This window comes from Coenobita brevimanus, chromosome 97 (assembly GCF_032717465.1).
Source record: "Coenobita brevimanus isolate Jiangsu-jjx chromosome 97, ASM3271746v2, whole genome shotgun sequence".
Taxonomy (NCBI): Eukaryota; Metazoa; Arthropoda; class Malacostraca; order Decapoda; family Coenobitidae; genus Coenobita; species Coenobita brevimanus.
This window is the reverse complement of record NC_137050.1, coordinates 31538692-31827049: the sequence shown is the minus strand read 5'-3', so window position 1 is coordinate 31827049 and position 288358 is coordinate 31538692. Positions and strand designations below refer to the sequence as shown.

The 288358-nt window shown below is 46.1% G+C and overlaps 1 protein-coding gene and 2 non-coding genes across 3 annotated transcripts; all 3 read left to right on the top strand.

Moving 5' to 3' along the window:
- Positions 1-53732: 53732 nt before the first annotated feature.
- Gclm (Glutamate-cysteine ligase modifier subunit) lies at positions 53733-178132 on the top strand. Its single transcript, XM_080283254.1, has 5 exons — positions 53733-53988; positions 58574-58772; positions 116368-116564; positions 136789-136903; positions 177127-178132. The coding sequence occupies exons 1-5, from the start codon at positions 53887-53889 to the stop codon at positions 177279-177281; spliced, it is 768 nt and encodes a 255-aa protein (XP_080139380.1). The 5' UTR covers positions 53733-53886; the 3' UTR covers positions 177282-178132.
- On the top strand, positions 57683-57801 carry LOC145413862 (5S ribosomal RNA). Its single transcript, XR_013899770.1, has one exon. It is a non-coding gene; the product is annotated as a 5S ribosomal RNA (ribosomal RNA).
- A 5476-nt stretch (positions 178133-183608) lies between the features above and the next one.
- LOC145413908 (5S ribosomal RNA) lies at positions 183609-183727 on the top strand. Its single transcript, XR_013899786.1, has one exon. It is a non-coding gene; the product is annotated as a 5S ribosomal RNA (ribosomal RNA).
- The last annotated feature ends 104631 nt before the right edge of the window (positions 183728-288358 follow it).

Here is a 288358-nt window from a genome sequence, read left to right as displayed (position 1 = left end):
CTGGCTGAAGGAGCGCCTGCTGGATCTCCCTCTCGTGCCCCGGTCTGGAGTTCCAGCAGGGACTGTCAGGCCCGTCAAATAGGGGAGCAGGCAGCCGGTCGCTCCCCCTCCGTGACCCTCAAGGTTCCTGCAGAGGGTGACGCCCCTAACTCAGTCCGCCCCTCCTGTGGCGGAGCAAGATGCCCCTCTCCCCCAGAGAGTGGGAACTGCTCCCCTGCAGGTACCTCACCTGAGACCAGCCAAGGCAAGACAACCCCAAGGCAAGGCGTCCTGTCGCTGTGACTCCACCACCGTCCCCGGCAGGTACTGACGGACTTCTCCAGAGTGAGAGGCCGCAGACCATCACTGATGGCCTCTTCTCCCAGGCAAGACCACAGCCCCCAGAGGAGGTGGACAACCCCTACTGCCCACCGCAGCTGCCGGACCCCTCCTGACGAAGGCGGCCGCAGTCCACCCCTGATGGCCACCCCATCCAGATGGGACCACGGCCCCAGAAGGGTGCCACCCCACCCACAGCCGACCCTTGGCCCAGGCCTACCCAGGTCCGCCCCCAGGACCCCTACTACAATGAAGGGCCGGCGCCACGCCATGTGCCTCATGGCCCTATTTGGCCCTAATCCAGAGGGCCCCTACGAAGAGAAGGCCGCACATCACTCTGCCCACCAGCTCCTGTAGGGCCCATGGCGATCCAGACAGTGACTGACCCCAGGAGCACACCCCTGATGGCCCACCCCCTATGCCTGGCCACCACCTGCAGCATTCCATCTATTGGGCCTTGCACCATGCCCTGGTGCCCCTACCAGCCTGTGTCTGTAAGTAAGACTATAGGACTACATAATAAATAGATAGATAAATAGATAGATAGAGAGACAGATAGAAGCAGGAAGTCAAACGATGAGAAGGGGTTGTGTTTGCGAGAAGCGAGCAGCGCTAAACGCTTACACGGGGGAAAGCTGACGACAGCGGCCAGTAAGATGATTCAGTTAGCTGTCAGCAGTCCTCTCGTGAGAAAGTTCTGTTGCCACGAGGAAGATACGTGACACACACACCCTACTACACGAGATGTGAGGAAAGAGAGTTTAGAAGGAGACAAGCGACCCAATAGAGAGGTCGAGACGGAGATTAGCTTGAGAACAGAGAGAGAGAGAGAGATAGCGAGACAGGGAGGTAGCTACCCAGGACTTATACTATTATACCTGTTTAATATTTCCAAGACAAATAAAGATAGTCCCATACTATTCTTTACCTCTCCCGTCACTACATGACATCTGGTGGGGAAACTACTACAAGATATAAAAGCCGCTCGACCACAAGTCTAACATATACTTCTCTACAATTAACTACAAAGTCTTTACGACATTTGGTGGCAGCGAACGTATACGAACCTCGTCTACGAATCAACATTAAATTCCTACAAAATATCAAGATTGACAACAACCAACAATATCAGCTCCTGCCCCCTCCGTCTCCCAGATCATTACGCTGATGCAGAGGTCAAGAGATCACTCGACGCCTTGCAAGTAGCTTAACGACAAACCAGCAAATCTGCGGACATCGTCTCCGAATTAAAAGCAAATTTCTACAAAAGCAACCGAGACTACAAGGTTAGCTTCAGTTCTACAAAGTCTACAGCCATCTACAATCAACTACAGCCATCTACAATCAACTACAATTAACAACTCTACGAATAAATCACTAGAGAAAAGGACAGAGAAAACTTCCACATAGAATAAAGGGAACAAACAAACGAAGAGTGAGACACGATTTACAACTCATCTACTCACTCGTCTTCACTCAAGTTACTCATCGCTACTCATTCACTCACCACAGCTACCAGTGTGGGAAGCCGACGTCACCATGTGCTGAGATGACATCACAACGCGAGTCTGCCATGCCAAGCAACGTGTGACGGACACCAGGCACTTCTCACCCACTACTCATTACTCATTATTCACATAGCTCCTACTCATATTCACTTATTTTCACAGTTAAGTTGGAAATTCGACGTTCTATGTTGAGGTTTGCCTGGGACAGCCGTTAACCACTACAAATACCAGGCCATGGAGTTTCCTGAGTAATATCGTCCATCAACACACCACTAGAATTATCAAGAGATCTTCAATCAAACCTGTATTTTCTTCCGAGATCGACTTTTGTATCGACACACCTCTACGATCTGTATCAAGTGGGTAAAATTATACTTGCTCATTTCTTCTCAGTGCTAAAATTAGCTATATTCAACTTATTTAATCATCTAGTTTGCTAGGACATAAATAAACAAGAGGCGTATTTCATAACATCATATCTTAATGACAGGAATATTTTCGCAACCACCCACGTTAATACCAGATGACACACAAATTGCCACAACATCAGACTCACAATTAAGAGACAGCCCACCCATTGTACAACCCACACCACACGTTATAGATAAGGAAACAAATACGGGAGTTTCGGATGATGAGTGGGAAACCCCTTTCAGATGTTGAGAGTATCGACTTCGCAGCTGCCTTAAATACGTATGCCAATATACTTAACAGGGTTCACCGGTCCGGTCATACATATTCTACCATTCCCTCACATAACGATAAACTCGTACAAGTTGAATTAACAGGGCAATCATTAAAGATGAATCAAGAAACAAATACTGCTGATCTAAAAACCACACCTCACGTTTTGTGTATCACGAGGATAAGACTGCCCCAAAATTCTCTGGCACAGACAAGGATCGCATTGATGTCATTTCATTAATCAGTCAGTGCGAACAAATGTTCATCAAGCGCCATATACTAGATGAACAAGAGAAAATTGCTATTTTTTCATCTTGCATAAGCCAGGAAAGATGTCCAAGCAAGCAATTTATTGCGCTCCGATAAACTACATCGTGCTAGGACATATGATGAATTTAAAACTGAATTTCTGAAGAAATTTTCTGGAGGTATGAACTTCTTGCCAGGTATAATTCCAGAATTACATAAAATTGTAGATCTTGTAAGGGAGCACACTACAAACCATGTGCTCAGTGAAATAACTGCTGATGTCTCCACAATCAAGAGAACCCTATTAGCTACTCTGGAGAATTCTAAGTGGATAACAGATGATGGAAAGATGTCCCCAGACCTCGTCGTGGACATCATTGGTTATGTAGCTGCCTTGTGTAAATTACCTGATAGAACCCTTAAGATCGCCAAAACAATCGCGTACATCCCTGGAATGTGCTTACTAGACTTAATGAACGAGGTAGAGATGCAGTGCAGTAAAGCAGGTGTGGTCGACACACATGCACATTCTGGTAGAATCAGGGTACCTGAGACAGTATCAGCTGTGAAAACATCAACACCGACCCCAAACAGAGAACAAAATCGATCGCGACCTGAAATGAGGCAGCCCAAACAAGCAAAGACGCCTAGACCTCGTTCCCACACGCCTTCCTACAGGCAGTTTCATAAGTTTTCGCGCAGCCCGAGTAGGTCTCGCGCTATAAACAACACTTTTTATGGGAAATCACCTCGTAGGTCACAGTCAAGGGATAGGTCCATTCTGTGTCATTACTGTGCAAAACCAGGACACACAAGGTATGAATGCTTTATCAAGGCAAAAGAGGATAATCAAAAGACACAAGGGTTTGGTCCTTACTGTAGGCATCATAGATACCAAGGGCACTGGACTAGTGATTGCAAAACAGTAGAAAAAATTGTGTCTATGTTCAAATCGGGGGAAGACCAAGTCATGACAAAAAACGAACAAACATAAAAAAGAACAAGGTTAAACTTCACATAGGAGGCATGTTGGGAAATGAGTGTATCTTGATACCAGCTGTATGTGAGGATCAAAACGTTTCCTTATTTTTAGATACAGGCTCTCCAGTGAACTTAATAACACATGAAGAACTCAATAGAATTCTTAAAAATAAAAAGAAAGTAACTTTTCTGGATGAAGCTGATTTAGAATTAAACACAGTAGATGGTCAAGAGATTACAGTAAAAGGTATGATAAGATTAAATCTCAGTTTCACAGAAACTACAAGACCATTCTCTGCATTGTTCTATATCGTTGAAAACTTAGCAATTAAAGCTCATATGTTACTGGGCTTAAGATCCATGAGAACTGAGAACATAACTATACTCCCACAAATGAATGGAATAGACTTTGATAATGAATTTATAGAGGAAATAACTTCAGAACCCTCACCGATTAGTAGAAGAGAGCCAAAAAGAATTGGTAATATTAAAGGCTTAAACAAACATACACAAACAGATGAGTGTATAGATCCACTTACACCAGCAACCCCATCCTCCAGAATTAGTGACTCAGCTAACAGTACTGATTTATCAATTTTTCCAGCCCATCTCACTAATGATTTGGTTATACCACCTAATTCATACATGAAGGTTACCATAAAGAGCAAATTACGGAATAGTACTGTTCTTGTCTTAGAAGAATTATGTAAAGTAAAAGGATTGTCAGTAGAAAACGCATTATGTCATACGAACGACGAAGGGCTAACTCAGATATTCATTATTAATCACATGAATGGGGAAGTTCAGTTGAAGAAGGGAACTTGCATAGTTAATATTGAAAAATGTTTAGCCCTGTGAAGGAAATAAATATTGGTGGAGTAACAAGTGAGATAAAATCTACGGATAGAGAAAGAATAAAAGAGAATTTAATTCACTCAGGTGAATTTGACGAAGAAAATGATTTGTTAACCCTGCTGGAAACACACAGGGACACCGTAGCCTTGCCCGGAGAACGATTAGGTGTACTAACTTGATTAATCACATGATTAATGTGCACCCAGAAACACCACCAATTTTCGTACCAGCTTATCGCATACCACACTCCCAACGTACACTTGCAAATCAGTATGTCGATGAAATGTTAAAGCTTGGAATTATTGAGCCTTCAGTTTCTCCGTGGAACGCTCCCCTTTTCTTTGTGCCCAAGAGAAATGGAGAAATGCGTGCGGTAGTAGATTACCGTAAACTAAATAATCACACCATCCCAGACAGATTTCCCATGCCATTGCTAAGGATGTTCTACAGAATATTGGTCCTGAGAATAATATATTCTCGACCATCGATCTCCTAAACGGATACTATCAGATTCCGGTATCTCAGGAGTCACGTAAATACACTGCCTTTTCAACAAACAGAGGCCATTATCAATATACAAGAATGCCAATGGGACTGAGGACAGCCCCGGTACGTTCCAGCGTCTTATGAATTACGTATTGTCCGGAATTTTAGGACAAGGAATATTTGTTTATCTTGACGATATTATTATCGCAACGAAGAATATTAAGGATCATCTCAGGAAATTAGACTTACTCTTACAAAAGCTTAGTGATGCTGGATTAAAAATTAAACTTTCTAAATGCAAATTTTGCTTTAAGGAAATAAATTTCTTAGGCCACAAATTAAGCTCTGATGGTATTCACACCACTGATGACAAAATACAGGCAGTGAGAGATTTTCCTGAACCCACTACGACTGACGAAGTTAGACAATTTTTAGGTCTGGCTGGGTACTATAGGTCATTCGTACCACAGTTCTCTCATATAGCCTTCCCTCTATTCCAACTACTCAAAAAAGATGCTGTATTCCAATGGGAAGAAGAACAAAAAGGGCATTTAACAATCTAAAAATTAAACTAACGAATGCACCTTGTTTAGCATATCCAGATTACACGAAATCATTTCTTATTTGTACAGACGCATCAGTTAAAGGATTAGGGGCTGTACTGATGCAGGAAGATAAAAGAGGAAAGAATCAACCAATTGCATTTGCCAGCAGACAAACAAGAGGTGCGGAGAAAAATTATAGCACTACAGACTTAGAGGCACTTGCAGTGATTTTTGCATTACAAAAAGTTTCGAGATTTGGTATATGGTTACGAAATCCACTTATTCACCGACCATAAACCACTGGTGGGTATGTTTAAAGAAAACTCCTTTCTGGGAGGAGAGCAAGATGGAAATGTACAGTTGAAAACTACAATGTACAAATACATTATATACAAGGTAAAATGAATATAGTAGCTGACGCATTATCTAGGAACCCGAACACAATTCAAGTCGCGGCGTTAGATCTCAAAGGAAATATCCCAAACCACGAGGATATCGCAAAGGCACAAAAGACTTGACCCAGTATGGTCAAAAGTAATATACAAGTTAGAAAGTGGAGATGACATACAATTACCCAAACTGCATGTCCCACTTGAACAATTCACAATGGTCAATAATACATTATACAAAATTAACTCTAAACAACCAAAACGCCAAAGAAATACTAACCAGTTGGTAGTACCTAATGACATGATACCCCAAGTATTACGAATGATACACGACAGCCCACATGCAGGACACCCTGGAAAGGATAAGACATTCAACCAAGCCCAGCTATTATATTACTGGCCTTCATTACGAAGAGATATACACAATCATATAGACAGATGCGAATCATGTGCGAAACACAAAGGATACCCAATCACACCTGCACCGATGGGTAATTACCCAGTACCACATCAGCCATGGGACGTTGTCGCTGTTGATTTACTCAAGATGCCATTATCATACAATAATAACCTATACTTATTCGTAGCAACGGATCATTTTTCCCGTTATGTCATTTTAGCTCCAATTAAAGATAAGACAGCAGAGACAGTAGCAAAGGCAATAACAGATAATGTAATATGTCGCTTTACTACCCCTAAGGTACTAATAAGTGATAATGGAGGAGAATTTAATTCTGAGATCTTACAAGAAATATGTAAACAATACAACATTAAAAAGGTTAACGTTTTGGCCTATCACCCAGCATCGAATGGGTTGGTAGAGAGACAAAATAAAAAGGTATTAGATGTGCTACGACACATTCTCAGTGAAAATTATGCAAGCTGGGATGATTGGATTCCCAGAGTAGAGGCCTCCATTAATGGGTCTATAAATAAATCCATTGGTGACACACCACATTTCATTATATATGGCACGGATAAAAAATTACCATATGAGCTCCTAGAAGGTGACAGCATGCCTATATACAATTACGATGATTACTCTAAACTCCGTTTACGTGAATTCCAGGACATACACAAAAGAGTGCAAAAACAATTAACGATGTCCAAGGAAGAAATGACGGAGGCATTTAACAAAAAGGCAAAAGATTCACCTATCAGCTTAGGAGACATTGTTTACGGAGTCATTCATACGAGAGACAATAAATTATCCCCTAAATTTGAGGGCCCATACAGAGTAATTAACATAAAGGCAAACAAAGTTTTAATTAAGTCACTTTCAAGTGGCGAGGAAAAACAAGTTCATATTGACCATTTAAAACGAGTTTCAAGGGAATTATCACATAATTATTCAGCCTCGGATACAACCGAACAGGTGAACGTACCTCAAGAAACCAAGCAAGAACACAACAATGATTACAAAAAGAAATTAAGGTCATATACCAAACAATCGAACATAGGTGCAACTATTCCAATGAAATCTACAGTACATCATTTACGAGAATTAAATATCGATTTAAACTCCTTCTATAAATGAAATAACAGCCAACCGTAACGCACATCATCACTATCATCAACCACAGCTTTATAGGAAATTAATAGATTTTTTTTTTCGGTAGGTTACGATGAAGGGACTTATGCTATGGATTCTCCTATACATAGTAAGAGTATATGCGCACCTAGACCCCAAGCATATAGTACGACAAGGATGCCTCATAGCTCCAACGGCCACGACTACAATCGTCAAGGATGTCATGAGTACTGAAATAAGTCTAGATTACTTGTATGACTTACCTACTTATATAGAAAGACTTGCGACGCCGATGCGAACTCTGGACTTCAAGATAGGGAATTATGTTTCACAATCACATATCACCAAGGAAGTGGATGAAATGGTGAAGTTAGCGAAATGGAAACTAGAACAGGCGAAGTCAACTATGCTCGTCATGATCCAAGATCTCCCATCTTCTGGAACAGAGGTGCTGAGCGACAGGAACAACATCACACGTACTCGCCAAAAGCGCGGTTTGTTCGATCTGGGCGGCGCAATTCTTGGGAACATCTTTGGATTGGCTACAGAGGATGACCTTAAAGAAATAAACAAAAAATTTAATAAGATAGCTCAGGTACTAACATACCAAGATAAATTCATCACAGGACAGAACTTGGCAATGAAAACAATTGTGAAAAATCTGAAACAAGCAGAAAACGTAGCTCTCGAGAGTATAGATAAAATAAATAACTTGGAGGGTAACGTTACCCTTTTCCAGCACTTCTCCATCATCACAGAACATATTGACACGATTCTACTACAATTAGAGAACACTAGAGATCATTTCAGGGCACTTATGCAAGGAATTTCGAATGCTGGTGATGGCAAGATTACAAATGACTTACTCCCAGTTCATGAGCTACGTCAGATAGTTAGTCAAGGCATACATAAACATAAATTGAAGCCATTGTTCCGCAGTAGGGAATTTATGCAATATTACCCGTACTTGGAAGCAACACTAACACCAACATCAGTGATAGTTCATGTACCATTCATCACGGAAGACCTGTTCACAGTATACCAAATACACCCCTTCCCCTATAGAAACAACAACACTTTAGTCATCATCAACATCAACACAGACACCGAACTCATCATGGTCTCCAAGAGACGAGACACTGTCACTTTCGCAAGTGAGTCAACGATTGAGCGAAAGTGCCGCACATCCTTACATGCTGTTCATCTTTGTCCTGCGTACATTTTCACGTTTCAGCCTACTGATACGGTCCCTTGTGAAATGGCTATCATCAGCAATAACAATATTCATCATCATTGCAACTTCACTTTTGCTCCAGATAAACTTGTACACCATCAACGCATTGGACACTCGCAGTTTTTTTATTTCCCTCATAACACATCAGTTTACATAGTCTGTCCAGATATACCACCATCTCATACATCAGCCTCAGGATTATACATAGCACCAGACTACTGTGCGGTATTTACACCATCCATGTCTACTTTTTCCACCATCAATCACTACGCCATCCTCAATCATACACACAAACATTTCCACCCACTGCCTGATATGGACTTAAACATGAGCACAAGTATTAAGCTGACTTCACCTAAGTTTGAAACTATGCAGCTGATCAATGAAACAATGAAGCCCTGGGAAGATTTGAGTTTGAGTATGTTCAACCCATATTATGTGTATAGCCAAGCACCTTCTGTCTTCATAATTATCTGCATTGTGGTTGCAGTATTGCTGTTGGCCATGCACAGAATGCATGCAAGAATTGCTAATTTGGAGTCATTGTTTAGTGGGGGAGAGTTAACATCACAGTTAACCACCCTGAATGAAGTGTATATATTTTGTATATAGTATTAATTATATATATAAAAAAAAAATAATAATAATAATAATAATAATAACACAAAGAAGAATGACCCATATATGGCAGACCAGTACCATTATCTTTAAATGAAATATTAGTAACTCTTACAATATTCTTAATTTTAAACTATTTTTATTCTTGCATGTATGCAATTCACTATAATAACCTGGTACATACTGTATTACAGTTAAATAATTTACTTTAATGCATTTATTCCAATATGTATTCAACTTATTTAAAATGTAATATTACTGAATAATCACTATTTACTATGCATAATATATGTATACAATATTCATACAATTATGTTACTTTACAATATTATGTATTTCACTTAATTAGCTTATAAGTTCATTATAATGTGTATGTAGTATGTATTAATATATTATAACTATTAAATGTCGATGGTACGTCATTTTCGCGCGGCCGAGCAAATATAGGACTACATAATAAATAGATAGATAAATAGATAGATAGAGAGACAGATAGAAGCAGGAAGTCAAACGATGAGAAGGGGTTGTGTTTGCGAGAAGCGAGCAGCGCTAAACGCTTACACGGGGGAAAGCTGACGACAGCGGCCAGTAAGATGATTCAGTTAGCTGTCAGCAGTCCTCTCGTGAGAAAGTTCTGTTGCCACGAGGAAGATACGTGACACACACACCCTACTACACGAGATGTGAGGAAAGAGAGTTTAGAAGGAGACAAGCGACCCTATAGAGAGGTCGAGACGGAGATTAGCTTGAGAACAGAGAGAGAGAGAGAGATAGCGAGACAGGGAGGTAGCTACCCAGGACTTATACTATTATACCTGTTTAATATTTCCAAGACAAATAAAGATAGTCCCATACTATTCTTTACCTCTCCCGTCACTACATGACATCTGGTGGGGAAACTACTACAAGATATAAAAGCCGCTCGACCACAAGTCTAACATATACTTCTCTACAATTAACTACAAAGTCTTTACGACAAGACTTTCAGGTCACAGTTCCGTCCCCTGGTGGTATTAGTGTTTAAAAGCAGATCCCCCCACCAGCCCCAGTGTTGCCCCCCCCTTCCCCCTTGTTTGGATCACTGGATTTGCAACCCCAGGAGGAAAGTCACGTTGACATCCCAGGCAGGACGAGACCGGAGGCCTTGGTCGTTTCCCCCTAGTGTGATTCTCTCCCTTTTTGCAATACATGACGAACTACCCTTAATGATTCTCCCCCTTTTTGCAATACATGACGAACTACCCTTAAGTACCAGTGCTGTGCCCCTGTCCCTGTGTCGTCATACCCCCCCCGTTGGACTTCTCTATATACCGAGTGTCTGTAACATGGGTTTACTCTCTGTGATTGACCTATATGAGAATTCTATGTAATCATAGTGTCCTCCGTCCCTGTCATATGAGTAGAATATAAATGGCATATTCCCTCATCCTATGTCACGCGTATGGAACATAAGTTAGCCCAGACTCCGTCTACGTCACGCGGATGTGTCGTAGGTAGTGTAAGGTTCCCTCTATGTCATGCGAATGGTTGTGGAATGGGAATGTGATTCCCTCTCGTTTACGCGCTGTGTATATTGAGGTAAACTGTATTGGGAGTTGAAATGATGACAATGGAAGGTGTCACGACACCCCCAAGAGGCGACAACTGAGGGGTAAGTAAGGCACGTGTGCCATCCGTGCGATATGGACGTAAGTCCCATGTCGGTGTGTGCCCTTATTCCCCGAAATGCACCCGGCGCGAACACCTCAATCTGTATGCATTACCCTTTCTCTGACTCAACCTGCATCAGGATTGGGGTGGAGGTAGAAACATAGCTCCAGGCAGCACCACAGTGATGGGCAGTAGCAGCACACCTAAAGCAATGGCCTGTAGCTGTGCCCCTGCAACAGCCAGTATCCATGCACTAGTGATGGCTGGTAGCTGCATCTTAAAAGCAATGGCCTGCAGCCGTGCAACAGTGATGGCCAGTAGCTGCACAATTAAGAGACGGCCAGCAGCCGCTCTCAGTGCTGCCCACCCGCTCTGCAGAACCCGTGACGACTGGTTGCCGCATACAGGGAGAGAATGGTATGCCCTCTTTCCTTCTGCAGTTGCCTCGAGGGGCACAACGCTGGTGATGGCCGGCAGCTGCACCAGTAGACAAGGGACACCCTGTAGCCACCCTTCTCCTACAGGTCGCCCCTCATACAGGATTTCGGCGACAGCTGGTAGTCGCGCCCACAGGCAGGTGATGGCCGGCAGCCACACTTTGTCTGTGGTCCCATCAGGGAGTTGGGCCCAGGTGATGGCCAGTTGCCGCACCGATGAGAAAGGGATGGCCTGTAGCCACCCTCCTCCCATTGCCCAAGGGACCTTGGCAACAGCTGGTAGCCGTGCCACGGAGGGGCGCCTTAAAAGCCCCTTGCCCCATGTGACTCCACAACCTCAGGGAGACCCTGGAAGTTGGGTCCCGGTGACAGCCAGTTGCTGAACCAACAGGACAGGGACAGCCTGTAGCCACCCTCCTCCCATCGCCCAAGGGACCTCAGTGACGGCCAGTAGCTGTGCCAGGGAGGGGCGCCTCAAAAGCCCCTCACTCCGTTCAACTTCACTACCTGAAGGAAAACCCTGTTCGAGCCACCTCTCTGGTGGCAGAGCAAGTCCCACCCTTGGCTTCCTCGACAAAGGCAGCCTCCAAGAGGAGTATCTTTCCATCCAGGACTGGTGGATAGGACCCATCTTGACTCCAGGGTTACACTTCATCCAGCCAGCGCCAAAGGGAAACCAATGCCTGTCGAACTCCTGCCGCCCGCAGCGCCATAGCCCCACCCTGATGGTGAAGCAGCGGGGTTGAGACCGCAGCCGACAGGCCCTCCACATCACTCCTAGCACCCTGGGGCGTGACCTCTCCAGTCTGGAGGAGGAAAGATGCCCTTCCCATACCGGGGACCTGCAAGAGCGCCTTCAGAGAATCTTTGGCCCCAGTCTTGAGGGCCAGACCCTCATACCAAGCCCCTCCAGTGCGGGGCCCCTCACCACGCCTGACCAAAGCCCATCCCGGAGGATGACGCCCCCACAGATAGTCCCATGGCCCCTCGACGAGAAGACATCTGAGGGGACGCTGGGCCACCACCTGTGAGATGCCGGCCCCCCCCCCCACCTCCTTAGTCAGCCCGCTCCCCTGCCCTACATCCCAATAGTGACTGTGACTTCTCTGCCCGCGAGTGAAAGTGACTGCATGGATGTAAAGTACAGTGACAGTGTCTGAGCAGCCGAACTCTAGTGAAAGTAATGAGACACAATCAGTGTATAACACAGGACAGATATAGAAATACTATAAAGAACAAGCAGCCCTAAGAACAAAGTGTAGTCACATCTTCCCTTAAGTACAGTGTCTCTCCGTCGGTATCCTGCGAGATACCTATAACTTATATACACCTGTCAATTCCAGTTTCTTGCCTTTGGAGAGAGTCTCGTGAAGTGTCTAGCTTCCTGTATCCACAATTTAACAATATACGTGTAAGGTTGTTGCCCTGTGTTTTTATGCCCTGTTCCTCTCACACTGTGTCTAAGCTCCGGTCTAGGAAGTGAACCCAGCTATACCTTAGGTGTTATTAGGACGAGAATCAGACCTAAAAAAGCCTAGCAAAACAGGAGTTGTATACGTATACAAGAACAGGAGATACCTGAACTACTGTATGAATTATGCGTGTATTGTAAAGTGAGACTACTCTTTGTAAGTGGATATATACGTCTCGTGTTGGTCAATATTCTGTATGAACTAGTTGGAGACATTTAGTGTAAGGCATATTGTTACGTCTTAGCTGATATTCTGTACAGATTAGGTTTGGTCACGAACTGTATTATGTAACAGATTGTAACCCAGTTTCTTGTTAATATACGTATGCCTCTTCAGTCAGTGTTTGGACTTCCCCCTCCTTGTCTGTGTATGCTGACCCGGTCGTGAACAAAGAACCCAAGGCCCGCATCGTAACTGGTCCCGAGAGGTCGGAGCCTAGACTACGCTGCAGAACACTGGTGGCCAGCGGTGGTTCTCGGTCCTGCAGTAGAACAACAAGGAAGGAGGAAAAATCGCAAACATGGCTGCCAGACCACACGTACAACTCCCAAAGTTCGACCCTGAACTTTTTGATATACTGTACACACCTACATGTCCATGATCAAAGCTATACTGAACATAAGCTTTGAAAACGAACGAGAAAAAAAATAGCCGTCACACTTCCCCACTTTGGAAAAATCGTGTCAAGTATTGCCACGAAAATAGTCCCGGAGCTGAAATGGGACTAGTTTCACCAAATTGTGATGCAGGCCGTCACACCCTTGCTCGGGAAAGTAGTCACCTTTTCCCAGTTAGATGCCCTGACAGACCATGGGAACCTAGACGACACCCTTATCCAAACGTGTCAACTCGCTGCCACCGCCTACCCAGAGACGGACATAAATACCCGGGACCAGCACGTGTTCAACACCCTTCTAAGGATTCTCCCTAGTGTCGTGAGAGAGCGCTGTACCATCTACGACCCAACTGGGGACATCGACAAAAATATCCAGCTGGTGAGGTGCCTACTCGCTGCCCGCACCGCCCCTCAACAAATCGGAGAAGTAAGCTAAGTCCCTAACCATAAGCCTCTCCACACCAAACCATGCACGCCCCCCAGAAGCACGCCGCCCCCTGGAACCTCCCACCCTCGCAAGGGCCGTCCCCACCGAGAAACACCCCGGCTCCAGAGATACCACCAACCTCATCTCCATTAACCCTTGGGAGTTTTCTGCATGCAGCCACTGCTGCCCCATTCATGACATCTGGGAGCAGCTGAAAACCACTAGACGTAAAGCAACCAACCAGGGGCGCTGCAAAGTATTGGCCATCAACAATGACCGAACCAATGACACAACACCCCCCACTAATGACCCAGACACCAAAGAGACAGAATTAGGCAACAAGGGGGAGGACGCCTCACTCCAGCTGGATTTTTAGGACCGCCCCCGCACCTCCCCATGGTGGCGGGGGCCACCTCGCACGAATATCACCCCCCAGTCGACGATAAGGTAAGGCTGAATGGGGTGAAAGCTCGACTGCTGCTTGACACGGGAGAAGCCAGATCATGTCTACCACCACTTTTACTCCCGCCACTCCACAGCTTTGGCCCTCTACTCCCCACCTTGGCCCACCTCGTAGATGCGGAGGATGGCCCCTGCCTATCCATGGGGAGACACGGGCCCTTTGTGTCGAGACGCACCGAGAAGCAACCTCACAACACCAATTCATCATATTCAACTCTATCTGCCATGCCTACGATGGCTACCTTGGCCTGAATCTACTACAGAAGCTTCTTGCTAACATCGATTGCCACCGGCAACAGCTGCAGGTCAACAAGCCACCAGATCCGTCCCCCTAGCCACTTTGCACATGCAGCACCGCGACACCACCAACCCCACTGGATGTCACCAAGCCCTCCCCAACCCCCAGTGAAATCCCGCCCCCCCTCCCTCTTGCCTTGGCTCCCACCTTCCTTGCTACCATTGCCTCCACCATCACTATCCCCCCCCCACCACGAGGCTTGGCTCAACCTGCCGGGAACTACAGTATGTAATGTTTTCCCCGACCCCTCCGATAGGCGCCTCCACCTCGTGCTTCCTATCCCCCACTTTCCTCCCCCCTAAGCCACATCAGTCCACGTGGCCAGCCTCTCCACCTCTCCCCTCACCCTCCGTAAGGGACTGGTGGTAGGAGAAATGGAGGAGGCTGAGCCCTGCACCTCCCCCCTGAGCCACCCATCCTTACCCCCCCTTCCTGATCACCTCTCACCCCAACAATCAGACGACTTCAAACACCTCCTCCTGGACTTTCAGGACATCTTCTCGTCAGGATCCATGGACATAGGTCACACCACCTTCCTGTCCCACGAGATCCACATGACAAGGCCACCCATCCGCCAACCTTCGCAGAGAAATAATCCAACCCAATAGGCTGAAGAAGACCGGCAGGTCCAGGACATGTTAGATGCCGGCATAATATCACCCTCCACCAGTCCATGGTCCTCCCCTGTCATCCTAGTAAAGAAAACACATGGGATGCTCCACTTTTGCGTAAATTACCATCGCCTCAATGATGTGACAATCAAGACACCATCCCCCTGCCCAGGATCGACGACTCCCTTGAATCCCTCTACGGGACATCTTGGTTCTCCACCCTCGATCTCCAATCAGGATACTGGCAAGTTCCCGTCCACTCCGAGGACCGAGGAAAAACGGCATTCTTCACCAGCAACAGGAAGCACTACGAGTTCAGTGTGCTCCCTTTCAGCCTTTGCAACGCCCCTGCCACGTTCTCCTGATTAATGGAGTCCATGCTGAGCGGCCTCACCTGGGAGATATGCCTCGCCTACCTAGATGACGTCATTTTTTTAGCAAGACCTGGGCTGACCATCTCCATCGCCTATGACAAGTTTTCTCCAGGATAAAACAAGCTGGACTTAAACTCCACCCCTCCAAATGTGTCCTGGCACAACACATAGTCTCTTTTCTGGGCCACGTCATGTCTAGGGAAGGCATACCCCCAGCCCAGAGAAACTAAGGGCCATAGCTGAACTCCTCCTGCCCCAGAACGTGCACAAGGTCCGTTCCTTCATAGGCCTCGCCTCGTACTACCGGCTCTTTGTGAAAGGGTTCGCGACCATCACCAAACCACTACATGACCTTACAAAAAAGGGTGAACCCTTCACATGGACCAAAGACCGCCTCCAGGCGTTCTGCATCCTCAAAGACAAGTTGATCACGGCCCCTATAGTTGCACTGCCCGATTATACCCTCTCCTTCTGCTTACACACGGACGTGTCGCTAGTGGCAATCGCTGCCATCCCGGCCCTAGTACAAGACATCTGGGAACATATCATCGCCTGCGCCAGTCGTACCCTGAATCAGGCAGAGCGAAACTATGCTGCTACCAAGCAGGAGTGCTTGGGCATCATATGGGCACTTGAATATTTCCGAGTCTACCTACCAGGGACCCACGTCACCATCATTACCAATCATCAATTCCTGTAATGGCTGTGCCAGTCAGACACCAAAAATGCACAAATGATCCGCTGGAGAGAGACTCTCAAAGAGTTCAATATCGACATAACCTACTGGCCTGGCAAACTCCACACTAATGCCAACGTTCTCTCCCACCTCCCCATCGATGCTGTCCAGACCGTGCCCACCCTCGTGCAACGCTGGCAAGCCCAAGACCGTCCCGATTGGATGCCCACCCAACTTTTCTTAAAGTTACAGCACCACGATGACCACCTATACACCCACTCCGGCCATGTCGCCCTAGACCCCGACACCGCCCTTGACATACACACACACCTCCGTAACAATAACGGGATACATCTCGGTGCCAAAAGTTCCTCCAGATTTTTAATGACATCTTTTGGACCCCAAACCCCTCCAAACTCACACAGCAAGTCGTGCAATCCTGTTGAGCGTGTGCCCTTGGAAAAGACACCACTAGGACTCCAGGCCCATTCGGACACATCCTAGCCAGCAAACCCTGGCAACTACTATCCGTGGATGTCGTCGGCCCTCTCCCACCTAAATCGGGCTACAAATATGTAATCACATTCGTGGAAGCATATTCCAAGTTCTTGATCGCATGCCCGACGAAGGAACATCACGCCCTAGCCATTGCAGATGCCCTGACTCACCATGTGTTCCTGTATTTCGGCATCCCCCAGCCCCTCCACTCCAACAATGCCCCGGAATTCACAGGAAAAATCTGGGCCGAACTATTCACCCTCTTCGAGTACAATATTTCACACTCCTCACCATACTGGCCCCAAGGAAATGGCATATGTGAACGAAGCCACTGCACCCTACTCAGCCAAGCGCGGATCATGATCCAAGACACACAGAGTGACGACTGGCCTGCCCACGTCAAAATAGTGCAGTGGGGTATGAATACCTGTCCCCACGAGGACTGAATCACGCCCCATGAACGGGTATTTGGCGAAGCCCCTCTGCTCTTACCCCTCCGACACCACTTGCAAGCACCCGCCCACCCCACCTCCTCCAATTCCCTTCACTACCTCAAGCACAAACTTCACCACTACAATCTACCCAGGACCTGACCCCAGACACCACAACTACCAACCCCTACAAGCCGGGCGAACTCGTCATGGTCGCCACCCTTCCAACACCACATAAACTAGCCCTTGCTACACAGGTCCCTACGAGATCGTGACCATCCCCAACCCACATCAGGTCACGATTCAATACCACAACACCACCTGCACCTACAGGAATCACCATATACACCGTTTCCAGGCCCCTCCTGCACCACCACGCCACCTACATCCCCCACAGACGTCTCCCCCCACCTCCCTGCCAGATTCCTACGACTCCTACTCCTGCTACCTCTCCCCGTCCCTATCCTCACCCAGCCCCCCTACCACCTCCACCACCCCTACCCCAGACACCTCTCCCTCCTCTCTCACACCTCGCTCACCTGCATCCTTGTCATCACGCTCCACTTCCACCCCACCACGCCCTTGAGCCCTACACTGTGCAGTGACCCAACTTCCCCGCCCCAAGCCCAGCTCCCCCCCACCCACGCCCATGAACAGCCACCTGCAAACTGCACCTACCCCAAGAACAACCACCCCCGCAGCCAAAGCCGTCACCAGACCCCCCGGCACCCCGCCACCACACCAGCCCACTCCTCCGCCTCCATGCACCACCACACCGCCCACCCGTCTACCCATGTCCCCCCCATCACTGCCTACACTGGTACTCACCACCACCAGCACCAGATCAGGCCACTTATCACGCCCCCCAGCTAGATACACCCTCACCCCCTCCCCACCATTAACCCCTTCCCCTATCACCGCTCCCATCACCCTCAAACTCCACCATGCCCCATGGGACATCCCAATTGCCCGCCCCACTAAGCTGCTTAACCAGGGGCGACCTCTTAAAAGTAAGTCAGCCTCGCCTGTCTCCTGTCTACAACCAGACACTGTCCATTGATCACACCCTTCTGCCTCCAGCACCGAAGATGAAGATAAAACACGTTTTTTTGGGCCCCAACCTTCGGCCACAAGCACCGCATAAACAGCACCGAACAGTTTCTCCATCTGTGGCGCACACCTCTACCATCCACCCTCTCCGTGGTCTACTCCCCGCATCAGCAGCCCAACCAACCAACGCTCCACTGGACTACCCTCCTACGCCACTTAATACCCTCGCACCGCATCCCCACTGTCGAACTTTACCAACTCCTCTCATGGGGACGTAACTTCCACCCCCGTGACTGGTGAAATACCTGCTTGGCGGAACAAGCCCAACACCACCACCCAAGGAAGAGGGTACAGGGAGGTGACCCCCACCCCACAAGGAGATGACAGGGAGGCTATCTCATCTGCCGAGCCTTCCCAGCAAGTGCGACATATCTCCCCCATGACCCGACACCCCTCTTCCCCGCAGCCAGACCACCAGGCAGTACGCAGGTTGGGTGCACTACACTCTGGCGGAGGAAGCACTCGCCAGAATCGGGATGGGACTTACAACCCTCAAGTCCCAAGCAAGCCCTCAGATGCCATATCCACCAGATCGGCCTTCACTAGAGGAGAGGATTCCACTGGAACCTCTAGCCTTGCTATACCCCAGGGGAGCAGCAGCACAGTAGAGTCCACTGGATGTACTGTGGGTGGAGTGACCGCCAGTTCTCCACCCTCTGCCACCAACCTTTGGGAGCCAGCACATTGGCACATCCTACAGATGACCTTTGTTGGTTCTCCCCAGGAGGGAGGCGGGCCTGGAGGTAGACTCCTCCGGAGCTACCTAAGTGGGACAGACCGCCAGTCATCTCCTGAGCTGCCCCAGCCCCAACGACAGGAGGCCAGAGTCCGCCAGAACTGTGGCATTGGCCACGAATGCCCGCTGGGCTTCCCATCCCCATCGTCCCTGGAACAGATGCCCCTGCGTGGCAGCAGAGGTACAGAGTCTGCCGGACCTGTGGCAAACACCAGGAGTGCCCGCTGGGCCTCTCCCTTTCGCCTTCCTTTGGCTCAGCTCCCAAGGGGGTGTCCTCCGGACCTCCTCTCACCTCCATCCCTAACAGGAACCTAGGCAGTGGCTGCTGGGTCTGCCTGGCTGAAGGAGCACCCACTGAGTCTCCCTCTTGTGGCCTGGTCCAGAGTTCCAGCAGGGACCGTCTGGCCCGCCAAGTACGGGAGCAGGCCACTGGTCTCTCCCCCTCTGCGACCCTCAAGGTTCCTACAGAAGGTGATGCCTCTTGCTCAGTCTGCCCCTCCTGTGGTGGAGCAAGATGCCCCTCTCCCCCGGAAAGTGGGAACTGTTCCCCCACAGGTACCCCACCTGAGACCAGCCAGGGTGAGACTACGCCAAGGCCACGTGTCCTGTCGCTGCAACTCCACCACTGCCTCCCAGCAGGTGCTGACGGACTCCTCCAGAATGAGAGGCCACAGACCGCCCCTGACGGCCTCTTCCCCCCGGCAAGACCGCAGCCCCCAAAGGAGGCAAACAACCCCTACCACCTGCCACAGTTCACCACTGATGACCACTCCTCCTGGACCGGACCATGACCCCGGAAAGGTGCCGCCCCACCCTCAGCCGACCCTTGGCCCGGACCTACCCAGGTCCACTCCCAGGACCCCTACCACGATGAAGGGCCGGTGCCGTGCTGTGCGCCCCTCTCCTTCTGCAACTGCCTCCTGGAATTAGACACCGGTGACGGCCTCCAGCCACGCCAGCAGGCAGGTGACGGCCTTCGCCAACACCTCGACTACACGTCACTCCCCTTGCAGGACACTGGTGATAGCCTCTAGCTGCACCTGTGGTCAGGCGACGGCCTCCAGCCGCACCTCGTCCATGGTCCTGTCAAGAAGTCAGGCCCCAATGACAGCCTCCAACCGCACTGACAGGGAAGGGACGGCCTCTAGTCGCCCTCCCCTTGCCTATGGGACCTCGGCGACAACCTCTAGCTGCACCAGGGAGAGACACCACCACCAAAGTCTCTCACCCCCTGGGACTTCCCCTGCGGAAGATGACCCTTGCTTAGTTCACACCTCCTGGAGTTGAGTGGGATGTTCCTCCACTTCTCTCCACAGAGGCAGACTCCAGGAGGAGCCTTGTGGCCTGGAAGAAGAGTGGAAAGGTCCTAGCTGTGCTGTCCCCGGGAGTGTGTGTAGTCCAGCCGGATCCTGGGGGAGATGACCAGCTGATGGACTCCTGCCGGAGGCGATGCCACAGCCTGACCCTGATGGCTGCCTGACGGGAGGGAGACTGCAGACGCCGAACTCCCCGCGGCGCCCCTGTAACCCCAGGGTATGACTTGCCCAGCCCTAGACAATGGCGACCTCCTCCCCAGGGTGGGTGAAGACAAGCGTGCCTACTTGCATTCGCCCAAATCCCGAGGACCAGACTACCCAGCCAGGCCCCACACGTAGAGGGCCTCTCACCAAGCCCAGCCACACTCTGCAGAAGACGACATCACCTTTGAAGGTTGTCCCATGGCCCTTAAGACAATGGACACTAGACGGGACCCCTCCAACACCTGGCCGACACCTGGGGGCCACCTGGCTCCTGCAGCCTAGTTGGAGGAGCCCTCCGGCATGCCCAGTGTAACAGTGACTGCCCAGTGTATGTTGTGACATCAATGCTCGTGTTGTATACAGTGCCGAACTAGTGCTCTGGTGACTACATAGTGTACTGTGTCTCTCTATTCATACTGCGTACTGTGTCTTACTAGTGCCCCTACCACTGCATAGTGTACGGCAAGACACTTATGTTCAGATTGTGTACTCGAGCCCAAGTAATAGAGTGTGTGAAACCTACCTTCACCTTGTGTACAGTGTCCGTTCAGTGCCCTTACGACTGGATAGTATCCTGCGTGATACAAACACCACACAAACCAGTCGGAGCCCTCTAGTCTGTTTAGTATATTTATTATTGAATAGTGTATTGTGTATAACTCACATTCAACTTGTATATTGGGAGTTGTAATTTAGATAATACACGTGTAAAGTTGTTGTCCATAGTTTTTGTCCTGCTCTTCTCGTTGTGTGTTCTAGCTCCCGTCTCTAAAGAGGACCCCGGGTCTAAAGCTGATGTTTCTAGGACGAGGAGTCGGCCTAAAAACTCCTAGCATAACAATATATATATATATATATATATATATATATATATATATATATATATATATATATATATATTTATATATATATATATATATATATATATATATATATATATATGTGTGTGTGTGTGTGTGTATATACAGGGTGACCCAGGAAAATATCCCACATTTCAATGGTAAATGAAAAAAAAAAAAATGGTTAAAGATAATCAAAATATTATTTGCACACATGAAGCTTCATTCAATACAGTTTTTATTCATCATGTTTTAAAGATGACATCCTGGAAATGGTTCGGTCATTGTCTATACTCGCTTGGAGGCAATTTCTGAAGGCTGCCATGGCTCGATGGGTCATGTAGGGTGGAACAGCGGCTATCTCCTGCTGAATAGCAACCTTAAGGGCTTCAAGAGATTGGGGTCGATGAGTATACACTCGTGATTTAAGGTAGCCCCACAGAAAAATCTCACAAGGGGCGAGGTCAGGGGAACGGGCCGGCCACCCAACATCGCCACGCAACAAGATTACGCGATCTGGAAACATTTCCCTCAGCACTTGCAATGATCTTCAAGCTGTGTGTGCTGTAGCTCCATCTTGCTGAAACCACACATTGAGTTCTTCAAGCTCAAGGTGTTCGAGTTGTGGTCTTAGAAAGTTTTTGAGCATATCAATGTAACGGTCAGAAGTTGCGGTAACAGTTACACCACCCTTTTCAAAGAAATAAGGAACCACGATGCCAGCAAAGGCAACAGCACCCCACACAGTCACTCGATCGGAGTGCAACGGTCTTTCGTGTAGCATGCGATGGTTGTCTACAGACCAATAGCGAAAATTTTGTTTGTTTACAGAGCCACTCAAATGAAAATGAGCTTCTTCAATGCACAAGAAAACAGCATCTTCCGGAACACGTTGCCGAATGTTCTTGCATAACTCCCTGCGGCTTATCCAGTCTCTCGCATTGAGTTCTTGCACAACCATCATTTTGTATGGATGGAAGTGAAGGTCTTTGTGTAAGATTCTCCTTGCAGTTTCCCTGGATATCCCTACAGCTAAAGCATGCTTCTACGCAGAACATCTCGGAGACTGCACAACGGATCGCCTCAATGCTTCAATATTCTCAGGTGTACGAGCTCTCCTAGGTCGACCAGGTGATTTTCTTTTTAAAGCTGAGCCCGTTGCCTTGAAATTCTCAACCCACCGCAAGATGGTTTTCCGATCTGAAATGTTTTGGTTCTGTGGAATACTGAAACGTCTTTGAAAGGCCCTCTGCACGGTGATCACGGAACGGTTGTTTGTGAAGAACGCTTTGACAGCAAATGCACGGTGTGCTCCCAACCGCGCCATGTTGGCAGCTGAGGACGGTTGGGGTTGGGCTACCAGCAGACCCTAGCCCCCCCCCCCTCCTGCCTCACTACTGCCTTTCGAAATGTGGGAGTTTTTTGGGGTCACCCTATATATATATATATATATATATATATATATATATATATATGCTTTGAGTGTGTGTGTGTGTGTGTGTGTGTGTGTGTAATTCACCGGGTCGGTCAGGATCACTAGAGGGTCGTGATCGTCAGCTTTTACCCTCCCGGAAGGGAGCTGAGAGCTCATATAGTCCGATCTAAGGGCAAGGCTGTGACCTTCACACACGCACACACCCGTCCCCTTGTTCAAGGGGGACAGTAACCACCCACTTCGTCAGTGAAACTTTTCGCAACCTGAGCGAGGCGCGAACTTCCGTCCACCAGTTGGCAAGCGAGAACGTTACCACTGCACCAGCGAGCAGTGTATGTGTGTGTGTGTGTGTGTGTGTGTGTTCTTACTTAATTGTATCTTTACAGGAATGAGTCAAGCTCATTCTGTCCCATGCATTAAACAATTTTGATCATACATATCCGTAAATTTGTGAATAGTTCTGGCACACACTGCTACATTCGGTAGTGCATTCCACTGTGAAATACCCTCCCGATGGAGCGATCCCGGCACACCCACCCCAAGAGGAGAACACGGGGAGGCGACACCCATCCCGAGAGGAGGCCAAGGGGAGGCTCACAGGGGGCCCGAGCCACACCAGTCCATGTCCCCAGCTACCTTATGCCTCTCTTGTACCCAACCAGATCCACGGGAAGTGCATCATCCAGGTGCATTACCCTCCAACGAGGACATCACTCGCCAGACTCGGGGTGAGACTTGTTTGAACACAGTTCTAAGTAGGCCCTCGGTAGCAGAGTCCACCGGACCTACCATCACAAGAGGAGAGACCACTGGTAATCTTAGACCTACACACCCCCGGGGGAGCAGCGGCACAGTAAATTCCACTGGACCTACTGTAGAAGGAGAGTCCACCGGACTCTTCTGACACCTATCTTTGGGAGCAGGGGTCTCGGACCGACCACTGGACGACCCTCACCTGCAGTCCCAGGGAAGGGAGCAGAGCTGTGGTTAGAGTCCACCAGACCAGCCACAGAGGGAAAGACCACCAGTCATCCTTCAGGTGCAACTTTCCCCCAGCAGCAGAAGAACAGTAGAATCCATCGGACCTGCTGCGGGAGCCAGAAAGTCCGCTAGACTTCCTCCTTCTGTTGTCCCCAGGACAGGTGCATGGTGCCCCAACAGAGTCCACTGGACCTCCTTCATCCATTACCCTGGAAGGGAGCCCGGGTAGAGTCCACCGGACCTACCAAGTGGAAGGAGAGTCCACCAGACCTCCTTTCTCTGCCCGGGAGTGGAGTTCCGGCAGAGTCCACTGGACCTACCAAGCTGAGGGAGAGACCATCGGTCATTCCTCCTCCACTACCCCGGAGGCTCCCTGTGAAGGCGAGATTCCTGGCTCAGCCTCCCCTTCCAGAGGCCGAGTAAGACGACCTCACGCTCCCTTTCCACTATAAAGAGCGGAGATTGCTCCCTACAGGACTCCTGTTGGAGAGTGTCTGGAGTGGTCCTGTTGTGAGCCTGGGTGTCCTGTCCCTGCAACCAAGCCCCTGATGCCCCTAGCAGCTGACGGGCTCCCTAAGGGTAAGTGGCTGCAGATGACCCCGATGGCCTCCCCCTCCTGGCGAGACCGCAGCCCCCGGACCTGAAGGGGCATCCTGCTGCCAACCCCGGGCCAGGACCCTCTGCCAGGACTCCCACCACAGCCAAGGGCAGGCGCCAGGCAGCGCACCTACTAGCCCTGTTTGGCCCTGTTCCGAGGGCCACCACACTCCTAAGGTCCCCACCAAGAAGGGGCCACCCACCACACCACCGTCCAGCCTACACCAGACCCCAGAGTGCGCAGCCTGAGACCGGCGCCTCTATTGAGAGCACACCCCTGACGGCCCTCCTCCCACACTTGGCTGTCACCTGCACCTACCTGTAATCTAGACTTTGTGTGCCCCCCTATAGTGTTATAGACTCTGTGCAATACTTGTGCCCCGTCCATAGGGTTATACACTCTGTGTAATATTTGTGCCCCTCCATCGTGTTATAAACTCTGTGTAATACCTGTGCCCCACCTACAGTGTTATAAACTCTGTGGAATACTTGTGCCCCATATATATTGTTGTGATATAAACCATACTTGTGCCCCATATATAGTGTTGTCTCATGTACTATATTGTGTAGGTCCACTGAATATATTTATAAGGTAGTATACATGTAAGACTGGTTAGCCTGTGTTTGAGCCCTATCCCTTGTTTGCATGCTCTAGCCTGGTCCTGAACAAAACCACCCAAGTCCATGCCCGTATATGAGTTCAAGAAGCTGAACCCAGAATACGCTGCATAACAAAAACATCAACTCAGCTGTAATTCCCTCTGTTGCTACTGTAATGCCTCTTGAAGCTGTTCATATTGTTCTATTTGTTCTTCACTTTGTGCTTCTAGTTGTTCACTCTGTGCTTGCAACTGTTCTTTGATTTCTTCATTTTGTGTCTGTACTTTTACACTTTGTGCTTGTAACTGTTCTTTGAGTTCTTTCTGTCCTTCGTTCTGTGCCTGCAGTTGTACACTTTGGGCCTGTAATAGCTTCACGATCGTCGCCAGGGAATCTCATCTTCCTGCCCAGGTCGGGATATTGTCTGCACACCTCCTTGCTCCATGTCGAAGATAAGACTCACTACGGCACTTTCAAAAAATCCACACTCATGACACCATTGTTATATCCCCACCCACTCTGCCACAGGCTCCAACTGTAATGAAAATTTTTTGCCACCACTAATTCCACTAATAATGACGCCAGTGTAATGACGAGACTTTTGGGGTTGCATGATCTTCTTTGAGAGTTTAAGGGATTATGGGAAATAAGGTAGTGTGATTTTATCTGAGAGTGCGTGAGCAGTTTAGATATTAGTACCCCTTGCGGGCCACTCAATCTCGTCTGTATCACTCCTTAGGGGATAGCAAAATTGAAACTCTAAATGACAACCTGAGATTTACTAAGCATTAAGAACTGAAAGACAGATAACTCCTCAAACTGTGAGTGAAACAAAGCTGACATAATATAATCAGGGTCTGTAACTCCAGAATTATGAATCTTTACAACTGAATTACCAGCGTGGCGGGATGAGTCCGACACCACCACCCCAGGAGGAGAGAGTGAGGGGATGACACCCACCCCACAAGGAGACAATGGAGGGACTGAATTACCTGGGCAACAACGGCGCATCTCCCTCACGACCCGGTGCCCCTCTTCCGCACAGCCAGACCACCCAGCAGTGTACGGAAAAAGTACACTGCTCTCCAGTAGAGGGAATGCTCGCAAGAATAGGGGTGGGACTTGCAGTAGCAAGTTCCCAGGCACACCCTTGTACGCCATGTCTTCTGGATCGGCTCCACACCTAACTGAGGACTCAGGGGGAGCCTCTAGGGTTGCTGTTCTGCCTAGACTGAAGGAGGGCACGCTATGTCGGAGCTGTGGTGAAAGCCGAGAGAGTACGTCCAACCTCTTCCTCCTGACGTTACAGGCACAATACCTTCCCACACGGAAGGAAGGCACGCTTCGTCGGAGCTGTGGCAAAAGCTGAGAGAGTACATCTGACCTCTTCCTCCTGACGTCCCTGGGACAGGTAACCCCAACCCGACGAAGGAAGGGCACACTCCGTCGGAGCTGTGGCGAAAAGCCAAGAGTGTACGTCTGACCTCTTCCTCCCGATGTCCCCAGGGCAGGAGGCCCTAGCCCTACGACAGGAGTGCCCCCGCACCTTTGATCCACGTAGGAGCATAGGCAGTGCCCGACGAGGCTGCCTGACGAAAGGAGTCACCTCTGGCTCACCCCACCGCCCTGGTGTTAGAGCAAGGTGCTACTCTTTCCAGCTCTCCCCTTGAAAGGCTGGAGTCTCTCCCCCTACAGGCTCTCCACCTCAGTCTGGACCAGATGAGGCGCCCCCGAGGCCCAGAATCCAGTCCCTGCAGCCAGGATCACCCCAGACACTGATGGGCTCCGCCAGGACCAATGGCTGCAGCCCTACCCTGTTGGCCTCTCCCTGCAGCCGAGGCCGCAGTCCCCAGAGCCAGCGGGCCTCCTCAGGTGCTCGCCGAGGCTGAAGGGCCTCCCCCAATGCAAGCGGCCGCAGTTCTCCCCTGACTGCCGCTCCAGACCACGGTACAGGCCGCCCTACCTCGGCAGCACCCTCCTCCTGGCTGACCCTCGGGCCAGGCCTTCACCAGGCCCTCCCCCAGACCCCAAAGACGACCAAGGGCCAACGGCATGCAGCCCGACTTCTGGCCCTCTTCAGGCCCAGTCCCGAGAGCCATGCCTCCTGCAGGGCCGATGCAGCGAGAAAGCTGCCCTGGATGCTGCCCCATCACTCCCGGACTAGTGGCAACTCCATGGGCCCCACTGTTCTGCACAGCTCCCCGGACGGCTCGTCTCCCATGCCCGGCAGCCACCTGGAGCTCCCTGCATAGGCCCTCTCCCCCATGGGCCGTGGTCTCCCCTCTGTCAGAACTGTGAGTGACAGGTCTCAGATTATATACCGCCCCAGTGTTGTGAACCTCCCCCCCTTTTTCAGTGAACTACCAGTGAACCATTCTCCTGTGTTCCTTTCCCCTATCCCCATATGCATGCAGCACACCCCCCTTTCAGTGTTCCCCTCCCTTGCTGACGAGTCGAGCCCCTGTGAATCACGGGCGCAGTGTATAACCCCAGCCCTGGGTTGAAACCTCCCCCCCCTTTGGACAGGACAGATGAGCCTGCATCACTCACGTAACACAGCAATATCCCAGTACTGGACCCTTCCCATTTTCTCCTCCCTGCCTCCGGCCTGGCTCCACAGAAACCCTCCCTATCCTCAGTAAGCCCCTCACCCCCCTCCACTTTCCTCCAGTGTGACCTACGGTATATTCTCGGCCTGTGTGACGCATATATAGAGGCTAAGTTAGCTAGGGACTGCTGTACATGTCACGCGGAGATGATGTATTAACTAGGACCCGTCTATGTCACGCGAGCACCTAGGCTTAAGAGCTGTCCCTGTGGGTATACTGGACTGTGTTATATGTAAACCTCTCTTTGTTGATGTATTATCTATATTGGCGTTTTTTTTTTTAATGCAAGGAAGAAGGAACCAAAGGCCATGAGCCTGCAATAACAGTTCCCTCCAAGAGAAAAACAAAATACCTGTACAAGAGAGAGCCAAATTCAAGATCCATTCATTTCGAGATGCCTGGACACGCTGCGTTTGAAAGACTGGAGATCATAGGCAGCAGAAAATATAGACAGAGGGAGAAAGTTCCAGAGTTGACCTGTTGCATAAATGAAGGACTGGGAGTAACGGTTAACTCTTGCATTAGAGAGTTGGACAGAAAAGGGATGAGAGTTTGCTGCCAGACGGGTGCTATGCGCCCGTCGTAGAGGTGGAGCAATGCATGCAGACAGTTCAGAGGAGCAGTGACCATTAAAGTAGCGATAGAAAAGAGATAAAGATGCAACAGTGCGGCGAAGAGACAGAGGTTGAAGGGATTCAGTAAGAGGAGGAGTGTTAATGAGACGAAAAGCCTTTGACTCCACCCTATTGAGAAGAGCTGTATGTGGGGAGCCTCCCCACACATGAGAGTTGTACTCCACACAGGGGCGGATAAAACCCCTGCATAGAATCAACAATTGTGCAGGGGTAAAGAAAGAATGGAGTTGGCTTAGCACACCCAATCTCTTGGAAGTAGATTTTACAAGAGATGTAATATGATCTTTCCAAGATAAGCCTGAGATACAGGGAGGAAATAACCCAGATGTGAGACAAAGAAGCTGAACTAGATGGACAGTGATTCAGACCAATATCAGTGCAAGGCATTGTGTTATTTCGACTCTGGTCATAGAATATTGTGAGTGTAATTGTTTCTCTAGTAATATATTGGTGTATTTGTTCACTCGTGGTGTTTGTGTTTCCCTTCCTTGCTAGTGCTGACCTGGTCAGGAATCAAGGGCTCAGAGTTGCACCGTGACAGGACCCGAGAAGTCGGGATACAGAACACGCTGAATGGGGACAGGGAGAAGGAGCCCGATGGATATGCCCGGCTATTGCAACAACTCTGATGGAGGCTGCATTCCAGCCATAGGGTCTGGGACTCCTGTTGCAGAGACAGCACTGGGGGACGGCGATGCTTCGTCCTGCGTAGTACCTCTGACAGAACGTATCCCAGGGCCCGCCTTCCTCCTTGGGAGCACCGGCGAAGGTTGTCTGGTGGATGTGCTGACATGCCGGCTCCTGAAGGTGGTTGGCAGAGGGTGGCTGACCGACAGTCCTACCATCCACAGTATACTCGACGGGTGATACTGTGCCACTGCTCCTTTGGGGGAATAGCAACCCTTGAGGCTCCTCCTGAGTCCTCTGTTAAACAGAAGGCTGATCCAGGGGACTCGGTGTCCGAGGGTTTGTTTGGGATCTTGCCACTGCAAGTCCCACCCCGATTCTGGCGAGTGTTCCCTCCACTGAAGTGTAGTGTACTTTTACTCTACACTGCCCGGTGATCTGGCTGCGGGGAAGAGGGGCGTTGGGTCACGGGGGAGACACGTTGTTTATGCCCGGAAGGCTCGGCAGGCTAAAAAGAGCCTCCCCGTCATCTCCTTGTGAGGTGGGGGTCACCTCTCTGTACCCTCCTCCTAGGGTGGTGGTGTCTGGCTCGCACCGCCGAGTCGGTGTTTCAAAATTAATGTACAACTTACAAAATAAGTACGCTCACAAACAGCAGGCTAACTGGCAACTCTAACTCATACCGGAACTATGTCAAACATCAGGAATCAGTGAGATTTAACTTCCAGACTACCTAACTACAAAATCCCGCTTTTTAATAGTACATTTGTTAAAATATAAAATGCGTTGCTTGAAGAACAGTGCCCCCAAAGAATACCATAGTATCCCCGACGACAGGGCAAGCCAAACACAGCTTAGTATGCCCGAAGATGCGCCGACACCCCCACACGGACCCCACGGGGTAGCCACCACCAGTCACCACCACTCCCGGCAACAGCGACATATGTCAGCCCGGGCCGTGCGCCCCTGTGTCATGCAGCCACCACGCAGCCGCCACCGTAGGAGGACACTACCTTCGCGGAGTGGAATTGTTGAGCCAGCTAGGGGTGGAGTTAGAAAAAACACTCCAGACGGCGCCCCTTTGGTAGAGACGATCTATGGTCGCTCCCAAAGTGTTCCGGTAGAGACGATCTATGGTCGCTCCCAAAGTGTTCTGGTAGAGACGATCTACGATCGCTCCCATCTTCGTGAGATGATCTATGGTCGCTCTGAATGTGCTCTGGTAGAGACGATCTATGGTCGCTCCCATCCTCGTGAGATGATCTATGGTCGCTCCGAAAGTGCTCCGGTAGAGACGATCTATGGTCGCTCCGAAAGTGCTCCGGTAGAGACGATCTATGGTCGCTCCGAAAGTGCTCCGGTAGAGACGATCTATGGTCGCTCCCATCCTCGTGAGACGATCTATGGTCGCTCCAAAAGTGCTCCGGTAGAGACGATCTATGGTCGCTCCCATCCTCATGAGACGATCCATGGTCGCTCCGAAAGTGCTCCGGTAGAGACGATCCATGGTCGCTCCCATCCTCGTGAGACGATCTATGGTCGCTCCGAGAGTGTCTTGGTAGAGACGACCTATTGTCGCTCCCTTCCTCGTGAGACGATCTACTGTCGCTCCGAGGGTGTGCAGAGAGAGGTGAGTGGAGAGATGTCCCCACGGCAGGAGACTAGAGCCCAGGCTTCCTGTCCCAGAGTGACCCAGACAGGCCTCACAGCCTCCCCTGGCCTCTGTTCCCTACGCCTGGCTCTAGAGCAGACGCACCTGACGGACCCCAGTGGAAGTCTCTGCCGCAGCCCTCCCCTGTCGGCGCCCCTAGACGCTGGAGACCGCAGCCCACAGTCTCTCTCGGTTCTCCCCAGGACACCTGGGCGTGATCTCTCTATGCCCCCACGATGCCGGGACTTATCACAGAGGTTCCTGGAGCTATTCGGCCCCAGTCCCGAGGGCCACACGCCTGAGCCAAGCCCAGAAGCCACGGGAAGCCCAGGACGCGAGAGGACGCCCTTACGAGTTATCCCGTGCCCTCTCGGCATGCCTCTCATTGGCGGTGCCCCTAGCCCGGCAGGATCGCCGACGACATGCTCCTGCCTATCCCCCTGATGAATACGTGTGATATTGAAGCACGAGTGATTTAGGTTAAGTGTGATTTCCCCTAATGTAAGTATTGTGCGGTGATTTCATATAGTGAATATCGGGGTGAATAAGATCACAGTGAGAAGTTAAAGGACGAGAGTGTGGAACAAGATCTGATTGACTATACGTGTGAGTGACATCCCTGTTATACAATTAATAAGCCTGTGCCGCCGGGAGATTCCCCTTTAAAGACATACCCCCATTGTGAAGGAATACTGTATTGTGAAAGGAAGTATTAATGGTATTCTCTCCCTCCCCCACGCTACCCATAAATCTTGTTTACCACCCTCTCTCACTCCCATATCTCAAGTAAGTGTAAATCAAGAATAAAATCAATTACCAAAGTCTTTTGGCTAGTGGAAACCATATAAACTTCAAGGCTAATATCTGCCGCCCTCCAGTATTACCATAACTTTCCCCTAGCCGTCACAAGTCACTCCCCGCACCTCTCCTATCTCCTCCTAGTGAGACTCAACCCCTCTCCTGCGCCCCCGCGGGCGCATATATTTACTGCACTCCTGATACACTAGGATTGTTTGTGTTGTCATTACTATCAGAGAAGCAAGTATCCTGCGAGATACACATATCCTAGATAAGGTTTTATATTGCTATATATTGTGCTGTAATATCTGCTGATTTGTCCTGTGTCTGACTGTGGTAATATACGTGTAAAGGTTGTTGCCTAGAGTTTTTGTGTCCTGCCTCTCTTTATTGCACTAAGCTCCGGTCTCGAAAGAGGACCCCGCTCCACGTTAGGTGAAATAGGAACGAGAAGTCGAGCCTAATTTCACCTAGCATTACACTGGTGGCCAGTGGTGGTTCTAGACCCGGGCGTAAAAGAGAGGTAATCAGGAAATATTTGGCAAAATGGCAACTAAACCGCACGTTCAGTTACCCAAGTTTGACCCCGACCAGTATGATATACACACATATCTGGCAATAATTAGACCCTTACTGGATATTGGCTTTGAAAATGACCAACAAAAAATTACAGTCACACTACCACTATTGGGTAAAGCGGCGGCGAACATAGCGCCAAAAATCGTCCCAGAACTCACCTGGCAGAACTTTACAAAGTTCACTGTACAAGCCATCATCCCATCATGAGGGAAAGTAGTGGCTCTATCCAAACTGGATAGTTTTTCATTCGACGGGGATTTAGATAATACCCTGATACAGGCAAGACGCCCGGTTACTGCTGCCTACCCGGAGGCAGATGAGGAAACCCGGGATCAGCATACATTTAATACTCTGCTCAGAGTACTCCCAAGTGTTGTGAAACAACACTTCACTATCCATGACCCAACAGGAGACATGGATAGAGATATACAGCTGATGCGGCGCCTCCTGACCGCCTGCCCTTCTCCAGAACAAATTAATGTTGTTAAGAAATTCTCCACCCGACCCCCGGCTCCCCTAGCCACACCGCGTCCACCTCTGGCTCACACCAGCCCGACCCCGACGCCTAGCCCGCCCAGGGCACACCCCTCCCGTCGGCGCCCCGCCCCACGAGAAAACCCGAACCAAATTCTTATCAACCCGTGGGAATTCACAGCCTGCAACTCCCGCTGCCCCCTTCATGAGAGACGGGACCAGCTTAAAGCTGCTCGCCGCAGAATCACAGCCCCAGGTTCGCGTAAAGTGTCCGCCTTAAAAGTCGAGGCCCCAGGGGACGAGCTGACGCCCGTGGACGAGCCCCATCCAGGAGAGCTAGAGCAGGAACAGGAGAACGAGAGCCCTAGCCAGCTGGATTTTTGGGCCCGCCCCCGCACCAACCCATGGTGGCGGGGGCCATCACCCCTAAGTATCGCCCCCCAGTATACCACAAGATGAAAATAAACGGCGTGAAGGCCAGACTACTAGTCGATACGGGAGCGCCCAGGTCCTGCCTTTGCAGCCACTATTTCTCCCGCTACAAATTGCGGTTTGGCCGACTCTGCCCTACTACCACTCACCTTGTGGACGCGGGGGATGGCCCCCTGCCCATCCGTGGGGAAACTCGGGCCCTACGGGTCGATACCCACCAGCCAGTGTCCACCCAACATCCATTCATCATTTTTTATTCCTCCTGCCGGAGTTATGACGGGTATTTAGGGCTAGAGTTGCTCCAAAAACTCGGAGCCACGATCGACTGTCGCCACCGACAACTCCAGTTCCGCCCCCCACCCCGTTCCACCCCAGCCGTTCGCACATGCACGTCGCGGCCCCTGCCGGAGGATTCGCCCTCTTCCTCCCCCCAGTGCCCCCCTTCTTCCCCCCTTTTTCTACCTCCCTCTCCTCCCCCTCCCGTGCCTTTCCACCCCACTCCTGCCCCCTCTTTCCCTGCCACCATCTCCGCCGCCGTTACCATCCCCTCCCACCATGAGGCATGGGTGCCCCTTAACAGGCCCTTGGGTCCATCCGTTTTGTTCTCCCCCCTCCTCCCCTCTGGACCCCTTTCTGCCTGCCTTGTGTCCCCCACCTTCCTCCCTCCCCACCGCGCCGCCATCTGCATCGCCAATCTCGCCCCGTCCCCTCTCACCCTCCCCAAAGGGTTTATCATCGGAGAGATGGAGGAAGCCGAGCCCTGTGCCCCATCCTCCTCCCACCTCCCCACCCCTCTACCCCCCATCCCTGACCATCTCTCCAACCAGCAGTCAGACACCTTACGCCGCCTCCTCCTGGATTTCCAGGATTTGTTTGCGACAGGACCAGCAGATACAGGGCATACTACGTACCTGTTGCACGAAATCCATACAACAGGCCCACCTATACGACAACCTTTCCGACGCAAGAACCCCCGACAGAGAGAAGATGAGGACCGCCAGGTGCGCGAAATGGAAGAGGCAGGTGTTATCTCCCCCTCTACCAGCCCGTGGTTCTTCCCCATTGTTCTAGTAAAAAAGAAAGGCAGCACGATGGGGTTTTGCATCAACTACCGCCGTGTGAATGATGTCACCATTAATGATGCCACCCCCCTCCCCCGCATTGACGATTCCATAGACTCCCTCTACAGGGCGTCTTGGTTTTCTACCCTCAACCTCCAGTCTGGATACTGGCAGGTCCCAGTCCACCCGGACCATCGAGGCAAGACGGCCTTTTCCACCAGTAATGGCAAACATTACGAATTCAATGTTCTGCCATTCGGCCTCTGCAATGCCCCTTCCACTTTCTCCAGACTAATGGAATCTGTCTTCAGCGGCCTCACTTGGGAAATATGTTTAGCTTATCTTGACGACGTCATTGTCTTTAGCCAGACCTGGGCCGACCACTTGCAGCGCCTCCGTCGAGTTTTCACCAGAATTCGCCAGGCAGGCCTCAAGCTACATCCTTCTAAATGTGTCCTGGCCGCTAAGACTGTCTTGTTCCTAGGACATACTATTTCCCAAGCAGGAATTTCCCCAGATCCCGACAAGCTCCGTGCCATAGCGGACATACCACCTCTGCAGGATGTCCACAGTGTCCGCGCCTTCCTGGGACTCACATCCTATTACCGTCGCTTCATGAAGGGATTCGCGCAGATCGCTAAGCCTCTTCACGACTTGACACGAAAAGGGGAACCTTTCCTCTGGACCAAGGATCGGCGAGCTGCTTTTCAACAGCTAAAAGACAAGCTTGACTCGGCCCCCATCATGGCCTTCCCCGACTATGCCCTCCCTTTCTGCCTCTACACGGATGTATCCCTTACCGAGATAGGCGCCGTCCTAGCCCAGGTACAGGCCGGCCGGGAACACATCATCGTCTGCGCCAGCCGCACTCTGAACCCAGCCGAAAAAAATTATGCCGCCGCCAAGCGAGAATGCCTCGGCATAATCTGGGCCCTCCAATATTTTAGGGCTTATCTTTCCGGGACCCAAGTCACGATAATCACCGACCACCAATCACTCCAGTGGTTGCGCCAATCAGACTCCCATAACGCCCAACTCGTCCGGTGGCGTGACACCCTGGAGGAGTTTCAGTACGAGATTTCATACAGACCTGGAAAGCTCCACACCAATGCAGATGCCCTCTCCCACCTCCCCATCCACGTGGTACAACCGGACCCCGACCTACTACAACTCTGGCACCACAAGGAACGGCCCCCCTGGATCCCTGCTACCTATTCCCCAAGCTGTGCCGACAGGGCGACCACCTTCTAACCCCGTCCGGACACATCCTCTTGACCCCCGATGCGGCATGTGACACCCTGCACCACCTACATGCTCGCAACGGCATCCACTTGGGCACCAAAAAATTACTACAGGTGTTCAATGATATTTACTGGGCCCTAAATCCCTCCACCCTCGCCAAGGATATTATCCAGACTTGCCGTGCCTGCGCGCTTGGGAAAGATATCACCCGGACCGCCGGGCCATCTGGCCATATCACCGCCCACAAGCCCTGGCAACTCCTGGCGATCGACGTAGTAGGCCCTCTTCCCCCTAAATCTGGATATAAATACGTGATCTCTTTTGTAGACACGTACCTCAAATTCGTAGTAGCCTGCCCAGCTAAGGAACATCATGCCGTCACTGTTGCCACTGCCCTGCTCCGACAAGTGTTCCCTTACTTTGGCATTCCCCAAGCCATCCATTCTGATAATGCCCCCGAGTTCTCCGGAAAAGTCTGGGAAGAACTAGCCAGGATTTTCGGGTACAAGATCTCCCACTCCTCACCATACTGGCCACAAGGGAACGCGGTATGTGAACGTAGCCATCGTACCCTTATCAATCAGCTACACACCAGAATCGAGGCTACAAAAGACGACGATTGGCCAGCACGTCTAAAAATTGTCCAATGGGGCATGAATTCGTGCCCCCGAGAAGACAGGGTTTCCCCCCACGAAAGAATCTTTGGCGAAATCCCCCTCCTACTACCCCTACACCATCACCTGCAACCGCCCGCTTCCGCTCCCACTACAGACCCGCTACACCTGCTAAAAGGGCGGATATACCACCTACAAAAGAACCTAGACCTTGGACCCGACACAGCCTCCAACCCTTTCAACCCGGGTGACACAGTCATCGTCGCCCAACTTCCCACTCCCCACAAGCTCGACCCCCGTTTCACGGGGCCCCACACAATCACCAAAGTCCCCAACCCATACCAAGTAGCCGTAGACTATCATGGCAATCCCCGTACCCTCCACAACCGTCACGTGCGGCCTTTCCGCATGCCCACCTCCCCCGCTCCGGCCCCACACCCCCAGCCCCCTCCGGCTCCCGCACCACCCTCTACAGTCACATATGAGTGCTATGTTTCCTCCTCACCCTCCCACTCCACCATCTCCACCTCCTCGGCCACCACCACCCCCAGCACCTCACCTGACGCCTCCCCTCCCTCACCCCTTCCTTCCATGGCCTCCCCCTCAACGCCCACTCCCACATCTTCCGCCCATGCCACCACACCCTCACCACAACCCACTACCACCCCCCCTCCCCCACCCACCATCCGTGCACCCACTCCTCCAACACCGCTCCCCACTGCACCCACAACACGCAAAACAACCCGCCCATCCCAGACGCCCACTTCTCCCCCCACCCCGACCCTCAAGACCACCACCACCCGCTTGGGCCACCTCTCACGCCCGCCTGCCCGATACTCACACACCGCTACACCACCCACCTCTCCATGACTTCACACCGTCAAGCTACATCAGGCCCAAATCCCCTCTACCTGTACTCCCGAGAGACTCAACGCCACATTACCACGGCACAAAACCTGGCCCTTACCCGCAGTATCCAGCATTCAGCCCCCAACCACACCGACAGCCACACCAAGCAAGATGAGAGTGAAGCGGGCCGTATGGGCACCTACCCTTGGCAGGAACCACAGACTCTGCGGGCCACACCACCTGCTAAACCTCCTCCAGTCTACCACCGCCACCTCCACACTCTTCCTCACCTGCGACCCAGCACAATAAGAGAACCTCTACACTGTCGCCTGGCAAACTACGCTGCAACACCTCCAGCCCGTCTACACCACCTCCAACACACAAGCATTCCACCTCCAGCCACGAGGACGTGACTTTTTACAGGGGGAGAGTGGTAAAATGCGTGGCTTGAAGAACAGTGCCCCCAAAGAATACCATAGTATCCCCGATGACAGGGCAAGCCAAACACAGCTTAGTATGCCCGAAGATGCGCCGACACCCCCACACGGACCCCATGGGGTAGCCGCCACCAGTCACCACCACTCCCGGCAACAGTGACATATGTCAGCCCGGGCTGTGCGCCCCTGTGTCATGCAGCCACCACGCAGCCGCCACCGTAGGAGGACACTACCTTCGCGGAGTGGAATTGTTGAGCCAGCTAGGGGTGGAGTTAGAAAAACCACTCCAGACGGCGCCCCTCTGGTAGAGACGATCTATGGTCACTCCCAAAGTGTTCCGGTAGAGACGATCTATGGTCGCTCCCAAAGTGTTCCGGTAGAGACGATCTATGGTCGCTCCCAAAGTGTTCTGGTAGAGACGATCTGTGGTCGCTCCCAAAGTGTTCCGGTAGAGACGATCTATGGTCGCTCCCAAAGTGTTCCGGTAGAGACGATCTATGGTCACTCCCATCCTCATGAGACGATCTATGGTCGCTCCGAAAGTGCTCTGGTAGAGACAATCTATGGTCGCTCCCATCCTCATGAGACGATCTATGGTCGCTCTGAAAGTGCTCCGGTAGAGACGATCTATGGTCGCTCCCATCCTCGTGAGACGATCTATGGTCGCTCCGAAAGTGCTCTGGTAGAGACGATCTATGTTCGCTCCGAAAGTGTTCCACTTGAGATGATCTATGGTCACTCCCATCCTCGTGAGACGATCCATGGTCGCTCCAAAAGTGCTCTGATAGAGACGATCTATGGTCGCTCCCATCCTCGTGAGACGATCCATGGTCGCTCCCATCCTCGTGAGACGATCTATGGTCGCTCCGAGAGTATCTTGGTAGAGACGACCTATTGTCGCTCCCTTCCTCGTGAGACGATCTACTGTCGCTCCGAGGGTGTGCAGAGAGAGGTGAGTGGAGAGACGTCCCCACGGCAGGAGACTAGAGCCCAGGCTTCTTGTCCCAGAGTGACTCAGACAGGCCTCACAGCCTCCCCTGGTCTCTGTTCCCTACGCCTGGCTCTAGAGCAGATGCACCTGACGGACCCCAGTGGAAGTCGCTGCTGCAGCCCTCCCCTGTCGGCGCCCCTAGACGCTGGAGACTGCAGCCTACAGTCTCTCTCGGTTCTCCTCAAGACACCTGGGCGTGATCTCTCTATGCCCCCACGACGCCGGGACTTATCACAGAGGTTCCTGGAGCTATTTGGCCCCAGTCCCCAGGGCCACACGCCTGAGCCAAGCCCGGAAGCCACGGGAAGCCCAGGACGCGAGAGGATGCCCTTACGAGTTATCCCGTGCCCTCTCGGCACGCCTCGCATTGGCGGTGCCCCTAGCCCGGCAGGATCGCCGACGACATGTTCCTGCCTATCCCCCTGATGAATACGTGTGATATTGAAGCACGAGTGATTTAGGTTAAGTGTGATTTCCCCTAATGTAAGTATTGTGCAGTGATTTCATATAGTGAATATCGGGGTGAATAAGATCACAGTGAGAAGTTAAAGGACGAGAGTGTGGAACAAGATCTGATTGACTATACGTGTGAGTGACATCCCTGTTATACAATTAACCTTGTATAATCATTTCTTAAAGCTTGTAGTTGTTATATGCGCTCTCACTTTTATGTCGTCAGTATCTGATCCACAGCAAATCTCTTTTCTCTTTTTCATTTTTACAGTCAGTATTAAACCAGTACTTTATCCTTATTTCCGTGTCTTTGTGCAGTGGGACATAATTATGGACTCCTGTTTCATGAAGTTCACAGAATTTTTTGTGTATAACTTTTATATCTTGTCCTCTTAGCCGCTTTTCCCAATCTCTATCGTTGACGTACTTCTTTAGGTCATGATAATCGGCCTTTTTGTAGTTTACCCCTTTTTGTAATTTCCATTACCTTTAACTAGATCATAGGCTCTCCTGAAATTATAATCTAGTGCTGCATGGTCGCTTTTGTCGAATGGGTGGTGACAGATTATACTGTCATTTTCATTTGCTTGCCTAGTATATATGAGATTTAATAATGAGGGGTCTTATGGTCCTCTTTTCTGGTGTTCTCTTTTACATGCTATGTAGAAAAAAACCCTGTATAAGATCCAAAAGCTTCTGATCCCAACAACTTTAATGGCCTTTTACATCTAAAGTAATGGAGTTTATGTTATGCTGCGTATTCAGGGTCCAACTCCTTGGACTCAGATGCGGGCACGGACTTGGGTTCTTTTGTTCTGGACCGGGCTAGAGCATGCAAACAAGGGATAGGGCTCAAACACGGGCTAACCAGTTTTACACGCATATTACCTTTTAAACAAATACAGTGGACTTTACACAATTAGTATATGGCAAAACACTATATATGACACAAGTATGGTCTATTGCACAACGCTACATCAAAAGGAGACAGGTATCCTATAGAACTATGACGCTGTAGGTTATCACAAATATAACACAAGGGTTGTGATATTACAACTGGGGAACAAGGGTGTGGGTGCAATATTACACACAGTATCACACAGGGACAATGATATACAGGGATCACAAATATTACACAGGGGTGTTGATATTGCACATAGGGTACGATATTACACAGGGGTGTAGGGCACAACATAATAGATCACAAACAGGGGCGATGCTAGGGGTTGCAAGCATTACACAGAGACAGAGTACAAATATGACACGGGATGCGTGCACCCGGGGTTTGTGACACGTTACCGGGAGGGGTTACAGTATCACACAGGGGCACGACACTCTGGGGAGGGGGTTTCCACAGGGGTTATGGTGTTAGGGATTGGCCACGAGTGTTGCACAGTGATGGTGGCTCCACTGGTGGGTGCCGGGGCACACAGAGGGCTACGTCGCAGGCAGACACAGCTGGCGGCCCGATGTGGGAGGGGGGCCGTCAGGGATGCGTTCCCAATAGCGGCACAGGTCTCGGGCGGCATGCTCAGGAGTCCAGGGTAAGCTGGAGGGCAGTGGGGTGGGCGGCCCTTTCCTGTGGGGCCCTGGGAGTGTGGTGGCCCTCTGGACTGGGGCCGAACAGGGCTAAGAGGCACTCAGCACGGCGCCTGCCCTTGGCTGTGGTGGGAGTCCTGGAGGAGAGTCCTGGGTGGTCCGGACCTGGGGTCGGCTGCAGGGCGCCCCTCGAGGTCTGAGGGCTGCGGTCTCACTGAGAGGGGAAGGACATTGGAGGTTGGCAGCAGCCGCTTCCCCTAGGGGAGTCCGTCAGCTACTGGGGGCGTCGGGGGCTGGGCTGCAGGGACAGGACACCCAGGCTCACAATGGGTCTGCTCCAGGTACTCTCTGACTGGGGCCCTGTTGGGGAGCAGCCTTCATCCTTTGTGGAGGAGAGGGAGCAGGAGGGATGTCTCACTCGGCCTCTGGAGGGGCGGGCTGAGCCAGAGACTGCATCCTCGTAGGAAGCCTCCAGGGTAATGGAGGAGGGACAACCATTTGTCTGCCCCTCAGCCTGGCGGGTCAGGCGGACCCTGCCGGAACTGCACCGGGGCAGAGGAAGGAGGTCTGGGGGAAACTCCTTCCGCCTGGTAGGTCTGGGGGATGCTACCCAGGCTCCCTCCCGAGGTAGTGGATGAAGGAGATCCGGGGGACACTCCTTCTGGCCGACAGGTCAGGGCGACACTGTCGAGGGATCACATGTCCTGGGACAGTAGGAGGAGAAAGTCCGGCGGACCTTCTGGTTTCTGCAGCAGGTCCGATGGACTCTACCACCCTCCTGCTGTCAGGGGAAAAGTGCAGCTGGGGGAGGACTGGTGGACTTTCCCCCAGTGACAGGTCCGGTAGACTCTCCCATGGGCCTGTTGCCCTCCTGGGGACTGCAGGCGAAGGTCATCTGGCTGACAGTCTGAGACACCTGCTCCCGAAGGTGTGTGGCAGAAGGAGATCCGGTGGATGCTCCTCCTGCAGTAGATCCGGTGGATGCTACTGTGCCACTGATCCCCTGGGGTAAAGTAGGTCTGTGAGCACCAGAGCTCGCTCCTCCTCTTTCAGAGGCAGGTCCGGTGGACTCTGCTACCGAGGGCCTACTAGGGACTGTTTTAGGGCAAGTTCCACCCTGATTCTGGCGAGTGCTATCCCCTTCAGAGGGTAATGCACCTGGAGAGTGCACTTCCTGTGGGTCTGGCTGCGTAGAAGAGGGGCATAAGGTCACGGGGGATATGAGTTGGTGTAGTGCAGGACACCAATAAGCAGTGCTGGGCAGGTGCGCAAACACTTGCGCAAAGCACAATTGCGCACCGTTGAGCTCCGGTGAATATCATTTGCGCATTGCGCACTGCATGAGACCATGCACAATATTGAGCTTTTGCACATGAAAAGGCAGGTGTGCAAGTGCAAATTCTGTTGTGCTTGCACAACTAAATTTGCACTTGTGCACCTGCCTTGCACACCTGTCCTGTGGATTGTGACTGTGCAATCCAAGAGAAATCCAAGGGACACGTGGTCTTGGGAGCTTCCCGTATGTCTGGACAAGGGATGGGGGAGGCTCAGGCGGGTCGCGAGGGTTCTGCTGGGGGAAGGTGGGAGGGACGGAGGGTAATAGCATTTCTTAAAATGCTTAAACAGAGATAATGGGTTTTAATATTTTTAAAAATTATTATTAGTAAATAATAATAAATTGAAAATACATTATTTATTAAGAGTAGCATATGCAGTTCCTTACAAAAATCATTAAAACATATTATTTAAATCAAATATCCACAGCCTAATAATTTATTAGGCTGTGGATATTTGATTTAAATAATATGTTTTAATGACCTTTGTAAGGAATTACTGAAATGCTTGACTTACAACGTAGTGTCCCCAAAAGGAAACAAGTGAGGAATACCATAGTGCCCCCGAAAATGAGATGAGTTGTGTAATGCACAGTGCCCCCGGGAACTTACCGACACACCCACCTGGACCCCGCGGAGTAGCTGCCACCAGACGACGGGATACAGCGCGCAACAACGACATACGTCAGCCCGGGCCGTGCGCCCCTATGTCACTCAGCCGTCGCGCCGTCACCATAGCAGGAGAAGGACACTACCTTCAGGGAGTGGGATTGCTGAATCAGCTAGGGGTGGAGTTGCTCTCACAACTCCAGACAGTGCCCCTCAGGAGACGGTCTACTGCCACTTCCTCCCTCGCCAGATGGCCAATTGCCGCTCCGAAGGTGCCCTTACAGAGACGGCCTATTGCCGCTCCTCCCTCCTGCAGAAGGAGACGGCCTACTGCCGCTCCCTTCTTCGCCAGACGGCCTACTGCCACTCCGAAGGTGCTGCCCCGGAAACGGCCTACTGCCGCTCCCCTCTCCGGCCGAAGGAGACGGCCTACTGCCGCCCCCACCTTCGTCAGACGGCCAATTGCTGCTCTGAAGGTGGTGCCATTGAGACGGCCTACTGCCGCTCCTCCCTCTGGCAGAAGGAGACAGCCTACTGCCGCTCCCGCCTTCGTCAGACGGCCAATTGTCGCTCCGAAGGTGCTGCCCCTGAGACGGCCTACTGCCGCTCCTCCCTCCTGCAGAAGGAGACGGCCTACTGCCGCTCCCGCCTTCGCCAGACGGCCCATTGCCACTCCGAAGGTGCTGCCCCTGAGACGGCCTACTGCCGCTCCTGCCTTCGTCAGACGGCCTACTGCCGCTCCCGCCTTCGTCAGACGGCCTACTGCCGCTCCAAAGGTGTACAGAGGTGCGCTGACTCCCTCACTCAGGCCACGGCCGATTGCCGGGCCCTGGCACCAGATAGTTGTGCCCCTGGGCAGCCACGGCCAATTGCCGGGCCCCACAGACCAAAGGAGACATTGAGTGAGTCATCGCCCCGGCAGGAGACAAGAGCCCGGACCTCCCGTACCAGAGCATCCCAGCCAGACCTCACAGCCTCCTCTGGCCTCCGCTCCCTACGCCTGGCTCTGGAGAAGACTCACCTGACGGACCCCGGTGTGGGCCAGTGCTGCAGTCCCTCCCTGTCGGCGCCCCTAGACCCTGGGGACCGCAGTCCTCAGCCCCTCCAGACCCTCCCCAGGACGCCTGGGCGTGATCTCCCTACACCCCCAAGACGGCGTAAGACTCTCACCTCCGGCCGAGACCTAAACCAGAGGTTTCTGGAGCTGTTCGGCCCCAGTCCTGAGGGCCACACCCCTGAGCCCAGCCCGGAGACTGCGGGCCCCTTCCCCACCTGTAGCCCTGGACGCGAGAGGACGCCCCTGTGAGTTGTTCTGTGCCCTCTCGGCACGCCTCCCCTTGGCGGTGCCCCTACCCCGGCGTGTTTCTCCCCCGCCCCCCACGATGAGTGACTCATGGTAAGTGTGGTGATGCCCCAGAAATAATGAAAGTGATTTCGGTTAAGTGTGACGTTGCCCTAGAAAACAGGTTACAGTGATATAGTGACTAAATGCATGTCCAGTAGCAGGGCGAGTGAAATCACGGGCGAGTGAGTAAGGATGAGAACAGTGAGTGAATAACGAGAACTCTGACTCATAAGTGACGCTCTCATAAGAAACCTGTAAGAACTCTTCCCCTGAGGAAGTCTCTATAGTGAAAGTATACAGTACATATGTCCCTTGCTGTCAGAAAACCATAGAAAGTGAGAATAATATCCGTCCCCTTTGTATTACCGTAAATACAGTGAACATCCAGTGCCCCGCTATTCCCTCTCTCCCTTCAACATCTCCTCTCCATAACTAACGTAATATAAACGAGTGATAGATCGAATGTCAAAGCCCTTTTTCTATCAAGTGATACTAAGAGTAAATTAGAAAGACGTACCCTTTCTCAATATTACTATAACTCTGTTCCGGCTCGTCACGAGTCCGTCCACTCCCCCCCCCCCTGTGTGACCTCCCCCTCCCGCGCTCTAACGCGCGTCCGTGTTCCCTGTTCACTAGACTTTCTGTACTGGCAACCGTAGTGGTTAAGTCAGTATCCTGCGAGATACTAATATCCTAAGTAAGGTTTTATTTCTGTGTCACTGTTCGTGTTGTAATATCTGTATTTTGTCTTGTGTCTGACTGTGGTAATATACGTGTAAAGGTTATTGCATGAAGTTTTTGTGTCCTGTCTCTCTTTATTGCACTGAGCCCCGGTCTAGAAAGAGGACCCCGCTACACGTTAGGTGTTCTAGGACCGAGAAGTCGAGCCCATTTCACCTAGCATTACAATTACATATGCTATTGTATATCTGTACTGAATTATTAAATAAAACGTCTTGCGAAAATGCAGATAAAAGTAAAACTGGATAAATGCCGGGTTTGGGCTCTGGAAACAACACAACACCCCCAGAAAGAGCCCATGGAGAGGTAGACAGCACGCGGTCCAGCTCCATGCGAAAGGGACGTAAGTCCACCCGGGCCACGCGCCCCTAAGACCCGCAACTCGCCCGCCGCTACCATAGCAGGAAACCACAACTACCTTGCAGGCGACCTAACCCTTGACAAGACCGAGGTGGAACTGTTTCTCCAGTTCCTAACAGCACCCCTGAGATGGCCAATAGCCAATAACCTTCCTACAGGAGACTGCCTGGAACCGCTTCCGCCTTTGTCAGTAGATGGCCTGAAGCTGTTCGGAAGGTACCCCTCGGAGAAACGGCCTGCAGCCGCTAGCCCTCCTACAGGAGATGGCCTGAAGCCGCTCTGGAGGAAAAGAGGAGACTGCCTGAAGCCGCTCCCGCCTTCGTCAGGAGACGGCCTGAAGCCACTCAGAAGGTGCCCCTTGGAGAGACGGCCCGCAGTTGCTCACCCTCCTACAGGAGATGGCCTGAAGCCGCTCCAGAGGCCAATCAGGAGACGGCCGGTCGCCGCTCCTGCCTTCGTCAGGAGACGGCCAGAAGCTGCTCTGAAGATGCCCCTGGAGAGATGGCCGGTAGCCGCTCACCCTCCTACGGGAGACAGCCTGAAGCTGCTCTGGAGGTCAATCAGGAGACGACTGGAAAGGTGCCCCCGGAAAGTCTGCCTGTAGCCACTCCACCCTACTGTAGGAGGTGGCCGGTAGCCGCTCTGAATGGGGGACCTACCATTCAAAATTGCATCCTATTTCATATTAAACACGAATCATATTCTGCACGAATATATTATACACGAATATTATTATACACGAACATATAATACACAAATCATATGCGTCTAATATTGTACACTGAAATGCTCACCACAACGAGACACCACAGGGACATCTCTACACAAACCCCAGGGGAAGACCACAGTGAGGCTCTGAGGGCACGTGCAATACCCAGGCAGTATGGGCCTATGTCTCCTACTACCTTGCGCCTCTTTTCCCCTCAATGGACTCAACGAGAACTACACAGTACTGGTGCACTATTCTCCAGCTGGACCAGCCCTCGCCAGGTTCGGGGTGGGGCTGATATCTCAGTCCCAGACAGCACCCGAGTGACGGCCACTAGCTGCACTAGGCAAGAGATGGCCACTAGCCACTCAATAGCTGCATCCCCCCCCCTGCAGAACCCAGTGATGGCCATTAGCCACACTATGGGAGAGACGGCCACTGCCCGCTCTCCTTCTGCAGCTGCCTCTGGGAGTTGGACCTCGGTGACAGCCACAAAGGGCACCAGCAGACAGGTGACGGCCACTAGCCGCACTTCTTCTGCCGTCCCCTCCCCACACAGGACAATGGTGACGGCCACTAGCTGCACCTGTGAGCAAGCGATGGACACTAGCCACACCCAGTCGACAGTCCACTCAGGGAACGAGGCCCTGGTGACAGCCACAAACTGCACCAGCAGGCAGGTGATGGCCACTAGCCACACCTCGTCCAATAGGACCCTGGTGACGGCCACTAGATGCACCAGTGAACAGGTGACGACCACTAGCCACATCTCGCCCTCAGTCTTACCAGGACGTTGTGACCTGGTGACAGCCACTAGCCGCACCAACAGAAGAGAGAGAGACGGCCACTAGCCGCTCTACCCTTGTTGCCCTCGGGACCTCGGCGACGGCCACTAACCGTGTCAGGAAGAGAGCAAACACCACTTGTCCCCCCCCTGTGACTTCCCCTGCGAAGGACATCCCTTGCTTGGCCCACCCCACCTGTGGCAGAGTGGGACACCCCTCCTGTTCTCCCCACAGAGGCAGCCCCCAGGAGGAGCCACGCCTGGAGGAGGTCTAGCAAGGCCACGTCGTGACCCTGAGGATACGAGCAGTGCAGCCAGCGCCCAGGTGAGACCACCCACTGCTGGACCTCTGAAGGACATCATCAGGGGTGATCCCATTCCCAACAGCAGCCTGACCCGAGGGAGACCGCAGTCCCCGGACTCCCCGAGGTGGCCCCAGGACCTTGGGGCATGATCTCCCCAGCCCCATTGGAGGACGACCTCCTCCCCAAAGTGGGCACAGGCAAGTGCACCTACTGTCACTATTCAGTCCCAGCCCCGAGGACCGAACTCCCCACTGAGGCCCCGCTAGGGAAGGGCCTCTCTCCATGCCGCCCAGTAGCCCACTCCAGACGACGTGGCCCCCGGGAGTGGTCCCGTGCCCCCTAGGAGAAGGCACACGTGAAGGGACCACTCCTACATCTGGCCGACACCTACAGGCAGCCCAAGAGTTCTGCAGCCCTGTTGGAGCCCTCCTGCCCAGATAGTGACTTTGAACCTATGAAGTGTATTGTGCCCAGATTGTATTCACATTGTATCTACTGGTGTACGAATATAAGATAATACATGTGTAAGGTTGGTTGACCAGAGTTTTTGTTATGCGGCGTAGTCTGGGCTCCGACTTCTCGGGACCAGCTACGGTGTGGGCCTTGGGTTCTTTGTTCACGACCAGGTCAGCGTACATAGACAAGGAGGGGGAAGTCCAAACACTGGCTGAACAAGGGCACACGTATATTAACAATAAGTGGGAATACAATCTATTACACACTACAGTCCGTGACCAAACCTAATAAATGAACAATATCAGCTAATACGTAACAATATGCCCTACACTAAATATCTCCACCTAGTTCATACAGAATATTGACCAACACGAGAAGTATATATCCACTTACAAATAGTAGTCTCACTTTACATTGCATGTATAATTCATACAATAGTTCAGGTATCTCCTGCTCCTGTATACGTATAACACTCCTAATACAATTTACCTTAATATACGCAGCGCGTAACAGCGACAGAAGCACATTCCCTTTCCACAACCATTCGTGTGACATAGACGGAACCTTACGCTACCTATGACTCATCCACGTGACATAGACAGAGTCTGGGCTAACTTATGTTACACATGCGTGACATAGGACGAGGGAATATACCAGTTATAATCTACTCGCATGACAGGGACGGAAGATGCTATGATTACATAGAATTCTCATATAGGGCAGTCACAGAGTAAACCCATGTTACATACACTCGGTATATAGAGAATAAGTCCAACAGGGGGGGAGTATGACGACACTGGGGCAGGGACACAATACTTATACGTAAAGGTAGTTCGTCGTGTATTGCAAAGAGGTGGGGGGGGGGTGGAGTCACACTAAGTGGAAACGACAAGGGCCTCCTGTCTCGTTCCTGCACTGGTTGTCAATGTGAGTTTCCACCTGGGGTTGCAAATCCACTGATCCAAGTAACGGGGGAAAGGGGGACAACACTGGGGGCAGTGGGGAGGGTCTGCTTTTAAATAGTAACACCACCAGGGGTGGTCGACTGTAGGACGTGCCGACGTGCTGGCTCCCAAAGGTTGGTGGCAGAGGGTGAAGAACCGGCGGTCACTCCACCCACAGTACGTCCGGCGGACTCTACTGTGCCGCTGTTCCCCTGGGGTATAGCAAGGCTAGAGGCTCCAGTGGAATCCTCCCCTATTGTGAAGGCCGATCAGATGGATACGGCATCTAAGGGCTTGCTTGGGATTTGGGGGTTGTAAGTCCCATCTCGATTCTGGCGAGTGCTTCCTACGCCAGAGTGTAGTGCACTCAACCTGCGTACTGCCCGGTGGTCTGGCTGCGTGGAAAATGGGCGTCGGATCACAGGGGAGATATGTCGCTCTTGCTGGGAAGGCTCGGCAGGTGAGATGGCCTCCTTGTCATCTCCTTGTGGGGTGGAGGTCACCTCCCTGTACCCTCCTCCTGGGGTGGTGGTGTCCGGCTCGCTCCGCCGAACAGGTATTTCCGGTAGGTTGCCATGGCATGATAATAACAACCTCAGAGTCGTGCTCCGCAACTACTAATTTGTGCAGTGTACAACGAAGAGGTAGTGGTCTTGCCATACCCATTCAGCAAAGAGATGTAATATTATAAACAAGACTACCCGTCATCTGTCAGCCAGATAGAGTGTAATAATACCGTTAGATGAAATCCTGGATGACTCCCAATGCTGGTTGAGTGACATGTGAACTCACATTGTGACTCTAAACAACGTTTATTAATAACTGTTATGCAGCGTGTTCTGCGTCCCGACTTCTCGGATACAGACACGGTGCAGCCTTCAGTTCTTTGTTCCTGAGCCGGTCAGTACTAGCAAGGAAGGAAAACACAAACACTACTGGTCATGAGGCACACTTATATGTTAGCAAAAGACAAACACACACACCTTTCTATGAGCAAAACTGAGAAACTTACAGTGACTTAGAATAATGCTTACAACAATCACTTTCCACCTAGTTCAGCAAGTTCCTGAAGTAGGGTTATGGCCACACAGTGTCAGGGACAATATTTCACAAAGTTGTGAGGTACATCATATTCACACATACGGACAGCATAATACAGTATACCCAATCCGACAGGCGCGGCTTAGACGACAACACATATTCATTTCCTTAAGCCTAGGTATTTGCGTGACATAGAAAAGGTCCTAGTTAGTACAATATACACGCGTGACATGGACAATGTCCTAGCTAACCTTAGGCTATGTGCACGTCACATAGGACGAGAGTATATGATGTCTCACACTTGATTGGGGGGGAGAGGGGGGAGGGGTATTAGTGAGTCTAGGGTGGGTTTATTCACGTGGGGGACGGGGACTGGGGGGTCTGGGGAAGAGAGGGAGAACACACTGGGGGAGGGTCACACTGATGTTTGTTGTCCTGTGGGGGCGACACTGGGGAAATGGTTGTCTCTGTTGGGGAACCGACCCGTGGGTGGGTGTTAAACACTCCGCGCACAAGATCACCGGTAGTAGAGTTCACTATGGCACTCTGGGGGGGGGGGTAACACCGCAGCTGCCAGGACGGGGAAGAGGAGAGAGGGGGGGTAGAGCACTGGGGAGGGTTGGGCAACACTGGGGAGAGGCACTGCAGGTACGAGGAGGAGTCACAGGGGTTGGTTCACTGAGAGAGGGGTCCAACAGCACTGGGGAAGTGTACAATCATTGTGTCTGGTACTCACGATGCTTGTGGAGGGGAGGACACGGCCCACGAGGCGGGAGGGCATATGCCGGGAGCTCCAGATGGCAGCCAGGTGTGTGAGGTAGGCCGTCCGGCGAGTAGTATAGAGAAGGGTGGTTCATGGGGTCGCCACTAGTCCTGGAGGAGTGAGCAGGTGGTGTGTTGGGCGGCTCCCTAGCCACGACGGCCCAGCAGGAGACAGGGCTCTCTGGGCCGGGGCCGAAGAGGGCCAGGAGATGCGCTGCTCGGCGCTGGCCCTTAGTTGTCATCGGGGTCCTGGGGGAGGACCTGGGGAGACCCGGGCCTAGGGTCGGCTGGGAGGAGGGTGGTGCCCTAGCTGGGCTGCCGTCACTTCCAGCAGGGGCGGCTGTCAGGGAGGAACTGCGGCCACCTGCACTGGGGGAAGTCTGGCCGCTGCAGTGAGCATCTGGGGAGGCCTGCTGACTCCGGGAACTGCAGTCTCGGCTGTGGGAGAAGGCCGTCAGGGCTGGACTGTGGCCTCTCGTCCTGGTGGAGCCCGGCAGCACCTGGGGAAGCCGGGACTGCAAGGACCAGACACCTGGCCTCGGGGATGTCTCGCCCAGTCTGGTCTCAAGTGAGGTGCCTGTAGGGGAGCAAATCCCACCCTATCGGAGAGGGAGACAGGAGGAGGGGCTCCTTGCTCCACTGCAGGAGTGGTGGGCAGAACTAGAGGTGTTTCCCTCTGTAGGAGCTTGGGGACTAGTGGAGGGAGGGCGGCTGAGGGCTGGGCCTCCTACTTGGCAGGCCTGTGAGGCCCCGCCAAAACTCCAGTCCGGGGTGTGCGGGGGAGGTCCGGAGGACATTCCTTCCGTCAGGCAGCAACATTGGGCACTGCCTGTGATCCTAGGGAAGGCAAGAATGCGGGAGGAGGTGGGGGAGACTCCCAGATACCGCCAACCCGGGTGGCTGAGAGATAATGCACGTCAGGCTCTCCCGGCCACAGACACGAATCCAGCAGAACCTGCACTCCGGTCATAGGGCCTGGGACTTCTACCTCTGCTACATCGGGAGGAAGAGGTTGGATGTACTCTCTTGACTTGCGCCACAGCTCTGACAGAGCATGCCCTCCATCTGCTGGAGTTGGGATGCCTGTCCCAGCGACAATGGGAGGAAGAAGTCGGACAAACTCTCTCGGCTTATGCCGCAGCTCCAACGGAGCGTGCCCTCCTTCTGTCAAGGTAGGGGGATAGCAACCTTTGAGGCTCCTCCTGAGTCCTCTGTTCAATAGGAAGCTGATCCAGGGGACATGGCATCCGAGGGTTTGCTTGGGACTTTGCCACTGCAAGTCCCACCCTGATTCTGGCGGGCGTTCCCTGTGCTGAAGAATAGTGTACTTTTCCTGTACACTGCCGGTTGGTTTGGCTGCAGGGAAGAGGGGTGCTGGGTCACGGGAGAGACATGTCGCATTTGCCTGGACGGTGAACCAGGTAAGCCAGCCTCTCTGTCATCCCCTTGTGGGGTGGGTATCAAACCCTCATACTCTCCTCCTGGGGTAGTGGTGCTGGATTCACCCCGCCGAGCGGGTATTTCAATAACTTTTCCTTCTATAATCATTACTTTCTGATATTTGAGTTTTTGACACAGTCAGACACACACAGATACATTTTGTATGAAAATAATGACCATCGACATAAATTAGCCTCAGCAGGTATGGTACGATCCTGAAATCGCAAGGCTTCTGTTTTGCTATAGGTGTTTAAGGGTCAGCTTCCTGTCCCTTGAACGCCTAGTTTGCAGCTGGGTTCTCTTTCTAGACCGGAGCTTAGACAAATAAGAGAAAGGCAGGACACAAGAACTCAAGGCAACAACCTTACACGTGTATTGACAAATTCTATATGTGGAACAGGTAGATGTCACAACAACAGGAATCTGGGCAATTATAAGACATATGCAAGGATCATGGGCAGTAGTATCACGCAGGATACTGTTTGGACAATAGTTCAGGGCAATAGGTGAATAGCACAATGAACAATATTTTAGGTCTTTTGAACAGGGGAATAGGTCACTGTCACTTTGAGGGAAATATACGCTGTGCTTGGGATGGGTAACTTATTCACAGGTTGTGTAGTACAGAGGAATCACATTATGAGAGCCGAGTCTAATGTTCGCTGAAATCACTGCACTCTTGTTGGGTCTTCCTTATTTCCCTCACTATTCCACTATCTGCCCAAACCGTAACTATCACACATTAATATATGTTGGACTTAGATTCCCTTGGATAATATAGCACACTGCCCGATATTCAGGTCACTATTACACTGTCACTGCACTTTCACTGTCACTCACTGTCGGTGGGGTGGCGGTGTGGTTAGGGGGTGGCGGGAGATCTCACAGCCTGATTCCTAATGGGGGCTGGTTCCCGCCTATAGCCTCTGTATCCAGCGGCCACGGGATCCCTCGTAGGGGCTTCCTCTCTCATCCGGGGCTGTGGGCAACGAAGGGCCCTGCACTGTTGGGGCTGGGAACTGGAGTGCGGCCCTCAGGACTAGGGCCAAAGAGCCTCCTGAAGCACTCACTTAGGTGCCTGATGGAGGACGAGGGTCGTCTATGTCAGGGTAGGGAGAGGCCTCGCCCGGGGGTCCTGGGGGCAGCCTCGGAGGCCCAGCAGCTGAGGTCTCCTGCCATCACGGATGCCGTCAGGGGTGAGCTGCGGCGTCGGCCTTCGTCAGAGTCTGTCAGGTAAGGTACCTCTCGAGCCTGCTGGGCAAGAACAACCCTGGAGATAGCACAGGGCCTCTCCACAGGTCCTTGGGGCTGAGGCGATACTCCTGCGGGGTTGCCTCTCTGGTGGTGGACAATAGGGTCATCCAAGCCCCTGCCTGTTGGCAGGTCTGATGGCAGAGGACCTCCTCGTAGTGGAGTCACAGGGGGCGAGGGGTTTTGGTGCACCTCCCCGGCATGGCTACTGGCCATTGCTGGGTTCCCGTGGGCAACGAAACGAGGGCGGCTACCTGCCGTTGCTGGGTTCCCGTGGGCAACGAAACGAGGGCGGCTACCAGCCGTTCCTTCTTTCTTAGGTGCGGTTACTGGCCGTCGCCTGGGCCTGACTCCCTAACGGGGAAGTAGGCAAAGTGCAGCTACCGGCCGTTACTTGCCTCTTGGCGTGGCTACTGGCCGTCGCCTTGTTCCCATATCGAGAACAACGTGCCAACGAGGAGCGGCTGCAGGCCATCTCCTGCCGACGGGCACGGCTACCAGCCATCGCCTGTGTCCTGTTCTCGGAGGCAACTACAGGAGGAGAGGTGACGTATCCTTCTCTCCCCAGCGTGGCTACTGGCCGTCGCTGGTTCCTGTAGGGGGGTATAGCAGCACCTGACGGGGAAGCAGCTACCGGCCGTCTCCTGCTGTGTGGCCCGGCTACAGGCCGTGGCCTTTTAAGAGTGAGGCTACCGGCCGTCACCTGAGCCCAGCTACAGGCCATGGCTCTTAGGGAAAAGAGGCTACAGGCCATCCCCTGAACTTAAGAGTGGTTACAGGCTGTCTCTTGTTGGGCTTCAGAGCAGCTACAGGCCGTCTCTAAATATGCGCGGCTGCCGGCCATCGCTGGGGTGCTGCTAGGAGCTATAGAGTCAGCTCCACCCCGATCCTGTCAAGGGTCAGCTCGCCCGCAAGGTAGTCTCCTTTTCCCGCTCTGGTGGCGGCGGGCGAGTTCCGGGTCATAGGGGCGCGCAGCCCGGGCAGACTTAAGTCCCTGTCGCCCGGGGTCGGGTCGCGCTGTTCTACTCCTGCGTAGGCTCCTCCCGGGGATGTCGTGCTGCCCTTAGTCACTATTCCCGGCATTTTAGCTTCCGACTCGGTTGTAGTTCTGTCGAGCGTCTTGGTCGCTAAAAGTTAAAAATCTATTTTGATTGACCAAAATCTATACTGTCTCACACTGCAAGGAACCGTTCGCACAGAAAATCACCCGAAAATTAAATTTTTCATTAATCATGTGTTTCTGTGGATGAACATCTCTGTCTCCACTTTAACCAGAACCACTAACTGAGACTGAGCTGATATTAGGTAGTTATGAAAGCTGATGGTGACTAGGGACCTGTCCCTGATAAGTGGCGTAAGTCTGTGGTGCTGAGTCACCCTGAGTGGAACATGTGCAGGTGTGGAATGTACTGACGGAGAGTTGTCGCGCAACGGTAGTGTCTTGAACAAGGATAGTAACGTCGAAAGACTGGTACTAATTTCAGAGTATATACACTAGCCCATTGCGCCTGTGCTTAGACAGGAGGGGGAAAAAAAAAATGACAGACGATAGCATGCAGCCTGAGTCCGACTGACGAGTGACTACGTCGAACGACTCGGCAAGGACAGTCGTGTACGCGAGCGAAGGGTGTGAGGGTGTTGGTGCCATGTCCTCCCGGCAGCAGGTCCGCAGGGTGGTCCTTAGCACTGGCAACATTCTGGAGATGGAGGACCTCATTAGAAAAGCAGGACAGACCACCACGGAGGAGGTATTGCTCAGTAGATCAATACATTCAGATATTAACCTTGAAATTTCATGTGTTCATTCAGTTAAGATCATCAGTGTTGGAGAGGAAAGCAGTTTGTAATTTGTAAATGATATTTTTTTGCTGATATGTTTGAAGAACAGTTTTAACCAATGGTGTGAGGCTTCCTTGAAACGATCTCATGTCTAACAGGAACACTGTTTATTGACATATGATCCCCATTTCATTGTTTAACATGGTTGTGAATTCAAGGAGATGAGTAGTTGGTTAGGGAGATGGTTATATATAATTACCTGTATGTCATGTAATTCTCAACACTCTTAGCTAATGCTCTGAGTTAGCAATCACAAAGGGACATGATAGCAAAAAAATTTATGGTACTTTGTTTTTAGCAGTAGGGTGCTAATGAATGCACTAACTTAATGATCTTTGTTTTGGGGAGAAATTATCACACAAGCCTGCCCTAATGGAACCTGGCCACATATACTGTTGAAGTCAAAGAAAGTGCTGCATAATATTACTGATTATTTTCAACATTCCAACACCCTGTTCTCATTAGTATTATGTATCTTGTATTTGGCACTTTGAGGCAAAATCTAAGAGAGCTCTTGGTAGATGTATAACACCCAAACTCTTCAGAAACAGCTCTTTGGTGTTATATTACAGAAGAGTGGAATAAAATGGGTATGGTTGTGTCTACTGACAACTATAGTCAGTCCAGATAATTTTGGAGTGTTCTGTATAGTTTTACGGTACATGTCATCTAGACATATACCATTTCTTCTGTGATATTTTGCTGCAAATTAATAATGATGGAGATAGGTTTCTTTGATTTGGTTTGGTTAGGTTAGGTGGCATCATGCTTCCCATGGAACCTTGGGTTTTCCTTTGGTGTTGTGTGGTTCATGGGATTTGTAGTTTATATCTTGTTGCAGGATGACCAGTTTTTTGTCTTTCTCCTTACCCTTAATCCCCAGTTTTCCACAGACCCCTCAACATCAGGTGGTGTTGGAGGACAAATCAGATATATATATATATATATATATATATATATATATATAATAGACAGTTATTCTGGAAAGAGGTGCGGAAATGTAGAAGTGAAAGCGGTAAGAAATGGGATGGTGTGAAGGATGCTGGTGGTAGATTATTAACCCATGGAGATGAAGTAAGGACCAGATGGAAAGAATATTTTGAAAGCCTGATGAATGGGGATAGAGAGAGCAGAGCAGCTGTAAACATGATTGGTTTTGGGGGTGTGCAGAGAAGGTATGCAGTGCCAGGAGACGTGACACTTGCACAGGTGGAGAGTGCTGTGAAGCGGCTGAAAAATGGGAAAGCAGCTGGAGTTAATGAGGTGTATGCAGAGATGCTTAAATGTAGTGCAGAGAATGGAATGAAGTGCTTGTTGGAGATATGTAAGAAGGCATGGATGAGTGAAACTGTGCCTGCAGAGTGGAAAAAGGCTGTGATTGTACCCCTGTACAAAAATAAAGGTGAATGAAGTGAGTGTAAGAATTACCGTGGCATAAGCTTACTGAGTGTGGTAGGGAAGGTATATGTATTATAGAAAAAGTAAGAGAGATATCAGAAGTCTTAGTGAGTGATGAACAGGGTTCCTTTAGGAGTGGCAGAGGATGTGTGAACCAAATTTTTGCAGTGAGACAGATAGTAGAGAAAGCTTGTGAGAAGGACCATAAGGTGTTTATGGCATTCATGGATCTGGAAAAGGCATATGACAAAGTGGACAGAGAAGGATTGTGGAAAGTTTTGCTCATGTACGGTGTAGAGGGTAAGCTGTTAGGTGCTGTCAAGAGTTTTCATGATGTTAGTGAAGCATGTGTCAGGGTTAATGGGCATCTAAGTGAATGGTTCACAATCAATGTGGGCGTGCAACAAGGTTGTGTGATGTCGCCATGGTTGTTCAATGTATATTTGGATGGGGTGATGAGAGAAGTGAAAACACAAGTAATGGAGAGAGGGATGGCATTGGTAATGAATGGTGATGGATGGAATATCTCAAATTTGTTGTATGTTGATGATGCAGTACTGCTTGCAAGTACCGGACAAGAACTTGGTAGGCTAGTGCAGAGTTTTGCGGATGTCTGTAAGTGTCGTTCCTTGAGAGAAAATGTAGAAAAGAGTAAAGTGATGGTTATTGAGAGAGAAGGTGACTCCCAGTGCAATGTAACAATGGGAGAGACTGGAATTGGTGAGAGAGTTCAAATACTTGTGTACAGTGATAGAAAAGAAAGGAAAATGTGCAAAAGAAGTTGAAAGTAGAGTGACACAAGGAAGAAAAATAGCTGGTGCAATGAAGGCCTTGATAAGAAACAGAGGCTTGAGTGTTGCAGCTGCACGAGGCTAACATGAAGGAGTGTTAGTGCCAACTTTAACATATGGATGTGAGACTATGATGTGGCATGAAAATGAAAAGTCAGGAGTAAGAGCAGTGGAGATGGGACTGCTGAGCAATGTATGTGGAGTACAGAGGGTGGATAGGATACGAAATAATGTGATTCGTGAAAGATGCGGAGTGAGGAAGTCGGTGGACACCAGAATTGAAGAGAGTGTACTGAGATGGTATGGTCTTGTGGAGAGAGTGGATAACAATAGAGTGGTGAAGAAGGTATATCTGAGCGAATTCGAAGGAGGGAGGAGGCTAGGTAGGCCAAGGAGAAGGTGGAGAGAGATGGTGGATGACTGTTTGAGGAAGAGAGGTTTGGAAGTCGGTGAGGCTAGGGAACTGACAGGAGATCGAGCTGGCTGGATGAATTTTGTGAGGAGAGATGCATGATCAGGGATTTTTGGCACCCCTTTTTAACGTGGCAGCATCTGGTTTGACTCTGTTGGATACGATATGTGAAGCTTCAGAACGTGGTGGATGTTTTTGGCGTATCCGATAGAGCCAGGATTCCGGGGGCTTGAATGATGAGTGAATGGAAGTGTGGCCCATTGGATTGGGCAATTTTGGGCTGTCTGGACATTGCTACTCCTCACCTTGCCCTTGGGTGGGAAATGAGGTCCGGATGATGATGATATATATTTGACAAGTGAATATCAGAATTCCATGAATCACATCTAAAAAACCATGGGAAAACCTACGGTAGGTTTCATGGTAAAAATGAGTATGATTTATACCAAAAATAGTGTACAGTACTCCTTTGAGCAATGAAATTCAGTCATAGATGTAAATACAAAATTCATAATTATGTGAGTGGTGTCATAATTATTATATAAGTACTGTACTGTCCTTGTAAAGTTGTAAATGTGTATTGAGCAACAGTGAAAGAACTGGCATTTTTGCAAAACAAAAAAACAAATTATTATTATTAACCCCCTCAAAAAAATCAGTATAATATTTTGTCAGAGGCTGAAGAATTATGTTTAGAACTGAATGATACCAAGGTTATTACTGAGGAATGTTGCTTTCAGTGGTAGTTTACATCTCAGAAGGTTTGTTTTTTGTAATACAGTACAGCTAAAAAAAAAAAAAAAAAAATCAAGATGGATTGAATCAAGATGCTTTTGGAAGTTAGAAGATTTTGGAAAGCTGAAATTGTCTAGATGATAATTACCAATATTTTGGAAAACTGGAATTGTCAAGATGATAATTACCATTAGTTAAACAGTACATAATAAATACATCCACGTACTTTGTATTCTCTTTAGTATTTACTATATTCATGCTATAATGGCCAACGGCCATACCACGTTGAGTACACCGCTTCCCGTCCGATCAGCGAAGTTAAGCAACGTTGGGTCTGGTTAGTACTTGGATGGGTGACCTCCTGGGAACACCAGATGCTGTTGGCATAACGCTCTCCCTACGTGTCAAGTGGGGTTGGTGGAGGATTAGTGCCCCTCCCTGTAAAACAATGAACTCTAAGCCCTTGACCACCCCGTTTGGGATACATGGCGTCTGGCAATGAATGAATGAATGCTATAATTAATTATCACAGAAATGTTTGTGGTGTTTCAGATGTAAATATTCATTAGTAAATAATACTTCTTTTTTTTTTGAGGAATAGAATCTAAGGGGAAAAAAATGAAATCAGTCTTGTGGTTCAAGCGAGTCCATTTTGTGCCAGCCTGGGGGACTTACGGATTACTGTAGCACAGCAATACTGTATAGCAGTGACCTTGGAAGTTAGACCGGGAGTTTTTTTTTTCCTTTCTAATTATATCCTTTATTTATGTATTTATTTTTAAGTGATGCTTTCAAAATTCTTTTGGAAAACTTACATTTACTTTTAGAAATTTGGAATTTGAAGTTAAGGAATTGCATTGTAGAGGGTACTGTTATATTAGTGTGAGTTAGAGGGAGAGAAGTCTCTTGGTAGAGGACAGGGTGACATGGAGACAATGTAGGCTATGGACCTCTCTTGGGGGATTACAGAATCTGGCAGATAGTCAAGACAGTGGTCGAGCAACATAAACTTGACAGGTGTTGGATTTTAACTTAACTTTTCTTTGCTGTGTACAGTATAATGATTTATTTATTTATTGGCTCTTTTCTTAAATCCTCCTTTTCTTGGGATAAAAACAAAACAAAAATACAATTACCAATCAGGCATGAATTTTGCAGTTACGAGGAAGCATCAAGACCACTCTGAACAGCTGGGGTGGATGGGAAGGAGAGAAAGAGACAGATGGTGTATTGATGATTCAACGGGGGGCTAATACTCTCACCACTTCCTCAGCAGACAACTCAGGCAACAAGACGACGGTTAAGCTATTCCTAAGTAATAACGACTCAGAACAAGTGGAGGATGCTCTTAAAACAAGTAAATATTGATACTGGTATTTTATCATTACTCATGTTTTTTTATTATTTATATATTTATTTTTTTAATATACTGGTTCCTAGACACCAAACCACAGACATATTGCATAATGTGCAATAGCAGGTTTACACCATGCCTTGGAGTACTTAACTAAGGGGATCATAAATACCCTAACCTTAAGCTGCGATCCACTTATTGACCAGTCCAGATATCATGGACTGTTGACTTCCTTTCATTCTCACACCACTTGTACAGCAGTGACTATCATTCCATCAACACAGTGCATAATCTTGTAGGTTTATCCATGAAATTACAAAATCAGAGTGATTTTAATGTTATCCAATACAGGCAGCCCCTGTTATCACTCAGTAACACATGGGTTAATTGGGTTTATGTCTAGTTGTCACACTGTACTATAGTGGTACAGGGTTGTCATGTGTGACTTTAATCCCCCCCCCATGCATGAAGAAGTAATAATAATAATAATAATAATCTGGCCTTTTGTTTCTCAAAAGTGCCAGTTCTTCCTTTGGGAATTCACTAGCGCTCGACACCCATACATTATTTTTACAGTTACAAGAATTGTGACATTTCTTGTACAGTATATAATACAAGCTACATCATATATACATGAGTGTGACAATAATTATACCCTATAATCATCCGTCACAGTACCTCTCTCCAGGTCATAGCATTTTGAAAAAAGAAAGGCTTTCAGCTGTCTCTTAAAGGATTCAACAGTAGAGAGTTGTCTTATGGACAATGGCAATCTGTTATATAATCTAGGGGCTCTATACGCAAAAGAACGATCAGAAAAAGATGACTGGTGGATGGCTCCTGGCTCATCAAGACGCAAGGAATCATCTTCACTGCGTAACATCACACTCGGGCGTGCCGATAGGAGTTTTAACAATTCAGCAAGATACTTCGGTTCACCAAACTTAAGAACCTCGAATGTAATAAGACAGTTTAAATTCAATTCTAGCCTTACTGGTAACCAGTGCAACTCAATCAGAAACAGGGTAGTTGAGGTTCTTGGGGGGAGACCAAAGATAAGCCGCTGCCCCGTTCAACACAGACTGAACTTTTGTTAGTATATTATTTGGAAGACCAACCCACAGTGACTTACAGTAATCAACACGAGACAAGACCACTCCATAGACCAGTGTTAAGGGGCACCATCTATTCAGGAATTTTCTCACAGAGTACAGATTTCTGATATGCAAGTTACACCCTCTTACAACCTGATTAATATGCTCTTCGTAATTTAACTTAGAATTAAAATAAACACCCAGATTTTGAACAGAACTGACTGGGTGAAGCTGTGACACGCCAGTGTTCAAAGCCAGGGCATTGTCAGTGTCATCACCCCTTCTGTTTCCTCTGATGATGATGATCTCAGTTTTACCATCATTCAGCTTAAGTTTCCTCTTAGCCATCCAAATCTTAATATCAGACATTAGAGATTCAAACTTTGTCTTAGTATTGTTGATATTTGACATCTTAACATAGAGCTGGGTGTCATCAGCATAAAAATGATAGGACACATCATGAGCATCAAGTAGAGACGATAAACTACTTGTGTAGATAGTAAATAGAGTTGGACCCAAAACTGATCCTTGAGGGACTCCAAATAGAAGGGGAGCAGAATCAGAACTAGCGTAATCAACAACCACTCTCTGAGATCTGTCTGACAGATACGACTTAAGGAGCAAAAGGGCACTGTCACGAGCCATAAAAATACAGATCGTCCAACAATAGTTTATGATCTACTATATCAAAAGCTGCAGACAGATCCACAAGAACTAGGAGAGAGGACAACCCACTACAAGTGTTTGCCACCAAGTCACTCTGAATCCTTGTTAGTGCAGTTTCAGTTGAATGGTATTTTCAGTATGCTGATTGAACAACATGAACAACTCTGTTGTGTTCCAGTAGTGGTACGAGTTGATCGAGTATGGCCCGCTCAATAATCATGGATAAAAAAGACAGGTTAGAGACAGGACGATAATTTGTCATGCTCTCGACATCAAGGCCAGGTTTCTTAATTAGGGGCCTAAGCAAAGCACATTTCTCAGACTGCATAAAATTACTTTCTAAGAAGCATCTATTTATAATGTTGCAGTTAAAGTCTGCAGCATGCTCATACACATCAGGCAGTTGTGAAATGTTACATGGATTGAGTGAGCAAAATGTTTTAATAAGTTCTCTGATATAACATTTGACTTTGTTTACATCCAGCGGATGAAATGTTGAAAGCAAATGATCCCCGGTGCACCGTGGCTGGAAGTCAACTGAGTACGCTTCACTAGGAGAACTGCTGTCTAAATCACTTCTTATGCAAGATATCTTACTTGTAAAAAATGAGGCAAAATCAGAAGCCAATTGGGTATCAGATGCAGAAGTTGGTTTAACAATTACATTCCTCCGACCAACCAAATTGTTCACAACTGCAGACAGTTTTTTTTTTATCACCACCACATGAATCAACTTTATTTTGATAATACCTAGCCTTTTGGGCTTTTACAGTGTGAACGACTGCTCTTCTCGCAAAAACATAATGCAAACGAGTTACTTCGGTCTGCTGCAAGCGCCACTCACATTCTGCCCTTCTGTGTTGTCTACGCAAAGAATTAATGGATGGACCATACCACGGAGAATCATCACGTACAGTGATTGTTTTTACTACCTCAGGACAATACCCTAATGGTCAGAAATTGACCTAAGCTCGTTGTTGTAAATATCAACCAACTCATCAGAAGAAAGACTGGAAGAATCAGTGGAGTTTAAATGTTGATCAATTTCATGACACATCAACTGGCGGTCAACATTCCTGTAATTTCTGAACCTGATGACCTTTTTATATGAAGGGGATTTTGGGACATCAAAACTAAGAGTGATCAGAGATGAGGGGGTCAAATGAGTCAGCCTCCATATCTGATACACACCTGCAACCAACAGGGGACAAGCTCAAGTCAAGGACATGTCCTGAGACATGAGTTGGATTACTCACATGATTGAAAAAATTGTTCTGGGTGATCAACTCAAGGAATTCTGAAGAAAATTTTTTTGACCCTGAACTGTCAACCCAATAATTGAAATCACCACAAACAAGAAGTCCTCCAGGTTTAAGAGAAAACCCTTCAAGAAACTGCCCAAACTCCTCCATAAAACCTCGATCTCTTCCTAGATGACCTGGTCGATAGACAATTGCAATTCTAATAGTGTTCTGATGGAAATTTATTAATACTTCCATAAATTCAAATGAAGATGGGGTCAGGTCTGAGTCAACGAGAGAAACGTTTGCAAGTGCTGCCAAGTAGATGAGTGCTACGCCTCCTCCCGGATAGTCAGCAGCAGGCCTGGGAATACTAATTATAGAATGTGTTTTAGGCAAAGCATTATGAATAATATCGATATCAGACTCATACAACCAGGTTTCAGTCAATCACAAAATGTCAAGCTCGTCCTGATTTAGAATTTAATTAATATAGTCTATCTTATTACGGATAGAACGAATATTTAAAAGACCCATCCTTAACTGGTTCAAGAGGGACGTAGTCAGTTTTTTGAATGGTCAAAATTGCTGTTTTCAATCAATCTATTCCTATGAGAAATCATAATTGGACAGTCTGTACTTGATGCAAAATGGGCAACCAACTGTGAATTTGAATTAGCATCTTGATGTCTTAAAGAAGAGCAGGTGATGCATTTGGGAGAATTTCTGTTACTACAATCCTTAGATTTATGGGTTCCCTCACAAAAGATGCATTTAGGTTCAACACCTGTAGTTGAATTCAGATAGCACTCAATAACACGTGTTATATACAGTTATGTCAGGTGGCCCCACTGTACAGGATTGTCATTTGTGACTTTTAGTCACCTCTAAGTACCTATCCTGTCATAATTACTGAACAGCAAAACAGTGCACTCATTAAAACAGGGATTAATTGAGGTGGTCTTAGAGGATCAGAAACAAGAATACTGAATATATTAAAGGTTTTGTGCAAAAAAAGACAATGCTGGCACATTTTCTTGGGAGTTGGCTGAGGTTGTCTTTGTGTCTAGCATATAAATAGTTAAAAAAAAAAAAGTTTCTTAGGATTTTTTTTTTTTTTTTTTTTTTTTTTTTTTGAACTGGGACTTTGGATAAAAGAGAATGCAGGTACATATAAAGGGTTTACATGGGGGGGGGGGGGAAGGCAGTTTGGAAAATAACAAATTTGGATATTGATTATTTGAATTTTTGACCATAGAGAATGAAAGTAATGCGAATATAAGTGGCTGGGAAATAGCTGGGAGAAAAAGAGATGTGAGAAGAGAGGAAGAAATCAGTAGGATGGAAGTTGTGGAAGCAATGAAGAAAGTCAAAATGGGGAAAGCCCCAGGAATTGATGGAGTGTGTGGTGAAATGCTGAAGCATGGGGGAAAGATAGTAGTAGAATGGATGTGGAAGATGTGCGGATTGGCCTGGGAGAAAGGTAAAGTCCTGGAGGATTGGAAGTCAGATATAATTATTCCCCTGTACAAAGGGAAAGGTGAAAAAGAATTTTGTATAATCATGGGGGCATTTGTATTTTTGGTGTAATAGGAAAAGTTTATGGTAGGATACTTATTGACAGAGTTAGGAAAATAACAGAGGAATTACTGTAGTTGGAGAAGAACAGGGAGGTTTTAGGAAGGGAAGAGATTGTGGAGGTCAGATATTCATTCTTAGGTCTGTAGTGGAAAAGTTTTTAGAGAAGGGAAAGAAGTTGTATGCTGCCTTCATGGATTTGGAGAAAGCATATGACCGGGTGGATAGACATGGACTGTGGAAAGTATTAAGAATATGGAGTAAATGGGAAGTTGTTGAAATGCCGTGAAGAGTATGTATGAGGGTGCTATGGCTGCAGTGCATGTGGACAGTTAACTGAGTGAATTTTTTATTTGAAGGTTGTATTGAAATAGGGATGTGTCATGTCTCCATGGTTGTTCAATTGGTAGGATGGAGTTATAAAAGAGATCTAAGGTAGGGCAGTGGATGTTGGAGTGGCCATAAAGAGAGAGGACAGTGTTTGGAAACTCCCTGTACTGTTGTTTACAGATGATATTGTGTTGTTAAATGAAGACGAAGGGGAGCTGCAAAGCTTGGTGAATGAGTTTGGGAGAGTGTGTAAGAAACGGAATCTAAAGGCGAATGTAGAAAAGAGTAAAGTTATGGTCATCAAGAGAAATGAAGTCACTGAATGTTACAATGAGGTTGGATGAGGAGGAAATGGAAAATGTGAGTGCATTTAACCCCTTAACCGCGGGGCGTCACTTTCGTGACGCTTGGGAGCAAGGGATCATACCGCGGGGTGTCACTTTTGTGATTCTGTGTTATTTTGATTTCGCCCGGGCTTTCAAGTGGTGGCTTGTATCATCTATCAGTACTGCCAATATCCAACACTAGTCAGCACTCCTAATCTCATCTGCACTCCCATCTATTGTTGACAATTTAGCCATTTCTCCCCGTTCTTGACTCCCCTCCCTACCTCCCCTCCATTACCCTATCCTCTCGCCTGCCCGGCCGTGCTACGCTAAGTAAATCTTCCCCGGAATTTTTCACTGATTTCATCCATTGAAATAAGCCCTATGCCCAATTCTTATACCAAATAATATATACAAGAAAGAAATAAGGTAAGTGAGAGTGCCATACACTTAGAATTGGCTAATTGTCACCTGACAACACCTCACGTGCACTCGTTCGCTAATTTTCCCTATTTATTTCCCCTTGAAATATGCCATATAGTCTATTATCGTAATAAAAATATATATAAGAAAGGAAGGGAGAAGCCTAAGTGATATTTACATTCATCTGGAACTACCTAGTTATTGCAGGCCACCACACTGTATTCTACGCTAAGTAAATCTTCCCTGGAATTTTCCACTGATTACATCCATTGAAATAAGCCCTATGCCCTATTCTTATACCAAATAATATATACAAAATAGAAATAAGGTAAGTGATAGTGCCATACACCTGGAATTAGCTTAGTATCACCTGACAACACCTCACATTCACTCGTTTGCTAATTTTCACTGTTTATTTCCCCTTGAAATATGCTGTATAATCTGTTTTCGTAATAAATATACATATAAGGAAGGAAGGGAGAAGCCTAAGTGATATTTACATTCACCTGGAACTACCTAATTTATTATGTATTGTCTTGGTTTCCTGCCAATCATTTCATTGGTATATATTATCAGGTCTCACAAGGCTAAAGTTGGTAGTATTGCACTCACCCTAGCCAGGTGGCAGGAGGCCACCAGTATCATTTCACTGTCGTCTTTCATGGTGAAGGTACGTCTGATTTGCTCCTGCTAACTTCCGCCTCATTTTAGCCCCATGCAAAGGGCCCTATGACCTTTACCCCATACTAAACCTTGTCTGGAAAGAGGTAAAGGGCTGACAATTGATAAAGAGTGACTATGATCTTTTTATTGAGTAAAACAGTGTAAGTGGAATTGTAAATAATGTGTAAACAGCAAGTGAAAGCAATGAATGTAAATATACGTGAACAGTGGAAAATAGTTTTATAAGTTACTTCAAGTGACAGTGCATAACACAGTGTAAATAAAATAGAAATGTAAATAATGTAAATAAAATAGAGAACGTAAATAGAAATGTAAATGAGTAGTATTATAAGAATACGAGTATATACACTAGGAGTAATGAAAGTGAAAGTTTCACTCTAGCATGTATGAATACTATGAGTTATGAGAGTGCAGGTGAAAGTGACATTCACTCTCAATGCTAGTATACAGGACGAGAAAGTGAATGCTACGTATTTTACTGAAAGAAATTGAATGCCTACAGTGACAATAAACTACTATTACTGAAGGAAACTTATGGATAAAGACTGTAGATATATATAAGTGTTATATAGTAATAGAAATATAAACTGTAAGTGTTTTTACGAATAATAAATGACAGAACACCAGCGGCGAACTAGGGCAAGTGGGAAGGTCATACGCCCTCTTAACTTTCATTGCTTTCACAGTGTTTTTTTTCTGAGTATGGATTCCAAACTATTTGAGAATCATAGAATAGTGTTTCTAGTGATAATATCAGGCTGTGGTAATCATATTACGGGTTGTTGGGAAGTGTAAAGTGGAGACTTTGTTACCCAACTTCAGAGGTCTCCACGAGTCCTACGGTACTCGACAAAGGCTCAACAAACACCCCAGGAGAAAGCTGAAGGTATGTGCCATAAGCATATTTGATTTTAATATTCTAGGACTAATAACTGATTTTTGGCAAATATTTTTAGAGAGTCTATCGGAGCGTGAATATGCCCATGGGAGCCGCAAGAAAAAGCAAAACAAGCCCGCGGTTAAAGGGTTAAGTACTTAAGTAGTGTGATTGTGGTAGGTGGGGGAGCTTACCATCCACTCATGCATTGTAGTGCTGCTTTCAGGTGACTGTCTTTCTCCCTCTTCCTTCCTTCCTTCCTCTTCTGTCTTTCTTTCCTTCATTCTTTCCTCTTCCTTCTGCCTACAGGTGACTTTACATTCCCTCTTCTGTTTTTCTTTCCTTCATTCCTTCCTCTTCTTTTGCCTATGGGTGACTTTACACTGAGTGACAAGCCAAATGGTTTCCTATACACCAGGAAATCATTTACTATGCTGTGTGGTAACCATAACACCAAATTATGGTGCCTGGTGGTTTAGTGGGTAATTAAGGTGCTCCAATTGGATTGAGCCTGTGTAGGTTTATATCCAAGGGATGGTTGGGGTTTATTGCTCATGTAATGCCACTCAGGGATGAGTGAGGCTGGTCACTCTCATCTTAAATGTCAGGACCAACTTGCCTAGGCCCGGGCTCCAATGCATCTCTGTGGGGCGACACAGGAGTAGATGATGGATTGATGGAGGTAGTGTGATGAGTAAGGATGGAAGTTTAGAGGGTGAAGTGCTTGAAAGGGTATAACAAGGAAGAAAAGTTGCTGGTTCTTTGAAAGCAGTGATAAGAAACAGGGAAGTGAGCATGGAAGTGAAAAAGTTACTACATGACAGTATTGTGATACCAACACTAACATGTGGAAGTGAAGCTTGGACCTTGTTGGAGGGACAGAAGTCAAGAGTGAGAGCAGTGGAAATGAGTCATTTGAGAGGAGCCTGTGGAGTCACATGGAGAGACAGACTGATAAATGAGGAAGTAAAGAAGCATTGTGGTGTGGATGTGGATGTGATAGGAAGCATTAGGAGAAACACACTGAGGTGGTTTGGCCATGTGGAGAGGAAGTAGAGCCAGAGACTGACAAGGAGAGTGTATGTAAGTGAGGTGGAGGGGGTGAGAGGGAGGAGGAGGAGGCCAAGGATAAGGTGGAGGGATGGAGTGAAGAGGTATATGAGAGAGAGGGGTGTGAGCTGGGAGCAGGGCAGTGAACTGGCAGGAGACCTGGCAACATGGAGGCGATATGTTTATGGCCACTCCTTACAAGATTAAGGCATCTGGCAATAGATAGTTACTGTATTTGGAGACATGGGGTCACGTATGTATAGGGTTACAGGCAGTCCTCAGCTTATGAACTTGGTTTCTGAAGATGTTTATCAGTCTATTTTTTTCATATATCCCATTTTAATCTTGAAGACATTAAAATCACACACTTCCATCACTGAGCTCAAGCGTGTCACATGGTCTACATTGCTTAGTTTCTTTCGTCTCTCCATGTGTTTTAAATTTCTATTGAAATACAGTATAACCTCACGACAGTGGACTTCAGTAGACTGGAATTTGCATTTTTTCAGAGTCCAGGAGCCGACCGGAATTATTTCTTATATTTTGGGAAAACTCTGAAAAAGCTAGAAGCAGTCTGGACTGCCTAACCTAAGGCCTGGGCAACCATATTGCCTGCACGGTTTGTGTGTTTGTGCGTTGGTTGGTGGTGGGCTGTCGGCATCACTATTGTTCCCCCATGCTCTGGCCTCAGTCTGATCCACATCATATCCCCCCACGTCATTTCCATGGAAGTCCCTGATGCAGGGGCGTACCTAGAGATTTGGGGACCTGGGGGGGGCCCCGCAAAGAACCTAGTTCCCCTAATTCTCAAAACTTATCTAATATCTGGGATTGAAGGATGATAAATATATATATTTTTAAATATTAATAAAAAAGCTTATAAATTTTTATATATTTTTAAATATTAATAAAGAAGCTTATAAATTTTTAAGGCTTTTGGGAGCCCCCCCTCAATTGGGGATGGGGGGCAGTTTCAAACAGCACCCCCCCCCCCGGGCACGCCACTGCCCTGATATATTGCTCAAGGGTGATGAGTGATAAGTGAAATATACAAAGTGAACACCTTTGGTTTGTACAATCGTAAATATTATAAGGTGCCTAAAGTGTACAGTACAGTATTTGAAGTGTTTAAAATTAACAATTTATACCAATAAAGTACATTTTAAATGCTAAAAAATTAGTAATGGGGTCTGCATTAATATTAATATATATTCAGGGCTATTTATCTATCTATCTATAGCCCGACAACCTAGTCCCGCAAAGGGTGGCCACAGACAAAACACCTCCAAGTCACTCTGTCACCCACCATTTGACTGCCCTCCCTCCAACTCACTCCTCCCTTCCTCATATACCTCTCAACTCCATCCCTTCACCTCATCCTTGGTCTCCCCCTCCCTCTCCATCCCTCCACTTCACCTACATAAGCTACACCCTCATAGTCAGTCTTTCATTCTCCATTCTCTCCACATGTCCAAAGCACCTCAGTGTATTTCTCCTAATTTTCTCAGTCACATCCACATCCACCCCACAACGTTCTTTGACTTCTTCATTCATCAACCTGTCCCTCCATGTCACTCCACAGGCTCCTCTCAAGTAACTCATTTCCACTGCTCTGACTCGACTTGTTCCCTTCTAGCAAGGTCCATGCCTTGCTTCCATACATCAGGGTAGGGATCACAGTACTGTCGTGCAGTGACTACTTAACTTCCATACTCACCTCACTATTTCTCATCACTGCTTTCAGTGAACCAACAACCTTCCTTCCCTGCTGTACCCTTTCAAGTACTTCATCTCCCAAACTTCCATCCTTACTCGTCACACTACCCAAGTACTTGAACGCACTTACATTCTCTATATCCTCACCATCCAACCTCACTGTGCATTCTGTGACTTCATTCCTCTCAAACACCATAACTTTACTCTTGTTTAACTTTCAGCTTCCTCTTCTTACACACTCTGCCAGATTCATTCACCAAACCATGGAACTCCCATTCATCTTCACTTAACAATACTGTACTGTATTATCATCAAACAGCAACACCAGAATCTCCCACACCTCACCCTCATTCATAAGAGCCAGCCCCACATCCACTGCCCTACCTTGCACCTCCTTTACAACCCCATCCACGAATATATGAGGTGCTCCTAGCCAGAGGGGCGACCGTGCATTTTGCTTATTTTCGGTAATTAGTTGTTAAACTTTGACATGGCTAATTATGCAGTGGTAAAATTATACTTGTATGCATTTTATTGTTTAGCTTGAAAGTGCTAGCCAATTCAATTCAAATAGTTGTAAACATGACATGTTTAAAAGTAATCCCCTCAATATCCGACATAATAGGGCCATAGGCAGGTCCGGATAGTGGTCCTGTCCGGATATTGGGCCCCAGCTTATGGACTTGTACATATGGACCCTAACTTAGAGAAACACCTATACAACTCCCTCTGGACATGGTTAGCACCTATTTAAGACCCAAATCACACCAATAAGGCACATAAATGACTGAAATAAATGCAAAAGAAGCATAAAATGAGGGTTTAGAGGTTGGTTCATACAATATTAAACATTCTGGTTACTGGCTCCTGGACTGGTACTTATGGACCCAAACCTAGCCTAACTCAGAAAAACACCTTCCTACTGCACATGGATAGCTCCTAACACCCTAATCACACCAATAAAGGACATTAAAGAGTGAAATGAGTTGTTTGAGGTAAGTATAGTATGGAAAAAAGTACAGTATGAAACATTCTGCCTACTTACAGCAAGACCATGGCCATCTCGATGAATAACCGCCTCCTCCCGGACTCTGACAGTAAGAAGGATTTCCTGAAGCACTTCCAGTACACTGTTCATGAAGTCTTGCACTGAACTTAGTCAATCGCACTCAGAAGTCCGTTCTCTTCACAGTGCGCACTCTTGTCTAACTTATGTTCCATTGTAACTTACTAAGTGTTGCACTCTGCACTTTAACTTTTCCCATTCTTCTAACCATTTTCTAAAGCAAAAACAAACAAGTCTATTTACGTTATATTTTGTTCCAAATTTGTCTTTTCACTCACAACTGTAAATCCTTAACACAATACACTGTTTTTTTTACTGCACAACACTGTAAATTCCCGTGTGGTCTAGTGGAGAAGTTCTTGCTGTTTAATCACTGTCAGAGTCCGAGAGTATCACTGGCAGGTGACCTAGGGGTGTGTCGCTGGGTCGTGGTGATGGCATACCCACTGCAGACGACTCTGAAGATAGACGCAAACTCATGTTGAGCGGTGACTCCACCGTGGCTGATGTGCTGGGCTGTGGCTCGGAGCATGAGGGCCTGTCTTGGGGAGGCAATGGAGTGGAGCCAGGGTTGGGCACAGCAGGGGTCACGGGCCTGAAAAAACTGTCAATTGTTGATTGACGCAAGGACTGACGATTCTGACGATTGATGATGCGCTGCCTGAAAGCACGCACTTCCTCCACAAGTCCCAAGGGCCCCATCTCCCTGTCGCAGTCTGGGTGTTCCAGGTAGTCGAGAACGAAATCTAGGTGTTTCCGGAGTGCGCTCAGCTTGGGGATGGCTGGAGTAGTGTCATGCTGAGAGGAGTCCGCATCATCGTCGCCGTCCTCGTCGGAATCTTCAAGCTGGGTACTGACACCTGCAACTGAAGACGCGATCTCGATATCAGACAATGTCTGATACCCAGGATCGCCCTTGTCGTCATCCAACCACTCACGCACATCATCCACATCAACATCATCGCCATGCGTACATAGCTGTGCATGGAAGTCATCCACGTCAAACCCTAGAAAATCGTACTCCACATCCGTTCCGAGAAGCAGACGAGACCAACCATTTTCTAGAGTCTTGACAGGGACTTCCTTCCATGCACTGACCCAGTTGTAGATTGCAGACTTGATGTTGTAGCGGCGAAGGTTTTCCAAAGTCCGCTGGCCTCGTGTGTCCTGTCCCTCCCTGCGCTCGTCCTCGTCCTCGAGAACAACCATCACCTCGTCCAGGAACTTCCGTCGGTATAGGGGCATTGTTGCCACGATCACTCCTTGGTCCATTGGTTGGATGAGAGCAGTCGTATTAGGTGGCAGAAACATGCACCTAATCCGGCCATTCTCAGCCACCAAGTCCTTGTCGCATGAGTGGGCAGGTGCGTTGTCGTGGAGAAAGAGGGCCTTTACCTGGTCACGCGGGATTCCCAGTGTCTTCGTCTGGTAATTGATGACCTCCTTGAAGAAGTGGCAATGGAACCAGTCTTTGAAGATCTGGGCTGTAAATCATGCCTTCAAAGAATGGTACCAGACGACAGGAAGGACATCCATCACCCCACGAAGACACCGAGGCTACTTTGCACGGCCAACAATAACGTGCTTAAGCCGGTGCATGCCGTTAGCATTGGCACAAAGCAGATATCTGTTGCTTGGAGAGCTTGCAGCCAGGTACACACTTCTCCGTCTCCTCGGCTAGAGTGTTCATTGGCAAAGAGCGATAGAATAAACCAGTTTCGTCAGCATTGTAGACTTGACCGAGAGTGAGGCCCTCCCTGTTGATCAAGCCCTTCACCTTGTGCCGAAACTCGTCAACTCCATCCTCGTTAGCGTCCAAAGCTTCGCCATGAGCTTTACGGTTGGTAAGGCCATGCCGTAACTAGAACGCGAAGAGCCAACCCTCGGATGCCTTGAAGTCTAGGGCGTCATGAAGCCTGGCAAACTTCTCAGCAGCAGCCTTCAGCTCCATACCATTACCATCACACCAGCAGCATGTTGCTGTCGATACCAAATCAACGTGGAGCGGTCGATTTCAGCAAACTTGGGAGTAAACATCACCTTCCTCTCCACTTTGCGTTTGCTTCTCGACGAGAAGTCAGCCATGTACCGCACGAGTTTGTCTCGGCATCTCTTGATATCGAACATAGTAGATCGAGCCAGGTTGAACTCGTGGAGGATGCGGGAAGAAGACCACCCTGCATCTACTTTTTCCAATATCTCCCGTTTCTTCTCCAGAGTCAACACCACTCTCTTCCTCTTCTCAGGCAGCGGGGCCATCATCACACACACTAATAAGAGGCCTGAGAGCAGCAGGAGTTCCTGCAGCAGGTAAGGAACCACCACAAAAGCGAGCACGTGGGCAGCCATGACGACGAGCGTGCACTCGTGGCGAGAGACAGGCGGAAAGTGGGGAGGATGCAGGGGTGCTCTATCAGATGTCGGAGGAATGACGCGCCACAACAAAGCTGTCCCGCGCCGCGCGCGGCAAGTTCAAATTACGGGCGGGGAAAATCCCCCCCCCCCCATTTTTTTGTGGTTTTCAGACCATTTTGGGAATATTGGATCCTGGGAGAATTATGTCCGGTTAGTGGGAATGTTCGGATATTGGGCGTTCAGATATTAGAGGGATTACTGTATATTACAGTTTGGTAATTCGATGTCAAACCAAATACGCAAAATGCATGGTCGTCCGTCTGGCTCGGAGCGCCTCATATTAAACAGCCATGGAGACATCACACATCCCAGTTTCAGTCCCACATTTAGATCAAAGAACTCACTCAGCTCACTGTAGCCCTAGCTCCCTCGTACATAATCTTCACAGCACTCGACAATTTCCCATTCACTTCATATATTCTCAATACCTTCCTCATACCTTGCCTATCTGCTGTCATATGCTTTCTTCAAGTCCTTGAAGGCAGCCTACACTTTCATTCCCTTCTCTAGATACTTCTTCACTAAACATCTTAAAACAAATATCTGATCTACACACCCTTTTCCCTTTCTAAATCCCCCTTGCTGTTCTGCAACTATACTCAATTTTTTTCAGCTGATGATCCACTTTCATGAATGTGGCACCTGCGCAATCCTGCTGCTTGATTGGTTGGTTTCAGTTTCATACATGAAGTATCATATTTTGAAAAAACATTTGTACCTTATATTCCAGTTCTCATAAATGCTGTTTTGCATTGTCATTGTACTATACAAACAGACGTGAAATGAGTGTGTATCTGTATGTCACCCAAACAGACAATGAATTTGAGGAAGGTGAATTTGAATTGAAATATTTATTGTTGTAAAAAGTACAGAGTTGTTGCATCTCCTTTTATTTTTTGAAAAATAAATGCATTTGGCTGGGTAAGTGCAAATAAAAGGTATCTTAATACTTTGGCACTTGTTGCATTAGACAGTAGTATCATTCTGTGTAAATTAGTGGTTTTGTCAGTGGTAAGGTGGTGGAAGTGGGGAGGCAAATGGAACAGCAGCTACAGAGGAGGGGGAGGGGGGCACGAGAGACGGTCAGGTGGGAAAAACAAGTTGTCGTTTGTTATGGTTCACACCTACTCCATTGCTTCGATACCTTTGCCCATATTATCCATGAGTATATATATCTGTAAGTATGTATATTTATTTTATTTTTTTAAGATAACTGCTCTGTACCTTTTACAACAATAAATATTTCAATTCAAATTCAACTTCCTCAAATTCGTTGTCCGTTTGGGTGAAGCACAGATACATGCTCGTTTCATGGATGTTTATATAGTACAATGACAATGCACAACAACATGTATGAGAACTGGAAAATAAGGTACAACTGTTTTTTTGTAAATATGATACTTCAGGTATGAAACTGAAACCAACCAATCACACAGCAGGAGTACACAGGTGCCACATTCACGAAAGTGGATCATCAGCCGGAAAAAAATCGAATATAGCTCCTCTGTTATATGCTTAACCCTATCAATGAATATTCTTGCACATATTTTTCCAATCACACTAAGAAGGCAAATACCCTGATGGTTATCAATACTTCTCTGTCCCCTTTTCCTTTGTACAGTATAAAGTAACAATTATACCTGATTTCCAGTCCTCTGGAACCCTTCCCTCTTCCCAAGCCAATCTACACAACTTCCATATCCACTCCACAACAATCTCATCCCCATATTTCAGCATTTCACCACACTGTCAATTCCTGGGTCCTTTCCCATCATGATCTTCATTGCTTCAACTGCTTCTGCCCCACTGATCTCTTCCTCCCCCTTCTCATCTCTTCTTTTCCCAGCCATTCCCCAACCACTTATACTTGCACTGCTTTCACTCCCTACATTTAACAAATCCTCAAAGTGTTCCTTCCATCTCCTTATTTTCTCTCACTTCTCCACCAACAATCTATTATTCCCATCTTTCACTCCCCAACTGTTTCCCCTTTCACACTGTCTTACTTTCTTTACCACCTTCCAAAACAATTTCTTACTCTCCCTCCATTTCACACTCTGATTCCTCCCAAACTCTTCTTACTCTCCTTCACCAGTCTCTTCACCTCCCTTATCCTGCTTACATATACCCCTCTCTTCTCTCTCTCTCATCTTGTCCCCTACCTATACTCACTAACCAGTCACTATATGCCTTCTTCTTTTGTTCCACAGCTTGTTTCACCTCATCATTCCACCGTGCTGTCCCTTGCATACCCCTGCATCTCCTTCTCACTCCACAAACCACCTCTCACACTGTGCCTACCTCTTCCACGAATATCTTGCATACTTCTTCCAATCCATCCATCTGCTCTTATACCTTCTCAGTCATTCTTCCACTCTGCTCGTATAATCTGCCATTTTCTCACTCTCTTGCAACTTCACTCTTTTCACAGGAGCTGTTTCCTCCTGTCTTCCCCTTCGTCTCTTCACCCATTTTCTTTTCAGCCTTACCTTGGCTTAGATGGTTTGAGATTCCATTTCCCCACCCTTACCAAACAGTTGCATCCAACACTTGTGTTCTCATTCGCTCATCCACAAGCAAGTAATCTATCATTGCCTTTCATTTGACAAGTTCACCGTCCATCCTTCTCATGCTTCCATTGATACCTGTGGATCATCTTATGCCAGAAGGTGTTGGCTATTGCCAACCCCTTACTAGCACAGATGTCCACCACAGCACTACCATTCCTATCTACTTCAGCTTGCACACCCCACTGACCAACCACTCCATCCACTCGTCCATTCCCACCATTGCCATTCATGTCTCCAGTCAAAAACACTCTCTCGCTCCTCTCAAACTTGTTCATACATGCTTCTACACTCACCCAAAACTCATCTTTCACTCTTGCCACTTGGTCCTTAGTTGGAGCATACTCACATACAATCGGCCGAGCTTGTATACCTACTTTCATCCTCACCCATACAATCCTTGCACCCACTGTTCCATACTCTCTTATGTTCTCCTTCCACGTCTTGCTTATCATCAGATGTACTCCCTCTCTTGCCCTCTCATTCTCATGAACTCCACATATTCCTAAATCATACTCCCATTCTCTCACCCTTTCACCTTTCCATTTAGTTTCAGTCAATTCACATACATCCACTCATGCTTCTCAAGCACCTGAACAATCCCTGTCTTTCACTTCATAATTCACTACTCTCACATTCCACGTTCCCATCCTTAGAATGTCCTTTGTCTGTTCCTTGGCTGTCTGTGTATGGTCCGTCCTGGTCTGAGGCACTTCGTTTGCTTGTTTAATTAGTTCTTTTTATGGAGTGGGGCATTAATCCTCCACCAACCCTTTTATTCGTCTCATACGACAAGAAGGGATACTGGGGGAGTTTCTTGAAACCCCCCTTCCCCCAGGGGTAAAGACGCCAAACATTAATCTCATGGCGAGTGGTTTGTGTGTCAGTTGGTGACGTGCTCTGCCTCAGTCAGCCCATATCATTTCCCCCCACATCATTTCCCCGAAGTCCCTGATACAGTAAAAACCCTTTAATCCGACACCCGATGGTCCGGACTTTTCAACCCAGGGGCATTTTTAGCTTTTTTGGGTACGTACAGTAATCACTCTAATATCCGGACGCCCAATAACCGAACATCCCCACTAACCGAACCTTTCGTCCTGGGATCAAACATTCCCAAAATGGTCCGAAAATCCAAAAAAAAAATTAAAAAAATCGATTTTTTGCCGCCCGTAATTTGAACTTGCCGCGCACGCCGCGTGAGAGCATTGTTTTGGTTCGTCATTCCTCCGACGTCCGATAGAGCACCGCTGCATCCTCCCCACTTCCCGCCTGTCTCTCACCGCGACTGGACCTACGCTCTTTGCAATGGCTGCCCACGTGCTCGCTTTTGTGGTGGTGCCGTACTTGCTGCAAGGCCTCCTGCTGCTCTCTGCCCTCCTCTTAGTGTGTTTGATGATGGCCCCGCCTCCTGAGAAAAGGAAGAGAGTGGTGTTGACTCTGGAGAAGAAACGGGAGATATTGGAGAAAGTTGATGCGGGTTGGTCTTCTTCACGCATTCTCCGCGAGTTTAACCTGGCCCGGTCGACTTTGTTCGATATCAAACGTTCCCGAGACAAACTCATGCAGTACACGGCTGACTTCTCGTCGAGAAGCAAACGCAACGTGGAAAGGAAGGTTATGTTTACCCCCAAGTTTGCAGAAATCGACCGATCCACGTTCATTTGGTACCGACAGCAATGTGCAGCTGGTGTGATGGTACGTGGAACGGAGCTGAAGGCTGCTGCTGAGAAGTTTGCAAGGCTTCACGACGCCCTAGACTTCAAGGCATCCGAGGGTTGGCTCTTCGCGTTCAAGATGTGACATGGCCTTACTAACCGTAAAGCACATGGCGAAGCATTGGACGCTAACGAGGATGGAGTTGACGAGTTTCGGCACAAGGTGAAGGGCTTGATCGACAGGGAGGGCCTCACTCTCGGTCAAGTCTATAACGCAGACGAAACTGGCCTATTCTATCGCTCGGTGCCAACGAACACTCTAGCTGATGAGACGGAGAAGCGTGTACCTGGCCGCAAGCTTTCTAAGGAACGGATATCTGCTTTGTGTTGTGCCAGTGCTGACGGCATGCACCGGCTTAAGCCCGTTATTGTTGGCCGTGCAAAGCAGCCTCGGTGCCTTCGTGGGGTGATGGATGTCCTTCCTGTCGTATGGTACCATTCTTTGAAAGCATGGTTCACAGCTGTGATTTTCAAAGACTGGTTTCACCGTCACTTCATCAAGGAGGTCATCCAGTACCAGACGAAGACACTGGGAATCCCTCGCGACCAGGTAAAGACTCTCCTTCTCCTCGACAATTCACCTGCCCACCCGTGCGACAGGGACTTGGTTGCTGAGAATGGCTGTATTAGGTGCATGTTTCTGCCACCTAATACGACTGCTCTCATTCAACCCATGGACCAAGGAGTGATCATGGAAACAAAGCGCCTGTACCGTTGGAAGTTCCTGGACGAGGTGATGGTTGTTCTCGAGGACGAGGACGAGCGCAGGGAAGGACGTGACACTCGAGGCAAGCGGACTTTGGAAATCCTTCGCCGCTACAACATCAAGTCTGTGCTGTACAACTGGGCTAGTGCATGGAAGTCCCTGTGAGAACTCTTGAAAATGGTTGGTCTCGTCTGCTTCTGGGAACAGATGTGGAGTACGATTTTCTAGGGTTTGACGTGGATGACTTCCATGCACGGCTACGTACGCACGGCGACGATGTTGATGTGGACGATGTTCGTGAGTGGTTGGACGACGACGAGGGTGATCCTGGGTATCAGACGTTGTCTGATATCGAGATCGCGTCTTTGGTTGCTGGTGTCAGTCCCGAACTTGAAGATTCCGACGACGAAGGCGATGATGATGCGGACTCCTCTCAGCAGGACACTACTCCAGCCATCCCCAAGCTGAGCGCACTCCGGGAACATCTAGAGTTCGTCCTAGACTACCTGGAACACCCGGACTGCGACAGGAAGATGGGGCCCTTGGGACTCGTGGAGGAAGTGCGTGCTTTCCGGCAGCACATCATCAATCGCCAGAATCGTCGGTCCTTGCGTCAGTCAACGATTGACAGTTTTTTCAGGCCCGTGACCCCCGCTGTGCCAATCCCTGGTTCCACTCCGTTGCCTCCCCAAGACAGGCCCTCATGCTCCGAGCCACAGCCCGGCACATCAGCTACAGTTGAGTCACCGCTCGATGTGAGTTTGCGGCTTTCCTCAGAGTCTTCTGTAGTCGGTACGCCATCACCACGACCCACCGATGCACCCCTTGGTCGCCTGCCAGTGATACTTTCGGACTCTGACAGTGAATAAACAGCAAGAACTTCTCCACTAGACCACACGGGAATTTTGAGTGTTGTGCAGTGAAAAAAACGGTGTGTTGTGTTAAGGTTTTCGAAATGAGAGAAAAGACTCAGTGGAAACAAAATTTAACGTAACTAACCTTCTTTGTTTTGGCTTTAGAAATTTTGAAAAGATTGGGAAAAGTTAATGTGCAACACTAAATTTAACTGGAACATTATTTGGACTAAGTGAACACTGTGAAGAGAACGGACTTCTGTGTGTTATTGACTAAGTTCAGTGCAAGACTTCAGGAAGAGTGTACTGCAAGCACTTCAGGAAATTGTTCTTACTGTCAGAGTCCGAGAGGAGGCGGTTATTCATCGAGGTGGCCAGGGACTTGCTGTAAGTAGCCAGAATGTTTCATATTGTACTTTTTTCCATACTATACTTACCAGAATGTTTCATACTGTACTTTTTTCCATACTATACTTACCTCATGCATGTGCAGTAGGAATGTGTTTTTCAGAGTTAGGCTAGGTTAGGGTCCATAAGTACCAGAATGTTTATTAATGTATGAACATACTTCTAAACCCTCATTTTATGTTTCTTTTGCATTTATTTCAGTCATTTATGTGCCTTATTGGTGTGATTTGGGTGTTAAATAGGTGCTATGCATGTCCAGAGGGAGTTGTATAGGTGTTTCTCTGAGTTAGGGTCCATAAGTACAAGTCCATAAGCTGGGGCCCAATATCCAGATGAAACCAATAACCGAACCTACCGATGGCTCTATTGATCCGGATATTGGAGGGGTTACTGTAATTGCGATAAAATATGAAAAAAATAGAGAACTATTGAAAAATAGCCGAAAGCGGTGCGCCGAACTAACCAGTTCTACATCCAAAGCTTAGTCAACAAACCGCACCGACATTCTGGAGATTCCAAATCCTCCCGACTGTATGTTTACCCAACTGATTGTGCGTGTTGTACATTCCATGCGCTGTCTACCGAATTTGCTTGTTCTTTTTTTCAGTATTTCACTAGAATGGCTCCTACTACACCACCTACTACTGGTAAGAAGAGGAAGCATGTTACAATTACTATTGGTAAGGAATTAGAAATAATACAACGGCTGGAGAAGGGTGCACTGGTGAAGGACTTAACGCAGGAGTTTAATGTAGGCTGGTCAACCATTTATGACTGCAAAAATAAATCCAAGGAACTGAGGGAATATGCTGCAAGCGGACAGTCTATGAAGGGATGTCAGAAAAGGAAAACTCATAAGAAACCAGCACTGGCACAGTTAGACACAGTTCTTTATAAGTGGTTTTGTGGAAAACGATTTGAGGGCAAACCTATCAATGGGTTAATGATTATTGAAAAGGCCAAACAATTCTGTAAGGAAATGAAGATTGACAATGATGTGAAGTTTTAAGTGAAATTACACATTACAAAACTAAGGAAAGAAAACTATCACTTTTCTTCATTAATAAAATTAAATATTGTTTTTTGGGTGTGTTTCTTCATTAATAAAATTTACTATTATTTTTTGGGTATGTTTCTTCATTAATAAAATTTACTTTTTTTTTTTTTTCTTTAATATTTTCTGGTATGTGTCTGATAGTCCGGAAAATCTGATAATCTGGACAATCTGTGGGATGCTGCAGTCCAGAGTAAAGGACTTTTACTGTATACTGGTCGAGAGTGACAAGTGATCAGTGAAATATACAAAGTGAATGTCTTTAGTTTGTAAGATCGTAAAAAAATAAGGTGTATGAAGTGTATAGTACAGTATTTGAAAAATGCTTAAAATCAAGTTCAGTACGGCACACGGCACTCAAGGTAGAACGTACACCTCCAATTCTCGTCCATTATTCATCTCCTGCCAGTGAAGACAATCAGGAGGATAGTTCACTGTTCATTGATGATGACCCTGAAGATAATGGTTAATGATTTTGAAGGATTTGCTCTGATGGATCCTTCACCAGGTGCTGAATGATGATAATCACTTGGCAAGGTGGGGGGGTAGAGTAGGGGGAGCCAAGTGAGTTGGAATGGTCATGTAAGAAAATATTTTTTATTATGAGTTTTATTGTGTCTGACACCTGTAGGCTTAAAAGTGAGGGCAGGGGTTACCCTTCCTGCACCCCGCTCAAAGTGGAAGCTCACACCTTCAACGTAAGTGGTAATCTTGAAAGGGTGAGAGCACATCCCTTTGTGTGGGTAGGCACAGCAAACAGTTGGTAACACTGATTAGTTTTAAATTTAAAATACTGAAAAGCAAATGACAGTTTCTAAGGTTCGTATACAATATAATCTCTTAATGTTAGCAATTCTTACCCATTTTATTATTAAAGACTGACATTAATTTTGTTCTTGAATACTCTGTATGGGTATGTATACCATATCTGTGCCATGGGGAAAATTCAGTGACAGACATAGCTTCAAAGTGGTTCATCTATTTATCTATTGCCAGATGCCATAATCCCGTAAGGGGTGGCCGTTTGAGTTAGTTATTTTACGGGGAGGGGCCCTAACCCTCCACCAACCCACTTGTTGACACGTAGGGAGCACGTATGGTTTGGTTATATGGTTACCACCCAGCATTATAAATGGTTTCCTGGCTTACAGGAAACCATTTGGCTTGTCACTCAATGTAAAGCCATCTGTACAGGAAAGAAAAGCAATAAGAAGTGACAGGAAAGATAGGAGAAATAGGAAGAGAGGAGGGCAGGCAAAGAAAAAGAATGATAAAGGCTAAGGAAGAAGTAGACAGCACTACATCCAGTGAGTGGATGATGGTCGCCACCACCCACCACTAAAGTGGTTCGTTGTTTCGTTTTTGTTTTCGTTTTTAAAGGCTCTAACATGCTTGCATGCGTTGGCCTTGGTCACCTAATGGCGGCTTTCCACGCTGCATGATCCATTGCAGCCTCCCTGTTCAGTCCCTTAACCCAGAGGTCACACTTAACCCCTTAACCGCGGGGCGTCACTTTCGTGATGCTTGGGAGCAAGGGATCATACCGCGGGGCGTCGCTTTTGTGATTCTGTGTTATTTTGAATTCACCCGGGCTTCCAAGTGGGGGCTTGTATCATCTATCAGTACTGCCAATGTCCAACACTAGTCAGCACTCCTAATCTCATCTGTACTCCCATCCATTGTTGACAATTTAGCCATTTCTCCCCGTTCTTGACTCCCCTCCCTACCCCCCCTCCATTACCCTATCCTCTCGCCTGCCTGGCCGTGCTACGCTAAGTAAATCTTCCCTGGAATTTTTCACTGATTTCATCCATTGAAGTAAGCCCTATGCCCTATTCTTATACCAAATAATATATACAAGAAAGAAATAAGGTAAGTGAGAGTGCCATACACCTGGAATTGGCTAATTATCACCTGACAACACCTCACGTGCACTCGTTCGCTAATTTTCGCTGTTTATTTCCCCTTGAAATATGCTGTATAATCTATTTTCGTAATAAATATACATATAAGGAGGGAAGGGAGAAGCCTAAGTGATATTTACATTCACCTGGAACTACCTAATTTATAATGTATTGTCTAGATTTCCTGCCAATCATTTCACTGCTATAAATTAGCTGTGTCAAGAGGCTAAACGTTGGCAGTACTGATTTCCCTAGGTAGGCCACCACCCCGGCCCACCCTTATCAGTTCACTCTCATCTTCCAGTGTGGGGGTACGTCTGTTCGCTCTTGCTAGCTTCAGGGCCTTTTCACCCCCATGCAAAGGGCCCTGTGACCTTTACCCCCTACTAAACCTCGTGTGGAAAGAGGTAAAGGGCTGAAAATTGATAAAAGAGTGACTACGATCTTTCTATTGAGTAAAACAGTGCAAGTGGAATTGTAAATAATGTGTAAACAGCAAGTGAAAGTAATGAATGTAAATATACGTGAACAGTGGAAAATAATTTTATAAGTTACTTCAAGTGACAGTGCATAACACAGTGTAAATAAAATAGAAATTTAAATAATGTAAATAAAATAGAGAACAAAAATAAAAGTGTAAATGAGTAGTATTATAAGAATTCGAGTATATACCCTAGGAGTAATGAAAGTGAAAGTTTCACTCTAGCATGTCTGAATACTATGAGTTATGAGAGTGAAATTGAAAGTGACATTCACTCTCAATGCTAGTATACAGGACGAGAAAGTGAATGCTACGTATTTTACTGAAAGAAATTGAATGCCTACAGTGACAGTAAACTAATACTACTGAAGGAAACTTATGGATAAAGACTGTAGATATATATAAGTGCTATATAGTAATAGAAATATAAAGTGTGAGGGGTTTTATGAGTAATAAATGACAGAGTACCAAGAGCGAACTAGCGCAAGTGCGACGGTCAGACGCGCTCGTAATTTTCATTGCTTTCACAGTGGGTTTTTTTTGGGAGTATGGATCCCAAACTACTTGAAAATCATAGAGTAGTGTTTATAGTGTTAATATCTGGCTGTGGTAATCATATTACGGGTTGTCGGGAAGTGTAAAGTGGAGACTTTGTTACCCAACTTCAGAGGTCTCCACAAGTCCTACGGTAACCGATGAAGGCTCAACAAACATTCCAGGAGAAAGCTGAAGGTATGTGCCATAAGCATATTTAATTTTAATATTCTAGGACTAATAACTGATTTTTGGCAAATATTTTTTGAGAGTCTGTCGGAGCCCGAATAACCCCGCGGCACACGCAAAACATTGGTAAACATGCCCGCGGTGTAGGGGTTAATGACCTTGTCCTATGTCTTTCTCGGTCTACCCCTCATAACCCCACCCCCAGTATTAACACTTCTCACCTTCCTCACCCAATTATCATCCCCCATCCTCTCCACATGTCCAAACCATCTCAATCTACCTCTCCTCATCACAACACCAATACACTCCAGTCCCATCCTACCTCTCAACTCTTCCATTGTAAACCCAGCCCCCCCGAACCTTGCACGCAGGGACACACTACACATCCACCTAATCATTGTCATTTCTGTACGTCTGAGCCGGCGAAAATCCTTCTTTACTGCCCAGGTCTCACTACCATACAGCATTACACTCCTAACACATGCTGCATACAAAGACCCCTTAGCACGTAGGAAGAGCCCTCTCAATGTCAGAAGAGGCAAGAGCTCCCTGAACTTCTTTCAACCACTTCTCACCCTAGCTACAGAGCTAGCTCCAGCCCCACCTCCAGCACACAACATGTCTCCCAAATAACAAAACTCTTCCACACACTCAAGAGATTCACCAGCAAGTTCAATCCTTTCACTCCGACAATCTCCGCCTGCTCTCCCCGACACGCCGTACACATAAAATCAGCATTATCTCGCAGTCTACCTCTGATACCACTACATCTCTTGTGCACCCATTTATCACAAACACTGCACAAGATAGAATTACTTCCCGCGCCCTTGTGGCAAACTGCACATGGCCACTCTCCCTCGTCTTTGACAGTACCGCCACCAACTCTAGATATCATCACTTTTGTTTTATCTGCATTTACCCTTAAACCCTTGTGCCCCGTACCATCTCTCCACTTCCTAAATCTTTCCTTTGCCTCCCTTTCGTTCTCTGCAAGCAACATCAAATCATCAGCATATAACATCTCCCACAGGAACACATTTCTAAAGTCACATGCGGTCAGTTATAACCCTACAAATACGTCTTGGCTCGTCACACCGATTTGGTTTATACTTTCTGCTCCATCTATCTATCTATCTATTGCCAGACGCCTCAATCCCATTTGGGGTGGCCACAAACAAATCGCCTCCAAGTCGCCCTGTCCCCCGCCATTTCACTCCCCTGCTCCCAACTCACACCCCCCTCTCTCATATACCTCTCCACCCCATCTCTCCATCTCATCCTCGGCCTCCCCCTCCCTCTTTCCCCCTCCACCTCACTCACATACACTCTCTGCTCCAAATGCTTGTTTTTGCCATTTTTCCCACCCAGTACCCTGAAAACCCACCAGTCCCCAAAGACACTTCGGAGGGGGGGTTAATTTGAAAACCGATCACGAGCACTGAAAATAAAGCTCAAATTCATTCAAATCACACCAAGATACACCAGAAAAATTTGCTGCCAAGCCAAAACAAAATAGTGTGAACTTTTATGTTTACTGAATGCAAACATGAGACTTCGTATTATAAACTAACTGGCTGTGTACGATTCGTCTGTTTAGGTAGTACTCGGCCATTCTTTACTGTAGGAATCATATCATAACTTATCAGACTATTTACAAAAGTATCATTCACCATATCTAATAAACAGCTTGATAGAAATGCTGAAAAAATATAACGGTAGTGGATACCGTATCTCATCTTTGTTTTCGTCTTGTAAATTAACCATCTCCGGAGAATTGGTGAAGTCTTTTAAAACTATAAAAATATCAAACGCTTATTTTTTCTTGATGCGATGTTTATATGATTAAATTAAAATTCCCATCACACACACCATAGGGTCCTTCAGTTCTGCATAGCTTTCTTTGCACAAGGCTACTATAATATGATGAAGGGGCATGGGAAAGGGTGCTATGAGACTTCCCGCAGATTCCAGTACTACCCTGGGGTAATACTCTCCCGTTCACCGGGAAACGCTCTCCCTTTCGTGCATTAAGTTTGCCAAAAGATATGGATAGGGCAAGGTGAACCCCTGCCCCTAACATCTGCGATTATTTCAGGCAGAGTACCTCCCCCAGCCGCAATTTGGGGGTGTTTTGGCGACTTTCACCAAAGCCAAATTGATTTTCTGGCTAAAGAGGAGAAATTTACACACCTGACAATGCAATCTGCACCCCCATAGGCTTGACGGTTACAGCACAGTTGCGCATCAAAGTTAAAAAAAAGTTTGTTATACAGTAGAAGTCCGATTTTTCGGCATCTATAGGACAAGGCTAGTGCCAAAAATCAGAATTGCCGAATTATCAAAAACCCTACCCACTCAATACCTTATATGTTTCGTTGAACACTATCATCACTACTCATATCATTACAAATGTGTTTGGAGAGAGTACTGTATACTGTTTGATACTGTACAATACTGTAATGAATACAGTACTATACATGAATATGAAAAAGAAAGAAATTAGTGAACATACTGTATATAAATGTAATGGTACAGTAGGCCTACAAGTTCACATGCACTTACCTAAACTTATAGTAGGATCCTTATTTACATATGTACAATAGAAGGGGTTGATTGGAGTCTGCTACTGCTGGAAGAAGTCCCCAGCAGTAGAGGGTCCTCATGGAGAATTTCAAGACTGACGAAAAAAATCGGAAAATCTGCCGAACAATCAGAGATTTTCGTAAATGGGACTGTTTCTCAAAACTGCCAAAATGTCAGATTTACCGGGGAATTGGATGCCGAAGAATTGGACTTTTACTGTAGTTACCCCTCGAAAACAATCTAAAACGTGAAAATTTTGATAACTACCTATTTTTCGTATTGATACAGGTCATTTCAAAGTGTTTTGTCACACCAGCCATGAAAACGTAGCCATGTAGATGTGGGGAGATTACTACTCTGTGGGGATATAAAGTAGGCTGTGAGAGGTAGGCCTATAGGCACGGAGGTTGGAAAAATAACCAACTTTTTGCATGAAAAGAAAGCACTTCAGTGTGTTCTGAACATCTACCATGAAAACAAGTGTGTGTGTGGGTGTGGGGAGATAACTAGTGTGGGGAATAGGCCTACTGTACCAGGCCTTGGTGGTACTTGGAGAGAAAAATTTCGACAACAACCAGATTCTCTTGTGGAAACCCTCCATTTCAATGGGATTTGTCATATCAGCCATGAGAACAGACGTATATGTAGGTGTAGGGATATAAAACAGGTGTGGGAAGTAGCCTGCACGGCCTCATAGTTATTCAAAAACTAACACAGACATAAATGCTTATAATCATCAAGGACATCAAAATAAAATTGAATTATGCTACAGATGCATGCATGTAATGTGGAAAAAAAGGAGAGCAATAATTTTAACGTTCCGTCTGGCAAGTGTAGGGTGACGGCATCCTACACTTGCCAGGTGTGGGTACGACATGAGAAATGAACAGAGTGAGGTGTAATTGTATGAAAATTAAGGAAGAAGTAGACATAATACCTAACAGGTATGTACATCAGGCCAGAATACAAGGTGAGGCAGGTCAGATGTGGCGAAACCCCCCCAAAAAAAACAAGGATTACAAAGAAACAACAAAAAATGCAAAGAAACAATTGTCCATACATAAATGGAAGTATTTTCCTTCATATAACACAAAATATAACGAAAGATATTTTGTGCTTTTGAAATTACGCTCCAGAAAAAAAATCGATGCACATGGCAATAGTGAAGGTCGCAGAGGACACAGGGGAATGGGCGGGAGGTGGGGGGAGGGGGTGGGGGGGAGGTGTGAGACAGAAGGTTGTGGAATGGTGGCCTGATACCTCTCGGGGGTCTGTAGGGGGTGGGAGTGTTGTGAGGGACAAGGAGGGAGGGATGGAGTGGGATTTGGGGGGGACAAAGGGTAGCAGGGTGGGAGGAGGGGCAAGAGTGGGTGGTAAGGGACACAGGTGGTGGTGGAAGGAGAGATGCAGGTGCATGGAGGGGTGGGAGGGTGATGGAAAAGGACGGAGTGTGGGAGTGGAGTAGAGGGTGGCACGGAGGCGGCCCAGAGCGGGGGTGCCCCCCCCCACCACCCGGGTTGGTCCAATCCCCCCTCACGCCGCTTCAGGGGTGAGTTCTCATTGGCCTGAAGCCATGTATGTCATAATTGGGGCGGAGGAAGAGCTCTGCAGTTTTTTACAGGCCCCACTCAATTGATGTGATTAGGCATTTTGGCATAAAACTCAAATTGCATCAGTTGATGCTATTAGGACTTTAGGGGTTAACGTCCATAGTCTTAAACTGTGGGAAAGCTTTCACCTTGTCCTATCCGCATCTTTTGGTAATCTTAAGCACGAAAGGGAAAGCGTTCCCCGGTGAACGGGAGCGGGTTACCACAGCGTAGTACTGGAATCCGCGGGGGGTCTCATAGCACCCCTTCGCATGCCCCTTCGTCATATAGCAGCCTTATGCAAAGAAAACTATGTAGAATTTGAAGGACCCTATGGTGTATGTGATAGGAATTTTAATTTAATGATAAAAACATCGTGTAAAGAAAAAATAAACGTTTAATATTTTTATCATTTTAAAAGACCACCACTTCCCCGGGGATGGTTGATTTACGACGAGACGAAAACAAAGATGAGATACTGTATCCACTTCATTTTATTTCTCAATATTTCTACCAAGCTGTTTATCAGATATGGTGCATGATACTTTTATAATTAGTTTGCTTAGTACGTGAAAAAATTCCTACAGTACAGAATGGCTGAGTACTACTTAAACAGACGACTGGTGCACAGCCAGTTGGTTTGAATTACGAAGACTCATGTTTGCGTTCGGTGAGCTTTTACAAGTCCGCACTATTTTGTTTTGGTTTATCAATATATTTTTCTGGTGTATTTTGGTGTGATCTGAACGAATTTGGCTTTTATTTTCAGTGTTCATGATTGGTTGTCAAATTAGTCCTCCCACCCCGTGTCTTGGGGGGTGGGATTTCAGGGTTCTGGATGAGAAGAATGGCAAAAACAAGCTTATGGGGCAGAAATATAGTCAAAATCGGTATGACCAGCCAAGGCGTATTTGTAGGATTATTACTGACTGCATGAACTCCTTTGAAGCTATGTCTGACACCGAATTTTTCCTGCGGCACAGGATCTCCAAATCCTGTATGCATACTCCTATACAGAGTATTTAAGAACAAATGCCAGTCTTTAATAAGTGAAGAGGTAAGACTTGCAATCATTAATAAATTATATTGTGTGTGAATCTTAGAAACTGTCATATGTATTTTAAGATTTTGAATCTTAAAATTAATCAGTGTTACCAACTCTTTGCAGTGCCTACCCACACGAAGGGGTGTGCTCTACCGCTTTCAAGATTACCACTTACGTTGAAGGTGTGAGCTTCCACCTCGAGTGGGGTGAGGGAAGGGTAACCCCTGGCCTCAGTTTCAAGACTACGGGCTTAAGACTACGGCCATAAGCCTTGATAAATATTACTGTGTTATGCAATAAATTATTTATAGTGGCATTTGAGTAAAGTTAAGAGGCAAATGAGATACTGCCTCGAGTTAGGAGGAATTGGTGGGGGTGAAGCAGGCTGGTGGCCATGATGCTTTTCATGGATGAAAATATCTTTGTTTGTGTGTTACATATGGCCTTGATCGAGTCTAAACCTTACTAAAATTGTACTGTGTTATGCAACAAATTATTTTTAGTGGCATGTTAGAAAAGCTAAGAAGCAAAAGGGTTATTGCCAAGAGTTAGAAGGAACTGGTGGAGTGAAGGAGGATGGTGGCCATGACACTTTTCATGTATGATCATAATTATCTTTCTGTTGTGTTACATATGGCCTTTATCGAGTCTTAACCTTACAAATATTATACTGTGTAATGCAATAAATTATTTATAGTGGCATTTGAGAAAAGTTAAGAGGCAAATGGGATATTGCCGCGAGTTAGAAGGAACTGCTGTGGTGAAGAAGGATCGTGGCCATAATGTTTTTCATGTATGAAAATACTTTAGCAGGGGGAAGTCCATATGTCGCTTTTTTCGGAATGGCTTAGGCCCCAATCAGTCCGTTCTAGTGATGTTTTACTGTAGTGCCATTTACTGCTATTGGCAGCATACAGTACTACCACTGATTCTGTGCTTCTGAGACATGTGGGGGGAATAATATTTTTGTAGAACAGGATAAAACACATATGTTTCTTTGAAGAATAATAGCTACATTAAAGTACACATGATCAGATAGCATCTTTACACTTAACCATCTGTACATTTTGAAACTATGGGTGAGCTGCTTGAAAATATTCTTCAGTCACTTCATTTATTTGTATGCTTGATATTACTTTTAATGCCTCTTAAAGTGTGAAATTTATACAACATATTAAAAAATGATATGAGTAAACCCTCACTATTCCAAACCCTCTTTCAACGAATTTTGGTTTTTAACAACCACCATGAGCTGGCCAAATGTTCTGTTCATTTAAAGAATTTTGTTTGGTAAAAGAATGGACGTGCGGGAAACAACAGACCAACGTGGCGTCCACATATGCATGCACATACACCTCCGCATCCCTCAGAATGCCATGTCAGTCTCTGGGTGACCAGCGTCGTAAGAGGAGCCATAAATAGAGCATTTATTGAGAAAAAGAGCCATTTAGACCTAGCTGTATGTTACTGTGTGCAACTGTATGGCCAAATGACACTTTGTATTTAACGATCTTTGTTTGGGTAAAGCCACGATACTTGGGTAATTACCAAACAGCGTGGTGTTTGGCTTTAACGAACTATCAGCTTTAACGTCAAAGGTCTGGTACCAATTACTGTAGTTTGTTATATCGAGGATGTACTGTAATATTCTCTAAACCGGTGTGTGTATGTGTAGTGCAGCCTATCTAACTATAGCAAGACGCCTTAACCCCTTATAAGGTGGCATCAGACAAGTCGCCTCCATGTTGTCCTGTCCCCTGTTATTCCACTGCCCTCCACCCCAACTTAGCCCCCCTCTCTCATTATACCACTCAACTCTATTCCTCCATCTTATCCTCCGTCTAACCCCTCCCTCTTCTGCCCTCCACCTCACCTGCACACCTTCTGCTAGTTAGTCACTCTCCAGTCTCACTACATGGTTGAACCACTTCAGTGTATTTCTCCCAATGCTTTCTGTCATGTGTACATCCACACCACAATGCTCCTTTACTTCCTCATTTATCAGTCTGTTTCTCCATGTAGCTCCACATGCTTCTCTGAGATAACTCATCTCCACTGCTGTCACTCCTGACATGTGTCCTTTCAACAAGGTCCAACCTTTGCTTCCATACATTAAAGCAGGGATCACAATACAGTAATCCCTATACTATCTGGACACCCACTTTCCGGACACCCTACTTACCATACATTGTGGACCTGGACCTTCAGATCCCAAAATGGCCAAAAAAAAAAAGGAAAAAAATCCCCCTCCCCCCCAAAAAAAAACGTTTTTTCCCTCCTGTAATTTGAAATTGCCGCGCAGTGCCGAACAGCTGTTTACACCATGGCCCCTTCACCCCTTCCTTCCTCCCCCTCCCCCCTCCCCTGTCAGGGTTGCCATTTGGTATATTTACCAAATGTGGGCCAATTTGGTAATGAAAAATTTGTTTGGAAATGCATCAGAATGATGCATTACCAAATGGATTATTCACATGTACGAGGATGCACAGAATGGAGATGGTGGATTATCTGCTTTCTCTGATTAATTTGCTAGTCTACATAGCATGAAAATAATCAACATGCTGTTAATTATAAGAAGAATGATTACATGTATTTCCTCTTGTATATATAATTAGTGAAGAATGAATGCTAGCTTTACGAATTTGGTAATGAAAAGTTAAATTTGGTAATGAAAATTGAGGAGTTTGGTAATGTGGCTGTTGCGATCTGGCAACTCTGTTTCCCCGTCACCAACACTCCAATAGTTACTGCTTAATTTTGATCGCGAGTGCATGCTATTGCAGTGGATGCCACACATGCTCATTTTTTTTGTGAATAAACAATGAATAAACTGCAATACCTCGCTAGTAGACCACACGAGAATTTACAGTGTTGTGCAGTGTTAAGAAATTAGAATTGAGAGTGCAAAGGATTAACTGTGGAGTGCAAACAGGTGGTTGAAACTGGCGTGGTGCAATTAAGAACACTGTGCAATGTTAAACAATTAACTCACAGTGCAAAGAATTACTCTAAGTGCAGCACAACACTGGATTACTGCACGTGCTTCAAGAGCATTTTCACCATTCCCAAAGCCTTAAGAAGGTGGCCATAGACATGCTGTAAGTACCCTGGCTGAGGTACAGTCACTTCTAATTCCTCATTCTTTGGTTCCTTTTCCTTTATTTCATTCTTTATGTCCATTATTAGGGTGAATAGGGTCTTAAATAGGTTAAAATAGGTGCTATGCATGTCAAGTAGGGAGTTATTTAGGTGGCTTTCAAAGTTAGGCTGGGTTAGGTTCCTTAAGTACCAGTCCAGCAGGCAGGTGCCCACTTTCTGGATGTGAGCACTTTCTGGACATGCCTTTGGCACTGTTACATCGGATAGTGGAGGGATTACTGTACTGTCATGCAACAACATTTTTACTTCCATGTTTATCACTGCTTTCAGTGAACAGTAGCCTTTCTTTGTGCCTGTATCCTTTCAAGCGCTTCATCCTCCAAACTTCCGTCATTTCTCATTACACTACCCAAGTAGTTAAATGCACTCGCATTTTCCATTTCCTCACTCTCCAGCCTCACTGTGCATTCAATGACAACATTTTTCTCAAAGACCACAACTTTACTCTTCCATACATTCACCTTCAGATTCTGTTTCTTACTTTCTCAAAATCATCAACCAAGTCTTGCAGTTCCCATTCATCTTCACTTAACAGTACTGTATTATCTGCAAAAAGCAGAACAGGAAGTTTCCAAGTACTGCCCTCTCTCATTAAGGCTGCTCCAACATCCACTGCCCTACCTTGTAATGCAGCCAAAACTAGAAAAAGGAGTTTGATGAAACTTGGCAGGATGGTTGGCATCGGGTTCCAGATGGGATAGTTTCATGTTGATTGATATGTTCTAAAGGGGTGTTTTGGCCCCTAAGAAATGTCCCTGTTGGTGTTACAATAAGTGCATGTGGAGGAGGCAGAGGGGCATTTCCGTGGAGTTTCATATGTTTTTTGCAGAGAGTGGGAGTTGTACATCTACACTCTGATGTCTTTATTGATGATACAAACAGACACTCCAATGTCTTGCCTTACTGATGCTGCAAACAGTTTTATTCAGCAGAAAATTTAGATACCTGTAGTTGTGGTGGTGGTGGTGGTGGTAACTGTGATCATGATGGTGGTAGTGGTAGCTGTGATGGTGGTGGTGGTAGCTGTTGTGATAGTGGTGGTGGTGGTAAAGGTAGCTGTTCAGAAACGGCTTTCGTTTGGGCAAGTGCTTTGCGGCCCTAGCACTTGCTCCAAAGCAAAACAGGGTTCATAGATGGCTGTAATATGGATAAGTGCTGACCGGCCTGATATGGCCGCGAAACTCTGGTTCAAAACTGCCAAAGGAAGAAAATGCTAACAACAGTAACATTCATTGTAAAACCATCAATCACCTGAGTAAAGATCTGATTTTGATTGTATGTATGTGAGGAAGCAGGAAGCTGGAGATTGCTGGCATACCATGTGTATGGCTATTGATTTGACTTTTTTTTTTTTTTTTTTTTTTTTTTAACTACAGTATGAGTTACTCTTACCTCATTCATTCATGAGCAGAGAACTACTTGTAGCCACATTAATTTTTATTGTAGGTAAGTGAAGGAGTGGGTTGCCTTTAGTAAGTTGCATTTTACAGTACAATAATCCTTCATTTATCCGGATGTGCAGTAATGGATACTGGACCACGGCTCTATTAAACCATTATTCTAATTTACTTGTTATTATCTGGACGTAAAAGTCCTCGAGAACTTCGGCCGGCCGGCCAACATATTTAAACATTTGATATCGTGGCCACTGGGCTCAAACCATGAGCGGAAAATAGGCCGTAACCAACAGCCAGGGCTAAAATGTCTGTCCCCCCCTGTACTGGATGGTCAAAGTTGCGCACTGTTCCGATCACTCCAAACAAACCTCCAGCACCCGAGAATACAACTGTAACCCACAAGCATTGTCAAAATGTCCTTATGCTAAATCTTTCCCACCTGCCACAACGTGTCAAACACAGACCACAAGCTACGAGTACATGTTCGGTGACAGCAGCCGTCCGCCTGTCTACCGTGCGTGCAAAGTGACCCGGTCACCGGGAGTTGTGTTTCCATATGGCCAACAGACGTCTAAGTGACCACAAGCCATGAGTAAATGTACGGTAAAAGCGCCCATCCGCCCTGTGACAGAAGGGTGAAAATCCTGCCCACAGCCTTGCATCTCCCCCCCTTCCCGTCCTTCCTCTATACCCTCCCGGCTCCCCTCTCACTCCCTCAGTACCTCCCCTCCTTTGCTCTGATAGCACTGACTTGTGAGTTTTTAAATTGTTTTGCAATTTATTCAGATACGTCCTATTGAAATTCCTAAATGACCATGAGAAGGCTCGTGAAATTGAGCATCTAGACATGAGCATAATTCCTAGAAGGTGCTGGCAAAATTTTGCACTTGGATGGTGGGAAGTTTTATGAAGGTAAGATTTACTCTTGAACACTATTTATTCTCACTGCATTTCTGTACTTTTACTCATCAGTTTTCTGTGTTTTTATTAGATCATAGTATAAACCAGCAAAGGTGATGGTATAAGGTACCATTTATACCAATTAGACCAATTACTGGTGGCATATTTGACCGTGGAATTTTTTTTTATGGCTCAGGAGCAGCAATCACTGGTGTCAGATAACTGATTTTCCAACAGTCCTGAGTTTTCTTGTGGGTGTTTGTTGTTTATGTATTGCTTCCTTGGTGTTAAGCATTAATATGGATAATCCTTTGTGTGTTTTGATATCAAAATATGGCAGATTGACCTGAAAACCATGCCAAACCTAGGAAGGGTACTGTATATGCAGTAGTGTATAGGTAGGGTGTTTTTTTTGGTTTTCATTGCTCTTTTTTCCATGGTTTTCTTGGGGTATAGCATTATTTTGGTTATTCCAGTGTGTATCTTGATGTCTAAATATGGCAGATTGACTTGAAAATAGTGCCAAAATTAAGAGGGGCACTGTACATACAGTAGTGCATAGGTAGGGTGGTGTTTTTTTTTTTTTTTTTTTTTTTTTTTTTTTTTTTTTGTCTAAATATGGGAGATTGACCTGAAGCAGGGAAGAAAGGTTGCTGGTTCTTTGAAAGCAGTGATAAGAAACAGGGAAGTGAGCATGGAAGTGAAAAAGTTACTACACGACAGTATTGTGATACCAACTCTAACGTACGAAAGTGAAGCTTGGACGTTGTTGGAAGGACACAAGTCAAGAGTGAGAGCCGTGGAAATGAGTTATTTAAGAGGAGCCTGTGGAGTCACATGAAGAGACAGGCTGACGAATGAGGATATAAAGGAGCGTTGTGGTGTTGATGTGGATGTGATAGGAAGCGTTATGAGGAACACACTGAGGTGGTTTGGCCATGTGGAGAGGATGGAGGGTCCAAGACTGACGAAGAGAGTGTATGTGAGTGAGGTGGAGGGGGGAAGAGGGAGGGGGAGGCCGAGGATGAGATAGAGAGATGGGGTGGAGAGGTATATGAGAGAGGGGGGTGTGAGTTGGGAGCAGGGGAGTGAAATGGCGGGGAACAGGGCGACTTGGAGGCGATTTGTTTGTGGCCACCCCAAACGGGATTGAGGCGTCTGGCAATAGATAGATAGATAGACCTGAAGATGGAGCCAAAATTAGGAGGGATGCTGTACAATATTCTTATGTTTGTCTTGATGTCTAAATATGGGAGATTGACCTGAAGATGGAGCCAAAATTAGGAGGGATGCTGTACATACTGTACAGTAGTGTATAGGTAGGGTGTTTCTTTTTTTTTTTTTTTTTTTTTTTTTTATGGTCTTGTTGTTTATTATTACTCTGGATATTCCTGTGTGTTTTTATGTCAAAATATGGCAGATTGACCAGAAAGTGCTAAAATTAAGGGGGTTACTATACAAGGAGTAGTGTATACAGTAGGTTGGGTGTTTTTTGGTTTTCAGTTTTTTTTTTTTTTTTTTTTTTTTTTTTTTTTTTTCCCCCTTGGTGTTTAGCATTACTTTGGATATTCCTATGTGTGTTTTGATGTCTAAATATGGGAGATTGACCTGAAAACAGTGCCAGAATTAGGAGGGGTACTGTACATGCAGTAGTGTAAAGTTACAGTGTTTTTGGTTTTCATTTTTTTTTTTTTTCATGGTTTTCTTGGTGTTTAGCATTACAGTACTTAGGATATTCCTATGTGTGTTTTAATGTCTAAATATGCCTGAATGACTGGAAAACACTGCCTAAGTAAGCAAACGTATTGTACAAAAAAGCTAGGTATAGGTTGGAGGTTGGGTATAGGTAGGGTGCGGGTATAGTAAGGGGGATATTGTTCATTATCCGGACATTGCCATTACCTGGACGTACCTTTGGCTAAATTAGCTCTATTACGTTGGATAATTGAGGGGCTGCTGTACTGTATCTTGGTATGGTATAATTGTTTGTTGAACCAGTGTTCCATATCATTGTGGCCTGTGAGACGCTAAGATTTGTTTAGCATTCTGTACCAATTTTATGCCAGGCTCATGTCAAGTTAGACTTAAGATCAGCTGAAGCCCCACATTGTTTTCACATTTCATTATAGTTGGCTAGGACACCTAAAGTTTTATTTTAGCTACCATGATTGGATTTAGTTTTGGTGAGGAAAACACCCTGCCCTCGAGGAGTTAAAAACCTGATCTCATTACATCCTAGGACAACCAGAACTTTATTATACCTATTGACAGTTAAACAAATTAATTATGGGTACATATTTCACTGTCAGAGGATGCAGTTGTATTCAGTACATTCCCCTTCTTCTAGAAGTTATGATTACAGAAGGAGTGAATATTGATGAGATGCAGTTTGGGTTTATGCCAGGGAGGGGAACCACTGATGCCATATTCATTGTTTGGCAGTTTCAGGAAAATATATAGGAAAGAAAAGGGAACTGTACTTTGTTTTTGTTGATTTGGAGAAGGCCTTTGATAGAGTCCCTAGAGAGGTGGTGAATTGGGTAATGAGAAAGCTTGGGATCGAGAAGTGGCTGGTTAGGGTGGGTATGGACATGTTTGTGGGTGCTCACACCTAGGTAAGAATGAATGGAGATTTGAGTGATGAGTTTTCCTTGAATGTTGGTGTGCATCAGGGGTCAGGTTTGAGCCCCTTGTTGTTAATCATGGTACTTGAAGCCCTCTCACGTGACTCAAGAAATTGACTCCTGTGGGAGATGTTGTATGCTAATGATTTGGTGTTGAATGCAGAGAATGGAAGGGAAGCGGAGAAAAGATTTAGGAAATGGAGAGATGGTATAGGGCGCCAGGGTTAAGAGTAAATGCAGATAAAATAAAAGTGATGATATCTAGAGTTGGTGGCTGTACTGTCAAAGAGGAGGGAGAGTGGCCATGTACAATTTGCCACAAGGGTGTGGGAAGTAATTCCATCATGTGCAGTGTTTTTGATAAGTGGGTGCATAAGAGATTTAATGGTATTAGAGGTAGCCTGCAAGATAATGCTGATTTTATGTGTGCAATGTGTCGGGGGGAGCATGTGGATATTGCCAGGCATGAAACTGGCAAGACTCTTGAGTGTGTGGAAGAGTTTTGTTATTAGAGGAGTAGACTGTAGCACAAGTCGAACAGGGCAGTACTCCTGAGATGGATGGCAAGCCGGTGACAAGGAGAGCTGGAGCTCCCATTTCACCAGCCCTCAGGACTTGATCTTGGCCATCTCCCTTTGCTGAACATTTTCAGTGCTTTCATTTACATAGAGCATAGGCCAGCATACAGTACTCTCTTAACCCCTTAACCGCGGGCTTGTTTTGCTCTGACTTGCGGCTCCCACAGGCATATTCACGCTCCGACAGACTCTCTAAAAATATTTGCCAAAAATCAGTTATTAGTCCTAGAATATTAAAATCACATATGCTTATGGGACATAGCTTCAGCTTTCTCCTGGGGTGTTTGTTGAGCCTTCGTCGAGTACCGTAGGACTTGTGGAGACCTCTGAAGTTGGGTAACGAAGTCTCCACTTTACACTTCCCGACAACCCGTAATATGATTACCACAGCCTGATATTATCACTAGAAACATTATTCAGTGATTCTCAAATGGTTTGGAATCCATACTCCAAAAAAAAAAAAACACCGTGAAAGCAATGAAAATTACGAGGGCGTATGATCTTCCCACTTGACATCGTTCGCCGCTGGTGTTCTGTCATTTATTATTCATAAAAACACTCACAGTTTATATTTCTGTTACTATATAACACTTATATATATATCTACAGTCTTTATCCTTAAGTTTCCTTCCGTAATAGTAGTTTATTGTCACTGTAGGCATTCAATTTCTCGTTCAGTAAAATACGTAGCATTCACTTTCTCTTCCTGTATACTAGCGTTGAGAGTGAATGTCACTTTCACCTTCACTCTCATAACTCATAGTATTCATACATGCTAGAGTGAAACTTTCACTTTCTTTACTCCTAGTATATATACTCGTATTCTTATAATACTACTCATTTACATATCTGTTTATGTTCTCTATTTTATTTACATTATTTACATTTCTATTTTATTTACACTGTGTTATGCACTGTCACTTGAAGTAACTTATAAAACTATTTTCCACTGTTCACGTATATTTACATTCATTGCTTTCACTTGCTGTTTACACATTATTTACATATTATTTACAATTCCACTTGCACTGTTTTACTCACCAGAAAGTATCATAGTCACTCTCTATCATTTGTCAGCCCTTTACCTCTTTCCACACGAGGTTTAATAGGGGGTAGAGGTCACAGGGCCCTTTGCATGGAGCTAAAAAGCGATGGAATTTAGCAGGTGCGAATCCGACGTACTTTCACCTTGAAAGACGACAGTAAACTGATACTGGTGGGCCGGGGTGGCCTACCTAGGGAAAGTGCATTGCTGCCAACGTCAGCCTCGTGAGAGCTGCTAATATATAGCATTGATATGATTTAAGTACTTGGGTAGTGTGATGAGTAAGGATGGAGGTTTGGAGGGTGAAGTGCGTGAAAGGGTACAGCAGGGAAGAAAGGTTGCTGGTTCTTTGAAAGCAGTGATAAGAAACAGGGAAGTGAGCATGGAAGTGAAAAAGTTACTACATGACAGTATTGTGATACCAACTCTAACGTACGGAAGTGAAGCTTGGACGTTGTTGGAAGGACACAAGTCAAGAGTGAGAGCAGTGGAAATGAGTTATTTAAGAGGAGCCTGTGGAGTCACATGGAGAGACAGGCTGACGAATGAGGATATAAAGGAGCGTTGTGGTGTGGATGTGGATGTGATAGGAAGTGTTATGAGGAACACACTGAGGTGGTTTGGCCATGTGGAGAGGATGGAGGGTGAAAGACTGACGAAGAGAGTGTATGTGAGTGAGGTGGAGGGGGGAAGAGGGAGGGGGAGGCCGAGGATGAGATGGAGGGATGGGGTGGAGAGGTTTATGAGAGAAGGGGGTGTGAGTTGGGAGCAGGGCAGTGAGATGGCGGGGGACAGGACGACTTGGAGGCGATTTGTTTGTGGCCACCTCAAATGGGATTGAGGCGTCTGGCAATAGATAGATAGAAATGATTGGCAGGAAATCTAGACAATACATTATAAATTAGGTAGTTCCAGGTGAATGTAAATATCACTTAAGCTTCTCCCTTCTCTCCTTATATATATTTTTATTACGAGAATAGATTACACGGCATATTTCAAGGGGAAATAAACAGCGAAAATTAGCGAACGAGTGAACGTGAGGTGTTTTCAGGTGATAATTAGCCATTTCCAAGTGTATGGCACTATCACTTATTTTTTTTTTGTATATATTATTTGGTATAAGAATAGGCCATAGGGCTTATTTCAATGGATGAAATCAGTGGAAAATTCCAGGGAAGATTTACTTAGCGTAGAATACAGTGTGGTGGCCTGCAATAGTTAGGCAGTTCCAGGTGAATGTAAATATCACTTAGACTTCTCCCTTCCTTTCTTATATATATTTTTATTATGATAATAGGTTATACGGCATATTTCAAGGGGAAATAAATAGCGAAAATTAGCAAGCGAGTTCGCTTGAGGTGTTGTCAGGTGATAATTAGCCAATTCCAGGTGTATGGCACTCTCTCTTACCTTATTTCTTTTTTGTATATATTATTTGGTATATGAATATGGCATAGGGCTTATTTCAATGGATGAAATCAGTGGAAAATTCCAGGGAAGATTTACTTAGTGTAGCACGGCCGGGCAGGCGAGAGGAGAGGGTAATGGAAGGGAGGTAGAGAGGGGAGTCAAGAACGGGGAGAAATGGCTAAATTGTCAACAATGGATGGGAGTACAGATGAGATTAGGAGTGCTGACTAGTGTTGGACATTGGCAGTACTGGTAGATGATACAAGCCACCACTTGAAAGCCTGGGTGAATTCAAAATAACACAGAATCACAAAAGTGACACCTCGCGTTTGATCCCTTGCTCCCAAGCGTCATGAAAGTGATGCCCTGCAATTAAGGGGTTAATACCTTTACCTTGAACTGTCTACACCATATTACATGCACATAAGATATCACACCCATTTCCACTTCCTTTAGCAATGGCCGCTGCATTATTACTAGCAAACAAGGTGATATCTCGGATTGCCACCACTGGCAGGGTAGGGCTGGCGGCACAGAGTCCTTCCGGTCGCCATCAAGCAACTGTTGATGATTCCATTCATGCTCGTCTGTGGAGAAGTGCAGGTGCAGCCTTATTCTTCACCAATATCCATGGTCTCAACACTAACCTGAATTCAGTTCATTTTCTCCTACAGTCCATATCCCTTCTGGCCCTGTTCCTCACAGAACCACAAATCTCTCCCTCTGCCGAAATATCCCCATTTTGTTTTCCTGGTTACCATCTCACAAACCTCTGTAACAAGGGTGGCACCTGTTGTTATATCAAATCAGAATATGCAGTTGACACTATTTTAAACTTCACTTCAACTGATATTGATTACTCACTGTACAAACTAAATTACACCCATCCCCCTGCTATCATGCGGTGTGCTATCGCCGTGTACTGTTATCACCCCCCCCCCAAAAGCTGCCATCCTCATGATATCATGCACCTGAACACGTTATCGTGCACACAAAACCTGGGCGCGTTGGTGGATTTGAATCACCCGCACCATGAGGCATGCTGCAGCTGATTGGTGCTACATCATCGACCATCCTTGCTCTGTGATTGGCCCACTTTCTTGCCAGGTCAGTTAGGTACACATCCCCGCATGGATAGCAGTGAAAGTGGTAAGCTGTGGACCATAAATTTTTTTGTGTGAATAATGGCCGACAAACCCTCCAAGAAACCCCTGACCATCGCTCATCTTAAGGCAGTGGGACTTCCGAGAGAGGTGAAGAAGAGAAAGAACATTACATATGCCCAGTAACTAGAGATTTGCAAGTTGATTGATGGTGATGAGACAAAAACAAGCATTGCAAAGAAATTTGAAGTGAATGAATTGACAGTGAGAGCCATTTATAAGAACAAGAAGCATACTGAGAAACACGTGAGCCTTGCTTCCTCTGTAGGTGCCTCTGATGCTAAGAGAAGTGCTAACCAACTGCTGCTGAAGACAGAACAGCCATTAACCTGATATTTGGAGAGACAGGCAAACCGAAACTTGGTTGTTGATTCTAAAGAAATCATGGAGACAGCAAAGGAAATTTACCATGGAGTTGCTGCCAAGGATGGTATTGAAAACTCACCAGTGTTTTTAGCTTCTAAAGATTGGTTAGACAGATTTATGGCCAGACACAAAGTGAAAAGCATGAAGATATCAGGGGAGGCTGCTAGTGGTGGTAAATCAGCTGCCCATGTGTACCCAGAAACGTTTGAAAAGATTATAGAATCAGGCCAATATACTCCAGATCAGATATGTAATATGGATGAAACAAACTTCTACTGGAGACTTATGCCTCGGCGCACATTTACCACAGCCAAGTCTGCTGAAATCCACAGGAGGAAGGCTATTAACCCTTTAACCGCAGGCTTGATTTGCTTTTTCTTGCGGCACCCGCGGGCATATTTGCGCTCCGACAGACTCTAAAAATATTTGCCAAAAATCAGTTATTAGTCCTAGAATATTAAAATCACATATGTTTATGGCACATACCTTCAGCTTTCTCCTGGGGTGTTTGTTGAGCCTTCGTCGAGTACCGTAGGATTTGTGGAGACCTTTGAAGTTGGGTAACGAAGTCTCCACTTTACACTTCCCGACAACCCGTAATATGATTACCACAGTCTGATATTATCACTAGAAACACTATTCTATGATTCTCAAATAGTTTGGAATCCATATTCCAAAAAAAAAAACACTGTGAAAGCAATGAAAATTACGAGGGCGTATGACCTTCCCACTTGCGCTAGTTCGCCGCTGGTGTTCTGTCATTTATTATTCATAAAAACACTTACAGTTTATATTTCTGTTACTATATAACACTTATATATATCTACAGTCTTTATCCATAAGTTTCCTTCAGTAATAGTTGTTTATTGTCACTGTAGGCATTCAATTTCTTTCAGTAAAATACGTAGCATTCACTTTCTTGTCCTGTATACTAGCATTGAGAGTGAATGTCACTTTCACCTTCACTCTCATAACTCATAGTATTCATACATGCTAGAGTGAAACTTTCACTTTCATTACTCCGAGTAAATATACTCGTATTCTTATAATACTACTCATTTACATTTCTATTTACATTCTCTATTTTATTTACATTATTTACATTTCTATTTTATTTACACTGTGTTATGCACTGTCACTTGAAGTAACTTATAAAACTATTTTCCACTGTTCACTTATATTTATATTCATTGCTTTCACTTGCTGTTTACACATTATTTACACATTATTTACAATTCCACTTGCACTGTTTTACTCAACAGAAAAATCATAGTCACTCTCTTTCAATTGTAAGCCCTTTACCTCTTTTCACATGAGGTTTAGTAGGGGGTAAAGGTCACAGGGCCCTTTGCATGGGGCTAAAAAGCAGGGGGGGGGGGGAAGTTAGCAGGAGCAAACAGACGTACCTTCACCTTCAAAGATGACAGTGAACTGATAGGGGAGGGCCGGGGTGGCCTACCTAGGGAAAGTGCATTACTGCCAACGTCAGCCTCTTGACAGCTGCTAATATATAGCAGTGAAATGATTGACAGGAAATCTAGACAATACATTATAAATTAGGTAGTTCCAGGTGAATGTAAATATCACTTAGGCTGCTCCCTTCCCTCCTTATATGTATATTTATTACGAAAATAGATTATATGGCATATTTCAAGGGGAAATAAACAGCGAAAATTAGCGAACGAGTGCACGTGAGGTGTTGTCAGGTGATAATTAGCCAATTCCAGGTGTATGGCACTCTCACTTACCTTATTTCTTTTTGGTATATATTATTTGGTATAAGAATAGGGCATAAAGCTTATTTCAATGGATGAAATCAGTGGAAAATTCCAGGGAAGATTTACTTAGCGTAGCACAGCCGGGCAGGCAAGAGGAGAGGGTAATGGAGGGAAGGTAGAGAGGGGAGTCAAGAACGGGGAGAAATGGGTAAATTGTCAACAATGGATGGGAGTACAGATGAGATTAGGAGTGCTGACTAGTGTTGGACATTGGCAGTACTGATAGATGATACAAGCTACCACTTGAAAGCCCGGGGGAATTCAAAATAACACAGAATTGCAAAAGTGACGCCCCGTGGTATGATCCCTTGCTCCCAAGCGTCACGAAAGTGACGCCCTGCGGTTAAGGGGTTAAGGAATGGTTCACTGTACTTTTTGCCATGAACACATTGGGAACACTCAGATTAAAGCCCACAGTTGTCCACTGAGTAAAGAAGCCCAGGCCCTATGCAGGTTATAATATGAAGAAACTGAATGTGCACTGGCTGACCTCTAAGACAGGTTATATGTCTGCTGAGTTATCGCCTGATTCGTTTAAGGAGTGTTTTGTGGGGGACGTGGAAACTTTTTGTAAGGAGAACAATATTCGCTTTCACATTCTTCTCTTCATGGAGAATGACCCAGGCCATTCACCCCTCTTAAGATATGAAAATCTTAAAGTGGAGATCTCGCTGCCTAACACAACCTCATTCATTCAACCCCTCGACCAGGAGGTTATTTCTGTGGTTAAGGCAGCGTATTCTCATTGCCAGTTCAGGATGATGCGTCAAGCCACCGAGGACACCACTCTCATACAACATTTGGTGCACAGTGAGGACGAAGGTGGTGAAGAATAGGCAAAAGCAGACAGAATCTGAGCAGCGAGTCTTGAAATATTGGAAGAACTTTAATATTAAACAGGCAGTTGATCTGATGGTGGATTGCTGGAATAACGTTACCCCGGCAACAATCCATCATGCATGGCGCAACATTGTAGAGGGGCTACTTAAGGACAGATTGGTGTGGGTATCTGGCGAGCCACAGTCAGTTGATGCCGAGAAAGAGGCAGCAGTAGAGGAGGCAAGGGGAATTGTTGGCCGTGGTTTTGAGGACACAGTGGCAGATGAAATCAGAGAAATGTTATGACCAGCACCAGTTTCTGCACAAGATACTCTGCAAGAGGAGGCTGAGGATAGCCCAGGAGAAGAGGAAGAGAGTGACAAAGTTAAGGATGGACTGATCATAAACGACATCAAGTGTCTGGAGTTGGGTGGCTGCATATGACACATTCTTGAGCAAGATACCACAATTAACCCGTTAACTGCTCATGGCTGGTTTTTTTGAGGTGTCTGTGGTGGTCAGACATAGGGATAAAACTGAAATTTCCCAAAGGCCAAATTTTGTCTTAGGAATTGAGAGAATACATGCCAAAGTATATAGTAAGGAAGTATTAGCTCAGTATTTACCTTGGTAAAGCTGTGGAAGAACATCGAAGTGTCTAATACCAAATTGGAATGTATGGTTTTCGGTTTCGGTTTTGGTTTTGAAGACTCCAACATGCATGCATGTGTCGGCCTTGGTCACCATGGCGCTATATTCGAAATGCACCTGTGCGGTCAGGGGTGTATTGAGCAGTCGCAATCTGAACAGCACAGGCTGTATAGAGCAGTTAACGGTTTAACAATGAAACTCGCATATCCTACATCAGTATGGCTCAAGCAGGTTATGAGGATAAGTACCATGCACATATTGATGCTTTACATCAGCGACAGATCACGGACTATTTTCGCCACAGCCGAACACTGAACCTCACCCACAATCAGACCCTGAACATCACCCTCAGCCAGACTAAGATCCTCAGCCTGGTCCTTCAATACAACCGGAGCCACAGACAGGGTCTTCTTCACAATTTGAGGGCTTTGACTACGATGCCTTCTTGGATGATCTGGACCAGCGGAGGCAGAATGTTCTGCCAAGCGAAGGGCAGGCAGGGAAGATGTCTGATGGCCATTAACCCACCTGCAAGCCTTGGAACTCTTCAGACCACCCAAGCCTCCATTAGTCCTCATAAAAGTAACTGTGATGGCCTTTTATGTTGTCTATTTATTGTTTATAGTGTTGTGGATGTTATGTATTTTCATGTTGGAGCAGCGTTTGGTAAGAAAATATACGCAAAGAGAGATATAATAGGCAAAAAATGTAGGTAGATCAGCCACCCAATAACCAGTTAGAATTATTCCCATTGATTCTTCAGTTCAGCTGTCACGCATTTCTGCTATCCCATGCAGTCGCCTAACCAGTTAGGCATAATAGCAGGGGGATGGGTGTATCTAAATATTACCAAATATATTTGTGTAATCTAATGTTCTTCATTGCTTCCTCAGACCCCATTGTTTTTGACTCCATATCCACACGGTTGAGTAACCTCAACCGTGCCCTTAGCACCGAAATTGCTATTTTGGGTGATTTTAACGTACATTATGTTGAATGGTTATTGCATTCTGCCAGGACTGACAATGCTGGACTAGAGTGCGAACTGTTTTCAGAATCATTTAATCTCACGGAGTTGGAAAAGCAATCAACCAGAATACCAGATAATCCTGACCATATTGCCCATCTCTTGGATCTATTCCTGACAAATAATCCAGATCAGTATAGGATAGAAGTACTATCACCACTTAGGTCCTCTGACCACAATCTCTTCAAAGCCTTATTAGTTAGCCCCCCAAACCTACCTGGTCGGAACCTGTCAGTGTGACCCGATGGTACTTTGATAGGGCAAACTGAAATGGATTTAGAAATTATCTTGCTGACATTCCATGGCAGTCTTTCTTCTCTAGTGATGTCAGTTCTACCCAGTCCCACATGAATGACTTATACTAGCTGGTATGGATTTAGTCATACCAAGTCAACAGTTCACTAAAAGATTGAACTCTCCAAAATGGTTTGATAGCAACTGTGTCAGAGCAACGGCCCAAAAGTCATCAGCATATAGCTCTTACTTAAAATAAAAAACATCAGAATCACTCTGTCAATTTAAAATTGCTAGAAACCATGCAAAAGCTGTATTAAATCTCACTAAATCAAACTTTCTTCAAAATCAAGCATCAAAACTACTTAACACCTCTAATGATAGTAGAGTATTCTGGTCAACTCCCAGTTATTTCAGTAATAACTTTAACAAGTCATCATCCATTCCGCCACTAAAATCTTCAGATGGCAACATTACAAATGACCCGTGTGGGAAAGCGAATATCTTAGCCAGTGCATTTGCCAGTAGTTTTACCATTGAGGAAGTCAGCCAGAACATCCCAGTACTAGAACTTGACTCTCCTGAAATTGTTCCACTTAAAATACAGACAAAATATGTAAAATCCATCCTAGACAATTTACCAGCCAACAAAGCTCCAGGCCTAGATGGAATTCCTCCAATTGTTTTGAAAAGTGTTCCCCAAAAAATACCTCTGTTCTAGCTATATTATTCAGACTATGCATATGTACTTCCTCATTCCCTGATTCATGGAAAGAAGCCAATATCCACCCAGTTCAAAGAAAGGAAGTTCCTCTGGCCCCCAGATTACAGACCAATAGCAGTCACATCTTCTCTTGGTAAAGTATTTGAAATTTTAAATAAGCACATACAGTAGTGAAACATCTTGAATCCAACAACTTAATCAGTGATAGACAGTATGGTTTTTGGCTTGAAAGATCCACGATTGACATACTCAATCTCCTGACTCATACCATCCATCACTCAATTGACCAATATGGAGAAACTCATGCAGTAGCCCTTGATATTTCTAAAGCTTTCAGTAGAGTGTGGCACCATTCCCTGATATCCAAACTCTCTTGCTATGGACTAACATCTTTTGTTCCACTGCTTTCCTCATATCTCAGTGACAGAAAAATAAGGGTAAAAGTGGATGATGTATATTCCAATTTCAACTCAGTTAACGCTGGCGTGCCACAGGGATCAGTTCTGGCGCCAGCCCTGTTCCTGGTTCATATTAACGATCTCTTGTCTGTCACCCACAATCCCACCTATTCATATGCAGATGACTCAACACCTCACAGTTCATTCACATTCAGACACCCATTTACAAAGTATAATATCTTTAGCTCACAACTCAGTAAAGCCATTTCCATAAATCAGGACGTACCTATGATCAGTGAATGGGGACAAAACAACCTTGTCTCATTTAATGATAGTAAAATCAAATGTACATTATACCTTTTACTAATAGACGGATATTGCCAGTTTCGTATATTACCTTCAATGCTACTGATATTCCCATCTCCAAAAGTATTGAAATTCTCGGTGTGACACTTAACAATGTCCTCAGCTGGACCTCTTATGTCAGATCACCTGCTAAAACTGACTCAAAGAATCTTGGATTATTGTGCAGTCTGTAACTTCTTCAGTGACAAGCAGTTAACAATAATTTATAAGTCATGTGCGCTCTCAGCTTGAATATAGCTCACCCTTGTGGAATGGATGTGAAGAGGTTGCACTAAAACAACTAGACAAAATTCAGAACAAAGCTGTTGGAATTATTAATAACCCTGCTATTATAAATAAACTACCTCCCCAACAAGTAAGAAGGAATGTTGCCTCCCTTGCACTATTTTACAGATATTTTTATGGCAAATGCTGAGACGAAGTTGTGTCCATCGTGCCACTTCTCCATGCTTTCCCTCGTGCTACACGGGCATCTGGTAGCACTCATGAGTGGAATGTCACACAGCCATATTGCAGAACTTCTGCCTATCAGAAGTCTTTCATTCCCTGAACTGCATCTCTCTGGAATTCACTTCCCCGGAGTTGTTTACCCCCAGACTTCAAACTAAAACTGTTCAAGTCCAACTGTTAGACATTTCATGAATGGAGGATGCCAGTAATCTGTTGTATGGATTATTATTTATTTTTATTCATTTGTTTTCCTTCCTCTTTTCTGTTATTAAAAAAAAAAAAAAAAAATGGAGAGACATGTTATGTGCTGGAGGTGGGGCTGAAGCTAGCTCTGTGGCTAGGGTTTAGGAGTGGTTGGAAGAAGTTCAGGGAGCTGTTTCCTCTCCTGACATTGAGAGGGCTCTCCTTACGTGCTAAGAGATCTTTGTATGCAGCATGTGTTAGGAGTGTAATGCTGTGTGGTAGTGAGACCTGGGCAATAAAGGAAGAGGATATTTGCAGGCTCAGACGTACAGAAATGACAGTGATTAGGTGGATGTGCAATGTGTCCCTGCGTGCAAGGCCTGGGGAGGTAAGCTTACAATGGAAGAGTTGAGAGGTAGGACAGGACTGGAGTGTATTTGTGTTGTGATGAGGAGTGGTAGATTGAGGTGGTTTGGGCATTTGATGAGGATCGGGGATGATAATTGAGTGCAGAAAGTGAGAAGTGTTAGTATTAGGGGTGGGGTTGCGAGGAGTAGACCAAAAAAGACCTGGGATGTGGTCATTAAGTGCGACCTCAGGGTTAAGGGACTGAACAGGGTGGTTGCCAGAGATTGAGCAGCATGGAGAGCCACCATTATGTGACCAAGGCCGACACATGCAAACATGTTGGAGCCTTCAAAAATGAAACAAAATGAAGGACAGATATTTATTTAAATAACTTTGTTGATGCATGTTGCACTCAGTAATTTCATACCCTTTTTTGGTGTCTACCAGTGGCCTTTGGTGTGATCACACATACAACACCTTGGTTGATAACATGTTTTACTGCTAAATATGTAAAGGAGTTTCCCTTGCAGTGTAATGCTAAATACAGTAAAAGTCCTATTATTCGGCAGCTGATTATTCGGTAGATCCGACATTTCGGCAGTTTTGAGAAATAGTCCCATTTACGAAAATCTTTGATTGTTCGGCAGATGTCCGGAATCATCTCGGCAGTCTAGGAAGTGTTATCTGTGACTTGTAGACCTAATGTTTCATTACACTTCTGTATGTTCACTAATTTCTATATTTTTTCAGACTCAGGTATAGTATTGTATTGATTACAATATTGGATAGTATCATACAGTACAGTAACCACCCCCTCCAAATTAGCGAGGGTTACGTTCCAAGCCCCCTCGTTAATTCTTGAAATTCGTTCATTCTTGACGCCTTCCTGAAAGTGACATCTACTGGTAATTGCGTAGCCCATGAACTACTGATACTGTAATGCATTACCCATAAATAAATGGTGCTTGTTAAATCAGTTTCCCCGTTGTTTTTAGCTGTACAGCTGTGACAGCTCTAGTATTTTTATTCCTCAGCATAATGGTGGAAGGGACTGTCCTGTTTAACTAAACCTAATCTAACCAAGTTTAACTGTACCTCATAATTTAACCATATCTAACCTAACCTAAAGTCAGAAAAGTACTTAAAAATAAACTGTAGGAATATGAATTGCTAAGGTCTCTCTGATGAAAGTTAAACGTACATTTAGCGCTCATTCTTTTGTTCGTTTTTGTGTTTAATGTGAAATAGAGAGCATTGATGCAAACAGTAATATATCCCATTAACCCCTTAATAACCTCCGGCACTGAACAAACCTTTACAGTACCGATGTCAGTAATGTCAAGTTAGTGTGAGCTATAAAGAAAACTGAACAATTATGGGGAGGGAACGAAGGTCACTGGTATGTTTACACGACTCTACACTACGATTCCAAGCAGTCAGGCGGTCGGTTAATCTCAGATGTTTTTGCCCATTTAGTAAATGCCCCGTAACTTTATAAATTTTTCTGTGACTCATAGCGAATCATAGCATGGGTTTAGGAAGCTAAATAACACATTGCTAGATGAGCGAGACGATTATCTTCACATCTTTAAGAAAAACAAATTGATTTCAGAAGAATGGAAGAAACTTACCCTATGTACTCAGAGAGGGATTAAATTTCCTCCATTTTCTTAAAGATGTGAAGATAATCATCTGGCCCACCTAACAGTGTGTTATTTAGCTTCCTAAACCCATGCTATGATTCACGGGAGAAGTTACAAAGTTACGGTGCATTTACCAAATGGCCGAAAACATCTGATATTAACCGACCCTCTGACTGCTTGGAATCGTATCGTAGAGTCGTGTAAACATACCAGTGACCTTCGTTCCCTTCCCATAATTGTTCACAGTTTTTTACTGTAATGGGTTGTTCAATGCCGGAGGTTATTAAGGGGTTAATGGAATACATTACTGTTTCCATCAATACTCTCCCTTTCACATGTAAAAAAAAAAAAAAAAAAAAAAGGCTAAATGTATGTTTAACTTTCATCAGAAAGACCTTACCAATTCATATGCTATCTGTCTATCTATCTATTGCCAGACGCCCCAATCCCTTAAGGGGTGGCCATTTGACTTTGAGTTATTGGTTTTATGGGGAGGGGCACTAACCCTCCATCAACCCACTTGTTGACGCGTAGGGAGCACGTATGGGTTGGTTATTTGGTTACCACCCAGTGTTGTAAATGGTTTCCTGGCTTACAGGAAACCATTTGGCTTGGCACTCAATGTAAAGCCACCTGTAAAGGAAAGAAGAGCAATAAGAAGTGACAGGAAAGATGGGAGATATAGGAAGAGAGGAGGGCAGGCACAGAAAAAGAATGATAAAGGATAAGGAAGAAGTGGGCAGCGCTACATCAAGTGAGTGGATGAAGCAAAATGAAGAGCAATAAAATGTGACAGGCAAGCTGGGAGACATAGGAAGAGAGGAGGGTATATACAGAAAAAGAATGATGAAGGAGAAGGATGAAACAGGCAGCACTACATCAAGTGAGTGGATGATGGTCGCCACCACCTACCACCAAATTCATATTCCTTTACTTTATTTTATGCAATATTCCGAGTATTTTATTTTGTGTTTGGAAAAAGTACTGTATACAGCTCTCACTCCAAACATATTTGTAATAATATAAGTAGTGATGAGTTCACCAATACAAGTGATGAACTGAGCTGGTAGGTAATATTACATATATATCATTTCGGCCATCTAGGAAACATTATCTGACTTGTATGCCTACTGTGTCATTACACTTGTATACGTTCACTAATTTATATGCAGTATATATTTCAGATTCAAGCAACGTTGGGTCTGGTTAGTACTTGGATGGGTGACCACCTGGGAACACCAGATGCTGTTGGCATAACATTCTCCCTGCATGTGTGGGGTTGGTGGAGGATTAGTGCCCCTCCCTGTAAAACAATTAACTCTAAGCCCTTTATCCACCCTGTTTGGGATACATGGCGTCTGGCAATGAATGAATGAGGTATAGTACTGTATTGATTGCAGTATTGTACAGTATACAGTACTCTCTCCAAACAGTTGTAATACCATCAGTGGTGATGACAGTGTTCACCAATATATTTAAGGTACTGTGTGGGTAGGTTTTTGATTATTCGGTAAATCCAATATCTCGGCATCATCCCGGTCCCATAGATGCCGAATAATGGGACTTTTACTGTATGTAAAGAAGTTTCCCCTTGCAGAAATGGTTCCAGGTTGCTCCAAAATTTCTTGTAGCTACTCATATTTTAGAGTAGTGTGTACAGGTGTTTACTATCTTTATAATGGCACCAGCGAGAAGCTTACATGTGGTGGTGCTTTGTACCTTGGGTGGAGCAACTGTAGTGTCCACATGGAAGTCAAACCTCCTCATATTTCCTTTTATCTCACCGTGGGATGGACCCTGGTCCAACCGTGGTGAGGTGCTATCTACCACAAGAGGATACTGGATTCCTACACAGTGTACTGTACGGTGTACAGAAGCAGTTGCCTTCCAGTGGTTGATGGGTCTGCTTGGTGAGACTCACTGAGATTAAGCAGTAACAACTTTATACTGTAATGCACTGTCACCCACTAATTTCTTATGTCACCCATAATGCCATTCATTCATTTACAGATGACTCAGCACTTCAGTACCTTTGCACTTAAATATCCATTCAGAAAGTTTGGTGTCTTTAACTTGTAACTCAGTTCAGCAAGTCTCCATAAATCAAGACTTAACCAAGATCACTGAATGGGGACAAAACAACATTGTCACATTTAATGCTAGGAAAACACAATATATCCAGTTTACTAATACACAGATATTGCCTGATTCCTATATTACCTTCACTGCAGTCAATATTCCCATCTCTAAAAGTATTCTGTAAAAGTATTGAAATTCTCATTATTTCACTTAACAGTACCCATAGTTGGACCTCTCACATCACTTGCTAAAACTGCCTTAGAGAAGCTTGGACAATTGTACAGAATCTCTGATTTTTTCACTGACGAGCAGTTAGCAATAATTTACAAGAGTTGTGTGTTCTCTGCTTGAATATTGCTCACCCGTGTGGAGTGGATCTGGATAGGTTGCACTAAAACAAGTGGACAAAATTCAGAACAAAGCTATAAGAATATTGAACAACCCAGCATTTGTAAATGAACTACCTCCCCTACAAGTAAGATAGAATGTTGCATCCCTCGCATTATTTTACAGATATTCGTAGGGCAAATGGTCAGACGAAGTTGCATCCATTGTGTCACCTCCCTATGCCTTCCCACATGCTATACGGACATCTGGTAGTGCTCATGATCGGACTGTCAAAATGCCATGTCGCAGAACTGCCTATCAAAATCCTTTATTCCCTGAACTGGATCTCTTTGGAATTCACTTCCCCAGATTAGCTTCCCCCCAGACTTCAACCTGCAGCAGTTCAGGTCCAATTGTTACAGATTTTTTTATAATGGAGGACATCTGTAATCTGGTATATAGAATTATTATTATTATTATTATTATTATTATTTGTAGTGGCAGTAATAGTAGGTGGGTGGAAAGAATGAAGTGAGTTGGTTGTGAGCACTCACTCGATGTAGTGCTGCTCTCAGGTGTCTTCCCTTTCCTCTCCTCCATCCTTCTTTCTTTCAATCCTCTTCTGTCTTTCTTTTCATCATTCGTTCCCCTTCCTTCTGCCTACGGGTGACTTTACACTCCTTTTTCTGTCTTTCTTTCCTTCAGTCTTTCCTCTTCCTTCTGCCTGTGGGTGGCTGTACGCTGCGTGACTAGCCAAATGGTTTCTTGTACACCAGGAAACCATTTACTATGCTGGGTGGTAACCATATTACCATATTTGTCACCTGGTGGTTTAGTGGGTAATTATGGCGCTCCAGTCGGATTGAGCCAGTGAAGGTTTATATCCAAGGGGTGGTTGGGGTTTATTCCTCACGTAATGCCACGCAAGGATGAGTGAGGCTGACCACTCTCATCTTAAATGTCAGGATCAACTTGCCAAGCCCCGGGCTCCTACTTTCCTCATGGGGCAAAGTAGGATTGGATGATGAATGAAGGAAATGAATTATTATTATTATTATTATTATTGTTATTATTATTGTGCAGGCGGTGGCTCAATTGGTAGAGAGGTGGCCTGCAGTCCTAATGGATCCAGGTTCAAATCCCCGCTGGGGCAGGGAACAGTTTAAGGACTTGAATTTCATTAAATCAGGCTTTACTGATCTACCAGATGCCCCGCCGACATGTCATGAAAATACCCCCGCTAACATTAATACACCATTCCTGTATGAGGCAGCCCTAGCATGTATTCAATATGAACGGTGGGTGTTAGCGCCGAAGTGGTGACTTGTGGAGGTGTATGGTATGTAGGAGGACTGCTGGGCCTTGATAGCAGGCTGTGAAGCTTATGCCCAGAGTTGGACACATTATTATTATTATTAGCCCTGGTGAGAGAGGATAGTGTTTGGAAACTCCCTGTACTGTTGTTTGCAGATGATACTGTGTTGTTGAGTGAAGACGAAGGGGAGCTGCAAGGCTTGGTGGATGAGTTTGGGAGAGTGTGTAAGAAACGGAATCTAAAGGTGAATGTAGGGAAGATTAAGTGATGGTCTTTGAGAGAGGTGAAGTCAGTGAATGTACAGCGAGGTTGGATGGTGAGGAATTGGAAAATGTGAGTACATTTAAGTACTTGGGTAGTGTGATGAGTAAGGATGGAGGTTTGGAAGGTGAAGTGCTTGAAAGGGTACAACAGGGAAGAAAGGTTGCTGGTTCTTTGAAAGCAGTGATAAGAAACAGGGAAGTGAGCATGGAAGTGAAGAAGTTACTACATGACAGTATTGTGATACCAACTCTAACGTACGGAAATGAAGCTTGGACGTTGTTGGAAGGACACAAGTCAAGAGTGAGAGCAGTGGAAATGAGTTATTTAAGAGGAGCCTGTGGAGTCACATGGAGAGACAGGCTGATGAATGAGGATATAAAGGAGCGTTGTGGTGTGGATGTGGATGTGGATGTGATGGGAAGCGTTATGAGGAACGCACTGAGGTGGTTTGGCCATGTGGAGAGGATGGAGAGTGAAAGACTGACAAAGAGAGTGTATGTAAGTGAGGTGGAGGGGGGAAGAGGGAGGGGGAGGCCGAGGATGAGATGGAAGGATGGGGTGGAGAGGTATATGAGAGAGGGGGGTGCGAGTTGGGAGCAGGGCAGTGAAATGGCGGGGGACAGGGCGACTTGGAGGCGATTTGTTTGTGGCCACCCCAAACGGGATTGAGGCGTCTGGCAATAGATAGATAGATAGATTATTATTATTATTATTACTTATTATCCAATCATCCATCCATCATCCAATCCTATATTGCCTCAAGAGGAGCATAGAAGCACAGGGGTAGGCAAGTTGGTCCTGACATTTAAGATGAGAGTGACCGGCCTCACTTAACCATGAGCGGCATTACGTGGGCAATAAACCCCAACCACCCCTTGGACAAAAACCTATACAGGCTTAATCTGATTGGAGCCTCTTAACCCTTTAAACGTGGAGCGTCGCTTTTCCGACGATCGCCAAAAAGGACATAACGGCAGATCGTCGCGTTTGCGATTCGAGTTAATTTTGAATAAACGCTGGCAAGGATGTTCTAGCTGGTATTATCTATCAGTACCACCACCCTTTAGCTACAATTAGTATACTTGACCTTTGTACTGCTGACCTCCGTTGTTGCCAAGTATCGCGTTTTTCCCCCTCCTCCCCCACCATGGCCCGGCCAGCCTGGCTGTGATATATGGCAGCACTCTGACTGCTCAGAACTGTAAATCTACGCTCTCCTCTCACAAGCAGTTTATGCTAATAGGAAACGCTTGTTTCCCCAGTTGTCACACTAGCTTTTTTTTGCGCGGTTTGCCCTGTTTAGCGTCAGTTTACCGCAGGCTTTCACAGTGACATTATGGCGAGTTCAAGCTCTTCCGAGTCAGTGCGAGTGGCCGACAGGAATGAGAATAAAGCGACGGGCGTAAGGCAGAATAAAAGCACACCGCGGTGGTCTTTTGGGAAGTACTATGATTGAAAATAATGTTGTATACATGTTTTTAGCTGTAAAAATGGAAATGTTTGTTGAGTGACGGGAAGACCGGCGCCGCGCTGCACGTCGGCCGTACGCTCCATTGATTTTAGCCTTATTTTCAGTGTTTATTGTACAAATATGGATTCCAAACTACCTGTACGTTGTAGTAGAAAGTTTACTGTGACAGAATGAGGCTGTGGTAGAGGGTAAACCGGGTTGGTGGAGGTGTGAAAGTGAAGATTTTGTTACCCAACTTTGCAAGTCTCCACAAGTCCTTGGGTAGTCCATGAAGGCTCAACACCTGTCTCTGAAAAAAGCTGAATGTAAGTACTATCTGCCATACCAAGTATAATGTTCTAGGGTTTCATTCATTCATTCATTCATTGCCAGACGCCATGTATCCCAGACAGGGTGGCCAAGGGCTTAAGAGTTAATTGTTTTTACAGGGAGGGGCACTAATCCTCCACCAACCCCACTTGACGTAGGGATGCCAACAGCATCTGGTGTTCCCAGGCGGTCACCCATCCAAGTACTAACCAGACCCAACGTTGCTTTAATCTCTAATTTTTGGCTAATATTTTCCTACAGGTACTCAGACCGCGATCCTACCCCGCCACCCGGGGGGGGGGGGTCGGCTGTCCATGGCTGCGTTTTAGGGGTTAATTACCCACTAAACCATCAGGCACCAAAATTTGGTTATATGGTTACCACCCAGCTTAATAATTGGTTTCCTGGTGTACAGGAAACCATTTGGCTTGCCACTCAATGTAGAGTCACCCATAGGCAGAAGGAAGAGGACAGAATGAAGGAAAGAAAGACAGAAGAGGATAGACAGGAGAGAGGAAAGGGCAGATGCCCAGGAGCAGCACTGCATCCAGTGAGTTGGTGGTGAGCACCCCTACCTACCACTAATTATTATTATTATTATTATTATTATTGTTATTATTATTATTATTATTATTGGTGGTGGTGGTGGGTGGGGGTGCTCACCATCCACTCACTCGACATAATGCTTTGGGTGTCTGCCCTTTCCTCTTTTCCTTCCTTCCTCTTCTGTCGTTCTTTCCATCATTCTTTCCACTTCCTTCAGCCTACAGTTGACTTTACACTCCCTCTTCTGTCATTTTTTCCTTCATTCTTTCCCCCTTCCTTCTGCCTTTGGGTGACATTACACTGAGTGACAGGCCAAATGGTTTCCTGTACACCAGGAAACCATTTACTGTATCGGGTTGTACCCATATAACCAAATTATGACATCTGGTGGTGTAATGGGTAATTAAGGTGCCCCAGTTTGATTGAACCTATGTAGGTTTACATCCAAAGGATGGTTGGAGTTAATTGCTCACGTAATGCCACTCAGAGATGGGTGAGGCTGGTCACTGTCATCTTAAATGTCAGGACCAACTTGCCTAACCCCAGGTTGCTCCGTTCCTCATGGGTCAATGTAGATTGGATTATGGATGGATGATTTTTTTTTTTTTCCCCTGTCTATTTTTCATTCATTCATTCATTATCTAATCCTGTGTTGCCCTATGAAGAGTGTAGGAGCCCACAGCTAGGCAAGTTGGTCCTGACATTTAAGATGAGAGTGACCAGCCTCACTCATCCTTGAGTGGCATTATGTGAGCAATAAACCCCAACCAGCCCTTGGGTGTAAACCTGCATAGGCTCAATCTGACTGGAGTGCCTTAATTGCCCACTAAACCACCAGGCTGTTCATCTTACAAAAAAAAAAAAAAAGTCTCTTGGTAATATATTTTTGTTACCCAATAATTTATCAACATTGTCTCTCCCAATAGTATCATCAAGTCTGCAGCTGCCACAGTTGGATTTGGTGATAGTAACACCTCCAGATGTAAGTGATGATGTCACACGTGAAGTCTTGGAGCCAATGTGGACAGCCCTCGAGTCTGCAGTGGAGAGAGGTGCTGTGGGTTCTATTGGCCTGGCAGATGTCTCACCAAGCCTCTTCACTGACCTTTATCATTGGGCTAAGGTGGGTTGTGACAATTGGTACAATAGTATGGAGAGTGTAGTAGTGTGAAGATAATGAAAATTTAATAGTACAGCACCGTAATTTGGGTTTCCTTAAATTCCTTGATTAATCATAGTTATCATCGTCATTGCAATTATCATCATCATTACCGTGGTCATCATGATCTTCACCACCAGAACCATCACAGTCATCTGTATTTTCCACCAAAGGATGAGGTGAGGTAGGATCCAGAAAGCAAGGCAGAGAAAGCTTGATAGAAGACCTATCAACAGGATGCCCAGCGACATGGGTCAGAATCTTATTCACTCACCAATGAGGCTCCAGAGTCCTTTCTCTACTTTACAGGTCTAACCATCTGCACATTTTTTGTTTTGTTTATAGATATACAGTACTTTGCTTCCCATCACATAAACACTGTAACTTCTGGGTGTCAATCCTATCCTTCCATCTAGTTGGTCTCAAAATTTGCTTTTTTTTTTTACTTCATTATTTCTGTCATTACAAGATGCACGTACAACAGGCAACTCCACTTTCACCGTCTTAAATTCAGACTTGGCATACATACTCCTTTGAGTTGATACATTTAGCTGCCTATCTTCTTGCCATTCATCAAAAAGGCAAGTCCTGTACACAATCATTCTGCACACATACCTGAGCTTCCATGCTTCACACCTTCTCACTCTTCCACCTCAGTCCCTTTCATATTTAACACAATATCATTACGTCATGCATTGCATTCTTGAACACATTCGTTATCTGCGTGTTACTGTATTCATTATTCAGACCTTTCATATTCCACACCATCATACAAACTCTCTCTCTCTCTCTCTCTCTCTCTCTCACGACCCTGGAAAGGTACAAGACTCAAGTCTGAGGCCTTCTAGACCTAGGTGAGGTAGTGGTGAAGGGTGGAGAAACGAGAAACCCTGCTGCCCTCTCCTGCTTTGCTCTCAGGCCTGCAAGGATTATGAGTCGGTAGTCTGTTGTCTTTACTTCAGGGATTGGTTTTGAGATTACCCAATGTAGTAAATGATTTCCTGGGTTACCAGAAACTATGTGGCTTGTCACCAGTCACTGAATAGAGTGAGTGGGTGATGGATGCCTCTATTTAGAACACATATAGTGATATTCTGTCTGTCTATAGTCAGACACCGTAATCCTGTAAGAGGTGGCCATTTGTCTTTGAGTTAGTCAGTGCTGGGCAGGTGCACAAAGACTTGCGCAATGCACAATTGTGCACTGTTGCGCTCGGTGAATATCATTTGCGAAATTGCGCACCGCACGAGACCTTGTGCAATATTGCGCTATTGCACGTGAAAAGGCAGGTGCGCAAGTGCAAATTTAGTTGCGCTTGCACAACTAAATTTGCACTTGTGCACCTGCCTTGCACACCTGTCCTGTGGATTGCACACTGTGCAATCCACAGGACACGTGGTCTTGGGAGCTCCCCGTATGGCTGGACAAGGGATGGTGGAAGCTTGGGCGGGTTACGAGGGTTGTTGGAGGGAGACGGGAGGGTAACAGCATTTCTTAAAATGCTTCAACAGAGATAATGTATTTTAATATTTTTAAAATTATTATTATTAGTAAATAATAATAAATTAAAAATACCGTACATTATTTATTAATTAAAAATACATTATTTATTATTTACTGCATATGCAGTTCCTTACAAAAATCATTAAAACATTTAAATCAAATATCCATAGCTTAATAACTTAGGCTGTGGATATTTGATTTAAATGATATGCTTTAATTATTTTTGTAAGGTATTGCATATGTTATTGTATATCTGTATTGATTTATAAAAAAAAATGTCCTGCGAAAATGCGGATAAAAGTAAACTTGGCAACATCACAGCCTTTGTTTCCCTGTCCCTCCACTCCACTCACTCCTCTGTTTGAACTTCCACGAGTTAAAAACGCCTTTCTCCAATCCTACCGCCTTAGTCACTTAGTGTGTCAAGTGAATCATTTTATTTCACAGTAAAAAATTTCAATTAAATTTGTCATTAATGGATGCCCCCATGGAGGCAATTTGTTGTTTGTGGCCAGTGGCCACTCCTTACGATATTAAGGCATCTGGCAATAGATGGATAGAATAATAATAAATAAAAGTAAGTTTGCTAATTTATTTAAGTATCTCAATATTTTATAGTAATTCCCACAAATATATGCAAATGGTTTGCGCTTGCACTTTGCACCATTGTGCAAGCTAAATATTAGTCAGATTGGGCACTTGCGCTTGCACAAGATAGTGAACTGTGGATTGCGTTGCCCACCACTGGAGTTAGTGGTTTTATGGGGAGGGGCACCAACCCTCCGCCAGCCCTCTTGTTGACACGTATGGAACACGTGGGTTGGTTATATGGTTGCCACCCAGTGTTGTAAATGGTTTCCTGGCTTACAGGAAACCGTTAGGCTTGTCATTCAGTGTAAAGCCATCTGATAATGTTAATTCCTCAATGTAGTAGGATTCAGTCTGTTACTCTGATGTATGCAGTAGATATGTTTGTTTGTTTTTGTTGTTGCCCCATGTTCATTTAGATGTGAGCCTGATGATCTGATGGAAACTGGCCTCTTCTGCTGGCTGCTCAGATCATTTGATGAAGTTATATTGAAGATTTGCATGTTTTTTGTTAAAGTGAAGCACATGAAGCAAGTGAGTAAGTTATGGTATCAGATATGAGGGGCTTCATTGTAGTTAGGGAATAATGGATTGTTCATGAGTTGTATTTTGTGTTGGTACTAAAGCAGGAAAAGGTGATGCCCACATTTTCATGTGGCAAGATGCACTTTGTACTATAACAGAAAAGAGTGGTGGCACCATCATATTCTGGGTAGATGCACCTGTTATTAAAGCAAGGATGGGTGATGGTCGCATTGTAATCTGGTTTGGCTCACTTACTACTGGAGCAGGGAAGGGTGATGGCTACATCTTAGTCTTGCTAGGTGCAGTGGCGTACCCAGAAAGTTGAAGGGGGGGGGGGGGGGCTTTTTTTATTTATTTATTTTTTTTTTTTTTTATTTTTTTTTTTACCTGTACAGCCCATGACTTTGGCGAGCACAGTGAGCCTGTATAGCTGGGAGGTTTGGTGGGGGGGGGGTGCTGTAAACCTCCCCCCCTAGGAAAATGTAGCATTTTTGCCAATTTCATGATGATTTTGAGGCCATAATGGAATGGGTATACAAATAAATACGGCATATTCTAAAATCATTTTTAAGTACTCTGTGCCACTGAGTTATGATTCAGTCTCTCCAATAACCTTATTCAGTTTATATGTATACAGTCAATCCTCGTAAATCGTATGTTCATAAATCACGGCTAAGTGGCTGTCAGACTGCCGGCACCCTTAAATTGCTGTTAAGTCATGAAAATCGCAGACCTAGGCACCCAAGTGGGCCTTTTCTGAGGAGAATCGTTAACCGCGGCATTCAAATTGAAAATTGCGACCCAACAACCAATCACCATGGCAAGTGTGCATACTAAGGCCGCCACGTTATTGTTGTTCTTCCCACCAGTCCGCACACTACAGACCATCGCCGTGGAGTACGAGAGCTACCTGCCTTTTTTTGTGCACCTTCCCCCCTGCCTCCTACCTTCCATGGCCCCTCCCGAACCCCCAATGAAGCGCTCTAAGCAACATGGTGTCAAGAAGCTGCCGCCGTTGTCGTACAGTCAACGTTTGGAGCTCATTTGTTGTGTTGAGAAGGGAGAGAAGCTTTCAAGGCTGGCGAAAGAATTTGGGAAGAACGAGTCGACCATAAAGACGATCTACAAAAACAGGGAGATAGTGAAGAGGTGCGTCAAAGCTTACGGGACTGGGCTTATTGAAGGCCGGGTACGGTGCAGAGACGAGGCAGTAATTTGGACAGAAAGATGTCAGGAGATGTTTGTCCTGAGGCAGGCAAGGAAGAATATTCCGGTCGACGGCTCAGTCATCAGGGTGAAGGCTAAGAGTTTTCACAAACTGGCAAGTCAACGGCTCAGTATCTACCCCCCTAAGCCCTTCCATGCTAGGCGTGGGTGGTTGGCTAACTTTCTGACAAGGAAGTGCCTGAAAAACGTGCACACAACTGAAGAGAGAGCATCTGCTGACCTGGCCACGGCAGAGGACTTTTCAACCGTTCTCCAGGCAGTTTTGGAGGAGGGGGGTTATACAGCAGAAACTGTTTTCAACATGGACGAGACTGGGCTTCAGCGGAAAAAGCTGCCTAGCACCACATACATCCCACGTCAACACTGAAAGGCCTTTTGTAATTAATAAGGCAAGAAGACCCCGCGCCTTCTGCAACCTCAAAGACATGGATCAGTCAGGGGTGTATTGGCGTCGGCAGGCTAAGGCACGGGCTACTACAAGCTTAGTCGTGGACTGGTTTGACAGATTTGTTGAGGATGCGAAGGCTCATTGCAAGCGTGTTAAGGTGCCGTTCAGAGTGTTGCTGCTCATGGACAACGCTCCTGCTCACCCACAAGCCCTAACCTCGCGTCACCCCAGCGTCAAAGTTATGTTCCTCCCACCCAACATCCTCTCTCTTCTCCAGCCACTTGACTAGGAGATAATAGCGAATACGAAGCTGTTTTACACCCAGTTATTTTATCGCCAGTTTACCTCAGCTGTCATTGACGATGCACCGGAGCGGCAGCTGCTGAGAGAGATCACGGCAGACAGCAGCGACAGTGAGACAGAGGTGGGTGTTGTTGAGCCTGACCCCGGAGAAAGTCGGGAGGTGTTGTCTGTGTACCACTTCTGGAGGAAATTTAACATCAAGGACTCTATTGATTCATTACTAGAGGCTTGGGGCAAGCTTAATGTTGCAACGATTGCACATGCCTGGCGCTTTCTCCTGCCTAACCTCACGAGTGATGACGCGCCAACTCAGAGTGTAGAGGACAACGTACAGGCTGTTGTTCAACTGGCTCGGATCTGCCAGGCTGTGGTGAAGTGTCAGCTAGTGACATAATGGACGTGATTACTGAGAAGGTTGATGATGCTGAGGCTGTTGTGGGGGCTGTTATACGAGACGACGAGCACGTGGAAAGGCATACTAACCATGAAGTGAGTGAAGTGAATGAGCAGGAATGTGGCGAGCCTTCTATGAAGGAGCTTAGTAATTTGCTTGTTTACGTAGACTTGGCCAAGGAGATTGTGAAATCCATTGAACGTGATGAGGAAAGTTGTAGTGAGTGTATTGGTTACCTAGAAAAAGCTGTGTGTTTTTACAAGGAATTGCATAATCGCAGAGTTAATGAAAAACATCAGGAACTCATCACCCACTATTTTGCCCGAGTAAGGGCAGAAGCTGAGCCTGAACCACAGCCTGGCCCTTCACACACTGAGAACGTGGATGACTTAGCATCTGTCATCTCTGAGGCAGATTTTGAGGGCTTCCTGAGGAAGGCAGAGGAGCTGGAGAAGGGAGAACAGCATGAGGGAGCACCTCCACCTCATGCTGAGAGGTTCTAAATTCTTCCCAACACCACCCAACTCCATTCACTTAAGCAGTATCATCATAGGATTAAGGTGAGATCCCTTAACATGGCTTATTTCTTTTTAATACATGTACTGAATATTCCTAAATTTGTATGTTTGTGTTTGATGGTGCCTAGATGGGTGTAGGTAGGGTGCTGTGGGGGGTGGTTGGCCAAAGTCCAGACCCATATTAATTTTTCACATAAGAGTTATTTATAAACCACAGAATTTGTAAATCACAGCAGTGGTCCAGACCCATATTGCCATATTGAGTGTATATATATATATACAGTAATCCATCTAATATCCGAACATCCCCACTAACCGGACATAATCGTCCCAGGATCCAACATTCCCAAAATGGTCCAAAAACCGCAAAAAAAAAAAAAAGAAAAAAAAAAAAAAGAATTTTTCCCGTCCGTAATTTGAACTTGCCGCGCGTGGCGCGGGACAGCTTTGTTGTGGCGCGTCATTCCTCCGACGTCCGATAGAGCGCCGCTGCATCCTCCCCACTTTCTGCCTGTCTCTCGCCGCAAGTGCACGCTCGTCGTCATGGCTGCCCACGTGCTCACTTTTGTGGTGGTTCCTTACCTGCTGCAGGCACTCCTGTTGCTCCCGGGCCTCTTATTAGTGTGTGTGATGATGGCCCCGCTGCCTGAGAAGAGGAAGAGAGTGGTGTTGACTCTGAAGAAGAAACGGGAGATATTGGAGAAAGTAGATGCGGGGTGGTCTTCTTCCCGCATCCTCTGCGAGTTCAACCTGGCCCGATCTACTTTGTTCGATATCAAGAGATCCCGAGACAAACTCATGCAGTACACGGCTGACTTCTCGTCGAGAAGCAAACGCAACGTGGTGAGGAAGGTGATGTTTACTCCCAAGTTTGCTGAAATCGACCGCTCCACGTTGATTTGGTATCGACAGCAACGTGCTGCTGGTGTGATGGTACGTGGAACGGAGCTGAAGGCTGCTGCTGAGAAGTTCGCCAGGCTTCACGACGCCCTAGACTTCAAGGCATCCGAGGGTTGGCTCTTCGCGTTCTAGTTACAGCATGGCCTTACCAACCGTAAAGCTCATGGCGAAGCTTTGGACGCTAACGAGGATGGAGTTGACGAGTTTCGGCACAAGGTGAAGGGCTTGATCGACAGGGAGGGCCTCACTCTCGGTCAAGTCTACAATGCTGACGAAACTGGTTTATTCTATTGCTCTTTGCCAACAAACACTCTAGCCGAGGAGATGGAGAAGCGTGTACCTGGCCGCAAGCTCTCCAAGCAACGGCTGTCTGCTTTGTGTTGTGCCAATGCTAACGGCATGCACTGGCTTAAGCCCGTTATTGTTGGCCGTGCAAAGCAGCCTGGGTGTCTTTGTAGGGTGATGAATGTCCTTCCTGTTGTCTGGTACCATTCTTTGAAGGCATGGTTTACAGCCCAGATCTTCAAAGACTGGTTCCACCGCCACTTCGTCAGTTATCAGACGAAGACACTGGGAATCCCGTGCGACCAGGTAAAGGCCCCCTTCTCCTCGACAATGCACCTGCCCACCCGTGCGACAAGGACTTGGTGGCTGAGAATGGCCGGATTAGGTGCATGTTTCTGCCACCTAATACGACTGCTGTCATCCAACCAATGGACCAAGGAGTGATCTTGGCAACAAAGCGCCTATACTGATGGAAGTTCCTGGACGAGATGATGGTTGTTCTCGAGGACGAGCGCAGGGAGGGACGGGACATGCGAGGCCAGTGGACTTTGGAAAACCTTCGCCGCTACAACATCGAGTCTGCAATCTACAACTGGGCCAGTGCGTGGAAGGAAGTCCCTGTCAAGACTCTAGAAAATGGTTGGTCTCGTCTGCTTCTCAGAACGGATGTGGAGTACGATTTTCTAGGGTTTGACGTGGATGACTTCCATACACGGCTACGTTCGCATGGCGACGATGTTGATGTGGATGATGTGCATTAGTGGTTGGATGATGACGAGGGCGATCCTGGGTATCAGACATTGTCTGATATCGAGATCGCGTCTTCAGTTGCAGGTGTCAGTACCCAGCTTGAAGATTCCGATGAGGACGGCGACGATGACGCGGACTCCCCTCATCATGACACTACTCCAGCCATCCCCAAGCTGAGCGCACTCCAGAAACACCTAGAGTTCGTTCTTGACTACCTGGAACACCCGGACTGCGACAGGGAGATGGGGCCCTTGGGACTTGTGGAGGAAGTGCGTGCTTTTAGGCAGCGCATCATCAATCGTCAGAATCGTCGGTCCTTGCATCAATCAACGATTGACAGTTTTTTCAGGCCCGTGACCCCTGCTGTGCCCAACCCTGGCTCCACTCCATTGCCTCCCCAGGACAGGCCCTAATGCCCCGAGCCACAGCCCAGCACATCAGCCACGGTTGAGTCACCGCTCGACGTGAGTTTGCGTCTATCTTCAGAGTCGTCTGCAGTGGGTACGCCATCACCACGACCCAGCGACGCACCCCTGGGTCACCTGCCAGTGATACTCTCGGACTCTGACAGTGATTAAACAGCAAGAACTTCTCCACTAGACCACACGGGAATTTACAGTGTTGTGCAGTGAAATAAACAGTGTGTTGTGTTCAGGATTTACAGTTGTGAGTGAAAAGACTAATTTGGAACAAAATTTAACGTAAATAGACTTGTGTGTTTTTGCTTTAGAAAATGGTTAGAAGAGTGGGAAAAGTTAAAGTGCAGAGTGCAACACTTAGTAAGTTACAATGCAGCATAAGTTAGACGAGTGCGCACTGTGAAGAGAACGGACTTCTGAGTGCGATCGACTAAGTTCAGTGCAAGACTTCATGAACAGTGTACTGGAAGTGCTTCAGGAAATCCTTCTTACTGTCAGAGTCCGGGAGGAGGCGGTTATTCATCGAGATGGCCATGGACTTGCTGTAAGTAGGCAGAATGTTTCATACTGTACTTTTTTCCATACTATACTTACCTCAAACAACTCATTTCACTCTTTAATGTCCTTTATTGGTGTGATTAGGGTGTTAGGAGCTATGCATGTGCAGTAGGAAGGTGTTTTTCTGAGTTAGGCTAGGTTAGGGTCCATAAGTACCAGTCCAGGAGCCAGTAACCAGAATGTTTAATATTGTATGAACCTACCTCTAAACCCTCATTTTATGCTTCTTTTGCATTTATTTCAATCATTCATGTGCCTTGTTGGTGTGATTTGGGTCTTAAATAGGTGCTATGCATGTCCAGAGGGAGTTGTATAGGTGTTTCTCTGAGTTAGGGTCCATAAGCTGGGACCCAATATCCGGACAGGACCACTATCCGGACCTGCCTATGGCCCTATTACGTCGGATATTGGAGGGATTACTTATATATACTATATATATATATATATATATATATTTATATATATATATATATTTATATATATTTATATATATCTATATATAAATATTTATATATATATCTATATATATATATTTATATATGTGTATATATATTTATATTTGTATATATATATATATATATATATATATATTTATATATATATATATATATATATACTGTATATATATGTGTATATATATATTCATATTTGTATATATATATATATATATATATATATATATATATATATATATATATATATCTATGCAAATGGGGGGGGCCATGGCCCACATGGTCCCCCCCACCTTTGGTACGCCACTGGCTATGTGCAATTGTGTCTGTCTTGGAAGGGGAACTACTGTGGGGTGTATTGTGGGGGTCCATGGTGGATGCCATTTTACTGGAAGTTTTTGGTTATCGATGTGGTGGCAGTGTTTGTGTGTGTGTTTGTGATGTGTATTGGTGGTTAAAGGTGGAAGGATGTAGTTGAAGCCTTCACTGTAGTGTTGGGAAGTTCTTTGTTCTTTGTTTCTTTGTGTTGTGAGATGGTAGATTACAAGGGCGAATATAAACCTGTGATGAAGCAGTGAATTTTTACTTGTGTTCATTTGATCCTTGATTGGGAATACTGTAGGTGCAAATGGCTTCATGACAAGTTGCTGTACACAGAGTTGTCAGGAAGCTCCCTAGACTTGAATTCAAGAGAAAATATGTGTTACATATAAAAGGAACTTCATTTGTTGTTGTTGTTGTTATTGTTTCAACCCCCAAGCTTGTCTGAATGTGAACATAGTGAACGACAAGCTGAAGCTGTCTGCTGCAGTCCACCATACTCACAGGGGAGAGGGAAGGAGTTTAGGAACATTTGTATAACCAGACAATTTGGGTTCTGCTGTGGGATGGTGTTGCTAGTGTATTTCTGGTAGACTGTCAGAAAGATATGGGCTTAAGATGTGGGTGTTTCGTACCATGAAAAATCATCATGATCAGTACCCAAAGTATTGATTGTCAAAGAAGACATACTAGCTTTTAAAAATTATGAACACAGAATGTTATCAGTTATCTTCTGTTATTGTTCATAAATGTGTCGCATAATGAGGGGATGGATTAAGTACAGTGCAGCTTTTTTATGAGATAGGGTTGCATCAAATGAAAAGTTATAGCATAGGTAACAAGTTATCTTATAACAAGGTCATTATAACATGCGTTCAATGGGGTTAGGGAGGGTGACCTCAACCATGAAGCCTAAAATGACAAAAAAAAAAAACTCTGCCACCCACCTGAGTTGTCACCAAGGGTACCCCCCCCGCTCCCGAAGGATGGGGAACAGTTGAAGGGCCAGGACAACCACTCCACATAAAAAGATATGGTATTATTTCACTTAATATCATACACTGCACTAATTGTCAAATTAGTGTGCTGTTGTTTGGCAATAGCAGTGGTGTTTCAGTGGCCTTTCATAAATAAAATAAATTGAAAGTCAGTGATCACAGCCAGTGTAAACATTGGTTGAGCATTTTAGTTCAGTCAGCTGTGTAGAGGCCCAAAAAGGGGACGATAGTTATTTAAGGTTGACATGATTTCCAGGTCATGTTTTAGTATTTCACACAAAAAAATATCACCTCACTTGTCACTGCCCGCTGCATTATTTAAACTTGCACTGTTATTTGGTAAAAACATTGGTGTTCCAGTGGCCTTTCATGCATGATATAGAACGAAAGGCAACAATCACAGCCAGTGCAAACACAGGCGTCCATTTTGGTTTGCGTACATCACTGCATCTGCACAAGATTCTCAGGGATGGCTGTCGAGAATATTGTTGTAGTGAAATCGTAATTAATTTTTTAAATGGCGCACCAAGACAATATAATTTTTAAATTATTGTTGTGGCAGTGTATCACATAATGAGGTGTTGTATAACAAGGCTGCACTGCACAGGCTGTATATATGGAAGATTTTCTGTAGGGATTTTAAGTAATGAAGGGTATCTGTATAGGAAGTACGGATGTATTGATAAGATCCAGAAGGATAAAGATATTTAAAAACATGTTCATAGAGGGCTTTGATAAGGAAGTAGTGAGCTTGGAAGTAAAGAAGTGGTTGCCCAACAGGACTATGATCCCCACTTCAAAATATGGTAGTGAAGTTTAAATTCAGGAAGGACATAAGTCAAGAGTGAGAGGAGTGGAGAGAAGTTATTTGAGAAGAGCATGTGGAGTTTTGTGGAGAGGCATATAGAGAAATAAGGAAGTTGGGGAGTTTTGTGGTGTTATGTGGCTGTACGAAGAACTGTTAGAAGTACCTACCTTAACCCGTGGCGTCCCGTCGACGTACTTCCACGTCCTCACGTTATGTCACTGCCAATCCCGTTGACGTACTTCAATGTCCTGCAATTGCAAGGTTCATAATTTCCACAATTTTCAAAATTCGCGCGAGATTTTCGATTCGCCCATGTACCCAAGCCTCCCCTACCTGCCGCCAGGCGGGCAGCGTCCTAGACCCCGCGTGACCCACGCTCACCCTTGTCTCGGTCACTCACCTGCTAGCAGTGACCCAGGTCAGACATGGCGCGGAAAGGTCTCTCAGACGAGGAAATTGCATCCGCCCTGGAAGCCTTCACTGGAGATAGTGATTCTCCACTTGACGATGATGTGGTGGATCGCGATTACGTCCAGCCAGAGGAAGAAATAAGTGGCAGTGATGAAGAGGTCCCTTCGCCCCGGAAAACGCAGTATGTGACATACCGTAAGGCAAGGGAAGGCCAGCCTGCTCCCCAACCACGTGCACGGCTATCTCTCCATCCCGAATCTGATGAGGACGAGGATGAGGATGACGGCGGCTTAGGACGTGATATCGCCTCGTGGTTGGGAAAAGAAAAAGTATCACCCCGAGGATCAGAAGGTGGGGCAAGAAGACATATAAGGTATGGTGAAAGTCTTTTGTCTGGGGAAGTGGAAAGTGGTGTGGTGGGATTGCTGGGTGAAAGGGAAGTGGAAAGTGGTGTGGTGGGATTGCTGGGTGAAAGGGAAGTGGAAAGTGGTGTGGTGGGATTGCTGGGTGAAAGGGAAAGTGGTGTGGCGGCAGCGCGGGGTGAAAGGGAAAGTGGTGTGGGGGTAGTGCGGGGTGAAGGGGCAAGTGGTGTGAGGGAGGCAGCACGAGCACGTGGTGCACGTAGGCCTAGGGGAGAGGAGGTGGAGCCACTCCCCAGCACGTCTTTCGCCCCACAATATTCCCAAACTTCCTCCCCACAGCCCCAGGATGTGAGGAAAGGAAGGAAAGGGAAGGGAAAGGGTAAAGGAAAAGGGAGAGGGAAGAGAAGTGCGAGTGATGAGAGGCGCCGCTCTCCACCTCCCCAACCTCCCCCACCACCCTCACCTCCCCACCCTGACGAAGGGGACGATGGGGACGTGGCTGGAGACGGTGGTGTCTCGTGGAACTGGGAAGATTGGAGTAATTTTACTCCCATCATTCACCCTTTCACTGAGGAGTGGCGGTCTGGTTGCACGGCTCCAGGTGTGCATGCAGGTTCGTCTAGGGTGGATTTTTTCCACTTGTTCTTTGGGGAGGCGTTTGTGGGGCGCATAGTTGAACAGACTAATATATTTTCACGAACACAGCGCCGTGAAAGTGAACGTTTGGGAACCACGAGCAGGCATTCCCAACAATATGACTATCCCGTTACAATTGCAGAAATGTTCTTATTTTTTGCCCTGGTTCTCTTGATGGGTGTGGTAAGGAAAAACCAAATTCCTGCCTACTGGACAACTGACCCAATGATCCTCACACCTTTCTTTGGAAAGGTGATGAGTCGTAACAGATTTCAGTATATTCTCGGCCGCCTCCACTTTTTTGATGCAGAAGATCCAGCCAATGCAAATAACACAGATAAAATGAGGAGAATTAGGCTGGTATTTGATCATTTACGGGAAATGTTCCGCTCCTCATTTTATCCCCACAGAGACCTCGTCATAGACGAGAGTCTTGTGTTGTGGAGAGGCAATATTTCCTTTAGGCAGTACATACCCAGCAAGAGACACCGTTTTGGGTTCAAGACCTTTGTTATGTGTGACTGTAAGACTGGTTATGTGCAAGACATAGTCTTGTACACGGGCGCACAGACAGATATAACAGAAGATCGGAGTATAGGACTCTCTGGGGCCGTGGTGAAGACAATGATAGAGGAGTACCTTCATCATGGTCATGTGTTTTACCTGGACAACTGGTACACTAGCCCTCTTCTCGCTAGGTTCCTCCACCAACACGACACCGGAGTCTGTGGTACAGTCAAGAGAAACCGTCGCCATATGGTCAAGATAGGGAGGAAACTTGACAAGAACGAGGTGGTTTTCTTCCAGGCCAATAACATCCTTGCCACCCTGTGGAACCACAACAGGGAAGTTTGCCTCCTGTCAACTGTTCACAGCCCCCTGATGCACTGCACAGACTCCGTGGATCACCGTAGCGAGAGGAGGCGCAACGTATGGAAACCCGAGTCTGTACTGGACTATAATCTGAACATGAGGCAAGTGGATCAGTCAGACTCGATGATTTCAAGTGTCGACTGTGCCAGGACCACGATGAAGTGGTACAAGAAACTCTTTTTCCACTTGCTCGACATCACGGTCCTGAACGCCCACTACCTGCACGCCATGACCACCGGAGTATCCGAGACCTTTGAGGGGTTTGTGAGGGAGCTGGCACGTGAAATAATCGCCAAGCATGCCCAGGACAGACCCACACACTGCACCCGCACCCCCATGGCTGCCCAGACTCCCGTACGTCTTGCAGGACGCCACTATCCTAGCACAATCCCTTCCGACCCAAACCGTCGTAAACCCCAGCGCCGCTGCCATGTATGTAAGCACTCAACAGTCAGACCATCCACTCAGAGAAAAGACACATGGTACGAGTGTGTCGAGTGCAATGTTGCGTTGTGCCTTCAGCCTTGTTTCAAAGAGTACCATAATTTCCTACACTACTGAAACTGTGTGGGATGGCGATATGACGCTCATTATAATGGTAAGGCCAGTCAGTAGGTGCTAAGTCAAATATAAAGTTGAAACGGGTGTAATGTTTTCAGGAAAGTAATGTATAAGTTGAGAATTAGTGTAAGTTGAAAGAAGTGATATCAGAACTACACCCACTGTGTAAATCTGCGAAAATATGACGCTCAGTATAACACTCTGGTCAGTAAATATGTGATAGCAAGAATATAAAGTGGAAACGGGTGTAATGTTAGCATGAATAAAACGTATAAGTTGAACAATAGTGTAAGTTGTAATAATTGATGTCACGAGTACACCCACATTCTGGTCAGCAAGTATGTGATAGGAGTTATATAAAGTGGAATTTGTTGTAATGTTAGTAGTAAGGTATTTTATAAGTTGAATACTAGTGTAAGATGAAACAAATGATATCGCGATAACACTCCCTGTGTAAGTACGCGCTAATGTGACGCTCAGTTGAATCGTAAGGTCTGAAATTATGTGATATCAATTATATCAAGTGTTAACATGTGCAATGTTAGTGGAGAATTATTATATAAGTACAAAAATAGGTTGTAAGTTGAAATAGTAGTCATAGCGACTTCACCGTGTGTGTTATTATGCGCTATTATTACGCTAAATATATACGTAAGGCCTGAAATTATCTCAAAACAGTTCTATAAAGTTGAAAAGTGTATAATGTTATTAGGAAAGTATTATGTAAGTAGAAAAAACACAATACGACTTGAAACAACAGTCACAGCGAGTTCACTCACTACGTAAATAAGCGCTAACATTACGCTAAATGTTATCGAAAGGCCTGTGAATACGTAAAAACAGTTCAGTAAAATGTAAACTGGTATAATGTTATTGTAGAAGTATTATGTAAGTAAAAAAAATGATATGTATTATGATTTTCGAATATTAGCGATTCATCGTGACCAGTCTGCCCGATTTTGCTCGTTTCGCACGATGGTACAATGCTTATTTCTGCTCTGTTTTTGTATAAAATCCAATTTACTCTTTTATCACATGTTTTTATGTTTGTAATAAATACATATCTACTTACTTTCATTGGTTTCCCAGACTTATAATACCATAGAAAACGTTAGAGGCTCAGACCACCTACAGAGAACACGGTGCCAGGTGTGACCAAGGCATACCTGTTTAGGGCAATTATGGACCCCGGGGAACAATTTCTTTGTGACTGACCATTGTTTCTGACCAAAAGCGAAAGTTTTAGCAAAAAAAATTTGGGTCCAAAAATGGTCGGGATTCGGGGGTACCATTGGTGAGAAAGTGGTCGGGACGGGGCGGGTTAAGATGTTTTAACCATGTGGAGAGAGTAGAGAAAGAGAATGAGTAGGAGAGTGTAAGTGAGGTGGCGATGGAGAGGGGAGGGGAGACTGAGGATGAGGTGGAGGGATAGGGTGTAGAGGTATGCAAATGAGGATAGTGTGAGTTGGATAAGGGTAGCCAAGTGGTGAAGGACAGAGTGACGTGGAGGTAATTTGTTTCTGGCCACCCCTTCTGGGATGAAGGTGTCTGGCTATAGATAAATAGAATGTACGTGAAGCCAAAGAGGATGGCATCCAGGAGTACCTCTATCTGTGTATCATCCAGGAATATAAAGACAATATTGAACATATTGTAGGTGAGATATCACAGGTTGAAATGGAAATACAGGTATGATTTTTGTGTAAGGCATGTGTGTTCCTAATAACGCTGCCTATCACATTCACATCCACACCACAACGCTCCTTTATATCCTCATTCGTCAGCCTGTCTCTCCATGCGACTCCACAGGCTCTTCTTAAATAACTCATTTCCACTACTCTCACTCTTGACTTGTGTCCTTCCAACAACGTCCAAGCTTCACTTCCATACGTTAGAGTTGGTATCACAATACTGTCATGTAACTTTTTCACTTCCATGCTCACTTCCCTGTTTCTTATCACTGCTTTCAAAGAACCAGCAACCTTTCTTCCCTGCTGTACCCTTTCAAGCACTTCACCTTCCAAACCTCCATCCTTACTCATCACACTACCCAAGTACTTAAACGTACTCACATTTTCCAATTCCTCACCATTCAACCTCGCTGTACATTCACTGACTTCACCTCTCTCAAAGACCATCACTTTACTCTTCCCTACATTCACCTTTAGATTCCGTTTCGTACACTCTCCCAAACTCATCCACCAAGCCTTGCAGCTCCCCTTCGTCTTCACTCAACAACACAGTATCATCTGCAAACACCAGTACAGGGAGTTTCCAAACACTATCCTCTCTAACCAGGGCCACTCCAACATCCACTACCCTACCTTGTATCTCTTTTATTACCCCATCCATGAACAGATTGAACAACCATGGAGACATGACACATCCCTGTTTCAACCCAACCTCCAAAGAGAAAAATTCACTTAGTTCACCATCCACACGCACTGCAGCCCTAGGACCATCATACATACTCTTCACAGCATTCAACAACTTTCCATCTACTCCATGTATTCTTAATACTTTCCACCATCCTTGTCTATCCACCCTGTCATATGCTTTCTCCAAATCCATGAAAGCTGCATATAACTTCTTTCCCTTCTCTAGAAACTTTTCCACTAAAGATCTAAGAATGAATATCTGATCTACACAACCTCTTCCCTTCCTAAAGCCTCCCTGTTCTTTTCCCACTAATTCCTCTGTTCGTTCTCTAACTCTGTCAATAAGTATCCTACCATAAACTTTTTGTATTATACTAAGAAGACAAATACCCCTATGACTACCACACACTTCTTTTTCCCCTTTTCCTTTGTACAAGGGAATAATTATACTGTACCTGACTTCCAATCCTCCGGGACTCTACCTTCCTCCCTGGCCAATCTGCACATCTTCCACATCCATTCTACTACTATCTCTCCCCCATGCTTCAGCATTTCACCACACACTCCATCAATTCCTGGGGCTTTCCCCAATTTAACTTTCTTCATTTCCTCCACAACTTCTATCCTACTGATTTCTTCCTGTCTTCTCACTCCCTCCTTCTCCCAGCCATTTCCCAGCCACTTATACTCACATTACTTCCATCCTGTATGTTCAACAATTCCTTAAAGTGTTCTCTCCATCTGCTCACTTTTTCTCCCTTCTCCATTAGTAATCTACCATTTTTATCTTTCACTCCCCTGCTAACCTCACTTCCACCCTGTCTTACTTTCTTCACCTCTTTCCAGAACATTTTCTTACAGTCCCTCCACTCTTCACTCAAATTCCTTCCAAATTCCTCATCCACTCTCTTCTTACTCTCTCTTACTAATCTTTTCACCTCTCTCTTCCTTTCTACATATAGCTCTCTCTTCCGCCTCTCAACTTCTTCCACTCCCCTATTTCTCATCCATTCATTGTATGCTTTCTTCTTTTGTGCCACAGCCTGTCTCACCTCTTCAGTCCACCACGCTGTTCCTTGCACCCCCCTCCGTCTTTCTCTTCCTCCCACACACCACATCACATGCTGCACATATTTCTTCTGTAAATATCCTGCACACACCTTCCACGTCCCCCATCAGCTCCAGTTCATATTTGCCCAATTGTTCCTCCACTTCTCTCTTATACTCTGCCTTTTTCTCATCCTTTTGTAACCTTTCCACTCTCCTTGCAACTACTCCTTCCTCTCGTCTTTCCCTTCTATTCCTTCATCTTACTTGTATCCTAATTCTGGCCACCACCAAGCAGTGGTCAGAAAGTCCACTCCCCCAACCTCTATAAACTCTTGCATCCATTACACATCTTCACATCCTTTCATCCACACACCCATAAACAATCATTGCCTTCCTTTAATTCAGTTCAGCACCCACCCTTCTCATCACTCGCCATGTATACCTTTGGATCATTTTATGCCTGAAGAGGGTATTGGCTATCACCAACCCCCTCCCAGCACAGATGTCCATTAACGCACTGCCATTCTCATCTATCTCAGCAGGCACACGCCACTCTCCAACTATTCCATCCACCATCACATTCCCTACTTTACCATTCATATCACCGATCAAAAACACTCTCTTATTCCTTCCAAACTTTTCCATGCACACTTCCACCTTTGTCCAGGACTCTTCTCTCACTCTGCTAGCACGATCTTGCGTTGGCGCATACATGCACACAATCGCCCACGTTTGTATTCCAACTTTCAACTGTACTCACACAATCCTTGACCCAACTGATCCATACTGTCTTATGCTCTTCTTCCATCTTTTACTCACAACTATACATACTCCTTCCTTTGCCCTCTGATTCTCATCTACTCCTGCACATATACCCCATCCATACTCCCATTCTCTCACACTTTCTCCTCTCCGTTTTTTTTCGTCATTCCACATACATCCACTTCTGCACCCTCAAGCACCTGGACAATCTCTCTTTCTTTCACCTCATCATTCACTCCTCTTACATTCCATGTAGCCATTACCAAGTCCTTTGTCTAGTCCTGGGTCGTCATCGTTTGGTCAGTCCTTGTCTGAGGCTTTTTGTTTGTTTTTTTAGTTAGTTGTTTTCTGGGGAGGGGCACTAACCCTCCGCCAACCCTTTTAGTCGCCTTTTACGACAAGCAGGGATACTGGGGGAGTATTCTTGAATAAAAAAACCCTACCCCCAGGGGTATTTAATCACAGTAGATGGTGGCGACCATCATCCACTCACCTGATGTAGTGCTGCCTACTTCTCCCTTAGCCTTTATCATTCTTTTTCTGTGCCTGCCCTCCTCTCTTCCTATTTCTCACATCTTTCCTGTTACTACTTATTGCTTTTCTTTCCGTTACAGGTGGCTTTACATTGAGTGACAAGCCAAATGGTTTCCTGTAAGCCAAGAAACCATTTACAACGCTGGGTGGTAACCATATAACCAAACCACACGTGCTTCCTGCGTGTCAAGTGGGTTGGTGGAGGGATAGTGCCCCTCCCTGTAAAACAAATAACTCAGAGTCAAATGGCCACCCCATAAGGGATTATGGCGTCTGGCAATAGATAGATAGAATTCACAGTATAATATAAAATAACACTTTCAACCACTCTCGTATGATTTCAGTGCGATTTGGGTAAATATTGTTATGTATCACGTATGAGAGAGAGAAGGGGGAGGGCAGCAGACCGATTTAGACCATTTCATCGAGGGTACATGGAAGAAAAGAAATACTCCCGGTCTGTCCTAACTTTTCCCCCGATGAATTAATGGCTTAAATAAATGAAGTGGCCTTTCAAAAGGAAGAGTGTTATATTTGATTCACTGGATAATGCCATCTCTAAAACAGCCATGAGCTGTGCCTGGGATAATGTTACATTTGCAGTGAATAGTGTCAGCAGAGTTCAGCAAGATAATATGCTTTAGTAAATCCAGCCCCGGTACTGTGTCCACCCGCGGATATTTAGAACCATTTATGTTATATCCACCCGTGGATATTTATAACCGTGTATGTTAAAATCATGGATGTTAAGGGATGACTGTACTGTATTTATTCTGTATCTTGGTTTTTCCGATTTTGAGAGATCCAAGTAAGTTTGCTGCCTGCCAACCATGTTAGTCTGAGAACTTTTTTACCATATATTAATATATAACAGAAGTAGAGGACAATTTCAAGCCCATAGGTATGTGTAATATGAAAAAGCACCATACCTGGAGAAAGTTTACTTTAGAATATCTATATCTATCTATCTATCTATAGCCCGACGCCCTAATCCCGCAAAGGGTGGCCGCAGACAAAACGCCTCCAAGTCACTCTGTCACCCACCATTTGACTCCCCTCCCCCCAACTCACCCCCCCCTCCCTCATATACCTCTCAACTCCATCCCTCCACCTCATCCTCGGTCTACCCCTCCCTCTTCCTCCCTCCACCTCACCTACATACACCCTCTTAGTCAGTCTTTCATTCTCCATCCTCTCCACATGTCCAAATATATTACAGTAAATGCCTAGTTATCCATTTTCACAATATCAGGCCCAGTGTAATATCCGGTGCTGCTGGCTCAGGGCTGTTAGAGCAATATCCAGTGAAATTATGTAATATCCAGTACTGAAACAGGACAAAACCAGCGGTTCAATTCAATATCTGGCATTTAGGCGTATCGTCTGGCTTGAAATTGGTAACCATCGGACACTGTATAACTGTACTGTATCATTGTTTTATTATATTTTATGGTTAGTTTTCATCTTTTATTCATGGGAAAGTTTGTAGGATAGAGGGCTGAGATTGATAATAACACAATAGCTGGATTGATGCCAAATGTTGAGTGGAAGGGGGGGGTTATTATGCAATATCTGGCATTTCATGTCATTTAACATAGGGCTTGGCTGAATTACAGTGGATAATTGAGAGTGTACTGTATGTTCTTTGAGCTGAAGATGTTAAGAATTGTGTTTGGCTTGGCAGGTGAAGCCGAGCACAGTGCAGGTGAACTTGTCATCATGCTGTGTAGTACCCCAGGAGCTGACTACCTTTGCCCAACAGAATGATGTACAAGTCCTCACTCATAATGACCCAGCAGGTAAGCATTTAACATTGCCATTGAAGTGTAAGTGTATAAGAAAGTAGATATGTCTGCCGGTTTCATTGAAATCCGTGTGCTTACTTTCCCCCCTTTTCTTACTGTTTAAATTTTTGCATGGGGGGCTGATCCCCTCCCCCCCAAGAATCACTGGGGGAATCACCCTCCCCAAATATTGCATTACGGATGAGTGTTCATTGTACAGCGTACTAAGATATCAGAACTATATCTGCCCTCCGTACACTGTTTCTAAGATTTTTATATACTGTAGGTGAGGGGGCTGATCCCCCTGAAAATGGCGGTTGGAAAATTATATACAGTATAGTGGAAGACCGTTGGAGTAACCAGATAAACTAACCAGGGAAGTTTCATTCAGATCTTGTCCCTATTTCTAATTTTTTGGGGAGGGGGGCTGACCCTCCCAAGAATCACTGGGGGAGTCACACCTGCATTACTGGTGAGTGCATTGAGCAGTACATAGTAAGATATTGAAGCCATATCTGCCCTCCTTCTGGTGTTTTGTATCCTTTATAAGTTTTGGAGGGGACTGGTCCCCTAAAAATAATGGTGGAAAGTTTTATACAGTATAGTGGAAGACATTATTAATGCAATCAGATGAACTGACCTGAGAAGTTTCATGCAATCCTGGTGCCCACTTTTTTGGGAAGGGGGGGGGCATACCCCCAGGAATCATTGAAGGGTCATCTATATACAGTATCTATCTATAGACACCATAATCCTGTAAAGGGTGGCCATTTGTCTTTAAGTTCCCTCCCCACATATTGCATTGTGGATGAGAGTCCATTGTGCAACCTGTACCAAGATATCAAAGCCATTTCTGCCCTCCGTTTATTATTTCTCAGAATTATTAATTAGATTAGGAGGGGCTGACCCTTCTAAAAATCATGATTGGAAAGTTGTTTATAGTGGAAGACCTTCCCAGTTGCCCAAGAAATTTACCTGGCAGGTTTCAGTATGATTCATCAAATAGTCTAGGAGGAGTTTTTAAAACACACACACACACACACAGGAATATTAGGCAAGATTGATCCCGAAGGAGACAAGTGGGTAAAAGAAATTGAGGAAGTAAGGAGGATAGGGCCTTATAAGAAAGGGGAAACAAGACCAATGAGAGTCAAGTTGTCATCAGAATGTGTAGTAAATGATATACTTAAAGTGACCTGGAAACTAAGCAAAGAGGCAGGGATGGAAAATATTATACTGTAATAAGAAAAGATTTCAATGAAGAAGAAAGAGAAGTTTTAAAATCATTGAAGGAACAAGTAAAGGGAAAAAAATGATAAGAGGACAGAGGAAGAATGTAATACTTTTTTTTGGAGAGTGATGAATATGAAAGTAAGGAAGTGGTATGTGAGGAAATAGAAGAGAAGGAAACTAAGGGGGATGGCTGTGAAAGATCAGAAATTGAGGAAGTGGTACCAAAGGAGAGAAGAGGGTATAAAAAACATCAAAAATAATTTGAAGGTGGTATACATTAATGTTGATGGTTTAATATCAGCAAGGCTTGAAATTAACAATTTCTTGAGTGAACATGAACCTGATGTCATGTGCTTTGTAGAGACCAAATTAAGAGAAGATATTGATGTTCATTTGGGAGATGCTAAATACAAACTGTGGAGAGGAGACAGAAAAGAAAAAAATGGGAGGAGGAGTGATGATAGCAGTGAAGAACAACATAAATGTAGATACCGTGGAAATGGGAGAAGACAGGGCTGAAGTGATAAATATGAAATTAGAAACTGGAGAGAATGGCAAGAGAGATACGGCGGTAGTGTATGTTCCCCCTAAGACGAGAGCATGGAATGATGACGAATACCAGATGTTGACAGATATGGTTAGTTATTTACAAAAAATAATTGAGAAAAGCAACAATATAATTTTGGTGGGTGACTTTATCTGTAAAGAGGTGAACTGGGAGGAATGGGACTCGGGAGGCAGTGAGGATTCGTGGGGCACTATATTATTAAATATAATAATTAATAATGTGATAACGCAATGGGTCAAAGAAAAGACACAGTTCTAAGGTGAGGCACACCAGCAAGGTTAGATTTACTGTTTACCAAAGAACCCGATGTAATAAAATAATTGAAATATTTCTGTCTTATAGGAAAAAGTGATCGTGTGGTCATTGAGTTCCAGATGATAATAGAGAACGTTGAGCCAAGAGACGAGCTTCATAGACAGGGAAGATACAACTTTGGGAAAGCAAATTTTACAGAATTGAGAAAAAAAATTTTCAGAGAAACAAGAGAGATACAGAGGAAGTGGGATATCTTTCTAGACCTCTATAATTTGGGAGCGGAAAAACTTGTACCAAGAGTAAGAGGGAAAGAAAACAGGAAAAAGGAATGTTTTAATAGAAGATGTATGATAGCAAAAAGAGAGAGAGATAAGGTGTGGAACAACTGGAGAAAGAGAGGTAACAACAAAACAAAGGAAGAATATAAAAGAACTAGAAATGAATACACAAGTATACGTAGAGAAGAAGAAAGGAATGATGAAAAAGGTATAATAGACAAATTCAAGGATGAACCCAAACTGTTTTAGAGATTTGTCAGTGGCAAACTGAAACAAAAGGAAGGAATCACCAAACTGAAAGTAGGAGAGGTCTATAAAGATGCAGCAATGAACGCTGAAATAATGAACAAATGTTTCCAATCAGTTTTCACTAATGAAAAAGAGTTTGTGGAAGGGGAGGGAGTGATTAGTAATGTACCGGTGATAAAAGATATAAAAGTGGAGGTACAGGAAGTGTATAAATTACTGGAAACTCAAGATGTAAGGAAAGCCCCAGGACCTGATGGAATTTCTGATTGGGTACTGAAGGAATGCAGAGAACATCTGGCGGATAAAATTCACAGTTTAATTGTGTGTTCTCTGGAAGAGGGGAAAGTGCCACAAGAATGGAAGAGGGCAAATGTGGTACCCCTGAATTATAAGCCAGTGTCTCTAACCAGCATGGTCGCAAACTTAAGTGAAAGAATCCTGAAACACAGATGGATAAAGTATCTAGAAGAGAAGAACATTTTGGTTGAATGTCAGTTGGGATTCAGAAGTAGAAGGTCGTGTGTTTCCAACTTGTTGAGCTTTTACTCAAGAGCGATTGACGTGATACAGGAGAGAGATGGTTGGGTGGATTGTGTGTACTTAAACTTACAGAAGGCCTTTGACAAGGTACCTCATAAGAGACTAATGTGGGAACTAGAATATATAGGAGGACTTAAGGGGAAACTCCTGGAATGGATGAGAGACTTTTTGAGAGAGAGACAAATGAGGACAGTAATAAAGGATAGGGTGTCTGGATGGAGGGAAGTAACAAGTGGAGTCCCTCAAGGTTTGTGTTGGCGCCAGTAATGTTCCTGATTTATGTAAATGATATGGTAGATGGAGTGAACAGTTGTGCAAGTCTGTTTGCTGATGATATAAAGATCTTGAGGAAGGCAGAGGTTGAGGAGGATTGTAAAATGCTGCAGGAGGATCTGGACAAGATACATGATTGGAGCCAGATATGGGAAATGAAATTTAACTCAAAGAAATGTAAAATATTGGAAATGGGTAAAAGTACTAGAAGGCTATCACTGAATTATTTGTTGGGTAATGAATTAATCACAAAAATGAGAGAAGAGAAAGATTTGGGAATGCTGGTCCAGGATAGTTTGTCACCTGAAAAACATATTAACAAGTTAGTTAGAGAGACGTATAAACTCATGACTAACATAAGAGTAGCATTTCATTATATGGATGAGGAGATGATGAAAACATTGATAGTGGCCATGATCCGCCCCGGGTTAGAATATGCAGTGGTAGTGTGGTCCCTACACAAAAAGAAAGATATAAACAGGATTGAGAGAATACAAAGAACAGCAACCAAGATGGTCCCCAGTCTGGCAGATCTGTCATACAGAGAGAGACTGGAAAAGTTGGACTTGCCTTCTTTAGAGGAAAGGAGAAAGAAGGGAGACATGATTGCAGTGTTCAGGACCATGATAGGAGTAGATAAAATTGACCGAGAAGATCTGTTTGTACGGGATAAGAGAGAAACAAGAGGATCCGGAATGAAATTGAAGAAGTCAAGCTATCTATCTATCTATCTATTACCAGACGTCTCAATCCCGTTTGGGGTGGCCACAAACAAATCGCCTCCACGTCGCTCTGTCCCCCGCCATTTCACTGCCCTGCTCCCAACTCACACCCCCCTCTCTCATATACCTCTCCACCCCATCCCTCCATCTCATCCTCGACCTTCCCCTCCCTCTTCCCCCCTCCACCTCACTCACATACACTCTCTTCGTCAGTTTCTCACCCTCCATCCTCTCCACATGGCCAAACCACCTCAGTGTGTTCCTCATAACGCTTCCTATCACATCCACACCACAACGCTCCTTTATATCCTCATTCATCAGCCTGTCTCTCCATGTGACTCCACAGGCTCCTCTTAAATAACTCATTTCCACTGCTCTCACTCTTGACTTGTGTCTTTCCAACAACGTCCAAGCTTCACTTCCATACGTTAGAGTTAGTATCACAATACTGTCATGTAGTAACTTTTTCACTTCCACGCTTACTTCCCTGTTTCTTATCACTGCTTTCAAAGAACCAGCAACCTTTCTTCCCTGCTGTACCCTCTCAAGCACTTCACCCTCCAAACCTCCATCCTTACTCAGCACACTACCCAAGTACTTAAATGTACTCACATTTTCCAATTCCTCACCATCCAACCTCGCTGTACATTCACTGACTTCACCTCTCTCAAAGACCATCACTTTACTCTTCCCTACATTCACCTTTAGATTCCATTTCTTACACACTCTCCCAAACCCATTCACCAAGCCTTTCAGCTCCCCTTCATCTTCACTCAACAACACAGTATCATCTGCAAACACCAGTACAGGGAGTTTCCAAACACTATCCTCTCTAACCAGGGCCACTCCAACATCCACTACCCTACCTTGTACCTCTTTTATTACCCCATCCATCTACAGATTGAACAACCATGGAGACATGACACATCCCTGTTTCAATCCAACCTTCAAGGAAAAAAATTCACTTAGTTCACCATCCACATGCACTGCAGCCTTAGCACCATCATACATACTCTTCACTGCATTGAACAACATCCCATGTACTCCATATATTCTTAATACTTTCCACAATCCTTGTCTATCCACCCTGTCATATGCTTTCTCCAAATCCATGAAAGCCGCATACAACTTCTTTCCCTTCTCTAGAAACTTTTCCACTAAAGATCTAAGAATGAATATCTGATCTACACAACCTCTTCCCTTCCTAAAGCCTCCCTGTTCTTCAACTAATTCCTCTGTTCTTTCTCTAACTCTGTCAATAAGTATCCTACCATACATTTTTTTTATTATAGTAAGAAGACAAATGCCCCTATGATTACCACACACTTCTTTTTCCCCTTTTCCTTTGTATAAGAGAATAATTATACCTGACTTCCAATCCTCCAGGACACTACCTTCCTCCCAGGCCAATCTGCACATCTTCCACATCCATTCTACTACTATCTCTCCCCCATGCTTCAGCATTTCACCACACACTCCATCAATTCCTGGAGCTTTCCCCATTTTGATTTTCTTCATTGCTTCCACAACTTCGATCCTACTGATTTCTTCCTGTCTTCTCACCTCTCTCCTTCTCCCAGCCATTCCCCAGCCACTTATACTCACATTACTTCCATCCTGTATGTTCAACAATTCCTTAAAGTGTTCTCTCCATCTGCTCACTTTTTCTCCCTTCTCCACTAGTAATCTACCATTTTTATCTTTCACTCCCCTGCTAACTTCACTTCCACCCTGTCTTACTCTCTTCACATCTTTCCAGAACATCTTCTTACAGTCCTTCCACTTTACACTCAAATTCCTTCCAAATTCCTCATCCACTCTCTTCTTACTCTCTCTTACTAATCTTTTCACCTCTTTCTTTCTACATATAACTCTCTTCCGCCTCTCAACTTCTTCCACGCCCCTATTTCTCATCCATTCATTGTATGCTTTCTTCTTTTGTGCCACAGCCTGTCTCACCTCTTCAGTCCACCATGCTGTTCCTTTCACCCCCCTCCGTCTTCTCTTCCTCGCACACACCACATCACATGCTGCATATATTTCTTCTGTAAATATCCTGCACACACCTTCCACGTCCCCCATCTGCTCCAATTCATATTTGCCCAATCGTTCCTCCACTTCTCTCTTATACTCTGCCTTTTTCTCATCCTTTTGTAACCTCTCCACTCTCCTTGCAGCTACTCCTTCCTCTCGTCTTTCCCTTCTTCTATTCCTCCATCTTACTTGCATCCTAATTCTGGCCACCACCAAGTAGTGGTCAGAAAGTCCACTCCCCCAACCTCTATAAGCTCATGCATCCATTACACATCTTCGCATCCTTTCATCCACACACACATAATCAATCATTGCCTTCCTTTAATTCAGTTCAGCACCCACCCTTCTCATCACTCGCCATGTATACCTTTGGATCATTTTATGCCTGAAGAGGGTATTGGCTATCACCAACCCCCTCCCAGCACAAATGTCTACTAACTCACTGCCATTCTCATCTATTGCAGCAGGCACACCCCACTCACCAACTATTCCATCCACCTTCACATTCCCTTCTTTACCATTCATATCACCGATGAAAAACACTCTCTCATTCCTTCCAAACTTTTCCATGCACACTTCCACCTTTGTCCAGAACTCTTCTCTCACTCTGCTAGCACGATCTTGTGTTGGTGCATACACACACAATCGCCCACATTTGTATTCCAACTTTCAACTTTACCCACACAATCCTTGACCCAACTGATCCATACTGTCTTATGCTCTTCTTCCATCTTTTACTCACAACTATACATTCTCCTTCCTTTGCCCTCTCATTCTCACCTACTCCTGTACATATACCCCATCCATACTCCCATTGTCTCACACTTTCTCCCCTCCATTTTGTTTCAGTCATTCCTCATACATCCACTTCTGCACCCTCAAGCACCTGGACAATCTCTCTCTCTTTCACCTCATCATTCGCTCCTCTTACATTCCACGTAGCCATTACCAAATCCTTTGTCCGGTCCTGGGTCGTCATCGTTTGGTCAGTCATTGTCCGAGGCTTCTTGTTTGTTTTTTTAGTTAGTTGTTTTCTGGGGAGGGGCACTAACCCTCTGCCAACCCTTTTAGTCGCCTTTTACGACGATGGTTTAAATCTCAGATTTGAGGCTGGTTCAAACCACAGATTGGGGATTATCTGATGCTGGATTATAGCCTTGAGTTATCCATATTCAGGTCACAGGATTATATCGCAGATAATCCAAGCCTGAGTAATCTGGGACTTGAGCCACAGACCGAAGCCCGCATTCAGACACGGTGATCACAGCCAGTCATCATGCATTTTTAAAACTAGCTGGGATTTGTATGTGGTGGGAAGACCAACCTCTTAAGAAAAAAACTCACTCCTTGCACAGGTAGTACATTAACACAACAAAAAATAATCAAGCACTGTATATGATAAAATATTGTCATAACATGGGTGAATAAAAAAATCCATGACTTCATGATTAATGCAGTTCCAGCAAGCTTTACTGTGTGCATACTGTAGATACTTTATTTTTGCAGTTCATTACTTCTGTATTACCAAGCCAACTATCACTGTACAGTATCTATCTGCCATATTCGAATTTAATAATCATACAAGTCTGAATGTGATAGTTGTTATCAGTTGTTTATTTCTAATACGATGTAAAAGTATTACAAATTGGAAACAGGTTGTGAAACCACTTTGGTCTGATGGTATTAAAGGGGAGGGAAGATTTCTAAATAGCCAATTTAAATTATGTGAACTACCATTATTCATGTTTCTTTGAAACAAATCTGAATTTCTTCTAAAGCATGTATACTTTGGGTACTAGAAAAATACTGTATATTCACTGATGAAAGTGTTCATATTACAGAAGTACTGTAGGCTACTGTTTGCACAACTGACAGTTTTATGATACCAGTGTATGGTGATATGTGGTAGGTTACTGGATGCATAACTTACAGTTTTTGATGCAGAGATACAGTTATAATAGGCTACTGTTTGCCCAGCTGACATAGTTTTGTGATACAAAAGTGTGGTAATAATAGGCCACTGTTTGCACAATTGTCGCAGTTTTGTGATACAGAAGTACAGTAATAATAGGCAGCTGTTTGGACAATTGACACAGTTTTATGATACGTAAGTATGGTAATTGTAGGCTTCTGGCTGCACATATGACAAAAATTTTGTTATACAGAACTATGGCAATATTAAGCTGTTGTTTGCTGAACTGACAGAGTTCTGTGATAGAGAAATAAGTTACAGTAATAATAGGCAAATGCCTGCACGGGGCCTGAGAACCTGGGAGTGGCTTCAGTCGCCTGGGCAAGTACCACATCTCTCAACACAAACAACAACACCGTTTTTTATTCACCGAGAAATGACTCCCCAGTGGTCATTTCTCGACAACTTCTTCTAGCCGAGGACATTGAGAGCACTCCAGGACCCACCAGCAAATACACATATCCAACATGCTGAAAACCTATCACTTCGAGCCAGCAGACAAAGGGTTCAGTTCAGTGCAATTCCTGCAAGAACTGGACCCATTACACCTGCACAGCACTTACATCCAAAAAACATTACACAAACACCTGGACCTGCCCCTTATGCTCCTTCCCCCCCCCCCCACTAACCCCCCCCCACTAACCTTACTCCTACTTCCTCCATACCTTCCCAGCCTAACCCACTGATCAGTCCCACACCATCCAATCCCTCAACCCCTCCCAACCCACCCCAACTTAATCCACCCCAACCCTTACCTCCATCACAACCTTCTACCCCTTACCCTCCACCCACACCACCACCTCTGCTCCGTGCTGCAGCACCCAACACACATCACAACAAACAACATAAACATCCTTCAGTTAAACATAGATGGCATAAACAAAAAACAAGGACTCACACAATTCATCAAACAACAAAACATACACAATGCCATCTTACAAGAAACAAAACTACACAGTACACAAAAAACACCTACATTTCATAATTTCACCACCATTAGACAAGACCGGGCCGACGGTGGTGGCGGTGGACTCATCACCCTGGTACACAAATCCATCAACTTTTCAGGTACCAGTGCACACACAAAGTCACTTCTCACCCCACATGACACTACAACAGAAATACGGTCATTTAAAATACGCACTGGTAACAAATCACATATAACAATTGCCAACACATACATTCCCCTCCAATCATCCCCCGCAGTACCACACAATTACTCTCCAGAAATACATCACATCACTAACAAACCCAACATCATCCAGGGTGGTTATTTCAACGCCAGGGCATCGCCTGGCATGTCAACAACCCTGACACAGACAGACGGCTGGTACTACAGTTCCAGACAGATAATCTTTTCATACTGAATAATCTCCATCAGCATACCCATATCCCACACCAAGCCCTCTTCCTCCCATTATCCCCAAACATCACCTTTGCTCCCCAAACCTCACCCCCACAACATCCTGGAGAGTGGTCAAAACTCTTGCTCTGACCATCACCAAATCATCATCGTTACCAAAACCAGAATCACCCCAGCTGGCCACAGACACACATACAATAATTATAAGAGAGCCAACTGGGAGGGCTTCACAACTGAAACAGAACAGTTTGAAACATTAAACAATATATTGGTCACAAACATCAACACTGCTGTGCACACTTGCAATAAAATTATACAAAATGCAGGCAAAAGACACATCTCTAGAGGCAACAGAAAGAGACACAACCCCAGCTTCACACCAGAAATTCAAGGCCTCATCAATCAACAGGACACATTACGACACTCCCCAATACCCCATACACAAGACACTGTACAACAAATACAAGAACTATATGATCAGATAAACAATAAAATATCAGAACAGCAAACACTAAACTGGAATAATTATCTCCAAACACTTGATCACAAAACAAACACCAGCAAACTCTACAAAACACAAAACAGCATCACACTTTCCAAGAGCAGCACTACACAATCACATGTTGCCATCACAACAACAGACACCATACCTTCAAACAAACAACAAGCAAACACTTTCGTCCATCACTTTTCATACGTCCGCCATCTAAGCCCCCGTCGCGACAACTGACGTATCATACGACGTAAGAGACAGTTCCCCACAGACTCCGACTTTGCACCTTTCACTTACAGCCAGATAAAGCACGTCATTAGCAGCCTTAAGCACTCATCTGCCTGTGGACCAGACAACATTAGCAACATACTGTACACCTTAAACACCTTGGACCACAAGGCATGCAAGCAATCACGAACATATCAAACTACAGCTACAGCAAAGCTTTTGATGCCATCCTCCACCACAACCTCACAGACAAAATACTCAACACAAATATGCAAAGTAACACAAAAAGATGGTTGGCAAACTACTTAACAGGAAGATATGTACACGTAACATTTGCCAGTCAGTCTTCTAACATCAGAAACTTCACAAATGGTGTCCCCCAAGGATCTGTTTTGTCCCGTACACTCTTTAACCTGTACATGCACAACATACCCACACCTCACACATCACAGATACACACAGCTTCCTATGCAGATGATATAACACTTACATGTACACTCCAAAATGCAGACACAGCTGCACACATCATCCAACCTTACCTCAACACACTACTGTACATGAATGGTTCACCACAAACAGGCTCAAAATAGCCCCAGCCAAATCTGCAGTGACCCTTCTCACAAACTGGACAGCAGAACACAGTGACATCCCTCACCTCACCATAAACAACACTCCCCTACCACACACACACACACACCCTAAATCCTTGGTGTAACATACAATACATCAGTGTCATTTAAATAACACATCACAAACATTAGAAATAAAATAACACCAAGACCTTGAGGTCACTTGCCCATACAAGATTCGGACACAACAGAGAAACCACCACCACAGTATACAAATAATACATATGTTCAGTGATGAATTATGCAAGCCCTGCCTGGGCTCCTAACCTCACCAAAACACACTACAACACTCTGCAGACCATACAGAACAAGGCCCTAAAAATAATCACAGGCTGCACAGCTACTACACCCACAGACCACCTACATCAAGAAACCAAAGTCCTCAAAGTCAAGGATCACCTAGACATGAGAGGCACCCAGATTCTTGCTGCAGCCTCCCCAAACCCACAACATCCACTACATTACATGGCAGCACATGATATCATACACAAATACTGTCATCTCTCCCCCCTCGCCAACCTCAGACCAGCTTCCAGAAGCATATCCACATTCAAATCACTCACTGCTCCGTTCAGTCACTTAAAGACAACACACAGCTGCATGCACGGCCTCCTGACATCCACCCTTCTGAATCCTATCTCCCTCGAGAGGACTGGGTCCACCTGGCCAGGCTGAGATGTGGGCACCATCCAACCCTCTTAAGTTACCAGAAGAGGCTGGATCACTCCGTCGCTGACGCCTGTCCAGGATGTAACACAGCACCCCATATTATTAAGCACATAATGGATGACTGCATTGCACACAATCACCTACGCCAACAACACAACATACACTCTCTGAGAGCTTTTTTCTGGAAAGCCCGGTCTCGGCCATGGCCTTCCTAAGGGACTCGGGGCTGTTCGACCAGACTGCCTAGGGAACAACTACTGCTACTAGTACTACAGCTACTCACACAGCATAATACCCAACATCTGGAAGCATGGCATTATCATCACCATCCCCAAACCCAACAAAGACCCGTTACCTTCCTCACACTGCCCCATCACACTCCTCTGCACCCCTCCAAAGTCACTGAACGACTGGTACCACAACCAGATACACCTCACACCCTCCTAGCCCCATCACAACATAGTTTTAGGCCACTACACTCCACAAACACTTCTTACAGACCTTACACAGAAAGTTTTTGATGGCATCAGTTCAGCTAGGCCACCACACAGACCACTCCTAGTCACACTTGACATTAACAAAGATTTTGATGCCATCCCATTCCACAACCTCACAAACAGAATATTCAGCACAAACATGCACACTAACAGAAAAAGATGGGTGGCAAACTACTTAGCAGGCAGATGTGCACATGTAACATTTGCCGGTCAGTTGTTGAACATCAGAGACTTCACGAAAGGCATCCCCCAAGGATTTGTTTTGTCCCGTACACTCTTTAACTTATACATGCACAACATACCCACACCCCACACACCACAGATACACATAGCTTCCTGTGCAGATGACATAACACTTACATGTACACACCAAAATGCAAACATAGCCGCACACATCCTCCAACCTTATCTCAACACACTACTTGAAAGGTTTACCACAAACAGGCTCAAAATAGCCCCAGCCAAATCTACAGTGACCCTTCTCTCAAACTGGACAACCGAACACAATCACATTCCACACTTCACCATAAACAACATTCCCCTAACACACACACACACACACACACACACACACACACACAATACCTCAGTGTCATTTAAACAGCATATCGCAAACATTAAAGATAAATTAACGTCGTCTCAGTGCCTTAAGGTCACACGCCCATACAATATTTGGACACAACAAAGAATCCACCACTACAGAATACAAAGAATATATACATTCAGTGATGAATTATTTAAGCCCTGCTTGGGCTCATAACCTCACTAAAACACACTACAACACTCCATAGACCATACAGAACAAGTTCCTAAAAATAATCACAGGCTGCACAGCTACTACACCCACAGACCACCTACATCAAGAAACCAAAGTCCTCAAAGTCTAGGATCATCTAGACATGAGAGGCACCCAAATTCTCGCAGCAGCCTCCACAAACCCACTACACTACGTGGCAGCACATCCACACACACCAAGGAACATCTAAACAACACCCAGCAGACAATATCACACAAATACTGTCATCTCTCCCCCCTTGCCTGCCTCAGACCAGCTTCCAGTAGCATATGCATACTCAGATCACTCACCGCTCCATTCAGTCACTTAAAGACAACACACAGCTGCATGCATGACCTCCTGATATCCACCCTTCTGAATCCTATCTCCTTCGAGAGGACAGGGTCCACCTGACCAGGTTGAGATGTGGGCATCATCCAGCCCTCTTAAGTTATCAAAAGTGGCTTGATGACTCCACTGCTGATGCCTGTCCAGGATGTAACACAGCACCCCAAACTATTAAGCACATTATGGAAGACTGCATTGCACACAATCACCTATGCCAGCAACACAACATACACTCCTTGAGAGCACTGTAGGAAAGCCCGGTCTTGGCCATGGCCTTCCTTAGGGACTCGGGGCTGTTCGGCCAGACTGTCTAGGGAACAACTACTGCTACTACCAATAGTCTACTTTTCACAAACTCTTCAGTCTGCAGAAATGTTTGGAAAGAATAATCTCAGATTCATGTTGACACATGCCAGCCTCAATCTCCTATCGATCCACCCCCTTGAGGTGGTTTAAACCACGGATTGACCAAACCTCAGATTGAGCACCGCAGCGGCTCAAGGCTTCATTCTGAAAATATCTAATCTGTGATTATATTGTAATCCAGCTTTTAAACTATGGATCAGGTCAAAACCATGACTTGAATTTGGGCCCTAGTGATCAGAATAGTGTCCACACCTCCACTGTTTATGGCTAGGAATAAAAGTATGTGTTCTTCAAAATAGTAATCTAATAGAATTACTGTGCTGTTTATTCTCATGTTTAAATACAAAACTTGTATTTTATGAATAAGCCAAACTGTCATACAGTATGATTAGATAAGACCTGTTAATGTCCATGGAAACCTTTCAAGTATATTAGCACCATCATCATCATTATCATCTAATCCTGTGTTGCCCCATGAGGAGCGTAGGAGCATGGGGCTAGGCAAGTTGGTCCTGACATTTAAGATGAAAGTGACCAGAATCACTCATCTCTTAGTGGCATTATGTGAGCAGTAAATCCCAACCGTCCCTTGGATATAAACCTGCACTCGCTCAGTCCGATTGGAGTGCCTTAACTATCCGCCAAACCACCAGGTGCCATAATTTGGGTACATGGTTACCACCCAGCATAGTATATGGTTTCCTGGTGTACAGGAAACCATTTGGCTTGTCACTTAGAGTCACCCATAGACAGAAGGAAGAGGAAAGTATGAAGGAAAGAAAGACAGAAGAGGAAAGAAGGAAGGAAGAGAGGAATGGGCAGTCACTCGAGAGCTGCACTACATTGAGTGAGTAGATGGTGAGCACCCCCACCAACCACCAAGTATACTAGCGCCAAATATAAAATAATCTTACTTTCTTCTTTGCTCCCGCAGCTGACATCGAGCCAGTCTTTTCCATATGCATGCATGCATTCTCTCTCTCTCTCTCTCTCTCTCTCTCTCTCTCTCTCTCCACACACACACACACACACACACACCTTCCACTCATTCCAGTACTCCTTTTTTGTCCTTTCCTGTGCCTCTAGGCTATTGTTCCTCTGCTGTTTTTCTATTTCACTTTCACCACCTGCATCTTTTCCTACTATCATTACCTCCAGATGGTTTTATTCTGTACTGTAAATATTGTACACATTTGTTTTATTATGTTCATTTTACATTGGAATATTCATAGTTTTTTGGCAGAACAAGATGGCACATTGTCTCCTGCCTTACCATCAACCTTTGCTTTCATGTCTATGGGAAACGTGTTTGACTGTTCCTCCTCCTCCTGTATCTAATTATTGTTGTTTATCTTCTGCTTGTCTTCCTATTTCCTCTGCTCTTGTTCATTATTTTGTACCTTTTGTATGGCTGTCTGTTATAGCCACTCTTCCTTGACATTTGGTTCGCATTTTCCTCGATTGTTGAATAACTGTCATATCCCAGTAATTGTCTCCTTTCCAGTAGACTTGATTATCCTTGGTTGCTTATTGTCACAGTTCTCTCCCCCTGTCATTTTACAGGATGATTTTAATTATTGATACTACTGTGAGTGTGAAATGTGGCTACAAGTTTGGTAACTAAAAGGTAGTACCTGTACATGGATGGCTGCCATTGACCTCCCAGGGTCAGTGGCAGCCATCCGTGAGAGTGAAATGTGTCTGTGAGCTTAGTAAGAAGCCATATAAGAATCACCCTTAGAACGGAAATGTCCAGCCGCAAGTACAGTCACTCAGTGTTCATTCTTCTGAGTGACTATACATGAGTACACGTCCAAACCGAGACTCTAACAGTGTGACAGATCTATTACACATCCCAAATTTCTTTTTTCCAAACAGCTTTCAGCAAATGTTGGGAAGTAGTTACCTGGGTTTGGCACTTGGTTTTGTTTTTGGTCCATAGAAAACATTGGCTTTACCGCTGGCCCCAATACTGGGATTCCATGAGAGGAAGCTCGGCATCATTTTTGGAGTAGATTAAATTTAATTACAGTAGACCCTGGTTATAATGGACCCTGACATAGCAGATGTTTGGATTCAGCAGACACCATGATGCCCACCGAACTTAAGGCGACTATAACGAACATTATCCGTTAAATGAGGCACAGTACATGTTTCCTACCCGTTTTACTCCAGCCTGGCCTGAAATTGCCCTCTCATCATTGTGATTGCTGAGTTGTAATAACAGACTATAATAATAATGTACTAGTCATGAAGAAGTGCTATGGTAAGGATGTGAAATAAGCAGCTAAAGGGCAAAATTATGGGGCAAGTTAGTGTAAAATGGGTATAGTTTACATTTTTAGTACAGTGGGGTCTCCTAGTATGCGAGAATATGGTTGACAAAGTGCACCGCATATTGGAAATTTTGCATATTAGAAACCATTCATTCATTGGAAATAAGTGTATGTGGTCTACACCTCACTGTATCGTTGTCATATACAGTACTTCCCCAATGTTGACTATCATTTAACCTCTAAAAGACGGGCATTGGAATGTTTTGACATACATTCAGGACAGGCATAATCAGCGGGTGCGATATGGTGGAGGGTTTGTGGGTGGTGGTGGTGGTGTGCGGGGAGGGTTGTGGGGTGGTGCAGGGGGGGAGGCTGAGTGCTTGGGGTATGTAGGGGGTGGGTGTAGAAGGTAGGATGGGGGTGTGGGGGTGATGGGTAGGGGTAGGGAGGGGGTGGGGGAAAAGAGTGGGGATGGCACTGGGGGTTGGAGGGGTGTGGGGTTGGGGAGGATAGGGGTAGGGGGTTGGGGTGATGGGGGTAGGGGGTGGTGGAGAGGATGGTGGGGAGGTGGTAGGGGGGATGGGGGATTGTGGGGGGCTTGGGGGATGGGGGTAGGGAGGGTGGGTATGGTGGGAGGGAGGGAGTTAGAAGCGGTAGGGGGCGGTGGGGGGGATTAGGGGGACAATATGAGGATTTGGGGGGACAGTGGGGGTTTGGGGATGGGGTGGTGGGAGGGCAGCAGGGGTTGAGGAGGTAAGTGGCGGGTAGTGTGTGGGTGTGGTGGTAGGGGGGTGGGGGAGCATGACCTCATGTGTGGACACTCGTCTTTTATGGGTTTAAGAAAGACTTTTGCTCAGAGAAAGATAACAGAACTGTGAATTCAGTGTGCTTAGGTAGCATTCCATTTGTATAATTGTGGGATTAGCAACCTTACTGCGCCCGTCCACATGCTGGCCTCCATAAGTCTTGACAGTTCGTAAAATCTGTTCCTTACCGTTGATTCATCTGTGCCAAGTGCACGTTCAGTGTCTGAGTTCCCTTTACCTTGCGTATTCAACTCTATAACCTTCATTTTCAGCTCCAAAGTGATCCTTTTTATTCTTGGAATGAAGCAGTGAGGCCATGAAGTAATAGGTGAGCAAGAGCGGGTCATGTATAGTACAGTACTTAAAACACCACACTATGTGAGCGCAGTGTGGGCAGACACAGACTGAGAGTCATGAGACTTGACATGGGAGATGCTGTGGGGGAGGGAAAGGGCAGGAAACCAGTCAGCCATCTGGTGGTGGCTTTGGATAATACCATTTTAAGTGGGAACACTGTTTTTCCTTTGCTTTTAGACAACGGATTCGCATTTTAGAAGCACATTTCGTGTATTTAAAAAAAAATCCTGAGTCAAGTTCGCATTAATAGGTGTTCTACATGTTCAGATCCCTCATATTGGGAAACCTCACTGTATTAGAATATGCAATTGTACCCATTTCTTGTCAAACATGTGCATGAAATCCCACCTCAGGGGCAACCCTTGGATATAGTGGACTATCAGCTTTAATGGCCTGGCTTTCCCCCAGTTAATCCCCAAACCGCCAGCTGACATGTATAGCTGCAAGCATCTTCCTGCCACCCTTTTAACTTTAACTTATCCCTACTCATTGAAGGGACCAGCTGGAGAAGTGGGGATACTTTCATTTGAAAGAGGAAGAGTTGATGATTCTTATGTATCCTAAATTTTTTTCTCTAGCCGTTATAGCTTGACAGATATTAGGGTTTGAAAAAAAGAGTACTTTTTTCCGTCATGGATATCTCCTGTAGAGAGGAGCGTGCAACATCAGAAAACCCCTGGCGTGTAGGGGTTAATCCATTATAGCGAGGGTCTACTATATAGGCACACAGTAAAACCTCACTATAATGGACTAATTGGGGCCCAAGCCATTCGGAATAAAGCGAAACTCCAATAAAAGCTACATCTAGGCTTCCCCCTGCTAACCTGGACTTTTTCCAGTATATCAGACGTGTACCAATTTTTTTTTTTTTTTTTTTTTTTTTTTTTTTTTTTAACAGTGTTGCTTCACTACTTGTTATCCAACTCTGTCCAGCAGTCTACATCCTCAAGATCCTGACCCGCTCCAATGCCCATCATCAAGGTTACGACAACCACCCAATGCCCATCATCAAGGTCATGACAACCACCCAATGCCTATCCAACACCCATCATCAAGATTATGACAGCCACCCAATGACCATCATCAGGGTCACAACAACCACGCAATGCCCATCATCAAGGTCACGACAGCAACCCAGTGCCCATCCAAAGGCCATCATTAAGGTCATGACAACCACCCAATGCCCATCCAATGCCCATGATCAAGATTATGACAGCAACCCAGTGCCCATCCAACGGCCATCATCAAGGTCATGACAATGACCCAATGTCCATCCAACACCCATCATCAAGATTACAACAACCCATTGCCCATCCAATGCCAATCATCAAGATTACGACAACCACCCAATGACCATCATCAAAGTCACGACAGCCACCCAACGCCCATCATCAGGGTCACGACAACCACCCAATGCCCTTCCAACACCCATCATCAAGATCATGACAGCCACCCAAAGCCCATCCAATGCCCAGCATCAAGGTCACGACAACCTACCCAAACATCCGTATCCCCCACCATGCCCTTGCCCAAGCTGGACTGAGATCAGGCAGTCCAGACTGCATCTGGCTTTTTCGGACTTATGATATACGGAGATAGCCCAATTATCCAGGCTATTTAGTGTGAAGGGGTGCCCAAATAGTCCAAAATCACGATTAATCAGGCGGAAACAAAACACAAGTTCTGTTAGACTTATTTGCTTACCAGTAAATGTACACTGCAAGCAGCAGATTCCTCCAGCTTGTTTCTGTATTTTTGTGACTACTTTCAGTTCGGTAAATTACTTTTTCTAGCTGAAAAACTTCCTCCCTGTTATTATCCACGTTCCTTAAGCTGTACCTATGATTGGTTCCAGCGCAGTGGAAGAAATTTAACGTGCTGAAAGGTGGATTTTGTTTCGCAGTTTCCCAACTGGAGGTTAGGTTAGGGTAAATTATTAGGTACAGTTAAGCTTGGTTAGGCCAGGTTTAGTTAAACACTGAAGGTAGAACAGTCTCTTCTGCCATTACGTTAACGAATCAAACGAGTTGTCGCAGCAAAAAGCAACAGGGAAACCGATTTAACAAGAAGCATTTATTTACCAACCTAGAAATAATCTGAAAAATATAACGGACTATCATGAAGAACTGATTTGGTAAGGTGTTTTTACAGCTTAAAGTAAAGCTTATGTTTAGCCCCCTCGGTGGCCGTGAGTTCAGAAATTTGTGTACTTCTGTGGCCAGCCTCGGGACCATTTTTTCGAAATTCTAAAATCAATTTTTTTTTTTTTTTTTTTTTTTTTTTTTTTTTTACAAATATGAAAAGGCTTGTCTGACACAGCTGGCTTTTTTCCACCCGTAAACCCATCCTGTGATTTGCTATGATTCGTGAAAGAATTAATAAAATTATGGCGCCGGTTACATTAGTATTTAAACGTCAGCGAAAACATGTGGGATGAAGTGAACACCTGACTGCTTGGGATGGTAGAGTAGGGTCATGTAAACATACCAGTGACCTTCATTCCCTTCCCATAATGGTTTGCAGTTTTTTTATAGAATGCCCTAACTCAGCGTCAGTGACACCGGTACAGTAAAGCGTTGTTCAGGGCTGGCAGCTATGAAGGGGTTAGTGGAATACATTATTGTTTGTATCAATACTCTCTCTTCCACACATTCACATAATAACGAACAAGAGAATGAGCAGTAAATGTACACTTAACTTCAGGGAACAGAAATAACTGTATGCTCAGTCGGTCCAAAATGTGTTGGGAAGAGTGATATCGAACAAAGAATATGTAACTGAATGCCAACTTAAGAGAACACACGGGATGAAAGAGTAATTTTTTCTGATTAGCAAATATTTTTGTTTGGTTTCGTCACCTAAAATTGTGAAACCCATTAATATTCATCGAAGCATACACCCTAAAGACCTTGCCAATTCAATTCATAATCCTCTAGTTTGTTTGCTGTATTTTTCTAACTGTTTTGAAGGTGGTAAATTACCTTCTCTTGAGGGAAGATTTCCTCCCTTGTTATCACCACGTTTCTTAAGCTGTCCCTACAGTTGCTTTTGGCATATTGGAAGAAACTCAAAATTAGAGCTCATGTTACATTAGTGTTATGCTGAGTGTTTTTAGGTCGACTTCTCATCCCAAAAACACTAGCGACTGAGCGGGGTCCTATTTCCGGACCGGAAGTAAAGCACCAACAAAGGAACAGGACATAAAAACCAGGCAGTATACCTTAACACATCTATTGCCTTAATTCTACACCATTACAACATAACACAGGGTGATATTTAAGATACAGGAGACAGGGACACAGAGTTAGACTTTGACACCACAAGATACAGTTACACTTAACACACGATATGATACATGTATACCAATGTCTTTAATTATATATGGAGATACCCGTATTTCATTTAAAGCCAAAACATATATTCACTTGAGAACAAGGGGAATAAACAAGATTAAGAGTCCGTGGGGGAAATACTACTATAAAGAAGACAGGGTGTGGATCGCGACACTTGACACAGTCACCTAGTCGCGGCGGCACTTCACACAGGCTTTTGATTCTCCCGCGCACCCTAGTCTCCGTTCACAGTTACTGAAAGTTCTTTTATTCTGGGGCTTGCACAATTACTCTAAATTCTCGTATTGGCGGTCCAAGTACTTTTCTGTTCTGCCGGGTAGGGAGTTCTTTTAGATTAATAGCAACTGTCACTGGTTTTACACTGGTCTCACTCGGTCACTGTTCACTGTTCTTTTCCCCTGGCTTATTCTCGGTACAAGTGGTGTCACTTATTTACCCGTGTTTCCTGGGTGGGGTACTCTGTCGTCGGGGCGCGAGGAAAGGGCCCTAGGGGGACTCTGCCTGCAAGGGGCAACACACTACCCGCAGGGGAGTCACTGCCTGTGTCCTGGTCGTCGGTGAGGTGCAGGGAGGCCCTCCTGTCTGGGGGTCTCGACCTGAGAGGTGGCCCTCGGGACTGGGGCCAAACAGCTGGAGGAGGTGGGCCTGTTGTCTACGGCTCCGCGGGGTGAGGGAGCCTGGGTTACCCTCGCCTGTAGTCTGCTGGTCTCGCCTGGGGGTCCTGGGGGTGCGGTCGTCTGCTGGGAGAAGCGCTGACAGGGTTGGGCTGCGGCCTCGTCTCCGTCTGGTGTTTACAAAGAACAGAGATTTTCCAGGCGTGGGAGGCAGGTCCGGTTTCGGTCCTTGCCACCACTCTGGCGACACCTCCGGGGCAACACTCCCGGGTGGTGACGAAAGGTTCCCACAGGGGGACGAGGTAGGAAAAGGATCCACGGAGTCCGTGTCCTCTCCTATGTACAGGGAGGGAAGCACAGAGGCGACTCTCTCTCCTGGGTTTTCTACAGTCGTGGCTAAGGGTCCTCTCACCCTGTTACCCACCTCTAGCTGTAGTCTCGGGCCTCCTGCCCTTGGAGTGGCTAAGGGCCCCCTTGTCCTGGCGCACTCTTCTGGCCGTAGCCTTGGGCCTCCTGCCCTGGGAGTGGCTAAGGGCACAGCCGCCCTGGTGCACACGTTAGGCCGTAGCCTAGGGCCTCCTGCCCTTGAAGTGGCCAAGGGCACAACCGCCCTGGTGCACAAGTTAGGCTGTAGCCTAGGGCCTCCTGCCCTTGAAGTGGCTAAGGGCACAACCGCCCTGGTGCACACGTTAGGCCGTAGCCTAGGGCCTTCTGCCCTTGAAGTGGCCAAGGGCACAACTGCCCTGATGCACATGTTAGGCTGTGGCCTAGGGCCTCCTGCCCTTGAAGTGGCTAAGGGCACAACCGCCCTGGTGCACACGTTAGGCCGTAGCCTAGGGCCTCCTGCCCTTGAGGGTGTAACTATGGCCGTCACCAAGACGTTACTTGGGACTGAAGCTTGTTCAGTCCCACCCCAATTCTGGCGATGGTTGTCCCGCCCGCAAGGTCGTTGGTGTTCTCCGGTCACCTGGTGTCGGGGCAGTTGCAGGGAAAAAGGGCTCAGGGCAGTAGTGTCCTGGTGACCCTCTTGACCTGGGTCACTAGCCCCACCATTGTGTCCTCGTGGGGTGGTGGTGTGGTAGCGGCCCGGTGGTGGGGTGGGGGGTCCGGCGGCGGGCATTTTACCACCCTCCGTGGTGAAAAAAGTCACGACCCCGTGACTGAAGGTGGTATGTTGTGGAGGTGGATGTCTGGTGGGCCGGGGTGAGGCGTTGTAGGAGGTTGGTCCAGTGGTGGGTGATGAGGTTGGGCTCCCGATAAGGGTTGAGAGAGAGACGGATGGAGGATGGGTGGTCGGTCCGGCGTAGGAGGCGGAGAAGGTGGTGTGTCTCTCGGATCCTGACAGGTGAGTGGTCGTGGGGTAGCCAGTGCACTCTGGTGACCTTCATCTCGGGGATTGGTGCCTGGTGAGGAGACAGAAGCTGAATGCTGGAGAGTGACGGGAGGTTGGTGCTTTTATGGGGGATGGGTCTACAGGAGGAGCGTTGCACTTTGGGGAATTGGGATTTGGGAGGATTCCATCGTGCTTGGTGAAGAGGGAGGGTTATGGGGGAGGTGTTTGGGGCAGGGGGGGTTTGTGGTGGTGGGTGGTGGGGTGGGTGTGCACTGGGAGGTGGTGTTGGAGTGTATCTGGAGGGTGGGCGTGAAAGGCGTCCTGATCTGGTGGTGGTGGTAGTGAGTGTGGGTGTGGGTAGTAAGGGTGGTTGTGCACGTGGTGGTGGTGAGGGCATGCGGCCGTTGGGGGGGGAGGCGGGTGGGGGTGCGGTGTGGCGTGTATAATGAGAATGGTCATGGGGGAGGGGGGGTGCGTTTGGTCGGATGGTGTGGGGAGTGGTGTGTATGCAGGTGGTAGGGGGGTGAGTGGTGAGCTGTGAGGAGGTGGTGGCATGGGATGGTGGTGGTGAGGTAGGCGGTGGAGGCGGTGTGGTGTGGGAGGTGCGTGGTAGGCTGTGAGGGGGTGGTGGTGTTGGGCGGGGGTGGTGATGTAGGCGGTGGAAGTGGTGTGTCGGGATCGGGTGTAGTGGGAGGTGGCGTGGTTGTCGGTGAGGTGCTGGGTGGGGGTGAGAAAGAGTAAGAGTAGGAGTCTGGGGGGTAATTCTCGGAAGGCTCGGTGTGGACAGGTGTGTGGGAAGAAGTGTGGTGCGCGCGGGTGTGAGGGTGGTCATTGTTGGGTGGGTGGAATGGTCGCACGTGGCGATTCCGGTATGTGCGTTGCTGTCCTTGTTGGTCAATGATTACTTGATAGGGGTTAGGGACTCTGGTAATTTTGAAGGGGCCCATGAACCGGGGGGAGGTCTTATTGGGGGCGGGGAGGTGTGCCACGACGACGAACTGGCCAGGTTTGTATGGTTTGTGTCGGGCGTTAGGTCCTGTTGTGTTTGTAGGTGGTGGAGGCGGCGTTTGAGATAGTGGAGAGGGTCAGTAGTGAAGGGTGGGGTGGGTGGCTGGAGGTGGTGGCGGAGGGGTAGGAGGAGTGGGGTTTCCCTGAAAACTCGCTCATGGGGTGTTATACCGTCCTCTCGCGGGCACGTATTCAGGCCTCATTGGACGATCTTGACATGGGCAGACCAATCGTCGTTCCCTGTTTGCATGATGCGTGTGCGGACCTGATTCATGAGGGAGCGATGGCTTCTCTCGCAGATGCTGTTACCTTGGGGCCAGTAGGGGGATGAGTGGGAGATGTGAAACCCGAATATTTTTGCCAGTTCTTGCCAGACTTTGCCTGTGAATTCTGGGGCATTATCCGAGTGCAGTGCTTGGGGAATGCCAAAATATGGGAAGACGTGGCGAGTTAAAGCGTCGGCGACAGATACAGCACTGTGATATTTGGCGGGGCATGCGACGATGAACTTGGAATAGACGTCCACAAATGTGATAATGTATTTGTACCCTGTTTTGGGTGTGAGGGGGCCGATGACGTCGAGAGAAAGCAATTGCAAAGGTTTCTTTGCTGTTAGTTTTCCTGAAGGGCCGGATGTGCGAGTGATGTCTTTCCCCAAAGCACAGGCGCAGCAGGATTTAATAATGTTCTTGGCAATGGTGGATGGGTTCGGTGTCCAGTACATATCACTGAAAACTTGTACGAGTTTCTTAGTTCCCAGGTGGATGCCATTGTTGGCTTGAAGGTGCAGCATAGTGTCGTGGGCGGTGGTGGGGCTTAGCACGATGTGGCCGTTGGGGTCGAACAGGTGCTCGCCGTGAAGGTGGAGTTTGGCGAACGTGTTCGGCGGGATCCAGGTAGGGCGTTGTTTATTGTGCCACATTTGGATAAGGCCTGGTTCTGCGAAAATGGCATTGATGGGTAGTCGGGAAAGGGCGTTGGCATTTGTGTGGAGCTTGCCTGGTCGGTATATTTCAAAGTCATATTCCTCGAGTGCTTCTCGCCATCGTATGAGTTGTGCGTTGGTGGTGTTGGACTGGTGTAACCACTGTAGGGATTGGTGGTTGGTAATGATAATCACGTGAGTGCCTGAGATATATGAACGGAAGTAATCGAGGGACCAGATAATTCCGAGGCACTCGTGTTTGGTGGGCGCGAAATTCCTTTCTGCAGGGTTTAAGGTGCGGCTGGCACAGGCGATGATATGTTCACGGCCGTCTTGGACTTGGGCAAGGACAGCCCCTATGGCGATGAGTGAGACGTCGGTATATAGACGGAAGGGGAGGTTGTAGTCTGGGAAGGCGACGACGGGGGCGGAGGTCAGCTTGGACTTGAGGGTGGTGAATGCGATTTTTCTTGGTTCTGTCCAGATGAATGGTTTGCCTTTCTTTGTCAGGTCGTGTAAAGGTTTGGCGATGTCTGCAAAGCCTATTACGAAACGCCAGTAATATGAGGCTAGGCCTAGGAAGGCTCTGGTTTCGTGTACATCGCGAGGTAGGGGGATGTTGGCGATTGCACGTAGCTTGTCGGGGTTAGGAGAGATCCCTTCTGCATTGATCAAGTGTCCGAGGAAGGATACTGAACGTTCTGTCAAAACACATTTTGTGGGCTTGAGTTTGAGCCCGGCCTGGTGTATGCGTTGGAACACCTGTTTGAGGCGGTGGAGGTGGTCGGCCCAGATGTGGCTGAAGACGATGATGTCATCTAGGTAGGCCAAACAGGTTTCCCAGGTTAGCCCGCTCAGAACAGATTCCATGAGGCGGGAAAATGTGGCGGGGGCGTTGCAGTGTCCGAAGGGAAGGACGTTAAATTCATAGTGCTTCCCGTTCAATGTTGAGAAGGCAGTCTTGTGCTTGTCGTCTGGGTGGACGGGGACCTGCCAATAGCCTGATTGCAGGTCTAGGGTAGAGAACCATGTCGATCCGTGGAGGGAGTCAAGAGAATCGTCGATCCTGGGTAGGAGTGTAGCATCTTTGATCGTAACGTCGTTCACTCTTCGGTAATCGACGCAGAAACACATGGTTCCGTCTTTATTTCGCACAAGTACAACAGGTGAGGACCACAGGCTAGTGGAGTTGGAGATGACACCGGCATCAAGCATATCCTGGACCTGCCGGTCTTCTTCTGCCCGTTGTTTGGGATTTTTTCGGCATGATGGTTGGCGAATGGGAGGTCCGATAGTATGTATCTCGTGGCTGAGATAAGTAGTGTGGCCAAGGTCTGTTGGGCCAGTGCAGAATAGGTCCTGAAAGTCCAGGAATAGTTGTCAGAGACTGTTGGTTTGGGAAGTGGAGAGATGTGATGGTAGGTCAGGGAGAATGAGGTGATTGGGGGGTGGTGCTTGGCATGGTTCGGCTTCTTCCGTGTCGCCAATGATGAGTCCTCGCGGTAGAGTTAGAGGTGTTGTGGCGAGGTTTGCGATATGGATTTGTTGGGCGTGGGGGGGGAGGAACAAGGGGGAAACAAGACAGGATGAGAGGGGTCCGGTGGGTATGGATGGCAGTTGCAGGGAAAAGGGGCTCAGGGCAGTAGTGTCCCAGTGACCCTCTTGACCTGGGTCACTAGCCCCACCATTGTGTCCTCCTGGGGTGGTGTGGTAGCGGCCTGGTGGTGGGGTGGGGGGTGGCGGGGTGGGTGGTCCGGCGACGGGCATTTTAATTAGCATGTAAACTTTGGCAAAAACATCTGGGATGAAGTGAACGCCTGACTGCTTGGGATGGTAGAGTAGGATCGTGTAAACATTGCAGTGACCTTCGTTCTTTTCCCATGATTGTTCGCAGTTTTTATAGTTCGCCGTAATGTCACTGACACAGGTACAGTAATGCATTGTTCAGGGCTGGCAGCTATGAAGGGGTTAATGGAATACATGATTGTTTGTATCAGTACTCTTTCTTCCACACATACACATAAGAATGAACAAAAGAATGAGCAGTAAATGTACACTTAACTTTAAGGAGAAGAAAAAAAACATGCTCAGTGGGTCCGAAATGTGTTGGGAAGACCTATATCGAACGAATGATGTGAAAGTGAACGCTAACTTACGAGAACGCACGGGATGAAAGGGTAATTTTTTTTCTGATAAGCGAACATTTTTGTTCCATTTCGTCCCTTAAAATTGTGAAACCCATAAATTTTTACCTAAGCATATGCCCTAAAGACTTAACCAATTCATCTCATATTCCTCTAGTTTGTTTTCTGCATTTTTCTATTTTGAGGGTGGTAGATTACCTTCACTTGCTGAAAGATTTTCTCTTATTATCATCACATTCCTTAAGCTGTACCTAAGATTGTTTCCATCATAAGGGGAGAAACTTAACGTATTCAAAGGTGGATTTCATTTCCCAGTTTCCCAACTGGAGCCCAGGTTAGGTTAGGTTAGGTTAAATCATTAAGTAGTTAAGCTAGGTTAGGTTAGGTTAGGTTAAATCATTAAGTAGTTAAGCTAGGTTAGGTTAGGTTAGATAATCAGTTGCCTCAGTGAACTCCACCCCACCACCCCTGTGGTCGAGTTGTGAGCACAAGGTGTGGGTGGGGAGTACGCACACTCGTTTATCCATGGCTCGCTTGCTAGCAACCAGATGCTTGCTGATTAAACTGGAGCTATCATACGGATAATTTTATGTATTACCATACCACTTAACTATTCAGTCACGACCTGGATATACTGAAACCTGGATAATCTGAACCTGGATAATAGGGCTTTCTATCTATCTGTCTATTGCCAGACACCTTAATCCCTTATACGGGGTGGCCTCAAACAAATCGCCTCCACTCACCCCGTCCCCTGCCATTTTGCTGCCCTGCTCCCAATTCACACACCCCTCTTTCATATACCTCTCCACTCCATCCTCCTATCTCATCCTTGGCCTTCCCCTCCCTCTCTCCCCCTCCACCTCACTCACATACATTCTCCTCTTCAGTCTTTCACTCTCCATTCTCTCCACATGGCCAAACCACCCAGTGTGTTTCTCCTAACGCTTCCTATCACATCCACACCACAACGCTTCTTCACATCCTCATGTGTCAGTCTGTCTCTCCATGTGACTTCACAGGCTCTTCTCAGATAACTCATTTCAGGGCATTCACTGTAGAAGAAGTTAGTCTGGTAGGCTCCTTGAATCCTGTAAAAGCAAATTCCGTTATATTGAAGTCTGTTATATCGAGGTTTTACAGTATTTTGTGTTGGGGGGGGACTTACCACTTCCTGTGATCACCTCCTTCAGTCTTTTGTTTTATGATGTATGTTTGCTTATCACAGATGCTCTGACACATTTTGATCTCAGAATATGCACAACTTCCTCTTTAGACCTCTCCTTTTGTTCTCCTCTATCTCTTAATTTTCAGTGGTCATTTGTGTCATATTCTTTCTACAGTGACCATTACCCCATGAAGCATACCTTTACCACATACATGTATTACTTCACACCTCACTGTGCTTTGTTTTTGTTAATTTGGAGAAGGCCATTGACAGAGTCCCTAAAGAGGTGGTGAGGTGGGCAATGAGAAAGCCTGGGATCAAGAAGTGGCTGGTTAGGGTCGTTATGGCCACGTATGTGGGTGCTCACTCCCAGGTACGGATGAATGGAGATTTGAGTGATGAGTTTCCCGTGAATGTTGGTGTGCATCAGGGGTCAGTCTTGAACTCCTTGTTGTTTATCATGGTACTTGAAACCCTGTCATGTTACTTAAGAAATGGACTCCCTCGGGAGATGTTTGCTGATGATTTGGTGTTGGTTGCAGAGAATGAAAGGGAGGTGGAGGAAAGATTTAGGAAGTGGAGAGATGGTATAGGACACAAGAGCTTAAGAGTAAATGCAGATAAAATGAAAGTGATGGTATCTAGTGCTGGGGGCGGTGCCATCAAAGAAGAGGGAGAGTTGCCAGGTGCGATTTGTCACAAGGGTGTGAGAAGTAATTCCATCTTGTGCAGTGTTCTGATGAGTGAGTGCGTAAGAGATGTAGTTGTATTGGAGGTAGACTGCAAGATAGTGCAGATTTCATGTGTGAGGTGTGTCAGGGAGAGCTTGTGGATATTGCCAGGCATGAAAGGATTGACCTTTCTGGTGAGTCTCTTGAGTGTGTGGAAGAATTTTGTTATTTGGGAGACAGACATGTTATGTGCTGGAAGTGGGGCAGAAGCTAGCTCTGTGGTTAGAGTGAGGAGTGTTTGAAAGAAGTTCAGGGAGCTGTTGCTTCTCCTAACACTGAGAGAGCTCTCCCTCTGTGCTAAGGGATCTTTGTATGCGGCATGTATTAGGAGTGTAATGCTGTATGGTAGTGAGACCTGTTCAGTAAGAGAATATTCATAGGCTCAAACATACAGAAATGGCAGTGATAGGTGGATGTGCAGTGTGTCCTCGAGTGCAAGGCCGGGGGGGGGGGGGGCTAGGTTTATGATGGAAGAGTTGAGAGGTAGGATGGGGCTGGAGTGTATTGGTGTTGTGATGAGGAGAGGTAGCTTGAGATGGTTGGGCATGTGAAGAGGATGGGGGATGATAACTGGGTCCAGAAAGTCTATCTGTGTCTATCTGTCTATTGCCTGACACCTTAATCCCATAAGGGGTGTCTACAAATGAATCGCCTCCACGTTGCCCTGTCCCCCGCCATTTCACTGCCGTGCTCCCAGCTCACAAACCCCTCTCTCATATACCTCTCCTTTCCATCCCTGCATCTCATTCTTGGCCTCCCCTTCCCTCTCCCCCCCTCCACCTCACTTACACTCTCCTCATTAATCTCTCACTCTCCATCCTCTCCACATGGCCAAACCACATCAGTGTATTTTTCCTAATGCTTCTTATCACATCCATGTCCACACCACAGTAATCCTTCACTTCCTTATTTGTCAGTCTGTCTCTCCATGTGACTTCACATGCTCCTCTCAAATAACTCATTTCCACAGCTCTCACTCTTGACTTCTGTCCCTCCAACAAGGTCCAAGCTTCACTTCCATACGTTAGAGTTGGGATCACAATACTGTCATGCAGTAACTTTTCCACTTCCATGCTCACTTCCCTGTTTCTTATCACTGCTTTTAAAGAACCAGCAACCTTTCTTCCTTGTTGTACCCTTTCAAGCACTTCACCCTCTAAACTTCCATCCTTACTCATCACACTACCCAAGTGCTTAAATGCTCTCACATTTTCCATTTCCTCCTCATCCAACCTCACTGTACATTCACTGACTTCACCTCTCTCGAAGACTATAACTTTACTCCTCCCTACATGCACCTTTAGATTCCGTTTCTTACACACTCTCCCAAACTCATCCACCAAGCCTTGCAGTTCCCCTTCATCTTCACTTAACAGCACAGTATCATCAGCAAACAACAGTACAGGGAGTTTCTAAACACTGCCATCTCACTAGGGCCACTCCAACATCCACGGCCCTACCTTGGGTCTCTTTTATAACCCCATCTATATACAGATTGAACAACCATGGAGACATAACACATCCCTGTTTCAATCCAACCTTCAAATAGAAAAATTCACTCAGTTCACTATCCACACGTACTGCAGCCTTAGCGCCCTCATACATACTCTTCACGGCAGTCAGCAGCTTCCCATCTACTCCATATATTCTTCATACTTTCCACATTCCTTGTCTATCCACCTTGTCATAATTATGTTTTCTCCAAATCCATGAAGGCTGCATACAACTCTTTCCCTTCTCTAGAAACTGTTCCACTAAAGCTCTAAAAATAAATATCTGATCTACACAACCTCTTCCCTTCCTAAAACCACCCTGTTCTTCTCCAACTAATTCGTCTGTTATTTCCCTAACTCTGTCAATAAGTATCCTACCATATACTTTTCCTATTATACTAAGCAGACAAATGCCCCTGTGATTACTACATACTTCTTTTTACCCATTTCCTTTGTCTATCTATCTATCTATAGCCCGACGCCCTAATCACGCAAAGGGTGGCCGCAGACAAAACGCCTCCAAGTCGTTCTGTCACCCACAATTTGACTACTCTCCCCCCAACTCACTCCCCCCTCCCTTATACACCTCTCAACTCCATCCCTCCACCTCATCCTCGGTCTGCCCCTGCCTTTCCCTACCTCCGCCTCACGTACATACAACTCTTAGTCAGTCTTTCATTCTCCATTCTCTCCACATGTCCGAACGACCTCAGTGTTTTTGTCTTTATCTTCTCAACCACATCCACATCCACCCCACAACATTCTTTCACTTCTTCATTCGTCAACCTATCCCTCCATGTCACTCCACATGCTCCATTCAAGTAACTCATTTCCACTGCTCTCACTCTTGGCTTGTTCCCCTCTTGCAAGGTCCATGCCGCGCATCCATATGTTATACGTCAGGGTAGGGATCACAATACTATCATGCCATGACTTCTTAACTTTGTCTATCTATCTATCTATCTATAGCCCGACGCCCTATTCCCGCAAAGGGTGGCCGCAGACAAAACGCCTCCAAGTCACTCTGTCACCCACCATTTGACTCCCCTCCCCCCAACTCACCCCCCCCTCCCTCATATACCTCTCAACTCCATCCCTCCACCTCATCCTCGGTCTACCCCTCCCTCTCCCTCCCTCCACCTCACCTACATACACCCTCTTAGTCAGTCTTTCATTCTCCATTCTCTCCACATGTCCAAACCACCTCAGTGTATTTCTCCTAATCTTTTCAACCACATCCACATCTACCCCACAACGTTCCTTCACTTCTTCATTCGTCAACCTGTCCCTCCACGTCACTCCACATGCTCCTCTCAAGTAACTCATTTCCACTGCTCTCACTCTTGACTTGTTCCCCTCTTGCAAGGTCCACGCCTCGCTTCCATACGTCAGGGTAGGGATCACAATACCATCATGCAGTGACTTCTCTACTTCCATACTCACCTCCCTATTTCTCATCACTGCTTTCAGTGTACCAACAACCTTTCTTCCCTGCTGAACCCTTTCACGTACTTCATCCCCCAAAGTTCCATCCTTACTCATCACACTACCCAAGTACTTGAATGCACTCACATTCTCCATATCCTCACCATCCAACCTCACTGCACACTCTGTGACTTCATTCCTCTCAAACACCATAACTTTACTTTTGTTTACATTAACTTTCAGCTTCCTCCTCCTACACACTGTCCCAAATTCATTCACCAAACCTTGCAACTCCCATTCTTCTTCACTCAGCAATACTGTATCATCAGCAAACAGCAACACCGGAAGCTTCCAAATCTCACCCTCATTCATTAGAGCCACCCCCACATCCACTGCCCTACCTTGCACCTCCTTTACAACCCCATCCATATATATATTAAACAGCCATGGAGACATCACACACCCCTGTTTCAGTCCCACATTGAGATCAAAGAACTCACTCAGCTCACCATCCACTCACACCGTAGCCCTAGCTCCCTCGTACGTACTCTTCACAGCACTCAACAATTTCCCCTGCACTCCATATATTCTTAATACCTTCCACATACCTTGCCTATCTATTCTGTCATAAGCTTTCTCCAAGTCCATGAAGGCAGCATACACTTTCCTTCCCTTCTCTAGATACTTCTCCACTAAACATCTTAGAACAAATATCTGATCTACACGCCCTTTTTCCTTCCTAAATCCCCCTTGTTCTTCTCCAACTAGCTCCTTTGTCATATGCCTAACCCTATCAATGAGTATTCTACCATATATTTTACCAGTCACACTAAGAAGGCAAATACCCCTATGGTTACCACATACTTCTCTCTCCTCTTTTCCTTTGTACAGAGGAACAATTATACCTGATTTCCAGTCCTCTGGAACCCTTCCCTCTTCCCAAGCCAATCTACACAACTTCCATATCCACTCCACAACAATCTCACCCCCATACCTAAGCATTTCACCACACACTCCATCAATTCCTGGGGCCTTTCCCGGCTTAATCTTCTTCATCGCTTCCACTACTTCCGACCTACTGATCTCTTCCTCCCTCCTCTCATCTCTTCTTCTCCCAGCCATTCCCCAACCACTTATACTCACACTGCTGTCACTCTCTACATTCAACAAATCCTCAAAGTGCTCCTTCCATCTCCTCAATTTCTCTCTCTTCTCTTTGTACAGGGGAATAATTATACCTTTGTACAGGGGAATAATTATACCTAACTTCCAATCCTCTGGGACTCTACCTTCCTCCCAGGCCAATCTGCACATCTTCCACATCCATTCTACTACTATCTCTCCCCCATGCCTCAGCATTTCACCACACACTCCATCAATTCCTGGAACTTTCTCCATTTTAACTTTCTTTATCTCTTCCACAACTTCCATCCTACTGATTTCTTCCTCTCTTTTCACATCCCTCCGTCTCCCAGCCATTCCCCAGCCACTTATACTCGCATTACTTACATTTTCTATGTTCAACGATTCGTTAAAGTGTTTTTTCCATCTGCTCACTTTTTCTCCCCTCTCTGCTAGTAATCTACCATTTTTATCTTTCACTCCCCAACTAACGTCTTTGGCATCCTGTCTAACTCTCTTTACCTCTTTCCAGAACATTTTCTTACATTCCCTCCACTTTACACTCAAATTCCATCCAAATTCCTCATTCACTCTCTTCTTACTCTTACTAATCTTTTCACCTCTCCCTTCCTCTCTACATATAACTCTCTCTTCCGTCTTTCAACTTTTTCCACGCCCCTGTTTCTCATCCACTCATTATATGCTTTCTTCTTTTGTGCCACAGCCTGTCTCACCTCTTCATTCCACCATGCTGTTCCCTGCACCCCCTTTCATCTTCTCTTCACCCCACACAGCACCTCACATGCTGCGCAGATTTCTTCTTTGAATATCTTGCACACACCTTCCACATCCCCCATCTGCTCCAGTCCATATTTACCCAATCACTCCTCCACATCCCTTTTATATTCTGTCCTTTTTCCATCCTCTTTCAACCTTTCCACATTCCTTGTATGAGTTACTTCCTCCTGTCCTTCCCTTCATCTATTTCTCCATTTCGTTTGGACACTGATTCTGACCACACTTGGTAGTTTTCAGAAAGTCCACTTCCCCAACCTCTATATACTCTTGCTTCCATTACACACCTTCTCATCTTGTCATCCACACATACATAATCAGCCATTGCCTTCCGTTCATTCAGTTCACCATCCGCCCTTCTCATCACTCGCCATGTATACCTGTGGATCATTTTGTGCCTGAAGAGAGTATTGGCTATCGCCAACCCCCTCCCAGCACAAATGTCCACTAAAGCACTGCCATTCTCATCCACCTCTGGAGGCACACCACACTCACCAGCTACTCCATCCACCTTCACATTCCTGACTTTTCCATTCATATTTCCAATCAAAAACACTCTCTCATTCCTTTCAAACTTATCCATGCACACTTCCACATTTGTCAGAACTCTTCTCTCACCTGCTTTCATGATCTTGCATTGGCGCATACACGCTCACAATCTCTCACATTTGTAGTCCAACTTTCAATCTTACCCATACAATCCTTGAGCCAACTGATCCATACTCTCTTATATTCTCCATCCATCTGTTATTCAGAACAATACACATTCCTTCTTTTGCCCCTCTCATTTTCACGTACTCCCACGCATATACCCCATCCATACTCCCATTCTTTCACACTCACCTCTCCATTTAGTTTGAGTTAATCCACATAAGAAGTGTTAATGTTGGGGGTAGGGTAGTGAGAGGTAGACCGAAAAAGACCTGGGACAAGGTCATTGAGTATGACCTTAGGGTTAAGAGACTAGATAGGGAAGCTGCCAGAGATCGAGCAGCATGGAGAGCCGCCATTAGGTGTCCAAGCCTGACATATGCAAGCATGTTGGTGCCTTCAAAAATGAGAACGAAAACTTACCTTCTTAATTAGTGTTTTCAGAAGGCAGATTAACTGTGGTTTGAATCCCATTATGCTCCTTCTTGGCTTTATTTGTCCATTTCTAAGACTTCTGACATGCTTTCTTTCTTTCTGGTTACTGTTTTGAGTGCAGCTTGTTGACAGTGCCTAGAATGTCCCACCCATTTACCTGCATGTCCCATGGTGGAATTCTGACTGATCCATTGCCCTTCGAGTTAAGCGTTCATGTTGGAAAGGCTATAGAATGTAAATGACATACGCCGAAAGATCAGTATGCATTTCTTCTCTTTATGAGAGAGTGTGCTTTCCTTTGGCAGATTGTTCATGAGACTAAGCATGCAGGCTGGAGACCATACTTTTCTTCTGTTACCTCCAATACTCTTGTTTCATCTGTCTGGAGAGGCATTGGTAAAATTGCTTGTAAACATTATCACTACCTACCTCCATTTTTCACTTGGGGAGTCTTTTGTGGATGCTTACATAGTTACCAATAGTTTTGGTTTTCATTTTAGCTGTCATTCTCATTGTCTCTGATTTTTACTGCCTCTGGTTTTCCAACATGCTTGCATGTGTCAGCCTTGATACTTATGCTGCTCTCCATGCTACTTGATCTTGAGAAGCTGTCCTATTCATTCGCTTATCCATGGGGTCATATTGTATTATTTCCTCCCAAGTCTTTTTCGATCTGCCTCTCACAGCTCCACCCCCAACTTTCACACCTCTCCTCCTCCACATCCAGTTGCCCTCCCTCTTCTCCACATGTCCAAACCATTTCAGTCTACTTTTTCTTATCACATCACTAGTACATCCAAGTCACATCCTTCCTCACAACCTTTCAGTCACAGTCCTTACCCTTCCCAGACCTGTCATTCAGGGACACACTGCACTTCCATCTGATCATTCTTATCGCTGTGTGATTGAGGCTATGAATATCCTCCTTCCCCTTTACTGCCCAAGTATTATTATTATTATACACTGAATGACAAGCCAAATGGTTTCCTGTACACCAGGAAACTATTTACAATGCTGGGTAGTAACCATGTAACCAGATTATGGTGCCTGGTGGTTTAGCGGGTGATTAAGGCATTCCAGTCGGATTGAGCCGGTGCAGATTACTATCCAAGGGATGATTGGGGTTTATTGCTCACATATTGCCACTCAGGGATGAGTGAGGCTGGTCACTGTCATCTTAAATGTCAGGACCAACTTGCCTAGCCCCGGACTTCTACACTCCTCACAGGGCAACACGGAATTAGATGATGCATGGATGGATACAGCATTATATTCCTAATACATGCTGCATACAAGGACCCCATAGAGAGAGCCCTCTCATTGTCAGTAGAGGCAACAACTCTCCAGACTTTTTACAACACTTCATAATTTTATTGTCTGTCAAGCTCCTGCCCCACCTCCGGCACATATCGTGTCATCCATGTAACAAAATTCCTTCACACACTCGAGAGACTCTTCAGCAAGATTTGTCCTTTCCTGTCTCTCTCCTTTACATGCCACAAACTCAGAATCAACATTGTTTTGCAATCTGCCTCTAACAGAGTACCACTGCATCTTATGCACCCACTTATCAAACACTGCTCAAGATGGAGTTACTTCCCACACCCTTTGGCAAACTGTACATGGCCATACTCCATCTGCTGTGACTGTACTTCCACCTGCCTTAGTTATTAGTGCTTTTGTTTTATGAATTTATTATCTGATAAATCTTGTAATGCTCTTTTTTCTTTCCATTAGTTGACCTCTGCTCTGAGGGTCTTGGTGGGATACATTATCTTATTTGACCTTCCCATGTGCATCTTTTCTTATTGGCCATTAATAATTGCATCTGGACCAATGGGGTTTTTCTGCCACCTTTTTGAGGTGCTCTGTTTCTCACCTTCTTTAAGCTGGGAAAGGATGGTCGCATGTCCCAGAAGTGTCCTCCCATTGCCTGTACCAGTTGTCTCTGTAAATTGGTAGCTAGAGCATATGGTAAATCATCATCTCATGTGGCTGTTGGAATATAAACAACTTTTTTTCGGATTCTCAGTTTGGCTTCCAGAAAATTCATAGTACATTTGATCCCCTTCATTAATTGGAGACTTACATTCATTCTGCTCTTCCCACTCATCAAACCATCCTTACTGTTTTTATTGATCTTCAGAAGGTATTATGATACCATGGGGCATTATCACATCTTGTGTGTTATACAAACTAGCAGTATTGATGGTGAGATGGTGTCTTTATATTCACAATATTGTGTTTAACTATTCTTTTTGGGTTCAGGTGCTGATATTTACTCGGATATCATCCCCCAACATGAAAGTCTTCCCCCAGGGTTGTGTTCTTAGCACTGCTGTCTTTTTGTTAGCAGTGAATGATATTGTCTCCTCTGTCTTGATAGGAGTACAATCTTTGTCTGTAGATAATTTTGCTATTTATGCTTCTGACACCGACATCTTGACACAAACTGCACTTATTCTGCTACTTCTGCTGCTTTTACATGGGTTATCAGTCATGGTTTTCACTTTACTGCCACTGAATCTCATGCCATTACTTTTAAGTATTCCCATTTAATTCCTCATTACCCTCTTTTCAGTGATACTTCTATTCGATTATCCTCTTCTGTGCACATCATCGGCCTTGTTTCTTCCTTAAGTTTTTGACTCTTGGCTCATTTGTGCAGATCATTGCAGTGTTACCACCTGCTACTTACTTTGCATGTGACATAGGGTGCTGATTGTGCTACTCTCCTTTTCCTTCATACTGTTCTTGTCCTCTCAGAGCTTGATTATGACTGGTGGACTCTTCTGCTCATATTACCATCCAGCAGAAGATTTGTTCATCATCTTGGTTTGCACTTTGCAGTTGGTGCTTTTTAAATCTTCCCCTAATGTTGATGAGCAGCCTACATGTGGTGGCACCTTGGGTGGAGCAGCTGGGGTGTCCACCAGAGAGTCAAGCTTCCTCATATTTTCCTGTACCTTACCACGGGAAGGAACCTGGTCCAACCTTGGTGAGATGCTGATAACCACAAAGGGATGCTGAATCCCTTCATAGTGTGTTCTGTACTGTACCTGTTGGACGGTCCCACAGAAGCAGTTGCATCTTACCTGTGGTTGATGGTTCTGCTTGGCCAGATTGACTGGGGTTAAACATCAACAGATCTTCCTCTGTGGAGAATCTTCATGTTGAATCTGGAGTCTGAGCTCTCTCTCTCTCTCTCTCTCTCTCTCTCTCTCCATACTTACCCCAGCCTACATTGTATTCCATTGTCCTCTGTACTTGCTCTTCCAAATTCAGTTTCTGGTGCAGCTTCTAACCCCCTCATCATGCCATCTTTTCCTGTACATATCCTTTTTCTGTTAGGAATCTTAAATGTCGGGACCAACTGCCTGGCCCCAGGCTGCTACGCTTCTCATGGGGCAATGTAGGATTGGATGATGGATGGATGTGTTCCCTTTCATCCTTGTTTCTTTTTGCTTTGGCTTCTTCCCCATCCCACCATTTGCCTTTTTTTTTTTTTATCATTCTGAATCTCTAACCTCCCCACTTATTATCCACTCACAGTTTTAGTCAATTGTTGGAACACTATTCTGCCTGTGTGTGCACAGATGGGTCCAAAACTGTTGATGGTACTGGGTTGCAATTTTATTTTGTGGCTCTTACGATCAGTATCATCTTCCGATCTGTGCTAGTATTTTAATGGTGGATGTGTATGCTATTTACTTTGCATTGCAGCACATCTATCTATCCTCATCTTTCTTTTTTGGTGATTTCTGACTCTCCCAGTGCACTATTCCACATTGTCATCTTCCAGGCCCCACTCTAGTTCTTTGCATCCAGGAATGGCTGTCTTTTATGTCTGCGTAAATTAATACAGTCTTGTTTGATACCCAGTTATGCTGTTATTCCAGGATAATGAACAAGATCATCAAGGTCGCTGTGCTGGCACCTTGGATGTCTACTTTCCATCCTCTTCCTGCCTCTTATTTCTGTTTTCTCTTCCTCTCTCATGTGCAGATAGCAATCTTGATGGACTTCCATTCCTGCCAATAAACTTCATTAAATAAAACCTTTTGTTCCCCGCTGGACGGTTTTCCATCACCGGAATAGGATCTGGGAGACTGCACTGGTTCATCTTCATATTGGCCACTCCAGACATCCATTTTTATTTGATGTCAGGTGGGCCACTTCCTTTGTTCCCATTTTGATGCTATGTTATCCGTCATCTTTAACTTGAATGTCCATTATATGTCTCTCAGTGGTGGTGTGCTTTTCCTTTCTTAAGCTTCCCCAGTTGTCCTCCTTGCCTTTGGGATTTTCTTTGCAAATCCCCTCATTTTTGACAGGTCTGTCTTATGTCTTTCCTTGCTTCCATTATTATTTCTGAAATATGATTTCCTTTCTCCCACTCAGTTCCCATCTGTATGTGCTGTTTCTCATTTTCCATCCATCCATCCATCCATCATCCATTCTTACGTTGCCCCATGAGGAGCGTAGGAGCCTGAGGCTAGGCAAATTGGTCCTGGTATTGAAGATGAGAGTGACCAGCCTCACTCATCCCTGAGTGGCATTCCTTGAGCAGTAAACCCCAACCATCCCTTGGATGTAAACCTTCACTGGCTCAATCCGATTGGAGTGCCGTAATTACCCACTAAACCACCAGGCGCCAAAATTTGGTTATATGGTTACCACCCAATATAGTAAATGATTTCCTGGTGTACAGGAATCCATTTGGCTTGTCACTCAGTGTAGAGTCACCCACAGGCAGAAGGTTTTCAATCTATCTCATAATGATAAAGGCTAAGGAAGCAGTAGGCAGCACTACATCAAGTGAGTGGATGATGGTCGCCATCACCTACCACTAAGAAGGTTTTCATTTCTTAAATTTTTTAGTAGTCTGTTTGTATGCTATTTCTTTTTTTTTTTTTCTTCCTTCATTCTTTCCTCTTTCTTCTGCCTGTGGGTGACTCTACACTGAGTGACAAGCCAAATGGTTTCCTGTACACCAGGAAACCATCTACTACGTTGGGTGGTAACCATATAACCAAATAATGGCGCCTGGTGGTTTAATGGGTAATTATGGCGCTCCAATCAGATTGAGCCGGTGAAGGTATATATCCAAGGGGTGGTTGGGGTTTATTGCTCACGTAATGCCATTCAGGAATGAGTGAGGCTGGTCACTGTCATCTTAAAAGTCAGGACCAACTTGCCTAGCCCCAGGCTCCTACACTTCTCATGGGGCAGTGTAGAATTGGATGATGGATGGATTTAAATTATTATTACCAAGTATTCATAGTACCATTTCTTTGTATTATTTAGTGCCATATGGCCTTTGTTGCCTGGTACTAGAAGTTTATTGTTTAATTCACTACAGTTTGAAACTTTGGGTGTGGTCTCACTGAGAGACTTCACATCATTTTGGTGTCATACACCCTCACCTCGGCATTTCACGTTAGCAAACATTCCACCTGACCCCACAAATCCCTGTATGGTGGTTGCAAGAAGGTTTTGATCATCATGTGTGGATGTCTTTAGGAGAGGCTAAGAATTTTCATCATAAACAAACATATTGAGTATCCTAGAAACTAAAGTTTGTATAATGTTCATGATGACTAGGAATTGATCACTGGTGAATTTTATAAGAAAGGCTGCATGATGGTGGTAGTGCATAATTAACACTCAAAGGTGAAATTAACTGTGGCCCTTATGGGGCCCACCTATCTTGATAACTTAATTTTTCTTATTCTGAAACTAAATAATCAAGGACTTGAAAATTTTCCTGATATTTGTGTAACTTTTTTGGCTAATAGATTTCTCAATAAAATTAATTTTTATAATGTATATAGCACTTTTTTCATACTGTACGTGTCAACAAGTGGGTTGGTGGAGGATTAGTGCCCCTCCCCGTAAAACAAATAACTCAAAGTCAAATGGCCACCCCTTAGGGGATTATGGCATCTGGCAATAGGTAAATAGATAGACAATGTTTGAGCTTAAAATTTTAATATACAGCTGAATTTCAAGGCAGGAAGATTATATATTAACTCTACTATTCTATAGAAGATTGCTCTTAATTTTTTAATGAAACCTGTAGTAACTGCACCACCAAAATATGTCCTCAGAAATTGTGGATGAAGATCTTGTTTCAACCATTACGAGTCGGCTGGGCCTAGCTGGAGCTCAGATTGAATGGATTGCTCGCCATCGCACCATCCAACAATGCTTTGGTCTTGTACAGGAAAAAGGTTACACATTGGCACTAGCTTGCCATGGCTAATATGCAGATATCAGCTTTGTCGTGTTTAATATAGGTTGTTGGTAAGTGTGAAAAAAGATATAAAAAAATGGTGAAGGTATAGATGCCTGTGTGGCTGTAAGAACAAGAGTATGGTTGGCAGGTGCAGTAATTGTTATTATAGCTGTAGGAGTACCAGTAAGGGTAAAGTAACCCACAGTTGTATTTGTTGTTTGTTTTACTATGAGAGTGGATATGAGGGATTGGATGAAAAGTTGTTGATTGTGTTGCTTTAAGTCCTTCAAGCTGGTGACATATTCAAAAAATTTTGCTGTAGCTACCTTATGAAATCTGTATTTAGTTTACAAGAGTACCCTAGTAGCAAAGGGGTTGTTACAGACTGAATCTGGCTATCTGGAAAAGTCTCTCCTAAGCCTAAAGATAACTAAAATAGAATATAACTTATGTTACAGGATTGAAGGGTTTTAGATACTCTACATTTATCAATATAGATTTAAGAGAGGATGTTTAGAGGATAGCGTGATTGATCTGGTAATTATCATGATTTAATTAGAGTGAGGAGATTATTAGGAATGAGAAGCACTGGTAGTTGTATCTGAATGAGTGGATATGATTTTTTTTTTTTTTTTTTTTTTTTTTTTTTTTTGATAAACAAAAACTTAAGGTAGTTTTGATGCTGTAAAGAATAAATAAAATAGAAGATGTAGATTTTTTCATAATTTTGTGATGACAGTTAAAGAGAACTTATTGTATGATAGTTATTTATGTTATTATTTAGAGATAGTAATGTGAATAAGGTTAGTGTGAATGCTATTCATGACTGAGTATGGTTAATCATAGATGTAAGTAGTGAGTAATGATTTGTTAAGTTTTATTTTAAAAATTATATATATATATATATATATATATATATATATATATATATATATATATATATATATATATATATATATATATATATATATATATATATATATATATATATATATATATATATATATATATATATATATATATATATATATATATATATATATATATATATATATATATATTTGCCGGTATATACACACACAGGCAAACCCCGGTTTAACGATGCAGTTGGTTAAGTAAAAACCCATCGCAAGGTGGGGTATCGTATCTTGAGGTAAATTTAACATGAATCGGGATGCTTTTTTGAGCCTTGGGTTTCCCCCTCAACCAAGTCCTAAACCCACCCAAATGTGTCCAAAAAAACTTTCAAGCCAACCTAATTGGCCTAACAGCTATGAAAGAAGCATACTTAAGCCTAAAACCAGTGCCCGTCTCACTTGTGGCCAGTCAAGGTCACTGGAGAATGCGATCTCCGACTCGTATTCAAACTCAGTTGAGAAGAAGCAGCAGTATTGTATTGAATCCCACCATCAGACAGTCCTGGGACAATTAATTAAACATTGGGTATGCTTAATAATATTGTATGAATGACTCAGAATGGTCCAAGGTACGAATTGTTGTGATGGAGATTCGTTGATGTTTTGATGGGGAATGCAATCAATGATGCTATCGGGATAACCTTTTCAGCAGCCCATCTTAGTCATTTTAGTTACTGTTCTGGTGGCTAAGCTCCTTTATTTTCTTTTTTATTTTCCAGCGTATATTTAGAAATTCCTTTGTATTTTCAAAGCGTTTTCCCTTGAACAGCCATAATATAAACACATGATTTATCAATTGATGATGCGATCGGGATAGCCTCTTCAACGGCCCCTCTTTATGTCGTTTGAGCTACGCTTCAGGTTACTGAGTTCCTTCATTTTCTTCTCATGTTTTCCAACATTTATTTAGAAATTCTTTTGTATTTTCAAGCTGTTTTTCCTTCAACAGCATGCCTGTAAACACATGATTTATTGATGTCACAGTTTTCATCAATGCATGAAATATTTATTCTTTAAGACTTTCATAATTATTCCATCCATCCATCATCCAATCCTACGTTGCCCCATGAGGAGCGTAGGAGCCCGGGGCTAGGCAAGTTGGTCCTGACATTTAAGGTGAGAGTGACCAGCCTCACTCATCCCTGGATGGCATTATGTGAGTAATAAACCCCAGCAACCCCTTGGATATAAACCTACACAGGCTCAATCCGATTGGAGTGCCGTAATTACCCGTTAAACCACCAGGCGCCAAATTTGGTTATATTGTTATCACCTAGCATAGTAAATGGTTTCCTTGTGTACAGGAAACCGTTTGGCTCGTCACTCAGTGTAGAGTCACCCACAGGCAGAAGGAAGAGGAAAGAATGAAGGAAAGAAAGTCAGAAGTGGGAGTGTAAAATCACTCGTAGGTGGCAGGATGAAGAAAGAATGAAGGAAAGAAAGACAGAAGAGGATGGAAGGAAAGAAGGATGGAGGAGAGGATTGGACAGACACCTGAGAGCAGCACTACATCAAGTGAGTGGATGGTGAGCACCCCCACCTACCACCTTAATTTTTATTTAAGTGTACTGTATTCCATGATAGGTTAGATGTTCAGTGGTCAAGCACAAAATATTCTTTGTTGAGTCACCTAGTTGTCCACACTGTTTTGTACCTCGTCTGATGGGTGAGAATCCGTACCCCAAATGATAGTGTTCACTCCACCTATGACTAAATTTTAGACACGTTAATCAAAGTCTAAAAACTGTTTATAAATCAGCCTAAAAACAAAATTTGTCTAAAATATCATAAAAATTGGTAAAAAACAATAAAAAACAAACACAAAACTGAGGGTAGGCCTACGATTTGCTGGGTATGGTGGCGTTTCTACGCCCATCACTGTTCCGGGGTATCACATCTAGGGGTATTGTAAATCGGGGTTTGCCTGTTTATATACACAGTATAGTGGTATATATATATATATATATATATATATATATATATTACATATAAATTACTGGAAGTTTGTAGGAGTGAATATGAGAGAAGGAAGATTGGAGCTGGCATAGGAGAAGTAGCTTGCTCATTGTTGCATAATCTGTGATTTTAAGGAAATTCCTAAGTAGGCTGTGCTGCTCCATGCTAACCAGTAAACTTACAAATCAGAGCAATCATGGTAAGATGCACAGCATTTAGAAGAAGTATGGTGAAGATTATTTGTTTCTTTAGAGTGATGGTATAGTGAAATTTACTGTATGGTCTACAGATACCTGGTGATTTAGTGGCATACACCAACCAGAGTGATTATTTTGCTTTGCAAACAATGGTCTGAAACTCCTGGAGGTGACTGGAGACTTACTGATCATGTAAAGCTGCCTTCAGTATAGGTCAGTCTCCTACCCTGAAATATGTAAGACCAGAGATAGAGAGCCTCTCCTTGAGTCCAGCATCCCAAAAGGTTTTTACTGTTAGGCATGAAATGTGGGTTGTTATTTCATAATGTAAGAGAGAGGTAAAATTACACATTATTTCCTGTCTATTTAAAGTTTGAAGATATTTCACTTGCCTAAACCTAAAATTTATTAATATTTTATTTAATAGGCAGAGTATAAGTTGCCCATTCTAACAGTGTAAATGATCCATTAAAGTTGTAGTGTTAAAGGTAATATTGTCTTGCTTGCATATAGGTAAGCTCTTAAGTGCAACTCCTTTTTTTATAATTTTATTTTTTTTTTTAGAGAAAAAATTGTGTGCTGATTATTTATATTTTCAGCAAAGCAAAATCTGTTGGAAAATATGATTTCTTCTCCAAAGTGTGTATGTGTGTGTAAGAGTTATTGTTATACTGTTGTGAGTGGCATGCTTACCTCAGGCTGTGGATTATCATACTCAAGCTCAATAATCCATGGAGTGCAGCAATCCCCACCCACACAGCTCAAAATACTGCATAGCACCATGACACTTAGTACATGTATGGTTGCTAAACAGCACCACTTAGTTTCCCTTTAATGATAGCACTCATCAGCTCAGTACGTCATAGGAAGGTACAGTTCAGAGATTGTGTTTGCCCTTAACCTCTTCACTGTGATGATGCAACCACCAGATTATTGTTTTCCTTAGAAAGAATTTCATGTAATGATGGGAAGCTAAGTTTAATCCCTCCAGTCTGATAAGTCTTCCCTAGGCTGAATAATGTTATTTGGTAGCAGCAAGAATAAAATGTAAAATACAGTATTTCATCAGATTGAAGCGGTTGAGAAGTTACCACCATGACTGGTACTTTATTCTTACTTGAAACAGCATCTTTTCTCTTAGTGTAGAGGAGAACAGATATCTGGAATCTGTGTATTAATATCCATGTGCTGATTTATATTCACAAATGAGCTGCTGTAGTCAATGGTGTGGTGAATGAGTTAATGTCAGATTATAAAGAATTTTAAATGAAGTGTGTAACTAGTTTGCAGTTTTTGGTTTCTTGACAGCTGCTAATAGCATAAAATGAGAAAGTTAACCCTCTCAAACTCTTTCGATGCAACCTGTATCCAACATCTGAGTACTGTATGACCCTCACAGACTGGCCCAGGCCTTACACCCCACAGATCCTCCACTCAGCAGTGTTTGCGACATCGGAAAATGTTTCCATTCACCTTTCTCCCTTGTCCTTATTTGTAATTGAATTGTTATGAAATTGCTACATAAATGAATCAATAATCTTTCTAATGAACAGAAAAAGAAAAAGAAATTACTGTATTTTATCGTTCACTCCTTTATTCAGCACTGATTTCTCACGGATATATAAGCATTTCATCAATGCTTGTTGAGAGAAACTTGTAGGGCATTTATTTGCGATGATTTTCGTAAAAAAATGACACTTCTAGCTCTATTAGAATGATTTTTATAGTGTACCGAACAGAAATATCTTACAGTCTTTGACCACACCCAGCTGCTTTAGTAGCAGCTGGCTCATCATCGTAAAATGTTTCTAATCATTTCATTCCCCTGCCCTTATTTGTGACTGTATTGTTGTGAAATTACTACATGTTATAAATGAATAAATGATCTTCCTAATGAAAGAAGAAAAAAGAAATGAAAAATTAAATTGCCATAATTTTTTCATTCATTAATTTATGCAACGCCGATTTTTTTAGAGATTTATAAGCATTTTGTCAATGCTTGCTGAATGCTCTACAACTTTCTCAACAAACATTGACAAAATGTTTATATATCTGTGAGAAATCAGCATTGAATAAATAGCAAACAATAAAATATCCATCCATCCATCCATCATCCAATCCTAAGTTGCCCCATGAGGAGCGTAGGAGCCCAGGGTTAGGCACGTTGGTCCTGACATCAAAGATGAGAGTGACCAACCTCACTCATCCCTGGATGGCATTATGTGAGCAACAAACCCCAACCCCCCCATGGATATAAACCTTCCCCAGCTCAGTCCGCTTGGAGTGCCGTAATTACCCACAAACCACTAGGTGCCAAAATTTGGTTAAATGGTTACCACCCAGCATAGTAATTGGTTTCCTGGTGTACAAGAAACCATTTGGCTTGTCACTCAGTGTAGAGGTACCCACAGGCAGAAGTAAGAGGAAAGAATGAAGGAAAGAAAGACAGAAGAAGGAGTGTAAAGTTACCCGTAGGCAGAAGTAAGAGGAAAGAATGAAGGAAAGAAAGACAGAAGAGGGAGTGTAAAGTTACCCGTAGGCAGAAGGACGAGGAAAGAATGACGGAAAGAAAGACAGAAGAGGATGGAAGAAAAGAAGGATGGAGGAGAGGAAAGGGCAGACACCTGGGAGCAGCACTACATCGAGTGAGTGGATGACGAGCGCCCCCACCTACCACTTAACGATAGAATATGGTAATTTATTTTCTCTTTTTTTTTCTTCATTAGGAAGATCATTTATTCATTTATAACATGCAGCAATTTCATAACAAAACGGTTACAAATAAGGGCAGGAGAAAAAGTTGAATGACGCAACCAAAAATCGTGGTGAAAAAATACCACAATCTATTTGGTTGGATGCAACCTGCATCAAAAAAATGTGAGTGGTTGGATTTTTTGCTGAACTGTCGTGTAAGAGAGGGTTAATGACAGATGTGAATGGAAGTTTGTCATATAATGAGTCAGTTAATGACAGAAGTGACTGGAAGTTTGACAAGATCGGTTGCTATTGACACGTAATTCTTTGTGGTGCCTTTATTGTGGTATTGTGGAAGTTTCTGAAACAAAATTAGCTCAGAGCAAATCTTATTCTTTATTCCATTAAACTACTAAATGTGGTCTGAATGTAATAAAGTAACATATCTTTTCAAGACTCAAACACACAGTGTGTTTGTCTGCTTGGAAAGCTCATTGTATTTGTTTTATGTCCAAAGACAATTTATGAGCCTAGTAGTTATATGGGGACAGTGTAGATCATAGGAAGCATAATACAGTATTTATAATATTTCGAACGGCCATACCACGTTGAGTACACCGCTTCCCGTCCGATCAGCGAAGTTAAGCAACGTTGGGTCTGGTTAGTACTTGGATGGGTGACCGCCTGGGAACACCAGATGCTGTTGGCATAACGTTCTCCCTACGTGTCAAGTGGGGTTGGTGAAGGATTAGTGCCCCTCCCTGTAAAACAATTAACTCTAAGCCCTTGGCCACCCCGTTTGGGATACATGGCGTCTGGCAATGAATGAATGAATGAAAATAATATTTCATACACTTATATTTTCTAGAAGCACATTTACATACAGTGCTGTGTTGGAGTACAGTAATGCAGTATTTTACTTTGTATTTTGAGCTAGGGACATTAATAAAAGTGTGTGTATGTATTACCGTGCGGTCCTTAACATTGTCAAGTCTAATATTAGAGAGAGTATTGGGATGGCTGTGAAAATTACTGTAGAATACCACTTTTTGTCACGTTCAGGTTAGATGAAGCTCCTTTCTCTATCCTTCACTTGTGTTTTGGTGCGCTTTAATAATTGTCACCTAACAGATTCTTTTATGCATTATATAAATATTATAGCCATAACTTATAGAAGACTTGCACAAAGGATGAATAAACTGTGTAAGCTTGTCTCATTTTTTTTACGGTTGAATACAAATCCTTGGTGTTTGTATTTTGAGATAAACCATGTTGCAGAAATTACAAGGTTTTACAAGTGTGTGTGTGTGTGTGTGTGTGTGTGTGCGCGCACATATTTACCCAGTTTTATTTACCTAGTTGTGATATACAGGAAATGAGCCATGCTCGTGGAGTCTCGTCTCTGTTTCTCAGTAAGTCAGAGTTTGCTTTGAACTCGTTTAAGGTTTTGGAGTGGATGATCTCTTTGTCCAGATTATTCCACAGGTCTGTGTATCTATATGGAAAACTATATTTCTTGATATCCTTCAAGCAACTTGGCTTTTTCAGTTTCATTCTGTGTCCTCTTGTTACTCTCCCATCACATACAAACAGATCTTTTCTGTCAGTTTTATCTACTCCCATCATGGCCCTGAACACTGCAATCATGTCCCCCCTCTCTCTCCTTTATTCTAAGGAAGGCAGATCCAGCTTATCCAGCCTCTCTCTGTATGACAGATCTCCCAGGCTAGGGACCATCTTGGTTGCTGTTCTTTGTATTCTCTCAATCTTGTTTACAGTATATCATTCCTTTTGTGTGGGGACCACACTACTGCCGCATATTCCAACCTGGGACAGATAATGGCCATTATCAATTTTTTCATCATCTCCTCATCCATCTAATGAAATGCTACTCGTATGTTAGTCAAGAGATTTTATGTCTCTCTAACTGTCTTGTTAATGTGTTTTTCAGGTGACAGATTATCCTGGACCAGCACTCCCAAATCTCTCTCTTCTCTCGCTTTTGTGATTAGTTCATTACCCATCAAATAATTCAGTGATGGCCTCTTGGTACTTTTATCCATTTCCAATATAAACATTTTTTTGTGTCGAATTTCATTTCCCACATCCAACTTCAATCATGAATCCTATCCAGGTCCTTCTGCAGCATTTTACAGTCTTCCTCAACTTCTACTCTCCTCAAGATCTTTGCATTATCAGGAAACAGACTTGCATAACTCTTCATTCCTGTGGACCCTCCAGGGAAACGTCGTCTGTGGCATTTTGGGGCCATGGACTGGGAGGCCCTCAGGCAGTACTTCTTTGATTTTCCCTGGAATGATTATTGCTTCCATGGCCGGGAGCCATCTGAGTGTGCCTTGCGCATTACAGAGGTTATTTTCTCGGGCATGGAAGCATACATTCCTTTCTCATATCCTTTGACTAACGCAAGAAAGCCTTGGTTTAATCACGCTTGTTCTAATGCTGTCCGCAACAAGGAGAAGGCCTACAAAAGGTACCGGAGCCAACCCACCCCTGAATCACATAATCTTTACGTTTCTGCCCGGAATCGTGCTAAGTCTGTTCTTCGCTCTGCTAAAAATAATTTCATCCATACTAAATGCTCTCAACTCTCCAACTCGAATTCTTCCCGCTCCTTCTGGCACCTTGCCAAAAATCTTTCTAACAACTTTACCTCATCATCCTTCCCTCCTCTTTTCTACTCTGATGGTTCTGTAGCTATTTCTTCTACTGATAAAGCAGGTCTCTTCGCACAGACTTTCTCCTCCAATTCCACCTTAGACGATTCCGGTGCTGTTCCTCCATCACTTTCCCCCTCTGACTTCCTCATGGCTGACATTAAAATTTCTTCAGTTGATGTATTTTCTGCCATCACTGGCCTCAGTACTAACAAGGCATATGGGCCTGATGGGGTCCCTCCTGTTGTTCTTAAGAACTGTGCTTCTGTGCTTACACCCTGCCTAGGCAAACTATTTCGCCTTTGTCTGTCAACTTGTACCTTTCCTTCTTGCTGGAAGTTTGCTCTCATTCAGCCAGTCCCAAAGAAGGGTGACCACTCCCAACCCTCCAACTATCGTCCAATTGCTTTAACGTCCTGTATTTCAAAAGTTTTCGAGTCAATTCTTAATAGAAAAATTTTAAGGCATCTTTCCTATCACAACCTTCTTTCCGATCGTCAGTATGGGTTCCGTCAGGGACGCTTCACTGGCGATCTTCTCACCTACCTTTCAGACTCCTGGTCATCCTCCTTTCGGGACTTTGGCGAAAGCTTTGCCATTGCACTTGACATCTCAAAGGCTTTCGATCGAGTCTGGCATAAATCTTTAATTTCCAAACTGCCCTCCTACGGTTTCTATCCTTCTATCCGTGCCTTCATCGCTAGCATCCTTTCTGGTCATTCTATAGCCGCTGTTGTAGACGGCCATCGTTCTTCTCCTAGATCTATCAACAGTGGTGTTCCTCAGGGCTCTGTCCTATCACCAACTCTCTTCCTTTTATTCATCAATGATCTAAGCTGTACATCTAACCCTATCCACTCATACGCTGATGACTCCACCCTTCACCTTTCCATTCAGTTCCCGCAATGCCCATCTCAACAGTTACTTCAAGAAACAAGGGATGAGGCTATGGCACACCTAATGTCTGACTTGGCTCATATCTCTGACTGGGGTAAAAATAATATGGTTGTCTTTAATGCATCTAAGACTCAGTTCTTACACCTATCAACCCAACAAAATCTTCCACAGGTATACCCACTAATGTTTAATAATATTCAGCTTAATCCTGCATCATCCTTGAACATGCTTGGGGTTTCATTTACTCGGGACTTATCTTGGAAAGATCATATTACATCTCTTGTAAAATCTGCTTCCAAGAGATTGGGTGTGCTAAGCCGACTCCGCTCTTTCTTTACCCCTGCACAATTGTTGACTCTATACAGGGGTTTTATCCGCCCCTGTGTGGAGTACAACTCTTATGTGTGGGGAGGCTCCCCACATACAGCTCTTCTCAATAGGGTGGAGTCAAAGGCTTTTCGTCTCATTAACTCTCCTCCTCTTACTGACTCCCTTCAACCTCTGTCTCTTCGCCGCACTGTTGCATCTTTATCTCTTTTCTATCGCTACTTTAATGGTCACTGCTCCTCTGAACTGTCTGCTTGCATTCCTCCACCTCTACGACGGGCGCGTAGCACCCGCCTGGCAGCAACATCCCATCCCTTTTCTGTCCAACTCTCTAATGCAAGAGTTAACCGTTACTCCCAGTCTTTCATTTATGCAACAGGTCAGCTCTGGAACTGTCTCCCTCTGTCTGTATTTCCTGCTGCCTGTGATCTCCAGTCTTTCAAATGTAGTGTGTCCAGGCATCTCAAAATGATCGGATCTTGAATTTGGCTCTCTATTGTATTTTGTTTTTCTCTTGGAGGGAACTGTTACTGTGGGCTCATGGCCTTTGGTTCCTTCTTCCTCGCATTAAAAAAAAAAAAAAAAAAAAAAAAAAAAAATGTCCCATATCGTTTATGTACATCAGAAACATTATTGGCACTAACACTGAGCCCTGTGGGACTCCACTTGTTACTTCCTTCCGTCCAGACATTCTGTCCTTTATTACTGTCCTCATTTGTCTGTCTGTCAAGAAGTCTCTCATCCACTCCAGGAGGTTTCCCTTCAGTCCTCGTATGTGTTCCAATTTCCACATTAGTTGCTTGTGGGGTACCTTGTCAAAGGCTTTCACCAAATCTAAATGTACACAATCCACTCAACCATTTCTCTTTTGTAGCACTTCAGTCGCTTTTGAGTAAAAGCTCAACAAGTTGGAAACACACGACCTTCCACTTCTGAATCCAAACTGACTTTCAATCAAAATGTTCATCTCCTTCAGATATTTTATCCATCTGTCTTTCAGGATTCTCTTGCACAGTTTTCCGACCATGCTGGTCAGGGACACTGGTCTATAATTCAGGGTTTCTTCCTTTATAAATTGGTACCACATTGGCCCTTTTCCATTCCCATCTTCTAGAGAACACACAATTAAACTGTGAATTTTATCTACCAGTTGTTCTCTGCATTCCTTCAGTACCCAATGAGAGATTCCATCCGGTCCTGGGGCTTTCCTTACATCTTGAGTTTCCAGTAGTTTGTACACTTCCTGCACTTACACTTTTATATCTTTTATCACTACATTTCTAGTCACTCCCACCCCCTCCACAAAATATCTTTCTTTAGTGAAAACCAATTGGAAACATTTGTTCATTACTGTATTTCAGCTTGCATTGCTGCATCTTTAAAGACTTCTCCTTCTACTTTCACTTTGGTGATTCCTTCCTTTTGTTTCAATTTGCCATGAGCAAATCTATAAAATAATATGGGTTCTTCCTTACATTTGTCAGTTATACCTTTTTCAAAGTTCTTTTCCTCCTCTCTGCGTATTCTTGTATATTCATTTCTAGTTCATCTGTATTCTTCCTTTGTTCTATTATTACCTCTCTTTCTCCAATTGCTTCATGCCATGTCCCTGTTTTTTTTTTCTTTCTTTCTTTTTTTTTTTTCTTTTTCTTTTTTTTTTTTTTGCTATCATACACCTCTGAAACCAATCCTTTTTCCTATTTTCTTTCGCACTTACTCTTGGGACATATTTTTCCACTCCCAGATTATAGAGGTCTAGAAAAATATCCCACTTCCTCTGTATCTTTCTTGTTTCTCTGAATTTTCTCCAGTCTGCATTTTTGAAAAATTTCCTCAATCCTGTAAAGTTTGCTTTCCCAAAGTTGTATCTTCCCTGCCTATAAAGCTTATCTCTTGGCACCACATTCCCTTTTATCATCTGGAACTCAATGACCACATGATCACATTCTCCTGTAGGACACAGATATTTCAAAGATTCAGTTACAACAGGTTCTTTGGTTAGCAGTAAATCTAGTCTTGCTGGTGTGTCATCACCTCTGAATCTTGTCTATTCTTTGACCCACTGGGTCATTACATTATTCATTGCTGTATTTAGCTGTTTCCTGAGTCCCATTCCTCCAAGTTCACCTCTTTACAATTAAAATCAGCCATAAGAATTATGTTGTTGTTTTTCTCAATCACTTTCTGTAGATATGTAACCGTGTCTGACAACATCTGGTATTCATCGTCATTCCATGCTGTTATTGTAGAGGGAACATATACTACTGCGATGTCTCGCTGGCCATTCATTCCGGTTTCTAATTTCATATTAGTCACTTCAGCCCTACCCAATCCCATTTCCACATTATCTACATTTATGTTGTTGTTCACAGCTTTCATCACTCCTCCTCCTGTTTTTTCTATTCTGTCTCTTCTTTACAGTTTGTATTTACCATTTCCCATATGGATATCAATTTCCTCTCTTAGTTTGGTCTCTACAAAGCACATAACATCTGGTTCATGTTCCCTCAAGAAATCATTGATTTCTAACCTTGCCAATATTAAACCATCAATATTAGTATATGCCATTTCAAACTTTTGTTGTTGTTTTTTAGTCCCTCTTCTCTCCCTCTCACCGTCAGTACCATTTCCTCAATTTCTGATCCATAACTCTCCAATAGAACACTGTTTTCTCTTCCTCCCTTCTCTGTTTGTTTTTAGCTTTTGCTTCCTTTACTTGCTCCTTTATTTTGGCTCTTTCTTCCTCATTAGCATCTCTCCTTATCCAAACATTCTTGAACTCCTCTTTGATAATTTCCATTTTCTCTTGATGATATCATTTACCATTACTTGAGACTTAAACTTTAAGTGACCTTGCCCCTCCTTCCTCGTACTTTCCTAGCCTAAACAATTCCTCAGTCTCTTCTTGAACTTCATTGTTACCCTCCATAACCACTAATATTATCTCTTTAGCCCTTCTCAGGTCTTCTCTTTCTCTTTTTTATCTTACTGGCACACGGTTTTCTTTTACTCCTGAATTTATCATGCATTTTTTCTTGTCTGCTACATCCCTGACTAAAGGTTTTCTACTTCTTAGAACCGTAACCACTTCCTTCTCCACCTTTTCCTTGCTTTGTTGCTTTATAATCACTTTCAGATTTATATTTCCTTCCTCTTGAATTTTCTTCCACCCCTTGTGTTCCTCCTTGATTTCCTTAATGTGTTTATATTGCATCCTTGATTTTGACTCATGGTCATCTAGTTTACTTTTCATCCTCTTCCTTTCTTCTTCCAACCTGTTATTTTCCCTCTTGAGCTGTTTTACTTCATTTGAGGCAGATTCATTACTCACTTTTGTTTCTGTAACTTGTCTTTCTTGTTCAGCACTGCATGTGCAGACACATTCCACCTTGCTGTGCATTACTTTGTTCTCTTTCTCCTGTTCTAAGGTCCATTCCTGCAACTCTCTAATTATTGACCATACATTTTTTGGCCATGTGGAGAGGATGTAGAGTGAGAGACTGTCGAGGAGAGTGTATGTGTGTGAGGTGGAGGGGGGGAGAGGGAGGGGGAGGCCAAGGATGAGATGTAGGGATGGAGTGGAGAGTTATATGAGAGAGGGATGTGAACTGGCAGCAGGGCAATGAAATGGCGGGGGACAGGGCGACATGGAGGTGACTTGTTTGTGACCACCCCTTACGGGATTAAGGCATCTGGCAATAGATAGTTAGATAGACCTTTTTTAACTCCTGGATATTCCGTCATTTTCTCCACTCCTGCTGGGGGGCACGGTAGCACAGTGGTAGCGCGCTGGACTCGTAATCGGGGGATTGCGAGTTCGAGCCTCGCCCGGGCTGCCATGCCAGGAGTGGTAGCTCGCTCCTGTAACCCTAGCGGGGCTATATAGTCCAATACAGGGCTTAGCTCGGGGGAACTCCATTTCTCCCATTTTTCCACTCCTGCTACTCTTATTTGGTTTACTGTAGTACTTCCTTCACCCTTATCTTCATCAGAGAAGCCTACAAATTCACCGCCACCAGATGTAAACAGTGAACTATCCCTTTCCGCCATGATGCAACCATACGGCAACTTTGTACTTCCACTGCGTCTTGTACTTTTTTTATGACCGAAACTTTTTTTTTTTTTTTTTTTTTTTTTTTTTTTCTTTTTTTTTACTAATATCCAACAGGACCACCACTCACAAATTCATTCACATAACCACAACAGGCTGGTCTCCTTTTCGTCGCTGATGGGGCGATTATTCCTTATGATCCACAAAGAGCTCCATCTCTTTCCGTGACCTGTGTGTGTGTGTGTGTGTGTGTGTGTGTGTGTATTTACCTATTTGAGGTATACTGGAATTGAGCAATGCTCGTATTGTCCTGTCTCCATATCCACATTTATCTAGTCTACTTTTACACACGTGAATGTTTTTCGCCTGCAATACCTCTTCGTCTAAGTCGTTCCAAATATTTATGTATTTACCTATCTATCTATCTATTGCCAGACGCCTCAATCCCGTTTGGGGTGGCCACAAACAAAACGCCACCACATCGCCCTGTCCCCCGTCATTTCACTGCCCTGCTCCCAACTCACACCCCCCTCTCTCATATACCTCTCCACCCCATCCCTCCATCTCATCCTCGGCCTCCCCCTCTCCCTCTTCCCCCCTCCACCTCACTCACATACACTCTCTTCGTCAGTCTTTCACCCTCCATCCTCTCCACATGGCCAAACCACTTCAGTGTGTTCCTCATAACGCTTCCTATCACATCCACACCACAAAGCTCCTTTATATCCTCATTCGTCATCTTGTCTCTCCATGTGACTCCACAGGCTCCTCTTAAATAACTCATTTCCACTGCTCTCACTCTTGACCTGTGTCTTTTCAACAACGTCCAAGCTTCACTTCCATACGTTTGAGTTGGTATCACAATACTGTCATGTAGTAACGTTTTCACTTCCATGCTCACTTCCCTGTTTCTTATCACTGCTTTCAAAGAACCAGCAACCTTTCTTCCCTGCTGTACCCTTTCAAGCACTTCATCTTCCAAACCTCCATCCTTACTCATCACACTACCCAAGTACTTAAACGTACTCACATTTTCCAATTCCTCGCCATCCAACCTCGCTGTACATTCACTGACTTCACCTCTCTCAAAGACCATCACTTTACTCTTCCCTACATTCACCTTTCGATTCTGTTTCTTACACTCCCAAACTCATCCACCAAACCTTGCAGCTCCCCTTCGTCATCACTCAACAACACAGTATCATCTGCAAACAACAGTACAGGGAGTTTCCAAACACTATCCTCTCTCACCAGGGCCACTCCAATACACCTAATTGTGATATACATGAAATGTCCTATGCTCGTGGGTTCCTGTCGCTGTTTCTCAGGAAGTCAAATTTAGCTTTAAACTTGTTTAAGTTTTAAGACTAGACAATCTATTAGTCCAGGCTATTCCACAGGTCTATACTTCCATAAGGAAAACTATATTTCTTGATATCCTTCAAGCAGCTTGACTTCTTCAATTTCATTCTGTGTCCTCTTGTTGTTCTCTTATCCCATACAAGCAGATCTTCTCGGTGAATTTTATCTACTCCTGTCATGGTCCTGAGCACTGCAATCATGTCTCCCCTCTTTCTCCTTTCCTGTAAGGAACGCAAATCCAGCTTTTCCAGCCTCTCTCTCTATGACAGATCTGCCAGACTGGGGACTATCTTGGTTGCTGTTCTTTGTATTCTCTCAATCTTGTTTATATCTTTCTTTTTGTGTGAGGACCACACTACCGCTGCATATTCTAACCTGGGGCGGGTCATGGCCACTATCAAATTTTTCATCATCTCCTCATCCATATAATGAATTGCTACTCTTATGTTAATCAAGAGTTTATACGTCTCTCTAACTATCTTGTTAATATGTTTTTCAGGTGACAAACTATCCTGGACCAGCACTCCCAAATCTTTCTCTTCCCTTGTTTTTGTGATTAATTCATTACCCATCAAATAATTCAGTGATGGCCTCCTGGTATTTTTACCCATTTCCAATATTTTACATTTCTTTACGTTAAATTTCAGGCTTCAAGCACGTATCCTATCCAGATCCTCCTGCAGCATTTTACAATCCTCCTCAACCTTTACCTTCCTCAAGATCTTTACATCATCAGCAAACAGATTTGCATAACTGTTCACTCCATCTACCATATCATTTACATAAATCAGGAACATTACTGGCGCCAACACCGAGCCTTGAGGGGCTCCACTTATTACTTCCCTCCATCCAGACATCCTGTCCTTTATTACTGTCCTCATTTGTCTGTCTCTCAAAAAGTCTCTCTTCCATTCCAGGAGTTTCCCCTTCAGTCCTCCTATATACTCTAGTTCCCACATTAGTCTCTTATGAGGTACCTTGTCAAAGGCCTTCTGTAAGTTTAAGTACACACAATCCACCCAACCATCTCTCTCCTGTATCACGTCAATTGCTCTTGAGTAAAAGCTCAACAAGTTGGAAACACATGACCTTCTACTTCTGAATCCCAACTGACATTCAACCAAAATGTTCTTCTAGATATTTTATCCATCTGTGTTTCAGGATTCTTTCACTTAAGTTTGCGACCATGCTGGTTAGAGACACCGGCTTATAATTCAGGGGTACCACATTTGCCCTCTTCCATTCTTGTGGCACTTTCCCCTCTTCCAGAGAACACACAATTAAACTGTGAATTTTATCCGCCAGTTGTTCTCTGCATTCCTTCAGTACCCAATTGGAAATTCCATCAGGGCCTGGGGCTTTCCTTACATCTTGAGTTTCCAGTATTTTATACACTACCTGTACCTCCACTTTTATATCTTTTATCACAGGTACATTTCTAATCACTCCCTCCCCTTCCACAAACTCCTTTTCATTAGTGATAACCGATTGGAAACATTTGTTCATTATTTCAGCTTGCACTGCTGCATCTTTATAGACCTCTCCTTTTACTTTCAGTTTGGTGATTCCTTCCTTTTGTTTGAGTTTGCCACTAACAAATCTATAAAACAGTTTGGGTTCATCCTTGCATTTGTCTATTATACCTTTTTCAAAATTCCTTTCTTCTTCTCTACGTATTCTTGTGTATTCATTTGTAGTTCATTTATAATCTTCCTTTGTTCTGTTGTTACCTGTCTTTCTCCAGTTGTTTCACACCTTATCGCTCTCTTTTTTGCTATCATGCACCTTCTGTTAAACCACTCCTTTTTCCTGTTTTCTTTCCCCCTTATTCTTGGCACAGATTTTTCCACTCCCAAATTATAGAGGTCTAGAAAGCTATCCCACTTCCTCTGTATCTCTCTTGTTTCTCTGAATTTTCTCCAATCCGCATTTTTTAAAAATTTTCTCAATCCTGTAAAGTTTGTTTTCCTAAAGATGTATCTTCCCTACCTATAAAGCTCGTCTCTTGGCTTGACGTTCCCTATTATCATCTGGAACTCAATGACCACATGATCACTTTTTCTTATAGGACAGAAATATTTCAGTGATTCTGTTACATCGGGTTCTTTGGTAAACGGTGAGTCTAACCTTACTGGTGTGTGTGTGTGTGTGTGTGTGTGTGTGTAATTCACCAGGGCGGTCAGGATCACATGATGGTTGTGATCATAAACATTTTACCCTCCCGGAAGAGAGCTGAGAGTTCATATAGTCCGATCTAAGGATAAAGCCGTGACCATTATGCACGCACACACTCATCCTCTTGCTCAAGAACGGTGACCCCTCGCTTCATCATTGCATCTTTTCACATCCTGAGCAAGGCGCGAACCCCCTTAGCAGATGCTAAGTGTGTTACAACTGAGCTGGCGAGCTTGTGTGTGTGTACATTGATGATCCAGAATGCTTTTTGGTACACTGGGTTTCTTCAGTTAGCATTTATCAAGACTGGCAAAGTATATTGAAAAATAGAAAAGGAATCACCAGACACTTTATTTTAAAATATCAACTAAAAAACAAAAACTCCCGACCTAACCAGGCCTGACAGTTTTTCTTCTTATATGATTAGGTAAAGGTTTGACATTCATTTTGTTATTTCCAGTAAGTGAGGGAGACATGTAGTACTGTATTATGCAGTTGGAACCTGGTATTCATATATCTATCTATCTATCTATTGTCAGATGATTTAATCCTGTAAGGGGTGGCCACAAACAAACCGCCTCCATGTCGCCCTGTTCCCCGCCATTTAATTCCCCTGCTTCCAGCTCACCCCCCCCCCTCTCTCATATACCTCTCCACTCCATCCCTCCATCTCATCCTTGGCCTCCCCCTCCCTCTCCCCCCCTTCACCTCACTCACATACATTCTTCTAAAGTCTCTCACTCTCCATCCTCTCCATATGGCCAAACCCCCTCAATATGTTTCTCCTAATGCATCCTATCACATCCACATCCACACCACAACGCTCCTTCACTTCCTCATTTTTCAGTCTGTCTCTCCATGTGACTCCACATGCTCCTCTTAAATAACTCATTTCCACTGCTTTCACTCTTGACTTCTGTCCCTCCAACAAGGTCCAAGCTTCACTTCCATACTTTAAAGTTGGTATCACAGGACTGTCATGTAGTAGCTTTTTCACTTCCATGCTCACTCCCCTGTTTCTTGTCACTGTTTTTAAAGAACCAGCAACCTTTCTTCCCTATTGTACCCTTTCTAGCACTTCACCCTCTAAACTTCCATCCTTACTCATCACACTACCCAAGTACCTTAATGCACTCACATTTTCCATTTCATCCTCATCCAACCTCACTGTATATTCACTGACTTCACTTCTCTCGAAGATCATAACTTTACTTTTCCCTGCATTCACCTTTAGATTCTGTTTCTTACACACTCTCCCAAACTCATTCACCAAGCTTTGCAGCTCCCCTTCGTCTTCACTTAACAACACAATATCATCAGCAAACAACAGTACAGGGAGTTTCCAAACACTGCCCTCACTCACTACAGGGAGTTTCCAAACACTGCCCTATCTCACTAGGGTTGCTCCAACATTCATTCTCCTGCCTTGTATCTCTTTTATAACCCCAACCATATTTATTATTCATTATGCATTATGTCTGAGATGTGCGAATATGGAATTGGCATGTGTCATTAAAATACATTATATAAAAATATGCTATTTTGTCTCTGGCATTGCAGCTGAAGTCCACACTATTCTCTGTGTTCCGATTAACCCTCATCCTTACACTGTATGAGACTTACCACACATGACTATGGTCTCAGATTTTTAAAATATGTCCAAATATTCTGACATCAAAAAACGTAATTGCTGAACCAAGTCACCTACCATGTCTTGAGCACCAACTGTAATGTTAAAAGAAGTCAGTCCTTGCCTGTAGTTTTGCAAGTGTTACTTTGTTAAAATTACTCTAGTACAGTAGTTTGGAGATATTCTGAGCACTATGTTTCTGGTATAGTATTTACAGTACTGCAGTTATCTGTACATGTATATGAGCTGATTATGTTTTATTGTTATTTGTTGTGGTTGAAAGTATCATTGTCATTTATGTCAAATGTATGTATATTAATGATCAAAGATGCATGTTTAGACTTGGAATGAAAAAGATTATGTACAATGATCTCCTGATTATTATGCATAATTGGTAGCGAGCCTCGCCCATCCATCCATCCATCATCCAATCCTGCGTTGCCCCATGAGGAACGTAGGAGCCCTGGGCTAGGCAGATGGTCCTGACATAGATGAGAGTGACCAGCCTCACTCATCCCTGAGTGGCATTATGTGAGCAATAAACCCCAACCACCCCTTGGATATAAACCTTCACCGACTCAATCCGATTGGAACCCAATAATTACCCACTAAACCACCAGGCGCCAAACTTTGGTTATATGGTTACCACCCAGCATAGTAAATGGTTTTCTGGTGTACAGGAAGCCATTTTGCTTGTCACTCAGTGTAGAGTCACCCACAGGCTGAAGGAAGAGGGAAGAATGAAGGAATGAAAGACAGAAGAGGAATGTAAAGTCACCCATAGGCAAAAGGACGAGGAAAGACTGAGGGAAAGAAATAAGAGGATGGAAGGAAGGAGGGATGGAGGAGAGGAAAGGGTCAACACCTGAGAGCAGCACTACATCAAGTGAGTGGATGGTGAGTGCCCCACGTGATAAAATTGTGTCATTACAAAAGCACAGAACGTATGAGATTTATCCAAATTGGTACCAGACATCCCACTCATAAACTAAAATTTTCCCCTTTACATCAACATATATCCACATAATACATGCATACTTTATTGTTATTGTAAGTACCAGAAACACACATAGGCATGATTAGGTTACTAGGAAGTGATGAAAAGGGCACAGTTAGGAAGAAACATACCACAGAGAGACTTGAGATGGCTTGAGGTGAGGCTAGTGGGTGGAGAGAGAGGAACATCATTTTTCTGCCAGATGGATAGAGGTCAAAATCACCTGCCCTAGCTTAGGTAAACATCTCTCAGGAAGTGGGTCAGGAATGCAAGTTTATTGTTCATTTCTTCTTTTTGGTGTTAGGTGGGGGTGCCCACTATCCACTCACTCTTAGGTGGGGGTGCCCACTATCCACTCACTCGATGTAGTGTGCTTTGGGTGTCTGTCCTTTCCTCTCTTCCTTCCTTCCTCTTTTTTCCTTCTTTTCTTCATTCTTTCCTCTTCCATTGGCCTACAGGTGACTTTACACTCTCCTGTCTTTCATTCCTTCACTCCTTCCTATTCCTTCTGCCAATGGGTGACTCTGCACTGAGTGACAAACAAATGGTTTCCACTAGGAAACCATTTACTATGCTGGGTGGTAACCATATAACCAAATTATGGCACCGGGTGGTTTAGTGGGTAATTAAGGCACTCCAGTCAGATTGCTCCTTTGTAGGTTCATATCCAAGGGATGGTTGGGGTTTATTACTTGCGTAATGCCACTCAGGGATGAGTGAGGCTGGTCACTCTCATCTTAACCCGTTCCATGCTGGAGCCTTTCTCGGCTTTTTTGTCCCCCAGTGCTGGCCATTTTCGACTTTTTTCTTTTCTTTAATAACATCAATAGGATGGATGGATTCACTTTTCACTGTCATCTTAAATGTCAGGACCAAGTTGCCTAGCCCCGGGCTCCTATGCTCCTCATAGGGTAATGGAGGATTGAATGATGGATGGATGGATGGAATAACATGAATAGACCTGGGAAGTGTTTAAAATAAGCCTAGTGATAGTAAAAGTGCTCTCCTCAGCTGTTTTCCACCTGAGAGCAGGTTTTTTGGTCCAGCACACTCCAGATTTGCATCAGATTCCCCCCCCCCCCCAGATACAGGTATACCTTGATATACAATACCCATAGATGCAATGCCCAGGCTTAGCGATGGGGTAGAAATAGCACCATACCCCGCCTAACAATGTCCAATCCCCGGTTTAACAACGGGTTTTGATTTTTTTTTTTTTTACTGATTTTGATGATAGACTTAAATTGTGTGTTGAGGTTGATTTATAAACTGTTTTTAGACATAGATTAATGAGTTTTACCCATAGGTGGGGTGAACATTGTCATTTTGGGGTACAATTTACTAAGCTTGAGTTTTTCCGGACCTATATTTGATGATTTTTAGATTTTATTTGTTGGTTTTAATGAGTTATTTACATGTGTTAGGCTGGGGTTAGCTTCTTTTACAGCTATTAGGCGATTTAGATTGGCTTTAAATTTGTTTTTGGACCCATTTGGGTGAGTTTAGGGCTTGGTTGAGAGGGAAACCCAAGGCTCAGAAATGCATCCCAATACTTTACATGTTAAATCAACCCCGAGATTCGATACCCAGTCTAGGGATGGGTTTTTACTTAACCAACTGCATCATTAAACCAGAGTATACCCGTACCTTCAGCAGCTGATGTGGACAGATAGCCCATTTTGGTGTTGAGTGGATGCATGGAGTACTTCTAATAAGGAAATGCAACCTGGTTTACATGATGCGGCCATAGTCGAAACTGTGATGATGGGAAGTTGGGGTTCTGTGCTAATGTTACGTATTTTCACACTGATTTTTTTTTTTTACTGGTATAAGGCACTATAAGCACTCGCATAAGGCACAGTAAACACTTGTACTGTCCATAGTCACATTAGTTACAGTAAATCACACATTTCTTACATTATTTTCCCTACATTAGTTGATTTCATTATTTACGTCTAGCCCTCCCTTCTTTTCCTTCATTCATATCTTGTCCTGCCTATGGGTGCCTTTGCATTCCCTCCTCTGTCTTTCTTTCCTTCATTCTTTCCTCTTCCTTCTGCCTGTGGGTGACTCTACAATGAGTGACAAGCCAAATGGTTTCCTGTACACCAGGAAACCATTTACAGTGCTGTGTGGTAACCATATAACCAAATTTTGGCACTGGTGGTTTAGTGGGTAATTATTGCCCTCCAATCGGATTGAGCCGGTGAAAGTTTATATCCAAGGGGTGGTTGGGTTTTATTGCTCATGTAATGCCACTCAGGGATGAGTGAGGTTGGTCACTGTCATCTTAAATGTCAGGACCAACTTGCCTAGCCCCAGGCACCTAAACTCCTCATGAGACAACGTAGGATTGGATGATTAAAATGCTGGGAATAGTCACCTAGGGCATCACAACACCCCCAGGAGGAGCCTATGGAGGGACGGACAGAGTGCAGCCCGACTCCGGGCGACAGGGATGTAAGTCAGCCCAGGCCATGCGCCCCTATGACCCGGAACTCGCCTGCTGCCACCAAAGCAGGAAACGGAGACTACCTTGCGGGCAAGCTGACCCTTGACAGGATTGGGGTGGAGCTACTTCCTTACCTCCAAGCAGCACCCCAGCGACGGCTAGCAGCCGCACCCTTTGTGAGACAGCCAGTAGCCACTCAGACCTTCAGGAGACGGCTGGTATCCACTCGGAAGGCTTCCCAGAGACGGCCTGCAGCTGCTCTGCCCTGCAGGAGATGGCCAGTAGCTGCTCCCCCCTAAGAGCCACGGCCAGTAGCCGCGCCCTGAAAAGGCCACGGCCTGTAGCTGGGCCACGTGGCAGGAGACAGCTGGTAGCTGCTCCCCCATCAGGTGCTGCTATACCCTCCTACAGGAACCAGCAACAGCTGGTAGCCGCGCTGGGGAGAGAAGGGTACGTCCCCTCTCCTCCTGTAGTTGCCTCAGAGGACAAGACATAGGTGACGGCCGGTAGCCGCTTCTCGTCGGTATGTCGTCCTCCATACGGGACTTTGGCAACAGCCCATAGCCGCACTTCACGTGCATCCCCGTCAGGGAGTCGGGCCCAGGTGACGGCCGGTAGCCGCGCCTACGACGAAGGGACAGCCAGCAGCCGCCCTTGTTTTGTTGCCCATGGCAACCCAGTGACGGCTGGCAGCTGCGCCGGGGAGGAGCACCAAAGCCCCTTGCTCCCTGTGACTCCACTACAAGAGGGCTTTCTGCTATCAGACCTGCCGACTGGCGGGGACGCAGACGACCCTACTGTCCACCACTAGCAAGGCAACCTTCAGGAGGAAAGCCTCAGCCCCGAGGATCCGTGGAGAGGCCCTGTGCTATCCCCAGGGTTATTCTTCACCCAGCTGGCTCCAGAGGGACCCTACCTGATGGACTCCGACGTAGGCCAATGCTGCAGCCCACTCCTGACGGCGTTCCTGATGGCAGGAGACCGCAGCCGACGGGCCCCTGAGGCCACCCCCAGGATCCCCGGACAAGGCCTGTCCCCACCCCGACACAGACAACCCTCGTCCTCCATCAGGCACCTGAGTGAGCGCTTCAGAAAATTCTTCGGACCCAGTCCCGAGGGCTGGACCCCAGTTCCCAGCCCCGACAGTGAGGGGCCCTTCGCCGCACTCAGCCCCGGATGACAGAGGACACCCCTACGAGTGATCCCGTGGCCGCAGGGCACAGAGGCCCCTGGTGGAGCTCAGCCCCCATCAGGAGCTGGGCTGTGAGCTCTCCCGCCGCCCTCTGCCAATGCTGCCACCCTACCCAGTCCCGACAGTGTGACAATGGAAGTGCAGTGACAGTGAAACAGTGACCTAGACATTGGGCGGTGTGTTATGATATTAGAGGGAAACTAAGTCCAAGATCTATCAGTGCTATTGTGACGGAAATGTAGACCAACAGTGAAACAGTGACAGAGTGAGAGAAGCCGAGCAGTGATTACAGTGACCTTCGTGAATGTGTATCTTGGCTCTATTAATAAAATTCTTCCGCGACACAATACCTATAGGCTAGCTGCCCATTTTAATCACAGTGTAGATTTCCCTCAAAGTAAGTGACCGATTCCCCTGCCCAATACCTATAGTGGTTTTGTTGTGCTGTTCACTTTTATCCTGAGCTATTGTCCAAACAGTATCCTGTGAGATACTACTACCCCTGATTTCAGTACATGTCATATAATTGTCTAGATTCCTGTTTTGTGATGTCTACCTGTTCCACATCTAGAATTTACCAATATACATGTAAGGTTGTTGCCCTGAGTTTTTGTGCCCTGTGTCTCCCTTCGTCTCCTAAGCTCTGGTCTAGAAAGGAAACACAACCGCATAATAGGCGTTCAAGGGATGGGAACCCTTAAACACCTAGCTTAACAATGATGATGATGTTGATGATGATGCTTACGTTTACTGTTTGTGATATTGGTTTCATTATATACACTACTTATGCATCACTGTTAGTTAGTTCATCACTTGGAAGTTCTCCAACTTGACTGGAAGCCGAAGTAAGCACAATAACCTTGGCAGCGCAGCATGACTCAGATTTGTGTCAGATGGCTACTTTCAGATACCGTCAACAGCTGATGTGGATACATAGTCCATTTTGGTGTAGAATGGTTGGATGCGTGAAGTACTTGTAGTAGGGAAATGCAACCTGGTGTATGTATTGCAGCCACAGGTAAAACTATGATGATAGTTGGGGTTCCATTCTAAATTTATGTATTTTCACATTCACTTTGTGTATATATATATATATATATATATATATATATATATATATATATATATATATATATATACAATAATCCCTCCACTATCCGATGTAATAGAGCCAAAGGCATGTCCGGAAAGTGGTCCCATCCGGAAAGTGGGCACCTGCCTGCTGGACTGGTATTTAAGGACCCTAACCCAGCCTAACTTTGAAAGCCACCTAAATAACTGCCTACTGGACATGCATAGCACCTATTTAAACCTATTTAAGATCCTATTCACACCAATAATGGACATAAAGCATTAATTAAATGACAAGGAACCAAAGAATGAGGAATTAGAAGTGACTGTACCTCAGCCAGGGTACTTACAGCACGTCTGTGACCACCTTCTTAAGGCTTTGGCAGTGGTGAAAATGCTCTTGAAGCACGTACAGTAATCCAGTATTGTGCATCACGGGCTTGGGGGTCGAGGGCAGCATCGGGGCGGCTTCCACCTGAGCTTGTCAGAGCCTCCTCCATCGGTGCCGCGCTGTCTACCCGGCTCCCGTCTCGCCCTGCCCTCGTTTAGACCATCATGCTGCCGGCCTCACCATCCACCACCAAGCGCCGCCCTGCCTCGTCGATGATCGGGCAGCCGATCTCACCACTAACCATCGCACCTTCCCCTGCCTCTGCCGCCTTTCATTCGCCAGTTTGCTGTCCCCACTACGCTCTCATTGGAGAGCTTTTTTTCCCGCTTCTTCCCTGACAGGCTCTCTGTTTGCCTGTGCCCCAACAAGTGCAGGGCGAATATAACAACAACTCCACTTACAGTAATTCTTTGCACTGTGAGTTATAATTGTTTAACACTGCACATTGTTAATTGCACCACGCCAGTTTCAACTGTCAGTTTGCACTCCACACTTAATCCTTTGCACTCTCAATTCTAATTTCTTAACACAGCACAGCACTGTAAATTCCCGTGTGGTCTACTGGCGAGGTATTGCAGTTTATTCACAAAAAAACGACCACGTGTGGCATCCACAGCGATAAGCATCCACTCGCAATCGAAGTTAAGCAGTAATTGTTGGAGTGTTGGTGACGGGAAAACAGAGTTGCTAGATCGCAACGGCCACATTACCAAACTCCTCAATTTTCATTACCAAATTTAACTTTTCATTACCAAACTTATAAAGCTAGCATTTATTCTTCAATAATTATATATACAAGTGGAAATACATGTAATCACTCTCCTTGTAATTAACAGCATGTTGATTATTTTCACTCTATATAGGCTAGCAAATTAATCAGAGAGAGCGGACAATCCACCATCTCCATCCTGTGTATCCTCATACATGTGAAAAATCCATTTGGTAATGCATTATTCTGATTCATTACCAAACGAGTTTTTCTTTACCAAATTGGCCCACATTTGGTAATGAAAAATACCAAATGGCAACCCTGACAGGGCAAGGGGAGGAAGGAAGGGGTGAAGGGTCCATGGTGTAAACAGCTGTTCAGTGCTGCATGGCAATTTCAAATTACATGAGAGAAAAAAAATCTTGTTTGGGGGGGATTTTTTCTTTTGGCCATTTTTGGGACCAGAAGGTCCAGGTCCACAATGTCCAGTAAGTGGGGTGTCCGGAAAGTGGGTGTCTGGATAGTATAGGGATTATTGTGTATATATATATATATATACACAGTAGGCTCGCCCAGTGCGTGACATCACAGTGCGCGAATCGTATTGTGTGCGAGTGACCAAAAATCGTAACGAAAAACCTTGAATGCGCGAGTTTACCCCACAAAACACGAGCTAGAGGCAAGAAGTGGCTTAAAAACACCATTTTCCATCAGTACGCGACCCCCCCACACACAACACGCCAATAGTGACCTAGAGGCTCATGGGGAAGGTGCTCAAGAGGAGTCTACAATATCGCCAATAACAGCTTCAATGATAACATTTTCGGCAATAACAGTAAGTTAAAATAGATACCCAGTTTCTATAATAATGATGTTTATTTCGTGAATACCAAGTTGTTATACTGCCAATACATCCATAACAAGATGAGGAATGAAACAAACAAGCAAGAAGAGATGAAGGAAATTGCCGAAAATGTGAGCAGTAGCGAGGAGGAGAGGGAGGATCCTCCCCTCACCACCTCCGCTGACTCGCCCACTGCCGTCCTCCACTGCCCCATCCGACTCACCAGACGCCTTCCTCTCCACCTTCACAGCCCCACCTGACTCACCTGCTTCACCTGGCATACCTGCAACCCCCACCATAATGACTGCTGCTGCATTCTGGAAGAAATGTAACATTCAACAGGCCGCAAATTTCTTCGTCAAAGCCTGGAATAATACAACATTGGCAACCGTTAAACAAGCGTGGTGCGACTGGGGTGGTGGCAGGGGCGCTGTAAGTGCGTTGCCGCGCCTCAGAACTCTTGTTATTTAAATCCATCAGGCCTGTTGTCTACTGTTGTTAAGGTGACTACCCATATTTTTGTTATTGTAGCTATATCTGTAGTACAGTGTCTGAAAAATATGACCTTTATTATGTCTCTAAGGGCCAAAAAATGTCTAGGTATGAAGGGGTACCGCCCATATGTAATTATTCCCATAATATTATGTATTCCCAGTACGCGAATTCCCAGTGTGCGAGGTCGTGGACCGCCCAATCTTTCGCGCACTGTGCGAGCCTACTGTATATATATATATATATATATATATATATATATATATATATTATAATATAATATATATTTATATAAAATGCCAGTAATAGTCACCGAGGGCAGCACAACACCCCCGGGAGGAGCCTATGGAGGGGCAGACAGAGCGCAACCCGACCCTGGGCGACAGGGATGTAAGTCCGCCTGGGCCGCGTGCCCCTATGACCTGGTACTCGCCCACCGCCGCTACAGCAGGAAATGGAGACTACCTTGCAGGCAAGCTGACCCTTGACAGGGTCGGGATGGAGCTACTTCCTTGGCTCCAAGCAGCATCCCAGCGATGGCCAGCAGCCGCGCGCTTTGTGAGACGGCCAGTAGCCGCTCAGGCCTTCGGGAGATGGCCGGTTGCAACTCGGAAGGCTTCCCAGAGACGGCCTGCAGCCACTCTGCCCTGCAGGAGATGGCCAGTAGCCGCTCAGACCTTCAGGAGATGACCGGTAGCTGCTTGGAAGGCTTCCCAGAGATGGTCTGCAGCTGCTCTGCCCTGCAGGAGACGGCCAGTAGCCACTCCCCACTAAGAGCCACGGCCTGCAGCCAGACTCAGGTGATGGCTGGTAGTCACACCCTTAAAAGGCCATGGCCTGTAGCTGGGCCACACGGCAGGAGACGGCCAGTAGCCGCTCCCCCGTCAGGTGCTGCTATACTCCCCTACAGGAATCAGCGACGGCTGGTAGCCACATTGGGGAGAGAAGGGTACGTCCCCACTCCTCCTGTAGTTGCCTTAGAGGACAGGACACAGGCGATGGCCAGTAGCCACACCTGTCGGCAGGAGATGGCCTGCAGCCGCTCCTCGTCGGCATGTCGTCCTCCATATGGGGCTCAGGCGACAGCCGGTAGCCGCACTTTGCCTGCATCCCCGTCAGAGAGTCGTGCCCAGGCGACGGCCAGTGGCCGCCCTCATTTTGTTGCCCACGGGAACCCAGCAATGGCCAGCAGCTGCGCTGGGGAGGAGCACCAAAGCCCCTCGCCCCCTGTGACTCCACTACGAGAGGGCATTCTGCCATCAGACCTGCCGACTGGCGGGGGCACAGACAACCTTACTGGCCACCACCAGCGAGGCAACCTTCAGGAGGAAGGCCTCAGCCTTGAGGATCCGTGGAGAGGCCTTGTGCTATCCCCAGGGTTATTCTCGCCCAGCTGGCTCCAGAGGGACCCTACCTGACGGACTCTCACGGAGGCTGACGCCGCAGCCCACCCCTGACGGCATCTCCAACAGCAGGAGACCGCAGCTGATGGGCCCCCAGGGCCACCCCCAGGACATCCGGGCGAGACCTCTCCCCACCCTGATGCAGATGACACTCATCCTCCATCAGGCACCTGAGTGAGTGCTTCAGGGAACTCTTCGGTCCCAGTCCTGAGGGCCGGACACTGGTTCCCAACCCTGACAGTGTGGGGCCATTTCGCCGCACGCAGCCCCGGACGAGAGAAGACGCCCCTACGAGTGATCCTGTGGCCGCAGGACACAGAGGCCCCTGGGGGAGCTCAGCCCCCTTCAGGAGCTGGGCTGTGAGCTCTCCCACCGCCCTCCGCTAACGCCGCCACCCTACCCAATCCCAGAAGTGAATGACAGTGGAAGTACAATGACAGTGAAACAGTGACCTAGGCATCGGGCAGTGTGTTAAAATACCAGAGGGAAACTAAGCTCAAATTCTATCAGTGTTACAGTACCAGAAGTATAAACCATCAGTGAAACAGTGACAGGGTGAGAGAAGCCGAGCAGTGATTGCAGTGACCTGGGTGAATGTGTATCTCGGCTCTAGTAATATAATTCTCCCGCGACATAAAACCTATAGCCAAGTTGCCTATTCCAACCACAGTGTAAATTTCCCTCAAAGTGACAATGACCGATTCCCCTGCCCAACACCTTAAGTGCTGTTCATTGTACTATTCACTTTTGTAACAGTATCCTGCGAGATACTGCTACTCCCGATCTCGGTACATGTTATATAATTGCCTAGATTCCTGTTTGTGACATCTATCTGTTCCATATTTAGAATTTACCAATATACGTGTAAGGTTGTTTCCCTGAGTTTTTGTGCCCTGTGTCTCTTAGTTTCCTAAGCTCCGGTCTAGAAAGGGAACTCAGCTGCAGAATAGGCGTTCAAGTGACAGAAAGCCAACCCTTAAACACCTAACGTAACACACACACACACACACACACACACACACACACACATATATATATATATATATATATATATATATATATATATATATATATATGTGTGTGTGTGTGTGTGTGTGTGTGTGTGTAATTCACTGGGTCGGTCAGGATCACTTGATGGTCGTGATAGTCAGCTTTTTACCCTCACGGAAGGGAGCTGAGAGCTCGTATAGTCCGATCTAAGGGCAAGGCTGTGACCTTCACACACACACCCGTCCCCTTGCTCAAGGGGGACAGTAACCACCCACTTCATCAGTTAAACTTTTCGCAACCTGAGCGAGGCGCGGACTCCCGTCCACCAGTCGGCATGCGAGAACGTTACCACTGTGTGTGTGTGTGTGTGTGTGTGTGTGTGTGTGTGTGTGTGTGTGTGTGTGTGTGTGTACAGAGAGAGAGGGGGATCGTAAAGTTGGCAAAGTGCAGTACTGTACTGGTTTAGCCCGATCAGTACAAGAGGCTCATGAATATCGCCTGCCGAAATCAACACGTAAGATGTAGTAGGTGGGGGCGCTCACCATCCACTCACTCGATGTAGTGCTGCTCTCGAGTGTCTGCCCTTTCTTCCATTCTTTTTTTCTTCCATCCTCTTCTGTCTTTCTTTCCTTCATTCTTTCCTCGTCCTTCTGCCTACAGGTGACTTTACACTCCCTCTTGTGTTTTTCTTTCCTTCATTCTTTCCTCTTCCTTTTGCTTGTGGGTGACTATACACTGAGTGACAAGCCAAATGGTTTCCTGTACACCAGGAATCCACTTACTACACTGGGTGGTAACCATAAAACTAAATTTTGGCTCCTGGTGTAGTGGGTAATTACGGTGCTCCAATCGGACTGGGCCGGTGAACGTTTATATCCAAGCAGTGGTTGGGGTGTATTGCTTACCTAATGCCGCTCAAGGATGAGTGAGGCTGGTCACTCAACTTGAATGTCAGGACCAACTTGCCAAGCCCCAGGCTTCTACGCTCCTCATGGGGCAAAGTAGGATTGGATGATGAATGAATGTGAAATACCCGCGCGGCGGGGTGAACCAGACACCACCACTCCAGGATGAGAGTACGGGGAGGCGATACTCACCCCACTAGGAGATGACAGGGAGGCTGGCTCACCTGTCATACCTTCCAGGCGAGAGCGTCCTATGTCCCTCGCACCCTGACACCCCTCTTCTCTGCAGCCAGACCTCCCGGCAGCATGCAGGAAAAGCACACTACACTCCAGCAAAGGGAACGCTCGCCAGAATTGGGGTGGAACTTGTATTAACAAGCTCCCAAGCAGACCCTCGGACGCTGGGTCCCCTGGTTTGGCCTCCTGTTTGAAAGAGGACTCAGGAGGAGCCTCAAGAGCTGCTATCCCCACCAAGGAGCAGCGGAGAAGACTGCCGTCCACCAGCGCTGTCTCCAGGACAGGAGTCCCAGACCCAAAGGTCGAAGAGCAGCCTCTGTTGGAGCTGTGGCCATAGCTGGGTGTATCCATCAGGCGCCTTCTCCCTGCCTTCAGAACCAGGGCCGGAGAGCAGCCTCCGTCAGAGCTGTGGCAGTAGCCGGGCGTATCCATCGGGCGTCTTCTCCCTGCCCCGAAAACCATGGCTAGAGAACAACCTCTGTCGGAGCTGTGGCAATAGCCAGGTGTATCCATCGGGCGTCTTCTCCCTGCCACCAGAACATCAGCCGGAGTACAGTCTCTGTCGGAGCTGTGGCAATAGCCGGGCGTATCCATCGTGCGCCTACTCCCCGCCGTCAGGATGTGTAGTATCCGTAGGGTTGGCCCCTGGTCGTTCCCCCCTCGGACCATACCCAGGCTCCTGCAGAAGTAGGCGCCTCCCACCCCGACCAGCACTCTGGGGGCGAAGCGAGGTGCCCTTCTCCCAGCCCCTCGACATGAGAGGGCAACTCCTGCTCCTTTTCAGGGACCCCACCAGAGACCAGAGCAGGTGTTACATCCCCGAGGGCAGATGTCCTGTCCCTGCAGCCAACGGCATTGCCGGACTTTCCCAGGGCAAAAGGCCACAGCTCACCCCTGGCAGCCACCTCCCAATGGTGAGACTGCAGCCCCCGGATTCAGCAGGCCTCCCCCAGTGCCTGTTGCAGCAGTCGAGGCTCGCCCAACGATGGCAGCCGCAGTCCCTCCCTGACGGTCGCCTCTCCAGGATGCAGCAGCAGCTCACCCAGGGCGCCGCCCTCCCCATGCCCGACCCCAGCCCCAGGCCTCCCCTGATCCTCTTCTAGAACCCTGACGACGACTAAGGTCTGGTGCCGTGCAAAGCTCCTCTTGGCCCTCTTCGGCCCTACCCCAGAAAGCCCTACCTCCTGCTGGGCTATAGCGGCTAGGGAGCTTCCCACTACACCACCCGCCCACTCCTTGAGGACTAGTGGCGACCCACAGACCACCCGCCCCTGTGCTACTCACCGGACAGCCCACCTCCCATGCCTGACCGCCACCTGAAGCTCCTGGCATAGTCCCCGACGTCCCATGGGCTCTGTCCACCCCTCCGCCAGAGTCGTGAGTAATAGACTTTCTGTTTATGTACTTCCCTAGTTCGGCCAGATCCCTTCCCCAGTGTCACTCCCTGCCCCTCGAGTCAGTGAGGCCATTTCCCCAGTATTGACCAACCTCCCCCCAGTGTGATCCCCCCCCCCCGTGTAACATAGTGAATTCTATTACTCGTAATACTACCAGGCGGAGTGCTCAACACCCCTGTATACGGGTCGATTTCCCTACAGTGAGAAACCCTCCCCAGTGTCACCCCCACAGAACAACAGACATCAATGTAATCCTCACCTGTGTGTCCTCTCTTCCCTCCCTGGGCCCTCAACCCCCGTCCCCACGTGAACATACCCTCCCTAGACTCACTTCCCCCCCCCCCCCGTTTGGTGATCAGAGTAAGACACTATATATACCTGTCCTGTGTAGAGTGTGTATGGCCTAAGGTGAGCTAGGGCTTCGTCCATGTCACGCGGATATATTATATTAGCTAGGGCCTCGCACATGTCCCGCGCATATCTAAACTAAGGGTCAGGATATATACCTTCATACGTGTCACGCACCCATCCCCCTATCCCCTTCCTCACGGGACCTACCCACCCTAGACTCATTAACGCCCCCCCCTTTTTGACCGGCGTAAGATGTTAAATATTCTCGACCCATGTAACGTGTATGTAGACTAAAGCTAGCTAGGGCATCGTCCATGTCATGCAGATATATTATATTAGCTATAGGACCTCATATATGTCACGCGGATACCTAGAGTTAAGGATCTGGATATATATTGTCGTACATGGCACATTGGATATACTGAACTGTGTTGTCTGTGTATATTGTACTTCACCTGCCTGACATAGTTGTGGAATATTGCCTGTGACACTGTGTGGATATAACCCCATATCAGAAAGGTGTAACTCTGTGGAAAGGTCAGACTTACTGAGCTAGGAAGAGAGCCATTGTTGTAAACACTATTTTCAGTTATTGTAACTCCTCTGTTTTGATCATAGGACGGTGTCAGTGTTTCTTGGTAATATATAAGTGTGCCTTTGACTCTTGGTGTTTGTGTTTTCTTTCCCTGCTGATACTGACCCGGTAGGGAATAAAGAAACCAGAACCGCACCGTGTCTGGAACCGAGAAGGGGTGTCTGTCATCCCATTTTACGGCACACATTAAGGGCAGACTCAAATAATTTTGCGATAATTTACGCAAAACCGTGTCCATATATATACAGACTCAGCATTCTGGACTACTGTGAGTTAGTTCATATATATGCAGTCCCAGCATTTTGGACCACTATATGTTTGTCCATGTATGTACGGACACGGCACAGAATGGGTTAAATGTCAGGACCAACTTGTCAATCGCCGGGCTCCTACACTTCTCACGTGGCAACATAGGATTGGAAGATGGATGGATGAATGGACTTTCTTCTTTTACTGAGTTCTCTTTGTTTCCTATTATAACCTTTGAATTTGACTCAAAAATGAATAAGAGAGAGGGACAGAAGTAACTTAAGTAAAATATCCTGGACTCCAGCTCAGACAGAAAATATACCACAATCCTTGCTCCAGCTGTGACCAGAAACCACCACTGGATAGCTGAAACATGAGTGTCCGCATCAGAAGGACACAAAAAGCTGGCGTGCCCAGCATCCAGAAGTCCCTTTAGCCTGCAGCCACTACAGTACCACCATCGCAACCCAAGCCACCAGTCCAGCGACAATGGGGGCTCATCAGCTTAGTGCCTGCTACATGTGGCACAACTGAGCTTGCTAGATGCAGCTTGGCAATGCAGAAGTTCCAGTGTTCCAGTGTGCATGCTAGACGCAGCACAACCGAGCTTGCTAGAGGCGGCTTGGCAACAAAGAAGGAGTTCCAGATCACATACTCGCCGAAGTCTGCCAGGCTTCCCCCAGCGTGACATTGAAGCTGGGGTCAGTCCCCTCCACACACACACACATCCCCTCAAACACATAAAGAATGCCCTCCTACCCCTGGAAAAGGAATCCAGGGCTTCATAATATAAACTTGTTGTCCTGACTATCTCAGGTCCCTTCTAACTTTACCGCTAGGCCCACTGTGGGTACAGACCACACTACTCTATCCTCAGGTTGAGAGATAGAGAGAGCCAGACATTTGGTCTCCACACTGCTGGATCCCGAGTCGTAGTCTATCTCCTCCTTGGTCCTACTTCAAATAATTCACTACATCCCAACACCCCCTACAGATGTGGAGACAAAACCCGGCCCCATTCTTTTCCAGGGAGGCCCTTGTGATGGGTGTCAGTGTAATATGTGGGATGTCCCCTCCAGATCCCAATTTCCTTCCACCCCAGTTGACCATAACTTGTATATAAATCTCATGATATTGGATGTAAGGTGGTATATAAAGACTTGTGCAATAATTAACCTTTTGCTCTGTCATTTGGAGTTTGTGTGTCTACCCTGTACTCTTAAGGTGCGTTGAGGCCTTCTTTGGTGTTTCTCTGTTTAGAAGCACCCCACTAGACCAGAAGGACTCCAGCATAATACTGGTGGCTAGTGGTGGTGGTTCTAAATACGCAAGGAAGGCAAAGCAGAGTTTCAGTCCCAGAGTGCACTGTAACACAGATGCCAACATGGCGGCACTAAGGTCCCACGTCCTCGTTCTCAAGTACGACCCTGAGGTATACTATATACAACTTATATGGAAATGGTCAAACCAGTGTTGGATCTGGTATATATGTGAGGAAGATGCACAGAATATTGCAGGATTACCACCCCACTTAGGGATGTTGGTAGCCCGAAAAATTAACTTGGCCCTAACACGGGTACAATTCAGAAAAATTGTCATCAGCTTCATCCAACCATCCCTCAGGGAGGTCATTGTACTGTCACAACTGAATGACATGAAGTTCAAGGGAGACCTTGACGCTACCCTAGCAGATTTGCAGAAGCTCTTAATGTCCGCGTATGCCCAGTTCACTGAGGAACAACGAAACCAACACATTTTCATTCACCTCATACAAGTCCTACTGAGTGCTGTCCAGGAACATTTTACCATTCACACACACAAGGGTTCGATTGGGATACAGTATAATAACGATTAAATGGCTATTAACAGCACACACAGGGAGACTGAAACAGGTTGGGGCTGTGCACTGCATCCCTACTCAACCGGGTCGGAAGACTGAAGAGTGGTGAAATGCAAACCGTCCCTTCTATCCTGGTACCTCCCCCTCCCCATGGACAAACAGCTGCGGCAAGACAATCTTGATCAACCCTTGGGAGTTCAAGGCATGTAGAGCATCCTGTTCCCTGCATGATATGCAGGAACAAATCAAGGCCCAACAACCGGTCAAATTAACAGGGCCCACCCCCACCGCCCCACCCCATTCCGTGCCGTCTAGCCAACAATGGCACCTGGGCAGAGAATGCATAAGTAGGACCTGAGGATGAGGTGGAGCCAACAACTCTCCTTGATGACAAGGAGGTGCCCAAAGAGGAGATGGAGACCTCAGAAGCCAGGCTGCATTTTTAGCCCTTCCCCCGTCAGTTTTGGCACTGGCAGAGGCAACCAGCAACCATTTCAAAATGTCAGTCTACACAAAAATAAGCTCCAAGGGGTCCCTGTGCAGCTCCTAATGGACACAGGTGCCACACGTTCTTGCCTGTACACGCGGTACTGCCATAGAAACCAAGCAGCCTTCGAACCCTTCCAGCCCTTGTCCTCTGCTTTCATCGAGGTAGGGGACAAGTCGTTGGCCCTGAAGGGCAAAAATCGCCCACTTGTAGTAACCACTCCAGAACCGTCCATCCACACTCACCATTCGTTTATCGTGTTCGACTCCAAATATACAGCCTACGATGACTATCTTGGGCCGGACCTATTGCAGAAGCTAGGAGCCACCATTGACTGCCAGCACTGGCAGCTCTGATTCAGTGCCTGTCCTCATGCAAGCAGCCTGCACACAGTGGTGCAGGACATCACCAGAAAAACCACCACCATGCCACCTCACTGCCAGGCCTGGGTACTGCTGAGTACCTCGGCCCAGCAACCCCTGCTTTTCTATCTGCAGATGGACCAGCCATTTGCCGCTAACTGCCTAATTTCCCCGGCAGTTCCTCCCACCTCAACGCCGTCAGAGTCATGAACATCTCCTATAAACTCTTCACTCTCCCCAAAGTGATAGTCATAGGAGAATTGGAGATTTTTGATGCCTGGTGCAATGGACACTTCCACCCCAACACCCCCTCGCTACCCCACATTCCCTTTCTCCTTCCCACACCAATACCAACAAGTCTTGGAACAGCTACTCCTCCACCACCAGGAGGTCTTCACCTCACATCCAGGAGATCTAGACCAAACTGAGGTCTTACACCACCCCATCCACACTACAGGATCCACCATACACCTGCCATTGCATCAGAAAAACCAGGTGCAGTGCCAAGAGGAAGACTGCCAGGTCCGAGGGATGCTTGATGCAGGGATATGACATCCTCCAACAGCCCCGGTCTTTCCCCTTAGTAAAAAAGAAAGACGGATCCATGAGGTTGTGCATCGATTACCACCAGCTTAATAATATAACCATGAAAGACATCATGCCACTTCCTTGGATCGACGACTTCCTGGACTCTCCATACAGCGTGCAGTGGTTCTCCGCCTTAGACCTGCAGTCCGGCTACTGGCAGGTACCCATCCAACCGGAGCACCGTAACAAAACTATCTTCTCCACCAGTGGCAGACAGGTTTACGAATTCAACATCCTCCCCTTTGATCTGTGTAATGGGCTGGCCACCTTCTCTCACCTAATGGAGTTGGTCCTGCGAGGGCCCACTTAGGAGACATGCCTAGTTTACCTGGATGACGTTATCATATTCGGGTGCACCTGGAGAGAACACCTCGACCGCTTAGGACAGATGCTGCACCACATACAAACAGCAGGTATGAAACTCAAACAACCTGGCACGAGAGTCTGTCACTTTCCTTGGCCATGTCATCTCCTGCAAAGGACTCGCCCCAGATCCTGAAGAGCTCCAAGCCATCGCAAAGATCATCCAATCTACAGATGTTAAAGGAGTCCATGCCTTCCTTGGCCTTGCCTCCTATTACCGGCAATTTGTTTGGAATTTCGCCACCATCACCAAACCCTTACACAACCTGACAAAAAAGGGGGTGTGTTTTCCAGTGGACTGCCCAGAGGCTCAAGGCTTTCGAGGCACTCAAGCACCACCTCACCACAGTGCCAATACAGTAGTCACATTTCTCAATTATACTCAGCCCTTCTGGCTGTACACTGATGTCTTTCTAGGCGGGATTGATGCTGTCCTTGCACAAATCAGGGAAGACAACGAGCACATCATACCGTGTGTCAGTCGGCCCCTGACCCTGTCAGAGGTCAATTACGCCGCCACAAAACATGAATACCTCATGAAATGGCTTGGCGGAGTGAGCCAGACACCACCATCCTAGGAGGAGGATACAGGGAGGTGACCCCCACCCCACAAGGGGATGACGGAGAGGCTCTTTTCATCTGCCGAGCCTTCATGGCATAAACAGCGTATCTCCCCCGTGACCCTACGCCCCTCTTCCCCGCAGCCAGACCACCAGGCAGTGTACAGTAACAGTACACTACACTTCAGCAGAGGGAACACTCACCAGAATCGGGGTGGGACTTGCAGTGGCCAGATCCCAAGCAAACCCTCGGATGCTGAGTCCCCTGGATTGGCCTTTTCTTAACAGAGGACTCAGGAGGAGCCTCAAGGGTTCCTATTCCCCCAAAGGAGCAGTGGCACAGTATCACCTATCGGGTGTACTGTGGGTAGAAGGACCATCAGTTCGCCACCTTCTACCAACCACCTTCGGGAGCCGGCACGTTTGCACGTCCACCAGACAACCTTCACCGGCAGCCCCAGGGAGGAAGGCGGGCCCTGGGGTACTCCCTGCCAGAGGTACCACACGGGATGAAACATCGTCATCCCCCAGTGCTGTCTCCAGGACAGGAGTCCCAGACCCTATGGCCGGAGTGCAGCCTCCATCAGAGCTGTGGCAATAGCCGGGTGTATCCATCAGGCTCCTTCTCCCCTCTCCCAAGACTACGGCTGGAGTGCGGCCTCTGTCGGAGCTGTGGCAATAGCCGAGTATATCCATTGGGTGCCTTCTCCCCGCCGCCAAAACTACGGCCGGAGTGCAGCTCTGTCGGAGCTGTGGCAATAGTTGGGCGTATCCATTGGGTGTCATCTCCCCGCCACCAGGGTCTGTAGTGCCCAGAGGAGCCTCCCCCGACTCCTCTTGCCCTCCTGTCCCCCGTGGGAGCCCAGGTAGTTCCCAATGGGGCTGCCTGACAGAGGGAAAGTCCCTTGGACCTCCCCCATCTAGCCAGGACAGTTCCAGTGGGGCTTCCCCGTGCTGCCAAGTAGGAGAGCCGACTCCTGGCAACTCCACCTCTGCCCATCCCCAGGCTCCAGCAGAGGAAGGTACCTCTTACCCTGACTACTCCGGTGGCAGAGTAAGGTGCCCCTCTCCCCACCCCTCTACATGAGAGGGCAGTTTCTGCTGCTTTTCAGGGACCCCATCAGAAACCAGAGCAGGTGTGACATCCCCGAGGCCCAGTGTCCTGTCCCTGCAGCCCCAGTGTTGTCGGACTCCTCCAGGACGAGAGGCCGCAGCTCGCCCCTGCCGGCCTCCTCCTGATGGTGAGACTGCAGCCCCCGGAGTCAGCAGGCCTCCCCTGGTGCCTGCCGCGGTAGCTGAGGCTCCCTCAGTGATGGCAGCCACAGACCCTCCCTGACAGCTGTCTCTGTCAGACGAGATGGCAGCTCAACCAGGGTGCCGCCCTCCCCACGGCCGACCCTAGGCCCGGGCCTCCCCAGGTCCACCCCTAGTACCCCGACGACGACTAAGGGCCAGCGCCGTGCGGCGCACCTCCTGGCCCTCTTCGGCCCTACTCCAGAGAGCCCCGCATCACCCAGGGCCTCTACAGAAAGAGGGCCGCCGACCCGAGCACTCCCTTCCGCCAGTTCTGTGAATAAAAGACTCTGAGATTGTTTGTCCCCTAGTGTCTGGGAAGTCCCTACCCCAGTGGACCCGCCCCCCCACCCCAGTGTCTCCCCCCCAGTGTTACCTCCCCGCGTGTAATAGTGAACTCCCCACCAATAAGCTCACGCACGGAGTGCATGGTGCTAGGCCATGGGCCACCCCCAAGTGTGAGTACCCCTCCCCCCAGTGTTACATACAGGCAGACAGCATCAGTGTCACATTCCCCCCCCCTTTTGCTCTGGCCATATGAAGTGAATAGAAAGTGATATATGAGGTGTACTCCTGACTTCCTGTCTTGTAAGGAAGTCTATATCACCACTCCCCCCCTTCCCCCTTCCCCCCCTCTGCCCCCACACGCGGATAGATCGTGAATGCTATATTCTCTCGTCCTATGTAATGCACACGTAGCATAAGGCTAGCTAGGGTATCGTCTGTGTCATGTGGATGCATATAACTAGCATAGGAGGCCGTTTATGTTACGCGAATATATATATAAGGACTTGAGTATATACTGTCGTCAATGTCACGCGTTTGGGTATATTGAGATATACTTGACTGTCTCTGTTATAAATCTGAGACAAGCGCACCTGGTGTATTGTGTGAACCATATGTACGACACTGTGTGGAAGTTATCATATGTAAGGAAAGGTAGAATACTGTGCAAAGGTCAAACTCACTGAACTAGGTGGAGATATTTACTGTAAGGTTAGCCTTCTGAGGTTATTTGGTTATTATATGTCCCATAGTTTTGATCACTGGTGTGTATGTAGTTGTCTGTTGTTAATATATAAGTGTGCCTTTGACCTGTTGTGTTTGGACTTTCCTTCCATGCCTGTGACTGACCCAGTCAAGAACAAAGAACCCAAGGTCTCACCGTACCTGAACCCGAGAAGTTGGAACTCAGAATGCGTTGCATAACACCTCAGCATGATTTGGGCACTGAAGCACTTCAGATAATATATGCTGGGTAACCCACTGCCCTTGTTACAGAGCACTAGTCCCTACAATGGCTGCGTAGGTCCCATACTACCGGTGCCATCTTAGTACGATGGAGAGAAACTCTGGAGGAGCTCAACTTTGGCATTTAATACTGCCCCGGCAAACTCCACATCAATGCCAACATTTTATCGAGGCGTACCCTTAACACTCCTTGAGACAGCAAGCTGGTGAAGGTAGGGGACCACTTTTGTACCCCTTCTAGTCATATCGTCATCGACCTGGAAAAAGTTGAAGACATCCTGACCCATCTACACCGCAGAAACGGGATCCACCTCGTACAGCAGAAGTTGCTTCAAACCTTCAGAAAATCTTCTGGACAGCACAACTCTCAGCTGTCGGCAGACGAGTGATAGAAACTTGTTGGGCGTGTGCCCTTGGGAAGGACATCTCCCAAACCCCGGGACCCACCAGCCACCTAACAGCCACCCGACCCTGGCAGCTGCTGACCATAGACATCATGGGCCTTCTCCCATCTAAGATAGCAGTTCAGTTTGTAATTACCTCTGCTGATACATACTGAAAATTTTTAGTCGCCTGCCCCGCCAAGTCTCACTCTGCTACCGCAGTCACTGAGGCTTTCATCACCGACATGTTCCCCTGCTTCGACCTACCACAGGCCCTCCATTCAGACAACGCCCCTGAATTCTCAGGCCAAGTTTGGGAGCAACTGTCCCAGCTGTTTGGGTACCACCTTTCCCACTCCTTCCCTTACCGCTCCCAGGGAAATGCCACCTGTGACAGCAGCCACCAGAGCCTTGCTAACCAACTCTGGCCCAGGATAATCACCCTGGACACTGAGGACTGGCCCTCCCAAGCGAAAATCATACAGTGAGAGATGAATACCTGCCCTTAATCAGACGATATCATGCCCCACGAGCACATCTTTGGAGAACCCCCACCGCTAATCCCCTTCTGGCACTTGGAGCAACTGCTAACCCCCAGCTATACCTCTCTAAACCACCTCAAGAACTGGCTCCGCCATATGCAATCTTGCCAGAAACTGCCAAAAGATGAGACTCCACCAGACAACCCATATCAAGTAGGCAAGTGAGTCATCGTTGCTCAGTTGCCCCTCATCCCCAAACTTAAAAACAAATTCATAGGTCCCTTTGAAATTACATGTACAGTATGCCGAATTGTTACCTGGTCATCATTAATTTTCACAGCAAAGCCAGGGTCTACCACAACAGGCATGTATGACGGTACAACCCCCTCCCGAACAACCAGACCAACATCGAGACCAGTGACACAAAAACCCCCATGTTGCCAAACCGCACTGACAACCGACCCTGATCCCCACACCTCCCCTCAACTTTTCACCCTGATCCCTCTCCACCTCAAACCACCACCACCCCACTCTCTGCTTCCCCATGAGCCCCATATGCCCCTCCGACACCTAGCCTTGCGACCCCACCACCACCTGGCTTGCAGTCCTCTTCTACCTTATCCCTAACCAGCTTTCCTATTCCCCAGACCCCCATTCACACCAAGTATAACCAGATTATCTGTCCAGTGCTCCCTGCCAACCACCCCCCCTCCCCTAACACCTCCAGCTCCACCTCACCCCTGTCCCTACCCACCACCACTCCACTCTGCCCTGTGCCTCCGTCCAGGGATTCTCCCTCCTCCCTCACCCCTAGCTGCACTTCACCAGCCTCCTCACCACCCCATTGTCTTCCCTGATTCTGTCTCCCCCCCCCCCTCATAGCCCTAACTCAGCCTTCAGCTCCATATCCTCCTTCTCCTGCATACTTAACAGGCTGAGTCGCATTCTGGTATTCACAAGATCAGGCCGACAGTCACGAGCCCTGAAGAGATATAGCCCCACATTACCACCACACAGTGTAACCCCACCCTTGCCACCTCCACCAACCCCCAGTGCCAACCTCACACTCCACTCAACACACAACCCCCCGAAATCAAGTCCCTCACAAACACACATTCCTACACGCCCAACTACATCATTACCTCCCCCGCCTCCCTCGCAGCGATGCTTTTGTGTCTGCTTCAGCCCATGACAAGCCAGGCCCAGGGGCAAAGGTCACTATCCATCTCCCTGCCACAACTGCAGTCGCTACCATCACTGCCATCTCTTTCCAACTTTAGTTGGAATGGCAGGGGTGGTAAAATACCCGGGATTCCAGGTCAGACAGAAAAGTATACCACAGTCCCGGCTCCAACTGCGACCAGAAACCACCACTGGGTAGCTGAAATATGAGTGTCCGCACCAAAAGGACACAAAAAGCCAGCACGCCCAGCATCTGGAAGTCCCTCTGGCCAGGAGTCGCCACACCTGAACCACAAGTAAAAATGACAGTGAGGAAGCTTAATGCCTGCAAGAGGCAGCACAACCGAGCATACTAGATGCAGTTTGGCAGTTACACAGAAGGAGATCCAGTGTTTCAGAGTGCTTGCTGGACGCAGCACAACCGAGCTTGCCAGATGTGGCTTCGCAGCACAGAAGGAGTTCCAGTGTTCCAACATGCTTGCTAGACACAGCACAACCAAGTTTTCTAGAGGCAGCTTGGCAATGCAGAAGGCGTTCCAGACCACACACTCCCCAAAGTCCAGCAGGCTTCCTCAGCGTGACGCTGAAGCTGTAGTCAGTCCCCCCCCCTACATATACACATCCCCTCACACACGTAAAAAGCGCCCTCCTACCCTTAGAAAAGGAATCCTGGGCTTAGTAATATAAACTTGTTCTCCCAGCTATCTTGAGTCCCTTTTAACTTCGTCGTTAAACCCACTCTGGGTACAGACCATAGAACCTTATCCTCAGGCTGAGAGAGAAAGGAAGTCAGACATCAGGTCTCTACTTTGCTGGAGCCCGAGTCGTAGTCTGCTCCCACTTAGTCCTACCTCATGTAATTCACTACATCCAAACATCCACTACAGACATGGAGACAAAACCCGGCCCCATTCTTTTCCAAAGAGGTCCTTGTGACAGGTGTCAGTGTTATATTTAGGATGTCCCATCGAGATCTCCCCTCCCAATTCCCCTTCTCCCCAGTCGACCATTTCTTGTATACAGTACTGAATAAATCTCACGATACTGGATGTAGGGTGGTATATAGAGGCTTGTGCAATAATAAATATCTTGTCCTGCCAATCAAGCATCAAAACTACAGTACTTAACAATCCTAATGACAATAGAATATTCTGGTCAACTTTGAATTCTTTCAATAATAACTTTAAGAAGTCATCACCACTAAAATCTTCAGATGGCAACATCACAAATGACCCACATGGGAAAGCGAATGTCTTTGCCAGCACATTTGCCAGAAATTCTACCATAGAGGATGTCAGCCAGAATGTCCCAGTACAAGAACTTGACTCTCCCGAAATTGTTCCACTTAAAATACTTAAGACTAGATACGTAAAACCCATCCTAGACAATTTACCAGTCAACAAAGCTCCAGGCCCAGATGCATGCCTCTGTTATAGCTAAATTACTAAGACTATGCATACGTACTTCTTCATTCCCTAGTTCATGGAAAGAAGCCAATATCCACTCAGTTCCAAAGAAAGGAAGTTTCTCTGACCCTTCTGATTACAGACCAATAGGCTAGCTCTCACACCTTGTCTTGGTAAAGTATTTGAAATTTTAATTATTAAGCGCATAGTTAAACACCTTGAATCCAGATGGTTTTTGCCATGAAAGGTCCGCCATTGACATACTCAGTCTCCTGACTCATACCATCCATCAATCAATTGACCAACATGGAGAAACTTTTGCAGTAGCCCTTGTATTTCTAAAGCTTTTGACAGTGTGGCACCTTTCCCAGCTGTCCAGACACCCTCGCTATAGGCTAACGTGTTTTGTTCCTCTGTGTTATGCAACGTATTCTGCGCCCACTTCTTGGGTTCAGACACGGCGCGGGCCTTGGGTTCTTTATTCTTGACTGGGCCAGAGTATACAGACATAGGGATAGGGCTCAAACACAGACTAACCAGATTTACACGTATATTACCAAACAAACAGAGTACAACAATTCACACAGAAGTACCTGGGCAATCCTATGTATAATACAAGTACACTAGATGACACAGTACAATATAAAGCACTTCATCATCATCATCATCCGGACCTCCTTTCCCACCCTGGGGCAGGGTGAGGAGTAACAATGTCCAGACAGCTCAAATTTGCCCAATCCACGCTTCCATTCACTCATCATTCAAGCCTCCGGAATCCTGGCTCTATTGGATACGCCAAAAACATTCACCACGTTCTGTAGCTTCACATAATCGTATCCGATAGAGTCAATCCAGATGCTGCCATGTAAAAAAAAGGGTGCGAAAATCCCTGATCATGCACTTCTCTTCACGACATTCATCCAGTCGGCTCCATCTCCCGTCAGTTCCCTAGCCTTACCGACTTCCAAACCTCTCTTCCTCACACATTAATCCACCATAACTCTCCACCTCCTTGGCCTACCTGGCCTCCTCCCTCCTTCGAATTCGCTCAGATATACCTTTTTCACCACTCTAATGTTATCCATTCTCCACATGACCACACCATTTCAGTACACTCTCTTCGATTCTGTTGTCCACCGACTTCCTCACTCCGCATCTTTCACGAATTACCTACACTAAATATATCACGATACAGTACACACAGGGGAGCCTAAATATACTATGACAAACGACACTAGATGTATCTCAATATAATACAGAGAGGGGTGTGAACACGGTATAGCCTATGACACAGTATATCACAGTATAAGTATACACGCATGACATGAACGCAATACCTCGTGGGATACGATATACGATATATCACTATAGGCCACATGCACGGCACATAGACGGGATATGACAACAGGCACGGTATATCACAGCACAATACACCTATGTGGTATAAACACAATGCTTACACACTAGATTGGGATGTACAGTCAGGTCAGGTATGTACTTCATGGGGGAGGGAACAACACGCTTGAGGGCCTGAGAATGGTTCCACTACATTGAGATGTACTACTACAGTAAGTGATGTAGACGGGGTTGGGTAGCCCCCTTACACTGAATCATGGTGTATTATCACTGGTAGGGTCTAGAGCACATGGGGGGGTCAAGGTGTTGCACAGGGACGTGAAAGGAGATGTCACTTGGGGCAACGGGAACTTCCCACAAGGGCGTGCACTAGCACAAGGGGGTGGTTGGTACAAGTGGGGGTCACACACAGGGGCGCAATATTTTGGGGGCTGGTGAAGGGGAATAAACACCAAGTCTGTAGCACTACAACTCACAATACAGCTGGTCACCGGTGTGCGCAAGGAGCGTGCCTATGGCCACTACACGGGCAGCCATAGGTGGCTGACAGGTGTGGGAAGAGGCCCGTCTGGGGTGTGCTCCCGGTGCGAGTCTCTGGCGGCATAGTCTGGGGTCCTGGTCAAGCTGAATGGCAGAGTGATGGGCAGCCCTTTCCTGGCGGGGGCCCTGGGAGTAGAATGGCCCTCTGGGCTAGGGTCAAACAGGGCTAGGAGGCACTTAGCATGGCGCCTGCCCTTCGTAGTGGTGGGAGTCCTTGGGGTGGACCTGGGATGGCCCGAGCCAAGGGTCAACCACAGGGCACTCGTCGCCTCCCTGGGGCTGCAGTCTTGCCTGAAGGAGGCGGCCATCAGGGGTTGGCTGCGGTCGCCCGTACTGGGGGAGTTCGGCAGCTGCTGGGGGCACTGGGGGCGGCTCGCCATCACCTTGGGGTTGCGGTCTCACCTGGAGGAGGAGGCCATTAGGGATGAACTGCGGCCGCTTGCTCTGGGGGAGTCCATCAGTGGCTGCAGGCGTCGGGGGCTGTGCTGCAGCGACAGGACACTTGGCCGCAAGGTAGTCTCATCCCAGGCACTCTCGGGCGGGAGTCCATTGGGGGAGCAGTCTCCACTCTCCCTGCAGGAGGGGAGGCTGGAGGGGCACCTCACTCGGCCATAGGATGGGTAGGCTGAGCTAGAGGCGTCGCCCTCACAGGGAGCCTCTGGGGTTGCAGAGGGGGAAAGACCGGTGGCCTGTTCCCCAGCTTGGCGGGCCTGGTGGTCCCTTCCAAAACTCCGGGCCGGGGTGGAAGAGGGTGGTCCATAGGACACTCCTTCGGCCGGGCAGATCCAGAGGACACTGCCTAGGCTACCTCCTGGGGTGGTGGTCGAGGGAGATCTGGTGGACGCTGCCGGGGGACCACTCATCCCAGGAACGGCTGAAGGAGAAGTCCCATAGGGCCTTCTGGCTGGTGCTGCAGGTCTGGTGGACTCTGCTGCCCTCCTGCTGTCGGGGGATAATGCAGCTGGGGGATGACCGGTGGTCTCTCCCCCTGTGGCAGATCTGATGGATACCACCACGTGGCCCGCCGCCCTCCTGGGGGGCCCTGGCGAAGGTAGTCTGTGAGATGGTCCAACATGCTGGCTCCTGTAGGTGGGTGGCAGGAGGAGATCCGGTGGATGCTCCTCCTATAGTAGATCTGGTGGATGCTACTGTGCCACTGCCCCCCTGGGGTGAAGTAGGCGTATGAGCTCTAGGAGTGGCTCGTCCTCTCTTAGAGGCAGGTCTGGTGGACTTTGCATCCGAGGGCATACTTGGGACGTTGCTAGTGCAAGTCCCACCCCGATTCTGGCGAGTGCTCTTTCTGTCAGAGGGTAATGCACTTGATGTGAGTACAACCTGGTTGTCTGGCTGCATGGAAGAGGGGCATCAGGTCAGGGGGGATATATGTGCCTCCCACGCGGAATGCGGAAGTACCTCCCCATCACTTCCTAGTGGGGTAGGGGCTACCTTCCTATGTCCACCTCCTGGGGTGGTGGTGTTGGGCTCGCTCCGCTGGGTGGACATTTCACTCTGCTTTCCTCATATCTCAATAACAGAAAAACAAGAGTAAAAGTAGATGATGTATACTCTAATTTCCACTCAGTTAATGCCGGCATGCCACAAGGATCACTTCTGGCACCAACCCTATTCCTAGCTCATCTTAATGATCTTGTTATGCTAGGTGTTTAAGGCTCAGCTTCCCGTCCCTTGAAAGCCTAGTGTGCAGCTGGGTTCTCTTTCTAGACCGGAACTTAGACAAATAGGAGCAAGGCAGGACACAAAAGCTGAAGGCAACAATCTTACACTTGTATTGACTAATTCTATATGTGGAACAGAGAGATGTCACAAAATCAGGAATCTGGACAATTATAAGTCATATGCAAGTATCATGGGCAGTAGTATCATCTATCTATCTATCTATATACCTAGGCTGCTTCCCTCAAGGAAAGGGAGGTAGCCGAGACAGGACGACACACTCCCCATTTACTCATCCATTCAAACACATTCATTCGCATCTTAGCCCCAAGGGTTAACTGCGCAATGCAATCAGTGACATCCGCAGCAGGGCCCCGACAGCAGAGCTGGTTTACCCCTGCCACATCATAACAGACCCATCCCCTTACCCGCACCTGACCTGACTAGCTGATCCAACCAAATGCGGGAGAATATCCCCTCAGGGCTGCGTCATCACTTATTCATTCACAATTTCTCTCCATTTATTTCTGTCATGCACAGCCACTCTTCCATGCTCAACAGACATCCCTCTCGCATCCAGTGCTCTCTTCACACTGTCCATCCATCCTATTCATGGTCTTTCTCTCAGCCTTACACCTCACACATTAGATCTAGTTATCTTTTTCACCAATCGCTCATTATCCATTCTCTCCATATGCCCAAACCATCGCAACACCTTCTGCTCAACTCTTCCAGCCATCTCCCGAACAACTCCAGTTCTCCTTCGCACTTCATCATTTCGCACTCGATCCATACGCGTCACTACACACATACTCCTCAGACACTTCATCTCCATTACATTCAAACTTTTCCTCTCTGCTACACCCATATTCCATGTTTCAGCCCCATATAATGCAGTCGGTACCACAACACCCTCATACAACCTTCTCTTTACATCCATTCTAAGCAAACGACATTTAAACACTTTTTTCATTCCTCCCAGCACCTTTCCTACTTCATTTATTCTAAACTTCACTTCTGCATCTCTTCTTCCATCCACAGCAACATGTGACCCTAGATATTTAAAACACTCTACCTCCTCAAGCAACTCGCCATTCAAAGCTATATTCATCCCCCTACCATCTACCAACCTCGTACACTTCATCACTTTACTCTTATTCTCATTTACTTTCAATTTTCTCCTTTCACACACCCTTCCAAACTCCTCTACCAACTGTCTCAAACTCTCCTCTGAATCAGCCACCAGTGCAGTATCATCTGCAAACAGCAGCTGCTTCAGATTCCACTCTCCACCATCAACATTCACCAGACTCAGACCTCCACCTAAAACTCTTGCATTCACCTCCCTTACAACACCATCCATGTAAATATTATACAACCAAGGCGACATCACACATCCCTGTCGCAGCTCCACTCTCACAGGAAACCAGTCACTCACAGCATTTCCCACTCTTACACACGCTCTACTATTTACATAAAAACTTTTCACCCCTTTTAGTAACCTACCATCAAGACCATACAATCTTAAAACAGTCCACAAAGCCTCCCTATCAATTCTATCATACGCTTTCTCTAAATCCATGAATGCCCAAAACACATCCTTGCCTTTCGCTAAATACTTTTCACACACTTGTCTCACAGCAAACACCTGATCCACGCATCCCTTCCCCCTCCTACAGCCACACTGCTCATCACCAATCACTCCCTCTGTACCCTCTCTAACTCTCATAATTAACACTCTACCATAAACCTTACCTACAACACTCAACAGACTTATACCCCTAAAGCTATAGTCTCACCAATCTAAAACCAAGGTTTGGGTGGGGTCTGGTGCTGGGTGCAGACATGCCATACTTCCTAAACGAGCGATGAGTAGATTCTGTTATATATGTAATAGGCATCACAGATAGGTACACACATACTAATACCATATAAACGTAAGTATTCTAGCATATCAAAGGAAGGTAAACTAGTAATGCATATGGCTCTTGTACATCAATAAAGAAACGTGGCATACATATTTTACAGTGGTGCTGAAAAAATGTGGTTACTTTTACCGACTTTCACGGTAGTTCTAAGCTGGGTAAGTAATGTAACAATTACGTTTATAATATAATTTGAAGGAATCAGTAGAACATAAGCTGTTTTCTTAATAGAAATAAATAAGTTAAAACACTTACGAGCGGCAACATCCAGGCCAATACTGGGAGTTAATCCATTGGAGGGAGATTAAGCTTCTGTCACGTGCTTCCACTGTTCACTTTGTTATATATATACCGGTAACTTAAATTATATTTATAACTTAAATTAGTTTGTCTTTACACACACAAAAAAAACACACACAAACACACACACACACACACACACACAGAAGTGGGTGAAGTCATGTCAGGCCAGGTGGCGAGGTGTGAGCGGACGAACTCTAACGGTGTCAGGTCAGCCACTACCCAATCAGAGTATAGGAAACAAGGCAATGCTGTACGCCGGGAAATCCCCGGCTGGACTCCACCCAAACCTTGGTTTTAGATTGGTGAGACTATAGTACATTCATACTTATCACCCTTGCCTTTATACAACGGGACCACACAAGCACTTGCCCAGTCAATTGGCACCATACCTTTCACAAAGCACACATTCAGCAATCTTACTAACCACTCAACAATGGTCACTCCACCACTATTCAGGCATTCAACAGCACACCCATCCATACCTGCAGCTTTCCCTGTTTTCATCTCCTTTACTGCCTTCTCCACTTCCTCCTTCGTGATCAAAGAATCATTCAACTCTCCCAACACATTTATTCCTTGCACCCTTCCATCTGCCACAATCTCAGCCACCCTTTCCTCCTCTACATTTAACAATCTTTCAAAATACTCTGCCCATCTCTTCCTTACTGCATCCATCTCAATTAACATCCTTCCATCCTCTGCTTTTACTCGTTCTTCCTTCCCAGACTCTCCCTTTCGCACCCTTTTCACCTCCTTCCAAAACATTTTCTTATTCTGTTGAAAATTCTCTGTAAGCCGCCTACCCCACCTCTCATCTGCTGCCACTTTAGCATCACGCACAGCCCTTCTCGCCCTATTCCTCTTTTCCTTATACCTTTCATATGACCTCTCATCCTTCCTCTGCAGCCACACTTCATATGCACGTCTCTTCTCAGCCACAGCCATACTTACTTCCTCGCACCACCATTCACTTCCTTTCTTACCCCACCACCCACACGTCTCACACCACACACCTCTTCTGCATGCCCCACCACTGCACTCTTAAACAACTGCCATTCCTCCTCCACACTGCAGGATACTATTTAGACAGTAGTTCAGGATAGCAGGTGAACAGCACAACAATCTGTTTGAGGTCTTTTGGGGCAGGGGAATAGATCATGGTCACTTTGAGGGAAATATGAACTGTGTTTAGGATGTGCAACTTATTCTCAGGTCAGGGGTGAGCTGTGGCGTCGGCCTTCGTCGGAGTCCATCAGGTACGGTCCCTCTGGAGCCAGCTGTGCAGAGAACAACCCTGGGGATAGCACAGGGCCTCTCCACAGGTCCTCAGGGCTGGGACCCTCCTCCGGAAGGTCATCACGTTGTTGAGGTGTGATAGCACCTGACGGAGGAGCGGCTTCTGGCTGTTTCCTGCTGTAGGGCCCAGCTACTGGCCGTGGCCTTTTAAGGGCGCGGCTTCTGGCCATCGTTGAAGCCTGGCTACTGGCCGTGGCCCATGTGGGGGAGCGGCTACCAGCCGTCTCCTGAAGACGGGGTGAGTGGCTACCAGCCGTCTCCTGACGAAGGCAGGAGCGGCTACCGGCTGTCTCCTGAAGGAGGGATGAGCAGCTACCGGCTGTCTCAAGGGCACCTTCAGAGTGGCTACTGGCCGTCTCCTGGTTGCCTCCCGAGCGGCTGCAGGCCATCTCCTGAAAGAGGTTTGAGCGGCTTCTGGCCGTCTCTTGAACACCTTCTGAGTGGCTACCGGCCGTCTCCTGAAGGAGGTTCGAGCAGCTTCTGGCTGCCTGTTGATGGGCACGGCTACCGGCCATTGCAGGGGTGCTGCCTTGAGCTATAGGAGTAGCTCCACCCCGATCCTGTCGAGGGTCAGCTTGCCTGCAAGGTAGTCTCCTTTTCCTGCTATGTTGGCAGCGGGCGAGTTCTGGGTCATAGGGGCGCGCAGCCTGGGTGGACTTATGTCCCTGTCGTCCGGGGTTGGGTCATGCTCTGTCTGCCCCTCCATAGGCTCCTCCTTCTGGGGATGTCGTGTTGCCCTCAGTCACTCTTCCTGGCATTTTAGATCTTTTATCTGTCTCCCACAATTCCATCCATTCATATACAGATGACTCAACACTTCACAGTTCATTCACACTCAAACACTCATTTACAAAGTTTAGTATCTCTAAACTCTCATTTTAGGGCAGCCATCTCCATAAATCAAGACTTAAAAAGATAACTGAATGGGAAGAAAATAACCTTGTCTCATTTTATGCTAGTAAAACCAAACATACACAGTTTACTAATAGACAGATATTGCCAGATTTGTATACAATATTACCTTCAATGCTGCTAATATTCTTGTAATGCTAAGTGTTTTAGGGTCGGCTTCCCGTCCCTCTAACGCCTAGTGTGTAGCTGGGTTCTCTTTCTAGACCAGAGCTTAGACAAATAGGAGAGAGGCAGGACACAGAAACTCAAGCCAACAACCTTACCTGTGTATTGCTAATTCTACAGCGGAACAGGTAGATGTCACGAATACAGATGTACTGGACAATTATAATTCTTAGGCCCAGATATGGGTCATTAGTATCGCACAGGATGCACTCAGGTCAAGGTCAGGTAAGGTGAATAGCACTTAGGGCAGAGGGGTTATGCACTGTTATTGCAGGAAGTCCAAGTTTTATATATTGGTGGAACTGGTAGTACTATCTCACTGTGGGTAATTATTACTTTAACACTGGGGCCTGTTTATGATCTTAGTGTGGTGCGGCGTTATTATTTGGTAGCGTATTCACTGTGATAGACCCGTATTTCACTGTCTTGCTGTGTTCACTGTTTCACTGTTACCTTATACTTATTCCACCACTTTTTTATATTGTCACTGATGCTTTTCTCACTGACTTCCTATATACTGTTAATTCACTGTTCTGCCTTTACATCACTATGTCATGGACGCTGTGTTTTCACTGTCACTTTTTTCGGGTCTGGCCGTCATGGCGGTCAGGTACAAGGGTGGCGGAGGTGACTCAGCCTCACTACTGAGGGGGCTGGGTTCCGCTGGGGGCCTCTGTGTTCAGGGGCCACGGGATCACGTGTAGGGACGTCCTTTCTTGTCTGGGGCTGCTGGTGGCAAAGGTCGCTTTCAGGGCTTGAGGCGGGAGTCTGTCCCTCAGGGCTGGGGCCGAATAGCTGCCTGAACTTCTCAGTCAGGTGCCTGATGGAGGATGAAGATCTCCGGGGTCTGGGTGTAGGTCCAGGTCCCACCCGGGGGTCCTGGGGACAGTCTGGACGTCCCAAGGGCTGCGGTCCCCAGTGTTCGGAGACGCTGTCAGGAGGGGGCTGCAGCATCGGTCTAAGTCAGGGTCCATCAGGCGAGTCCTCTCAGGATCTGGCTGCAGGGAGAAGAGCCCGGTGGTAGTTATGGGGCCTCTCCAGTATTCCTCCAAGCTGGGGCTCCCTCTGAGTCATAGGTTGGTGGAAAGGAGTCAGCACCTGATGGAGGAGCGGCTACCGGCTGTCTCCTGCCGTAGGGCCCGGCTACTGGCCGTGGCCTTGTAGGGGTGCGGCTACTGGCTGTCACTAAGGCCCAGCTACTGGCCGTGGCCTGGGGGAGGGAGCGGCCACAGGCCGACTGGGGCACCTTCAGAGTGGCTACAGGCCATCTCCTGACAAAGATGGGAGCAGCTACCAGCCGTCTCCTGGTTCCCTTTGGAATAGCTGCAGGCCATCTCCTGTTGGAGGGTTGAGCAGCTACAGGCCGTCTCTCGAGGGACACCTTTAGAGCGACTACCGACCATCTCCTGATGGAGGCAGGAGTGGCTACAGGATGTCTCCTGTTTGCCTTTGGAGCGGCTGCAGGCTGTCTCCTGTAGGAGGGTCGAGCGGCTACGGGCCATCTCGTTAGGGGCACCTTCAGAGCAGCTACTGGCCATCTCCTGACAAAGGCAGGAGCGGCTATAGGCCATCTCCTGTTTGCCTTCGGAGTGGCTACAGGCCGTCTCCTGTAGGAGGGTCGAGCAGCTACCAGCTGTCTCAGGGGTGCTGACTGGAGCTAGAGTAACAGCTCCACCCCATGGTTGTTGGTGGTCGGCTCACCCAGAAGGTAGTCTTGTATTTCTGTTATGGTGGCGGTGGGTGAGCTCCGGGTCATAGGGGTGTGCGACCCAGGTGGACTCATGTCCTTGTCACCTGGAGTCCAGGCACGCTGTATATGCTCCTCGGTGGGCTCCTTCTGGGGGTGTTAGGTTGCCCTCCGTGACATCATACTGCATTTATTCTTATCTCCAAAAGTATTGAAATTCTCGATGTTTCACTTAACAGTGCCCTCAGCTGGACCTCTCATGTCAGATCACTTGCTAAAATCTGCCTCAGAGAAACTTGGATTATTGTACAGAGTCCGTAATTTCTTCACTGACAAGCATTTAGCTGTAAGTCATGTGCGCTTTCAGCTGGAATATTGCTCACCCTTGTGGAATGGATGTCAAGAGGTTGCACTAGAACAGCTAGACAAAATTCAGACCAAAGCTGTTGGAATTATTAATAACCCTGCTATTATAAATAAACTACCTTCCCTACAAGTAAGAAGGAATGTTGCCTCTCTTGCATGACTTTAGATTTTTTATGGCAAATGCTCAGACGAAGCTGCGTCCAATGTACCCACCTCTCCATGCCTTCCCTCGTGCTACACAGGATCTGGTAGCGTTCATGACTGGAATGTCACGCAGCCATATTGCAGAACTTTTGCCTATCAGAATTCTTTATTCCCCAAAATGCATCTCTCTGGAACTCGCTTCCCTGCTGGAGTTGTTTCCCCCCAAACTTCAACCTACAGCAGCAGTTGTTCAAGTCAAACTGTTAAAAAGTTTTTAAGAATGGAGGAATCCAGTAATTTGGCATATGGATTTATTTTTTTTATTTGTTTTTCCTTCATCTGTTGTTATTTAAAAAAGCATGGAGTTTCGGTGTCTACCTGTTATTCCACGTACACAGAGATCAACTTCTTGCCCTCTGAGTATGCGAGTCTGGTATTGGGTTCTTTCTAAGATGATACAGAGCATGTAACCAGGGAACAGGGCTTAAAACACAGGCTAACCAGTCTTGCGCATATATTACTCACAAAGAATACAGTGCCTTGACATAATACAATATGATCGATTATACACACTATATGAAGTATAAGGGTCTGAGTCTGGGACCAGTGGGCTTGTAAGATAACTGCAGGTGGCACCCTGGTGTGGGAGGTGTCTCATCAGGTGTGCGTTCTCTGAAGGGGTGTGGGACCACTATTTCACTCCTGATCGTTGGGTGAGGACTGCGGGGTGGTGTAGCAGGAGGCTTTTCACTGGAGGGACCTCGGTCGGTGTGTTGGCCGTCGGGGCTGGGGCTGAACAGGTGGAGTAGGCGTGCTTCCTTGCACCTGCCCTTGGTGGAGGACTGTTTGCTGGCTTGTCTAGGGAGGTCTCGGCCGGGAGTTCTGGGGGCATCCCTCTGCGTCTGGTGCCTGCAGTCTCGCCTTCGTCAGGAGTCTGACCGGGGCTGCATCTGGTCTCTCGTCCTTTGGGACTCCGAGAGTGACTGGTGACTTAGGGGCACTGGCTGTATTGAGCGCACCCCAGGACTCACCATAGGGCCACTCCAGACCCCTTCCCGTAGCAACTTAGCAGGGGAGCCTGCTCTGCCACTGGAGGAGTGAGGTGAGCAAGGGATGTGATCCGCTCATCCTCTGGAGGAGTGAGGCTAGCAAGGGTTGTTGCCCTCTGTAGGTGCTGAAGGTTCAGCAGATGAGGTCCGCACAGTGGGCGGGGCCTCCCCAGCAGGCACAGTGGGTGTCGCCACGATTCTGCTAGGCCCTGAGACTGCAGGCGAGAGAAGCGTGGTGGGCATCCTCTCCCCAGCGAGCACGGTGGACGTCGCCGCGGTCCTGCTCCAGGCAGGGGCTGCAGGTGAGGGAAGCATGGGGGATGTTCCCTCCCTGACGATCATGGTGGGCATCGTCGCGGTCCTGCTGGTGGCTGTAGGTGAAAGAAGCATGGTGGGCGTCCTTTCCCTGACGAGCACAGTGGGTGTCCTACAGAGGGCAGTAGGTGAATGGAGCATGGTGGGCATCCTTTCCCTGACGAGCATGGTGGGCATCGTTGTGGTCCTACTTGGGGAGTCTGCTGGCACACAGATCCTGCCCCGATTCTGTTGAGCACTGGTCCAGGTGGAGGGTAATGCGGCAGGATGATGTACCTCTCGTGGATTCCGTTGAGGGGAATAGGGCTGTGTGATGGTTGGGGACGTATGTTTGTCTTGTCCCAATCGCTCGTTCTCTTCTCGTGCCTCTATGTGGTCTCCCCTTGGTACATCTCGTATTTCATTACCCTGTACTCTTAAGGTGTGTTGAAGCCTGCTTTGGTGTTCCTCCCTGTTTAGAAGAACCTCACTAGACCGAAGGACTCCTGCCTAACAGAAATATTAATTACCCTGCTATTACAGGTGAACTACCTCTCCTACAGGTGTTATGCAGCGTATTCTGTGCCCAACTCCTTGGGTTCAGATACGGTGCAGGCTTAGGTTCTTTATTCTTGACCGGGCCAGAGTTTACAGACACGGGGATAGTGCTCAAACACCGGCTAACCAGATTTACACGTATATTACCAAAGTACAACAATTCACACACAAGTACAGTACATGGGCAAACCTATACGAAATATAAGTACACTTGATGACACAATATAATATAAAGTACACTTACACTAAATATATCACGATACAGTACACACAAGGGAGCCTGAATACACTTTGACAAAAGACACTAGATATATCTCAACATAACACACACAGGGGTTTGTACAGAATATAGCCTATAACACAGTATATCACAGCATGAGTACACGCATGACATGGACACAGTACTTCGTGGGATATGATATATCACTATACTCCATATGCGCGTCACATAGATGGGAGCTGGCACAGTATATTACAACACAAAACACCTCTGTGGTATGAACAGAATATTTAGACACTAGATTGGGATATAGGGTCAGGTCGGGTATGTACTGCACAGGGGAAGGGAACGACACACTGGAGGGCCTGAGAATAGTTACACTATACCGAGATGTACTGCTACGTTGTTGGATCACGGTATACTATCACTGTTAGGGCCTAGGGCACATGGGGGGGTTTGTACAAGGAAGGGGGGGGGGCACACAGAGAGGTGTGATGTCTTAGGGACTGGGGAAGGGGAATAAACACAAAGTCTGTAGCACTACACTCACAGTAGAGCTGGTCGTCAGTGGGTGTGAGAGGCACGCATGTGGCCACTATGCGGGAAGCCGCAGGTTGTGGCCCGGTGTGGGAGGAGGGCTGTCTGGGGTGTATTCCTGGTGCGAGTCTCTGGCGGCATAGTATGGGGTCCAGGTCGAGCTGAAAGGCAGAATGATAGGCAGCCCTTCTCCGGTGGGGGCCCTCGGGGTATAGTGGCCTTCTGGGCTAGGGCCAAACAGGGCTAGGAGGCGCTCAGCATGGCGCCTGTCCTTCATAGTGGTGGGAGTCCTGGGGGTGGACCTGGGCTGGCCTGAGCCAAGGGTCGGCTGCTGGACACTCGTCGCCTCCCTGGGGCTGTGGTCTCTGGAGGAGGTGGCCGTCAGGAGTTGGCTGCAGCTGCCTGTACTGGGGGAGTCCGGCAGCTGCTGGGGGTGTCAGGAGCGGCCTGCCATTGTCTGGGGGCTGCGGTCTCGCCTGGAGGAGGCTATCAGGGGTGATCTGTGGCCGCTCGCTCTGGGGGAGTCCGTCAGCTGCTGTGGGCATTGGGGGCTGTGCCGCAGCGACAGGATACCTGGCTGCGGGGTAGCTTCGTCCTGGGCACTCTCTGGCTGGGGTCCTGTGGGGGAGCAGCCTCCACCCTACGTACAGGAGGGGAGGCGGGAGGGGCACCTCGCTTGGCCATAGGATGGGCGGGCTGAGCGAGAGGCATTGCCCTTACAGGGAGCCACTGGGGTTGTGGAGAGAGAACGACTGGTGGCCTATTCCCTGGCTTGGCAGGCCTGGCAGTCCCTGTCGAAACTCTGGACCAGGGCGTAAGAGCAAGGTCCAGAGGACACTTCCTCGGCCAGGCAGGTCCGGAGGGCACTGCCTAGGCTTCCTCCCAGGGTGGTCATGGGAGACCCAGTCGATGCTCCTTGACAGGTCTGGTGGACACTGCCAGGGGATCAGTCGTCCTAGGGACGGCCGGAGGAGAAGTCCTCTAGGGCCTTCTGGCTACTGCTGCAGGTCCGGTGGACTCTGCTGACCTGTCGTCAGGGGATGGTGCAGCTGGGGGACGAGTGGTGGTCTCTCCCTCTGTGGCAGATCCGGTGGATACCACCACGGGACCTGCCGCTCTCCTAGGGAGCCCTGGTGAAGGTCGTCTGTGCAATGGTGAAACACGCCGGCTCCCGGAGGTGGGTGGCAGAAGGAGGAGATCCGGTGGACGCACCTCCTACAGTGGATCTGGTGGATACTATTGTGCCACTGCTCCCCTGGGGTGGCTCGTCCTCCCTTAGAGGCAGGTCCGGTGGACTCTGCATCCGAGGGCCTACTTGAGACTTTACGAATGCAAGTCCCACCCCAATCCTGGTGAGTGCTCTCTTTGTCAGAGGGTAGTGCATTCAGTCTGAGTACTGTCTAGTGGTCCGGCTGCAGGGAAGAGGGATGTCGGGTCACAGGGGAGATATGTGTAATACCTGGAACTTTATCCCACCAGTTGACACCAGTGTAAAGCTATGAATGTTGCCCCACCGGTATTCACCAGTGTGATGCTAGTGGTATGTATTTTCTTACCTGTTGTGGGTATTGATCAACTCACCCATGGATATACAAGTGGTACTCGACTTAGTATAGTGGATGGTAAATATTTATGAAAAGAATGAATTGTGGTAGCGTTTGTAGTTTTTGGCCGAGTTTTAGATTTAGTCAGTACCTCAGGTGGTTGTCGTTCCCTCAGCGAAGGAATCTTGAATTGGAAGGGGAGTGAATTTGGCTTGAGGACATAATTTCCTTGATTAGGTATACTAATAAAGAAAAGAAAATGCTATATACTTTACTTTAATAATTCTGTTAATTTCCACAACAACATTTCTTTATTACATGACCCTTTTTAGTATGAGAGAAAATTGTAAAGGTTACTAAGGCTTTTGGGTGATCATTCCTCTAACATTGTTACCAGACGAAACAATTTGATACACGCGAGGTATGGAGTTGTTGTACTCTACTTTCTTTTTTGGCCGTTACTCTTGGGCTCAACATTGGCCTCAAGACAGGGACACTTTTACGGATATGATTTGTCTGTTCGGGCTGGCATAGCCTCGAATCAATAAGAATGATTATTTGTATTCATCTTTCACCCATATAAGGTATTCTCCTCATATAGTTTTCTCGGTTCTCACATCAAATCAGTATTGTTTTTCACGTTTCACCATCGACAATGTTATATAATCACTAGAAATACATAATCTCTCGGGCCTGTCTAGCCTCGAGGAATAATTAAAAAAAAAAGAAATACAATCACTAGGAACACCTCAATCACTCGGGCTTATTTAGCCTCGAGGTACAACTTAAATATCACATTATTGGTCACAATCAGTAAGTTCCCTTCCACGCTCCTGATTATAATTTTTCTAATAAACTAATTTTAAAGAAAGAGAACAGTTGATGAATTTGAATTTTCCTTTCCGTTACAGAACATATCACTTCTATACTTCTATTCCTTATCTACAAAAAAAAGAATTCACTTGATAGAATCATTAATAACACATCAAATACCTTCGGTTTGTAATAATAACTCGTGAGTGCTGTAAGTGTAAGTGTAAAAGTCTATGGGCAATACTTGGGAATACTGGCGTGCTCCCACGGTCGTCGCCGCCGGTGTCTGGGGACTAAACGAACGTCTGTTACACACGATGTCTGGGCAGCAAGTCACTACGTTAAACTCTCAACAATGTTACTTCTCATAGTTCATAATAAGTAAGGATTAAACAAAGAAAAAGAGGGGGAGGAAGAAGAAATGTGGACGACTCACCTAAACGAACGTCTGTTACACACGATGTCTGGGCAGCAAGTGGGGTATGTCGGGCACTAAGGACGCCACTGCTCAAGTCAAATGAGGTGGTGTTTTTTTTAAATATAGGGGGTTTCAATTCTCTTTACAATTTATTTAGCAGTGTACCCATGACGCCAGGACTCTTGACTGAATTGGGGAAAATTTGGGATTTATCCTTACTTAAATTAGATACTGATTCTATCACTATCTCAATTTGAATCTGAGAGCAGCTCATGCCATCTAGTGACGGCCAAGATAAACGGGACTTTAAATCCTCACAAATGACATTATTTAGGCCTTTTGGACTGCTAATCTTACATACTTGTGTTCTAGCAGCTTCATTAGCAAACATTTCACAACTAGGTTACGGAAAGAATTGTATATTCATCATTACTCTGTTTAAGGTTTAAACTGGGCGCCCAACAACGACAAGAAAAGTTGGCGCATCTGTCTGTTATTCGTTACTCTACGAGACGGGGAATTCCCATCGCTCAACATCTACAATTACATCACCCACTGCATAGATACAGAGATACATACATATAAAAATAGAGTTAACCCTACAGTAGTTATTAATATATGAATTACTACTTAGGGTAGGAACTTATAAACTAATATTCAGGTTACACCCTATCTAACTTAAAATCACAGTACTACTAAATACATACATGAATATCAAATGTGTGGCACTACATATGTCCCTCCCACACGGAAAGCTGAAGTATGTACATCCTCATCGTCTCCTACTGGGGTGGGGGCTACCTCCCTGTGTCCTCCTCCTGGGGTGGTGGTGTCGGGCTCGCTCCACTGGGTGGATATTTCAACAGGTAATAAGGAATGTTGCCTCCCTTGCATTATTTTACAGATACTTTTGTGGCAAGTACTCAGACAAAGTTGCATCCATTGTGGCATGCACCTCTCCATGCCTTCCCCCGCGGTACACGGGCATGTGGTAGCTTTCATGACTGGACTGTATCACTGCCATATTGCAGAACTTCTGCATATAAGAATTCTTTTATTCCCAGAACTGCATCTCTTGGGACCCAGAGTGGTTTTTCCCTCAAACTTCAACCTACGGTTGTTCAAGTCAAGTTATTGATTTTTTGAAATACCAGCCGTGGCAACCGAGGACACCACTACACCCCCAAGAGGAGACTATGGAGGGGTATATGGCATGTGCACAACGTCCACACAGTACGGACATAAGTCCCACTGGGCTGTGTACCCCTACTCCTTGGAGTGCACCCGGCGCGACCACCCCAGTCCAAGTGCACTACCTTTCAGCCGGGCCAGCCCTCACCAGGATCGGGGTGGAGCTGAAAACCCAGCTCCAAGCAGCACCCCAGTGACAGCCTGTAGCTGTGCAAACCCAGAGACGGCCTGCAGCCACTCTAATAAGGCAACGGCCTGCAGCCACATCCTTGTGACGGCCTGTAGCTCCACACTATAGTGACAGCCTGTAGCCGCACCCAAAAGGAGATGCCCTGTAGCCACTCCAATTGCTGCTGAACCCCCCTGCAGAACCCGTGACTGCCTGCAGCCACACGTGGGGAGCGAACGGTACACCCCCTTTCCTTCTGCAGTTGCCTCGAAGGGCACGACGCCAGTGACAGCCTGTAGCCGCACCAGTAGGTAGGAGATGGCCTGTAGCCGATCCTTGCCTACACGTTGCCCTTCATACGGGACTCTGGTGATTGCCTGTAGCCGCGCCTGTAGACAAGCGATGGCCTGCAGCTGTGCTTTGTCTGTGGTCTCATCAGGAAATCGGGCCCTGGTGATGGCCGGTAGCCTCGCCAACAGGGAAGGGACGGCCTGTAGCTGCCCTCCTTCTGTTGCCCAAGGTACCTCAGTGACAGCCTGTAGCCGTGCCAGGGAGGAACACTACAAAAGTCCCCAGCCCCCTGTGACTTCACAACATGAGGGCAACCTGCACTCAGCCCCGCCCACTGGTGGCAGCATAGGTTGCACCTCCTCCCACCAGGTTTGAGGTAGCCTCCAGGAGGAGAACTTCCAATGCAGGGACTGGTGGAGAGGCCCTGTGTTGTCCCAGGGGTTGTATTCCATACAGTCAATGCCAGGGTAGGACCCACACCTGACGGACTCCTGCCAGGAGCGACGCTACAGTCCTACCCTGATGACAGAGCAGCAGGAAGGAGACCACAGCTGATGGACCCTTGATGGCGCCCCCAGGACCCCAAGGTGAGAACTCTTCACGCCCTGACAAAGGTGACGCCCTTTCCCCAGCAAGCACCTGTGGGAGTGCCTACAAGGACTGTTTGCCCCCAGCTCTGAGGGCCAGACCCCAGTCCCTAGCCCCGATAGTGAGGGGCCCTGCACCACGCCCAATCATAGTCCATGATGAGAGGCGATGCCCTTGCATGTTGTCCTGTGGCCACGGGATGACGGGACTCCACCAGCGCCAGCCCGACACCTATGAGTCCCCAGGCTCTTCCTTTCCCTTTGCCCACCAACCAGTGATTGTGATACATAGTCCCCACAGAGCGAAAGTGAGAGATGAGACTCAAAGACTGCGTGTCTGCTCCATGCATGTGAGAAGTAAACTTCAGTGTCAGAATAGAGACTTTTGTGACAATGCATATCCACCTTGTGCAAATCTAGAGATAAAACTCAGTGTCAGACTAAGAACTCTTGAGACGGTGTATATCCATTCTACAGTATACTAGTGGGAGACCTAGTCAGTGCCAGAATAAGGATTCTTGATCTACTCTGTGCCCATTAAAGACCATACCCCACCCTCTCACAATGAAACAGGACACAAACATAAGGACTGTGAAACTGTGTGTCACCCACTTACCCAAACTAGCACAGTGTCTTTTTTTTTTTTTATGCGAGGAAGAAGGAACCAAAGGCCATGAGCCCGCAGTAACAGTTCCCTCCAAGAGAAAAACAAAATACAATACAGAGCCAAATTCGAGATCCGATCATTTTGAGATGCCTGGACACACTGCATTTGAAAGACTGGAGATCATAGGCAGCAGGAAATACAGACAGAGGGAGACAGTTCCAGAGCTGACCTGTTGCATAAATGAAAGACTGGGAGTAACGGTTAACTCTTGCATTAGAGAGTTGGACAGAAAAGAGATGAGAGTTTGCTGCCAGACGGGTGCTATGCACCCATTGTAGAGGTGGAGGAATGCAAGCAGACAGTTCAGAGGAGCAGTGACCATTAAAGTAGCGATAGAAAAGAGATAAAGATGCAACAGTGCGGCGAAGAGACAGAGGTTGAAGGGAGTCAGTGAGAGGAGGAGAGTTAATGAGATGAAAAGCCTTTGACTCCACCCTATTGAGAAGAGCTGTATGTGGGGAGCCTCCCCACACATGAGAGTTGTACTCCACACAGGGGCGGAAAAAACCCCTGTATAGAGTCAACAACTGTGCAGGGGTAAAGAAAGAGCGGAGTCGGCTTAGCACACCCAATCTCTTGGAAGCAGATTTTACAAGAGATGTAATATGATCTTTCCAAGATAAGTCCCGAGTAAATGAAACCCCAAGCATGTTCAAGGATGATGCAGGATTAAGCTGAATATTATTAAACATTAGTGAGTGTACCTGTGGAAGATTTTGTCGGGTTGATAGGTGTAAGAACTGAGTCTTAGATGCATTAAAAACAACCATATTATTTTTGCCCCAGTCAGAGATACGAGCCAAGTCAGACATTAGGTGTGCCATAGCCTCATCCCTTGTTTGTTGAAGCAACTGTTGAGATGGGCGTTGCGGGAACCGAATGGAAAGGTGAAGGGTGGAGTCATCAGCATATGAGTGGATAGGGTTAGATGTACAGCTTAGAAGATCATTGATGAATAAAAGGAAGAGAGTTGGTGATAGGACAGAGCCCTGAGGAACACCACTGTTGATAGATCTAGGAGAAGAAAGATGACCGTCTACAACAGTGGCTATAGAACAACCAGAAAGGAAGCTAGTGATGAAGGCACAGACAGAAGGATAGAAACTGTAGGAGGGCAGTTTGGAAATTAAAGATTTATGCCAGACTCGATCGAAAGCCTTTGAGATGTCAAGTGCAATGGCAAAGCTTTCGCCAAAGTCCCGAAAGGAGGATGACCAGGAGTCCGAAAGGTAGGTGAGAAGATCGCCAGTGGAGCGTCCCTGACGGAACCCATACTGACGATCAGAAAGAAGGTTGTGATAGGAAAGATGCCTTAAAATTTTTCTATTGAGAATTGACTCGAAAACTTTTGAAATACAGGACGTTAAAGCAATTGGACGATAGTTGGAGGGTTGGGAGTGGTCACCCTTCTTTGGGACTGGCTGAATGAGAGCAAACTTCCAGCAAGAAGGAAAGGTACAAGTTGACAGACAAAGGCGAAAGAGTTTGCCTAGGCAGGATGTAAGCACAGAAGCACAGTTCTTGAGAACAACAGGAGGGACTCCATCAGGCCCATATGCCTTGTTAGTACTGAGGCCAGTGATGGCAGAAAATACATCAACTGAAGAAATTTTAATGTCAGCCATGAGGAAGTCAGAGGGAGGAAGTGATGGAGGAACAGCACCGGAATCGTCTAAGGTGGAATTGAAGGGGAAAGTCTGTGCGAAGAGATCTGCTTTATCAGTAGAAGAAATAGCTACAGAACCATCAGAGTAGAAAAGAGGAGGGAAGGATGATGAGGTAAAGTTGTTAGAAAGATTTTTGGCAAGGTGCCGGAAGGAGCGGGAAGAATTCGATTTGGAGAGTTGAGAGCATTTAGTATGGTTGAAATTATTTTTAGTAGAGCGAAGAACAGACTTAGCACGATTCCGAGCAGAAACGTAAAGATGATGTGATTCAGGGGTGGGTTGGCTCTGGTACCTTTTGTAGGCCCTCTCCTTGTTGTGGACAGCATTAGAACAAGCGTGATTAAACCAAGGCTTTCTTGCGTTAGTCAAAGGATATGAGAAAGGAATGTATGCTTCCATGCCCGAGAGAATAACCTCCGTAATGCGCAAGGCACACTCAGATGGCTCCCGGCCATGGAAGCAATAATCATTCCAGGGAAAATCAAAGAAATACTGCCTGAGGGCCTCCCAGTCCGCGGCTCCAAAATGCCACAGACGACGTTTCCCTGGAGGGTCCACAGGCCGTACTGGAGTGATAGGACAGGTTAAGGTAATAAGGTTGTGGTTGGAGGAGCCCAACGGAGAGAAAAGATTAACAGAGTAAGCAGAAGGATTAGTTGTGAGGAAAAGGTCAAGTATGTTGGAGCTCTCTCCAAGGCGGTCAGGGATACGGGTAGGGTGCTGTACAAGCTGCTCTAGGTCATTAAGGATAGAAAAGATGTAGGGTTGTTCACCAGGTGGATCCGTGAAAGGAGAGGAGAGCCAAAGGTGGTGGTGAACATTGAAATCTTCTAGAATGGAGATTTCAAAGAAAGGAGAAATGGATAGAATGTGTTCCATCGTAGAAGTAAGATAGTCAAAGAATTTTTGATAGTCAGTAGAATTAGGGGATAAGTAAACAGCACAGATATATTTAGTCAGAGAATGACAGGAAAGCCGAAGCCAGAGTGTAGAGAATTCAGAAGAATCAAGTTCAGGAACACGAGAGCAAGATAAGTCGTTGCATATATATACACAACAGCCACCTTTGGCTTTGAAATGAGTATAGAGAGGAGTAGGAGGATACAGAAAAGGGTTTGCTGTCATTTGCCTCAGACAGCTGAGTCTCCATTAGAAAAAGGTGAGGTTTAGAGGAGGAGAGGTGGTGCTCAACAGAGCGAAAGTTAGAGGAAAGGCCGCGAATGTTGCAGAAATGAAGAAGAAGAGAGTCAGACAGTGGTTCCAGGCACGCCTGTAATGCTAGGTGTTTTAGGGTCGGCTTCCCGTCCCTCTAACGCCTAGTGTGTAGCTGGGTTCTCTTTCTAGCCCAGAGCTTAGGGAAATAAGAGAGAGGCAGGACACAAAAACTCAAGGCAACAACCTTGCACGTGTATTGCCAAATTCTACAAGTGGAACAGGTAAATGTCACAAGAGTAATTATTCTGGACAATTATAAAACTTATGTCTAGATCGTGGGTAGCAGTATCACGCAGGATACTATTTGGGACAAGATCAGGCATTAAGTGAATAGTACGTTAACTAAGATCAGGAGTCCTAGGGCAGAGAAATCAAGTACTGTCTGTCACTCGTGGGAAGTCTAGACTTTATCTGTTAGGTGGAGTTACGTTCACTGGGGCCGAGGCACCTTTATCACTGTTAGGCTGTCTACTTCATTTGTCTGTTACGCTGTTAATTATTACTTTGGTTCTAGGAGCCTCTGATTGATCTTAGCGTGAGGCTACGTCACTGTGATGGGATTACGTTCACTCAGACAGACACTTTATTCACTGCTCAGCCGTGTTCACTGTCTCATGGTTACCTTACCTATTCCACCTTTCTTTTACATTAACACTGACAGGTTTTGCTTCTGACTTCCCGTATTTTTAGTAACTCACTGTTCTGCCCTCGCTTCACTGTGTCACTTTCACTGTACTTTCACTGTCTTTCACTATCGGAATTGGGCGTGGTGGTGGTCAGATACAAGGGCGGTGGGAACAGCTCATTCTGACTACTTACGGAGCTGAGTTCCCCCGGGGGCCTCCATGTTCAGGGGCCACTGGATCTCCCATAGGGGCTTCCTCTCTCGTCCGGGACTGTGGGTAGCAAAGGGCCCCATGCTCTCGGGGGTCGGGGCTGGAGTCTGGCCCTCTGGACTGGGGCCAAACAGCTGCCTGAATCATTCGCTCAGGCGCATGATGGAGGACGAGGGTCTCTGGCGTCGAGGTGTGGGGATGAGCCGCCCAGGGGTCCTGGGGACGGCCTTGAGGTCCTGCGGGCTGTGGTGTCTGGCGGTCGGTGATGCTGTCAGGAGCGGGCTGGAGCATTGGCCTCGATTGTGGTCCATCGGGTGAGGCCTTACAGGGGCCGGCTGTAGAGAGGAAGGCCTGGTGGTGGTCACAGGGCCTCTCCAGCAGTCCTCCAGGCTGGGACCTCCCTCAGGGTAGTAGTCTCGTGGAGGGGAGGCAGCACCTGACGGTCCGGCTACCGGCCATCTCCTCTTGTAGGGCCCAGCTGATGGCTGTGGCCTTCTAAGGGCGCAGCTACCGGCCGTCGTAAAGGCCTGGCTACTGGCTGTGGCCTGTGTGGGGGAGTGGCTACAGGCCGACTCAAGGGCACCTTTGGAGTGGCTGCCGGCTGTCTCCCGATTACCTCTGGAGCGGCTACCAGCCATCTCCTGTAGAAGGGTCGAGTGGCTACCAGCTGTCTCTTGTAGGACACCTTCAGAGCGGCTACTGGCCATCTCCTGACAAAGGTGGGAGCAGCTACCGGCCATCTCCTGATTACCTACAGAGCGGCTACTGGCTGTCTCCTGACGAAGACGGGAGCAGCTATTGGCCGTCTCCTGTTTACCTCCAGAGCGGCTGCAGGCCGTCTCCTGTGGGAGGGTTGAGCGGCTACCGACCATCTCAGGGGTGCTGCCTGGAGCTAGAGTAATAGTTCCACCCCAATCCTGTCGGTGGTCAGCCTGCCCGGAAGGTAGTCTCTTTTTCATCCTATGGTGGCGGCGGGTGAGTTCCGGGTCATAGGGGAGCGCAGCCCGGGCAGACTTATGTCCCTGTCGCCCGCAGTCAGGTCATGCTCTGTTTGCCCCTCCATAGGCTCCTTCTGGAGGTGTTGAGATGTCCTCAGCAAAACTATTCAGCATTTTAGTGTTCATCTCATATTCTGCACAATACACACAACCCATTTCCCAGCCTGTGTATTGACTTTGTATAGAGTATCGTGTGGATTGTCTGTCCGTTCTGTAGCTAAGAAATTGTTAATATATGTGTAAGGTTGTTGTTCTGTGTTTTTATGCCCTGTTCCTCTCATACTGTGTCTAAGCTCCGGTCTAGAAAAGGAACCCAGTGTAGCGCACTTATTGTGCACCACACAGTTTTACTTTGCACCACACAGCCTCCATACGTAATCGCCACATTTCCTCCACACAGCCTCCATACGTAATCACCACATTCCTTCCACACTTTGCACACGGCACCGTGGCATGGGTGACCCGGTGACCCTCCTAAAACTGCAAACCCACTCTGAGGGTGTCGCTCATGCTGAATCCAATCAGGTCACATATAAGCCATGCCGTGAGGTGCATCTTCCAATTGCCTTCGACCTAAGGTCTAACTGCCCAATCACAGTCAACCCAGTCATGTGCACACGGCATTAGAGACCTATGTGAGCGTTGTGTGTACAATAGCGCCTGGGACATTGCCTGAGGCCTTCTTCCCACTCCTTACCCCATCGAGGCAACACCTGTGCACCCTTGCCTACACATACACACCACGTAAACACTTAACCCCTTGTAACTGCCTAACCCTCCAACTACTGAGTTTAAGTATCCACCCCTCTCTCAATAATCACAATCACGGTACTTGCTCCAGCTCCAGTACGGTGTAATTCTCCCCTGTAAACCAATTGTGAATGTGTTGGATACAGTGTTTATACATTTGGTGAATACACGCCTCTCTTTCCCAAGCTGAGTTTAATATCGATCCCCATTGTGAGTATCGAACATATCAAGTAGCAAATTTACCACAGTCGCTTAAGTGCTACACAGGCAACTAGCCCGCATACCTAAGGCGTTACAGACTAGAGAGCTAGCAACCTCCACTCCTTTAAAATCGCTACACTGGTGACCCCGTAGAGTGTGCTCATAATGGAACCCACTAGCAAAAAACCACTTCCCACATTCACATATGACATCAATGCGTTGTTCTCACACATCGACTCAAACTGGAGAGCGGACGAGACAGGTGAGCAAACATTCAGGGCTGTAGTCCATGCAATTCCGACTGAAGTTGCAGCACTGGTACAGCCTCTACTAAACAACCTGCCAGAAACAAACAAGTATGAAGCGTTAAGAGACAGTCTGCTTTGGGTTCTGGGTAAATCTAAACAGGCATTGCTGGTCGAGCTCGACAATATTCAACCACGGGACCGGCAACCTTCAGCTCCCTATGCGCAAATACAAGCAACTCTAGATGCGGCAGGTGCAACTCTCTCCAACGACCTCCTTCGTCATCACCTCCTACAGCTCATGTCGCTCGAATTCCGCTTGTACATGGCCAGCATATCACCAGAGTCATCTCTCAAAGAGTTCACGACGAGGGCAGACGTCCTCTACAAGACACAGCAATGTTACAAAGTGCCCACACCAAACGGTATACCAGACGTACAGAAAGGAAGTGGTGTTAGTTCAGTTTCCCAAGGCAATATTAATGCAGTGAATCAGAAAAGTCCACAAATATCTAAAGTTTGTGCCATGTTTGAACAAGTTACTGAGAGACGTACGTGACTGGAAAATACTCTTAACCGCCTCACAGCCACTAACTCCAATGTCTCCCAGAATATGTCCCACAGTGACCCCCTCCATGTTTTCCCCACCACGACCCCCAGTGCATCTCCTAACACACTTCCCAGTGCTACCAACACCCAACTTCCCAGTGCGAACCCCTCCTCGAACGAATATACGTTCTATGTCTATCATAGGCATTTTGGTCAGGAAGCAACGCACTTCACCCCCTCCCTGCATCTTCTCGGGAAATGGCACCTGCGGGAGACAGTCCCTGTAGTGTCTCCCGCCCTCATTACCCGTAAAAACCGCAAGTGTTGACCCCAAAACCCGTCATGCCGAAACAAGAGTGCATTATCCAAACACGCCAGGTTCCAGCAGTGCCCCACGACAACGTTACCCAGGGATCGGGTGGTGCTCTGGGTGAGGGACTACCTGACAGGGACGCAGTACCTAACTGACACAATCACTCCCTGCAGTATTGTCCCCCCAGCCCTGGGCCAGCCCTCCGGCATTCACCCAGCTTTCGACCTCGTAGCAGCAAATGGTTCACCTATTGCCACATATGGTAATCAAATGCACCACTTAGCCCTCATGCCTGCTACAACACTCACATGGCCGTTCGTCATTGCCGACGTCTCTCAACCGTTCCTGGGCATGGACTTCCTAGAGGCAAACGACATCCTGGTGGACACCAAACATCGCCTTCTATTCCACAGGCCATCAAATTCCAACATTCCAGCATTGCGGTGTGTCTCTAACCTTCCCCTCATTACGCACCTTCAGCAAGATTCCGCCTATGACTCACTCCTTCAGCAGTTTCCCCTCCTCACGTCACTCACGTCTCAGCGAGACTGCACGGATTACAGGGTGGAACACTGGATTGTTACCACCGGCCCACAGTGTTTCGCCCGCCCATGCTGCCTCCCCCCAGAGCGCCGGCAGGCAGCAGAGAAGGAGTTCAGGATCATGTTGGAAGAGAGTGTCATCTGCCCATCCTGTAGCTGCTGAGCATTCCCCCTCCATATGGTACCAAAGGCTGATGAAGGTGAATGGAGGGTGTGTGGGGACTACAGAGCACTCAAAGCAATGACAATCCCTGACAAATACCCGATCCCACACATCCAAGATTTTCATAATAAATTACACGGGAAATAGATCTTCTTGAAGATCAATCTGGTAAGGTCCTTCCATCAGATCCCAGTAGCAGCTCAAGACATCCTCAAAACGGCCATAACCACGTCCTTCGGCCTCTTCGAATACCCTAGAATGACTTTCTGCCTCAGGAATGTGGCGCAGACCTTCCAGCAATTCATGGATCAGGTAACCTGAGGCCTTGATTTCATCATGGTGTACATTAATGATATCCTGATAGCATCGTCATCACACGAACAGCACGCTGAACAACTGTGTGTTCTCTTCTCTCGCCTACAGGAATATGGCCTGCGCAGCCATCCCGCCAAATGCATCCTCGGGGCACCTGAGCTTGATTTCCTGGGCCACAGGGTGTCTGCTGCAGGTATAACACCACTCCCGCAGAAGGTGGAGGCGGTCAAGGAATTCAAGTGCCCTAGCACTCCCCACAAGCTGCGGGAATTTCTCAGCATGGTGAACTACTACCACAGGTTCATCCACCAATCCCCATCCATCTTGGCCCCCCTCAATGATCTGCTCCACGTAACTAAAAAGGGGTCTAAGAAACCTTCGGACTGGATGCATGCGGCAGAAGCAGCGTTCAACACCCTCAAAAAGCTTATCGCCAAACTGCCCTGTCTCACCCACCCTGCACCAAACGCTTCCACAATGCTCACCACTGATGCCTCTGCAGAAGCCATGGGTACTTTCCTCCAGCAAGAGATTGGCGGGGTAACAACGCCCATAGCATTCTTCAGCAAGAGACCGGACCCTGCACAGTTCAAATACATTGCATCCGACATGGAACTCCTGGTGGTGTACGAGGCGGTACAACACTTTTGTCACTTCCTGGAGGCGAGGCATCCTCACAGATCACAAGCCCCTTACCTATGCCATTACCCACAAAGGCAACAACTTTTCCCCACATCTTGGAGTTTTCAATGGATATCCAACACATAAGAGGTGAAGACAATGCCATAGCAGATGCCCTGTCCTGGGGTGTAGTCTGATCACTCCCACGGCCTTCCCAGGCAGCCACTCAACTCTGGCGGCCACTCAGCAAGATGACGAGGAGCTACATCAGCCGTTACATGGCACCACATCCCTGCAACTCTAGCAGTTGGACATCCCAGATTCCCCATTCAAATTATGGTGTGGGTCAGCGAGGCCGTACATTCCCCAGCCGTTCCGCCAACAGGTGTTTCAGCACTATCACACCTTAGCCCACCCGGGGATTCGAGGCACACACAGCCTTATTAAAATACCCGCCGCCACCGGACCACCCACCTCGCCACCCCCCACCCCACCACCAAGCCACCACCACGCCACCACCCCAGGAGGACACCACGGTGGGGTTAGTGACCTGGAACAAGAGGGTCACCAGGACACTTCTGTCCTGAGTCCCTCTTCCCCGCAATTGTCACAACACCAGGTAAGCGGGAAGAGACAACGACCCTGCAAGCGGGGCAGCCTTCACCAGGTTCGGGGTCGGACTGATCCAGAGTCAGTCCCAGGCAACACTGCGGTACGGCCACTGTACATACCGGGGAAGGAGCGGTCACTGTACACCCTTCAGTTGTTTTCCCTCTGTGACACCACCATCACTGCCACCGTACGTGAGGGGGAGGGAGCAGCCACCGTACGTCCTTCAGTCACAGCTATCTCTGTGGACGGCCTCGGGGCGTTAGTTACTGAACGCACCCCGACTGCCAGAGACAGGAGTAGTGGAACCATGATCACGGCCACCGTACATGATGGGGAGGGAGTGGCCACCGTACGCCCCTCATCCACTACCTCCTCCTGCTACAGGAGTAACACCGCGTTCACGGTCACCGTACGTGACGGGGAAGGAGCGGTCACCGTACACCCTTCAGTTACTTTCCAAAGGGCAGGCCAGTCCACGGCTATGGCCACTGTACGTACCAGGGTAAGTAGACCCTCGGCTACGGCCTCTGTATGTACCGGAGAGGGCGCTGCCCCTGTGCACCCCTCTCCTGCCTTTTCCTCCTGTGGGAGTAACAGTGCGTTCATGGCCACCGTATGTGACGGGGAAGGAGCGGCCACCATATGCCCTTCAGTTACTTCCTGACAGGCAGGCTGGCCCACGGCTATGGCCACTGTACGTGCCAGGGTAAGTAGACCTTCGGCTACGGCCTCAGCACGTACTGGAGAGGGCGCTGCCCCCGTGCACCCCTCTCCTGCCTTTTCCTCCTTCGGGAGCAGCACCGCCAGCACTGTCTCTGTACGTGCGGGGGAAGGAGCGGCCACCATACGCCCTTCAGTTGCGAGCCCTAGGAGTCACGAAACCGCGTTCATGGCCACCGTACGTGATGGGGAGGGAGCGGCCACCGTACGCCCCTCATTCGTGATTCTAAAGGCCCTCCCAAAGCAGGAGGTCCCTTGCGCGGCCGACCCTTTTCCCCTCGGCTGCGTGGGTCGCCCTTTGTCTCCCTACAGGAGTGGTTCCCCAGAGGTGCTGCCGGAGTGGTGGTGTGGCCCAATCCAAGCCCTACCACCTACACCTGGGAGGTCCTTGTCCCTGACGGACACCCAACAGAGGCGGCGCTGCAGTTCATCCCTGATGGCGCTTTCCCCTGCAGGCGCCACAACCCCCGGACTCCCAGGCCTGACCAGCAGCCCCCAGGCCCGGGCAACCCAGGCTCTCTCTCTCCTCGGAGCCAGAGGCACCAGGCCCACCTCCTGCAGCTGTTTGGCCCTAGTCCCGAAGGCCACCACTCAGGTCGAGGCCCCCAGGCCGGAGGGCCTCCCTGTACCCCACCGACGAGGCTCCAGTACGAGGGCCTCCTCCCAGGTCCCCGGACCGGAGGGCCTTCCTGCACCCCACTGACGACTACGACCCGGGCAGTGACGCCCCTGCGGGCAGTGTGTTGCCCCTTGCAGGAGGGCTTCCTGTAGGGCCCCTCTCTCGCTCCCAGGACACGCAGCAGATGATGCCCAGGAAATACGGATATACAGTGACCTTAATAACTCTAGTGTCGTGAACAGTCGAGACAGAAATGCGCAGTGATTAGTGACAGAGTGAAGGCCCGAATAATATAAGTGACTAAAGTTACCAATAGTGTACTGAGACCCGATACCTGGCAGAAAAGAAAATAACAACAACTATATACAGGAGGACTTATAGAAATTGTGGGCTAAGTTCAGTGGTGCGCGGGAATCATCAAAGACCTGCGAATAGTTGTTACTGCGACTAAGTGACTTTCCCAAGTGTTGCGACCCGCAGCATACCCACTTATGGTAATATTCATTCCCCTAACCCTTGGTCCTGTCCTCTCCTGGTGTATCGGACCTAATATATAAAATACCAATTCTGCCCATAAACAGTATACGGGTATCGCAATATTAGAACCCAATATTCATGTATAAGTGAAGAGTGTCATGTCTTGAATGTAACTGTAACCATTTGTATTAAAGGCTAATTCTGTGTCCCTGTCCCTAAGCATATCCAATATCTCTCTGTTTTATATTGTAACGGTGTAGGAATTAAGACAATAGATGTGCTAAGGTGTACTGCCTGGTTTTTATGTCCTGTTCCTTTGTGGGTGCTTTACTTCCGGTCCAGAAAGAGGACCCCGCTCAGTCGCTGGTGTTCTTAGGACGAGAGGTTGGACTAAAAACACCCACCATAACACTTATCAGCTGCCGGGCGGTGTGGCCCGGGATGAGGCGTGACATCACTCAGTGGACAAAAACATATCTCTCGTGCCAAACGTCAAAGGTGCACTGACACATCAGGACACCCCTGGCCACCCTGCCTACGCCCACCCAGCATTTTCACACAGTGCACGTGGACATCGTCGGACCATTGCCATCCTCCAGGGGTCATATGTACTAGACAGGGCCACCAGGTGGGTCGAAGCAACACCCATGATCGACTCCACAGTCGAACGGGTGGCGTACCACTTCCTATCATCCTGGGTTTCCCGTTTCAGTGCCCCTCACACTGTCATTGGGTCCAATTTGAATCTCACGCCTGGCAAGACTTACTATGTTTCCTGGGCACTACATGGCATCGCACCACAGCCTATCATCCACAATCAAACGGGATGGTGGAGCAGTTCCACCGCCGCCTCAAGGAAGCCCTGCAAGAGCAAACTCATCCGGCCAATTGGGTGGCCACTCTGCCCATCGTCCTCCTCACACTGCGTACAACGGACAAGGAGGATATGCACAACTCACCAGCGGAGCTGACATACGGTGAGGACCTCTGTATACCAGGCCAGTTCTTGCCACCATACTCAGGTACACCGGCACTGTCATTCCTGCCGGCACTACAGCAAGTGTTGCGACACCCAACCCACCCCGACCACCACAACCCAAGCCAACCTATACCCCTACAACCCTAGACACCACCGGGCATGTCCTCGTCAGATAAGGGATGCCCCCTGCACACACTAGCGAGCGAGCAACCTCCACTGCACCAGCTCTGCCATAGGCGTTGTTAGGACGGGAAGCCGACCTAAAAACGCCTAGCATAACATTTTTTATTGATGAAGACACCTGTAATCAGGTGTATGTATTATTTTTTATTCGTTTTTTTCTTTGTTATTGTAAAAAAAAATATATATATTCCGATACGCAATATACACCGTTATCTTTGCATACTATATGTAATGCTAGGTGAAAAAGGCCCGACTCCTCGGTCCTAGAACACCTAACGTGTAGCGGGGTCCTCTTTTGAGACCGGGGCTTAGTGCAAATAAGAGAGAGGTAGGACACAAAAACTCCTGGCAATAACCTTTACACGTGTATTCCTTCAGTCAGACACAAGACAAAACAGCAGATAGTACAACACAGTATTTGGTGAATGATAAAACCTTAACTAGATAATCAATATCTCGCAGGATACTAGTTTAACAGGCACTGATGCTAACACTCTAGGTTTAGTGTACAGGTTTACTTAGAACACGGGGTCGCGGTGCACGTGGGGGAGTCGGGGGGGAGTCTCACACAGGGGAGGTAGGGGTGACGCACTGAGGGTCTGATTATAGTTACGGTAGTATCGAGTGGGAGTTGATGTTAAGGAGTTTGACGTTATTTTCTGGTAGCAAGGGGGTTTTGGTAATTTATTATAACACGAGTCCAGGTTTTCACATACGCGTCGAATGCCGAGAGGAGATTTACTAAGGGAGGGTATAAGGCACTGAGAGTCTCGTTATGGTTATAGAAATATGAGGAGGAGGGTATTACTAACACTTTCTCTTTACTATTTTCTGGTAGCAAGGGACATTTGGATATTCTACTAATGTGAATCCCTCGGGTTGAGCATCTCACTGACTTCATACAAGGGCGTCACTCTGTGAGTCTGATTCACCAGCACTTAGACTCTGCACTTATTATTATTCCTCCCTGTGGTATCATTCATTCCCCCTCTATCTTCTCGTGAACACTTGACCTGTTATTCGGGGTGCACTACGTCACTATATCTCTGTTACACTAACTTGGGGCAATATCACACTTAACAAGAGTCACTTACTGTGTACAGTAGGGGCGGCGGGGAGACACGCCGGCAATGACTCTGCCGGGAATGGGGCACCGCCAGGGGAGGGCGTGCCGAGAGGGCACGGGACGACTCGCAGGGGCGTCTTCTCTCGTCCGGGGCTGCAGGTGGCGAAGGGGCCTGTATGCTCCGGGCTGGGTACAGGGGTGTGGCCCTCAGGACTGGGGCCAAACAGGTCCAGAAATCTCTGGCTCAGGTTTCGGCCGGAGGTGGAGGTCTTCCGCCGTTGGGGCGTAGGGAGGTCTTGCCCAGGCGTCCTGGGAAAGGCCTGGAGTGCCCTAGGGCTGCGGTCCCAAGAACCAAGTGGCGCCATCAGGGAGGGACTACAGCACCGACCCAAGTCAGCGTCCATCAGGTGGGTCTTCTCTAGGTCCAGGCTCAGGAAGCAGAGGCCAGGGGAGGCATTAAGGCCTCTCTGGAATTCTCCTGCGTCCTCTGTGTCGGGAGTCTGGACCCTTGTCTCATGCTGGGGCGGCGGGACTGCTCTCGCCTGTCTCCGGCCGTGGGGCCCGACTACTGGCCGTGGTTTCCCAAGGGCGCGGCTATGAGGCGCCGAGGCCCGGCTACTGGCCGTGGCCTGAGTGGGGGAATCAGTGTGCCTCTGGACACCTTCGGAGTGGCTACTGGCCGTCTGACGAAGGTGGAAGCAGCTACAGACCGACTCTTGCAGGAGGGAGGGGGAGCGGCTGCAGGCCTACTCGTGCTGGAGGAAGGGGGAACGGCTGCAGGCCTACTTGTGCAGGAGGGAGGGGGAGCGGCTGCAGGCCGACTTGGGGGCAGCACCTTCGGAGTGGCTACCGGCTGTCTGACGAAGGTGGGAGCAACTACAGGCCATCTCCTTCTGTCAGAGGGAAGAGCGGCTGCAGGCCGACTCGGGGGCAGCACCTTCGGAGCGGCTACTGGCCATCTGATGAAGGCGGGAGCGACTACAGGCCGTCTCCTTCTGCCAGAGGGAGGAGTGGCTACAGGCTGACTTGGGGGCAACACCTTCGGAGCGGCTACCGGCCATCTGACGAAGGTGGGAGCGACTACAGGCCGTCTCCTTCTGCCGGGGGGAGGAGTGGCTATAGGCCAGCTCCTGCAGGAGGGGGTGTAGGACGGCTGCAGGCAGTCCCTGGAAGGACACCTTCTGACGAAGGCGGGAGCGGCTACTGGCCGTCTCCTGATTACCCTCAGGTCAGTTGTTCACCGATTCCCTCACGAGGGGCGGGCAGCTATCGGCCGTCCCAAAGAGGAAGACACATTCGGAGAGGCTACAGGCACTCCTGTTGAAGGCGGGAGTGGCTACAGGCCAACTCCTGAGGGGCGCTGTTTGGAGCTGGATAGACAGCTCCACCCCGATCTGATCTGGCGGTACCTTTCCCCGAAGGTAGTGTCGGATTCCTGCTAAGGCGACGGTGAAGCGGCTGCGTGTCATAGGCGCGCACGGCCCGAGCTGACTTGTTTCGTTGTCGCACTGAGTCTCGCGGTTCGGCTGCGGCTCATCAGTGGGATCCTGGTGGGGGTGTCGGGGAGTTTCCGGGGGCACTATGCTGCAGTTCACTCATTTTACTATGAGCTATATTCGAGATAACCTGTGAGAAGGAAAAAAAAATCGGATGTAGCCTAACTCTTCAATTACTCCCAAAGTCACCAGTGTAATAAATGCTACTGTAATGCACATTAAGGCAATCAGCTATTGTTTTTAAAGGCTGTTATTTTGCCACAAGCCATCAAAGCCACAAATTATTCCGATACGCAACATATACTTCTATCTTTGAATACTATGACCTAAATTCTAGATAACCACTGGGCAAGATTGTGCTTGGGTGAGAGGGACTGGAGGGAATAGAGAGGATGGGATAGGGTGGGGGAATGTGAGGGAGCGAGGCCGGGGCCGAGTCGCAGACTCGCCGACGTCTCAGTCACTCGTGGAAAGTGGGGTTGGTCTGCTAGAAGCTGCACCGGTTATAAGTGGTTATTTACATCGTATTTCATTTGCCAATACATCGGTAAGCTGGCAGATTGTTTGAGTTCATTGTTAGAGCTATTCTGTATTTCTGTAATGCGATGGCGAGTTGTGTGGAAGGTAACAGTAGACACCGGAGTGAAAGTTATTAATGGTTGATGGAGACGGTACTTTCTCTCTCCCATGGAAAACATTAAGTTAATACCTTGTGTGAGTACCGGTTTGCGCAAGCACGGAGTTGCACAGTAAAACTGTTACAATAAGTATCCATTCCAAACTGGACCTCAAAATGCATGAACGGAATTATGAATAATTTATACGAATGGATTTCGCAATAGAACTGGGTATATCATGGGACTACGGTAGGCTGTACCGATTGCAGATCTGCCAAGACCTGCTGAAAGGCTGGTTTTGATGAGGGAATGAATTGCAATCTGAACTGCTCTGTACACCCCTCCTCCCTTTTTTTTTTTTTTTAAGATCGGACAGATGAAATATTATGACCTTTGTCTAAATTTGGAGTTATAGTGAGAAGTGGATTCTGTATTTACTTTTGATAACCCTAAAGCCTGTTTAGTGACAATTTTAGGGAAAGCTGTTTTCAGGTGTTTGTGTGTGTGTGTGTGTGTTTACACAAAACTCATCCTGGAAGAGACTAGCAGGTCTGCACTCATGTGCATATTATAAGCAGTTTTAGCAATTTTAAGGAGACAGGTTCACCATTTTTTTTTCCTTTGACTTCGCTTTTCATGGGATCTATCTATCTATTGCCAGACGCCTCAGTCCCGTACGGGGTGGCCACAAACAAATCACCTCCATGTCGCCCTGTCCCCACTGGATACTTTTAGTATTTTCCTAGTGCATTTTCAAGTTTTGATGTTTTTTAAGTGGTGAAAAGCAGTGTATGTTTACAAATCCTAATTGTGCTGGATAGGTAGACATCATTTTGTGCACGAAGACTGACACCGTCTTTACATCATTTTTGAACAAAATCACACTTACCAGTGCTTATTTATCCAAACCTAATGTAAGTTTTCATAATAACCCTCTCTTATTTATCCAGATTAGTCTGTTTTGTGGTAATGTAACCAGACATCCTAACCTGGCCAATCCCTTACGTAGCTAACGTTATATTTTCCTTGTTTGTTAATGGAATGTGTTCCTACTTGTAAATGCACTGCTGTACACATTTACAAATCGTATACGGTAAGCATTTTAAAGGCAAGTGAAAATTTTTATTGATTTTTAAGCAGTGGTTCTGTCTCCACAGTTTTCCATCATCACAAGTCAGCTTTAAAGTTCTTTAGATTATTTATCTGTTTTGCAGTGGAAATTTCATCTCACATGGAGACCACGAAACAGTACTGATTCATTGTGCAGATGCTGGGATGATTTAGATTCATGTCTTTATTCCAGTGGAAATGAGTGTCAGACCTGAGTTCATCACATTAAAAACCAAAGGTAGAAGACAGGTTAAATTATCTGAGAGAATGCAGTGTCAAGGTGGAAATTTATGATTGGTAGCTAATTTCTGATAGTTGGGTTAGTTTTACCAGGCCTGGCTTTCAAAACAGGTTCACAAAAGTTGAAGACTTTTTTGTGCTGCATATTTTTCTAATTCTGTTTTTTATCATCTAACTCTCCTTTAGTGCAGTACTAGTACTGTACTTTTAGTGCATCAAAATACTGAATTGGCAGTCATTTAACAAATTGGCACTTTTAATAGGAAAATTTTTATACAGTAATTTTTTTTTTCACTATACAGGTTTATATACATCTAATTATCAGAAATCCACTTAAAAAATTGTGTTTAGTTTAGCTTAATAAAAAATAAGGATTCAGAGCGAAAATGGGCAAAAGTTAGCGGCTGTTTGTGCTTTAGACTGCAAATGCAGCTTGACAGACTTTATTTTGCGTAAGTACAGTATTTAATTATAGTGCAAATAATTGTATCTGCTTGTTTAATCAGTATTTATGCAAACTAGAAGTCTGTCAAGGCAAGTTGTCAAGCTAAAGGCAAACACTAATTCTATAACTTTAGCATGTTTTTGCTCTGATTCCTGATTTCTTATTAAGTTTAATTAAACACAAAATTCTGACCGAGATTCAGATAATTACCATAGCTAGGTGTGAACTTTATGGAGATAGAAATTATATTTCCGTTCTAAAAATTCTGATTCGGCAAATGACCGGCAATTCAGTATTTCGTTGCACTCTGGTATTATTTCCTTTCATACAGTCCTTCATTTGTAAAGGCTCCGACATGCTTGCATGTGTTGGCCTTGGTCACGCAATGGCAGCTTTCCACACTGCACAATCACTACCAGCTTCTCTGTTCAGTCTGCTCAATCTCAACCAGCTTCTCTGTTCATTCCCTTATCCTTGAGGTCAGACTGTGTGACCTCATCTGGCCTGCCAGCCATCAGTGTTCACACCTTGTCATGTATTCACTGCACCCTGCACCCAATTGTCATCCTTCATCCTCTCCACATGCCCAGACCACGTCAGTGTACTCCTTTTCAACATCATGGCTGTAATACATTCAAGTCCCATCCCTTAGTTCCTGCAGTCCTAAGCACCCTAGGCCTGTCATTGAAGGATGCACTACACATCCATCTGATTATCATAATCTCAGAAAGTTTAAGCCCATAAATATCCTCCTATACTGCGTAAGTCTACCTACCTTACATCAGTACACTCCTAACATTGTGGATACTAAGGCAGCCTAATTATAAGAGTTGATATGGAACTTTGACACTAATAACAATTCTGTCTATCTGTCTATCTATTGCCAGACTCCTCGATCCTGTAGGGGTTGGCCACAAACAAATCGCCTCCATGTTGCCCTGTCCAATGCCATGTTTCCAGCTCACACCCCCCTGTCTCCTATACCTCTCCACTCCATCCCTCCATCTCATCCTCAGTGTCCCGCTTCCTCTTCCCCCTACATCTCACTCGCATACACTCTCCTTATTAGTCTCTCTCTATCTCTCTCTTTCCACATGGCCAAACCACCTCGGTGTATTTCTCATAACGCTTCTATCACATCCACACCACGGTGCTCCTTCACTTCCTCATTTGTCAGTCTCTTTCCAGGTAATTCCTCATGCTCCTCTCAACTCATTTCCGTCCAAGCTTCACTTCCATACGTTAGAGGTGGTATCACATTACTGACATTCAGTGACTTTCTTTACATCCATGCTCACTTCCCTGTTCCTTATCACTGCTTTCAAAGAACCAGCAACCTTTCTTCCCTGTTGTACCTTTTCAAATGCTTCACCCTCTAAACTTCCATCCTCACACATCACGCTATCCAAGTACTTATACGCACTCACATTTTCTATTTCCCCCTCATCTAACCTCACTCTACATTCAGTGACTTCATTTCACTCAAAGATCATGACTCTCCTCTTCCCTACTTTCACCTTTAGATTCTGTTTCGTACACACACTCCCAAACTCATTCACCAAGCCTTGCAGTTCCCCTTTGTCTTCACTTAACAATACAGTTCATTAATACAGTTTATTTGTCTGATTTTCTGTGTGAAATTCCATTGTTCATGTATATCTATTGGGCAGTGCTACCGCACTCAAATAGCAGACAGCATTTCAAATCTCAACTGCAGTGAGCTTTGGTGTGGCTCCTAGCAGTTTCCTTCACTGAGTACACAGCATGTTGTTCAAAATGAAGAATCTGTTTGACAAACTGATGAGTATATATCTTCTAATAATAGAACTCCAGTAATTAGCATTTCATAAAGCAATTACTGTACCTATATGACACGCTTGAAAGTCACCTTCGGCGGCCTCCGCTTGATGTCAAGTCGCTACCTATCTTCAGAAATAAGTCATAACTCAGGAACCGGTGACCCGATTGGACTGGAAATTGTTTAATTCCTTAAGTTAGAGCATTTAAATGGTACCTTGCTCTAAGAAAAATTGCACTACATGCACCCATTTTTGCTATGTTACAGTAACAGACAGAAGTCAAATCATTGTAATATGTAGATAGATGCTTATCTACTGCAGTATTGCCTTAAGACGTATGTTTTTATTTTTTATTTATTGCCAGACGCCATAATCCCATAAGGAGGATTTTTCTTTCCCTTTGGTATGATTAAAGATTTCCGTGGAAGGGAAGGAAAAATGTTCAGGTTGGTAGCCCTGTTAAACTAAAATGACACATCCTGCTGATATTTGGTATGGTGGAGCATTATATTTATAAACTAATAAAAGCACAATACCGTACATTTGAGACGTGAGAGGTCGGCACCACATCTATACTGTTGGTTTGTATTCAGCCATAAATGCTATTCTGGCCAACGCCGCAGCAGTGTTCACTCCTCAAGACAATATTTTGATAGTAAATTATATTCGAGGAATATTATTATGCTTAATGTTGTTATTAGTAAGTGTAAGAATCACTTGTTAATGTCTGTTTCGTGTACTCACATGGCGGCGCTCACTTGTTTTTTTCCAGCTGGAAGACATGAGCCGAACCACACGTGTGACCTTGACGGCAGATTTTCCTTTTTTGGGCAGATTAACAACCAAAATGTTTTTGAAAAGAATCCTCGTGTGACCCTGGCCATAATGTATAAGATTTGTCAGTGTCAGATAATTTAAGATTGGATGAAATACGAAGGTAGTACGTCGTCTGCTCTGTTTATGCCTGGCTAATTATCTCAGCCGACATGGGTAACACTTTTAAAGAGACACAAATAGCGCTTAAACATTAGTACAGCGTTGTAAACTGCATCAGTAAAATTATACAGTATCTTCCGTCAACATTTTAAATGTATGTATGACAGTGAATCACAAAAGAAAGCACAAAACTTATGAAGGAATTTTTGAAGAGACGGGTCAAGGATTTCCTTCAAGTTCCAATAATTTCTGCTGCCCAGAGGAAAAATCTTTCCCTTCGAGCAGCTCGGGAAGGGAAGGAATTTTTTAAGAATACCAATTCAGCTAAAGATTTCCTTCCCATGCCTCTACAAGGGAAGGAAATGTTTAAGAATATGGCCGTAACCTTCCACCAACCCACTTGTTGACACGTAGGGAGCACGTATGGTTTGGTTATATGGTTACCACCCAGCATTGTAAATGTTTCTTGGCCTACAGGAAACCATTTGGCTTGTCACTCAATGTAAAGCCACCTGTCAAGGAAAGAAAAGTAATAAGAAGTGACTGGAAAGATGGGAGAAATAGGAAGAGAGGAGGGCAGGCACAGAAAAAGAATGATAAAGGCTAAGGAAGAAGTAGGCAGCACTACATCAAGTGAGTGGATGACAGTCGCCACCACCTACCACTATTAAGTATTAGCTATAAACTATTTTCTTTGTAAAATACATGAGAAAACCTATCAGCTTGCCCACTTGATTTCACAAAGCAGACAAATGGGACAACTGATTAACAGAGATGGTGAGTTGAAAAATTTCTAGTTTCTCCAGCCCCTTACATTGCTTAAGTGATGTGAAATTCATTAAAATAAAGTACCATGTTTTTACCATGATCATGTCAGAATTAAAATTTGTAACTTGAGAACAGGTTTCCCATCTCTGTGAATACATTGATCCCTTGGGTATAGCAGTTTTCTTTATCACTGCAAGATGAAAATCAGCACTTCTTCCATTATTATGCATTTTTCAGCTTAACCCGCCCCATCCCGACCACTTTTCCACCACTGACTCCCCCCAATCCTGACCATTTTTGGAATTTTTTTTTTTTGGCTCAAACCTCCACTTTTGGTGAGAAACATCGAAAATTCATAGAGGAATCGCTCACCTGAGGTTTAAAATACTCGATACAGGTAGGAGTACCTCCTTACCCTACTGGGTTTTCTAACAGGCTGGCACCAAAGAAAACAAGCTCTATGGGAGTATAACTATTTCACACCACTCATAAACGGTATTTATTTATTTACTTGGTACGAATTTATATGTTGTACGAGAGTATATTGGTTTTCAAGCAGTAATATAGGCATTATAAGCATTGTTTCACTTACTAACTCATCACCATTCCTGACCTTTTTTTGCCACATTACCTGATCATCATTTCTGACTGTTTCTTCCTCTAATGCTATGTAAAGTTTGTCCTCCACATTGTCATTGATTGGGGAATCATTCTGGCCCTGAATTTCGTATCGTGGCATGACATGGCTTTACTGGCCAGGTCACTGATAACAGGTGAATTGCTGAGACAATGGCATGCAGGGGGGGGAGGAGGTCATGCTGGGTAAGGCATTGTCCCTGCCTGGCATCTTGTAGAGGAAGGTGTCACGTGTATACGTACCAAAAATCACTCGCGAAAATTGAAAATTGTGCAAATTAGGGACCTTGCAATTGATTCGCGTTTATGTACGTCAACGGAATTGGCAGTGACAAAACGTGTAGACGTTAAAGAACGTCGACGGGACGCCATGGGTTAGAAGCATCATCATTGCCCACCTAAGCTGGTTTCTGCCAACAATGATGGCACACTTGTTGTGGTTTCTGATGGCTCTGAAGGATTAAAAAATGAGGCCCTACTCAACAACTTAGTTCCAGGTGGTGAAGACCAATAACTCTACACCCACAAACCTTAAACTTTTACCTGAAGTCCATCTCAGGTCTCTGTGGTACATGTTTCATCCATATTATGCCATTTTGATCATGTTCTGTTAACCTAACCATGCCTTTGTCTGTTTCGGACACATATTATAATAGTATGTATGTATTTAGTGATGCAAATTGTCATAAAGAAAAAATTTGGACTTGCACTTTGGGATGCCTGGTACCCATTAGGATGAATCTCATAGGTTTTGGGCTTTCGTTATCACGTACTTCTGTTGTCATGCGCCACATTTGGTACCAGTTATGTGTGATAACCAAGGGATCACTGCGTTATGTTAAAGCAAATTGCATTGCAAAGACACTGTGCAGAGATCATGGTTGTAATCTTGTGCAGATTATTCATTGACATGGAGTATACAGTGGAATCTCCTAAATCTCGGCTTTATGAGACTGAGCACATGCCATGATTTGAGAAGTCCGTGAGTTAGAAATAAATAATCTTATGGGGAAAACTACTTATGGGTCTGTGATCTCAGAAAAGTTGCTCCCCATACCGCCAGACCTACATCAGACTGGTCACCAGCCAACACTGACAACCTAGAAGAGAAATCAGTAAAACATATTTAATGGGAATGAACAATATTGTGATAGCTGATATCTCTTCAGGCACAAAATGATCCATAGGTATATGTGGCGAGTGGTGATAAGGGTGGGTGGTGAACTGAATGAACCGAAGGCAATGATTGTGTTTGTGGATGAAAGGGTGAGAAGGTGTGTAATGGATGCAAGAGTATATAGAGGTTGGGGGAGTGGACTTTCTGACCACCACAAGTGTGGTCAGAATCAAAGTCCAAATGAAATGGAGAAATAGAAGAAGGGAAGGAGAGGAGGAAGTAGTTCATATGAGGAGGGTGGAGAAGTTACAAGAGGATGGAAAAAGGCAGAATATAAGAAGGAAATGGAGGAGCGATTGGGTAAATATGGATTGGAGCAGATGGAGGACGTGGAAGTTGTGTGCAAGATATTCACAGAAGATATCTGTCCAGCAAGTGAGGTGGTGTGTGGGGTGAAGAGGTGACAATAAGGGGTGTAGGGAACAGCATGGTGGAATAAAGAGGTGAGAGAGGCTGTGGCACAAAAGAAGAAAGTACCGTATAGGCCTATACGGTAGTGAGTGGATGAGAAATGGGCATGGAAGAAGTTGAGAGATGGAAGAGAGAGTTATATGTAGAGAGGAAGAGAGAGGTGAAAAGATTAGTAAGAAGAGAGTGGATGAGGAATTTGGAAGGAACTTGAGTGTAAAGTTCAGGGAATGTAAGAAAATGTTCTTGAAAGAGGTAAAGAGAGTTAGATAGGGTGCCAAAGAAGTTAATTGGGGAGTGAAAAATAAAAATGGTAGATTACTAGTGGAGAAGGGACAAAAAATGAGCAGATGGAGAGAACACTTTAAGGAATTGTTGAACATAGAGAATGAAAGCAATGCAAGTATAAGCAGCTGGGGAATGGCTGGGAGGAGGAGGGATGTGAGAAGTGAGGAAGAAATCAGTAAGATGGAAGTTGTGGAAGCAATGAAGAAAGTTAAAATGGGGAAAGCCCCAGGAATTGATGGAGTGTGTGGTGAAATGCTGAAGCATGGGGAAGAGATAGCAGTAGAGTAGATGTGGAAGATGTACAGATTGGCCTGGGAAGAAGGTAGAGTCCCAGAGGATTGGAAGTCAGGTATAATTATTCTGCTGTAGCTACAAAGGAAAAGGGGAAAAAGAAGTATGTGGTAATCATAGGGGCATTTGTCTTCTTAGTGTAATAGAAAAGTATATGGTGGGATACTTACTGACAGAGTTAGGAAAGTAACAGAGGAATTAGTTAGAATATGTAGTTTTTAGGAGTGGAAGAGGTTGTGTAGATCAGATATTCATTCTTAGATCTTTAGTGGAAAAGTATCTAGAGAAGGGAAAGAAGTTGTGTGTGGCCTTCATGGATACAGAGAAAGCATATGACAGGGTGGATAGATGAGGATTGTGGAATGTATTAAGAATATATGGAGTAGATGGGAAGTTGTTGAAGGCTGTGAAGAGTACATATGACGGTGCTAAGGCTGCAGTGTGTGTGGATAGTGAACTGAGTGAATTTTTCTATTTGAAGGTTGGATTGAAACAGGGATGTGTCATGTCTCCATGGTTGTTCAGTCTGTATATGGATGGGGTTATAAAGGAGATATAAGGTAGGGCAGTGGATGTTGGAGTGGCCCTAGTGAGAAAGGGCATTGTTTGGGAACTCCCTGTACTGTTTTTTGCAGATGATACTGCGTTGTTAAGTGAAGACAAAGGGGAGCTGCAAGGATTGGTGAATGAGCTTGGGAGAGTGTATAAGAAACGGAATCTAAAGGTAAATGTAGGGAAGAGTAAAGTTATGGTCTTCGAGAGAAGTGAAGTCATTGAATGTAAAATGAGGTTGGATGAAGAGGAAATGGAAAATGTGAGTGCATTTAAGTACTTGGGTAGTGTGATGAGTAAGGGTGGAAGTTTAGAGGGTGAGTGCTTGAAAGGGTACAACAGGGAAGAAAGGTTGCTTGTTCCCTGAAAGCAGTAATAAGAAACAGGGAAGTGAGCATGGAAGTGAAGAAGCTACTACATGACAAAATTGTGGTACCAACTCTTAATGTGTGGAAGTGAAACTTGGACCTTGTTGGAGGGACAGAAGTCAAGAGTGAGAGCAATGGAAATGAGTTATTTGAGAGGAGCATGTGGCGTCACATGGAGAGCAGACTGACAAATGAAGAGGTGAAGGAGCTTTGTGGTGTGGTTGTGGATGTGATAGGAAGTGTTAAGAGAAACACATTGAGGTGATTTGGCCATGTGGAGAGGATGGAGAGTGAGAGACTGACAAGGAGAGTGTATGTGAGTGAGGTGGAGGGGGGGAGAGGGAAGGGGGGGCCAAGGAGGAGATGAAGGGATGGAATGGAGAGGTATATGAAAGAGGGGGGTGTGAGCTGGGAGCAGGGCAATGAAACAGCAGGGGACAGAGCAACATAGAGGCCATTTTGTTTTTGGCCACCCCTTACATGATTAAGGTGTCTGGCAGTAGATAGATAGGTAGATAGAACAATATTGTAAGATTTTTATCTGACTGTGACTGATGATATTGCTTGAATGGGCTGGGGGGGGGTGTAGGGGTTCCAAGGCTTGAGGTGGACTTCAGCTTCACAGCACGAGGCGAGTGTGCTGCTACCTCCTCTGTGCTGCTTCCTTTTCATCAACCTTCCTGAAAAACCCCCCAGTGTCCAGTGTGGAGACAACGGAAGCGGTGTTGTCGTTTCCCTCAGCTTCCATTTTGTCGCTGTAAGAGCATTGTGGTGTGGATGTGATAGGAAGCGTTATGAGGAACACACTGATGTGGTTTGGCCATGTGGAGAGGATGGAGGGTGAAAGACTGACGAAGAGAGTGTATGTGAGTGAGGTGGAGGGGGGAAGAGGGAGGGGGAGGTCGAGGATGAGATGGAGGGATGGGGTGGAGAGGTATATGAGAGAGGGGGGTGTGAGTTGGGAGCAGGGCAGTGAAATGGCGGGGGACGGCGACGTGGAGGTGTTTTGTTTGTGGCCACCCCAAACGGGATTGAGGCGTCTGGCAATGGATGGATGGAAGAGTTATCAATTCATTTATATTAATTCTTTACCAAATGGGCATGGCCTTTCCATATTTTCTATTGAAATGAGACTTTCACAGGTTACTTGTTATTGCTGGTGGTAGGACGGGGCACAGACGATCCCCTTACTCAATGTAGTGCTGCTCTCGGGTGGCTGCCATTTCCTTTCTTCCTTCCATCTTTCCATCCTTCCACTTATGCTGGTCTTTCCTTCATTCATCCCTCTTCTTCTGTCTACGGGTGACTACACCGAGTGACAAGCCGAATGGTTTCCTCTGCACCGGGACATCATTTACTGTGCTGGATAGTACAGGTAACCATACTGTATAACCAAACTATGGCATCTGGCAGTTTAGTGGGTAATTAAGGCGCTCCAACCGGTGTGAGCCTGTGTTGGCTCATATCCAATGGATGGTTGAAGTTTATTGCTCCCATAATGCCACTCAGGGTTAAGTGAGGCTGGTCACACTCATCATAAATTCATAACCAACTTGCCAGGCCCCAGGCTCCTACATTCCTCATGGGGCGGCACTGGATTAGATGATAAATGAATGATTAAAATTCCTGGATTACCACAGCTACTGGATATTTTTATAAATTTACACCTGCAAGCTATAAATGAGGATTTAGAATGCGTGATACACTGGTGTATCCAGTTGAAGCGGTGGTTGGTAAACAACGCATCCAGTTGGAGTGGTAGTTGGTAAACAACGTGTCCAGTTGGAGTGGTAGTTGGTAAACAACGTGTCCAGTTGGAGCGGTGGTTGGCAAACAACGCAACCGGTTGAAGAGATTGTTGTTAGACACCGTGTTGGGTGACCTGCCTTTTTTTTTTTTTTTTTTTTTTTTTTTTTTTTAGTGCTTGACTCAGGGCAATGGCTTCAGGGCCTATCCCAAGGGCATATCCACAAGGCCCAGTAGTCCCTGTACAGCACCACTTGTCACCACTTCGGCACTAACACGCACTGCCCATATTTAATACAAGCTAGGGCTGTTTCATACAGGACTGGTGTACTGGTATTAGCGGGGGTATTTTTATGACCCCACGTGTCAAGTGGGGTTGGTGGAGGATTAGTGCCCCTCCCCGTAAAACAATTAACTCTAAGCCCTTGGCCACCCCGTCTGGGATACATGGCGTCTGGCAATGAATGAATGAATGAATTTTTATGACATATCAGCGGGACTTCTGGTAGATCAGGAAAGTCTACTTTTCATGAAATTCAAATCCGTTACTGTTCCCTCTACCAATGGGGATTTGAATGAGGGACCATTAGGACTGCAGGCCAACTCTCTACTGTTTGAGCCACCTCCTCCCCTGCCTGTGTCCTTAAATACTGCAAAATAGGTATACAGAGTATTTTGTGTGTTTTTTTTCAATCATTTCTTGCAGTCCAGATTCAGCAGTTAACTGTCTCTGTTGCATATGCACCAAAATTACTTAACTTGAGATCGTGAATTTTTTTATAATATACAGTGATAGGAACCGTTGCACGCGTCTGGTAAAGAATTACCTCATTGGATCCTTGATGGTGGGCAACTTAGGCTTTTTTATCACTGCCTTCAGTCCTCTTTATTACATCTAACTTTTGGGTGTAAGTTAACCTGCCGCGTGCCAGCTATTTTTAGCCCCATTGGTCACCCCAGTGCCGGCCATTTTTTGACCTTTTTTTTTTTATTGGCTAAAGTGATAGATTTTGATGTGAAAACAATGAATTTCACCATTAAAATACTCACCAAAGCTGAGAAATGGGTTTGATTGAATCCTGCATACTCGTATACAGGTATTCCCGTTTTCTTACGCTCGCCACGGAGGTGAGAGAAAGCCGTTTTGTTTGTAAGGTAGACTCATGTATTTATGTTGGGAAGGTATAGCAATGTTCAGTACACTTTTCTGATTACCTATTACTTCAACATCTGTCACAGTTTGCGTGTCTGTCTCAAAGTGAATGCATTGTCTTACACTTACTTGAAGACAGATACAACCTGACTTCACTATGAACAGTCCTGGCACTTACAAGGTGTTTACAGCTTGACAGTACTATGTACAGTTCTTACACTTACAAGAAAATATTTACAACTTGATATCACTATGTATAGGCCCTTCACTTATGTGAAAATATTTGCATCATGCCTTCACTGTGTACAGCACTGGGTGAGGCACACAGGCTGAGTGAGGCAGAGCCAGTGTGAGGGGGGGGGAGTGAGTGGGTGTATGGCCTTGACTGCCTGGGGCATGATAGAGGAACAGTTAACATACATGCCTGTCAATTTTTACCTGCGAATCTTGAAAAATGTGGTCACAGTGAATGTTTTAATCTGTTTTAAAATGACACTGGCACTGACCACAGATTTTTGTTAGACCGTTTTAAAACAGCACTGGCATGCAGCAGGTTAATGTTGGCTTCTTCTTCTTACCCTTCCTCAAGGAAGTTGTAGGTTTACTAGGGTTATGATCGGCCATGATAACAATGGGCAGGTGAAGGAAAGCATTGGGGGGGGGGGGAACCCTCTTCTAATCCACACTGGAACCATACATTAAAAATGGAGAGGAGACAGTGCACTGAGCCAGGCACTGGTGTGTCAAGCACATGCGTCCTTCATGCTTGGCATGGGAGGGAAGCACTGTGATTGGCTTATAGCAAGTGTTATTCTTGAATATCATTGGTTTACACCTGGCTAGACACGAAGGCTTGAAGCACTGGTGGTGTGGATTACATGAGGCAGCCGGGAAAGCGTCACTTTTGAAGCTGCATTCATGAACTTCGTGTAATTTCTGCTGGTTCTTGATATTGCAAACTGTTGCATGATGTTGCCGGTATTATCTCTGTGTATCTATTCCCAGACACCTTAATCTTGTAAGAGGTGACCAAAAACAAATCGCCTCCATGTCGCCCTGTCCCCTATCATTTCACTGCTCTGCTCCCAGCTCATACCTCCTTCTCTCATATACCTCTCTGTTCCCTCCCTCCATCACATCCTTGGCCTTCCCCTCACTCTCCATCCTCTCCACGTGGCCAAACCACCTCAGTGTATTTCTTCTAACGCTTCTAACATTTTCTATTGCAACCACATCCATACGACAATGCACCTTCACTTCCTCATTTGTCAGTCTGTCACTCCTTGTGACTCCACATGCTCCTTTCAAATAACTCATTTCCACTGCTCTCACTCTTGACTTGTGTCCCTCCAGTAAGGTCCAAGATTCACTTCCGTACTACAGTTGGTATTACAGTACTGTCATGCAGTGACTTTTTTTTTACTTCAGTGCTCACTTTCGTGTTTCTTGTCACTGCTTTCTGAGAATCAGCAACCTTACTTCTTTGTTTTACTCTTTTAAGCACTTCACCCTTACACTTCCATCCTTACTCATCACACTACCCAAGTACTTAAACGCACTCACATTTTCCATCCCCTCCTCATCCAGCCTCACACTACATTCAGTGACTTCATTTCTGTCAAAGATCATAACTTTACTCTTCTCTGCATTCACCTTTATGTTCCATTTCTTACACACTCCCAGACTCATTCACCAAGCCTTGCATTTCCCCTTCGTTGTCATTTAACCCGTTAACTGCTCTATACAGCCTGGGCTGTTTAGAGTGTGACTGCTCAATACAGCCCTGGCTGCGCAGGTGAATTTCGAATATAGTGCCACGGTGACCAAGGCCGACCTGTGCAAGCATGTTTGAGCCATCAAAACCAAAGCTGAAAAAGAAAAAGAAAACGAAAACCATACATTCCAATAGGGAATCAGACACTTCGATGTTCATCCATGGCTTTACCAAGGTAAATATTAAGCTAATATTTCATTACTATATACTATGGCATGTCTTCTCTCAAGTCCTAGAACAAAATTTTGCCTTTGGGAAATTTCACTTTACCCCTATGTCGGCGGACCACAGACACCTCCAAAAAAACGCCATGCACAATTAACGGTTTAACGACACAGTACTATCTGCAAACATCAGTACAGGGAGTTTAAACAGTCCTCTCTCATTAGGGCCACTCCAACATCCACTGCCGTTCCTCGTATGTTTTTTTTATAACCCAATCAGTGTACAGGTTGACCAACCATGGAGACATAACACATTTGTGTTTCAATCCACTCTTCAGATAAAAAAATTCACTCAGTTCACTGTCCACATGCACTGCAGCCTTAACACCCTCATACATACTTTTCACGGCATTCAACAACTTCCCATTTCTCCACATTCCTTGTCTATCCACCCTATCATATCTATCCATCCATCCATCATCCAGTCCCTTGTCGCCCCATGAGGAGCAGAGGAACCTGGGGCTGGGCAAGTTGGTCCTGACATTTAAGATGAGAGTGACCAGCCTCACTCATTCCTGAGTGGCATTACATGAGCAGTAAACCCCTACCACCCCTTGCATATAAACCTACACAGGCTCAGTCCAATTGGAGCACCTTAATTACCCACTAAACCACCAAGCTCCATAATTTGGTAATATGGTTACCACCCAGCGTAGTAGATGGTTTCCTTGTATACAGGCAGCCATTTGGCTTGCTGCTCAGTGTAGAGTTACCCATAGGCAGAAGGAAGAAGAAAGAATGAAGGAAAGAAAGACAAAAGAGGTAGTGTAAAGTCATCCATAGGCAGAAGAAAGAGGAAAGTTTTCGTTTCGTTTTCGTTTTTAAAGGCTTCAACATGCTTGCACGTGTCGGCCTTGGTCACCCAATGGTGGCTCTCCACGCTGCACGATCCATTGCAGCCTCCCTGTTCAGTCCCTTAACCCTAAGGTCACACTTAATGACCTCGTCCCATGTCTTTCTCGGTCTACCCCTCATAACCCCACCCCCAATATTAACACTTCTCACCTTCCTCACCCAATTATCATCCCCCATCCTCTCCACATGTCCAAACCACTTCAATCTACCTCTCCTCATCACAACACCAATACACTCCAGTCCCATCCTACCTCTCAACTCTTCCATTGTAAACCCAGCCCCTCCAGGCCTAGGAAGCAGGGACGCACTGCACATCCACCTAATCATTGTCATTTCTGTACGTCTGAGCCGGCGAATATCTTCCTCCTTCACTGCCCAGGTCTCACTGCCATACAGCATTACACTCCTAACACATGCTGCATACAAAGACCCCTTAGCACGTAGGGAGAGCCCTCTCAGTGTCAGGAGAGCCAAGAGCTCCCTGAACTTCTTCCAACCACTTCTTACCCTAGCCACAGAGCTAGCTCCAGCCCCACCTCCAGCACACAACATGTCTCCCAAAAAACAAAAATCTTCCACACACTCAAGAGATTCACCAGCAAGTTCAATCCTTTCACGTCTGACAATCTCCACCTGGTCACCCCGGCACGCCGTACACATAAAATCAGCATTATCTCGCAGTCTACCTCTGATACCACTACATCTCTTATGCACCCAAGAAAGAAAGACAGAAGATGAGGGATGGAAGAAAGGAAAGGGTATACACTCAAAGCAGCACTACATCAAGTGAGTGGATGGTGAGTGCCCCCACCTACCACCTGTCATATGTTTTCTCCAAATCCACGAAGGCCTCATACAACTTCTTTCCCTTCTCTCATAACTTCTGTACTAAAGACCTAAGAATGAATATCTGATCAACACAACCTCTTCCCTTCCTAAAACCTCCCTTTCCTCCAACTAATTTCTGTTATTTCCCTAATTAATAAGTGTCCTACCATGTACTTTTCTTATTACATTAAGAAGACACATGTCCCAACGATTACCACGGACTTCTTTTTCCCCTCTTCCTCTTTAGCTACAGGAGAATAATTATACCTGACTTCCAATCCTCCAGGACTCTACCTTCCCCCCAGGCCAATCTGCACATCTTCCACATCCATTCTACTACTCTCTCCCCGATGCTTCAGCATATCACCACACACTCCATCAATTCCTGGGTCTTTCCCCATTTTGACTTTCTTCATTGCTTCCACACCTTCCATCCTACCAATTTCTTTCTCTCTTCTCACATCCCTCGTCCTCCCAGTCATTCCCCAGCCACTTACACTGGCATTACTTTCATTCTATATGTTCAACAGTTTCTTAAAGTGTTCTCTCCATCTGCTCACATTTTCTCTCATCTCCACTAGCAATCTACCATTTTTATTTTCACTCATGGGAAGTAATTCCATCTTGTGCACTGTTTGTGATAAGTGGGTGCATAAGAGGTATAGTAGTATTAGAGTTAGACTGTGAGATAACGCTGATTTCATTTGTGCAGTGTGTCGGGAAGAGAATGTGGATATTGCCAGGCGTGAAAGGATTGAACTTGCTGGCGAGTCTCTTGAGCTCTTGAGTGTGTGTGGAAGAGTTTTATTTGGGAGACATATTATGTGCTGGAGGTGGGACAGGAGCTAGCTCTGTGGCTAGAGTGAGGGGTGGTTGGAAGACGTTCAGGGAGCTGTTGCCTTTCCTGACATCGAGAGGGCTCTCCCTCAATGGTAAGGGATCTTTGTATGCTGCATGTGTTAGGAGTGTAATGCTGTATGGCAGTGAGACCTGGGCAGTAAAGGAAATGGATATTCGCAGGCTCGGACATGCAAAGGTTTCAATGATTAGGTGGATGTGCAGTGCATCCTTGAGTGCAAGGCCTGGGGGGGGCTGGGTTTACGATGGAAGAGTTGAGAGGTAGGATGCGACTGGAGTGTATTGATGTTGTGATGAGGAGAGATAGATTGAGGTGGCTTGGGCATTTGGAGAGGATGGGGGATGATAATTTGGTGCAGAATATGAGACGTGTTAGTGTTGGCTGTAGGGTAGTGAGAGGTAGACCAAAAAAAGACTTCGGACTAGGTCTGTATTGGTGGTGTGATGGGGAGAGGTAGATTGAGATGGTTTGGGCATGTGGAGGGGGTGAGGGATGATAATTTGGTGCAGAATGTTAGACATGTTAATGTTGGGGGTAGGGTAGTGAGAAGTAGACCAAAAAAGACCTGCGATGAGGTCATTGAGGGTGACCTCAGGGTTAACCCCTGCATGCTGGGAGTTTTCCGATATTGTACGCTCCTCCCTACGGGGGATATCCATGATGGAAAAAATACCCATACTTCAGACCCTAATTTCTGCCAAACTACAACAGCTAGAGAAAAAATTAAAGATTCATAAGAATCACCAACTCTTCCTCTTTCAAATGAAAGTGTCCCCACTTCTCCTGGTGGTCCCGTTGATAAGTAAGGGTAAGTTAAATTTCAGAGGGTGAGGGGAAGACGTTTGCAGCTATACACATCAACCGGTGTTGCTCTGCGTCCAAAATCATGGCTGCAATACATGTCAGCCAGCTTGTAGGAGTTAATGTTTTATTACATTAACATTAGGAAAAATGAAGTTTATCAACAACCTCTGATGCCACTTAATTTTATGATAATTTTGAGAGGCAAAAACTTTACTTAAGAAACTGTTTAGTGAAAATAAATTGGCGATGTGTTCATAAAATTGCAGCATTGCTGGGACTAAGTATGAGTACTGCTTGTCCAGGCAGTATTAATATTACTGCAGTGGTTTACATAGGCAAGATGTAGTATTTTATAGAGCTGTGAATTTTATGTTGGTTTTGGACTTAGGTGAATGTACCACCCACAGATGGCCAACTTCAGGACCTCAGACACTGTTTGGTTAATATCAAGTCACTCAGTGTCGAGAGTTTGAGCAACAGAACCCCATTGTTCAGTAGGGATGCCTGTATATGATCTGTATTTCAGTCTGTGGCAGAACATCTATTGCTCTAAAGATTTCTCTCTCTCTCTCTCTCTCTTTCTCTTTCTCTCTCTCTCTCTCTCTCTTTCTCTTTCTCTCTCTCTCTCTCTCTCTCTCTCTCTCTCTCCACTCACACACACACACACACACGAACAGCCGGAGAGAGAGGTCGTCCCAGGCATCGCTCCTAACCTTGAGTAGTTTCAGGAATTTTGTCTGTCCTGTCTCCTAGGGTCTTTCTTTAAATTTAAAATAATGAAAGTTGGTAGACTACCAAAATGTAAAGATTTGTTGGCAATAGTATACATGAATGTTTGTGGCTTATTCGGTAACAGCTGTTTAGGTACTTTACCGGTACGTTAAAGATGGCCGAAAATGTAAACAATGAGGGAATGGAATTTCAAGGATTTGATGCTAATACTAATGTCATGGACCTGGTGAAAACATTAATTATGAGGATTAGTGAACTCGAAAAAAAGTAGAGAATCTAGTGATAAAGGATGTGTCAGGAAATACGGAAACCACCATACAGAGTCTAATCCAGTCCAACGAAACAGCCAATGAAGAGATTAAGAATTTGAAGAGGGAAAATGTTGAACTGAGGAGGAAACTTGAAGAGAGTACTAATAAAACGGAGAAGGTGAGTAATGTACTAGAAGAACACAAGGCAAAGTGGGCACACGTAGAAGAAGAACAGAAAGAAGTGGTCAGCTTAAGAGAGATCATCCAGGAAGAAAGGGAAATGAACAAGAAAGAAATGGAAGAAAATGTAGTGAAAATACTGAAGAAAAAAGAGAAAATAGTGAGAGAAACTGTAGAAAGGAACAGATGTGTGGTAGTATTTGGAAACAGGGAAGAGGAAGAAAAGGTTAGGTTCGCAAGACTCGAGAGAGACACGAACATGGTGAGAGGAATATTAGGCAAGATTGACCCCGAAGGAGACAAGTGGGTAAAAGAAATTGAGGAAGTAAGGAGGATAGGGCCTTATAAGAAAGGGGAAACAAGACCAATGAGAGTCAAGTTTACATCAGAAAGTGTAATAAATGAGATACTTAAAGTGACCTGGAAATTAAGCAAAGAGGCGGGGATGGAAAATATTATAATAAGAAAAGATCTGAATGAAGAAGAAAGAGAAGTTTTAAAATCATTAAAGGAAGAAGTAAAGGAAAAAAATGATAAGAGGACAGAGGAAGAACGTAATACTTTTTTTTGGAGAGTATTGGATATGAAAGTAAGGAAATGGTATTTAAGGAAATAGAAGTGAAGGAAACTAGGGGGGATGGTTGTGAAAGATCAGAAGTTGAGGAAGTGGTACGGACAGAGAGTAGGAGAGAAGAGGGTATTAATAATGTCAAAAATAATTTGAAGGTGATATATACTAATGTTGATGGTTTCATATCGACAAGGATCGAAACTAATGATTTCTTGAGAGAACATGAACCTGATGTCATGTGCTTTGTAGAGACCAAATTAAGAGAAGATATTGATGTTCATTTGGGAGATGGTAAATACAAACTGTGGAGAAAAGACAGAAAAGAAAAAAAGGGAGGAGGAGTGATGATAGCAGTGAAGAACAACATAAATGTAGATACTGTGGAAATGGGAGAAGGCAGGGCTGAAGTGATATATATGAAATTAGAAACTGGAGAGAATGTTAAGAGAGATATGGCGGTAGTGTATGTTCCCCCAAAGACGAGAGCATGGAAGGATGACGAATACCATGAGATGTTGTCAGATATGGCTAGCTACTTGCAAAAAATAATTGAGAAAAGCAATAATATAATTTTGGTGGGTGACTTTAATTGTAAAGAGGTGAACTGGGAGGAATGGTACTCGGGAGGCGGCGAGGATTCGTGGGGTACTATGTTATTAAATATAATAATGAATAATGTGATGACGCAGTGGGTCAAAGAAAAGACACAGTTTCGAGGTGAGGACACACCAGCAAGGTTAGATTTACTGTTCACCAAAGAACCCGATGTAATAGAATCATTGGAATATCTCTGTCCTTTGGGAAAAAGTGATCACGTGGTCATTGAGTTCCAGATGTTAATAGGAAACGTCGAGCCAAGAGACGAGCTTCATAGACAGGGAAGATACAACTTTGGCAAAGCAAATTTTACAGGATTGAGAAACTTTTTTGAAAATGCAGATTGGAGAAAATTCAGAGAAGAGAGATACAGAGGAAGTGGGATATCTTTCTAGACCTCTATAATTTGGGAGTGGAAAAATTTGTACCAAGAGTAAGAGGGAAAGAAAACAGGAAAAAGGAGTGGTTTAATAGAAGGTGTATGATAGCCAAAAAAGAGAGAGATAAGGCGTGGAACAATTGGAGGAAGAGAGGTAACGACAGAACAAAGGAAGAATATAAAAGAACAAGAAACGAATACACAAGAATACGTAGGGAAGAAGAAAGGAATTTTGAAAAAGGTATAATTGACAAATGCAAGGATGAACCCAAACTGTTTTATAGATTTGTTAATGGCAAACTGAAACAAAAGGAAGGAATCACCAAGCTGAAAGTAGATGGAGAGGTCTTTAAGGATGCGGCAATGCAAGCAGAAATAATGAACAAACGTTTCCAGTCAGTTTTCACTAAAGAAAAGGAGCTTGTGGAAGGGGAGGGAGTGATTAGAAATGTTCCGGTGATGAAAGATATAAAAGTGGAGGTGCAGGAAGTGTATAAATTACTGGAAACTCAAGATGTAAGGAAAGCCCCAGGACCTGATGGAATTTCTAATTGGGTACTGAAGGAATGCAGAGAACAACTGGCGGATAAAATTCACAGCTTAATTGTATGCTCACTGGAAGAGGGGAAAGTGCCAAAAGAATGGAAGAGGGCAAATGTGGTACCAATTTACAAGGGAGGAAACAGGGAAGAACCCCTGAATTATAGACCAGTGTCTCTAACCAGCATGGTCGCAAAATTGTGTGAGAGAATCCTGAAAGACAGATGGATAAAATATCTGGAAGAGATGAATATTTTGGCTGAATGTCAATTTGGATTCAGAAGTGGAAGGTCATATGTTTCAAACTTGTTGAGCTTTTACTCAAGAGCGATTGATGTGGTACAGGAGAGAGATGGTTGGGTGGATTGTGTGTACTTAGACTTAGAGAAGGCCTTTGACAAGGTACCTCATAAGAGACTAATGTGGAAACTAGAATATATAGGAGGACTAAAGGGGAAACTTCTGGAATGGATGAGAGACTTTTTGAGAGACAGACAAATGAGGACAGTAATAAAGGAAAAGATGTCTGGATGGAGGGAAGTAACAAGTGGAGTCCCTCAAGGCTCAGTGTTGGCGCCAGTAATGTTCCTGATTTACGTAAATGATATGGTAGATGGAGTGAACAGTTATGCGAGTCTGTTTGCTGATGATGTAAAGATCTTGAGGAAGATAGAGGTTGAGGAGGATTGTAAAATACTGCAGGAGGATTTGGATAGGATACACAATTGGAGCCGGACGTGGGAAATGAAATTTAATGTAAAGAAATGTAAAATATTGTAAATGGGTAAAAGTACCAGGAGACCATCACTGAATTATTTTTTGGGTAATGAATTAATCACAAAAAGGAGAGAAGAGAAAGATTTGGGAGTGCTGGTCCAAGATAGTTTGTCACCAGAAAAGCACATTAACAAGATAGTTGGAGAGACTTATAAGCTCTTGACTAACATAAGAGTAGCATTTCATTATATGGATGAGGAAATGATGAAAAAATTGATAGTGGCCATGATCCGCCCCAGGTTAGAATATGCAGTGGTAGTGTGGTCCCCACACAAAAAGAAAGATATAAACAAGATTGAGAGAATACAAAGAACAGCAACCAAGATGGTCCCCAGTCTGACGGACCTGTCATACAGAGAGAGGCTGGAAAAACTGGATTTGCCTTCGTTAGAGGAAAGGAGAAAGAGGGGAGACATGATTGCGGTGTTCAGGACCATGGTGGGAGTAGATAAAATTGACAAAGAAGATCTGTTTGTATGGGATAAGAGAGCAACAAGAGGACATGGAATGAAATTGAAAAAGTCAAGCTGCTTGAAGGATATCAAGAAATATAGCTTTCCTTACAGAAGTATAGACTTATGGAATAGCCTGGACAAAGAGATCGTCCAGTCTAAAAACTTAAACGAGTTTAAAGTTAAATTCGACTTACTGAGAAACAGCGACGGAAACCCACGAGCATAGTACATTCCGTGTATATCACAATTAGGTATATTCCTAAATATTTGGAACGACTTAGACAAAGAGGTGGTGCATGAGAAAAACATTCATGTGTGTAAAGGTAGACTTGATAAATGTGGATATGGAGACAGGACAACACGAGCATTGCTCAATTCCTGTATACTACAAATAGGTAAATACAAATAGGTAAATACACACACACACACACACACACACAGTTGTTTCTGCATAATTTTGGTGTTGGAAATTAACTACACCATGATGAACTCAAGTCCTGGTAATAACTTTTCATCATTTGTTAGAGGGACTGTTTTTAGATGTTGCTGTATCATTTTCCTTTAATTTTAAAATAAGCTGATTATTACGGTATTTTCATAGGATAAAAAGGTTTTGAAAATCCATAAATTTCAAAATATTAAAACCTCATAAATGTCATAGCTACCTACAATTTGATATTATCAATATTAGAATCTCCTCTAGTCATGTGTCCACAGTAAGTGGACCTTATGCAAACCAAGCTAGGTGGGACCAACTCTAATGCCAGAAAGTGGCATAGGCTGATTGTTTTGTTTCATTTATAAAGGCTCCAACAAGCTTGCATGCGTTGGCCATGGTCACCTAATGGCGGCTTTCCATGCTGCTCAGTCTCAGGCAGCCTTCCTCTTCAGTCCCTTATCTCTGAGGTCACACTCTATGACCGTGTCTCAGGTCTTTTTCGGCCTTTCTCTTGCAGCCTCACCCCCAGTGTTAACACTCTCACATTCTGCACACATGCCCAAACCATCTCAATCTACCCCTCCTCTTCACTAAACCATCACACTCCAGTCCCATCCTTCCTCTCAACTCTTCCATTGTAAATCTAGCCACCTAGGACTCACATTGAAGGATGCACTGCACAGCTACCTAATCGTTGTCATTTATGGGCAATTGAGCCTACGAACATCCTCTTCCTGTACTGCCCAGGTCTCACTGCCATGTAGCTAGCATTACACTTCTACCACGTGCAGCATGCAAAGATCTTTATGCATGGAGTGAGAGTTCTCTGTCATGAGAGGCAACAGCTCCCAGAACGTCTTCCAACACTTCTCACTCTAGCCACAGAGCTAGATCCAACCCCACCTTCAGCATGTAACATGTCTTCCAAGTAGCAAAACTTCCACACACTCAAGAGACTTACCAGCAAGACAAGTCCTTTCACATCTGACAATCTCCACATGCTATTCCCAACAAGCCGTACACATGAAGTCAACATTCTCTTGCAGTCTGCCTGTAATACACTACTTCTGTTTTGCACCCAATTATCACAAACACCACACAAGGTGGAATTGCTTGCCATGTCGTTGTGGCAAACCACACATGGCACTGTCCCTCTTCTTTGACAATATTATCACCAACCTTAGATACCGGTGCAATCACTGTTGTTTTATCTACATTTACTCTCAAGCCCTTGTGCCTCACTGTCTGACTCACTTCTTCATTTCTGCAGCATTGGCCGCCTTTCCTCAGTTGATCACCATTCCTCCCCCTCTAAACCTCGCTTTCTCTTCCAAACTAAGACTCAGCTGTCTGAGGTGACTGATAGCAAACCCTTCTCTGTATCCTCCTACTTCCTCAATGTTCATTTCAGAGACAAAGGTGGCCGTGGTGTATATGTATGCAACAACATATCTTGCTCTTGTGTTCCTGAACTCTTTACTCTCTGGCTTTGGCTTTCATGTCATCGACTAAATATATCTGTGCTGTTTACTTATCCTCTAATTCTACTGACTACAGAAAATTCTTCGACTATCTTACTTCTAAGATGGAACACATCCTATCAGTTTCAACTTTCTCTGAAATCTCCATTCTAGGAGATTTCAGTGTTCACCACCACCTTTGGCTCTCCTCTACTTTCACTGGTCCACCTGGTGAACAAGCCTACATCTTTTCTATGACCCAGAGCAGCTTGAACAGCACCCTACCTATATCCCAGCTCACCTTGGAGAGAGTTCCAACATATACAGAATACTTGACATCTTCCTTATAACTAATCCATTTGCGTACGCTGTTAATCATTCCTCTCTTTTGGGTTCCTCTGATCACAACCTTATCACCTTAACCTGTCCTGTTGCACGAGTAAGGCCTATGGACACTCCCAAGAAGCATCGGTTGTGGCACTTTGGAGCTGCTGATATGGGAAGCCTTCAGACAGTACGTCTTTCATTTTCCATGGAATGATTATTGCTTCCATGGCCAAGAGCCTTCTGAGTGTGCCTCATGCATTATGGATGCTTTTCTTTCATGCATGGAAGCATACATTCCATTCTCAAATCCCATGACTGATGTAAAAAAAATTGGTTTAATTGCACTTGTTCTAATGCTGTCCACAAGGAGAAGGCCCACAAAAGGTATGGTACTGGAGCCAACCCACCCCTGAATCTCTTTTATGTTTCTGCTGGAAATCGTGCTAAGTTTGTTCTTCACTCTGCAAAAAATAATTTCATTTGTACTAAATGCTCTGAACTCTCCAACTCAGATTCTTCCAGCTCCTTATGGCATCTTGCCAAAAACCTTTCTAACAACTTTACCTCATCATCCTTCCCTCCTCTTTTCCACTCTGATGACTCTGTAGCTATTTCTTCTACCGATAAAGCAGAACCCTTTGCTCAGACCCTCTCCTCCAGTTCCACCTTAGATGATTTCAGTGCTGTTCCATTACTTCCTCCCTCTGACTTCCTGATGGCTGACATTAAAATTTCTTCCATTGATGTATTTTGTGCCATCATTGACCGCAATACTGACAAGGCATATGGACCTGATGGAGTCTCTCCTGTTGTCCTCAAGAACTGTACTTACACCCTGCCTAGGGAAACTCATTCACCGTTGTCTGTCAACTTGTACCTTTCCTTCTTGATGGAAGTTTGCTCTCATTCAGCCAGTTCCAAAGAAGGGTGACCATTCCCATCCCTCTAACCATCACCCAATTGCCTTAACATCCTGTGTTTCAAAAGGTTTCGAGCCTGTTCGTTAAAAAAAATTTATAGTATCTTTCCTATCACAACATTCTTTCTGATTGTCAGTATGGGTTCCACCAGGGATGCTGTACTAGTGATGTGACCTACCTTTCAGACTCATGGTCATCCTCCTTTCAGGACTTTGGCGAAAGCTTTGCCATTGCACTTGACATCTCAAAGGCTATTGATCAAGTCTGGCATAAATCTTTAATTTCCAAACTGCCCTCTTACGATTTTTATCCCTCTATGTGTGCTTTCGTCTTTAGCTTCCTTTCTGGTCGTTCTATAGCTGCTGTTGTAGATGGCCACTGTTGTTCTCTTAGATCTGTCAATGGTCGTGTTCCTCAGGACTCTGTCCTATCACCAACTCTCTTCTTTTTATTCATCAGTGACCTAAGCTGTACATCTAACCCTATCCACGCATACATTGATGACTCCACCCTCCACCTTTCCATTCGCTTCTAGCAGGGTCCATCTCAGCAGTTACTTCAAAAAACAAGGGCTGAGGGTATGGTATACCTAATGTCTGACTTGGCTCATATCTCAGATGCTGTTAAGAGTAATCTTGTTGTTTTTAATTCAGCAGAAACTAAGTTCTTACATATGTCTACCTGACAAAATCTTTCACAGGAGTGCCCACTAAGTTTTAACAATATCCAGCTCAATCCTGCATCATCTGTAAACATGATGTGGGTTTTATTCTCTCAGGATTTGTCTTGGAAAGAACATACAGTATTACCTCTCTTATAAAGTCTGTTTCTAAGTGATTAGTTGTGCCAAGCTGACTCCGTGCCTTCTTTACCCATGCACAGTTGTTGACTTTATACACTGTTTTTATTCGCCCTTGTGTAGAGTACAATTCTCACGTGTGGGGAAGTTCCCCACATGCAGCTCTTCTCAACAAGATGGAGTCAAAGGCTTTTTGTCTCATTAGCTCTCCTCCGACTGGTTCCCTTCAACCCCTGTCTCTTTGCTGCACTGTTGCATCTTTGTCTCTTTTCCATCGCTGCTTCAATGGTCACTGCACCTCTGAACTGTCTGCTTGCATCCCTCCACCACTTCAGGCAGTGCGTAGCACCCATCTAGCAACAAACTCATCCCTTTTTCTCTCCAGCTCACTAATGCAAGAGTTAACCATTACTCCCAGTCTTTCATGTATGCAACAGGCCAACTCTGGAACTGTCTCCCTTTGTATTTCCATCTGCCTATAATCTCCTGTCTTTCATAAGCAGTGTGTCTAGGTACAGTAGAAGTCCGATTTTTCGGCATCTGTGGGACCAGGCAAGTGCTGAAAAATCAAAAATGCCGAATTATCAAAAACCCTACCCACTCAGTACCTTATATGTTTTGGTGAACACTATCATCACCACTCATATCGTTACAAATGTGTTTGGAGAGAGTACTGTATACTGTTTGATACTCTCTTTATGCTATGGGAGAAAGAGCTAGCCTCTGAGCTTCTTGGCAGTGGTAGACTCGTTCCATCACTTCCACTATCTCACTCACTAAGGCGGGTAAAGGCAGGTAGCTAGCTGGTGAGCCTCATGGAGAATTTCAAGACTGATGAAAAAAATCGGAAAATCTGCCGAACAATCAGAGATTTTCGTAAATGGGACTGTTTCTCAAAACTGCCGAAATGTCAGATTTGCCAGGGAATTGGATGCCGAAGAATTGGACTTTTACTGTATCTCGAAATTAACGGATCTTGAATTTGGCTCTTTGTTGTATTGTTTTTGTTTTTTCTTGGAGGGAACAATTTGCAGGCTCCTGCCATTTGGTTCCTTCTTCCTTGCATTAAAAAAAAAAATAAAAAAAAAAAAAAAAAAATATGTAAATCTTTCCTCTGCCTCCCTTTCATTCTTGGCAATCCAAATCATTGTCATGTAGCATCTCCCACAGGAACCTATCTCTGAAGTCATGTGAGCAGGCTTCAGGCACAACGACAGACAATAAGGGTCTCGAGTGACCCCTGATGCACACCAGCCTTCAAGGAAAACTCATCACTCAAATCTCTATTCGCTCTCACCTGGGTTCGAGCACACACATACATAGCCATAACCATTCTGACCAGCCAGTCCTCGATCCCAAGCTTTCTCATCACCCAGTTAACCCCCCCCCCCAGGGACTTTGTCAAAGGCCTTCTCCTAATCAACAAAAACAAAGTAGCTACACATCCCATTTCTTTCCTGTATATTTGTCCTCCTGAAGCTATCGAACAACGAATGTGGTATCAGTGGTCCCTTTGCTTGGCATAAGCACTAACTGCCTGTCATTAGTATTCACTCTTTCTCTAATGATACCTTCTAGAACTCTCTCCAGTACCTTCATTATCTGGTTCAAAAGTTCTATGCCTCTATAATTATCTCCTTCCAGGGCATCACCCTTTCTCTTGAACACATTTACAGTCACACTCTTCATCCAGTCATCTGAGGCAACTTGCTCATATACCATATACTCGTATTTATCAAATCAGTAACTAACCCCACTCCTACATCTCCTGCGGCCTTCAGCATGTCAGCAGTCAACCTTGACACACCTGCTGCCTTCCCCAGCTGTGTCCTGCATATTGCCCTGCACACAATAGTGTTAAACAAAGGCCAAGGGCCAAACACTGGATTCACTGACCCCAAACCTTCCCTGTTGCAGTCAATCTCCTCATTCAGCAACTGATTGTAGTGCTCTCCTCAAGCATCTTTAATATCCTCACTGCCCACCACTACCTTTCCTTCATGACCTCCATGCACTGCTCATTTATGATGTCCCTGTTTTTCATCATCATCTGATGTGGCACCTTAAATATTATATTCTTCCTTTCAGTGCTATTTAGGTTATCCAGTAAAAGTGTCTGAGACTCAGATTTTGCCCTGTATTCCTCTTTTCAGGCCCTGTACCTGGCAGCCAAGTATTTCTTTTTTACCATCCATTTTCCATTCCTGGAGAAGTCTCTTTGCCTTATGCCTGGACACTGCTTTTGAAAGACTGGAGATCATAGGAAGCAGGAAATACAGACAGAGGGAGACTGTTCCAGAGTTGACCCGTTGCATAAATGAAGGACTGGGAGTAACGGTTAACTCTTGCATTAGAGAGTTGGATAGAAAAAGGATGAGAGTTTGCTGCTAGATGGGTGCTACGCGCCCGTTGTAGAGGTGGAGGAAAGCATGCAGACAGTTCAGAGGAGCAGTGACCATTGAAGTAGTGACAGAAAAGGGATAAAGATGCAACAGTGCGACTAAGAGACAGAGGTTGAAGGGAGTCAGTAAGAGGAGGAGTGTTAATGAGGCGAAAAGCCTTTGACTCCACCCTATTGAGAAGAGCTGTATGTGGGGAGCCTCCTCACACATAAAACTCCACACAGGGGCGGAAAAAAACCCTGTATAGAGTCAACAATTGTGCAGGGGTAAAGAAGGAACGGAGTCGGCTTAGCACACCCAATCTCTTGGAAGGAGATTTTACAAGAGATGTAATATGATCTTTCCAAGATAAAAGGAACGGAGTCGGCTTAGCACACCCAATCTCTTGGAAGCAGATTTTACAAGAGATGTAATATGATCTTTCCAAGATAAGTTCCGAATAAATGAAACCCCAAGCCTGTTCAAGGATGATGCAGGATAAAGCTGAATATTATTAAACATTAGTGGGTATACCTGTTGAAGATTTTGTCGGGTTGATGGGTGCAAAAACTGAGTCTTTGATGCATTAAAAACAACCAGATTATTTTTACCCCAGTCAGAGATACGAGCCAAGTCAGACATTAGATGTGCCATAGCCTTATCCCTTGTTTGTTGAAGTAACTGCTGAGATGGATGTTGCGAGTATCAAATGGAAAGGTGAAGGGTGGAGTCATCAGCGTATGAGTGAATAGGGTTAGATGTACAGCTTAGAAGATCATTGATGAATAAAAGGAAGAGGGTTGGTGATAGGACAGAGCCCTGAGGAACACCACTGTTAATAGATCTAGGAGAAGAACGATGGCCATCTACAACAGTGGCTATAGAACGACCAGAAAGGGAGCTAGAGATGAAGGCACAGATGGAAGGATAGAAACCATAAGAGGGCAGTTTGGAAATTAAAGATTTATGCCAGACTCGATCGAAAGCCTTTGAGATGTCAAGTGTAATGACAAAGCTTTCACCAAAGTCCCGAAAGGAGGATGACCAGGAGTCTGAAAGGTAGGTGAGAAGATCAACTGTGGAGCATCCCTGATGGAACCCATACTGACGATCAGAAAGAAGGCTGTGATAGGAAAGATGCTTTAAAATTTTTGTATCAAGAATTGACCTGAAAACTTTTGAGATACAGGACGTTAAAGCAATTGGACGATAGTTAGAGGGTTGGGAATGGTCACCCTTCTTTGGGACTGGCTGAAAGAGAGCAAACTTCCAGCAAGAAGGGAAGGTACAAGTTGATAGACAAAGACGAAAGAGTTTGGCTAGGTAGGGTGTAAGCACAGAAGCATAGCTCTTGAGGACACCAGGAGAGACTCCATCAGACCCATATGCCTTATTAGTATTGGGGCCTGTGATGGCAGAAAATGCATCAGCTGAAGAAATTTTAATGTCAGCCATGAGGAAGTCAGAGGGGGGAAGTAATGGAGGAACAGCACCGGAATTTTCTAAGGTGGAATTGGAGGAGAAAGTCTGAGTGAAGAGATCAGCTTTATCAGTAGAAGAAATAGCTACAGAGCCATCAGAGTAGAAAAGAGGAGGGAAGGATGATGAGGTAAAGATGTTAGAAAGGTTTTTGGCAAGGTGCCAGAAGGAGTGGGAAGAATTCGAGTTAGAGTTGAGAGCATTTAGTATGGATGAAATTATTTTTAGCGGAGCGAAGAACAGACTTAGCACGATTCAGAGCAGAAACGTATAAAAGATGTGATTCAGGGGTGGGTTGGCTCCGGTACCTTTTATAGGCCCTCTCCTTGTTGCGCGGACAGCATTAGAACAAGCATGATTAAACCAAGGCTTTCGTGCATTAGTCAAAGGATATGAGAAAGGCATGTATGCTTCCATGCCTGAGAGAATAACCTCCATAATGCGCAAGGTACACCCAGATGGCTCCCGGCCATGGAAGAAATAATCATTCCAGGGAAAGTCAAAGAAGTACTGCCTGAGGGCCTCCCAATCCACAGCTCCAAAGTGCCACAGACGACGTTTCTTTGCAGCTTCTGCACTGTCATCCCACCACCCTGTTACTCTTTGCCTTAACTGCAACTTCTACACTGGCATCCCACCACCCTGTTACTTTATGTCTTGGGGGTTCCCTTGTCCATCCACATACTGATCAGTAACTCTCAGGAGATTGTTCTTGAGAGCTCTGTATTGTTCATTAACACTTCTGTCAACAGCTCCCTGTTCAGCCACCACTCAGTTCATCTTACTATAGAAGACGTCCCTTACTGCTTGGTTTTTCAGCTTCCATGTTTTCCTCCTAGGTACATATGTCTTCTTCACCACCTGCTCCTTAAGCACTATGTCACAAATCAGTAATTATGTTGTTGCACACACTCTTCATCCCCTTTAACATTAACATCCTTCACCAACCTCCTTTCAGCCCTCCAGAGCAGGAAAGAGTCTATATGGCTACTATTTCCCCTGGACTCGTATGTAATCAACCTACTCTTTCTCTTCCTAAAATCTGGATTGCACACAATCATATTCATTGCCTCTCCAAACTCTAGTATTCTTCCCCTTCCACATTCCTCATACCATGTATGCATCCCCTATGTACCCCTTCATATCCTTGAGCCAATCTCATCGGCCCCTGTACCACCCACTACGCGTATCGTCGTCCCGGAATCAGTTTTTTTTTTTTTTTTTTTTTTTTTTTCCCAAGTCAGCTTTTGGAGCATACACCAATACAAATGAAATTATTAGCCTGCCAAACAAACTTTTCACAAGTATAATCCTTCCATTCACTTACTACATTCATGACATATTCCACCCATTTTTCCTTAACCAGCACTTCCATACCACTGTATTCATCTCCATTTCTCTACCGAAACAGCTTAGGCCTATATCTACAATCCCACTTGACAATCATTCTGGCTGTTCCACCCCAGTACCTTACCTCCTGTATATACACAGCCAACATCCACCCACCTCCTACTCTTGACCTCAGCCACTTCTCCCGCTCTACCTTTCAAACTACCCACATTCCAAGATGCAAGTCTGATCCCCATGGATGATTTAGTTTCCTCAGGCTTGTGCTTTTTCTCATTGTTTTTTGTCTGTCTATCCATCTGTCTATTGCCAGATGCCTCAGTCCTGTAAGGGGTGGCCACAAACAAATTGCCTCCATGTTGCTTTGTCCAGTGCCACTTCACTGCCTTGCTCCCAGCTCACATCCCCCGCTCTCATATACCTCTCTGCTCCGTCCCTTCATCTCATCCTTGGCCTCCCCCTCCTTCCCCCCCTCCTCTCCACCACACTTGTATACACTTTCCTCATAGGTCTCTCTCTCTCTCTCTCTCTCTCTCTCTCTCCATCCTCTACACATGGCCACATCATCTCAGTGTATTTCTTCTAATGCTTTCTGTCACATCTACATCCACACCACAGTGCTCCTTAACTTCATTTGTCAGTCTGTCTCTCCATGTAACTCCATATACTCCTCTCAGATAGCTCATTTCCACTGCTCTCACTCTTGACTTGTGTCCTTCCAACAAGGTCCAAGCTTCACTTCCATACAAATTTAAACTCAGTTCATTTTTTCCTTCAATCCATATCCCTTCTGGCCCTTTTCCTCACAGAACCACAAATCTCACCCTCTGTTGATATATCCCCATTTTGTTTTCCCGGTTACCATCTCCTCACAAACTTCTGTAACACGGGCGGCACCTGTTGTTATATCAAATCCTAATATGCAGTTGACACAATTATAAACTTCACTTCATCCAGTTTTGATTATTCATTGTATAAACTAAATTGTCAAAATATTACCAAATATATCTGTGTAGTCTATCGCTCCCCCAGTGCTTCTTCGGAACCCAGTGTATTTGATTTCATATCCACGCAGTTGAGTAACCTTAACCTTGCCCTCAGCACTGAAATTACCTTTTCGGGTGATTTTAACATACATAATGTTGAATGGTTATTGCATTCTGCCAGGACTGATGGCTCGTCTAGAGTGCGAGCTGTTTGCAGAATCATTTAATCTCATCCAGCTGGTAAAGCAACCAACCAGAATACAGTGAGTCCTCGAAGTACGAAAACCCGAAGTACAAATTTTTGTTAGTACGAAATCGATTAATATAGGACAGATTCCACGGTACGAAATTATCTGTCTCGATGATATGAAAATCGATACTCGATACGAAAGGAAATTCAGAGATAGCCCGATTATCCAGACTATATGATGTGAAGAAGTGCCTGAATAGTCTGAAATCACGATTAATCGGGCGGAAACAAAACACAAGTACAGGTAGTGTTAGATTAATTTATTTAATGGTAAATGTACAAAGAAAGACACAACTATCTTTCCAGTTCAGTCTGAAGAAAATTTACACCAGGCAAAATACAATGAAAACCCAGTTTCTGCTAGTGCGTGTTTCAAATGGTTTGATTTTTCCACGCTATATTCGTCAGACTTTGGGAAGATACTTGTGTCTTTCATTGTACACTTGGAGCAGCAGAAAGACCTTACCAATTCAATTCATAATCCTCCAGCTTGTTTCTGTAATTTTCTGACAACTTTCAGTTTGGCATATTACTTTTTCTTGCTGAAAAATTTCCTCCCTGCTATTATCGTCACTTTCCCCTACGATTGTTTCCAGCGCAGTGGAAGAAACTCAACGTGCTCAAAGGTGGATATCGTTTCCTGATTTCCCAACTGGAGGTTAGGTTAGGTTAAAATTATTAGGTACAGATAAGCTCGGTTAGGCCAGGTTTAGTTGAACACTTAGGGAAGAACAGTCCTTTCCGCCATTATGTTAACGAAATAAACAAGAGTTGTCACACCAGAACAGCTAAAAATGACGGGGAAACAGATTTAACAAGAAACGTTTACTGTATTTACCAACCCAGAAATAATCTGAAAATTATAACAGACTGTCAGGAAGAACGGATTTGGTAAGGTGCTTCTACTGCTTAAAGTAAAATGTATGTTTAGCCCCCTCAGTGGCTGTGGGTTCAGATATTTGCGTGCTCCTGTGGTTGGCCTTGGGACCATTTTTTTGAAGTTCTAAAATCAGTTTCTTTTTCGTACATGTGTGAAAAGATTCGTCTGGCACACCTGGCCTTCCCCCCCCCCCCCCTAAACCCATGCTGTGATTTACTATGATTCGTGTAAGTATTAATAAAATTAGGATGCGTGTTACATCAGCATGTATACATTGGCCAAAAACATCTGGGACGAAGTGAACTGTGAACACCAGACTGCTTGAGGTGGTAGAGTAAGATCGTGTAAACACACCAGTGACCCTCATTCCCTTCCCACAATTCTATCTATCTATTGCCAGATGCCATAATCCCGTAAGGGGTGGTCATTTTGAGTTAGTTGTTTTACGGGGAGGGGCACTAACCCTCCACCAACCCACTTGTTGACACGTAGGGAACACGTATGGTTTGGTTATATGGTTACCACCCAGCGTTGCAAATGGTTTCCTGACTTACAGGAAACCATTTGGCTTGTCACTCAGTGTAAAGCCACCTCTATAGGAAAGAAAAGCAATAAGAAGTGACAGGATAGATGGGAGAAATAGGAAGAGAGGAGGGCAGGCACAGAAAAAGAATGATAAAGACTAAGGAAGGAGTAGGCAGCACTACATTAAGTGAGTGGATGATGGTTGCCACCACCTACCACAGTTTTTTATAGGTCACCCTAACTCAGTGTCACTGACACTGGTACAGTAAGGCATTGTTCAGGGCCAGCAGCTATGAAGGTGATGATGGAATACATTATTGTT

Excerpts from the sequence above, each read along its gene's own strand:
- Gclm (XM_080283254.1), top strand. The coding sequence starts at position 53,887 with ATGTCCTCCCGGCAGCAGGTCCGCAGGGTGGTCCTTAGCACTGGCAAC. Across the intron at positions 116,565-136,788 it reads ACCTTTATCATTGGGCTAAG|GTGAAGCCGAGCACAGTGCA; the intron begins GTGGGTTGTGAC and ends TTGGCTTGGCAG. Across the intron at positions 136,904-177,126 it reads CACTCATAATGACCCAGCAG|AAATTGTGGATGAAGATCTT; the intron begins GTAAGCATTTAA and ends ATATGTCCTCAG.